Raw genomic sequence first — 283,576 nt, forward strand, 5'->3', positions numbered from 1 at the left:
TCTTTATGTGTACTACCTCATACTATGATGACTGTCAAAATCTTTTTCAAAATACCCACATGACTATCTCAAGAACCTTTACCAGCCCTCAGTTTATGCTATTACAGATTCCTCAGGGCCAAATGTATCATTTCCTTATGTTCAAATTAACTTGATGCCCCTCAGTGTGGTTGTATGGAGTTGGCTAGTGGGGGAAGAAGTTATATGTTCATGCTATTATGCTTCATCATCATTGTGAGAGAAAGAACACTATTAATTTTTCACTTGGAAATACATGTGGATCCTTCAAGAGGCCAAACCTCATAAAGACTAGCCAGAGTTTAGGCCAGGAGTCATATCAAACAATAGCCACTGTTGCATTAGTGCCTACTACGTGGCAGTTGCTGTGCCAAATTCTCTGTACACATGATCTCCCTTCAAGGTGAGCGAATGACCACTCTGAATTAAGTGTCATTAATCCTATTTTATAGTTGAGAAAACTAAAGCTTAAACAGTTTGAATAACTCACTCAATGGTGGATAGCAAGGTACTTCAGGTTCTGGGATTTAAATCTAGACTATTTTAACCTGAAATCCTGATCTCCTAGTTGCTGTGTTAGCATTTCTTCCAATGTGCTGTTGAGACTATGTGCCTTGGATTTCCTGAGGTATCTGTCAATAAATCAAAGCTACTCTATGGGAATTTCTGGAGATATGACCCAGCCATCTTCACTTGGAACACTAAGGTTTGGGAATCATTACATTCTGCTATCCTCCTTCTCAAACACTTTCGTAAAGGGGAGGAAAGGGTGTGGAGAAGCTTTGGCTTCATTGTACACATGAGTGCTGCCACATTGTAATGATTGTGGCCAGTGTTTACCAGATTTATAGCCACCAAAGGGTTGGTACTTGGCTATTTTGACACTGCACAGGATACCATGAATGAAATATTTGGAATTGGAAAGCAGAAAGTTTTTGCTGCTTTCCACCTTTATGTTTAGAGACAATGAGGATAGATGAAAACCTAAAATCTCAGAACTTTTCTGTTTTGTAGAAAGTCTGCACACATTTTTAAATAGGATCTCTTCTTCCTGTTCCAAAGTCTCTACAAGAAAGCATGTGTTCTCATCTTCTTGGGCTATTCCTGCCACAGAGCTTTCTCCAAAAATGGTGGAAAGAATGAGTATACCTCACTGAACCACTGAGGAGTGTTTATTGAAGAAAGAAATGCCAGGAAGAAAATCGTCATTTGCATTTGTCAGGAAGGTGGTGTCATGTAGAGAACACAGCTCCTCAGAACTTTATGAAATGTACAAAAGAAGATGTCTATGGGCTGAGACATAGGATGCCGCAGTGTCTTCAGGGTTTAGAGATCCATCCAATATTGTACATGAGGAGACTTCATGATTAAATTATCAGTATGAGTTTGCACATCAAGATTGCTCCTTCCTGCCTTACTCTTATGTGTAGGTTCTGTTTCTTTCTTTCTTTTTTTTTTTTTTAAAGAACTTTAAAAAAGATATTTTATTTATTTGAGAGAGAGACAGAGAGAGGGAGAGAGAGGGAGAGAGCATGTCCAACCAGGGTGAGGGGCAAAGGAAGAAGCAGACTCCCTCCTGAGCAGGGAGTCTGACACCAAGGCTCAATCCTGGGACTAGATCCCAGGATTCCAGCATCATGACCTGGGCCAAAGGCAGACACTTGACCAACTGAGCCACCCAGGTGCCCCTGCAGGTTCTGCTTCTCCAGGGAGCACATCTGCCATACTTCTTTGTGATTCCACCAAGCCCTAATGCAGTGAAATACATTCATTTGGTGTTTTGTTAATCTGATTATGAAAACCCAGTTGTAATTTGGGTATAGTGCACTTACTTTTTTTTATTACGTTCAATTAGCCAATATATAGTACATCATTAGTTTTCAATATAAAGTGAAGAATCTTGATTATCAAAAGTTGGAGCAGAGTGAGATATTAGTCCTCTGTATGTATGCATGGATCCATCTATCTATCTGATTATCCAGTCAGAAGTGCTGCCTTGTATAGGCAATATATACCTCATTTTTAATGGAAAACATGGTTGTGAGAAATAAAGGTAGCTCCCCCAAAGTGACAGAGCTAATGCCAGAGTCAAAATAGTAATTTAAGTCACTCCAAACTGAAGGCATTTTTGTCTTCAAGAAACTTCCATGGGGAAAAAAATCATTCTTCAAAGTGGGATGGAAAGTATAAATTACCATTGTTATTGCTGTACTCTATTGATATTATTATGTCCCATGTTGACTTGGCTTCACTCCCTCTCAAAAGCTGATGCCTGTGCCAGGGACTTCATGATAATAAACTGTAAAAGATTTCCTGCTTCTGAATGTTTTGAGATTAAAAGTGCAGAACCTACTTGCGGGGCTAGGTATTGTTTTCTTTTCTTTTCCATGTGGGTGGTCTGCTGTGATTCCCAAGACCACCACTACTGCAGAGCTGAAACTAGCTGATGGTGCACTAGGGAATTAGGAACTGTTGTTTTGTCTTCCAAAACAACAGCTGAGCTAGCCAAGCCCAGGTCAACATGCACACACATACACACACACCGGCACATAAACACACACACCTGCATAAAGAGATTAGCCTCCAGCTTCAACTCCACCCACTCAGTCCCTTCATCAAAACGAGCTTCCCCCGGCTTTCCAAGGCTCCCACTCCTGTCCATAGACATCTAGAAATGTTTGTGTGCTGATACCAAGACACCAGGGACAGGTTTACAAAAGGAACCTACAGTTCAGTGACCCAGGTTTCTCAAACAGCAGCCAGAGCATAGGATCAGAAAATTTACATTTCTCAGGTAGTTAGTTCTGCTCTCTTGAATATGCAGTCATCCCAGAACTGCATCTACCCCAACTTCTGCCTTTCTGTCCTGAGACTCCTTGTATGCACTGAGCCCATAAAACCATTCTGCCACTCATCATGATATGCTGACATCTGGCTATTTGACAGGCATTAAGTATACTCAACAAATCAGGCAGGCCTGGGAACTATCTGCCCAGCTTCTGAACTCTTAATTTTCAAATTTCAATTTATTGTCTATGCAGCTCTTTGGAGAAAGGCTCTACCAGTAACTACCCATAGGGCTTTTACGGTGTGCTGCTTTAAAGAAATGCTCTTGGTAAATAATGTGCAGTCCCCAGAGGAGATGCCAGGTTGCTGTGGGAGTCAGCCATATTTCAGCATTCCAAGTGAGGAAAAACTAAGCAAAGACCGGTGAAAGTACCTCTGACACACTGGTTTTAGACAAACTTGGACTGAAAAAAATGCAGTTGTATTTTCCCTTCTTTTGTTTGCCCCAGTGAACTTTTGTTCAATTAGAACTGTTCTTTCTTCAGAATCTGGCATCTGCTGTTCAAACCACCCCCTCATGCTCAGACATGTTTATGAACTTTTCTCAGAAAGTTCTGACATTACCTCTCTGGGAAATTTTGTCAGAAGCTTTTCCATGCAGCCAGACTTGAATAAATTCACGACTCTTCTGGCCACTAAGGCCTCTCTCAGAAGCTGCGGTGATTGGGGTGAGGTGGTCAATTTCCACCTTTTACAAAGAGAAATGGAGGAACGATAATGATCTTGAAAGATCAGTCTCAGGCTCATTCCTAGGATATTCTCCCATGAAAGGTGCAGCTTAGGATCTGCATAACTTCACCCTAGGCTCAGAAATTCCCCTGAGAATGGGGAGAAGAGGTGAATAGCCTCAAAAGGTCATAAAAGAGGCTAAGGGAAAAGGTAAAAATAGAAAGGATCATAGAAGAGCACCTGGGTGGCTTAGTTAAGTGTCTGACTCTTGATTTCAGCTCAGGTCTTGATTTCAGGGTTGTGAGATGGAGCCCAGCCTTGGGTTCCATTCTGGGCATGGAGCCTGCTTAAGATTCTCTCTTTCCCTTAGAAAAAAAAAAGATCATAGCAAAGAATAACAGAAGGGAGTGTTTTGGGAGAAGAGTCAACAATAGGGGTAGCATTGTACAAAAGGTAGAAAACTCATGCCTGCTAAATAGCTATTATGACTTAGGTCCTTGGGAAAGCACTTTAAGCATCAAATAAATAATTTTCAAGGAAGATTGAATTGTTTCATATCACCCATCCCCCAAGTTCATATGTTAAAGTCCTAACCCCCAGTACCTCAGAATGGGACCTTACTTGGAAACAGGGCTATTGCAGATGTAATTAGTTAAGATGAAGTCATTTGGGTATATCCTGATCTACTATGACTGGTGTTCTTCTATAAAGGAGAAAGTTGGTCCCAGACTCCCCAGGAAGAAAGACAACGTGAAGTGACACACAGAGAGGACAACCATCTACAAGCAGAAGAGAGAGACTTGGAACTAATCATTTCCTCACAGCCCTCAGAAGAAACCAACCCTCCTAATAACCTGATTGTAGACTTCTTGTCTCCAGAATTATGAGGCGGTATATCTCTGTTGTTAAAGCTACTATTTGTGGTACTTTGTTATTGCGAGCCTGGCAAACTAATACAGGAGGTGTAGAGGACAAGGTCAGGCCACCCCAAGATGAGCCACTTCGGCGTAAAGTTTATTTTGAGTTAAAAGCAGTCAAAACCCAGCAGATTTGGGGAAAGCTCTGCATCTACCCCACAAACTGCCTGAAAGGAATTAAGATAGAGGACCTGCTCATTTTTCCTGACTGTTTTTGGGATTTCCACATCTGTATGGATTCCTTGTTTGTACAAAAGTAAATTTTATTTTCTCCTGTTAATCTACTTCATGTCAATTTGATTCATATTCCAACTAGAAGGAACTTGAAGTGCAGAGAAAATTATTCCTCCTTTCCTCCCAGTTATCATTTCACATAAGAGGAAACTAAAGCTTGAAGAGGTACTCAGGCTCACTCCTAACAAGTGGGTTGGAGCTTGAACACAGACCTGCTTGAAGCCAAAGTCCAGTACGTTTCCCTGTCACCCAGTTAGAGCTTCTTGCTCGAATAAAATATGGCCCTCTTTGAAAAGAACATCATAATCCTGTGGTTTTCAAACATTTTGTCTGGAGATGCCTTTGTTCACAGTGTAATGAAGAAGTTCTGTGCACTAAAATTGCAGTGGGTGACTGATGTCAGCCTCCTGTGACCGTCCCCAATGACCTCAAGGAGGAAAATAAAACCAGAAAGAAACGGAAAACCAGTTAAGCAGAAGCAGAAGCAATATTTTTAAATAATCAGAAGTGATAGAAACATAATGCTATGTTCAGATGACATAAGGGTCTTTCTCCTGTCTACGTGGTGGAACAAATTATTACAACTGCAACAAATTAGATCCTCTTATGATATGCAAGTATTTGGAGAACTGCTTGTAAACACCTGTATCCCTTTCCCTTTTCCTGTGTGTCATCCCCTGTACCTAACAAGATTTGAAGCAGTTCTTCCAAGCAATCAGAAAGACTGTCTCCTGGGCTAGCCTCCTCAGTAAGACAACAAAGAAAGTGTTTACTAACCTACTTTGGGATTGGTTTCCCTTCAGACGGCAGTACACTGTATAAAGGAGATAATGGCAAAGATGTTCCAGTTGGAGTGGGTGGTGCCTGTGGTCTGATATATTCATCCCTCTCTCCATCCCCACACTGTGATGATCCTTCAGAGGCCCATGAAACCCACTGTTCAAGAACACTGCTTGAAAACCACTGTATATAAAGGGATACCAGATGGGTACTAACATAGTACCGACGTTAGGCATACTAGAGGGAGAAGAAGGGGTCATTATTAAATGTTATTAAGTGCTTCATATAAAAGCAGATACTGTACCCCCTCTTCCAGCATACAAATAGGATGTAAAGCCTTAAAAACATCTCCATGTCAGGTAGATGGACTACGTCAGAGAAGAAAGAGCACTAAATTGGAGGAAATGTGCCACTTACTAGCAATGTGATGCAGGGCAAGCTCGTTCCTCTATGACTCTGTTTCCCCATCTGTAAGGACTATTTTACTGTGTATGACCCATGTACCTCACATGTTCAAAGAAATGACTAATGACAGGAGAAGAGCCTTGCAAAGCATGGAGCAAAGTACCCCAGCATGATGAGGACTGTTCTTTCGGTGAATTCTCTAAGCCTAAAGAAATTCTATTAAGAAAGATGGATACCTGGTTAAACACCCTGAGGGATCAGAGAGTGACCTTGGGGTGAAGGTTCCTGATTCCCAAGCTAAGCCAGTATGAGTTGGGCTGAACACCATGTCTGGGAGAGTCAGCACACCGTGAAATTATGAAGTGTGATCGTTAACCAGACCATTCTGCACCGGCCTTCCTCTCTGCATTCACCATTCTCTTTGAAGTCCATGACCTCGTATGTGTCACTGAACTGCTGAATGACTACTCCAAACAGAATCGAGCATCCCAGCCCACCCCGCTGATGCAGTCAGACAAGGTTCACCCCGCACAGCCGGAGGCCTGAGTCTGCTTTCAGCCTCACAATTCAAGTGGAGCGCGTCGGGGCGATTAGAACGTGTAAGACCTGCATTCAGGCATAAGCCACCGACTTCGGGAATAAGAATGATGAGCCTATGGTACATTTTTGTTCTTCTAGTCTCCTGGAAACTCTTGGACATTCATTGATTTTTCATGGGGAGATCAACTAATAGTCAGCTCGTAATAATGAAAGGGTACCATTTCACTTTATAGCTAGATTTCAAAAATTCCAGAATTTAAGAGGCAAGGAACTTAGAGGTCACTTAGCCTAACTCTCTCATTATAGAGCTGGATGAACTAAGTTCCCTCAGTGGGTAAGCAGGAGAGCAAGTTTAGGACTCAAGTCAACGATCTCCCAATGTCACATTGTATTTACGAATAGCAAAAAGAATGGGCATGTTAGCATTACAGGGCTGCTGGGGAGGTTGAGAGATGAGATCTCATTTGTACAATGTGTTTGGAGCCTCAGCAACACAAAGTGCATAAGGTTCTAAGTGTGTGGCTCTGTGCTGGGCATAGAAATTGTAGGTTGTGTTAGGTCACAGTACTTGTGAAATAATGGTTTGAATATACATTTCGAGTGGATGCATATATCAATAAGCTTTAAGTAAAATATTACACAGCTCAATATCAGCACATATATTTTCATAAATTGCCACCTGGTGACTTAGTTTGTGATAATTTTGATAAATCTCATAAGAACAGCATCTAAGCGGTGCCTGGGTGGTTCAGTGGGTTAAAACCTCTGCCTTTGGCTCAGGTCATGATCTCAGGGTCCTGGGATTGAAGCCTGCTTCGGGCTTTCTGCTCAGCAAGGAGCCTACTTGGCCCCTCTTTCTCTCTCTGCCTGCCTCTCTGCCTGCTTGTGATCTCTGTCAAATAAATAAATAAATAAAATCTTAAAAAAAAAAAAAAAAGAACTTCTAAGACATCACTGGCAATCAATGAATTAAACAAAAATGAAGTTCCTTACTGGAATGGATAATAGCTTCTCTATGCAAGTATGTATTCTGTATGTATGTATCCAGATATCTATAGAATATACCTCAGTAGTACTTTAGGAAAATCCTTATAAAATAAAGTTTCACTTCTTCACATTTTATTCCAAGAACCTGAGAAGGGAAATGATGCATCCAGTTCTCACACTTGCTTGCTACACAGCTATGGGCAGATGCCTGAACTAATCTGTGTCTTAATTTCCTCCTGTGTAAAATGCCTCACAGATTGTGCTAAGTGAAATAATGTGTGTTGAGCACTCTTTAGGGATGAGTTCCTTTTATCACTAAGCATCCAAGTTCACACAGAGTAGAAGTGGTGCAGCTAAAACAAGAATCTGTGGTTTCTTTCTTTTTTTTTTTTTTTAAAGATTTTATTTATTTATTTGACAGAGATCACAAGTAGATAGAGAGGCAGGCAGAGAGAGGGGGGCAGCAGGCTCCCTGCTGATTGGAGAGACAGACGTGGGGCTTGATCCCAGAACCCTGGGATCATAACCTGAGCCGAGGGCAGAGGCTTAACCCACTGAGCCACCCAGGTGCCGCAACCTGTGTTTTTTGTTTTTTGTTTTTTGTTTTTTTTTTTTTTTTTTTTAAGATTTTATTTATTTATTTGAGAGAGAGATGCAGTGGGAGAAAGAACACAAGCAGGAAGAGCGGGAGAGGGAAAAGCAGGCTTCCTGCTGAGCAGGGAGCCCAATGCAAGGCTCAATCCCAGGAACCTGGGACCATGACATGAGCCAAAGGCAGACACTTAATGACTGAGTTACCCAGGCACCTCAGAATCTTCAGTTTTTGACTCCAGTTTCTCTTCCCTTCCATTCTGCTTGTCCTTTTCATCTTTGTTCCACTGAAATGTTTTGGATTCTCAGTAGTGTGTGGGTATGTCTTCCCTCAAAGAGTTTCTTCCCTCAATTTGGGGCACCCAATACCCCCCATTTCCATTTTATTTTAAAAGTAGACTTTGGGGATAAAAATATATGTTTATAAAAAATAAAAAATTAATAAAAAAAAGAAAAATTAAAAAAAATAAAATAAAGTAGACTTTATTTTAGAAGTAATTTAAACTTTTCTAAATATCTAAATAATGAAACCTAGGTATTGCCAGCTTTCATTGCACCATTATAAATTGATAATCTGAACTTTTTTTTTTTTGAAGAGAATAATATTCTGCTGTTTTAGAGTACATTACAAGATACGATGCATTCATATCCATTATGTAATGTGATTTTCAAAAGAACCTTGTGAACTTCATACAGCACACATATGATGGTTGAGGACCTGAGGTCCAGAAAAGCTAAACAACGGCAAAGTCTCAAACCATTGTAAGTGGCAGAGTGAAGACTGGAATCTAGTTCGAGGGCCAAGAACTAAAATTCCCATGAAATCTGGACGGGAGCAATACAACTGGGAATAGTGAAGTCTGTGGAAAAGCAGGGAGCTCCAAACACAGAACTGTTGGATCAATATTCCCTGGCCTTCTAATTTTTAAAGAGAAGCCAGAATATTTTTATGTGAGATCCAATTTTTACAACATTTTGAATTCCAAATAAAACATATCCTTGGGCCACCTGAATGCAAATCTTGATGTAGACTTACAAATTCCTGGCCACATATGCCTCTTTCTCCTGCCCAGACTGAATTTATTTCAGAAGAGATTATGCTTATCAAAATGTTTCTTTTTCTCTCAGGCTAGAACAAGCTAAGTCAACTTTTTCTAAACTCAAATCCTAGACTCAGATGTCTAACAACCAAGTCAAACTGAACATAGCCCTTTTTAGTCCTCTGAATGATCCTACCGTCCACCCAGTTCCTCACATGGAGACCCCAAGAATCGTTCCTTATTTCTGTCCTACCCTCACGTCCCACATGCAACGTATCAGAATGTTCTGTGACTGGTCTCTGGAGCTAAGGCCTGGTCCAATTCTGTCTTGTCATGATACCACTGTGAACTACACTCCAGCTACACCTAGTTCCATTTGTCCTGTGACAGCAACATTCTAACAGCTCACCCTGCCTCACTTGCCCCCAAGATTCCATCCTCTGCACAGCAAAGCCACCATTTAAAAACGAAAAGCCAATAATATCACACCCACCTTTGCTCAAAACCTCTTCAAGGCTTCCTATCGCAAGCAGAATAAAGTCTTACCTTATGCAGACCTACTTCACCAGGTTCCAGCCTAGCTCTTCTTTTTTAAGGCATTATTTTATTTATTTGACAGACAGAGCACAGGCAGGCAGAGGGAGAGGGAGAAGCAAACTCCCCACTGAACAGGGAGCTCCATGCGGGTCTCAATCCCCAGACCCTGGGATCATGACCTGAGCTGAAGGCAGACACTTAAGTGGCTGAACCACCCAGGTGCCCCAACCCTAGCTCCTTTGCTGCTTCTTCTCTCCCCTTTGATTGCTCCCCACCAGCCACTCTGACGTTCTTTTGGTCTCTCAAACACACTACACTCACTGTCTGTGAAGACCTTCGCTACTTTATTTCTTCTTTCTAGAACATACTACTGGCCCAGCTTACTGAGCGGTGCTATAGCAGAACAGTAGAGGCTCTGAGGCTAGGCTCCCTAGCTCACATTCCAGCTCTGTCACATCTGGCCAGTGTTTCATGTCTCTGTGCTTCAGTATGTTCATGTGAGTAATATGGAGATAATAAATAATAGTACCTCCCTTGTAAGGACTGCCATGAAGCTTAAGTTAGCCAATAAAAGTGGAGTGCTCACAGTCCTAGCACACAGCGGGCAGCAGTCTTATCTTCAGATGTTATCTCTGCATCACTCACTGACTTCCTCTTACTCAGGTCTCAATGAAAATAACACCTCCTCAAAGAAGCCTTCCCTAATTGCCTCCTAAAAGAGCCCCCTCCCATCTCTTTCACATTAGTCTTTTTTTAAATAACACTTCTTAGTAGCTAGAATTTTCTTATTTACTTATGTATCTGCATGTTTATATGTGTATGCTCCAAGAGAACAGGGGTTCTTTTTTTTTTTTTTTAATTTTATTTTTATGTAATTTCTATACCCTATATGAGGCTCAAACTCAAAACCCCGAAATCAAGAGCTGCATCCAGAGACATAGCCAGCCAGGTACCCAGGGATTCTATTTTGATAAGCACCTGGAACACCTGAATTTGAAATGCCGCCATATTAACAAGAATGCCTGACACATGGTGGGTGCCGGCGAAGATATGTTGTGGTGCCCCCCAGCATCACTGACATGCAAGGGTGCTTAATAAGGATTTGCTGAAATGAATGGCACTGAAATACTTCTTAGCATGCTTTGCCACTTAGGAAACTGACACCTTCAGAACTTTAGAACAGCCTGTTCTTGATTTTCTAATAAAGCACCATCACCCCACTAGAATTTTATCCCTCTTTCCATAGTCAAGTCTGGAACAAAACAAAATGCTAAGCTTTTTCACACATTAGACACAATTGCACTACAAGTATTTAATGCTATGAATTTCTACATAAGAAATTTGTTCTTGGGCTTTCCCATTTTAGGTTACGGAACTCTAGTTTTCCATAGAGTTCAAAGAGAAATGCTATATGATTCTTCATTAAAATATTAGCAATAGAAAATCTTCATGAAATAAAACCTCTCCATCCATAATTGCCACTACCCAGAGATGTTTTAAATTGTGTTCGAGGGCAGTATCTTGCTTTTAAAAGTGACAGTTACTGTATCTGGTTCTAATAATGTTGTGTATGAGGAGAGTCAACACAGGATTACAACAGGAAGGATGTTGATCTAAAACCTTATTTAGCATAGGTGCAAATGAGGCCCGGAGAGGATACTACTCAGAGTCAAGACCAGACTCAAGTGGTTTTGTTCCCATTCCAGAAGTTTCTCCACTATCTAAACTGAATGTACATATTCTTTTTTTTTTTCCTTTTGACTCCCTGTTTTTTAGTATAAAAAATTTCAAGCAAATGAAAAAAGGAACAAGAACAGTATAATGAATATTTTTATGTCCATAATCTAGACTGGACAATTGTTAATATTTTGCTATATATACATCATCAAATTTTTTTTTGACTGAAGTGGTTTAAAGTAAATTATCCATAACATAACATTTTGTCTCTGTGACACGTTTCTAAAAATCAGGAAGTTTTCTTATGTAACCACAATATCATTGTCCTACCAAACAAAATTCAGGATAATTCCTTAACATCATCTAATACCCAAATGATATTCAAATTCTTCCAAGTACTGCCAAAGCTTCACTTATAACTGGTTTGTCTAACTGGGATCCAAACAAGGCATTGTCTCTGATAGCTGTTTCTCAACTCTTTTATAGTTTAAAATAGTCTCCCTCTTAAATGTCATGATTTCATTTTATTATTTTGATTTTCAAAAATACTGACTTGTTGAAAAGACAGAAAAATTACTCTATAAAATGTCCACCCTCAAGTGGCTCAGTCCGTTAAGCATCAGTTTTTGGCTCAGGTCATGATCTTGGGGTCCTGGGATTGATCCCACATGGGCTCCTTCCTCAGCACGGAACCTGCTTCTCTCTCTCCCTCTGCACCTCCTCTCTGCTCATGCTCTTCTTTCACTTGCTCTCTCTTTCAAGTAAATAAAAAATCTTCTAAAAATTAAAAAAAAATTTTTAAATGTCCACCCTCTCAGTTGATATAAATTCTCCCTTATTGGTGTCTGATTTGTTCTTCTATCCTCCATATTTCTAATGAATTGGAACGCTCATCTAAAGACTTCATTACATTAACATCAAAGTGCCTCTATTTTTGAAGATACACATTAGCTGTCACTTCTCTATTATAATCATTTGAACAAAACCCTGAAATTGACTTACAGAGAATAACAGGAAAAGCCAGCAGGTGGTGAGGGAAGGAGGAGAATATCCCAGTTATACATACACTGCATTCCAGGATTTGGCATTTAGCTGTGGTCCTCAGAACTTGAATGGATTTAAAGAGACACACAAAGGGAATGAAATGCAAACCAGAATGTTACCTTTATGATTTATACTGAGATGCGTAAGCATGAAACCTCCTGGAATATTACCACCGGTAAGACTAGTGCATTTCCCCCTCTTGGTAGTGGTTTCAGAGCCTACTTGCATATCGGAATCATCAGGACTCTTCAAAAAATACTACCACCATAGATTCGGATTTAACTGGACTTGGAAGACGGGGCATTGATATTTTTTAAAACCTCCCAAGGTAGTTCAACAATGTTACCAGTGCTGGGAAACACTGCTGTAGGTAGGTCTAAGCAGAAGCCAAATTGTTATCAGAAAGTTGTTTTGGAAACATTAAGGTAGAATTTGGGATGTTAGGGATATGAATAAAGAAAGTCTGAAAAGACAATACCAGTCAGTGGTACTTCAACATCTGTGCCCATGAGAGCCATTGGAATATGCTTACATTAAAAACAATCAAACAAACAAAAAACCCAGGAAAACTGGATCCTTGCTTTCCACATCACTCTCATCTTCCCCATTCATTAGGGTGGGTCCCCAGATGCTACTCTGGCACACAATAAAGGTGATTCTGATGGAGGTAATCCATGGTCCACGCACTAAGGAATACTAGTCTGTATCATCTGGGATACACTTGCATGGAAGAGTATAGGTAAGACCAGTGTTGTTCTCAAACTTAAGCTGCCTCAGAAGGAATTGTAAGGCATGTTGAAACACACCCCTCTCCCCTACCCTCTCCCCTAGCTGCTGCTGCTTCTTCTTCTTCTTCTTCTTTTTTTTTTTAATACTACAATTTTTTAAACATTTTTTTTCAGTATAACAGAATTCATTGTTTTTGCACCACACCCAGTGCTCCATGCAATCTGTGCCCTCCTTAATACTCACCACCTGGCTTCCCCAACCTCCCATCCCTCACCCCTTCAAAACCCTCAGATTGTTTTTCAGAGTCCATAGTCTTTCATGGTTCATCTCGTCTAGCTTCTGATTCAGTAGATCTTGGGTGGAGCCCACAGTCTGCATTTCTAACAAATTTAAGGAAGTGGTTCCCAGCCAGGTTTTTGCTTTCCAGGGGGACATCTGGCAGTAACTGAAGCCATTTTTTTTTTAAGACTTAATTTTTTTGAGCAGTTTTAGGTTCACAACAAAACTGCATAGAAGGTAGAGATTTTTCTCGGTACTCGTGCCCCTCACATGCATACCCCTCCATTATCAGCTACTCCACCAACAATATATTGTCATTTCCCACAAAATTGTGTCATTTCCCGGCAATATTTTGTCACTTCAAGCTCCCCCTTCTAATTTTTTTCATCTACCCTGTAAGTCTCAGGCTATTGGAGACCTCTTCAAAGAACACTCCTCCACTACTTCCTTTTTGGAATCCTTTACAGAGCTCTTATGTGTGAACATAAGTGTTTTCTTGAAAGCCATCTCTCCCTTATAAGTCCTGGTCATGAAATGATTGTTAGTTTTGCTCAGAAGTGTTTGGAATGCTTTCATCTATATAGCAGTATAAAAAAAGAACTTAAAATATAGTTATTTGGAGACAATAAATTGTATTTATAATTGTATTTTTTTTTACTTTAATTTTCTTTTCTTTTTTTTTTCATATACCACTTAGGCCAAAATACTGATTTCTTAAAGATAAAGAATCTTCTTAAAGTCTGATGCACATATGTATGTTAGGTTAGAGCATGATATTAGGTTTCATAAAATGAGAAAGGGTGGAACCTCTTTTTGAAGTGAAGAGCTCTTTTCACAGAGGCGGGAGAACCAGTCTTGCAGGTTTGAGGACAGCCTCTGGGGTGTACAGGTAACCTCAAAGGACCACAGGGCTTGAGGGCTATAATCATGATCTGCCTACTCCAAAGTGCAGGAGTGAGGCCTGACATTCCTTATTTTAACCTTGATTTATTATGATGATTTATTATTGTTTACTATTGTTCTGATTTACTGTTAATGCTGATTTATTTTGCACTTTTCAGAATGAGGAAAAGTAGGTATTATAAGAGCTTGTAAAATCACACCAAGAAAAACACCATCCGGTGAAGCAGACCTACAGGTGCCCAGTAGGAGAGACTGACCATTATACAAACAACTCTGAAACAGACAGAAAAACCAAGGACTCATGTAGACGCAGGCTATGACCTGTGGTTATATTTTATTTGAGTAATCAGAGGAGGCTTCACGAAGGAATTGCCTTAATGGTGCTGGGATTTGAAAAGGTAGAGCTGGTGACGGACACTGAGGCTGAATGAACACTCTTGAGCAAAGATCTTTGGGTATCTGAAGACTGTGCAGGCGTTAAATGCATCTTGAACAGCTGCTGGGGCTCCAGTGACAGATACAGAGGCTTAGTGGATATTCCCACTGACATGAACTGAACAGAAGTAGTCATCTGGCTATTAGCACTCATTTTAAGAACAGCTCAGAGTCTGGCTACATAATAAGGATCTTGGTGGGTATGTTGGTTTAAGCGTCTCTAGAAACTGTTGTGCTGCTTCCCTAGGGTAGACAGGAAGGGGGTGAGATATGGCAGGGCTGGGTCTCTCCGCCCTGGAAAACGAGGAACAGAGTTCCTTAAGAGGAAACTCTTAAGGAACACAGTTAAAGCCTCATCTCTGGGTAGGACTGCATTTTGCATACTTGTAAGGCCAAGAAGTGTCAAAGCACAGCCGTAACTGTCTTCATTATTCTCTGGATTTTTCCCTTGGTGATTGTTTTCTTCTTTAAATCTTTTGCTCCCATATGCATATTACATTAAGTGGAATATAGCTAATCCCTGGGTTCTCAGCTGTAAATAAATCCCCCATTGCTGAAACTTTTCAAACCACTGCCTATTGCCTTCTATCCCAAGTGTGTTTTCTGTGACAGGACTGGGAATCTGATCAGAAAGATAAAAGATAAAGCAGGAGGACATCCGGTCATATTTTTCAAGAACCTTTAGTAAGCAATTGAATTAGGCCTTCAACGTAAGCAGACTCTGCTGCGTTCCACGTAGCCACCCTGAGGTAACCGAAAGTGAGCCTAGTCAGCCCCAGCTTTGAGCAATCCCAGGGGAGGAGCCCTCTAACCGAGGTATTCTGATGATGGAATCAGCCCAGAATGAACTCCCTGAAAGATCCCAGAAAGTCTGATGTCATTTAAGATCTCAATTATCCAAGTAAAAGAAGAAGAATGTGAAGTGGGAATTTCCCCCGTCAGCTCCTTGGCACAGACCCCAAAGATCTGAATGTGCCACAAAAGGAAGCAGCTTTTCCTCTAATTCTGTAATGCTTCCCTCATCAGGCAGGGTTCTGTGAGTGGGGCACTTTAGATTTATTAGTAGGTCTTTGAGTCAGAAAGGATTGCCAGAGGTCAGATCAGGTTTCACCATAGGTCTTCATACAAAATATTCAGGAACCCTCAGATGGAACAGAGGAGGTCTGTGACAGAAGCAGCACAGGCTTTAGAATCAGAAAGTTGATGTTGAAATCCCTCAGCCACCACACCTAGTTGTGTGATTCTGGCTTAACTTCTCAAGGGTTTCACTGGAAAATGGAGTTTGGGAAGGGCAAGTTATTGACGAGAATTATGATGAGGACAAAAATATTTTTTTTAAAGATTTTATTTATTTATTTGGCAGACAGAGATCACAAGTAGGCAGAGAGGCAGGCAGACAAGAGGGGCTCCCCGCTGAGCAGAGAGCCCAATGCAGGGCTCGATCCCAGGACCCTGAGACCATGACTTGAGCCAAAGGCAGAGGCTTTAACCCATTGAGCCACCCAGGCACCCTGACAAAAACGCTTTTTAACAAGTTGCTAAGGAGACTTAGAGGGGATTTTATGAAAAGGATCCCTTAGAAATCATTCTGTATTATTTGTATATCATGTATATTTGTACAGTCTATACATTTGTAAAATTGTAAAATTTTGTAATTGTATAATTTAGTAACTGTAAAAGTATAAAATTTTACCATTTTCAGGACACCTTCTCTTATGTGGCCTCCTGTATTCTTCACAAAATGGTAAAATAGGAGGGTATCATTAGGCCCATTTTACAGATGACGAAACTAGAAGTCAGAGAAATGAAGTGCTTTGTTCAAGGTTATACTCAGTTGCTCCAACACTAGGACAAAGTTCCATTCTTCTGATCCTGAATCCACACCTCTCTCCTTTGTGTCCCTGTCCACAGCACTTAGCGCCCTGACCCAGGAAAGTTATAGCTTGGTTTGTTGAACCCTGTTTATGAGTCAGGCTCTGGGGAGGGAACATGAAAGATGCGGGACATCACAGATTTGGTTACCGCATGTACACCTTCAGCAGGGAGCCCGGGAACATGGATATCTTGCATGCAAATCACATGAGAACCTATTCCAACCCTGCATTTTCAGATGATTCATTTGCTTGTTTCATTTCCAGCCAAGAATGCAATGTCCTTTTCGTTTTGGAATGTTTACAGATGAGAGTTAGAGCCTGGGGGTGGAGGACAGCTTGATTATTACAATCATCTCAAATGGTGCCTGGTTTTCTACTCTTCCAGAATATTCTTCTTACCTCCTCTATGATATGGCCCTGACCACTCCAGCTCATAGTGATCTCAAACTCTTTTTCCCTGTTCATATGAACTCTGGGGTGAGTAACACCTACAGGGCACTTGGCATCATATGCTGGTATTCTGCCTGTGGTGATATTTTACTCATGGGTGTGTGTGTGTTTCTATTTCCTTGCCAAATGAAACTGGGAGTTCTTTAAGAGCGGGGACAGATGTTTTCACGTTCATCTTATACTGAATAATGGAAATAAGAAATGGAGATACATCGTGAAAACTGTATTGGATGTGGAGTCAGATCATCTAGGTCAACTGCTCATTAACTATGAAATGCTGAAAGAGACACCAAAATCTGAGCTTTTGCTGCCTCTTGTAGAATATGAGAATATTAGTACCTATTTCATACTACTGTCATGAAAAGTAAGTGAAATTATCTGTGCAAAAGTACTTCATAATCTCATTAGGAACTGTACAAATGTAAAGAATGTGTTTGTGGGGCACCTGGGTGGCTCAGTGGGTTAAACCTCTGCCTTCGGCTCAGGTCATGATCTCAGGGTCCTGGGATCGAGCCCCACACTGGGCTCTCTGCTCAGCAGGGAGTCTGCTTCCCCCTGTCCCTCGGCCTGCCTCCTCTCTGCCTAGTTGTGATTTCTCTCTGTGTCAAATAAATAAATAAAATCTTAAAAAAAAAAAAAAAGAATGTGTTTGTGCTTACCTTTAGAAAAATGTGCATTAAATAGAAGCAGTCTGCTGGCACCGGCAGTCATGCACGGTGTACGTTTGTTTCCTCCCAGAGGACTTTACATTTTTATGTCCTGCTATGTAAAGAAACACAGCCACATGGAAACAATACCATTAATTTGCTTTTGCAAAAGTGAGAAAGATAAAAGATCTATGATTCAAAGAAAGCTGATACCATCCAGATACCAAGAATTTCATTAAGAGCTGTCAACATTGTCGCTTCATGGAACCCAGATCCTAGAAGTTCAGCTTTCACTTAGGAAATTCCATTTTATTTTATTTTATTTTTTAAAGATTTATTTATTTATTAGAGAGAGAGAGTTCATGAGGGAGAGAGAGAACCTCAAGCAGATACCCCGATAAGCATGGTGCCTGATGTGGGGCTCAATCTCAGGCCCATGAAATCATGACCTGAGCCAAATCGAGAGTCAGACACTTAACCGACTAAGCCACCCAAAGGCCCCTGGAAATTCCCTTTTATATTCCTAGTGTTCTGTGGGGATATTAAGAGAAATGGCATAACTGTGAAAACCTCTAAGGGGATAAAAATGATTCACTTTCAGAATGAGGATGTTAATATAAGCATATTATATATAATATATGCTAATATAAACATATACATATACCTGCCAGCCACTCTGAAGTGATTCTAAAAACCCAAACCCGACCTTCCCTTCCTACTTATGCACTTACTGTTAGTATCAAAATGGTTCCTGTTTCTGGGGCCGAGATCATTCCATAGCATTCCCTCTCCTCTCTTATCCCACCTCTCATGCAGTAACAGTTGCTGCCTACTGAATACCTACTAGATGTCATGAGTTACATTGATACCTTCATATCTGAAATCGTCCAATAAATCTTGCAATAAGGTTTTCATTGTTCCAGTCTTGTAGAAATCGAGGTCCCAAGAATCAAGTACCTCATTTGTAGTCCTTCATGGATCAGGTAGGACCAGATCCCTGTGATACTTTGTCCTTGTTCTAATTTTCACTATATCCATGAATTCACAAATTTAGGGCCATTTTTTTCCCTAATACTCATGAAACTTACAATATAACTTAAACATGCTTATCCCCATACCCCAAATTTTATGTATCATCAACTGTTTACAAATCACACTTTGAGAAACACATTTTCCAAAGACTGTTGGTGCCCTACGAGCACACCTGTCCTTATAAACAAGAAGACATAGGCAACCTGTGAGGGAAAGTCCAGGGAGGATGAAGCCCACGCCCTGTCTGTCTTCACTCTCCACCTTCTGATTTCCTTTCAACACCTCTCCAACTCATCAGCTCCAACCATCTACTCCACTCTGGAAATTTCCGCCACCATCTAGCCTCACCTTTCAGAATCCTTTTCTGTGTTCTGTGTGTGGACAATTCCCTTTCATGCCCAAACACATCAAAGACAGAAAATCACATGAAGTAGTAACTTTATTTATTTGGGTTTTTTTTTAATTTTTTATTTTTTATAAACATATATTTTTATCCCCAGGGGTACAGGTCTGTGAATCACCAGGTTTACACACTTCACAGCACTCACCAAAGCACATACCCTCCCCAATGTCCATAATCCCACTCCCTTCTCCCAAACCCCCTTCCCCCAGCAACCCTCAGTTTGTTTTGTGAGATTAAGAGTCATTTATGGTTTGTCTCCCTCCCAATCCCATCTTGTTTCATTTATTCTTCTCCTACCCACTTAAGCCCCCATGTTGCATCACCACTTCCTCATATCAGGGAGATCATATGATAGCTGTCTTTCTCTGCTTGACTTATTTCGCTAAGCATGATATGCTCTAGTTCCATCCATGTTGTCGCAAATGGCAAGATTTCATTTCTTTTGATGGCTGCATAGTATTCTATTGTGTATATATACCACATCTTCTTGATCCATTCATCTGTTGATGGACATCTAGGTTCTTTCCATAGTTTGGCTATTGTGGACATTGCTGCTATAAACATTCGGGTGCACGTGCCCCTTTGGATCACTACGTTTGTATCTTTAGGGTAAATACCCAATAGTGCAATTGCTGGGTCATAGGGCAGTTCTATTTTCAACATTTTGAGGAACCTCCATGCAGTTTTCCAGAGTGGCTGCACCAGCTTGCATTCCCACAAACAGTGTAGGAGGGTTCCCCTTTCTCTGCATCCTCGCCAGCATCTGTCATTTCCTGACTTGTTGATTTTAGCCATTCTAACTGGTGTGAGGTGATATCTCATTGTGGTTTTGATTTGTATTTCCCTGATGCCGAGTGATATGGAGCACTTTTTCATGTGTCTGTTGGCCATCTGGATGTCTTCTTTGCAGAAATGTCTGTTCATGTCCTCTGCCCACTTCTTGATTGGATTATTTGTTCTTTGGGTGTTGAGTTTGCTAAGTTCTTTATAGATTCTGGACACTAGTCCTTTATCTGATATGTCATTTGCAAATATCTTCTCCCATTCTGTCAGTTGTCTTTTGATTTTGTTAACTGTTTCCTTTGCTGTGAAAAAGCTTTTGATCTTGATGAAATCCCAATAGTTCATTTTTGCCCTTGCTTCCCTTGCCTTTGGCGTTGTTCCTAGGAAGATGTTGCTGCGGCTGAGGTCGAAGAGGTTGCTGCCTGTGTTCTCCTCAAGGATTTTGATGGATTCCTTTCGCACATTGAGGTCCTTCATCCATTTTGAGTCTATTTTCTTGTGTGGTGTAAGGAAATGGTCCAATTTCACTTTTCTGCATGTGGCTGTCCAATTTTCCCAGCACCATTGATTGAAGAGGCTGTCTTTTTTCCATTGGACATTCTTTCCTGCTTTGTCGAAGATTAGTTGACCATAGATTTGAGGGTCTATTTCTGGGCTCTCTATTCTGTTCCATTGATCTATGTGTCTGTTTTTGTGCCAGTACCATGCTGTCTTGATGATGACAGCTTTGTAATAGAGCTTGAAGTCCGGAATTGTGATGCCACCAACGTTGGCTTTCTTTTTCAATATCCCTTTGGCTATTCGAGGTCTTTTCTGGTTCCATATAAATTTCAGAATTATTTGTTCCACTTCTTTGAAAAAGATGGATGGTACTTTGATAGGAATTGCATTAAATGTGTAGATTGCTTTAGGTAGCATAGACATTTTCACAATATTTATTCTTCCAATCCAGGAGCATGGAACATTTTTCCATTTCTTTGTGTCTTCCTCAATTTCTTTCATGAGTACTTTATAGTTTTCTGAGTATAGATTCTGTGCCTCTTTGGTTAGGTTTATTCCTAGGTATCTTATGGTTTTGGGTGCAATTGTAAATGGGATTGACTCCTTAATTTCTCTTTCTTCTGTCTTGCTGTTGGTGTAGAGAAATGCAACTGATTTCTGTGCATTGATTTTATATCCTGACACTTTACTGAATTCCTGTATAAGTTCTAGCAGTTTTGGAGTGGAGTCTTTTGGGTTTTCCACATATAGTATCATATCATCTGCGAAGAGTGATAATTTGACTTCTTCTTTGCCGATTTGGATGCCTTTAATTTCCTTTTGTTGTCTGATTGCTGAGGCTAGGACCTCTAGTACTATGTTGAATAGCAGTGGTGATAATGGACATCCCTGCCATGTTCCTGACCTTAGCGGAAAAGCTTTCAGTTTTTCTCCATTGAGAATGATATTTGCGGTGGGTTTTTCATAGATGGCTTTGATGATATTGAGGTATGTGCCCTCTATCCCTACACTTTGAAGAGTTTTGATTATTTTGGGTTTTTATTTTGGGGGGGTAGTAACTTCTAAAAGCATAAGGGTTTAGTTGGCCATAGTCTACTTGAAGGAGATATTTTCTTTTCTTTCTTTTTCTTTTTTTTTTTTAAGATTTATTTATTAGACAGAGGGAGAGAACACGATTAGGTAGAGTGGCAGAAAAAGGGAGAGGCAGGCTCCCTACTGAGCAGAGAGCCCACCAATGCTGGGTTCAACGCCAGGATTCCAGGATCATGACCTGAGCCAAAGGTAGATGCTTAACCAACTGAGCCACTCAGAGGCTCCAAGAAGATACTTTCTTAAGTGGACTACATAGTCTTCTCGGGGATGTCAGAACACCCTAAATGGTTCACTCTCAGAAGTCACTGACGTCATTCTGGCCTTGGGTCTCTAGGCAGACCTCATTTCCTCTTTCTGGTTGTTTGGTTGTGAGGGAACAAATACTGAGCTGGCTGCAGTCCTAGTCCTACCACTAAGTGGTCTTGTGTCACAAACAAGTGATTTCACAGCTCTATGCCCTAGTTAATTACAGGTAAAATGGGGAAACAATTTTTGCAAAAGGTGTTTGTGATATTTAAATGGAATAACATGGGTAAAACACCTTCCATAGCATTTGGTTGAGTTTTTTATCAACTGTCATTTCCACTTTGAGTATATGAAACATAGTTACTCTCTGCCTATGGTTGCTGGTTCCATGCTTCAAGAATGCTTGTCTTCTTTGGTTACGTTTAAACTGTATTTCTTTCTATGCTCCTGGAGAGGCACTGTTCCCATGAAGACCTCTCTACATTATATTAGCTTCCTTGGCCAGACCTTCATGCTAAATCCCTAACTTCTGAAGGACTTGTCATTTTTTCCCTGTTTTTTGGTCTGTAGGCAGCTAATTTAAAAGGAGAATTTATTACCATGAATGTTTTAGCCCTTTCTGGCTTAAAAATCCATAATTCCTTTCTGATAACCTATTCAAGTGCATACCACAACTCACAGGAGATAAAATAATTTACATGTCCAGTAGTGATAACATCCATTCAGTATAACAACATTTGGCAAAATGTGAATATTTATCAGCAAGAATACAATGGGTGCACAGAAAGCATGATATCAGTGTACTCTGATGGAGGTTTCAAAATTTCCCTAGTAACATGTAAAAGAATGATTTTCTGTTATAGAATTCTAAATTACCACTTGAATCCTCTAAAAACGCAAGTGTTTCTCAAGCCTCTTACCTCCAACTATCTCCAAAAGAGCTTGCTTTGCTCCAACTCCTATCCTTTATTCTGACCAGAAAACTTATTTACCTTCCTACGCAGATGAAGCAGTTGATTTGTCTCTAGAGCATACACATAGTCTTTCTCTCTTGTGTGGCACTCTGCCCACATTCTTGGCCGATGAGTGGAATCACTTTTCTTCTGAAGACTGCTAAAGACTGTGTCTTCCATGAAGGGTTTCCACGGCATACTATGGGCTGCGCCTGTCTCCGTGTGGTCAGGATGCGTAAGGATGTGCATCATGTTTCTATGACAACTTCTCACCTTCTTTGTTTTTCCAAAGGGGTCAGTTCCACCTTCATGTTAGTTTCAAATTCTGCAAGAACAAAAATGATGCTTCCCACTTCCTTAAGACTCAAATGCAGCATATTTTGCAGTGTGAGCCCTCAGGAGGTATAAATTCAGAAATGTTTATTTTCCTCTTTGGAGATCTGAAGAAATCTATGACTTCTCCAGGAAACCTAAGTGACAAATTTCCATGTAATTAAGACAACAGGGTAGAAGGGAAGTTGGGGGTTTGATGTCTGGACAGTTTCTATGGGAAAGGTCATTTTCTTACTTTATCTCTTTTTTTACTTTAAATGTGGAAATTTATTTGATCCTATCTCATTACTTCAGTCCCCTTTGTTCCTTTTTTCCCCTTCCTACTGGTTTAGTAGCTGTTAGTGGCGAAAATAGGAGAAGTATTTAATCAAAATAATAGTACCTTGAAGGTGCTTAGGAAGTATTTGCTGAGCAAAGAACTGAATTGCCATCACCAGCACCCCACCCAAAACAACCCCCTTCAACATTTTTTGAGGAAAGGTGAGCCTTGTGTAATGGCATTGAGAGGTAAACTAGGTTTAGGATATTGAATATAAAGAGAAAAGCACTCTCTCTTGAGAGGGCAAGAAGCAGGAAAGCTATAACGGAAAGAAATGAACTTTTTTCTCAGGCTCCTGTTACATGCCTAGTCAACTGGGATAGTAAGATTTCTGATGAACCCTGAAATCCCTAACACTTCAGTCCTCAAAATCCAGGCAGGAGAGACCAGAGTAGACTATCACAAGGATCCCTTCAAATTTGTATTTTTTTTTTTTTAAGATTTTATTTATTTATTTGACAGACAGAGATCACAAGTAGGCAGAGAGGCAGGCAGAGGGAGAGAGGAGGAAGCAGGCTCCCTGCTGAGCAGAGAGCCCGATGCGGGACTCGATCCCAGGACCCTGAGATCATGACCTGAGCCGAAGGCAGCGGCTTAACCCACTGAGCCACCCAGGCGCCCTCAAATTTGTATTTTAACATAAGAAATATATTTCAGTAATTTCTTTTATTATTATGAAGGAAGAAGGGAGAAAGAAGGAACATTTGGAAAAAGAAACAAGGAAAGAAACAAACTGAAAGAAAGAAATAACCAAAGATTGGTGAAGAAAAATTGGCCTCTCTGTTAAAAAAAAAAAGAATCAGGGACGCCTGGGTGGCTCAGTGGGTTAAAGCCTCTGCCTTTAGGCTCAGGTCATGATCCCAGGGTCCTGGAATCGAGCCCTGCATCAGACTCTCTTTTCAGCGGGGAGCCTGCTTCCTCCTCTCTCTGCCTCCCTCTCTGCCTACTCATGATCTCCATCTGTCAAACAGATAAATAAAATCTTAAGAAAAAAAGAAAGTGAGAGAGAGAAAAAAGAATGAGAGGGAGAGAGGGGGAGAGAGAAATGTATCTGCCTGGGGATGATTTAAAGTTAAATAAATAATTAAATCAAGTAATTCTAGAAGTTATGTTCACGTGGCTCCACCTATAGGCGTGAAGATTGTCTTTCCCATCCTTAGTCACTGTGGCCTTTCAAGTGACAGTTGATTGCTGTCAGTTTAAGCCTTGAAGCGGAGCTGAGGGGGTTCTGTTGTCCCAGGAAAATGTGTTGCACAGGGCTCTGAATAATGAGATGAACTACTCAGCTTATAAATATTGGAGATCTGTGAAATCACTACTGATTTTATTTTTAATAGCTACATTAAGAGACCTTGTATTACTGAGACATTGTAATAAAAATGTAACAAGACCACACACTCTAGAGGCCGTATTAAAATACAATTCTTGTTATGATTTCTTTGGAGTCCATTTTCAGCTGTGCTGGAAATAACCAATAACCATAAATATTTATAACAAAATAACATCTTTTATAGAATGAATATTTTTATGAAGTCATTTTTTTATTAGTTAATCCTTTGAATAGGGCAGAATTACAACATTGCCATGCTTTCAAATGAATAAATGTCAACACCCTGACACAAGGAGAGACCATTACACTAATTTGGATGCAAATTAGTGGCTGAGGTTCAAGTATTAACGTGACACAGAGCTGAAGAACTCGCTGCTGAAGAATCAGTCCCCTTAGCTACAGGAAAGTAGCGTAAAGGTCCTCCTCCCATTTCTGTCTCTGAAAATTACAATGATACGTCAAGGGTCAGATCAATTACAGCCTTTCCATCATATGCCCCTGATTTTCAGACTCAGGAAGTAACACTTTTTTTTTTTAATTCTTTATTTCTACCACGTTTTCCTTCTACCTCTTTTATTATCCATTTAATATTTATATGTGATGGTTATTGACTTTATATTTATTCTGTGATTACCTAGTGGGCAAGGGGCACACATTCTTATTTGTCAGCTGCCCCAAATTTTCACTGGGATGAAAAGGAGTATCATTAATTAGAGGTTAATTACTTCATTTACAAAGCACTGCATAGTAGCTGTCTCTCCTCTGTTTCATCTTTCAAGTCTTTGTTACATGGTTAACCAACTTGATAATAAACTCACATTTTACATTTTTTTCCTATCTACTGTATCAATGTTCTCGAGAGAAACACAGCCAATGAAATGTGTGTGTGTGTGTGTGTGTGTGTGTGTGTGTGTATACATAGTGGAGTTGGGGGAGGATAAGGGGAAAGGAGTAGAGATTTAAAGGATTCACTTATGTAATTGTTCGGGTTGGGAAATTTGAAATTTGTAGAACAGTCCAGAAGGCTGGAAACTTAGGCGGGATTTCTACGTTATATACGCTCAGGCAGAATTCTTCAGAAATCTCAGCTTTTGCTCCCAAGGCCTTCGACTGATTGGATCAGACCCACCCACAGGTCAACTGACCATAAAATTAACCACATCAACAAAATACCTTAAGAGCAATATCCATGGGGTGCCTGGGTGGCTCAGTGGGTTAAGTCTCTGCCTTTGGCTCAGGTAGTGATCTCAGGGTCCTGGGATGGAGCCCCATGTGAGGCTCTCTGCTCGGCAGGGAAGTCTGCTTCCCCCCTCTCTCTGCCTGCCTCTCTGCCTACTTGTGATCTCTGCCTATCAAATAAATAAATGAACTCTTAAAAAAAAAAAAAAGCAACATCCACACAAGTTTTTGACCAAATAATCGGCACAACAGCCTAGCCTAATTGGCACATAAAATTAGCCATCATATCTACCTTTTCTCAGGGTCCTTTGAGAAGGACCCAGGCTCAGAATGTGGAAATTAATATAAAAAGAAACCCATTATCTTGAGTTAACATGGTTTTTCTCCAGTAATAGAAGGTCAAAGAACTGGCAGATGAGAGCTTCTGAATATCTCCTTGGACATTGAAGGCCTCGAGAATAAATCTTTATATCGAGGACAGGATGCACAGTGTAGAGCATAGGCTCTGGAGCTGGACTACCAGAGCTCAGATGCCAGTGTGCCTCTTACACGCTATGAGACTTAAAGCAAGTGGTTACCTTCGATCTGAATTTTTTTTTTTCCTTTTCAAAATGGGGATGTTAACGATGTCTGCCTCACTGGGTTTTGTGGGAACTGCATTAAAATATGTAAAATGCTTACAACAGTGTCTGCTATGTACTAAGTGTTACAGGTGTTATCTGTGGCAGTAATGATAAAAATGAGCATGATGCGATGGTGGTGATGACCATCAGCAGGGGGAGAGAGTAATTCTGTAGATGGAGTTTTGTGTGAGTAAGGCCAGGAGATGATAGTTTTGTGGAGGACTTGTGAAAGACACAGACAGATGGTATGAGCCTGAGAGGAGCTGAACTCCTGAAGAAAGAAGAAAAATCTTTCAGTTAGGGTTCTTAGGAGGAGGCAGGGAAAACACTTGTCTTCACCTGAGTTTCCTAGAAGACATACCCAGGAAACACTTAAGAGTTGAGAACGTGAGATACATTGGAATTAGTCCAGATTATTTTTCAGAAAAAGAGAGATTAGATCAAGTGTGTACCATTCGGAAAACTTCAGAACGATTGCTCTTATTTAGAGCTTTCTCAGGGAGATGCCTGGGTGGCTCAGTCATTAAGCTTCTGCTTTTGGCTCAGGTCATGATCCCAGGGTCTTGGGATGGAGCCCCACATTGGGCTCTCTGCTCAGCATGGAGCCTGCTTTCCTTTCTCTCTGCTCAGTGGGAGCCTACTTCCCCCTCTCCCTGCTGCTCTCCCTGCTTGTATACTCTCTCTCTGTGTCAAATAAATAAATAAAATCTTTACAAAAAAAAAAAAAAAAAGCTTTCTCTGTGGTTGGGGTGCCTGGGTGGCTCAGTCAGTTACAGGACTGACTCTTGATTTCCATTTAGGTCATGGTCTCAAGGTCATGAGATTGAGTGAGATTGATAAAAATGACCTTTTTGTGTGTTGATTATATGGACATTTCACCTGTCATATGTATTTCAAATATTTATTCCTCACCTGTGTTTTTCTTTTTTAATGTCATCTATGAAGTTTTGCTACCAGTCTTTCAATTGTCTGTCCAAATTATCTGTCATACTTTTACATGGCGATACAATGTATTACTTTCATATTTAGTAGAACCTCCTCTATCCTGTAAGAGTAAAGGCAGAAGTAATTGTGAAAGAGGAGTAAAGATAATTTTTAAGATGCATTTTAAGGTTACAGTGATTAGAGTAGTATGATGTTTTTATAAGACCTTAATATATCACTTAGTCTGAAGATCTGACTGATGTGGAAGGAGGTATAATTTCTGGTTTGGAATTATCATTTATCAAGTTTTTTTCCCCAAATTTTCTGGCTTCTTCTGTTGTGTCATTTCCATTTGTGCAGTGGATATATATTCCTGGAAAATGTAAAATTAATTATGCTTCAGTTGAGTAAGGCAGTCTCCTTTTAAGAAAAACTATAATACTGCTTTTGAGCTGGACCACACCTGTTAGTTCAGAGGTTCTATACTGTAGTTATAACAATCTACCTTCTATTCATTTCTGTCTCTGAAAATACTACATTTCTATTTGGGTCAGCTTGAAATAAATGTGGAAAACACGGTACCAATTAGGGGCCTGGAACACTGTCCTAACACTGCACCTCACAGAACTTTGTAGCGATTTCTTTATAACCAGAAGCAACTTTATTGCTTTTAAGCCACAGAAGTTCTCTATCTCCAGGGACGCAAGGAGAAAGGTACTGAAATTTCTTACCATTTTCTTCCTTGACTTTGTTATTTTGTTTTATTGACATCGTTTTAATTGCTGCTGCTCTTAATATTCAATACCAAAAGCACTACAGAATTCAAACACAAATAAAAATTTACTGTTTTTGTAAATTTCCATCTTGCTTTGTACTTTGATAAATGTGCACACACAAACAGATATCGTATCATAAAAATAGCCATTCTCCTTTGCCCTTTGACAAATAATATCTGTTGGGATATTTATTTATCTACTTGGGGGGGGGGTGGCAGTGAAGGGCAGGGGGAACTGCCAAGGGAGAAAGAGAAAGAGAATCCCAAGAAGACTCCCAGCTGAGCACAGAGCCTAATGTGGGGCTGATCTCACAATGTTGAGATCATGACCTGACTGAAATAAAGAGTCTGATGCTTAACGGACTGAGCCACCCAGGCTCCCATCTCTTCGGTATTAAAAAAAAAAAAAAAAAAGATTTCAAAAACTAGCTATGGGTATCTTTTTTTTTTTTTTTTAAATTTATTTGTCAGACAGAGATCACAAGTAGGCAGAGAGGCAGGCAGAGAGAGAGAAGAGGAAGCAGGCTCCCTGCTGAGCAGAGAGCCATATACAGGGCTTGAGTCCAGAACCCTGGGATCATGACCTGAGCCAAAGGCAGAAGCTTAACCCACTGAGCCACTGAGGCACCCCAGGTATGGGTTTTTTTGTGTAATCTTTAAGAAACTTTCTAACATATGATTTAATAAATGACATCTAAGTTACTAAAGAAGGAATGGCCAGTGTCAGACTTATTTTAGAATAACTATGAAATACCAAATATCATGATATTCTATTAAAAGAGCTACTGGTCATGTAGTAAAGTCACCCATGGCTCTTCATGTTGCCAGATCAACACTTATAACCTAATGGTCACAGTGGCTGTGGCAGTGCATTTAGAAAGATACTTTCAGTCTGTGGGATTCTACTTCTCTGTGTGTAAGCTGAGTCTAGGTCTACCCATGGCTCTTCACCACAAAAGGGGAAGAAAAATGAGATAATGTCTGTAAGTGTGTTAAATGTCTAGAACTCACTGTCCAATAAGTATAGAAGATCATTAGGCATGCAAGATAAAATTTTTAAAAAATTGGTTTTTAATCAATGAGACAAAGGGGAGAACAAGAGAACAGATCATTTACTTCCATTCATTTATTCATTTATTCATTTATTCAAAAATGTCACTGAGAGCCTACTCTATCCCAGGCAGTGTGTAAGGATTGCAAAGTTGAAAATGGCATAGTCTTTTATGGAACCATCTAGTGGGAGGAACTGATATAGGTACAAAGAGCTGTAACAAAACTCATGACATGATGAGATTGAAAGTGACTATCAGCAGTATGGGGTAGGAAAATAGCAGCTGTAAAAGAGAAAAGGGAAGTAGGAGTTTGTTGCAACTGATTTTTATTATGTAAAGCTATTGGGAATATTCTATAATATTTTTAAACTGCTCTAAGAAAAAAAATTAAAAGATGATACCAGCACTACAATATCAGGGTCTCCTAGTATTTCTCTTAATTTTTATTAATTTCAATTAGTTTTCCTTAACTCATGTATGAAATTTAACCAATATTTTAAGAATGTAAAACTGGCTGAGCAGAGTGTGAATCTTATTCCATGGCCCCCAGCCACTACTCCACCATCCCCCCCTCACAGGTACCCACTATGGATAGCTTTGTGCAAATTCTGTGGTCCCCCTCTATAAATTGATGTGCATATACAAATATGTCAAATACATTTTTAAAAGATCAATGAGAAGCATTGCTAAGTAACTTGAGTGTGTCTGTGTGTGTGTGTGTGTGTGTGTTTAATTATGATGATTTCTTGGAAATTTCTGAATATGTTCATCATTTTTTAAAATAACTATTGCATAGAATTCCACAATATGATTTATCTTTAGAATAATATGGGTGTCTGAGTACCCAGGGTTGCGCACAGATTTTCCAAGAACGGATGGGAATGGAGAAAGTAAACTATTTCCAGATCTTTGACTTTCAAATGAACTTTTCCCTAAAATTGATTTGCCTGAGAATGATTCTATTGTCTGAAAGTCTTCCTCTTCTGTCTGCACTTTTGTGATCAATCAATCAATCACCATTCACCTGTTTAACAGCAGAGAATCACACTCTCACCAATCCTTATCATTCACTATGACGCAATTGCCTCAAGATAGAAATGATTTGGGGTACAAATCAAAAGACAGTTGGAGAATGCTTAGCTTCTGGGGGGAAGGGGTCAGGAGGAACAAGGAACAAAATGTTTTACCATATTGGGAGATAATATCAATTTTATCATGCAATTGGAAGAGCTTAGAATTGGAAATGAGATTGTTGTCCCAGGTTTTATATACTGTTTGAATTGAAAATGAAACAAAATATTTGTGACACAAATATAAGAACTGTCATTGCTATTTGGATTATATGGCAGATATTTTTCATAAGTTGAATGAGTAAATTTTTAGCACCTAGATTTTGATGAAAATATATTTAAAGCATGTACATCACTTTGAAAACATCAGAAATCATATATTTTGCAATAAAACATTATTTTTTAAAGATTTTATGTATTTGTTCATTTGTTTTTAGACCATTCTTCATTCATTTAGATGGAGAGGAAAAAAGAATCACCAGCAGACTCTACTCTGAGCACCAACCAGGGACTCAGCCTCAGGACCCTGAGATCATGACCTGAGATGAAACCAAGAGTCAGATGCTTACCCGACTGAGCTACCCAGGTGCCCCACAATAAAACATCATTATTAAAATAAAGTCAATGTCATTGTTTCTCAAAGGCCGTTTGAGGAACAGATGAACAAATTTTAAAGATCAGTGTCTTATGATACTCTCCTATCGGTAGACGTCCATAATTCCTTCAATCAGCAGATCCTTATGGAACACCTACTGCATGCCCAACAACTATTTTAAGATCTGGAGGTATATGAGTGAATAATAATAAACAGAATTATCCAAGGAACCAAACAACAACAACAACAACAACAACAAACAGTTAAAAACAATATTGGAGGAGACAGAAAATAAATACACAAATTTGTAAAGCATAAAATATACGCTACGTCAGATGGTAAAAACCGAAGTGTGCAATTTTAAATAGGGTGGTCAGGAGAGGCTCAGTGAGAACGTGATATTTGAGTAAAGGCTAAAATAGGTCAGGGACTAAGTAAAGAAATACAGGCAGAGGGAACAGGAAGTGGGTGGGCCCTATGCCAAGGTTACATCTGGAGTTGAAAGATTGGGAAGGAGGGCAGAGTGTCTTGAGTAGGGTGAATCAGGAAACAGTGTTGGTGGGGGTTCACAGAGAGGGGAAAAAGTCAAGGAAGGGGTGTGCTGGGAGGAGAGGAAGTGATGTTGAGGTAAGGTTAGTAAGACTTGGCAAAAATGCTGGCTTTTACTGTGAGTGAGGTGGGAAGCCAGTGGAGACTTCTAATCAGAAGAGAAACAGGATCTGCTTTTCATTTAAAAATCATGCTATCTGCTCTGTTAAAAGTAGACCACAGCGAGGCATGGTACTCTGGAGACCAGTTCAGAGGCTCTTTCTGTCATTCAGGTGGGAGATGGTAGTGGCTCAAACCGGAGTCTTCAGAATGGAACTGGTGAGCAGTGTTTGGAATCTTCGTATATCTTTAGACTACAAAGTCAGGCTGTATGAATTTCTGGCAAACTGAATATGATGAAAGTGTTTCAAATATGGCTTCTAGAATTTTGGCCTGAGCTCCTGGAATGATGAAATTTCTATTTATTGAGATCTAGGAGATGGAGGCAAGAAGAGGTTTGGAAGAGAAGATCAAGAGTTTGTTTTTCAAGTTATGTGTGGGATACATACAAGATACAGAAAGGGAGATGTGAGCAGGCATCTGGAGGTCAGAGAAGTATACGGGATAGAAGCATAAATTGCCAAGTAGAGAGTAGCAGATATTGAATCAGAACCAAGAGGCCAGAGGAGGTCACCAAGGAAATGAAGATAGATGGAAGGGAAGACTTAGAACACAATCCTGGGAACTGTGACCCAAGGAGGGGGAGGAGATGAAAAGGATGAAATCTCAGGGGCAAGGAGGAAGGAAGACATTCAGGAGAGCAACAGGTTTTGGAAAGCAAAAGAAATTCGTTTGATTTGCCATGTTTCCCATTTGTCATTACTATTTTTAAAAAAATGAAGCAATGAACATAAATCTTTGCGAACATATGTGACTATTTCCTGAGGATTCATTCCAGAAGTAGAACTGCTATGTCAAAAATATGGACATTTAGAAATTCTATAGATTCTGCCAAACTGCCTTCCAAATCGGCTTCACCAGTTGCTTGCTTACTCTTCCCGAGTGTTTGAGAGCGCTCATTTCCGCGTGTTATTACACGTTCTTAGTCTTTCCAGACTTTAAAAACAAGTAAAAATACCTGATTTTGATTTGCTGTTTTCTGATCCATTTCAAGCATGAGCATCTTTTTACCAGTCTATTGTCCCTTTGTATTTCTTCAGTGAATCCTGGTCCAAATCATGTGAGCCTTTTTTTATTGGCTTGTTTTCTTATTGATGTGTACATGTAGAAGCACTTTTATATCCCGAATGTAATTTCCAGTCTGTCACTTGTTGTTTAACTTTGTTTATGGTGTCTGTCATCACAGAGAAATTGAAAATTTTTATGTAGTTAAGTGTGTCAAACCTTTTCTTATGGCTCCAGGGTAGTGTTTTGCTTGGATTTCCCCCCACCATCTGGTTATAAAAATTACCCTGCATTTTCTCCCTAACACTTTTATAGTTTTGCTTTTTACATTTACCTCTCTAAGCCATAAGGAATTTATGCCGATATATGGGTTGAAGTTGAAAATAACTACTTTCTTTTTCCAAATGCACAACACATTTTGGCAACACCATTCATTGAACACTTGCTCTCTTTTTCCCTCCGATTCAAAATGTCACTTTAATCATCAGTTTCATTTCAATATTTTTCATGATTCTGTTTCTGGCCTCTGTGTGCTCTTCAATTGGCCTATAGATCTATTTCTGCATAATTTTATATCTTTTAATAACTATTATTTTATGATACTTTTTGTGATCGTTTAAAATTTTTATTTTTTAATTTAAATTCAATTAATTAACATATAGTGTCTTTACATTTTAAACAAGTTCTTTACCTTTTGGGGTTATTGTTTCACATTTTCCCTTTCATTTAAACATTAGAACCAATTCGGAACATTCCAATATACAAACAAATAAAAATCTTTTGAGATTTTTCTGGGATTTTGTTTGATTTGTAGCTAAATTTGGGAAAAGCGTGCCTATTTATAATAATGGATCTTCCTTCAATAAGCACAGCATACCTTTTCATTCTTCCATGTCCCATGTCTAGGGTTCTAGAATTTTCTTCATGAATGTCTTATTTATTGAATTTTAGGCTTATTCTTAGTTAGTGTGTAGGTTCTCCTGGAATTTTATGAGGAAGAATATTTTGAAAAGGTGCCCAATACCCACTGTAAGAGGAAAGTCACCTCAGGTTTTCATATGTCAAGCCCTGTTGTTTGGCCGTCAATATTCACTTAGCATTTACAACAATTAAAATGTGTCTTAGGGTAAATTTTCTGGTTTGTCTAGTCCCGTCGTTGTCAATTTACAGCCGACAGGAAGAAAAGAGACCACTAGATGGCAGAATAAGCCGTCTTTCCCGGATTTGTGTAAATCTTTTAGACAAGAAATGGATTCACAATTCCACTGAGTATAAATTACTTCACATTCCACAATGCACCAACATACACTAGTGATTTATTAAAAACCCAATATAAAATAGATCAATGATCCTGAACTCCAAAACAATTGCCGTAAATTATACTTTATTAAAGTCCTCAACTCAACATTGTGTGGCGGTGTGGTTTTTTTAATCATTGAATTCATCTTCCTCACTCCACTGCAGAATTGTGGGTATTCTGTAGAGTTTAGTTTTTTTTTTTTTACTTTCTGCTTCATTGTGGTGTTTTTTCTCCTCCAAATAACTACTGCGGAGTCTCAACCATCATCTCTGTACCCAGAACTCCCAAACTGCGTTCATGACATTGGATGCACTTCCATCCTCATGTGTCATAGTTTTAATAATGGACCAACATGTATTCTAGGCTACCTGGGCTTTTCTCCTCCTGTAAGGCAGATAGGTTGCTACTATTTTTCTTTCCCCAGTCATCACTTGGCTAATACTTTTTAGGCAGTAGGTTGTATCCCATTAGTAGGTTGGGAAATTAATTAAGTTAACTGTATCTAACAATACAAAAAAATGAAATATAGTGGAAAAATATTAGATTGTAATGACCATAGTAAGGGAAAATGTTCCTTCTATCAGATCAGATACTTGTGTCAGCTGAGTGCATGTTATATGAGTTATGTGTACGGGGTGATGATAAAAAATGCATTTTTTTACTGTGGGTCATGGTCAAAAATGTTTGAAGAAAAAAAAAAAGAAACCCTACTATAATTTCTCAGACTTTACCTTACCTGATGAGGAAGTCAAGGATCCAGTTTCTGGATTTTAACAGGTCGCTTCATGTCTAGCCACTCAGTCTTGGCACAAATATTAAACTCCTATACTATGCCTCCAGGTGCCCCAAACCATGAAATCTACCTAGAAGTCCTTCTAAAAGTCTTAAATGTCCTCCCCTTTCCATAGGTGCTCAGGTCTGTCAAGTTCCCCCATCTGTCCTGCCATAATTAGCTTCAGAGCACCCCCAGGCTGTCCTCTAAGTGCTGCCCTAGGTTATCTCCTTGCCTGACTGTTTTGCAAAAGTAGGTCTAAATCCTATTCATGCTGCAATTCCATTAGACATCCACTTGTCTGTCCTGTCACTTAAAAATGAACACAACTGAATCTTCATTCATTTTATTGTCCCATATCAGCTCTTATCTTGATTTTCACAGTATTAATAGCTTCATCTATCTGGTGCTCTCTTAGGCTTGAGATCTTAAAATGACTATTCGGTTAGATGGTAAGAACATTACCTGAGGACTCAGAAGAATCTGTCTTTGGGGCACCTGACTGGCTCAGCCAGCTCAGCGATTGGTCATGATTGATTTCAGCTCAGGTCATGCTCTCTTTCAGGTGGTGGGATCCAGCCCCGCCTCCGGCTTAGTGCTCTGATCTCCAAATGGAGTCCTCTTGAGATTATCTCTGCCTCCCTCAGCCCCCTCCAAATAAATAAATCTTTAAAGAATCTGCCTTTGGATATCAGCTTACCACTTTTTCCTCTGCGTGTCTGTATGCAAGTTTTTCAGCATCCCGAATTCTCCCACACCCTCATTGATGCACTGGCAACGATGATGTTGTTTGTTATAGGGGTGTTGAAAAGACCAATGTTATAATGCATTCAAAGCTCTTAACACTGTGTCTGGCAAATAGTGAGAACAGAGTAAATGTGAATTATTGTTTCTAATAGTAGTAGTAATGACAGTAGCAGCAGCAATCCTGAAAAATCTAAACAGACTCTTTCATTTGCTTTGGTATGATCTGAATTCCCTTTTTTTAAAATCTGAATTCTTTTGAGTTTTTGATCCTGCGTAGTATGTAGCTTAATGTCTACTACATGGAATGCATTCAGTAATAAGGTGTGCCCATGATGCATTTTTTATTTTAATAATCTCTATTTATTTTAACTAATCTTTTAATAGTATCTTTCTCAAGTACATATTTGTGCCTTTTATATTGGAGAATGATTTTTTTCTAAAAGTGCTGTTTATATTCCACAATTTTGTAGTAAAACTTGTGAGGTAGTGGTGTTGTTCCTTTTAAAAGAAGGGGGGAAATACATATCTGCCTTGTGTTTATAAAGATGAGATTAATAAAATCCACTATTTCTCACGATGAAGTTCATGTTTTAAATGTAAAATGAGACGTGTCAGAGCCTAAATGTTGGAAAACTATTCTCAAGTGACTTAGAAGTCTTTTTTTTCTCCAAATACTTGATGTATTATGAAAAATTTAAATCATCTGGTTCCTTGACATTCTCAGGATATTCTGACAAGAATACGTCTTCATTGTCATAAAAAAAGAAATAAGATCTTTGGAGACACTTTGTTCCCTATGACATTCCTACATCTAAAGCAGCTCCTGGCATGGTGCTCAACAATATTTACTGAAGGAATGAGTTAATAAATAAAAGTAATCACATCCTAAACTTGCTAGTTAATATCCTGACAGCAGTCAAGTTATTAACCTCTAGAATGTAATTCCACTTCTCTTAAAATGGGGAAAGACTACCTTACAGGTCTAGCATCACGTAGATAGTAACTACCTTACTATCTAGCATCATGACAGATAGTAAACGTATCATTAGTCTCCTCCTCCTTTTATTGATGGAATGATCAAATTAATGGCCAGGTTAGTCTTATTAATAGAGGTTTTATTGTTTGGGTAAGACTATAAATGTGTAGGATCAACTGCAGTTTAAACACTGAATATGACTGCTAGCTCTAGAAAGGATTTCAGGCCATCTAATCCTACTGCTTATTTCATAGATGAGGGAACTGAGGCACAGATCGGTGGGGGTATGTATCTCTTTCCCAAAATCCCACAGTAAGTTAAGAACTTCGAGGGAACGACATTCCAGATACCTTGATTCCAGGACAACACAAGATAATCTTCCCTCAATCTCTCTCTCCCTCTCTCCGTCCCTCCCTCCCCCTCTCTCCCCCACTCTTTTCTTTCTTTCTCTGTTTCTGTCTCTCTTTCATTGCCCATCCCTCCCTTCACCAGAAGGCTTTCCAGTGTTGGTGTCAGATGATCATCGCCCAAGAGGGACCCACCAGAAAAGCAGGCAAAGTTAAGACACAGCATCTGTTAATGTTTTATTCTCATGTTAAACATCAGCTAGAAATTCAGGAAGAGCTCTCTGGGGTGGCCGGAATTCCGCAGCTCACGTGCAACATCTGCCATCCACCCTGGCCTTTGAGACTCTGGAGCACTGATGGGAAACTACGGGAAGATGCAATGGCAAACGGTTAATCAAAGGGTTTCTCCGTATGTTGCTGGCACCTGTGTTCAATCAATCTTTAGTCCTTGCATGCATGAAGTGTTTAGATATTTCATTAGCTGGGTTTCTTTTTCAAAATATTTATTGACTTGTATTTATGTCCATTATTTTAACTACAGGTTCCTATATTATGTGTTAAAAATATTTTGAGTCCTAAAATTATTTTCTAAGAAGCAAAGATTTCTGCTCATTTAAAACTTTATCTTTGTATAATTGCATTGATCTTTTAACTGAAATATGCTTTGCTTATTCAACCATCTCCCTTCTTCAGATTTTTTAAAAAATCACGGGCTTCTGTAAAAAAGGTGTTTGTAAAAAAATATAGGTGATATCATCTTTAAATTTTAACTTTTCTATTTAAAAAATCAATAAATTATCATTAACTTTAATAGCTAATAAGTAGGTAAAATCAGTATCATCATTTGAGAATTTTTAATTTCTGTAGACACTGAAATTTGACTACAAAAGTGGAATTAATTATATTTTAACATGTCAATCATTTAATCACTCTACTGTTTATTGAGCATTTCCTATTTTCCAGGCCCATGCTAGTGCATCTGTTACTGTACCACTTGTTAATAAAAGGCTTCATAGAGGTGGCTCAGTGGGTTAAAGCCTCTGCCTTCGGCTCAGGTCATGATCTCAGGGTCCTGGGATGGAGCCCTGCATCAGGCTCTCTGCTTTCAGGGAGTCTGCTTCCCCATCTCTCTCTGCCTGCCTCTCTGCCTATTTGTGATCTCCGTCTGTCAAGTAAATAAATAAAATCTTAAAAAAAAAAAAAAGGCTTCATAGTAGGTATTTTTGGCTCCATATTCCAGATGAGTAAACTGTAAGAGGCCCAAATCACATGATTAATGAGAGGCAGGGTAAGATTCAAATCCAGGGTATTTGGGGCTTTTTTCATTGTTCCATGAAGTCTCAAGCAACTAAAAACTTTCAGCCCTTTTTAAATCAGTGGCTGTGTGCTAGATATCATTGTAGGTATCCTCTGTCTTTGTCACACCACCTCCGCAGAGCTAGGCATTGTAACAATCTGAAATAAGATCTCAAAAAGCTCAAATTTCCTTTCCATAGAGAGATGTTAATCATTTGAATCTCAGTCTGATTCTAAATACTCCGAACTTTCTAGTTCTTAGGGATGTGAGACAAAATTCAAAAGGTTCATTAATTGTCACCATTTTCATACTAATATTTAATAAAATTTAATAGTGTCATCAACTATAAGTGATGACCAAAAATAAATAAATAAATAAATAAATAAATAAATCATGGTATTATTGGATGTCCAAGGTAGCCAAAGGTGTCTACATGTAAAAATGATTAAGATTCAACAATTTCCATCCTGGCTTTTAAAAAAGCCATTATAGGGGCACCTGGGTGCCTCAGTTGGTTAAAGCCTCTGCCTTCAGCTCAGATCATGATCCCAGGGTCCTGGGATCAAGTCCCAAATTGGGCTCTCTGCTCAGCAGGGAGCCTGATTTCCACCCTCTCTCTGTCTGTCTCTCTGCCTACTTGTGATCTCTATCAAATAAATAAAATCTTTAATTTTTTTTTAAAGTAATTATGCCTAGCATTGGGTTTCATGAATCAGCAGAAAAACTCATCCCAGTGAGCTCAGCAACTTGTGAAGGACATAGTTGTGTGAACATTAAACATACACAGAGTACTTAGGAGTTCTAATGGAGGTGGTCAAAGACAAAATCACCAACTTTACCTCAGACAGCTTCTCAGGAATAGAGGCAACCAGAAGGCATTTTCTTTTCTTTTCTTATTATTTTTTTTTTTAAGATTTTATTTATCTATTTATTTGAGGGAGAGAGAGAGAGAGAACACCAGCTGGCAGGCAGCAGGGGGAGCCGGAGCAGAGAGAGAGGGAGAAGCAGACTCCCTACTGAACACTGAGCGGTGTTTGATCTGAGGACCCTGAAATCATTTCCTAAGCCAAAGGCAAATGCTTAACCAACTAAGCCACCCAGCTGCCCTCCAGGAGGCATTTCTTAAAAGAAAGTTTTCTTGGGGTGCCTGCTCTCAGTGGGTTAAAGCCTCTGCCTTCAGCTCAGGTCATGATCTCTGGGTCCAGGGATTGAGCCCCGCATCAGGCTCTCTGCTCAGCGGGGAACCTGCTTCCTCCTCTCTCTCTGCCTGCCTCTCTGCCTACTTGTGAACTCGGTCTGTCAAATAAATTAATAAAATCTTAAAAAAAAAAAAAAAAAGATTTCCTGAGCTACATCTTTGAGAATAATAGCAACTCACGTTGCAGCGACAATTCAGGCAATGACTGAGAAATCTTGGTAAAAAGATCAACTTGGATGCCTGGGTGGCTCAGTTGGTTAAGGGTCTGCCTGCAGCTCGAGTCATGATCTCAGGGTCCTGGAATCGAGTCCCACATCAGGCCTCTTGCTCATTGGGGAGCCTGCTTCTCCCTCTGTCTGCTGCTCCCCCTGTTTGTGCTCTCTCCCTCTCTCTCTCTAAAAAATTAATTAACTAATTTTTTTTTTTTAAAAAGAACAACTTGTGCCAAAGCACTGAATGTGAGTGGCAAGATGTGATTGGGGAACTGAACACAGCGCTGGGCTGGGGGCGGCAAGATGCACGTGAACCTGTAAAGTCAGGCTGGGACCAGTCATGCTAATCACTCTGCCTTAATACAGTACTAAGCTTCTGGAAGAGGGAGAAGCTTTGAGAAATACCTGTTTCCAATGAGAATTATCAATATGTTGAACAAATAAGTGATCAGGGCTGATCTCTATAAGTCTTCATTATTTCCTGACAGTAAGCACTGTTTTTCTTCAAACCTGTCTTGAGTTTCAGGTGATTTCTTGGAGGCACAGGCAACCGAGACAGCTGAGGTTGATGAGATGTCCGAGAGAGAGAGAGAGAGAGAGAGAGAGAGAGAGAGTGTGTGTGTGTGTGTGAGAGAGAGAGAGAGAGAGAGCAGGGTCCTCTTAGTGTGGGGTCTTGGGCTCTGGAATGTTAACCAGATGTTCCGACAGAGCTCTGGTTTGTTTTCCTTCTGACCATAGTTCTCACTTTATCTGGGAACAGAGGCTGGAAGTGAAGGGGCTTGCAGGAGTTCTAGGAGCCATGAAACGAGGGAGATGAAAACGTTGGCTCTTTAAATCTTGACTTCCGTTCCAGATACCAGTGCTGATCTTCCTTCACTGCTCCGAAAGCAGTCCACAGCTTCAGTTGGAAAAATAACATTTTCCAAAGCTTTTGAGCAGCACTGGTGGGGCTACATTTGGGACAGAATGGGCTTGTACACAGGCAAGAGCCAGAGATAAAATTTATTGCAGTAACAGACCTTTCTATGTGTTAAGCGCTACGCTAAACATTTTACAAACATGAGGTCATTTTTTTTTTCCCTCACAGTAATTCCATAAGGTAGGTATTACTTTTCCTAGTTTGCTGATTAGGGAGCTGTGCTTTGAGAAGTTAAGTGGTTTCTCAGGCTTCACCCTACAGTCTGCCTGTGTAAGAGCAAGGATTTAGACTTGAGTCTGGCTGATTCCAAAGCCCGGCCTCTGTAAATAAAGAGGCAGTTTTACATTAGTGGAAAGAGCACTTTTTACGGAGTCAGTGTGGATCTAACCTCTCCTTCTGACAGTTAATTTGCTGTGAAATCTGGGTTAAGCCATTTACTCTGTCTCTTGGCTTCCCTACATGCAAAATGGGATTAATAATAATTTTATTTACCCAGATGCTTCTTATGGAAATCAATGGAATTCATTTATATAGAAGAGATTTGATGTTTTTTGTCAAGTGCTATGTAAAAAAATTCATACATCTTAAATTTCTTTCAAAGCCTGTCTTCTTACCTATAAATTTGGGATAATACCGGTGCTGCATATCTCACATGGACGTTGGAAGAAACAACCAAGATGAACTATGAGGAAGTACTTTATAAGCTGTAAAGTATTATACAAATGAGGTAATGTGCAAGCAATCACCTTATAATTCTAATAGGCTGTAAAGGATTATAGTGATTACTGTCAGTTCCTCTGAGACTAATAACATGCATCACTAGTTAATATTCTCTCACTTTTATTAAGTTCCTTCGATTGCTGTGGCATATATATGTTTCAAGTAACTTGGCGTGAAACTTCCTCCTATCCAATTCTCCCCCTCCCAGCCGCTCTGCCGCTATAAAACAAGATGACGCCATTATGAAAGCAGCAGCCTGTTCTTTGAATGACCTGCCCAAGTCAGGGCTTCATGTATTACATATCCTAAGATCTGCACATGCATTAATACTATAAAAGAGGTTTTGTATGAGAGACAAATACAAACACCATGAGGTCACTTCTTCCAGAATATAACAGGATGCAGACTCTTGGAAGAAAATAGTATAAATGTCCTTTCGGAAAATTTTGTCTCTGAGCTCAGAACACATTATAAATTTTTCCAGAACCCTCCGACATACAGTGCATCAAACAGAGTGCCTTTTCTTTTCTTCCCTTTATTGCTTTCACTTTTTAAGCACTACTTTCAGAGAAAGGAGGACTAGCTGGGAGGGGTTCTGGTGGCTAATGATTTCCAATGTCAAATTCTGCTCTTAGGGCCCCACACTTTGCAGAGGGATCATTGTAGTGGGTCCAGAATCAAGACCCCTGGCCCACTTTCCCAGCTGGGTGAATAGTTCAATTTTCAGCCCTCTTCATCTGCCAAGAAGGTCAGTATGACATGCCGTTAAGTAAATACTGAAGTAAAAATCAGGAGAGCTGGCTTTATTGCATAATTCTACAAACAACTATAGTATGACAAAATAACTACTTTTAATGAGGTCTGATAAGTGCCTGACACCTCTTCACAGAAGCTTAACAAGCAGTGTTGAATGATGAAAAAATATATTTAATAATGTAAAATACTCAGTAACCAGTGAACAAAATTTCAATGCAAGCATTCTGATCTCTATACTTCTAAATTTCTGGTAGCTCTGGCTGTAGTATATGACTTGTTTTTGAAATAAGGGGAGGACTCCAGAGAAGGCATAAGAGCCACGAGTTGATTTCCAGCTGGTTACCTCCACGATGCTGTGCTGCCCCTGTGGTGAGTGAATTACCCTCTCTGAACTTCAAAGTCCCCATCTATAAATAAATCTAGGTAACCTATTCTGTATCCAGCTCTGAAGATCACTTGTAGCTCTGTGATTCTACTCCTCCACTGCAACACATAACGTTCAACCCTAGACCTTGAGTATTCAGTAAACGCTCAAAGCTAAGTCCCCACTCCAGGAAGAGACATCAAACACACAAGAAGTTGTAGAGTGTCGCCTGACAGATAATACTGTTATCATTTCCTTTGGTGTCTTATTCAAGCATTTGGTTAACTATTGACTCCTTATCCAGAAACTCTTTAAGTAGCAGGTTGACGTCTTTTGCTTTCATTTCACACCCTGAGTAATCAATTTTGTTAATTAGCATTAATAATTAATTATTATTATTTTCAATGGATAATTAATTATTAAATTTTATTAGAAGACTCAAAGACTGTGATTGTTGATCTTCAGACCTTTCTCTCTAGACTAGTGGTTTTCACTCATGATTGCACATTAATGTTATACAGCTTTAAAAACAGAAGGATTTAGCGGGTATGGGGGGCATCTGGGTGGTTCAGTTGTTTGAGACTCCTGATTTTGGCTTAGGTCATGGTGTCAGGGTCCTGAGATCAAGCCCTGCGTCAGGCTCCTTGCTCATCACAGAGTCTGCTTGGGATTCTCTCTCCCTCTTCCTCTACTCTCCTTATTCTGCCCCCTATCATGTATGTGCTATCTCTCTCTCTCTCTCTCTTTCTCAAATAAAAATATTTAAACAAAAGAAGAAGGATTTGTGGCCTATTCTGTGAGACTAGATTTAATTGGTCTGATTTAATCAGAGTAGAGTCCAGGCATTTAAAAAAAATTATTCAAGTGATTCTACTATATAGTTGAGTCCTACACTAGAACAGAGTCTCTTAAATTTTAATGTACAAATAAATTATGTAGGAACCTTGGTCAAGTGAAGATTCTGATTCTATAGGTATGAGGCAGTGTCTGGAATTCTATATTTCATTTTTTTAAAAGATTTTATTTATTTATTTGACAGACAGAGATTACAAGTATGCAGAGAGGCAGTCAGAGAGAGGAGGAAGCAGGCTCCCTGCTGAGCAGAGAGCCTGATGTGGGACTTAATCCCAGGACCTTGGAATCATGACCTGAGCTGAAGGCAGAGGCTTTACCCACTGAGCCACCCAGGCACCCCTGGGATTCTATATTTCTAATAAATTCCCAGGTTATGTTGATGCTTTGACCCTTACCACTAGAAGTGTGGTCCATGGACCAGTAGCATTAGCATTATCTAGAAGATGTTAGAATGCACAATCTCAGGACCCATCCCAGATCGACTGTATTAGCATTAACCAAAGAAACAGAACCAACAGGAGAAATATACAGATAAAGAGATTTCTTTGTAAGAAATTAGCTCATGTGATTTCAGAGGCTGAGAGTTCCCAAGACCCAGGGGAGCAAATGATGTTCCAGTCTGGGTCTGAAGGTCTAAGAACAGGAAGGCTAATGGTACAGTTCTAGTCTAAAGACCAGCATTCCAAGTGTTGGAGGAAAATGTTTCAGTTCGACTCCGAAGACAGGAAAAACCAATGTCCCAGCTCAAGGCAGTCAAGACTGGAAGAATTCCCTCTTATTTTAGGGATGATCAGTCTTTTGGATCTATTCAAACTTTAAAATGATTGGATGAGGGCCACCCACATTAAGGGAGAACAATTTGCTTTACCTAGTCTAGGAATTCCAGTGCTAGTTATATCCAGAAACACCTCATAGAAACCCCTAATATTATATTTGATCAAATACCTGTCCACCCCTTGACCCCATCAAGTTGCCACATAAAATTAACCATCACATCTACTGAATCAGAATGTGTTTTTTTAACAGATTATGCATATGCATACATATAATGCACAAATGAAATATGTGAAACACTGCACTGTAATAACAATTCTCAATTTTTTCCATTGACTGCTTTACACTCTTAAAAATTATCGTAGAACTCAAAGTACTTTTGTTTATATAGTTATGTCTATTGATATTTCCTATACTAGAAATGAATACTGAGTATTTTTGAAATTACCTACTTATTCATGAGTTTTAAATAACAACCTATTATATGTTAACATAAACAACACATTTTAATGAAAACTAACCATATTTTTTGAAAATCAAAAACTTGTGAGTAGAGTAGCATTGTTATACATCTTTGCAAATATCTAATGCCTGGTTTAATAGAAAACAGCTGGATACTTGTACTGGCTACTTGCTTCTGAATTTATTATGTGGCAATATTGTACATTATGTAGACTCTGAAAAACTGTACTCTACTCCCATAGAATAATGAATGAGAAAAGACAAATAACACCTTAATATTATTGTAAAAATGGTTTTAATCTTGAACACTCCCTGAAAATGTCTTTGAGATTTCCAGAGTTCCCGGGATGACACTATGAGATATCTCTTGTAGAGACAATCTGTATAACTACTTCCAAAACAGTCAACTTGGATCTCATCAGCAAACTTGCCACAATTCTACTGAAATCTGGGGCAATTACAGTATTCTCTGGAGGAAGCCAGCCCTTTTTTCCACCAGCAAATTACACAGTACTGCCAGCAGTCTCAAAGACCAATGATTAGAATGTCAGTTTTGCAACCGTACTAATCCTTCATTGTACAGAAAGTTTTCTCAACTCCAGTGCTGTTGATATTTTGAGTCAAAAAATTATTCGCTGTTGGGGGCTGCCCTATGTATTATGGAATGTTTAGCAGCATCCTTGGCCTCACCCATCATTTCCCTATTGTGATAACAAAAAATGTCTCCAGACATCACCATATGTCCCCTGGATGTCAATATTATGCCTAACTAAGAAGCACTGCATAGACTAAGAAAAACAATGTGGTGGGGTTGGGGGCGGGTAAGGGTAGGAGTCAAGGCTCTGGGCTCTGATGTTGTCATCTATGTGAATGGTAGAACCTTGAACTGAAATAGGGAATAAAAGGGGAAGAAATGTCTTGAGAGGAAAAACAACAAATTCAAGTTCATGGTACTGGTTTTGAAATATCTAAGGGCTCTCTCTGCATGGTTAGAATGTGAAAAGAATTATCAAAGGAAGTGCTCCCAAAAGACTAGGAACAGAGGTTCTCCAGAGTCACAATGTAACTTTCAGAGAACATCCTGTGATTGGGTATAAAAAAGAAATTCTTTTCATTTGTTTCTTATGTTCCAGGCACTTTGTAAGACCTCTTATAAATAAGAGGTCTAGCTAGTGTGGCCCTTCTACTGATGAGAAACTGTGATTAAGAGAAATTGAGTAACTATTTAAGTAAAAAACTCGTAAGTCTGACTCTGGAATCGTAAGACTCTCTATAACCTCTTTCTTTCCTCACTCTCTTCTTTCTTTTATTCACCAAATAAAAATGGCGGCCATGTTCCAGAAGATATGTATGCTTCTGGTATACACTAGGATAATGGAAAGATACAGTCTTTGTCCTTTATGGAGTTTTCAGTCTAACAGCAAAGGTAGAAAATTAAACAAGAGATACTAAAGTGTGTTAATTGCCATTGAGAAATCATAGGGCCATAGGAATGTGTGCTAAGACACTTCGTCCAGTCTCCAAAGGGAACATGGTCAGCAAAGCTTCCGTATAGGAAGTGATGTTTAAGATAAAATCTTAATGATGAGTAAAAATCAGAAAAAGGGGAGGGGAATTAATATTTGAATCTGACTGAATATTGCATCTCTATTTTTGCTATTCTTTTTAAGTCTCAATTCTTCTATTTTCTTTAATCTTTTAACCTAATGACATTAATTGCATTTTGTTAATATATAACATAAATACGTGGTTGTATTTATTGAAAGTACCTTCCTCTGAATTTCCTTTAAATTATAACAGGAAAAGCAGTACAGCGTGATGAAGCTTTGAAGCCTAGATTCAAATCTCAGAATTTGTAACATCGAGGCATTCAGTAAGACATTTGCCTCAGAAATTTTCACTTATAAAATGACAACAGGCTATAGTAAAGACCATATAAAATAATATACATGGAAATACTTTTGCAAATGTAGGCTTTTATTAATAACTGGACTATTATTCTACCAGGTCGAAGGATCAACATGAGGAAAGTCATGAAATTGAAACACAAAAGTTATGCCTGAGTAAAAGCAAATAATTCATATTAGCTGGAACCTTGAGATTTGATGCAAGAAAAGACTGAAAAGCAAGTTTAGTCAGGCTGGTTGTGGGTCTTAAATATCAGAGGGCTTACTAAATTTAATGGGCAATTTATCCCATGTAGATGATTACCCTTTATTGCTTTGACACCGAAGCAAGAGCCAATGTTCTCTGGGGAACTTTACTGCGTCTAGCAGTATCTATAAAGCTTTTATAAATAACAATATATAATATGCTGTCATTTTCACAGCTGATTCAGAAGCAGTATAAATATTTCTTCAGTTTCCAAGTATGCTTAATTGGAAGTTGGGCTCTAGAAAACTATCAGATGAAATCATATTTCTAAGGTGCAGGAAGAGAAATATAAATGATAGGTTAATTGAGAAATATTTTAAGATTTTCCAGACTGTGACATGTAGTTGTCCAGCTAAGCCACTTGTGTGCACTTCGGTGGGGGGGGGTTGGGGGTGAGAAGGTCATAACAACCAGAGACTCAAGGACCAAGGATGTGGCCTCAATGAATTTGCACTGATATAATGGAGGACGCTGAGGTGAGCATAGGTGAAGATATGGAGAAAGCAGTTGTGAATCAAGAGTCCCCAGAGAGGGGACACCTAGAGGCTATAGAATGTTCTGGTCTCAGACACAGAGAGAGGATCTGATTGGAAAACCTCTTAAAAAAATGTATAGTCCAGGAGAGAGGCATTGTCACACATTCTGGGGATAGTTTTGAGAAGTCACAGGAGACCAGAAATGCATCTAGTGTTGTATAAAGAACCTGGGTCTTGGGGTGCCTGGGTGGCACAGTGGGTTAAAGCCTCTGTCTTTGGCCAGGGTCCTGAGATCAAGCCCCACATCAGGCTGTCCGCTTGGCAGGGAGACTGCTTCCCCCTCTCTCTCTGCCTGCTTCTCTGCTTATTTGTGATCTTTGTCTGTCAAATAAATAAATGAAATCTTAAAAAAAAAAAAAAAAAAGAACCTTGGTCCTACAGGCAGAACACATACTTCTGAGGCCCAGCTAGTAACTATGAGCTAAAGTTTTCCACAAGTCATTTCACCACCCTGGGACTTATTTTCACCATCTTTAAAATGGAACAAAATTAGAGTTTTATCCACAATCTTGTTGTAAGAGAGAATAATATTACATCCTCAAAGACTTCTGTGTATTTGAGGTATTATATAAAATATAAGTTGCAGACCAGAGAACTCAATAAACAATGTTATTAGAAACAGGAAATGACTGATTTCATTTTAACTTTTTAAATAGTATATATGTATTTTTGGTATTTGGAGCACATTAACTTCTTAGGCTCTAAGCTACCCAAATTTTATTATAAACACCTATAATTTCTTCCCAATAAAATTAAAAGAAAATTGCCATTTGAACAGTATAATAAATCTCAAATAAAAATGTAATTTAGTAATTAAAAAAAGAGGAGCATGAATTGATGGCTCACACTACATATTAAGGCAAATGCAGGGTTAAAAATACCCAACGTATGGTCCTTGCACAAAGTGTTGTTTGGATTTAGAATCCTTTTTCTAATAAGAGAGAGAGGAAGAGCCTAAAGTTCAGAAAGTATTTAAAACTATCTCTAAAAGACATTTCAATTTCAGGGATGTACATTCAGTGTACCTCCTTCACTGTGAAATAGGTTTCTGGGATAAGCAGAACCTCGGCCCATAATATTTTCCATCAAGAAGCTAGATGTCTGGAAGTGAATCTTCTGAGACATATGGTATGAGACATTTATTAGAGTTTTACATGCATAGTCATAGTGCTCACTAGAAAGCCTTGACTATTTTAAAAAGTCTTTTGAGTCCTAGAGAATGACCATTTCTTCACTGCCTTGCCAACACGGAACATTACAAGTCTTTTCTTAAACTTTAAAATTCTATGAGAAGGTAAACTATTCTTACTATTGTATTTCCCATTTCTTTGAAAATTAGTGGAGTTTTATTCTTAAGAATTTTGCTCAATGTTGTGAATAAAACTACTTGGTCAGTAGGTATTCACATTGTTTACCTCTAAGATATTTACAAATCTTTTCTCATTCTTTTGCAAATAATGTGAAAATGTCTGTTTTCATGCAACCTGAGTATTATGTTTTCCAATATTCACCTCAAATGTTAAAGAGAAAATCTTATAAGAAAAAAAATGGTTTGTGAACACTGGGCAGGGTATGTGCTACGGTGAATGCTGTGGAATGTGTAAGCCTGATGATTCACAGACCTGGACCCCTTGGGCACATAATACATTATATGTTAATAAAAATAATTTTAAAAAAGATTCAGTTTCTTTCCTTAGTAGGAAAGAAATTATTTGAATGAAATTGAGATAAACATTTCTAAAGGTTAACTTATGAGAAATAAAAAGGGAAAGGATTCGCCTATCTGCAGAATGAATTCATTCCTGGGAGAGTAGAACGAAGGTAAATCAAGACAGGAATTTGGAGTGAATTTAAAAGTCAGATTTTTTTTTAATATTATTATTCTACATTTTTAATATTCTTAGAGTAAACTTTTTTGTTGCTTTTTTATTATTATGTTCAATTAAACCAAGATATAGATCATACAGATGATAAAGTAATACAAGAAGCAGAATTAAGGAAATACAAAAGTAGAATTAGGAAAAACTCTCAAATGAACTGTCTATAATTTGTTCCATGTACCCGATGACCAATAAAAGAAAGGTACTATATTCCAGTACTAGATTCCAGGACCTTTTCTCCTTTCATGATCTGGTGTTCTGCCACTTTCCATTCTGCACTTAACCCTTGATTTTGTTTCCATCTTGTGACCTCTCTTCTGCCCTTTGGACTTGGCATGGGAACTTGGATTCCTTGGCTTTGAACTTTGTTGAACACTGAAGACTTTGACTCATACCCACCTTTCCAATTCCCTGCTCTTGGATTCCTTGGGTAATATTCTTTGGGTCATAATAACTTTGCCTTTATTTTAGACCACCAAGTTCATGGGCAGCAGTCACACTGGGCTGCTGCAAGGGTATATCTGGATAGTTCGGGCAAAGGAGGTAGTGACAGGTAAAGGTATAGGCCTTGCTGATGGAAAAGATTACCTGAGCCTTGCATTTTTTCTTCATCGGTACACAAATATATAGCTCACAATGACTTTTAGTAGTAGTAATTATCTCTCATAATCCCTAAGCATGACACTGTAACTTCATCACACGGGATTCCAAATGCCAACAAAGGCCTTCAACTCCACGTTTACTCACCTAGGTCCTTCAAGGTATAGCTAGAATACTACCTCCTTAATGAAGGCTTCCTCGATTCACTCAGGCTGTTAGTTACTCTCCTCTTTGCCCTTCTACAGTTGTTTAAAGAAGTGAATAGTTAGTGCCGTGTTAGTTTGTAATGTTTCCAATTAAATATGCCTCCCCACAGCAATACTACGAATTCCTTCTGCTTCACCAAACCTAGCCAACTGCCCTGCATATCATAAGCCCTAGGTAAATCCTTCCTACATAAATGCTGGGCGATGCTGGTGACGAAAACAAAACAAGAACTATCACCTTAATTCCACAGAGTGGATGAAGTATTAACATGTAAGAGACACAGAGGGCTGCCCAAGGGCAACATCAAATCTTAGACTGAAGTCCAGAGTCTCTGAAACTCATCTTGGCAACCTTTTTCCCTTCACAATACAATCTTCAAATTGAAATGGAATAGTAGAATGCTTAAACAGCGAAGCCCTAAAGAACTAGTGGTCAAAAGCGTAGACATGCTGAACCAGGGCATGAACAGAAACACTGTGTTTCTGTTCCCAAAGCAAATGTTTCTTTTCTTTTCTTTTCTTTTCTTTTCTTTTCTTTTTAATTTAATTTATTTATTTGACAGACAGAGATCACAAGTAGGCAGAGAGAGGAAGAGAAGCAGGCTCCCTGCTCCCTGCTGAGCAGAGAGCCCAATGCAGGGCTCCATCCCAGGACCCTGAGACCGTGACCTGAGCCAAAGGCAGAGGCTTAACCCTCTGAGCCACCCAGGTCCTCCCCCCGCAAAGCAAATGTTTCTAAGGTTAACATTTTACTTCCTTTTAATTACATATGAGGAAAGAGTATATTCTCCCCTGAGCTTGTGCTGAGGGATGAGGTAGTAAACATTCAGTTTGTAAAACTCAGGACTTGTGGCTTCAAAGAAGTTCCAGACTAGTGAAAAGATTCACAGATTAGGAATCTGGTTGTTGTTGTTAAGTTTTGCAAGTCTATTGGTATGCATTTATGGCTATGTTCAGTGTGTATAGTATTTTGTCTGTATTTTAAATGGAAATTCCTTAGGGAAGTTGTACAAAGAAGGTTAATCTAATATTTCTCCCCCTTCACAAATTAAGGAAAAAATGCAGAGGTTATAGAGCAACTCAGGGACAGAGTCCTCATGTTCTGACCTTTTCTTGGCTCACTGAACTGGATAATGGGACAAAGAGCTGTTTTATGACTCCGCCTCCTCTTTACTCCACAGTGCTTTGCAGGCTCTTATTCTGTGCAATGGAGCATATTCATTTAGAAATGTCTGTGCAACATTCAGAGTGGAGCTGGTGCTCTCAAGGCATGCCTTTGAAGAGCGACAGACCCCAGCCTTCAAACACCACACCCTCATGGAGATTAAAGCTCTGTCACTGATCTCTCACCTACCACTGTCCACTCCTGACCCCCCACAGCCATGCTCTAAACCTCTTCAGCTCTTTCTGGCTGGCACTCACCTCTTCTCCTTCTACCTCACTGGAATTTCTTTCACCTGTCCTCCAGGATAAATTTCAGACACCTTAATGTGGCTCAGGAGGCCTCGATGATTTGTCCCTGTGTCTCACCACCTTCATTTTTCCTCAGTCCTTTGTGTATTCTTTCCTCCATCCAGACCAAACAACTTACAGTCCCATGCAAGCAACTTGCCTCTCTCCTGTCCTGTTCTCTGACCCGCGTAAATGCAACATCCTCTACTAGGAACACCCTTTTATTTTACGCCCCACCCCATTCCTTCTCCTTGTACCTTTAGCCTGAATGACTCCTACTTGTGCTTCTGCCCTTAGCTAATGTACCAATTTCTTCAGAAAGCCTGCTACGCCCTGGAAGCTGAGTTAGGGCTCAAGTGCTGGGCTGGTTGACAACTGATGTTTATTCCTAATTAATACAAATGGCATGGTCTTAAAGTTGTACGTTGTTTCTTCTATTATACTCTCAGCAATTTGAGTCCAAAGACTGTGCCTTTTCTTTGGGTAAGTCCACAATAGTTAGCATGATTGTACATAGTACACCTTCAATATATATTAGCTGAAAAAATAAAGGATCTAACCCATGAGTAAAGGATTGATCTCAAAGAGGTCTCAGTAAATTGAAGTTATATTAAAGTTATGTATATCATCTATGAGAATTCACATACCTAGAAAGACTAACACCTCCCTACCTCTCACCTGGGACATACAAGTATCACAGGATAGGGGAATTTGACCACATCATTATAGAACCTTTGCAAATATTTGTTTCTGCTGTTTATCATTGGGAGTAGAGCTGAAGACCACAGTGGAACTCTGAAGAACAAAGCAGCTTAAAAATAATTCTTAGGGCGCCTGGGTGGCTCAATGGGTTAAGCCTCTGCCTTCGGCTCAGGTCATGGTCTCAGGGTTCTGGGATCGAGCCCCGCATCAGGCTCTCTGCTCAGCAGGGAGACTGCTTCCCCCTCCCTCTCTGCCTGCTGCTCTGTCTGCTTGTGCTCTCTCTCTCTCTCTCTGTGTCAAATAAATAAATAAAATAAAAATCTTAAAAAAATAATAATAATTCTTAGCATTTTCTCAATTTTACCAATGCTCAGGTTTTACTCTGACTTTGTCTTTAGATGTTATCAACCAGTGGAACCCAAGGCCAAAGTGTTTTGGCATTAGTTAAATAACCACATTTTTATTATATGAAAAATGAGTCAGAGGCTATAAATAAGTTTCTGGTAATGGTTTAGGGACATGCTTCTCCAACTTTATCAGGCATGAGAATTCTGGAGAAGCCTAGAGATTCCCTAGTCCCCACACTCAAAGGTACTTGGATTATGTCTTATGAATTTTTATTTCTAACAAGCTCTCAAGGGGAGCAGATGCTAGCAATTCACAGATCATTGCCTAGAACTGGTTAGGCAACAATCAACAGTTATTTATTGAGGGTTTACAGTGTGAGAGACACATCTAGTAGGACAAGATCCTGCCAAAGGTGTATGCAATCAATTCCATAAACATTTATTTTCTACCGTGCCACCAAGTACTGGCTTACACACTGGGATTCAGACATAAATAAGAAGCCATCTCTGCTCTCCAAGGCCTTCAAGGTAGCAAGAGAAACTGATACAGGTTAATGAGAGTCTGATACAGGCTATGGCTGTTGAGATATGTAGTTTGCCTTCAGTAGAGCACGGGCTAATGTATATGATGTATATGATGAGCTAATATATATGACGGGCTAATGTTTATGATGAGCAAAAATAGAAAAGGGAGTTTCAGACCAGAGCAGGAAGGGCTTCAAATCTCGTCTTAAGGAACATGTTCATGATTTTGTTTGCCATGGAGGAAACAAGATCTTTTTTTTTTTTTTTTAAAGATGAATAATATTAATAGCTTCCTGGGACACTGACAGTAATTTCTAATAGCAATCTATCTGCATGGTTATATGGACGAACTGAGGATAGAGGCAGAGACTAGTGAGGAAAGGATTGCTATTACTCCAGCAAGAAGTAATAAAAACATAAAGTGGGGAATGGTTGTAAAATGGCCATCTGAATACAAATATATAGCCCCCTTCAGGCCAGTGATAGAAATCCTGGAGTTTTCTCATTCCTTAAGAATATTTCAGGCCCTATGAAGGCCTTATAAACCAACCTGTTGGCTCTTTCTTCTAGCTGAAATAAAGGGAGACATCAAATCCATTTTGTTTATTAACATATTCCCAGTACATAATAAAGATCCTGGAGGGACGCCTGGGTGGCTCAGTTGATTAAGCCACTGCCTTCGGCTCAGGTCATGATCCCAGAGTCCTGGAATGGAGCCCCGCATTGGGCTCCTTGCTCAGCAGGGAGCCTGCTTCTGTCACTGCCTCTGCCTGCCTCTCTGCCTGCTTGTATGTACTCTCTTTCTCTCTCTCTGGCAAATAAATAAAATCTTTAAAAAAATAAAAAATAAAAAAATAAAGTTCCTGGAGCATACTACTGCTAAATATATGCTGACTTATCGCCAAGCTGGAAAAGGTCCTGGTGTCACCTAAACTCACCCATGTATTAGTTGTTCACAAAGAGCAAAACTATGACCAAAAAAGAGGGATCGACTGAAATCAAACATCTGGTTACCAGTAAAAGCAGGACTAGAACCCACATGTCTTGACTTCTAGTCCAGTGATTTTACGTATCACACCACGCATCAATCGGGCTTCTATTAAAATTCATACTGTATCCGGGATAATGAGTTACTCCTGCATGACCTCATTGTTTTCTGTTTGTCTGCCCCATGCTGTGGTCTGGCAGACAGCAACTCATTTAAGTCATCTGCTTCCAGCCAATGGCGCTCGTGACTAAAACAATAAAATGTGTTTTTCTCCAATCTGTATCCCACTTTGAGTGGTTTGTTTTTCTCTGCCCTGTATTTCACTACAAGTCACTTCAACTTAATTCCACAAGCACTTCAAACGGAGAAAATAAAGTGGTTTAACGAGCAAAAACTGCTGAGGGATATTAAATTCTCAAGCCACATCTTCAGTGCAAATATGTGTCACATGGAGAATGCGCTGGAGTCTCTTGGCCAAGCCTTGTAAAACGCCTCTGTTGTGAATGTCGCTGTCCACATCCCCAGTCAAGCCCCTCAGTAAATGTACCGCCCTCCCTCTCCATTTAGGTTCCGGGGAGAATAAAGAGGAAGGGAACAGTAGTCCTGGAATTCCCGAGGGGAAATTTTCCAGGTTCCTACCATTTGCAGTTCTCCATCTGTGCAATGCTGTGCTTATGTATATGCTTCACAGTAATACAGAGCTTCTTATATCTAAGAGAAGAAAAAACACTGGTTTATAATTCCAAAGTCAGAGACGTTGGTCACTACTCACAGAATGTGTGGCCTCAAAAATACACTAACTGAGTTCATTTTTTCATATGTTAAAGGAAACAGTAATATCTCAGTGATTCACTACGAACATTTTGGAAGAAATGTATGTATGTGCTACACTTGGGAAGTTTTGAAACTGTCATGTATTTAAACATTTACTAAGAAAAGTCAATGTCTGGGATGACTGGGTGGCTCAGTAGGTTAAGCGTCTGCCTTCGGCTTAGGTCATGATCCCAGGGTCATGGGATCGAGTCCCGCATCAGACTCCTTGCTCAGCAGGAGTTTGCTTCTTCTTGCTGCTCTCCCTGCTTGTGTGTGTTCTCTCTCTCTCTGACAAATAAATAAATAAAATCTTAAAAATTTTAAAAAGAAAAATCAATGTCCACCTAGATGATTTCAATGTGGTCTTCTCATTGCTGATGGTGTATGAAGGTAGGTGATCTTTTTAGTAATTTGTCCAAGGCTGTCTAGTATCACTAACTTATATGTTTATATATCCTTTTAACTAGATGTTTAGTGCTATAAAATTCCCTTCTTAAATACTGCTTTAGTGGCATCCTACAAATGTTGAGGATGTTTTCATTTTTATTCAATTCAAAATACTTCTTAATTTCCTTTTTGAAATCTTTGACTCCTATAGACTATTTAGAAGTATAGAATTTGGTTTCTAAATACAAGAGACTTTTGCGGATATCTTTTGCTGATCAATATCTAATTTAATTCCATATTAAATTTAATTTTATTCCATATTAATATATATATATACACATATATGCATATATATATACACATATATGCATATGTGTATATACATATATACATATATGAATTTGTATATACATATATATACATATATGAATTTGTTCATATTTGTTTTATGACCCAGAATATAGTCTATCTTGTCAAGTTTTTTATGTACAACACTTAAAGCATTCTTCCCTTTTTAGTAGAGTGTTCTGTAAATGTCAGATTAAGTTGGTTAATAGTGTTCTTTGAGTTTTATATACGTTTACTGAATTTGTGTCTACTTATTCCATCAATTATTGAAAGAGGAGAAATAAAATCTTCTACTAAATATGAAATTTGTTGATTTCTCCTTACCTTTATATCAGCTTTTTTTCTTCTTTCCTTTTAAAGCCATATTTTTAGGCACAGAAAAGTATAGGATGATTACGTCTGTTTGATTAATTAAACCCTTTGTCATTATGAAATGGCCTTCATTTTCCCTGGTAATATTCTTTGCTCTAAAATCTTCGTCTGGTGTTAATATAGAAATTACAACTTTCTTCAGATTTGGTATTAGCTAGTTATATATATATATCTCTCTGTCATTTTGTCTTCATATTAAAATTAGTTTCTTTTAAGCAGCATATAGGTGGCACTTATTTTTTATACAATTTGACAATCTCTGCCTTTTAGTTGATGTGTTTAGACTATTTACACTTAATGAGATTGTTAATATTTTTAGGCTTCAGTTTTCATCTCGCTTTTTGTTCTCTGTCACCTCTTCAACAGTTTCTTTACCTTAGCACAATCTATACCTCCCAGTGATATTATACCATTTTGTAGATGAGCACTTTATAAACATATACTTCCATTTCTCCTGACATTTATGTTATTGCTGCCATACACATTGTTTATATACATATTATAAACAGCAGTCTACATTGATGATATTTTTGTTTAAACAGCTAATTATCTTTTAACTAGAATTAAGAGATAATTTCACAAAATCACATGTATTTAACTCAAATAGTTACCATTTCCAGGCTTCTTAATTCCTTTCTTTTTATCTAGTATCTTTTTTTTCTTCTTAAGAACTTACTTTAACATTTCTTGTCCAAGTCTACTGACAATAAATTCTTTAAGGTTTTGTATGTTTCAAAAAGCCTTAATTTTGCCTTAATTTTGAAGGATATTTTCATTAGTTATAAAATTTTAGGTTCACAGATTTTTCTCTGAATACATTCAAGATGCTACCACATTGTTGTCCTCTTTACATTGTTCCCTACAAGAAATCTTCTGTTATCCTTCTTCTTTTCCTTTGTACATAACCTGTCCTTTTCCTCTGGATTTTCAAAAAAGTTTTACTTATTTGTCAGAGGGAGAAACAGAGCACAAGCAGGGGGGCAGCAGGCAGAAGGAAATGCCAGATCCCTCCCGAGCAAGGACCCCCATGTGAGACTCTATCCCAAGACCCCAGGATCATGACCTATGTCAAAAGCAGATGCTAAACCAACTGAGCCACCCAAGTGTCCCTTTTCCTCTGGATTTTAAGATTTTCTTTTGTTATTGGTTTGAAGCAATTTGATTATTATGTGTCTTGGTGTAGCTATCTTTATGATTCTTATATTTGAGGTTTACTGAGCTTATTGAATATGTAAATTTATAGCTTTCATCGAATTTGAAAAAGTTTGGTTATTATGTCTGCAAATATTCTTTTTTGTCCAACCTTTTCCCTCTTTCAGGGCCTTGAGTTATATGTAAATTCAGTAGCCTGACATTCTCTTACAGACCCCTGATGTTGTGTCTTTAATTTTTTTTTCTTTTTTATATTTCATTTTGATAGTGTCCATTCTTAGGAGTTGGATTCACTATTATTTCGTCTGTTTTGTCTAATCTGTCATTAATCTGTATAATGTATTTTTCATCTCAAAAATTTTAATTTTATCTCTAGAAATTCAATTTGGGTCTTTTACAAATAAGTTGCATGACTCTACCTAATAAAACCAGGATTTCCTCTAGGTTTAGAACACATAAAACACAATTATAATTATCGTAATGTCCTTTTTAATAATTTTATAACCTGTGTCAGTTCTTGTTTGGTTTTGACTGGTGAGTTTTTCTCTTCTTTACAGATCATATCTTTTTTATCTTATTTTGTTTTGTTTTGCATGTCAGGTAATTTTTTATTGGATCACAATATAAATTTTATAATTTTACACTGTTGAGTATGTGTTATGAGTTTGTATTCCTCTAAAAAGATACCTTTATGTTCTAATCCCCAGTAACTCAGGTTGTGATTTTATTAGAAAAATATTTAAGAGGCATCAAATTAAAATGAGATCTTTGGGATGAAACTTAATACAGTATGACTGATGTCCTTAGAAAAAGAAGAATTGAACACAGAGACAGAGATATACAGAAAGAATGTGAAGACATGCAGGGAGAACACTATGAAGACAATGATCTGAAGTGATGCATCTTCAAGCCAAAGAACACCCAAGGCTACCAGAAGTGAAAAGAGAGGCAGAGAATAATTTCTTCTCCATCACCTTCAGAGAGTGCACAATCCTGCTGGTACCTTGATTTCAGCTTCTAGCTCCTAGAAATGTGAGACAATCAACTTCTATTGTTTTAAGCCACACACTTTGGCACTTTGTTATGGAAGCTCTAGGAATGAATATAGTGCTCAATATTTTGTGTCTCTTGAGCTTTGTTCCAGTATGCTAAGTTACTTGGAAATAGTTAAACCTTTTTTTTTTTTGAGTCTTGCTTTTAAGCTTTTCTGAGAGTAGAGTAGTATTTATTTGAGAGCTAATTTTACCCTACTACTGAGTTAAGACCTGTCTTCTGAGCACTCCACCCAGTGCCCCATAAATTAGGAGTTTTCTTAGTCTGGCTATGTGGAAAATGGCACTCTTCTTGCCTTCTGTGTGCTCCAAGTACTATTATTGCTAATCCTTTCAGGTGGCTGCTTCCCTGGCCTCAGGCCATTTCACATAACCATTCATTAGTACTCTGCTGAATACTTGAGGGAGACTCTTTGCAGATCTCTGGGGTTATCTCTGTGTATAGCTGTCAGCTTTCTGGCTCTCTGCCCTGCAAACTCTACTGACAATGTCTTCCCAGACTTTCAGCTTGGTCTTCCCAGTTATTGAGTCTGTGGGTTCCTGTGTCAGGAAACCCACTCTCTCAAAGCAGTAAGCTAGGGCAATTGTAATACTTATTTGCTTCCCTCTCAATGATTGCTGCTCCTTGTTGCCTAAAGTCCAGGGTGTTGAACGCAATCATTTCACTTTTTTTTTTTTTTTTTTGTCATTTTGTCCAGATGTTTAGTTAATTCAGATGTATGTGGTAGAGGGAAGAAAAGAAATTTTAGTCTTTGTAACTACAATTGCCAGAGGCAGAATGCAAGCTTTGCTCTAGTGTGATTGATCAAACTTTGTTTTAATTAATTGGGTTTTAAGAAATTTCTTTCAACTTTATAACACAGTATTGGATACTTCAATACAGAAGAACAATTCAAGGACATATCAGGCATTTGAAATTGCTTGATATGTTGCACTAGGTTACATAATTGTGTGATCAAATAAGTACTATATTAATATACTGATTTACTGATGGAAAAATGTAGATTTGTCAGAGGAACACTTTTTGCTTCAAGCCATTTTTCTGGGTCAAAGACAATTTTGCATTCTGTTTCATCTGGAAGCTCCAGACTTGTCAGGGCAAAGTGAACCAGAAATGCTAAGACATGATCCCATATGTTGGGATATATCACATGAATATTCACTCACAGATGTACTCACTAATGTGGTACTGTTAGAGATTTACCCCACCGTACACAGATATTATATGACACATTCTATTTTTGCACAGTTCCTAACCAAATTTTTAAAGAAAGATGGTGTATATAATCACATATCCTCTAATATTAGATATATTTATATATATTATTATATTAGGTATATTTCTGTAAGGAGAAATTTCCTTTTGTTCCAGTGTTAATGAGAACTTAAATATCTGTTTCATTTTACATATCTGATGTCTGGAAGAATTTTCTACTCACTCTCTTCTGGGTCAATGCATTCCAAATTTTGTTTTGCCTTCCACTAACCTATATGTCATGTGCTGGGCATTACAGGATGCATTTTTATGACAATATGAGTTCTGGTTCTGCATCTTTATTCTTCATTGTTGGATGGGTGGACATAGTGGTTGTAGGAGTATGCCTGAAAATAATTCCAAGGGAAATATTAGCACTTGCTTACTTTTTCTTTTAAAACTTTTAATTTGGAAACAACTTTAAATTTACAGAAAAGTTTCAAAAATGAAATTTGTAAAAGACCAAATGTATTTACCCTATTCCCAAATTCCCTTATTGTTAATATCTTACCTCTGTTACTTTGTTTTTCAGGTTTTCTCTCTTTTTCCCCAATTATTTACTTATTTATTATCATGTGAACTCATGAATTTTTTTGATTCCACATTCCTGTGTCCTTGTATATGCCCCTATGCTTTTTTTAGCACTTTATTTTCAGGACTAGCAAATTGTTCATCCAGTTCACTTTGACTTGCCCCAAGACTGGTCCATCCATAATTTTGACAGCCCCTATTCCTACCAGTGGAAATGGTTATTAAAGGCCAAGGTCTGTGTGGTGGGTGTGCTCATTGCTAATGGTATGTAGCACTTAAACACTTTAACTGAAGTAATTGCATGATACCTAAGTATTCCACGGAACCCAATCTAAATGTATCTCCAACTCAAATTCAACTCTAACGCCACACTTCATGAATGGATGTGTACTAGAAGGAAATAGAGTGAAAATGAAATTTTGCAAACTTTATAGCATCGTAAGACCATAGGGTTACAATGCATGGCCTCCTCCCAAGCTTCAGAAAGAGTCTATAGAAAGTTTACCTTCATAAGTTTCATGGTAAATCTGTCTTGATCTGCTGAAAAGTTGATTTTGTCCCTTATTACATAGGGAAGGAAGGTGTCAAAATAAGAAGGCTTGAAAAATCCATAAAATTAGATTCACCAATGGAGTTTTGTGAAGAATTTTTATTCCACATCTGTTGATTGCTCTAAGCTCTTGAGCAGTTTCTTACTGTTCACCATCTTATCTTTTTCTAATGGATTACTTTTCATCCAGTGCTTTATTGACTCTTGCATGTTCAAAATTGCTAAGAGAAAATAAAAATCTTGATATTATTTCATATCAACTCTATTATGAAAAATATTTTATGATGTTTATAATGTCAAGAGCATAGGCTTTGGGACCAAGCAGAGCTTTGAACAATTGTTAAATAACTATAGCTAATTGGAATTAAGTAGTTTAAGACCTAGGGTGCCTGGCTAAGATGTCTATCTCTTTGCTGTCTACAGCCTTCAGAATTCTGGGTTTTGCTATTGTTATTCTGTCAAAATGCTGTACAATGAATACAAGAATTGAGAGCAAATGTTTAAAGGCATTGCTTAGCATTTTGCCTGAGTATTTCATTTCTTCTGGAAGTATGATAAAGCATGGAACCTATATTTTTTATTTTTTTTTCTAGAAATTCATTTTGATTTTGTTTTCTAAAAGTATCAGTGTTTGACAAATGGGTGGTAGGTTGAGACAACCAAAAATATGGTTCTTTCCATAGAAACACAGGGCCAAATAGTCCCCCCAAAAGTCATTTTTGTTCTAACATATTCTACCACTTTGTGATTCTAAGAAGCTTCATTATAAAAACAGCAATTGTCCAACTCTCACTTCCCTCTCAATGAAGCAATTTTTAGGTGCACAGGAAAACATAACTTTTGCCAAAGCTCTTGCCGTTTGCCAGCCAATTTTGATTATGAAAAGCTGTCTGGGCTCTAGTCATGTAGTAGCTAATTTGGACCTGTCCAGACAAAATCATAAAAGGAATTATGAAGCTGGTTTTAGTACGAAGCAATGAATAGAGCACATGCTATGTTTCCAGTTACTTCAGGAGAAAACTTTCTTTAATTCTAATTCAAGAAGCAATGCCAAATTTCCAAAGGGATCTGCTCGTTAGTGTTTAATGCAAAAATTGCGAAAAGATATTCTTGACTCAACGTAAGAGACCAAGTTGCTCACATGCTCTAGCATTCAAGAAATTAAAAATGTATGGATATTTATACCTTTATGGTGCCTACGCTGAATTCCATACAAAACAATCTTATTCTAGTGTGTAAATAATGTGTAGACTTCTAGTTGACATAGGTATTAACAGAAAAAACACCAGACTGAAATTTAGAAAACCAATTCAGGCTCCATTTATGTCAATGGATACTTAATCATTTACCTCTCTAGGATATAGAGGAAACATATGTTAAATGGGGAATTAAACAGGTCAATCTAAAATGCCTCCATTTCTAATGATCTGTGTTCCAAAATTCTTATTTTCTATTTCTCAAAGGGGACATTTTATCCTAACTTTTTAGTAGGAATTAACAAGTAATTGACCCATGCCATTTGAAAATAAGCAATTAATGCAACAAAAAATAATAGCTTAATCATTCTATTTTTAATTGTTTCTGAACTGAAGCCCCAAATAAAAATAAAGCAGACCATTTTTTGTAATTAATGATGATGTTACTATTGCTCATGGGTTGCAGGCTCTTCTTCTTCTTTTTTTTTTTTTTTAAGATTTATTGATTTATTTTTAGAGAGAGAAAGAACAAGAGTGAGTGTGTGACTAGAGGGAGGGGCAGAGGGAAAGAAAGAAGCAGGCTCCCCCCTGAGCAGGGAGCCAGACATGGGGCTTGATCCCACAACCTGACATCACGACCTGAGCTAAAATCACGTATCACTCAACCAGCTGAGCCACCCAGATGCCCCTGAGTGCCCATTCTTGTAGGAGAAATACATTCAAACAGATGTCAGAACAGATGACAGCAAAGCACATAACTTGTCCCTGGAATATTCCAGGAGGACTGAAAACGCCAGAGAGTCCACCACACACTGCTGGCATCATGCTCTCAGATCCACCGGCATCAGTCTAGCTGCAACCATCTTCATCTAATGGGGCCTTGAATGACTGCTCTCTGCTAATTCCTGTAAAGATGGGAGACCACATTTTGATCGTCATTCCCCTCAAAGGCTAGAAGGCATACAGGAATGTTTTTGAGACCACCTCAAAAACATGGAACTCCCTTCGCTTGAATTAAAGGAAGGGATTTGAAGGACACTGAGTCAATAAGTTGAGCCAAGCTGCTAAGAAATAGGTTTACCATAATCCCTGCTCCCAGACCAAGTTACAATTAGAGAAATAAAACTTATTTTTAGATGAGGGCCCCAGAATCCAGAGAGGTGAAACACGTTTATAAATAATTCATGGGATTAAAAAATGTCACTAAGGCAAGTTCAAAGACCCCTACACCCAGAGTAGTGTTCTTTCTACAGTGTGGGGAGAGTAGGGTAGGGGCCAAAGAAAAAAATCTGTCTTAGCCAAAATGTCACTCCAACAAGTACTAATATCACTCAAACAAGTGCTTTCAGGGTCCTTGATTGTTTATTGCAAATCCTCAGTTTTCCTGTGAAGGAGCCAATCTGTGTTCCTACTCCAGCCAAGGTGACCCGCCCTTTGGCAGGTTCACCAGAATCCTAAGGGTGCAGTTACAAAGGGCTCCTGTTTATAGTAGAACCATTCAAGAAATCTGGTTTTACTTTCACAAACAAATAAAACTCTTTTCCCGAGAGAGTGTGGATTAAATATTTATTTATTTATTCGTTATAAATTAGAAATAGTCAACAGAAAGTTTTCTCTACTGAGTGAAGAGCAACTTTGTGCTCTAATTTTCTGGTCATTTTAAGCCTCTATCTTGACCTCTCTCTGGGGTTGCCATGAGCAGGCGGATCTTCCTATTTCTGACCTTCAGTTCACCTTTTAAATTTTGAGGCTATATTTATAGTGTCTGACATGGCAGTGGATATATCTAAATACTGTCCATTATCCAGTAGTGTATAGTGAGTATCTATTATTTGGATTCTTACAATCCTTCCTCCAGATTAACGTCAGTTCAATCTACCTTTCATATCACCAATATTATTTTACTGAAATGTATCCTTGTGCCCCACAATTCTTAGTAAGGTATTCTGGACTCTTTACTAAGTAACCCTAATTTCTAGGTCTACTTCCTGCCTTTTCTTTCTGCAAGCTATATGATTCAATAACACAATACTAAGCATTGTTACTAAAAATGACTTCATGTTTTAGACCCCTATGTCTTTTGATTCACACATTTCTTCTTTTGCCTGCTATAAAAACTACTTTACTTAGCGGCCAATCTAGAATGTTCTATCTAGGGGTGCCTGGGTGGCTCAGCAGTTTAAGCCTCTGCCTTCAGCTTGGGTCATGATCTTGGGGTTCTGGGATTAAGACCCACATCAGGCTCCCTGCTCAGCAGGGAGCCTCCTTCCCCCTCTCTTTCTGCCTGCCTCTCTGCCTACTTGTGATCCCTGTCTGCCAAATAAATAAATAAAATCTTTAAAAAAATAAAATGTTCTATTTATATAGTAGTATTTTTACTCCTTTTCCTTAGCAAAATTAGTATTTCTTTCATATGTGTTTCCTTAAGTGTTTATGGTTACCTTTATAAGTATGAATGTGTGTGTTCTTTAGATACTGTGGATTCCTTGGGACCATGAACTAAATCTTGTTGTTTTTGATATCCTCAATGTCCTATATGGTATTAGATAAAATGAATTAATAGAATTCACCAACTATTGTGAAGAGAACCTTGTGGTTGATCTTTTTGTTTGCGTATTTATTTTTGGTTGATTTAAGATCAGTAAAGCAGAAGAAAAAATAAACAACACCATGAGCCTACCAAACTGATAATAATGTATCCTATATGCTTAGGATTTTTAAAAATAAAATATTACACATCAAATTGTAATACCATCCCAAACCTCAAGTCTCTCTCCAGAGGCTGTTGTCTTATGGATTTGGTGCACACGTAATTTACTTTTTCATATCTTTTCTAAATACATACTTGTATCAATGAATGAAATATATTACTCTTCTGCATGTTTTTAGAAACATATATAAATACTACCATATTGCATATATCGTCTTTCAACTTGATTTTTCAATTACCTGTAAATGCCTTCTTAGAGTCTAAGTTGTTTATTTTTAACGTACAGTATTTCATCACACAAATGTACCATAATTAATTTGGTAGTTCTTGAGACATTGGGACTAGTTCTAACTTTTTGCTTTTACAATCAACATTTTAATGAACATCCTTATAAATGTCTTCTTGTGGACTTATGTAAGGATTTCTCTAGGAGTTTTACCTGGAAATGGAATTCTTAGGTCATTTCTGATGCCCATTTGCTCCTCAAGGGAATTTTATGAACTAGCAATTTGTTATGGCATAGTCATATTGCTATAATTTTCCACATCAGTATTTTCTTTATTGTTGTTTTGTTTATTTTTGGTCAGTATTATTGCTTATCTTCCCTTCAGACTTTCCTGGCTCCTAAGCAGTAACTCCATGGATCTGATGCCATCAGATCCCTCCTTGAGAACAGTGACTCTCTGAGGTATTCTTTATTCACTTGGTTTCAACAAGTTTTGTTTTTGTTTTTGTTCTTTCATCTTGGTAACTCTGAAGAATTATCCTTTCCCATTTGCTGTTATTACTCCTCCAGGCTAGTCATGGTTGGTCATCATATATAACCCTTATAGTTCTACTTCCATCGAGTAGTCCAAGATCAAACATCACTCACAGCTATCCTTGGACTGAATTCTTTTTCTTCCCTGCTAAAATGTGACCAGATTCTATCAGATGCTCTCCCTGGTGCCTCATCTCCAGCTCCTGCTCTGCTTGCTCTCCCCACAAGAGTACCATTGGATACCTATCTACATTCCTGTCATACTTCTTCTGTGCCCTAACAGGTTGCTAGCCATTCTCTCAGTTCTCCATTCCCCTGATGTTTCCCATAGCCTCTTCCTGACCATAATCTGGCACTCCCACAATGATTAGCTGATTCATAATCTTTTCAGTGTCTGTTTTTTGGAGCCTCTGGGCCATGGCCCAGGAACAACAAGCTTTCCTCTGCTGCCTCCACCCACTTTTAGTCATCAACAGCAACCATGGCTCTTGGTGTATCCAGCCTACACGGGCTCCTGACACTCATGTCTTGCCAGTTTAACCCCCTATGACTTCCAGGGGTGTTGGCCTTTTAACACCTGGATAAAAAATGTAATGTGGGTGGAGTGCACACACTGTGGTTCATCTCAGACCAGGCACTCCCTAGGGATGACAAATACTTCTAGAAGACTCCATTTACCTGACCCACTCACAGTCTCTAGAAGGAGCAGTCTTCCATTTCACATATCCCAGCTTCTTCCCCCTCTCTTCCTTTCACCCCCCACCCCCAGTGACCAGATACATGTAATTTCTGTGGCCTGGTTTCAAAAGATTATCTAGATCATTGGTTTGTTATCCTGGCTGAACATTAGAATCATCTGGGAAACTTTATAAATTTACCAGTGCTCCAGGGCGTCTGGGTGGCTCAGTGGGTTGGAGCCTCTGCCTTCAGCTCAGGTCATGATCCCAGGGTCCTGGGATGGAGCCCCGCATCAGGCTCCCTGCTTGGCAGGAAACCTGCTCCCCTCCCCCCGCCTGCCTCTCTGCCTATTTGTGATCTCTGTCTGTCAAATAAATAAATAAAATCTTTAAGAAAAATTTACCAATGCCCCAATACCATTCCTAAAGATCAATGTTTAATGTCCCAATGTGGAATAAAGTATATATATTTAATAATGTCCCTCTTCCAAGTGATTCTAAAAGCAACCAGTACTGAGAACTGAGAACAAAAAATTGAACACACACTTTAACATCTAAATTAACATAACTTTAGAGAAGTTCAGCCCAGGAAGATGAAGTTCTAGATTATTTTATTGTTTGTTTTAAGAACTATCCCCCAAATCCATTTATTTGAACAGCAGATTACTCAACTAGCTCTCCTTACTCCTTCTTAAGACAATAGGTAACATCATCAAAAGTATGAGAAGATTGTTTATTCAAGACTCTTAGAAACCCTTGCCCCTCTATGTCTACAAACCCTAAACTGTTATGTCACAAACTCAACTAGTCTCAAGTTAGCTCCATCATTGAAAGACTTACCTTAAACTAGACCTCTAAATCCTCATATATATCCCACCCTTGCCTTCTTTCTCTATGAGATGCTACTGAGACTGCCAAAATATGGGGTCCCCCTTACGTGTTAAGCAATAAACACTGATTTCTTTTTTCAAGAGGTTACTTCGGTGGTCAACAGATTGTCTTGGTGGTATTTCCAGGCAGTGGACAGTAGATAGATCACTTTCTCCAGTCTAAGAGATCCAGAGGATCTGGTCAGCTGCAGGTAGGTGCTAGACCTAGGAGGTATAGCCAAGGATCATGGTCACAACAGATTATGTGTAAGATGAATATGCCAAGGAAGTTGGTCATAAAGAGGAGTATTGAATGAAAATATGCAGATAGCAAAAGCAATGGGAAGAAGAGTGTGGCCCCTGAGGCGTGGTCTTCTCAGTATCTGGCATGCTGCTATATGCGAGGCATGACTATAGCACTTCAGTTCCTCACTTGGAAATCTAGTTAAGTGCTTGTGGTATAATGGCAAGACAGTTAACTACTCATGCATGTATTTACTGATTTTTCCTGCTTTACCAAGAAGCCCTAATTGTCAGTTATTGATGTAACAAAAAGGAAAAAAAATATCCCTCTCTCTTCCTCAGAGATGACAAAGAGTTACAAGTTTTCGTATATCAACCAAGTGTGCCTATATCTGCTGAGTCAATGGGTAAGTACCTCTGAGCTGGCCTGAATACATTAGTATATCCCTTGCTTAGAAAGGGAAGAAAGGAACCAACCCTTCCACCATGAAAACTATTGCCCACCTACCACTTGATTTGAACTAGTTTTTGTTCCTTGCAATCAAAATCTATTATTAGTATTATAATCTCATTGTTATGGGGTATGCAGAAATTTCTAAGGCACTTAATAAAGATTGATCTTAAGCTTAAAAATAACCTTAGAAAGTAAATGTAATTGTCTCTAATTTACCAATAACTAAATGGATGTCCCATTTTATAGCTTGAATAACTTGCTTGAAGTCAGATAGCAAGGTGAAGGTACAGTAACTCTAACCAGTTCCCCAATCCCCATGTTATCATTCACACCTTCGTAGCTTTGCTCATTTCACTAGACTGAGGTGGGCAGAATAGCATTTCCACAAAAGGTTATATCCAAAGTTCCATCATGCTTTCCAGAGTAGTTTGTAAAGCTGTGCTATGGAAAGGAATTCACGGAGAATTATGAGGGTTAATAGAACTTTATTTTTCATGGCTTAAAACATCCTGAAAGTTTCAGATCTGATGAAACTAAATAAATGGAATATTTGGCTTAAAAAGAAAAAAATAAAATAAAAAAGCGAAAAACTTCTTCACTATTACTTTCTCTTAATGATTACTAATGTTTTTAGCAGCTGTCTCTACAACTGCAGAAAGTCTCCATTTGAAAAAATAATTCAGTTATTTTTGAATGTCAAGGAAAGCAATTTTTTTTTTTCTGTTAGGGTGCCTTTCAGTCCCAGTTAACTATGTTAATATAATGAATTACCTTCTTTTAAAAGAATTAATGTAATACTAAGAATTCTTTATGAATCAAAAGAAAAAAAATGTAATTACACTACATTCAACTCTATTATAGTCTTTTACCCATAGTCACTATAAGTACTAAAAGGTAACTATAATTAGAGACTATATCTAATTTTTTACTTTTCAATGTTAATACTCAACTGTTTCATCATTTAGCTAATATGATCCATAGTGAATTTCCATTTTCTTTCTTTGAGGTTTAAACCATAATGATTGGCTAGAATTATCTAACAGCAATGGGGGCCCTGGTTACCTCCATTTTCTACACTGATATTGTTTCAATAAATTACCCACATGGAATGATTATAAAGATATTTGCTTTTCTTTCTGAACACAGCCTGGTATCATTAAACATCTAGTAGAATTCAATGTTTCCTTAGTCTGTTTTTGTTACAAATTCTTATGGCTTTAATAGGAAAATATTGGCACAGTCATGTGTAAACTGTGCATATTTCTGTCCTCTTAGAACTCTCAGAGACTTCTTTACTATTCAGGCTTTATCCATCCATTCATCTACCTCAGCAAAGTTGATCATCTACTGACATTATTTATTTTTGAGTGTCTAGCCATCCTATCTGTCCTGGCCACTTGTTCATCCATCAAATGTGCTTGGGAAACAAGAATAAATACAGCAAAGTCCCTGGCTTGAAGAATTAAAGGGGAAGACATGCACATAAACAGCTATTTATAGGAACATGATACATGAATTTGAGAACACAAAGAGACAGAATTCACCTACAGTATTTTGGAAATACTGGGGAAGACATACTTAATACTATCAGGATAAATCAATAAAAACTTATTAGGGGAATGTTAGTCAAGTTGAATTTTTGTTTTATTTTCTAGTGTCTTCCTTTTTTTTTACTGAGGTATAATTAGCATGTAACATTGTATTAGTTTCATGTTTACAACCTAATGATTTGATGTTTGTATATATTGCAAAATGATCACCAGAGTAAGTCTTGCAAATATCTATCACCATGCTATACATTATTTTCCCATGACTTATTTATTTTCTAGCTGGAACTTGGAAAGAGCAATAATAGGTAACATTTACCGAGTTCTTAGGACAAGCCAGATATGTTTTAAGAGTTAACATGTACTGGGCACCTTGGTGATTCAGTTGGTTAAGCGCAACTGCCTGTTGTCCAGGTGATGATCCTGGTGTCCCGGGTTCAAGTCTAACATTGGGCTCCCTGCTTAGCAGGGGGTCTGCTTCTCCCTCTGACCCTCCCCCCTCTCGTGCTCTCTTTCTCATTCGGTCTCTTTCAAATAGATAAATAAAGTCTTTAAAAAAGAAAAAGACTTAACATACACTAACTCATTTAATCACCTCAACAACCCTATGATTTAAGTAGTAGTATTGTCCCATTACCTAATGTACTCTTTATTTTAAATGTAGGGAGATCACACAGTAGTTAAACAATTAGCCTCGTGTCACTTGGTCAGTCAGCATAGGAAATTAGAATGGGGTTTTCCCTACTTCATTTTGACAGAGGGGCCAATAAGACATATTAGTTACTGAAGTACAAAACAAGCCCCTTCCTATCAATTCATTTTATTTGTACGTGAAATGATACCTAGGCTCTGAAATCTTGTGGACAGAACAAAAATAAAAATACTGGAAGAGAAGGTGTGGTCCTGGGATTTGCAGAGAATTTTCTTTGGAAATATGTTGATATGCTCTAAATCTTTATCCCATCTGTTTTGTGTAGGGAGGCTTTGAGAGTCTTACTGAAAACCTAAGGAGAGGGATTTCAAGACAATAACTAAAAGAGCTTTAGAATGTGTTCTCAGAAAATGGGCATTACAAAGCACTGTGACTGTCTCTCTCCTGAGAAAGCTTAATTAGGCTGTAAACTAGGAGTTCTATAGAACAAAAACAGGCCTGGCTTTGGGGCTAGGGCCTGGAGAGGTCTTCTGCACTGTGATCCATCACTGCCCAATGGCTAAGGGATGCTTGAATGTTTCCAAGGGTCAGATAAGGGTCATGTGAAAGAAAGCCAGCAAAGAGTCTGTCCAAAAGATCCTGTCCAAAAAGATTGCCTGTGTGACCCTGGATAACCAGGTGCAGAAAAAAGAATTACAGACAACCACCTGGAATGAAGATGTCCAGGGAATTTAGGAGAGCAATCCAGCAAAGAATCACAACAGAACTCACACAAACTTCATCAACGGATTTGAATCTTATCATTCATACCCAGAGAGCAGGAAAACACCCAACTAAGTAAAGGAAAAGAAAAAAAAAAAAGTCCTACTTGTCACTTTTCCTTTTTTTCTGGCTTAGACTCCAGTAGGAAACAAAACCTGAAAACAGCTAGTAAGAGAAGAAGCCAGAGCAGAAGGACCTTGTCACCCTCATCCCCTTTCCCACTACAAAACTCCAGACCTCTGAAGTAGACCAGAACTTGGCCAGGAGAGCAATCAGCTGCTCTATCAGGTGCAAGAATTTGGCTAGTACCTCGGACCGACATTGTAGTGTCTGAAGTCAGACTGTGTTTATACTGAAAATAACCATAAAATTATAACCTAAGAATTAAAGCCATGGGGCCTATGGACATTTATCCAAGATCTGGGAAGACTTACTCCACTGATTTTAATTTAAAAACTCGTGGGAGACACACATGTAGTTACAGTTCATTGATGTCATGAGCTCGACAAACAAGAGATACTAGTAAAAGTTAAAGTTATTGTTTCCAACTGTCCTGGTCCCTGAAAAAGAGACAGATCTCCAGATGTTTATAAGGGCAAGATCAAATGGCAACTTTTGATTAATTTCCATATTTCTGTGAATCTGGCTTTTCTATCTAAAAATTATTTTTATCAGAGAAGGAATACTGAACACTGAACAAGGATTATAGGAATTTCAGTTAAGCCTCGTTGTACATTTTGGTAACTCACTTAACATTTCATCTGTAAAGTAGGCCAAAAATTGCTGTCTTGCCTACCTCAGAGGGTTATTTTTAACAGAAAATGACAAAATTCTGTATTTACACAATGCAATGATGTGTGTGTACACCCATGTGGATAAAACTTAAAACAGAATTTGAAATATATATAAAGAGTAGAACAATATGTAGAATATAAAATTGTAAATAAATTAAAATACCCCCTGACACAAAGAACACTGTCTATATATTGTTCATGGAGAGATATGTGCATATACATAAATGTGTATTCATGGTACATGAACATGTATTCAAGGTACATGGGCAGATGTGGATAGGGAAAATAGTCAGAGAGGACTTAATTTTAGCAAGAGGCTATTCATTTCATTTTATAAAAATGACAAAAGGTTAACAGTTATTAATACCAGGCTGCAAGAACTCAGAAATTTCTGTTTCCCTTTGTACTTTTTTTACATTTTTTGGAAACTTTTTTTTTTTTTTAAATAAAATCCACAAAAATACACATGAAGAATGAATTAGGAAGCAGATGTGACATGGTGGGCAAACTATAAAAAGCTTTAAAAGCCTAAAGTAATGTTCCAAATATATTGCAACTTAAAAAAAAAAATTTTGTTGTTTATGTAAGTATAGTTGACATACAATGTTATATTAGTTTCAGGTGCACAGTACTGTGAACCCATAATTCTATATGGTACACAGTGATACACACATGGTAGGTACAATCATGATAAGTATAGTCACCATCTGTCATCATGTAATGTTATTACAATATCATTGACTGTATTCCTTGTACTGTGCTTTTCATCTCCATATCATAAGTTTTAATTTTGAGAATTAAATGGTGTCTAAGGCTCTTTTTACATTCCATTATAAGAAATAACAAAGAAGAGGAAAAACCCTGAAATACATGCTTAAGGAACAAGTTGACAATTTGAGTGAAAAGTATTTTCTTTTAATTGCAAAGCTAATATAGCATCTGTAATTTAATCAAGTCTGGGAGTCTGTGCCATGCAAATATTAGTCCAAATGTCTAAGCATGGACCTCTATTTTTGAAGGCTCTTCTGAGCTCAAATCATGAAAAAAATTTCAAGTGTTATAATTAAATAGCATGCCCTTTCTTCTGTTAGTAAAAGTAACACACGATTTGTGGATGATTCATAAAATACAAGAGTAAAGTTTTAAAAAATTAAAACAACCCATAATTCACTTTTCAGAGATATTCAAGTATTTTTTCTGTAAACATACAGTTGGTATTAGTGTTTCAGACACGTTTATGTGTTTTGTTCTTGCCTCAGCTCTGATACCTCTCATTGCATTTCCTTGAAAGCATGCTCTTACTATAATATTCCGGTGAATGTTGCCACCGTCATTTATCTAGCATTCTCTTGATGAACAGACAGGTTATTTTCAATTTCTTAATATTAGATATAACGTTCCAATGAATATCCTTACTTATAAATAGTTTTGCATGTTATTGGCCACTTTTCCTTCGAATAAGCTCATAAGTGTATTATCATTAAGGAAATGTAAAACCTTTCTAAGATTGTGGAAATATCTGACAAATTGTTCTTCTCCCAAAAATTAAAGCCCAGGTCCATAACACTTATCCATAGAGTTTTATATGTTTTGGAATTTAGAAATTTGGGGATTTTAGAATGCTTTAACCATATGTTAGGTAACATCCTTCCTCAGGTATAGATAACAATATCCAGTCAAGCAAAATGCATTTATTCTCATTAAGTTGAAAAAATAAAAACTATAAGTAGCCTCTTATCAGTTCCATCTGCTCTGCTAATGAAAAGCTATGAAAACTTTCAAACTTTGGAAGTGTAAACGATTGCAGATCCATACCAATTTATACTCCTTTTCAATGTTAATGAGAAGAGTAAGTAACATAATTTTTAGTGACTATTATATTTAAATTTACAATTTGATAAGCAAAACAGAATATTTTAAACACTTCAACACTTTTTAAAATGCTATTCATTTGCGTTGTCTTTCTTTTGGTATCCCTATTATGTCTTTTGTTCTTTTACAGTTGAAGCATTCATCTTATTGATTTACAAGAACTCTTTACATTAAAGATATTTGTATGTCATAGACATTGAAATTTTTTCACAGTTGATTATTTATATTTAATTTTAATATTTAAAAGTATGTAATTAAATCTACTAATCTCTTACTTTGTAACTTAGTTGCTTTTATGTTTCTGAAATTCATCCCCACTTATAGATCAAATATTGACTTTTATTTTTGCTTGTTTCCCTGATGGCTATAGATTTTATTTTTAACTTTGGTTCTGTTGAAATTTTATTTGGTATATGTTTGATAAAAGGGAAGGATTTTATATTCTTATTAAAAGTAGAGCTATTTCAGAAGATCTTTGGAATTCAATCTCAGGCTGCATTGGTATGTGTGTAAACCAGAGTCTTCAGGTATTTGATTTTTAATCTGTTAAATGGAAAAAGAATGTTCAACAACAAAACCTGAATGCACAGATATAAAATATTTGCAGATACAAAATTCTTACAATTTGGTATTATTTACAAATATTTGTGTGTCTTAATTCAAATTGTACTTTATGTTTTACATGGATTTGATTCAACCAAGTATGGATAATAATACAAATTCTAAGTCCACACAAAATGTCAAAAATCAGTGTTGAGCCTTTCCTTCCAGTTCCTACCCTCAGCTTGCCCTAATTTTTGTGTTTTCTATTATTATTAATATCATCTGACTTAGATTGATTTTTTTTCCAAAAGTAGTCTCTGAGTCAAAGATGTGAGTACAAGGAGCATATTTGAGAGGTGACTCCAGGAAGAACTGGAAGGGAAGTCAGGAAGGGAAATAGTAAAGGGAAGGAAGCCAGTGAAGGATGTGTTCTGGGGCACATTACTTTGGTGGCCAGTTGAGGCTCAGTTCTTCTGAAGATATCTCACAGAATGGAGAATGTACCTGAGTTTTAGCACAACCAAGAGCTAATTTTGCTCTTCTTTCCTTCCCTTCACCACATTCTACTGTAGTACCATTTTCTAAGCAATTGCAGTCACTGTCTCAGTAATATCTCCTCTTCCAGGGGTCAAGGGTCTCCCTACTTAATACAATTGTTTTTCATGCTCCAGTCTAATCTTTTAAATGAACAACTGCAATGTGCAAGGGCTTCAGTTAATGGCCATTCTCTATAAATAGAATATAAATCCTGAGAATCAATGGCCTCCAAAAACTACTGTTGTCTCTTTTTTGGCTTTATCTTAATGCTTTTTATAACATATGGTCCAAGAAAACTGGGCTACTTTCTATTTCCAAAGTATACTCCATGTTTTCTAAAAATGTACATCTTGTCATATTCTTTTATCTCTCTAAAAACGCTGTTATCTCTCCCTCACAATCCTAATCTATCCTACACGGTTCAGCTCAAACATTCCCTCTTTCCAAAAGTTCTCTGGCACTCCTAAGCTAGAAATAATAATATTCTTTGGAATTTATAAAAACACAAGTCATCTTTTGCTTTAAGTTGTTTGCTTTTATGCTCATAGGTTGTCTTTTTTGGGGGACAGGGTCTATTATTTATTCTTTCATTCTCCATTAAGTCAAGAAAGTCCCTTGAGCACAATAGACACATAAGAGGTATGTATTAAACCCATGTAATTACTATGACTCTTACTAAAGACAAAAGGACACAGAAACAATGAGAACTGTTTTCAAATATCATCAGAGATGTCAAGTAAATGGATTTAACTTTTTTCTTTAGTCATAAGGATGATTTAAAAAAAATGATGGAAGTTGCAGGGGTCATGGATATTGAAAAAGGGGCTTTTTAAAAAAATTGTGTTATTTCTTGGGGCACCTGGGTGGCTCAGTGGGATAAGCCTCTGCCTTAGGCTCAGGTCATGATCTCAGCATCCTGGGATCAAGCCCTGCATTGGGCTCTCTGCTCAGCGGGGACACTGCTACCCTCCTCCCCTGCTGTCTGCCTCTCTGTCTACTGTGATATCTCTCTGTCAAATAAATAAATAAAATCTTTTTTAAAATTGTGTTATTTTTATCACCATAGAATACATCATTAGTTTTCAATGCAATGTTCCAAGATTCATTGTTTATGTACAATACCCAGTGTTCCATGCACTACATGCCACCACCAGGCTCACCCTTCCCCCAACATCCCTCAGAGTCCACAATCTCTCATGGTTTGTCTCCCCCTCAGATTTTCCACAATTCACTTTTCCTTTCCTTCTCCTAATGTCTTTCATATTATTCCTTATGTTCCACAAGTAAATGAAACCATATAACAATAGACTTTCTCTGCTTCACCTTTTTCACTCAGCGTAATCTCCTCCAGTCCCATCCATGTTGATGCAAAAGTTGGGTGTTCATCCAACCACTTTGGAAAAGTGTGGAGATTTCTCAAAAAATTAAAAATAAAGCTACCCTTTGATCTGGCAATTGCTCTACTGGGTATATACCCCAAAGATATAGATGTAGTGAAAAAAAGGGCCATATGCACCCCAGTCTTCATAGCAGCAACGTCCACAATAACCAGACAGTAGAAAGAGCCAAGATGCCCTTCAACAGACAAATGGATAAAGAAGATGTGTTCATATATACAATGGAATAATAATGTACTCAGCCATCAGAAAGGATGAATACCCAATTCATGATGATGGGCACTGAGGAGAGCACATAATGTGATAAGCACTGGATATTGTGCCCAACTGATAAACCATTGAACACTACACCAAACACTAATGATGTGCTATAGGTTGACTAATTTAATTTAAATTAAAAAAATAATTAAGATAAATTTTATTGTGAAGAAAAAAGAATACATTCAGGCAATGGGGGAAAAAGGAAGCAAAAATCCATCTAAGAATGAAACATTTAAGTTAATAACTTAGGAATGGAGGAGAATTTGAAAGAGAGAATTATAGGGAAGACATCTGAAATCTGGAGAGAGTTAAGAAAGTAAAACGTGTTCTGTAAAAATAGAACAATAAGTAGGAAAAAAATTGCGAGCATTAGGGTTAAGTTTGGGGTTGGCTAGATCATGCATTGATCTGTAGAAAAATCAAGGATTTTGTATTTTATCTCAACTACAGTGGGACATCATTGAAGAATATTAAGCTGGGTAATGCCATGATCATATTTACATTATTTTAATAGATCATTTTAGCTGTTGTATGAAGAACAAATTGGTAGTGTACGATCATGAAAGCTGGAGACCAGAAAGAAGACCACTGCAATTTAACAAATGAGAGATGATGGTGGTTTGCTCTTGAGTGGTGACCTGGACTAAAGAGCAAAGGGGTGAATTAAAGACACATTTTTAATTTTGAATAGACCAAGAAAAGTAGATCTCATAATTTTAAGTTTTTTGGTTTGAGCAATTAGGTGGATATTGGTGGATTTAATGATAGAAGATGAGAGAAGTCAAAGGAGATTGAGAGGAGAGGCTTGAGATAAAGAGATACTTCCTCTTATCTCTGGGGTTTCAAAAACAATTCAGTCAGATCTATCCAGTGGCTCTGTCTTTGTTGTCTCAAGTTTCTCCAATTTGCCATCTGGGTATAAAACTATTGTTCAGAGTCCATCCCTGAACCTTTTTTGAATTTCCATTGTGTTTAGTTTGTATATGCATGGAAGTGGGAGGCTGTGTGATTTGGTTCACAACATCAGAAAGCTAAGCACTGAATCTCATTCATTGACTTAGTTCCAGGTTAACTGTGGGATTGAGGATAAGGAAAATCCTTGGCTCTGATCTGTTTCATTATCAGTATAATTTGAGAAGATTTGATCTACATTCATGGGAAAAAGAACAGAGATTATGGGTAAATACATAATTTGTCCTCATTTTTCTGTCCTTACAATGTCAGATAAGAAGCCCTCCTAAGAAGATGCCACTGTAGAAAAAAAATTAACCCTGGCCCTTAGTATCTTCAAGACTTGTCAGAAAGCCTTTGTATTATATGATATAATTTCCCAGGAAAGGGATGTAGGTTTTACCAATTAAATGAGGCAGCAAATGTAATACAAGGATTAACTCCTGTTTTCATCTGTTAGCCTACAATGATACAGAAGCAGATCTCTAGAGAATTTCAAATTTTGTGTGATAGAATCTGAGGTCTGGCAGTCTTTTCCACGGAGAGTGTAGAAGTTTGCTGGTATTGCTTTCCTGTGGGTATATGAGGAATGAAATGAGGGGGAAAATAGAGGAAAGGTACATTCAACAGAAATTATTTCATATATCCTGAAATTTGAGAAATGTTTTGGTTAAGTTTATTTCTCAATGTGCAACAATACCTCTAGAAAGTTAAATGCATTGCTTTAATCAGATTGTTTCCTTCCTAGCTAAAGTTTTCAATATGGAGGGATATCAGATGGAATTGTGGAAAAGGGGTAAGGACCAGTAAGTTTGAAATATCTAGTCTCTGGGTATGGGTGAGCAAGTTGTTGTTGGTTTGCCAAAATCTGTTCTATGGATGAATGAGATCTTGAATCTTCCACTTGGCAGTATAAGCCAAAGTCCTTATACAGGGAATACCCAGGAGTCTAGACCAGGTGGGGAGATAATATCTGTCATCCTAGATGTGTGGAAGGGCTTTTAAAATGATGAAGTGCTACAAAAATTGAAGTGATGTTATTTTCTGAAAAACAGTGATTATTATTGTCTATGAAATGACCGCTTTTTTAAGGACTTTTTTAAAATATTTATTTGTCAGAGAGAGAGAGCACAAGTAGGGGGAATGGCAGGCAGAGGGAGAAGCAGACTCCCCACTGAGCAAGGAGAAAGATGTGGGACTCATCTCAGTGATGAAGTTCTAGAACATAGGTGAGGTTCGGTGGGGTGAAGTCTGGAGCCAATGGCCAAGAAAGAATTCTTGAGATATCTTTGGTGCAAAATGGTGGTTTATTAAAGCATGAGGACAGGACCCATGGGCAGGAAGAGCTGCTGCCCCATTACCCTGAGGAGTGGCTGATTATATACACAGGAGTTGGGTAGGTGAGAACAAGGGGGGGTGATGTTAGTCTCTAAGGAATTTTGGAAGCAAGGTCTCCAGGACCTTGAGGGGCTAGCTATTGTTGAGAGAAAGGTTATTTATTACTAGTAGTAAACATCTTCTTGTGAGACCCTTTAGATATATATCAGTGGGCCATATGCTTGGGAATGATTCTCGACACTATCTTGGAGATCTAAAGATAAAGTTTCATATTTCTCCTATCAAGTGTCCTTGTTAGTGAGATTTGGGTTTAAAAGAAATTTAACCTTATTTAGGCCTTGAGGAACTGAGTTATTTGCCTCTGGAAATTGAGCTATTGTTAAGATAGCTTCTTTGTTATAAATCTCTAGGACATTGGTAAACCAAGGGAGACTCCTGTCTTGCAGGATTGTGATCTCTGCAAGTTAACTATTTGTTTTTCTTTTAGGGCAGTCAGGGGTGCCTGAGGAATGTCACACATATTACTAAGAGGAGCAGGTGGAGGGGGGTGCAAGGTGCCAGCTTTTGCTTTTTCCTCAGCCAGCCTCCTGCTCCCTCATCATCAGCACCCTGGGATCATGACCTGAGCCAAAGGCAGACGTTTAGCTGACTGAGCCACACAGACAGCCCTGAAATGATCACTTTTTTTTTTTTAAGATTTTATTTATTTATTTGTCAGAGAGAGAGAGAGAGAATGAGAAAGCGAACGCACAAGCAGGCCCAGTGGCAGAGGCAGAAAGAGAAGCAGGCTCCCTGCTGAGCAAGGGACCCAATGTGGGACTGAATGTCAGTGGGATCATGACCTGAGCCAAAGGCAGCCACTTAACTGACTGAGCCACCCAGGCAATCCTGAAATGAGCACTCTTGAATCAAAAGTAACACCTCTGCCTCCTTAGAAGATCGACTTCAGTCACAGCAATATTTTTAATGAGGGGAATTCTTTATCTTTTGAGTGTACACTTGACTTCAGGAAACATCTATGCCACGTGAAGTTGATTCTGGGAAATAGGTTAAGGAAGGTTCTTTTTTGTTAAAAATTATTATAAAATAATTTGCAAAATATCTTTACAAGTTCTTCCCAAAACACTGGTGTCAAAATGGATCAGCGTGTGCCATCCCAGGGTGTCTCCTTTGAAGGAAGTTGACTATACAATTTCTTTCATGTTTATTTTAACAAATCAGCCTAGGATTACAGTTTGTGTGGTAGAGCCTAAGGTTTGGCAGTCTTTCAGATGCCAAATGCAAGTTAGCAATCCATGTTTTCTTGTGGGTATATTGAGATTGAAGTGGGAGGAAAATGGAGATTTTATTTATAAATTTTTATATTTATATAAAATTTTATATATTTATAAAATAAATAAATTTTATATATTTATAAAATAAATAGGTCTTATTTATTTATTTATAGATTTTATTTATTTTATTTATACAATTTCCATCATCAAGTAAGAGGAGAGAGTTATCCAAATAGTTTTCTTGTGGGTATATTGAGATTGAAGTGGAGGGGGAATGGAGATTTTATTTATAAATTTTTATATTTATATAAAATTTTGTATATTTATAAAATAAATAGATTTTATTTATACAACTTCCATCATTAAGTAAGAGGGGAGAGTTATCCAAAAAGTTTTTAAGCATAGATGTGTGTTTTTTTACTGTACCTTAAAAGTAATTATTAAAAGTTTGAAAGTGGTTTGAAGATAATGTTAATTTTTAAATATAAATTGTCCTGTCCTCTGCTGAAAATAAATCATAAATCCAGGTCACTTAACTGCTTATATTCTGAACTCTGCGCCATGGTAAAGGAGTCAGATTCAGTGGAAAAGATGATTTAAGATATCAATTTGACTAATTATTTATTGTTTTGTTCTGTTTTGTTTTTTTTTTCCACTTGAGCCACTTTATCGCTGCATCTATTTCTTACCTTCTGCATTTACCAAGTGTGGTGGGAATGCAAGGTAGCTCTCCCTCTACTCCTTATTTTTCCTCAATCATCTTCATGATTCCTTCCTATGAGTGAAAACAGAGGGCAGAAGGGGAATACACGTGCGAGACAGACGGAGCGGGAGGTTGCGCAGGAGGCTGGGGCATATGGATCAACTCTGCAGTGCCTGGAGTTGTTACTATGCTACGGGTTGTCTCAAAACAATAACGCCAGTCTCCTGCTCTACTGGCTGAGGCTGGCTGATATTTCTAGGCAAAATCAACAAGCTCTCAGTAAGCTGAGACTTTTAATGACCCCCAGGGAGCTTGGAAATTTGCTTGGGAACCGAAGTTTAAGTTTCTCTCAGAAATAGATGTGGGGAGATGGGAAGGAATGCTTTGAGGGACTATGAGAAATGTGATGACATTGTATTTTTACAATAAGAAGCAGAGCGTACTTAGAGCTCTGGGATTTCATAGCTCTCGCTCTATACTTTCCTTCACTGATGGGGGTTAAAGAGGCCCACAATAGCACAATTAGTTGATGGCAGAGTCATAAGGAGATGGAGGATATTCTGATTTCCTGTGCCAGCTTATTTTATGTGCATGTCTGTTTTGAAATTCAAGTTCATTCATTTTGTTCACTCATCCAAATAGCATTTTCTAAAACACAGACTTGGTGTTGAGATCTAGTAAATCTCTTTCTTCCCAGGAGACTAAGAGAATGATGATCATGAGATATCTCTTTGAGTACGTTTCCATTTGGACAATCTGAACATGGTCAGCTACTGCAAATGAAAGGTAATTTGGAAGTGAACACAGCGGGAGTGGGCTGGAGATAGGACAGCATGGTGAAAGAAACCACAGGCAGGAACTCAGCCAGGCTGGTGAGGAGGAACAGGTGGTCAGGTAATCAGGAAGCTGGAATCTATTTTCAAGGGAGTTAAAATGAGTAGTGAAGTCAGAATCTAAAGTATTCAGGCATTATGAGTGACATGTTCTCCAGCAGAGACACATTGTTGATTTTATAAGGGTACTGCCAATGTTTTTGAAGTAACCCCTTAAAATCATGATGATAAGCAAAAAAAAAAAATCAATTTTAAGATATACTTTTGGTATTTCAGCTTTGATAATTTTATTTTGACTACCAAGTATTTTTTGGACCAGTTTGAAAATTTCTGTGAAGAACAGTTTCTTTATCCAAAAATAAAGAAAAACGATTTTTCTTTCTTTCCAACCTTCTTGTCATATACATATATATATGAGAAAATATACACATATGCACATATATACATATATATGTTTGTGTGTGTGTGTGTGTGTGTGTGTATATATATATATATATATATATATATATATATGCAGTTTTCTTTCCATCTAATTTCCTTTTACTCTATAGTTGATAATGAATCAGATGGGTTGTTAATCTCTGTGTCTATAAAAGAGATTTTGGTAAAAGATGAGGCACTGATTTTAATACACACACACACACACACTAAAAAATGTATATATGATATCTTTTATTATCTCACAAGCAATTTATCCTAGATGTGCGACGGCAAGGCTGTTAATGAGGTGCTGAGATTTCTGGGCCTAAGGCAGGGAGGAACTATATGTCTTCTTGAGATTTGGAGAGGCCTTATCCTACAGCAGGTCAGATGAGCTGCTTGTACTTAACCAGATAACCAGATACTAGAGAACAGAACAGAAGAGGCTCAACAGTCCTTGTAGAGGCACATCTAGATGCTATCCAGAGAAGTGGGGATGCTAGCATGCAAGGTACCACAGGTCTGACCAGTCATAATGGTTAGACCAGTTAGAAATGTCCTAAAGGAAGTAAATGGTCGTATAGATAAAACAGACTAAAATAATGAGAGAGGCAGGCACCTAACTCTAGAATTAGAGGCTCTATATAGCTCAGGCTTTATTGCCTTAATATTTGGCTCTTTTTTTTTTTTTTTTTTCCCTGTGATCCCAGTAGAAGATGATCCAGAGGCTACCATAAGGTTGGAGAAGTTGGCTTATCATTGTTCTAATTAGGTAAGTAGAATGTTGGAGGTGAGTCCCTATTTTCCTCACCTGTCTTGTAGCAGACACTTTTAGGGTATGCTTCAGAAGTTCCCTAGCTGGGGGTAGGCAGGTAAATTTGATTTAAGGGTGTGGTGGCAAAAGTAATAGACCATTTGTTGCATATTAAACCCATATTCTCCAAACCTGCATTTCAGCGATCAAGGTAATATTTGGATATTTTTTTGCTTCCATTTCTGCATCTACTCAAGTGGTTCTAAAACTGAAGTTGGAGAATTGACTAATCATCAATCCTAATATCCCAACAGCAGAAGACATAGATTCAGTTTCTAAACTAGATTTCAAGGGCACAGCAGGACAGTAGGAGAAAGTGGAGCTGACTTTTCGTTGGAGAAGAAAACCTCCCCTGGATTAGGCTTGACTGGGCCCAGACTTAGTCTCAAGAGTTTACAGCAGACCAGAGCCTGAAATGAGGAATCAAGGAGCCCCTTCTATGGAGAACTCAGAGAAGGAGATGGTAAGAGGTTCTCAAAGATAGGCAAGACATGAGGATAATCTCAGAATAATGGATCACCCATACATACAGAGTAATCTCTCCCAGAATTTCTCATGAGTAGGATTTTCTTGGAGTGCCACACAGTGATCTGGGAACCCTTCCATAGGAATGAATTATGACCTATTTACTTTAACAGTCATGACTATTACTAGATGCATTGTGTCATCAGGGTCATACTCGGCCTCTGTCTAATATATTAGATTTTACACAAACACACACATCTATGTCCATATTTATTTTGCAAAAAAAAAAAAAAATTGTATGAGTCTGTGACTCTAGGTGAATGAGTAACACAACAAAGTTGGTGACTAAAGAAAAAATGTGCTTTGTACAAGTTTAACCAAAGCAGATTTTTGACAGGAACTATGAAGATTTTTGAGGAGTAGGGAGAGGCAACACAATATACAGCAGGAAAGACAGTAAATGGGCTTCGGTCCTGGTGCTGTAACTTGTGAGCTGGCAGTCTTTGGCAAGCCATTCTTCTTTTATAAGTCTTATTTTTCTCACTGGTAAAATTATAATACTAATGTCTTACTCAAAAAGAGCCTTGAAAGTGACATGTCAAAATGTTTGTGAAAAGAACTGGCCTAACACCCAGCACACAGGATATACCCAACTCTCTGGATTTCAGTCTGAATTGTGTTTTTAGCTTAAATTATTTTGAGAATAATTAGCATTCTTATTTCCCTTTTTTCTTGTTCAACTAAAATGCTAGACTCCAGAGGAAGGAATTTAGAATGCCTCCATGACAGCAGTGTGGGGACTGAGTGTTTGCAGTGTTTTGTTTGATTTGGAATTGCAGAGCTCAATTAGGAATTAAGGTAAGCATAGGGACAGAGCTATTAAGGGAATTGGAAGGGAACAGACAGTCCTGGAATGTGGCAACTCCCGTTTGATTTTAAATGTAAGTTAAATATTAATTTTTCTAAAAAAAAAAAGTCCCACAGAGCACCCCCTTCTTTTTTTTTTTTTTAAAAAGATTTTATTTATTTGACAGACAGAGATCACAAGTAGGCAAAGAGAGAGGAAGGGAAGGAAGTAGGTTCCCTGCTGAGCAGAGAGCCCCATGCAGGCTCCATCCCAGGACCCTGGGATCATGACCTGAGCTGAAGGCAGAGGCTTTAACCCACTGAGCCACCCAGGCGTACCCCCTCCCCTTTTTTTTTCTTACACTGATAGATTGTTGGTGGCTTGCCTCTCACACTAATTTATTTGGAGGGGAAAAGAAAGTCTTCAGATGATCCTATTTGCCTAAGAAAAAAGTCTTCCAAACAGCTCCCTTGTCGCCAGCATCAACAGCAGCTGAACAGGGTTTGGTTGTTGCACAGTGAGAATTATTCTTTTCATTTTAAAGGAATCAAAAATGTTTGGGGAAAACAAGACCCCTGGTTACACATGATCAAAATAAGAAAATATTAGATTTGCTTATGGAAAGTGTTGATTAAATCTACTGCTAAAGTCTGAGGACACTTTTTATTGTTCCACAAAAATTTTGAAGGAAGGAGAGAAGTCAGCTTTGAAAACTATGCAAAATTTAGAGAAAAAAAGAAACTCCTGAGGATCTCCTCTTTTCTGAATTCCTTCCTGCTGGAGGTTCCCTAAAGCAAGTGGGTACTATGATGCTGTTGACTTGCAAACAGAAGTCGAAAGGAAATTCAAGCTTCTGTCAAGATTCATTCCAAATATAATAAAAAAAGGAAGTGATTGAATCCTTTTAAAGCTTTTGGATGGATTCTCTTGTGCTTTGGCTGTTCTCTGACTTTGTAAGGAATGAGGAACAAAAGCAAAATTGCACTCTCCCTGTTCATATCCATCTTAGCAGACACTCCAACATCTGCCACTTCCAATGGCTCCCTTTTCCACACTGTCTTTTTTATTACTTTCCTGCATTTTTATTTATTTTCTCTTTCTAAAAATCTCACAAAGCTACCATCATCCAGTGCTCCATGTATGCCCGTGAAGCATGCATGTTTGACATTTCAGTATGTAAAATGATTCATCTCCTCCTGCCACTGTCAATCTGTGTGACCCATGGGCCTAAGCTTCCTCATTTGTAATATAAGGAAACTGATTAAGATTTGCAGTGCTTACGCTGTATTCTACCACAGTGTTTCTCAACTTGAGCACTGTTGATACTTGAGGCTGGATAATTATTGTAGGGGACACTCCTGTTCATTGTGGGATGGTTAGCATCATGCCCGGCTTTTATCCATTAGCTGCCATTAGTACACCTGTACTCCTCTTCCCTAGCTGTGGCAACCAATAGGGTTTCCTGGAGGGTAGAGGGAAGAATTGCTAACTAAAGCAGTGCTTCTCAAATCTGGGTGACTATAGGAGCCCTGGGGAATGTGGTAGAAACATGAAGGGCCATACATGATTCTACTTTAAGAAGCCAGGGCCTCTGTGCCTTTTACTAGTTTTTAGATACACAACAAAATTTGAGAGCCACTGTTCACGAGGAATCGTACTGATGAAGTGACTAGGATTTTGCGCAAAGTGCCTCAGGAACTTTTCAGAGTTCAAGGAAGGAAGGAAAGAACCAGTCATCAAGGGATTTGTTAGAAACACACATATTTAGGATCCATCCCAGACTTAGTGAGTCAGAAATGCTGAGGTGCAACTCAATTGTCCAAGAAATGGCCCAGGTAAAGAGAAACTACATTCTTGGTACACCAGGCAAGACGTATAGATGTGTAGAAGTATGAGAGACCCAGGGAGGACTGCCTTTCAAATACAGGTTGATGCCACTGGGCAGAGCACTGCTTGGAATCAACTTCTCCATCCTTCGTGGCTCTTATTGCCTTACGGTCATGAACACTTATTCTGACCCAGCCTTACAAGGCAGATCAGATTGTCCTCCTTGGGGAGGAGGTATCTGAGGGGCGGCATGTCTCAGACACATCAATCCTCCATGGCACCTGAGGTCCTGACCCATAGGCTTACTCTTTGGGCTATGGTATTTACACTAAACTCGTGGTTTTGAATCTCGGTTTCATCTTAGAGTCACTGAGGGAATTTAAAACAAACAAACAAAAACCCCAAAATATAATGCTGAGACCATACCCCAGAGCAATTAAGTCAGAATCTGAGAGCCAGATAGCAGTATTTCTGCCCTTTGCAGGTGATTCCAGTGTTCAAGCAATATTGAGATGTCAATGAAATGCTTCCTATAAAGTCGTGTAGGATTTTTATAGAGGGAAATAAGGAAGAAAGATATGTACAAAGTTTGAAAATGGCCAGTTTGGAGGATCAGTAGGATGTCTGGTATGGCTACAGACTCTTAAGCTTTTGACTCTGTGCCAATACTAGAGCTTCCCCCAATTTTCCTAAATTCTTCCATTAGAAGCTATCTTTGCAGTTTCTGCATTTCCATACTACTTTGAATTGAATCTAACATGTACCACATTCTACTGTCTCACCAATATGAAAAATGAATCTCATGAACACGAAGGGAAAAAAGTGAAGTGAAAGTTTCTTAAGTGAAGACATGAACAGAAAGGAAAGAAAAAAAAAAAAAACCTCTTGAGTGAGAGGGCTCCTGAAAGTGTTGGCACTGGGGTCTTTTATGGTCAGTCTTGTGTAGAAAACTGACCAAGGAATCTGGTAAATTGCTTATCAATATCATGTCACATTTATAAATATCATGAAAACTTCTTACCTTTATTTAAAACCAACATAGTGAACTTGTAACTGTCATGAGAACAAACAAGGTATTCCCTTCTCTCTGGTTAATATCTTATGTATAACATTTTTTCATATTTGGGATTTCTGTGAGTCTCCTTAAGTAGTTCCCTGCTGTTCATGTAGCCCCTTACCTGTCTCTCCTTACCTCGCCTTGCCTGTCCCTTACTCACTACCTTGTGCTATAGTCACATATATGCAATTTGTCTCCTTCCTATGCAACACTATGAGCTTCCAGGGGAAAGAACCCTGGCTTAGTCATCTCTCCCTTCCCCTAGAATATCTAATTGAGAGTAGGCATCCAAAGATAGGAATTTAACTGACGTTTTATAAAATGATGTGGACATGACACCAAATGTAGGGATATCTATAGCAAAGCCTCCTGGCTCTTTATCTCCAGTCACACAGGAAGACTTCCTAGACTAGTGTGCTTCAAAACCTTCCGCAAGTGCACTGATAACTCCGGACTCTGAGTCTTATCTGAAAAGAGAGAGAATCTCTAGAGGAAAAGTCTGGGCGGATGACCCAAGTACAAATTCTGGCATACTGAACATTCAAAACTTTCAGTACATGCTCAGCTCCAAACTGGAGCTATTCCATCAGTGAGATGAGCCAGAATGAGTGAGGTTTGGTGGAGAAAAATAATAACAGCATGATTCTTTGGTGTCCCTTGAAATTGCAAAGCCAAGGCTGTTCATGGTCAGAGTGGTCAAACCCAACAAAATGAATGAAAGCATGTGCATAAAACCCCAGCAACCTCCTTAGTATAATAGGGATTCCACAGGAAAGACTTTTTTTGAACATTCACACCAACTACTTGATATGTGTGGCTCTTTCCCATCCCCCTCCCCTCTTGCTCAACATCCCAGTGGCCAAGGAGACTTTGGGGAAATTGCCACAGGCACTAGAACACAGGAATGCCTTCAGGAGGCAGGTTGGAGAGTCAAGGGTCCAGTGAGTAAGCTCTCCGGAATCTCTGTGAGAGTCTGGAGCCAAGGGACAGGAAAGAGGGGAACACCGTGGCTCAGATGGTATTTATGGGAGAGGAGAAGCAGAAGAACATGAAAGCCTCCAGCGAAAGTTGTGTTGAAGTCTGGCAAGTGTTTCTTTCAGCATTCTCATCCCTAGATTGATGCTCATTGTTTACGTCCAGGGGTACTGGGATTTTGAATTGCCTCTTTAACTCTTAGATTAAGAATTTCTATCTGAAAACCATTTGATGTGTTGAGGTATTTGTCTCATAGGGGATGAGGAAACGGAGACTCACTGCACAAAGGCACACAGTTGGTACACTAACAGGCAGACTGTAAGGACAGTCTCGCCGTCTTCCAAAGGTTCCCCAGGTCCTGTGATAGGGTCTATGCCCAGGTCTACGCCTCTACCCCTGCTCCAATGCAGACACATACACCCCTGCAAAATGGGGTGCGAAGGCAAGGGAGGGACCCTTGCTAAGGGAAGGAGCGGCAAGCTTTTGATTCCACAGGCCCAGGTTTGAGTAGTTTCTTTCGCCTTTTTACAGTTCTATACACTGAACACATCGCCTGCCTTTATCCTCAAGCCTCCGCCCCTGGTGCCCTCCTCCCAGCCCGAGATGGAGCTTCAGTGCTTCCCCTAAAGGTGAAGGGCTCTGCGAACTGCGAGGTAATGCACCGATTCCAGAAAATGTGTGAGTCCTAACGAAAGTCCTAACGAGACTCCTAACCTCGCTGAGCCGGGTTTTATAAAGGGAGTATTTCCGTCCATTCTGCCACGCGCAAGGGAGGGCACGTGGAAACCTCTCGCCCTGGGCTGGCCTCAAGCAGCGCCGGCTCTCCGGCTGGCACAGGGCGGTGCTGCGCCCGGCGTGCGGGCGGCGCGGTCCGGGCCTGCAGGGCGCGCTGAGCGCCGGCGAGCGGCTCGCGGAGGCTCGGGCAGCAGGAGGAGCGTGCGAGCTGTGGGCGTCCCTTTAAGAGCGGCCGGCCGACCCGGCCTCCGCCTCTCAGTCCGCTGAGCGCTGCCGGTCACCTGGGGCTCGCGGGGCAGCCGGATCGCGGCGGGGCCGGCGCTCTCACCGCGGAGGTGGGAGACGCGACCCTGACGCCAGGTGCCGGGAGCCGTCTGGGAGCGTGGCCGTCCCGCGCCTCTCCGCGCCGGAGGATGCGGGAGCGCATCTGGGCGCCGCTGCCGCCGCCGCCGCTACTGCCGCTGCTGCTGCTGCTGCTCCCGCCGCCGCTGTGGGGCGGCCCCCCTGACAGCCCGCGCCCCGAGCAGCAGCGTGAGCCCGGGCCTCTGCAGCCCTTCGACCTGCTCTACGCCAGCGGCGTGGCCGCCTACTACAGCGAGGACTACGAGCAGGCGGTGCGCGACTTGGAAGCGGCTCTGCGCAGCCACCGGCGCCTGCGGGAGGTCCGAGCGCGCTGCGCCCGCCACTGCGCCGCGCGCCGCCCGCTCGCGCCCCCAGGCGCCGGCCCCGCGGCCGAGCTGCCGTTCTTCCGCGCGCTGCTGGAGCGGGCGCGCTGCTACCGCAGCTGCCAGAGCCAGCGCCTCGGGGGCCCCGTGTCCCGCCACCGCGTCAGCGAGGATGTGCGCAGCGACTTCCAGCGCAGAGTGCCCTACAACTACCTGCAGCGGGCCTACATCAAGGTACGCAGAGCGCACCGCTAACCCCCTGCGACTCCGGACACTCTCTAGAGCCCTCGCCACCGCCCCAGTCCCGGAGCCCGCGCTCTGCTCATTAACCTTTCAGGGTGGGTCTCCTCGGACCTGCCTGTCCCGCGTTTGTGCTTCTGGGTATCTGGTGGCCCAGGCTCGGTAACAAACACTAGGTGGAACCTGCGCAAGCCTGTAGCTCCTTGGGCATCAACTTGCCTCTTGAAAAGGGGCCTGCATTGATAAAATGATGCTTCAAGTACCCATTCAGCACTAATTCCTGAGATGTGGGCAGAGCTGGGTTTAGTGTAAGGTCTCATGTCGCTTCATTTCTCGGTCTAACCTCACCCCAGGTTCTCTTCCTTCTTCACCTCCCCATCCCTCCTACACTCTACTCTGCACCTTTTCTCTGAAGTTTACAAGAAAACATCCTCATAAAGCAGAATTAAAAGTTGACTTGCTCTGGAACAAATTTGTTATCCTCTACTCTCCCCTGAGCCTACAAAGCAGTAAAGATCAAAAGTTAAAGAGAAGGTGTGGTGGGAGAAGTGGATCTCTATGAGTCAGTCTCCCTAAAAGTACCCAAAGTGCTGACTGTGCCTCCTTTACTAGGCAACTTCCAATTCCTGGAGGTAAGCATTGGAGTGAGTTAATTGACATCAGATGCCCAATATTCTCTTTTGGGTGTGTGTGTGTGTTCGGCCCACCTGAAGTTAGTGTCAGGAGGCATTCTGTGTATATTGGTATTTTATCCACATTTACAATTTTGAAGATCTATCTGGATGCTTCAACAGAGAGAATTCAGTCTGTGCTTCTGGAAACACCCCTCTGTCAATCCATGTTGCTCTGAACTTATACTTTCTCTCATACTGTCTACTTTCTGGGTTTTATGCCAATGGGTCAGTGTCTCCTCCACACCTGCTAAAGTGGCAGCTTTGTGGGTTGGCCTCCCCTAGCATTAGCCAATAGGCCAGGCTGCATTTCTAGGGTGGCGGATATACACACCAGGTACAGATCTACATGCACACCGTCCCACATGGTCTGTGCTCCTGTGGGAAGGACACCATGGACATGTGCAGTTGTTTGTGGAGTTCAGGAAATTACAACTGAGACGAACTCTGAAAGCCCAGTGCTAGGGCCAAGGGTCCAAGGTACGCTAGACTAATATCTTGGGTAAGAAATAAGGATCAAGCCTGAATCTTTCAAGGATTTGTCTTCTGATATTTTTTGCTTCTTGATGAATTTGCTAAACCATGCATTAGGTATAAATCTGATCTTTTTTTGGATGAATGGCCTAATTTTCGGTGGTCTTAGAGAATCAGTCAGTGGCAGAGATGGAGGAGACTTTAAGTATCTGACAGCAGAAGACATCCTGAGCCAGTTCCCAGGATAGAATGTGGGTAGTTGAGTTTGGTCCTGTTAGCATGGTCTTCCCAAGAGTCTCCAGTATAAGGTTGGCACTCCTGCTCATAGTTCTGTCACACATTTTGGGGAGATTTTCCTTTCTCATGTCTGGAGAAGAAATGAATATTCTTCTCCAGTCCTATAAAAACAAATAACCATGAGGTAACTCTCAAAATGTGGGTTTCTCTAGTTCTGTAATTAAGCTTACATCACTGTTAATGTTACATAGATCAGTCATTCTGCTTCAGTCCCCTGATCAGAGGTCAAAGAAGGTAAAGCTATAGGTTTGAGATGCCTCAAATTTTTGCAGTGAATTGGTTATAGGAATTAGTTACTCATGGGCACCTTTGTGGATGAACTCTTGGGTGTGATCTGATGAAGCAACATAGTTTTAGCAAGTTCTCCCCAAAATATTTGAACCCATGTCCTAATTTCTGTTTGACCAGCAGTGTTCCTAAGAACAGAGTATCTTCTAGTAAGCAAAGCTTCTTGCATCTATATAATTGATAATCTCTTAAGGAGGAGATACTTGTATTTCTTTGGAAACTCACTTTTGATGGTTGAGTTTGTAGGAGTGTCTCTGTGAACGTGTAATAAAGTGTACCATGCTACTTCCCCTCCCCTTTCCTAAGACCTCCACAATTTCAGTCTCTTCTTGGCTTCCTGGGAATCTTAATCATAAACACATGCATTTGTGCACGCACCCATGCGCGCAGACACCATCCTTTGAGAGTAAAACAAAGCTCTCAAATAACAACAAAGTGCTGTCAGGCTCTGACAAGTCTGAATTCAGAAGTGTTTACTCCCCAGTGATAGAATGTGGAGTTCCCCAGATGTGCTCAGATATGAGCACGGCCCCTCATGTTGTTGAATAACCTTGGACCTCTGTGATCCAGTTTACACTTGAAAAAGATGCTCCTGGGCCACGTTGAATTCAGTGAGGAGTTTGCAGCCAGAGTTTGAAAACTATGAATCCTGTAATATGGTGAGAACTAGTGGGCTTCCTAGAGATAAAGAAGCACAGTTATTCCTGTGTTAGGATCTCCCAGCTGTAGAAGCTCTTGGGAGCTGCTGCTCTTCCACCGGACCCCAGTTACTGAGCCACCAATGGAAGCAGATCTTTTCTCCTGGTGTGTCGGAGAGGAAAACATATTGAGAATTATGAAATCCGAGTCCCGACAAGTTCAATTTCTCATTTCATTGATGAGAAAAGGGAGAGCCGGTGAGGGAAGGGGGCTTATTCAGTGTTACATATTTAATGGCGGAGCCAACATGATTTGATGAAAGGAGCCCAGGACTAATATTTGGGAGTCTGGCCTTTGCCAATAACTGATGCCCATGTCTGTGCTGTGCCCAATGCCCCGCCAGGTCACCTCAGGTCCCAGGGCATGCTGCAATCCCCAGGGCTCTCCTTCTGCCAGATTTGGACAGCTCCAGGGATGAGTAGGTCCTTGTCCTGTGTCATAACAGAGACTCATTGCATTTATCTCTAACTCTGCTCTGTAGAATATTCCTTGAGAATGGGCATGTTGGGAATTTGTCTGGACAGCGATGAGGCAGTAGTTCCACCGGGTTCCTAGACATGCCTTTCTGTTTAAATGCAGGGTGAGACTCTTCAAACCTCGATTTTTATCATTTCAGATTGTAAAACATAACTCATGATTCATAGCCCAAAGCCCAAGATAGAACTTTCATCATGGTATGCTCTGCTCAGAAATCTTCAGTGGTTTCTCCATGCTGCCTTATGCAGCCCACATAGTTGAATGCAGCATCCAGATCCTGCCTCCCCTGTACCCTTCCCGGGATATCTCCCCCACTCGACCCCCTCCCGCCAGATGGAACCATGGCTGCTTGGTCTTCTCTATCTGCTACTTTTGCATACCTGGGTTTTGTTTATTCTTTAGGAGGCAGGTGGGTTCTGGCTTGGGATAGATCTAGAACTGAAATTTACCTCTTCAGTCTCTGGCTGACCGTGAACAAATGACCTACACTTTCTGAGGTTCGCTTTCTCCATGTGTAACATGGAGATAATAGGACTTACCTGATTGATTTAGGTTAGATTTAAGAGAAGATTTATGTAAGCTACTCAGGACAGGGCCTGTTTCTCAAAAAACAATGGAGACCTGTTTCTTCTTATTATTAATTTGATAGTAGATTTTTTCCTCCTCCTTCTGAATATATTCAAATTGTAACTGTCGTGACACAAATATACCTGTTTCTGTGAGGCTCTCCTTCACACCCTTTCAACTCTCACAAGAACACCCTTTGGGGCGCCTGGGTGGCTCAGTGGGTTAAAGCCTCTGCCTTCGGCTCAGGTCATGATCTCAGGGTCCTGGGATCGAGCCCCGCATCGGGCTCTTTGCTCAGCAGGGAGCCTGCTCCCTCCTCTCTCTCTGCCTGCTGCTCTGCCTACTTCTGATCTCTCTCTGTCAAAAAAATAATATCTTTAAAAAAAAAAAAAAAGGGACACCCTTTCTGCCTCCTTTGAATGTCCACAGCGAGGAATCTCTTCCTCTCATGTTTCATTTTGAACTTTGTTCTTTCAGAATTTATGTATTTGCCTATCAGTGATGTGAACTTGACATCAAAGAACTATCTTAGTCACTTTTGTATCTCCCAAAGAGGGAGTTTCCAGATTGGGATGATTATTAGGTAAAGGATTATTATTAATCATCTGGGCATGAAAAATATGATTTAAAATGAGGGATTTAGGTACTGTAGGTCTGAGTTGGTCCTCAGCATCTATACTTCCCAAACATCTATAATTTATATAGATTTACATACAAATAGATATATGTACATAGATGTATGTAAATGCTCAGTGTATGTTTGTGGAATGAATAATAGCTTGGTTTTTTATGTATGAAATATTGTGGAGAAAGATCTCTGAATGGTGGCAGGGGGTTTTCTCACACTGGTTACTCGGTGGGTGTCCTGGCTGGTCAGATGCGGGACAAAGTCACGGAAAGACTAGATTCCTTGACTTCTCACTCTTTTCCTACTTGTAAGTTCTGGCTAATGTTGTAGAACTCTGTTCCTTTCCCCTCCATCTTTCTTTCCCAATTTAATTATTACTTAAAACTGTGCTTTAGGAAACCCTTGACACATTGTGCCTGCTTTACATACATTTGTTGAGTTTAAGCAAGTGTTAAGAAAGATGTTTTTTTTTTCCCTTATCTTTGGGCTTGATCACCAGGAATAGTTTTGACAGGGACTGTTTTTCTCCCACTGTTCCCAGCCACTCAATAAAAACAAAAAAACAAAAAAACAAAAAGCAAAAAACTAGTGGCGCTTATTTTATTTTATTTTATTTTTTTACTTAAAACAAGCTTGCCCCTGCCTGTTTTGTTTCTGAGTTGGTGCTTTGAGCCATTTGACCTTTGTTTTTCTTCTCAGGATTGAAGGGGGGGAGAAAAGGAAATAGCAATTAAGTTAGGCAATCCTATCTCCCTCCTGAAATCCTCTCCCTAAACTCCCTTTCTCTTGACCATAATCTCTTTTATTAGTGGTTTCTAGAAAAGAAGAGTAAACTCAAGGAACTTTCTCACTTTTAATCTGTTTTATCAACTTCTTTTTCTTTCTAGATGAATGCCTTCACAAGCACAAAATGGAAACCCTAGGTCTCAACTGTTAGTTCAGAAGAAAAACCTTTTGTGTATCCCATTTTCAAATCTCTCTCTTTTTTTTAAACGTATATGTAGACTATGTACATTTTGTCCCCAAATTATTTCAAATAGGAAGTTGACTTTATATCTTCTTGAAATAGCTGTTCTGAAATTGTCCTAGGGATTATTTACTCTGGGGGAGGGGGAGTGCGGTGAGGCCTTTTTTTTTTTTTGGTCTCACAATTGAGACTTTTTTTTATGCTCGAGTCATCAAAATCCACTAGTACCATCTTTCTGTCCCGTTTCTTGGGAAGGAAACACGGGAGATTGTTTGTCTAGCAGTTTTAGGTCCTGAGCCAAGGAATTGGAATCCTAGTCATCTCCCAGAGGGGGCAGGCCATTTGGAGGCTCTGTCAGCTCTTTATCAGTCTTCCCTCGAGATTGCAAATAGTTAGTGCCACCAAGGCTTTAAAATTCAGTTCGATGAGAGTAGCAACTGCTTACTTACCTCCTCCTTAGTCTAGTGAATCAGGGATTCCTTTGCAGGTTTTAATAAAGGAAAGCAGTGAACTGCTTGTCTCTCTTCCTAGATCCCATCTCTGAGAATCTAGTGTGTTCTGTCACTAATATCAGTTGTCCCCTGCTAAACTCCAAAGGGGATAGCTGGGTGGAATTCTTTTGGGAATGTCTGATAAAATGTCAACGTGCTTCACGGGGGGGGGGGGGGGGGGGAGTTGACACATTCTGAAAGGTGGGTGGGTTCACCTAAAATTAGAATTTGCTGTAATGGTGGTTTCTTTCTACTGCCAAGGAATTGAACAAACTGGGTTTCCTAGAATCCCTTACAGATCTTCGAGCTGGGAGAGAGGGATCAGTATTTTGCTCAAGAAATGTGGGAAAGCAAGGGTGACAAGTACTATAGATTAGAACTATGTAATGCTACAGCATGAAGGACCCTCATTGATCTTGAAGTCTGTCCCTGTCCCTTAATAGCTGATGACACTGGCCTCACAGTTTCCATGACAAATCAAGAAGAGTCAATAAGCTGAGGACAGAAGGTAGGTATTGTAATTTACGGCCTGTGCTCTTTCCAGACGCTGTGCCGTGGGCATGGGTACCTCCTGAAGGGCGCTCTGGTGAATTGGGTGCAGCTGAGACCTGCAGTGGACCCGGTGCCTTCGGAGACAGAACAGACCCCAGACTGGTCTGCCCACCCTGCATTTTCATTCGCATGATACATAGGCCACTCAGCCAAGAGTCGTAGTTGTCTGGTGGAAAATTTTGCATTTCTCATTAGGAAAAATAATTTCTCCTGTCTTTTTTTCCATTCAGCTTTTCTCCTATAATTCTTTTTCTGTCCTTTTATCCATCCCTCCTTTCCTGCTGTCTGACTTCTTAGCTATGTAATTTCCATGAAAGCTAACCCTCATTTGCCAAATGGCCCAAACACATCTTTAAGAAAAAAAAAAAAAATGATTTGGTACGCTTTAGTGCTGAGTGTATGATTTTTGATTTTCAGGGCTGAAGAGGGTTGCAGACTCTTGTCAGAAGAAGCTGGTTTCACTTGGCCCCACCCCTTTCTGCTTTACTTTGTTTTCTGTACTTCTCTCTTTCTGCTTTTCCTCCCTGATCCCTTGTCCTGTCTGTAGTCCACACAGTGCAATCACATCTGTAAAGGAGAGGGTTGAGGGGGTTTATAGGGGAAAGAGAAAAGCAGGTAGTGGTAAAGGCATTGTCAGGTCTCCGGCTCTAATGAACTGAAGGCCACAGAGCCTCTTGTTTAATTGGATACACAGACATTGGCATCTACTTCTGTGAAACTTTTTAATGTTCTTTCCCCTGGATGCCCTGTGCATGGCTTGGGCATATGTTGGGGAGATGTTCCCCTCCCCTTCCAGGATCCCATCTTTCTGCAGCTGCTCACTGCCACATTCATGGAACATCAGTGTTCTAACCATCCCATTTTACAGATGAGAAAATAGAGCCTGAGGGAATATCAAGTTGTCCAAATTTATCCAGCAATTTAATGGAAGAGCCAGGATTAGAATCCAAGAACCCTGAGTTCCACATCCGTGACTTTGCTGATGACTACTATTTGTAAGATTCACACTGAAAACAAAAACTCAACCAAATTAAAGTGAAACACATCATTTGTTAGTTGGAATAAGCCCAGAAAATAAAAGCTCCCTTATGCAATGTTATTTCCTGAACTACTATGTGCCCACTTCTGAGAAAAACTCAGGTATAGGAACCTGGGTTAGTGCTCTTCCCCGGTAAGCCTAATGCAAATGAACAAGGCAAAGACTCTTCTTTGGAAGGGAAGTGAAGGAATAGAGCCAGAGAGAGAGAGAGAGAGAGAGACCCAAGATGTCAGATTTTCCAGGAGCTCAGGGGTATCAGAATGATCCTACTGGAATTCATTATCTGCAAAAAGTAGATTCGGTTTTTGTTCAAGTAATGGGATACTGCTGAGGACTGCAATGTAATTAGACTGGAACTCAGGAAGGGACTGGCGAAAACAAGAAATATAATGAAATAAATAAATCCAAAGCAAAACAGAGAAACTGTTAACAAACCTTCAATCACAGAAACGTTAAGTGAGCCAATTTTGATTTGTTTTTCCTGCTTGAATGCTAAATTTTTAGCTCTTACTCTGCCAAGATCAATAGGCTTGCATGAAGAAATCAACACATAATTAGGACTCCAGACACAGTGAATTACCTTAAAACCAGATTTGGCTGTTTTTAAAAGAATGACCTCAAATTATAGTATCAAAGACTAACCCAAAAGACCATACTAATTATTTCCCCACTGAAGCAAGAGTTATTTCTTAATAATATTTCTTAGATTGAATCCAGAATCAACAGTCAGCATCTGATTTTAGTACGTGGAATTTAAAAATGGCACCAGGGACAGAGACCTTCACAGTCAATCATTGTTTCTATAGGATTGCCACAGACTCACTTATGCCATGGAGTCTGCACAGTTTCAGCAGGCATTTCAGCTGGAGTGTCCAAGTCTTGGCTTATTGATATTTTGGGATGAATAATTCTTTGTTGTGATGGGCTGTCCTGTACATTTGGGGATGGTTGGCAGCGCCCCTGGTCTTTGCCTACTAGATAGTGGTAGCTACACATTCAAGACCTCTCCCAGCTGTGACCCCCCCCAAAAAAAAGTCTTCATACATTGCAAAAATGTCTCTTCAGGTTCAAAATCATTTCACATAGAGAACCACTGATTTAAATATTTGGCCGTATTTGAGATAACTGGACATTAAGGTGAGACAAGTACAAATTAAGTCTTGGACAATGAATGCTAGATAGCAATGTGTTCACTAATTATGATATTTATGAAAACGAAAATGTTGAACGATAATTTGACACTTTTATGAGGGGGAAACTCATTGGAAATAGAGCTGTTTTTTCCAAGATGCAAATCCCGGGGCTTATATCCTACAGCTGGTCCTCCCCTGCGGGTGCACTAATTCGGCTTGCGGGAAAGAGCAGAGGCTCTGGCTTCACTCTACTTACACTTTTCAGCTGAACGTGATAGGACAGGTTGCTGTAGCAATACAAACTAACGGTTTTTAGTGCTAAACTCCAGAATTAACTTAGGTCTCTTTCAATTCAGAGTGTACCCAAACTCAGTCGTTTAAAACTAATTCACTGCAACTCTTAGTTTTTGGGGGGGTTAGCTCTGTGTCACATGTAATATTAGAAAACAACTTGACCTAACCCTAAACAGAAGTCTGAAAAGTGGGGACCATAAATAGGAGGGTGTCAGAGGAAAGAAGAAATGGCATAGAGATTGAGACAGAGAGAGGGTCAGAAAGTGTCTCAGTCTTTTTGGGCTACTATCACAGAACACCCCAAGCTGGGTGGCTTGTAAACAGCAAACATTTCCCTCTCCCAGTTCTGGAGGCAGTGAGGCCAAGATCGTGGCACCACTGGATTCGGTGTCTAGTGAGAATCCTGCTTTGCTATGACTTCACATGGCAAAAGCGGCTATGAAGCTTGCTGGGGTCACTAATGCAATATAAGGTCACTAATCCCATGCATGAGGACTCTGCCTTCATGACTTAACCACCTCCCAAATGCCCACCTCCTGATCCCATCCCCTTGGGGACTAGGTTTCAAGACAGGAAGTTCAGGAGGACACCAAAGGGAAACAGGAAGATAAAGGGAGAAAGATGGAGAGAGGATAGAAACAATTAAGTACAGGAAAAGAAGAGCAAGGAAATCAAAAGAGCCGGTTCCCCCATGTAAAAGGATGCTGCCGGAAGTAACATGTGGGCATCACACGCTGACATCCATGCCTGTCCTAGAGCCATTCCTTTGGAAGCAAATGTTGGTCATTCTTCAGTGATATAATGCTGTCGGCCCCATTCACAGTACAGATGTTTCTGCTTTGAGAAAGCCTAGGGTAGCAGGGCCATTCCATTTCCTCAGTGACACAGAGAAGGAAGGTGTCCCTTTGGGGGAGGTTCTACATGCACAGCCCTGAAAAATCGCCAAATGATATGACCCCCCACCTCAAATAAATAAATAAATAAATAAATAAATAAATGCTACAGGAAACCAAACAAAAAAGAGATAGAGTCTTAGTAAAAATGTTCACTTTAAATTTACATGAAACTACACTGCTTTCTCAATGCAGCTGTTAAGGAATTTTCCAAGCTCTGTTACGAGACGTGAAGATGAAGAAGACATTTTCTCTACCTTCAAGTGGGTCATAGTTCATTGAGGGGAGTAAGTGTGTATCCAGTTATAATATGAATCCAATACTCCTACGTGATTATGTAGGGGGTCAGAGATGTTCTGTATCAGAGCGATAGAATTAGATGGGAAGAAAGAACTTCAAGATTTGTGGCATGTGAGGAATACCATTTAGAAAACACTGGTAATTTTAAACTTGAAGATAGGAAAACAGGACTACAAAAGAAAGACTATTGGAAGCAGAGATGGTGGAAAAGCTGGATAATTCATTGCATCCGGAGTAAAGGTTGTTTTAAGTGTACATTGAAGTGATTGTAAGTTTTAAAAGAATGTGTACTGGTCTGAAGCTTGAAAAAAATCAGCTATGGTAATATATGAAATGCTGCCTTTTAGGAAATTTTACTAATAATTAGTTATAAATATACTGCCTCGAAGCTAAGTCCAAGTAGATTGTGACTTCAGTTGACTTTTTAAGTTTGTTAAGGGCAGTGTCACTTTGCCACTTGAGGTTTCTGTGAATTCCTAGGAGTAGTTCAACCTTCCGTTTAACGTTATGCTAAGTTATTCACGGTCTTTATGATTCCATGCCTATCTCTGTGGAAAGCTAATAAAATCATGTTTAAAAACCCCACCAAAACCAAACATCAGACTTAGTTCTGAGGCAGTATAATTTATAACTATAATTTGTAGTAATAATAGATATTATTTATTTTGTTACTTTGTTTCAGGTATTATGCTAAAAGCTTTACAAAATTTTCCCCACCCAATTCTCATAATAACCCTACTACAGATCTTAGGTCAGTTGACCTTTGAGCAACATGGGGGTTAAGTGCGCCAACGCCCACATGGTTGAAAATCCTCATACAACTTTTAACAACCCCCCAACAACTTAACTACTAGTAGTTTACTGTTGTCCTGAAGACTTACTAATAGCTTAATAATCAATAAACACATATTTTGTGTTTACATGTATTATATACTGTATTCGTAGAATAAAGTAAGCTAGAGAGAATCTTCTTAAAATCATATAGAGGAGGGGTGGGTTAAGGGGTAGCTCAGTGGGTTAAGCGTCCGACTCTTGGTTTCAGCTCAGGTCATGATCTCAGGGTCCAGAGATTGAGCCCGTGTGGGGCTTCCTGCTGAATGAGGAGTCTACTCAGGATTCTCCCTCTCCCTCTGCCCCCTGCCTGGCATGCGTGTGCATGCTTTCTATCGCTCTCTCGGATAAATAAATCTTATAAACAAAAATAATAAGGAAGAGAAAATACATTTATAGCACTGTGCTATATTTACTGGGGAAAAAATCTTAGTATAAGTGGATCTGCACAACTCAAACCTATGTTGTTCAGTGGTTAAGTGTATAATTTTCATTTTGCTACAGGAACAGTGAAGGTAGAAGTTTAAATAATATGTCTGAGAACATACACTTAGTACAACATAACAGAGTTAGAATCTGAACACAGGTTTTTTTGGTGACAAAATCTGAGTTCTCACGTACTTCTCATGGCTGGCATTTTGGCATCAAATGGACGTATATTCAAAAAGTCCTGCCTCTTATGCGTTGGGTCACCATGGGAAAGTTCACCTCACCTATATGAACCTAAGTTTCTTATCTGGAAAATGGGATAGTCATACCTACTTCAGTGGGTTCTTATGAGAATCTATTAATGAAAAGTTTGTCGGCTCACTTAGGTTGGCGGTGACGCAAAAATACTTATTCTTTGCTTCTTGGTGTCTGGGCAGAAGGCAAGCTTGTGAGGGAAGGTGAAAGAAGAAAGAAAAGTTCAGCCAATATATCATGATAAACTGAGGGAATAATTACAATGTAGTAGGTTCAGAAAACTGTGAGGCTCAAAATACCAGAACCTGATCAACTCTGTCCGAGCTACTGGCTTCAAGTTCACTTCTCTACACAATGGAGCACAGCCTCCTCTCATCACCGAGCTAAAACAAAAATGATCCTGTGACTGGACACTTGGGACTGTGTTGCAAAAAGTCCTTTTGCTCTCTTCCCCACTACATTTTCTGACCCTTCTATTTCACAATTTCCTTGAGACTGTGGCCTCTTCTTTGTATTTTTCAAAAAAAAAAAAAAAAAAATTGACTCTGTTCAAACACATTCCAAACCTTCTCTGTTTCTTATTAGTAGATAAAATCTCTTCCCACAGACCAACACATTTTGGGAATTTTAAGCCCCTGTAAGCCTCTTCTCCACCCTGATCTTGAGTACCCTTGGGGGATGGCCTCAGTTTGGGAATCAAAAAAAACATCTCTTTATCACAGATACTAAAAATATGACTGCCTTTTCTGCAGCAGTCAGGTAAGTGGTTGAGTATTCAGCAATGGGAGGGATGATTAGTCTAGCATTAAGCGATTTAGGCTCTATTTCTAGTTTTTTTCTTTTTTTTAAATTTTATTTAAAATCTCAAAATTTAAGTGAAGTGGGGAGAGGGTGAGAGAGAGAGCACAAGCAGGAGGAGAGGCAGAGACTATCCACTGGGCAGAGACTGCTGTGGGGCTCAGATCCCAGGACCCCGAAATCACGACCTCAGCCAAAATCAGATGCTCAGATGACTGAGCAACTCAGGTGCCCTGGCTCGATCTCTGATTTTATCACTAATGTTTCTCTCTAGGTCTTGAGGTGTCCTTTAGGAAAAGAGCAGCATTGCATCGGATGGCTTTAAGAGCCGGTTTCTCTCTGCCAGCCAGAGATTCTAAAATGCATCAGTGGACTGGCACTGTGATGCCATCTACCCGCGGAAAAGAAGAAAGTGATGAGATTCTGTGGAATCTAGTAGAATGAGATACCATGAGTTTGAAAGGTCACAGGAAAGGAAGTCCTTCCGTTGTGTCTGATACTAGTTCTCATCTTTAGATGGACAGTCACCGCAAAGCAGAACCTGGAAGAAGATCACGCTAGTATTAATTTGGTGGGACTTTAAGAGGTATTAGACAAACTTGGGTATGTTCAGGAAGGACAGGGATAGATAAAATACTCAAACTATGTTTTATAAGAGAAAAGTTGAAATAGGAATGAAAAGACTTAAGAAAAATGGTTTTAAAAAGATCATTATTTGACTTTCTCTGTGTGAAGTGTGTAAACCTGGTGATTCACAGACCTGGGGATAAAAATATATGTATATAAAAAATATATGTTTATAAAAAGATCATTATTTGAGACCATTATTGTTGATCTTTATGGCACCAAGGAACTGAAGAACTAGGTCCATATAACAGAAGTTACAGAGAACCAGATCTTGGCTCAAATCCGGAAGATTTTCCTAACACTAAGAGCTACTCAGATATAATCGAGAGCCCCAGGAGAAGGTGTCTGAACAAGAATCTGACAAATGCTTCAAAGGACAGCTGCCTTTAAGGGTAAACAAGCACAGAAGTGATATTGAGGTAGATAAGATTTAGTGTGTGTGTGTGTGTGTGTGTGTGTGTGTGTATTTTCCCCCATCCAGAGTTAATAAGATTGTGATCTTATGAAATGAAAATTTGTCTTACACCCACAGATGGGTGATCATTAAATACTTTTTTTTTAGAACAAATTTTTAAAAGATTTTATTTATTTATTTGAGAGAGAGAGAGAGAGCATGAGAGAGGAGAAAGTCAGAGGGACAAGCAGATTCCCCAAGGAGCTGGGAGCCGGATGTGGGACTCGATCCTGGAAGTCTGGGATCATAACCTGAGCCGAAGGCAGTCGCTCAACCAACTGAGCCATGCAGGTGCTCCTAAATACTTAAATATATATATATTATAATTATATATATATATAAATATATATATATAAATATATATATATAAATATATATATATTATAATTTATAATTATATATATATATATATAATTTATTTATTTGACAGAGATCACAAGTAGGCAGAGAGGCAGGCAGAGGGAGAGGGGGAAGCAGGCTCCCAGACGAGCAGAAGAGAGCCCGATGTGGGGCTCGATCCCAGGATCCTGAGATCATGACCTGAGCCGAAGGCAGAGGCTTAACCCACTGAGCCACCCAGGCGCCCCTAAATGCTTCTTTCATTAGAAAAGTCCTACATCCCCTTTTCTGTCCTCCTCCTTCGTTCTGGTTAATGAAATCTTAGACCAGGGTTGCCAGCACATTCCCTATGGATAACATACCTAATGTGTATAAAGGAAGAGAAACAAAACAAAACAAAGCAGTGCCAAGCCTTAAAACACCCATGGGAACACACACTTGTGTGATATTTAGCTATAACAATATCCACATGTATATTCCACATCAGTTCTCTGGTTTCTGGCTCAGGTGCCTATGAGGTAACATCTGAAGAGGGTTGAGCGGCAGTTTCCAAGTACCGTGGAAAGTTTTTAAATTGGATGTATAACAGTGGATCAGAACGTCCATGCATAAGAAGTAAAGGTGGGTACCCCTGTCTTTGCACATGTGTCACAGTATACTCAGAAAACCCCATTTCATTTACAGAGGCTCTGCAGCGCTATTCTAATTTGCTTCAGTTCCACGCATTCCAGAGGCCTGTCTGAAAACCTGGCCATATTCCACACTGTACTTTCAGTTCCCAAACCTTTGCCAAAGTTTATTCTCATCAGTTTCCTATGTCCGGTGCTAGAGGGGTCTGCCCAGGACTGCCCACTTAATACTTAAAGATACGTTAAATATTCTTAAATATTTATAGAATCCCTTTATCTGCCTTCTTCCTCTCTGAAATGTCTTCCTTACTCTCTAGATGGGATGGGAAGTCATGCCTGCTACTCCTGGGGAAGAGGGGAGTGGAAGCCCAAGCTCTCTGCTGAGCCAGCTGGCCAGTGAGGAGAGGGCATGGTGTCTTTCCCCTTGTGTTTGCTCAAGTAGGATTCTGTTGTCACAAACACTTCCATTCTGTTATGCCTAACCTTTCTGGTCCTACAATTTGATGGAGCATGATTTGGGGGGCCTTTTTTGTCCACCCCCATTGGCATTTCCAGGTTGTAGGGTTTTCCCAAATCCAATCTGGGATATTTGGGAGATAAAAAGAAAACCCAGAAAATTCACTATTAGGTTCAAATGCTGGGTCCCTAGACAGTCCACCTTCTTTCAGTCTTCCCGTGTTGGTCCTTTATAATACGTCCAGAGTTTTTAGGGGAAAATAAGGGGATACCTATGGAGAAAAGAGTTTATTCCATCTTGCTCAGAGCCAGAAGTCTCCATGCAGACTCTTTAAGGGATCTTTAAATTGTCATGATGATGGTGAGCACAGTTTGGAGTGGGCCTGATTCCAAGACTCTGGTAGAGCTGTTACCAGCGCTTTACTGCAGGAAGCTACAGAACAGTCTTCCTGATGTCTGACCAAAGGCTTCAGTCAACTTTCTTCTACCAACAGTGCATCAAACTGAAGTAAATCAACTGGACTGTGACACTGTTCATTGTTAGTATTCCTTCCTACTCCTGCTTTCAGCAGTGCTGCTCATAAAGAAGTCCCAGCACTACTGGGGAGTTGCCACTAGCCTGCCCTTTCACTTATTTATAGGTCCCTAGAGAAGACCCCTCTGATTTTACTCTCCACAAATATGTAAATATTTGATCATCCTGGTCTATTCTCCCAATAGGATGCGTAATAAAGATTTGTCTACTATATTATATATGTGAAACCAATTTACGGAGGACTTAAAATAAGAAAAGAAAATGCTCCTAAGTGATGATCCCCTCTTCTCATTCCCATTGTCCCAGAGTAAATATTACACTACCATAATTAATACCACCCTCGTTCTACAGATTGTTACACGGAAGTCTCTGACCTAGACATTGATGCATAGTTGATATCACTGCTTGATTCTTTGTACTTCGTCCAACTTTATATGTCAATTTAAGATTAATGACGTAAAAAAAAGATGATAACATGAAGCTGTGTGTGATGCTTTGGAAACAGTAGTAGAGGAAGGATTTGGAATGCTGTGGCTCTCATTATAAGATGCCGCGTGGCTGTTTGATGATGATGAACGTCCCATTTCTTCCTCTCAGTTTCTTCATTTATAAAATGAGGTGATTGAAATGTATAACCTTGAAATCTCTGCCAGCTTTAGTATATTTAGATATTTCCTCTGATTGAAAAAAAAAGTCATTAAATGTCTCTAGACTGTGAAACTTCCAGCAATTAGTTGTTTGCTCCTTGATTTGGTATTAATAAATCCTAGCATCTTACTCTCAGCATGAAAAACTTCAATGTTTATTCACTGAAATGGATGGTAGGCTTAGGCAATATAGAATACTGAATACATTAGAGAGTAAAGTCAAGTGGGAAGACCCTTTGGAATCATAGAAAAAAAAGTTTTTGTAGTAGCATCAGCATCCTGAAGAAATATTTTGACCTTATCACTCAAGTCAGAAACTGTGTCTCTCTTCTCTAACTCCAGTACTAGAAACAATGTTATTTATTTGCTATACAGTTCTATACAGAACCTGAAATTCTATAAGCTAATAGTTAAGATTCTATTTTATTTAAAGTTTTCAGATGATTAGTAGCCCAAGATTAACTCGACCCATATCATTTAAAACCTTAAAAGGCACACAGTCTGATTATAAATAGATTAATTCCATAGATTCCTGAAAAAGACTTTAACTTCTTTGAATCTCAGTTTCCTTTTCTATAAATTGGGGATACTACTAATATTCTGTCTGTGGAACAGATTTACTGTTAACGTTGAAGAAAGTATTTTGAAAATGTTCAAATTCTATACAGATGTACAAGCATGGTCATCTTTTATTTTTAAGAGACAATGTACAGTTTATAAAATTGTTTTACCTTGTAAAATTGCTATTGCTATATTAATAAAAGTTTTACATTATTTTTCAACCACACGAAATTGCTCATTTTTACATGGAAAATCACAATATCCATCCTGGCCAATAAAGCTTAATAATATGGCCTAAAAGTATTTTCCAAATGCTTTCAAGCTTACATAAATCAAATATGGATAGGACAACTATAAGAGAGCATATGTAGAGTTTTTTTTCTTTTTGTCCTCGAAATTTTTAAGATCTCTGACTTCCTTTAATACTTTCCAGAACCATGCATGCCTTTATCCCTGGGGGGGGGGGGGTGTGTGGGAGTGGGCAGTGGACGCTTTTGCTTAAAACAATACTTGGAGCAGGAATTGTTTGATAAAGCTAGTGGTTAGAATATTTGCAGATTTTTGTTTTGAATTCCTATGATAACATCAGCTCCCAAAGATTATCTGGAAATTGGTGGGAGATCCAGCAGCAATAAAAATTGGGCCTTCATGTTAGACTTCTAGATAGGATGCATGAGGTAGAAAGAAAGGAAAGAATGTGGACTAGTGAGAACGGTCTAGTAAGTGTGTGTTTGGGGGGGTTGCCTCACTAATTTTCAAGTCATAACTGGCATGATCCTTGAGTTGAGGTTATGTCAGTGCTGTGCTTTCCTAGGGCTTTTTGCTTGCTTTTTTTTTTTTTTTTTTCCATAGCTTGTTTGGTTTTTGAGTCTGTATGTGAGAACCAAGCACCATTAGCAGAGCAATTCCTCCTTCCTTGAAGGCATGCAGCCTATCTGTGACAGAGTCAGGACATGCATGACAGGTCCCAGGGCTCAGCTTCCTGAACTGGTTGTCATTGCCTTTGAGTGGTGTGAATCACCATGGAAATGAAGAGAATCACGTCTCACGTTTGCATCATGCCTGGAAATTTGTGAAGTACATTCACACACACGTCTTCACTTCCTCGTGGGAGCCCTATGAGAAAGCTGAGATTCTTGGGTTTGTCCAGACGCTGAGAGAATGGTGGTGTGACTCAGTGGAGGTTGTCTCGCTCCTACGCCAGTGTTCCTGCCAACATATCACAGCTGCTCTCTGTTCAGATTGGAAGCATTCTTTGTAGCCACAAAGCTATAAACTCTAATTAAAGTTTCCATTTCAAGGCTCTCATGATGCCATCTTTCTGTGTCTTTATCTTTTCTGATATGTGGTGTTTCCAAGCTAAAGAGACTGTAATTCAGTCGTCTTTCTCCTGAACATATGGGAGCTTTTCGCCCCACTGGGTGTCTGTGCTCACTGATCCATGACAGCATGAGAGGGGCTGGGTGTGAGAATGCTATTTCCAGCCAGGAGCTAGCATGATGGCACAAATGAACGTGGGATCACCAAAAGTTTTTCCCATCGGTTCTGGAATCCATACAGCTCTCTTGCTCTTTAGAGCCCTTTGGCCAAGACTCCCAGTTATCCATTTCACATAAATGAAATGACCTTTACATAGACCTAGATTATGAGAGTAGTTCTTGGGGTATGTTTGTGTTCCCTTTTTAAAATTGAACTAAACATTCTACTTGTGTTTGGAATAAGCACTGATAGACAGTACTGTCTCCTTCTCTGATCAGCTAAAGGTCTATAGGGTTTTCAGAATCTAAGGCAGTTCATTGAAAGAGATGATTTACAATTATACATTTTTGTTGTTATTTTGGTTTTTGCATTTTATTCTATATTTACATGTTTTCCCCTTGACTTGCAGAGTTAGAATTATGATTTGTTTTTGCTTTTGAGTTTTCCCCTAAGTTGACATATCTTCATGGACTTAGTAGCCCTTTCTTGTTCCTACTATGTGGCCCAAGAGAAACTTCAACTTAAATCTCTGCTCTTAAACTTTTGGATGGAATTTGTTCTTTCATGTTGAGGAATTATGTGCAAAATGTATCCTTTTGAGGAACAATTCTTCATATTTTATGGACTTTGATGGAGTTTGGCTTTGAGACACAGTTCATTATTATTTTTTATTTATTATTATTGGTATTATTTAAGTAATCTTTACACTCAGTGTAAGGACTTAAACTCACAACCCCAAGATCAAGGGTTGTGACCTGAGCCAGCCAGGTGCCCTGAGACACAGTTCAACTTTAGGCTTCTATGTATATCTTTGTAGTTTGGGGCAAGTTAATGTTTTTATGAGTCAGTTTTGTCACCCGGAAAATGAGTATAATAATAAATCTGGGTTGCCTTGTCTGTAAAATGAGCAGCTTCTAGAAGTAGTATGAACATTAAGCGAGTTTATTCATTATTCATTTAATTCATGTACTTAAATATGTCCAGTGAGTCATAAGCATGAAGTACACATTAACTTTTATGTTAAAAACTAATAGATCACACTTTGGGAAATACTGATTTTATTCTCTTAGTAAGTTTTCAAACTTGTGATACGGATTAGGTTTGGGCCGGGTGGTAGAATTGTTCTGATACAACCAAGCAATTGTGGTGGGTGTATTGTACTCAAGTGCAGCCAGACTGTTTGTTACATCAGGGCTGGTGACCTTGAGTCAGCCTTTCCGAGGCCACCATTGTCCCAATGCGTATGGAACTGTGCCTGGGTCCCAGGGATATTGCAGGGAAAATGTGAATCAGTAGGCTGTTTTGCTTGGCTGCTAAATTTGGTTTACTGTTTCATAAATTAGGACATATCTGTCTAGAATGGTTCTTGTTGCCACCAGCAACCAGGGTCATAGAATTGAAGGACATCAGATATGCAAGAGAAATGGAAAATAACTTCTCAAATAATGCTTTTTGTAAGAATCCCAAGGCTAATGGCAATGCTGATGAGAGCTAAATAGGAAATGTAGCCTGAGGCTTGAGATTTCCTGCTTGTAACTCAAAACGGGATGTGGAAACAGACGTGAGGATGTGGTCCCTGATTTTCCTTCCTGGGTGGAAGGAATAGCATCAGTATTAGGTCGCTGATTAGCAGTTTTTGCAATGAATGTAGCCCCACAGTTGCAGGCAGTACAACAGAGATTAATTTTCCAGATCAGCTCCTTCTCAAGTCTGTTTATAAAACATACCAGATTGTTAGCCATTGCTCTGTATCAATGTTTGTGAAATTCTCAGAATGCATCGAAATTATTTTGGCTTGTGCTACCCAGTACCATTTGTCTTCTCAGAAGTAGAGCTGAAAATGGAGAAAGGATGTGCATTTTTTGTCATGGAAAAGGAAACATAAATAACTTCTTTGGAATCGTTTGGTAAACAATATATAAACTTACAACATTTGATCTTCAATTTTTCTGGAATTTTCATTAAAGATTATTATGGTAAGTTTTGCCAAACTTAAACAAAGGCCGTAAGCTTTTCAATCATTTCCAACATGTCTACTGTTAATCCTGGAGACAATGCTCTTAAACCAAACCAAACCAAAGCAGACAAACACTCCTTTTTGTATAGCCACTTACTCTGACTCCCATCCCCCGTCACATCTCCCCAGTGCCACTCCTGATCCCCCTCCTGGCCCCCAGACACCTTCCTTGAAAACTTCAGCTTCTGGCTCCTGAGACTTCAGCTTCAGCATGATCCTGGCTTTGTGTCAGCTCTCCAACTCCCAACCTGTAATTCAACAACCATGAGGACATTGCTTTGATAGGTTTCCTTTAGTCTGCTCAAATTTCTTTATCTGATTTTTACCCTTGCTAGTTATCTAGTATTTCAGAACTTCTCTTGATACCTTCACCTCCTGTCTTCATTTATCATTCTGTCCAAACCATCTCCCTGCTCAGCCTCTTTAACTGCTATAGAGTTATAGTACTATATAGCTATAGAGTTGCACTGCTATAGAGGCAGGTGCACATTGGCATTGCAATAAAGATTGAGTGTCTCTCTTTTCCTTAATCTGCTCTCCTATCAAGCTTTGAAGTAGTTAAGCCCTGAACATTACAGACCAGGGTCACAAAGCCATGCCTTTGGGATCTATCACTTATTGTCACCATGTACTCATTGAGAGGGGTTCAGGGTTGTTTGGGAGCTTTCTGCTGTTCCCCAATATTTTTTCTCAAAGTTGATGTTCAGAATCATTTGAGTCCTTGAATCTGCAATTCTTTGTTCTCTATGTGACTTTATTTCCTACATTATTAAGGCAAGTTTTAATAAGGGACAGAATTTAGGATGGTATGATGGGAAAGGAGAAGAGAAAGCATGAGTATGAGTCCCTACGAGGGTGAAATTAATACAGGTTTGTATCTTTTTATGGATAAGAAAGTAAAGGTAAAAGAGCAAGATCAAAATAGACCCACCAGTTTGGAACCCAGGTGATGGATGGCTTGTGATTCATGAACAAAAATAAGAAATACAGGAAAGAAAGTGAGGGGAAGGATGTGATTTTCCTTGCCATTTCTGTTCCTCTTTGTCCTTTAAAAGGCGAATTCTATGTGTTTAATTACCTTAAATAAAACAGAAAAAAAATTATTACTTGAAATGAATGAGCTTTCAGAATAAAAGGGCACATACCAGAAGCCAAATAGCAAACAGGCCAGAAAGAATAATCCTCTTAATAAGTAAGGTTTAAGCCCACTAATGTTAAATAACTAGGATTGGGGAAATGCCATAAGTCCTTTGCCCTTCCTCAAAAAACCCAAAACCCAAAAACAAAAACTGAAAGACAAAACAAAACAAAACAAAACAAAAAAAAAACCCTAAACTCCCCCCCCCAAAAAAACAAACTCAAAAAACCAAAAACAAAAAAAAACATGGAAGTGAGATAACACCTGTTAATGAGACTGCTTTCTAGATTTTCTATCTTGTCTTAAGTACAGGCTGTTTTGCTAAGCTGACTATCTCCTATAAGGTTTTGTTTTTTAGCAAGACAGAGATTGACAGAGTTGGTGAGGAAGTGACACGTGGTTCATAGCAGCTTGACCAGAATATCTACATGGCCCTTGTGTAGGATTTCAGCTGAAATGTTTCCTCTTGGATAGAAATACAGTTTGGCTAAGACCTCCTGGAAAACGTGACTGCACGTCCTCGGCGATAAATTAGGAGCCCAAGGGATCTGGGTGGTTCCTACCATAAAGCTCAGGTTTGGTTCTTTCCTCCCTTTCTGTGTTTCCCACCGCCCCCCCCCCCCTTAATATTCCAGCCTCTTTGTATCTCATCTTCTCCACTTCACAGAGTAGAAATAGATACTGAGTTTCCACCATCTCTTTACTCTCATGCTTTCAGAATGCTGTTTTCCTCTGCCAGCCTGTCTATTCTCTAAAAACTTCATTTGGCATCTTTGTTTTCAGTGCTATCCAAGTCTGTTTGTTAGGGGTCTGGCTTCTACCATTGTTCCTTTAAAGCTTTTATAGATTGATATTAAACAAACAAACAAACAAACAAACAAACTTTCTGGCATCAGGAAACATAAGGTACATATACTAACCAGTGCCAAATACCTGTGTAATTGTGCATCTTTCCCTAACCAAGTTGTCGGTGGAAATGCACACACGTTATAATCACATTTCCTTTCTTTTCTTAAAGTAGGAATTAGGCTGGGACAGCCTATTATGTTATTGCATTAACTATGAATTAGGGAGAAGCGTGAATTGAGAGTATGTTTTTGTTAAGTTAAATCACAGTTATGTTCACTTTGTGTTTCCACAAGGTACCTGTGACTCCTTGAACCACTTCCATTGACCTGAAAACTTTATTTCAAACCAGAAGGCATTCAGCAAACTTAAGCTTATGTTGTCTCTGATTTACCTAGGAAGTAAATTTGTGTCTTCAAATCAGAATTAAATGAAAGCCATCAGGCATAATTTTTGGATCACCCATTTTTTAATTTATTTGCAGCCAGTATTCCTCTTTACTTGTATTATAAAAACTTGCTTCAATGTTCATTCATTTATGGAACAAACATCATGTAGGAAACGTGACAGAATCCCTGTCTTCAAGGTTCATAGTTTTGGGAGAGAGTAGGCAGACACATAGGCCAAGTTTTAAATATAGTCTGTGAAAAAAACCATGAAAACACTGATGAGAGAGAGAGCAACTCAGGGTAAGTCAAGGAAAACTTCCCCAGGAGGTTGGCATTGGAAGTCGTGCCTTTCAAAAATCACCCAGAGGAAGCAGGGCCAGGTCCTCCAAATCCTGAGTAACCTGGTTAAAGACTTGGTAGTTGGTTAAGTGCTTGGTGAGGAAATTCTACTGGCTGTAAAGTCCGTTTTCTAAGGTAATAGTTCGTAAAGGTTTTTTGAGTTTATAATCTGTGAATTGTAGTAAATTGTAGAAACTCATCTATAATAAAATGTTTGCCTGTTTACCAGATCAGTATATCATTTTAAGCAAGCACTTAGCCCAACATGTATTTTTTAAAGACTCTATGTATTTATTTTAGACAGAGAGAGAGAGCAAGCAAGGGAAGTAACAGGGTAGGGGGAGGGAGAAGGAGATGATCTTCAGCAGACTCTGCACTGAGCTGGGAGCCAGTCCAGGAGCTGGGTCCTGGGACCCTGAGATCATGACCTGAGCCCAAATCAAGAGCTGGAGGCTTAACCAACTGAGCCACCCAGGTACCCCTTTATTCAACTTTTTTTTTTTTTTTTTTAGTGCCTATGACCTAGTAGACCCACGAAGGGAAAAGAAAAGGAAATACATGCTATCTCCTCAAAAAAAGTGCCCAGTCATTTGAGGACGTAGCCATGCTTATTTAAGTGAAAAACTTGTTTGACCTGATGTATAATGAGAAATGAAAAGATGCTGTGTAGGCAGAGGAGGCAGCAGTTCTCAAAACTTAGCACAGGGCCCCAGAGCATCTACCTACAGAGAGGATTCATGACTTCACATTCTTTCCATTTTATGGCACAGACACCAGACCACAACCTTTACCTCACCAACCATTGAGACTCTGCCAGGCCCAGAAAGCCTTCCCCACAAAGGCCCCCATTCATCATTTCTTCACTCTGTGATTGAAGTGCGATGTGGTATCAGGCAATGCTGGTGCTAAATATGGGATTGAAAACCCAAATTGCACTAGGGTGGTAGCTTTGTGGTTTCCAAGTCTTTTTTAACAGACCTCACCAATTGGACACCCATCTTGTTCAGCCCAGATGATTATGACTCCATGGACTGGGAAGGCCCAGCATGACAACCAGCACTTGTCTCCCAGCTTCTGACGTGCTTCCCCTCACATGTCTCAGAGCCTCCAGGGATTATTCCTGTAAGTGCTGGGTCCCTGTACTGGTAAGATACAGAAAGAAGGCAGGTAGAGGATGGGGACTGAGGTGAGAATTCAAGACAGTCTTCTAGAGTCAGGAGAGACCATTCACCTTGTCCTGCCTCTGGTTAGGAGGACAGAAGCAGAAGGTCACAAGGAAGGAGAGATTAGGCAGCTCTTTAATCTGGTCTCAGGACTTGGAGGCCCATCCTGTATTGATCATGTTTCAAATGGCTACTTTGGAACTTTTAATGAACTTCAACCTCTGGCTCACCATGTTGGAAGCTAACTTGGTCATTCCGTATGTGTGGTGGTGGCAGGGGTCCTGGAAGTTAAAGAGACAGAGCATGTGCTGTGATTTGGGGGATCCCATTATCTGCCTAGGAACACTGCCGGGGCGGTGGGGAAGAATTCTAACTAAATTAGGTCTAATTCTTGATCCCTCTGGCTCTCGTGTGGGCTGAGTACTCAGGGTATTGTATGTAGAGGACCTGAAGGGTGGTAGGGGTGAGAGCCAAATATCGCACATTCCATGGGTGGAAGGAGGTTCATTCCTGAACGTTCCCAAGTATTACAGGGACCATTGTCATGGCAGTCCTATATGTGAAAATGCTATATGAAATTTTTCATTTTAATAAAAATGAGTCTCATTAATATTTTTTTAAGTTTCTTATTTTTTTTTTTTTTTTTAAGTTAGAAGATATCTAAGCCCAGAGATTTTTCTTTAGGTCAGAATCTGATGTTCTTACAGGTCCATAGATGTTATTCAGAGAAGAAAAACCAATTTCCCTTTACCTCTCTTCTGATCTGATCTCCTACGTTGTGTTTATTTTTACCCCCAAACTGCATACCAAATATGAGCCAAGATAAAGATATGTTATTAGATATAATTTTTATACTTCCATTCCAACTCTGACTCATTTTGTTTACAATCCAGGCACAAGGGGGACCCACCTTTTTTTTTTTTTTAGATAGCAGTGTGCACAGAAGCACAGACATTTTTTTCCCTTTTAAAAAAATTAACATATAATGTATTATTTGTTTCAGGGGTACAGGTCTGTGATTCATCAGTCTTACACAATACACAGTGCTCACCACAACATATACCCTCCCCAGTGTCCATCACCCTGCAACACCATTTGTTGCAATCCACCCCCACCTCCAGAAACCCTCAGTTTGTTTCCAGAGATTAAGTAAGCCTCTCGTGGTTTGTCTCCCTATCTGGTTTCTTCTTGTTTCGTTTTTTCCTCTCTTCCCCTATGATCCTAAATTTGTTTCTCAAATTCTACATATCAGTAAGATCATATGATAATTGTCTTTCTCTGATTGATTTATTTTTCTTAGCATAATAATACCCTCTAGTTCCATCCACGTCATTGCAAATGGTATGATTTCATTTTTGATGGCTGCATAATATTCCATTATATATATTATGTCTTCTTTATCCATTCATCCATCAGTGGACATCTGGGCTCTTTCCATAGCTTGGCTATTGTGAACACTGCTGCTATAAACACTGGGGATAAGGTTCCCCTTTGGATCACTACATTTGTATCTTTAAGATACAAATACCTTGTAAGGTATCTTATAAGATATCTTATAGGATATCTTTGTATCTTTTGTATCTTTACCCCAGTAGCGCAAATCGTGGGTCATAGGGTAGGTCTATTTTCAATTTTTTTTTTTTTTTTAGATTTTATTTATTTATTTGATAGAGATCACAAGTAGATGGAGAGGCAGGCAGAGAGAGAGAGAGAGATGGAAGCAGGCTCCCTGCTGAGCAGAGAGCCCGATGCGGGACTCGATTCCAGGACCCTGAGATCATGACCTGAGCCGAAGGCAGCGGCTTAACCCACTGAGCCACCCAGGCGCCCTATTTTCAACTTTTTGAGAAACCTCCATACTGTTTTCCAGAGTGGCTGCACCAGCTTGCATTCCCACCAACAGTGTAGGAGGGTTCCCCTTTCTCCTCATCCTTGCCAACATCTATTGTTTTAGGACTTGCTAATTTTAGTGATTCTGACTGGTGTGAGGTGGTATCTTATTGTGGTTTTGATTTATGTTTCCCTGATGCTGAATGATATTGAGAACTTTTTCATGTGTCTGTTGGCCATTTGGATGTCTTCTTTGCAGAAGTGTCTGTTTATGTCTTCTGCCCATTTCTTGATTGGATTATTTGTTCTTCGGGTGTTGAGTTTGACAAGTTTTTTATAGATTTTGGGTACCAGCCCATTATCTGATGTGTCATTTGCAAATATCTTCTCCCATTCTGTCTTGTCTTTTGGTTTCGTTGACTGTTTCCTTTGCTGTGCAAAAGCTTTTTATCTTTATGAAGGTCCAATAGTTCCTTTTTTGCTCTTGCTTCCCTTGCATTTGGTGGTATGTCCAGGAAGAATTTCCTGTGGCCAGGGTCAAAGAGGTTGCTGCCTGTGCTCTCCTCAAGGATTTTGACACTGTGTCAGAGATAATGAAGTACTAAAATAAGACAGGGATTTTGAGGAATAAAAGGAAACAGTGAGTTCAAGATGCATTAAGGTTAGAGTCAAATAGATTTTGTTTGAATTTGGAGGGTGAGTGGTTCAAGATGACCTCAACATTTGTTGTTTGGGTGATGGTGTCGTTAGTGTTGCCATTGGTCAAAATGATCATTATACTGTAACGAGTTTGGGAGTTAATTTAGGAAGGCTAGTTTTGGTAATTGTCTTAATCTGTTTGGCTTTTCTAACAGAATTCTATATATTGAGAAGCTTATAAACAACAGACATTTATTTCTGACAGTTTTGGAGGATGGGAAAGTCGAAGGTCAAGGCACAGACCTATTATGAATCTGGTGAGAGCCTACTTCCTGGTTCTTTGATGGTGGTCTTCTTGCTGTGTCCTCACATGGTAGAAACAACAAGGGAGCTTTCTGGGGTCTCTTTTATAAGCCACTAATTCTGTTGATGAGGGACTCTACTGTTAAGACCTAATCACCTTCCAAAGGCCCTACTTCCAAGTATCATGATATTGGTAATTAGGTTTCACTGCAGGGATTTTTTTTTTTTCCAGGAAGGGGCACAAACATTAAGACTAAGCAGTGATGATCCGTTCAGTATATAAAGTTCTTCTCATTTAGTACAACAGAACTATGTGGGAAGTATTATAAGACTCTTATTTTTAAGGGGCACGTGGGTGGCTCAATCAGTTAAACATTGATGCCTTCAGCTCAGGTCATGATCCCAAGGGTCCTCGGATTGAACCCTTTGTTGGACTCTTTACTCAGAGGGAAGACTGCTTCTCCTTAGGCCTGCCACTCCCTCTGCTTGTGTTCTTTCTCTCTCTCTGTCTCTCTCAAATAAATAAATAAGGTCTTTTTAAAAGTGAGCAGTAATGAATAACAATTTTTATTCAAATCTTTTCAGTATACTTTGCTGTATTCAACAGATATTGGGAATATATAAAATTCTGTATTTTTAAATTTAAGATGAAAGTAAGGTAAAGAGGAAGTTTTAGCAAAGTAAAAGTACACTGCTTTTCTGTCATCTATGGGAATGAATGCAGGCGGACATTCACAAAACGTCAACTATGCCAGTAATTCAAAAGTTAATTTTGCAAATAATTTTTTTATTATTTTCTCCATCTAGGTTTCTAACCTGTTTTCAAACAAATGGCTAAAAGTAATTGCCCTTACACAATTAAGAATCTGCTACAACAGGTAAAAACATAGTCTGCTCCAGTAAGAGTGATAATTCTACAGAGGCATTCATTGACAAGGGGCATGTATAATCTGTTAGATGGTGTGAAGCTACAAATGATTAGATAATTGTGCAAGCACCTGTCTAGCAGTTGGGAAATTAATCATCTTCCTTCTGCAGCAGCACTTGTGTTTTTCACTCCAAAGCCTGGGTATTTAACTACGTATATCCAGAGATCTATAGCATCTCAGGGTGTTAGCTATCTCTACGGATGTTTGTAACAACAAACATGAGTATTCTTCATGTTGACCCTCTTGATTAACGTCAAGCTTATACTAAAAACCCTCGATCAAAACAGCAGACAGCACAATGACCACATCTTCAGATAGTGCTGTGCAGCAGAAAGAGCACGGGGTTCTAGCTCTCTCTCTTCCCCCTGACTTACCAGCAAAAAGCACCCTTCTCTGGGCCTCAGTTGTTACAACTGTGAAATGAGGGGATTTCACCAGGTACAATATAAGAATAATCCAGCATCTACTCCAAGAGCAAGTCTCTCTCTCTCTCTCTCTCTTTTTTTTTTTTTTAATATTTAATATATTTATTTATTTGAGCAACAGTAAACACACACTCAGGGATGAATGCTGGAGCTGTGAGAGTGGAGGAAAGGCAGAGAGGTAGACGCAGACTCCTCACTGAGCAGGGAGCAGAAGCAGACCTCAGTCCCAGGACTCCAAGATCATGACCTGAGTGAAAGGCAGGTGTTTCACCGACTGAGCCACCCAGACACCCCAAAGAACAAGTCTTTAAGCCAAGTCCACATATACTCTCTAATTCAACCTTTAGGGTTAATGTAATGCTACTTTTTCTCCAAAAATTATGTTGTTGTTGCTGCTGTTGTTGTTTTAACCTCAGTTAAAACTGTGAGAGGTATTACTTCTGTTCTAGAATGGAGGAGACTGTGACTCAGAGTCCAACTGAGAGAAGATCAGAGCTGAGGTTCGTCTGATCCCAAAGCTCGTGTGCTTTGCGTTGTTTCCTATTGTCTCATAGAAAGAAAAATAAAGAAATGGAATAAAGGCATTTCATGGCGTTGGCATATTTTTATATATTCATATTTTTTTAACACTTCATGAGATTTTGAAGCTGCACGCCACGGGTCATAATGGCAGTTTTTTTTTTTTAGATTTTTTTTTTTAGATTTTTTTTTTTTTTTTTTTTTTTTTTTAGATTTTTTTTTTTTTTTTTTTTTTAATTTATTTGACAGAGAGAGATCACAAGTAGTCAGAGAGGCAGGCAGAGAGAGAGAGAGGAGGAAGCAGACTCCCTGCTGAGCAGAGAGCCCGATGCGGGACTCGATCCCAGGACCCTGAGATCATGACCTGAGCCGAAGGCAGCGGCTCAACCCACTGAGCCACCCAGGCGCCCCATAATGGCAGTTTTACTTTTAGCATCTGTAACTATTCATTTATTTGGTTGATATTTGGATTTTATGGCGTCTTCAACAGTGGGGCTTTTCACCCTTTCCAGTATGCTTTTAGGACTTAACAAATACTGTGACTAGGACTCTAGGTAGGTCTTCTGGCCAAGAGATGGAGAAAATTAAGACAGCTTTCTGAATGACTTAGACGTAAAATAATTTAGACATAGAATTTGTGAAATGTAGTTCAAACACTTTTTTTTTTTTTTAATGATTTTATTTATTTGACACAAATCACAAGTAGGCAGAGAGGCAGGCAGAGAGAGGGGGGAAGCAGACTCTTCGCTGAGCAGAAAGCCTGACTCGGGGCCCTATCCCAGGCCCCCAGGATCATGACCTGAGCTGAAGGCAGAGGCTTTAACCCACTGAGCCACCCAGGCGCCCCTAAACACTGTTTTAGATGATGGGGAAGTTTGGTTAAAAACTCATGAGATTAATTGCCATCCAGATTCCCTTTGGGTGGCAGAGATTTCTTATTTATATCCTCTTCCTATTCTGAAGCTTGCTGGCTACAAACACCTGGTGGAGGCCTTGGTGCAGGATGAAGGAGGAGAATGGTGAGGGATTATTCAGGAATTCTAGCCTGATACCCAGTATGCCATAGTATACATAATCAGCTCATTCCAGTCCTGACCTTGTCTTGGGTTGATTCAAATGCGAACTCTGCTTTTTAAGAGCTGTTTGACCTGGGCTAAGTCATTGAGGGAACACAACACTCTCTAAATCTCCTTTTCATTAACAATTCAAGTTGCTTTGACAAATAAATACCTATTGAATTGGAGAATTGGAGAGAAATTCTTTTTTTAAAATAATGAACATGGAGCACATTAAATAGGCCCTTAACCTATCAATTGTTACTCTAACAAAAACATGCACATTTTCATTGTAAAAACCCAGCCAAGTTTGTGGTTATTGTGTGTTTGTTCATTTTTAAACAAGCTAGTTAGCTATTTTGTCTGAACGTTGTAAAGGCCCCGTGGGAGCCACAAGGCAGGCCTCTGTGCAGAGCCCAGAGTTGCTCTTGGGTGCAATTGGGAAAGGGGAGGAAAGGTTTGATGTTAATCCAAAATGTTTCTGAAAGGCTATACATGGTTTGAGAATGGATTAGATCTCTATGGATGCCTAGGGAATTTTTATACTCCGTTAATTTTAGAAAGAACTTTTATTGAGAGCTGCTTTTATGCCTGTGATGGCGCAGGCCACACCACAATTACACATTTTTAGAAGGGTGGATCCTTTGATGACAGATATAATTTCTACCCCCTCACTTTTCCCCAGTTGAAAGATAACCATTTAAAAATCCTTTGAAAAATGGTTTGATCCTTTTTGCACATGCAGATTTTTTTTTTTCTCCTCCAGTCTTGAGGAGATTTATGTAGGCTGTAGTTTTTAGTTGAAAAGGACACACCAGGGAGTTGAATCCTTTCCTTATCCAAAATAGAAAGGGTGTGGGTTTTCTTCCTTTGATGTGGACAAAGCACACCTCCTCCCTAACACTTCTGATGATTTTAGTGTTTCCTGCTGCTGGGACTTCACTCTGAGCATCCCATCTTTTCTTCCTGTCTTTCCCTTAAAATATGGAAGGTGTTTTGTATGACTTATGGCAGTTACCATCTCTGAAAAATGACGCTGAAGAAGCAAGTCTGCAAAATTATTTTCATAATTGGGTTTTCACATTTTCAGAAAAAAGTTTTATCCTAAGAGAAAGACCTGGATGTCCTTATTCACTAGTTAGTTTTTATAACTTCAGGTGATTGCAGGTTCCATGATTCTCTGTGCTATGAGATTCTGGTTATATATACATATTCACTTACTTGAACTTGGAATATTATGTCCTTTACCAAAATATGATGGCAGTAAAACTTCGGTTTTTGTCAAAAATATGCGTGTGCATGTAATCTTTCCTCAAAAGTGATTCTTCATTTATCCTAATGATGTATTGATATTAGTAGTGGTAATTAATTACTCTAGAGTATTATTTATTCTATACAAAGCACTCTGTCAAGCACATCTCCTGTATAAACTCATTTGTCCCTCATAAAAATCCTGATGGTGGGGGCGCCTGAGTGGCTCAGTGGGTTAAAGCCTCTGCCTTCAGCTCGGGTCATGATCCCAGGGTTCTGGGATCGAGCCCCACATTGGGCTCTCTGTTCAGCGGGGAAACTGCTTCCTCCTCTCTCTCCTCCTGCTTGTGATCTCTCTCTGTTAAGTAAATAAATAAAATCTTAAAAAAAAATCTTTAAAAAAAATCTAAAAAAAATCTTTAAAAAAAATCTTAAAAAAAAAAATCCTGATGGTGGCATTATTATTCTTAATATAATCTTTTAAGAGATGAGGAAACCAAGCCTACCTTCTGCATATTTGTGTAGTTAGGAGAAGGCAAATTTAAGATTTATATCCAGGTTCATCGCACAAGGTCAACGCTTCAACCATTAATATGTTTGGCCTTGCAGCTGAATTTCTTGAATTGGATGTCTCGAAAGCCTTGGCAATTCAGAACATTTTTATATCCCATGAATCGTAATTTTGTTAGAATGAGTAAGTGGCTGAGTATTGTCATATTATTCTTGCTGCTGCCCTGGTCCTGTCATTAACTCTTTTGAGTCACTTCAGCTTTTCTGCATTTCATATTATAACTCAGTTTATGTTCTAAGACAGAGTTGGCTTAAATTTGTCCTTTTAAGATTTTGAGGCAAACAGCCCAGGGCAAGATATCCTAAACCAGGCATATGGCCAATGTGCCTCTCCTCCCGACTAGACTCATGGGCTGGGGAAGGGGCCCCTTGTTCTTGGAGGCCAGAAAAAGAGAAAATGGTGAAACTAGATGACAGTTCACTTTTGCAGTCACAGTCATTTTCCTGAAAAAAATTGAGGCCTTTTCCCTTTCTTCCAATCATTCTTTTTATTCCATTTGTGTTCAATTTCAATTTTGTAAAGATATACAGCTTAGTGTAGAAGCCCTTATATTATAGCCACTTATTTTGGGGTCAGTGGTAGCCTGAATAGCTATATGTTTTTTACATATTAATTACATACTAAAGTAAGAAAAAATAGGGCAGGTAAAATCTTAAAGACTGCTGTGGAAGTGTGTATCACTGTAATCTCTATTTTTAGCCTTTTATGTGTCAAAGCACTTACAGACATGAACTTAATAATAATAAATGATACTATAAAACATACAAATGTTTTATAATTTACAGATGGTTTCTTATTCATCATATTATTTGATAGTTTTCTATAGAAAAAGATAGGAATACTTAGGATTTTCTGTTATGCAGGTGGAGAAACTGAGACACAGAAGTGCCAATTGTTTGTTTGGAGACACTGCAAACAGTGGATTGTCCAACTGGGTATAAATGTTAACCAGAGCTGTGAGCTTGGTAATCTAAACCCTAAATTTCTTTTGAAGCAAATTATTGTTTGTGTGGGGATGAAATATCAGCATGTTTCTTTTTACTTAATTAAGAGGTACTAGAAGGTGTCTGTGAATTCAACAGATGAGAAGGCCATTGTTTTTATTGTATCACAGAAGTTGCCTAGATAAGTGCATTTTTTTTTTTAATGGCTTTGCCCTTAAGTTTTACAGAGATCATCTAGAGTTGGATTAGAAAAATTGCCCAAATCTCAATCTCTTTCAGCTTTGCCAATAAGATCATCTGGGAACGAAGAGATAAAGACTGAAAGTCTTATCATTGATACCCAAGGGTCTTCATGCAATGCAGCCTTGCTTACTTGTAGCCACATTGCCCACTATTTACACCCTGTATCTTCTTCTACAGCTTTAATCAAAATATTGGTATTGTCTGAATTCATTCTGCTCACTTTCTTTTTTTATTTTATTTTTTTGCCTGGCAGGTCCCATTGCTACCCCTGAACTTATTTACCAGACTGTAGAGTCATTTTCCTGACCCATCTGTGCCTGCGAATAATCTATTTGTTTTGTCTGCCTTTATTATAAGCGTAATATATAAACTGCTTTTCCCTACTATGTCACAATCACTGTGAAGTTGTTTACTGAATTGTTTTATAGTCTAAGCAGTGTCCTAATTACTTTTTTATGCATCATTTAATGGCCTCGCATATATCTCTGAAATTGCTATTAATACCTTCTGCCATAGATGAGAAAGCTGAGCACTGGCAAGTTGGCTCTGTAGGTCACACATTTAGTAAATAACAAACAGTATTTTGAATTTAGATCGATCTGCTTTAAAGCCAAGGCTTTTTACCATTAAAATATACTCCCTTGAGTCAGTGAATTAAAGAAGTTCAATGTCTTATACACTTCTGTGTACCAGTTCCTAGCCCCATGTATGGGCTGATGGATGATCAGTTAAACAGGTGGAAAGTGTGATGCAAACTGGGGAGCATCTTTCTGTGTCCTCACCCCCCCACCCGCCAGAGTGTTCGTGCAAGCAGGAAGAGGCAGAGGGAAAGAGAGAACCTTAAACAGACTCCACATCTAGCGTGGAGCCTGACGTGGGGCTCAGTCTCACGACCCCGAACCCATGACCAGAGCCAAAATCAAGAGTCAGTGGGTTAATTGACAGAACTACCCAGATGTTCTGAGTCTTTATCTTTGGAACATTAGTGGACCCTCAATCTCAGGAATGTCCGTTATTAAGAAAGTAAGGTATTATGAGCTGTGGACATGGATCTAAAGGGATGCTGCCAGATCATGTTCTACTAAAAATAAAATTTAAATGTGTTTATTGCCTCATTAGTTGCTTATTTACCATTCAATTTATGGTTTACTGTTTATGTATTAACTCAGTTCTCAAAATGATCCCCTGCGGTAGGTACTATCATGTCCCCGCTTTACAGATGCGGATTATTGAGACACAGAGGGGTTAAGGTGATGTCCGTGGTTACGTGGATAGTGAGTGGCTGAGCTAGGACTGGAGCATGGTGGACATTCAGGTCCTCCCACCACTGTGCATAGAGCTTCCATGCAGGCAGCCCTCCCACCCCTGTGTCTCCCAGCAAAGTGCCCATGTCTGACCACTCTTGTACCTTTTGACAAAAAAAAATAAAAATAAAAGTAAAGCATGCCTACTGGTTTCTTTGCAGCTTGCCTAGAAGAGCAGAGTCTTGGTTTGTGGGAAGAAAGTGATGATCTTATCAAGAATAAATAAATAAAGAAAAAAAAAAACAAATGAAAAGTTTGGACATGCACTCAGAGTGGAGGGAATTGAGTCTATTTCTTTTTCCTTTCTATGAAGTTAAAAGTAGTAAGAGTAACACTTGAAATTGATATAGCCTTTTCTACGTTTTTGTGAAAAAACATATGTCATTTGGTCTTAAACTATGTCTCCCTGTTAGTGGGGTTATTACTGCTTGTCTCTTTCCTTTGCTAGATTGTAAAGCTCCTTGTATACAATTCTCCCAAACCACTTGCCTTTAATAGGTGATAATGAATGATGGTTGCACTGGGTAGTGGAAGAGCAAACACTACCTTCCATTTACTGAGATCTCATGAGGGCCAAACGATTGACACATATTTCCTGGTTTTCATATTGGTAGTAATTATATTAGTTTTAGTCAAACATAAATGTAATCAAAACTGCCAAAGTGAGCAGTTTGATAGCCCTGACTATCAAACTATCATAGACTTTTTCTATGTTTCAAAAAATGTTTATTGAAAGGTTACCAAATACTCAAGCCTGTTCTAAGCAGAGAAGACAAAATGATAACTAAAAGAAAAAAACAAAAACACCAAAAAACTAAAATACATAAACAAACAAAAGAAGCTGTGATCTGTGGATTCATGGAGCTAGCTTACAGTCCTGGGGCTTTGAGAGCTAAGTTCTTCTTTCCTTTAAGTGTTTGTCTACTCTGCCTACCTCCAAAACCCAGCTATACTTTATTATGTCTTCAGGAAGAGGATTGGAAGGGTTTAGAGGAGCTCCCTGTCCATCCTTACATGATGCTTTAAGCCATGTCGGAGGCAGTTGGAAAGGCCCCGACTGATTTGCCTTACGCCAACAGGAGCAGTTTTTTGAGTCATCTGAAAATTGTTAGATTTAATGACATTTCGGTTTTCCTGGTCTCATATTTCCCTAAGTTGCAGTTGGTACTTGAAATTTGGATGAACAGAGGATAAACTCTAATCCTGTTATGACTAGAGTTTGGTCTTAAGTGAATAATCACTGGTTTTTCCAGGTTTCCTCTTTGTTTTTCTTTCTAAATGTGTGTCTAAAGGGTATTTCCTCTATTTACTGTTAAAATTAATACCGTGAAGGTAATAACTAAAATCTTTATTGTTTCAAAACCGTTTATCTTTCATTACCTCTTTTGAGCCTCACAATAATGATGTGAGGCGGATACTTGCCATCCCTCTTTACGTGATCAAGTATCCAAAAAGTGAAGCTGTATTCCCAAGTTCACCACTAGGCAAGGAACATTCTGTGTTTTTTGTACTGGACAACACTGCCATCACTCAGGATAGATTTCAAGACCATTCTGTTTGCTGGTGTGTGTGTGTGTGTGTGTGTGTGTGTGTGAAAGAGAGAGAGAGGGAGAGAGAGAGAGGGAGACATACAGAAAAGAGAAGGAAGAGAGTGGGGAAGGAAGAGCGTACGATCGAGAGACCTGGGATGAGAGAGAAGAAACTCAAGCTCAACTGATTTTCCAGATCTGGATTCAGACCTCAGACCCCTTTGCTGGCAGAGAAGGCTTTTCCTCTGTCTGGACGGGGGATGAGAGAAGGACAACCATGAACAAGAGCCAATTGCTACAGATGACTAGGCAGAGAAAATGTTGAGAGTTGCTAGGAGACCAGTTGTGCTGTCAGGCTCAGGAATGAGAACATGTCGGATGGAGGGCACTGGGCTGGAATTTGTGTTATACACAAAACGTTCAATCACGCATGCCAATGGGACTGAGTCAGAATCAACCAGGGCTTAAAACAGTCAAGAACGTTTTCCTACCTCTTTTTTGTTTTCTCTTCTTTATATTTGTTTATTTTTCAGATACAGACTCCCAGTTAAAGATTCCACAGTGGCTACGGGATACTTAGAAAATGTTAGTGCCTCTCTGAGGGAGATGGTACTGTGTTTCAAGCCACCATTCAGAATGAGACAACTTTTCTCCAAAAATAGTAAGACAAATAGGCGTTTTAGCTTGTGTCTCTTCAGAGCTTCTTTGAGGTAGTGGGAATTATTGATCAAGTGAATCATCATGTCTGAGTTAAAGTTAAGACTGCTCATACTGTTTACAGGAGAAGACCAACACGTTGTGTCCTTACCTGTCCTTGGAAGACCTCATTGCTGATTTCTGTGCTCGCACCAAGCAGCTGGTGCAGCCCTGAACTTGTCGTCTTTCTTCTGTGGCTTTCTTTTCTCCTCAGATAAATGAGGACGGGATTGTACCTGACGGCACCTTATGAAATATTCAGCTTTTTTTGATAGCAGGACCACAGACACATGTCAGCCACTCAGAACAACTTACATTCATCCCATGTACCGGGATCAAAAGTTCAACTTGGAACAGGAGGTTATGTGGATCTGTGAGAAAACACTTACTTTGTAAGAGTTTATCACTTATAGTGCATTTACTCTTTTCTGCCTTCTATGCCAGTGGCTTCTTTCATGTTCTTGTTCGTCTCGCTGAAACTATGATAGCTGCAATTAAGGGAACATGTCACTATATTTTAGAATTGCCCGGCATTTCATTTCCTACAGCCGGGAATGTTCTGGCTTTTGATAGTTTTTTGTCAAACACATCTTCTTTTTTGTCAAGATTCCAGGAAGCAGGGAGCACTTGGCTCTTGAAATCCAGAGTGTGTTCCTGCCAAAGCACATAAATATCTCAAAATTAAGGACACTTGCCCTTAATTACTTCTGTTTATATCTATCTATCTATCTATCTATATGCATATATATACACACATATATATCTCCACATCTTTTTAAAAAAATATTATTTATTTATTTATTTGAAAGGGAGCAAGTGAGAGAGAGACGGACAGACAGACAGACAGAAAACGAGCTGGGGGGAGGGGCAGTGGGAGAAACAGGCTTCCCACTGAGCAGGGAGCCCAACATGGGGTTTGATCACAGGACCCTGGGATCATGACCTGAGCCAAAGCCTGATGTTTAACCCACTGAGGCACCCAGGTATCCTTCCACATCTTTAAACAAACAAACAAACAAACAAACAAAAGATTTATTTATTTATTTATTTATTTGAGAGAGGGAATGAGAGAGAGAGAGCATGAGAGGGGAAAGAGTCAGGAGAACCAGACTCCCTGCTGAGCAGAAAGCTCTAGAATCATTACCTCAGCCTAAGGCAGCCGTTTAACCAACTGAGCCACCTAGTCGCCCCTACATAATACCACATCTTAAAATGGCTAGATGCTGCCACTGCTGGCACTGAAGGTTAAGTTAAGCCCAGGAAGAATAAGCCCAAAGTTATTCAAGAAATATGAACTGAATAGATGAAATGAAATCTGCTTGGTTCTCATCTAATACCATGCAGAGCAGAAGTTAATGTGACCACAAGCAGTGCAAGACCAAGCTGGGATTAAATATTCCTGGGGGATTTTCTCTGAAACGTACCTGATACAACTTCAGAAGAAATACCTTCGTTTTGGAACATTTAACTATGAATCATCACAAAGTATAGATTCAATTGTATTGTCCCTCTGATATAAAATCTGTAACAATCCCTCTACAGGATGAAGAGCCTACCTGCCTTAGCCTTAATTCTGGGCTCTCGAGGTTTGTCTGATCTATCCCATCATTCAGCCCGATCTTCCACTACTTCTTTTCAGGGACCATAACTCACTCCTACTTGTCTCTTTCTTGGTACCTTTCCCTTTTACCTCCACATGTGTCCATCCCCCCTTTCTTCGGAGCCTTTCAGGAAGCTTTTCCTGACCCCTGCAGTTTGGAAGGATGCTTTCCCTCTGTGTGTTCCTCCCAGTGCCTTTATCTTTTCCTACCCTGGAGGACCATAACTTGTTTCACGTTCTGGTTGTCACTCCAAGGCTGGGAACTCCTTGAGAACCGAGATCCTCTCTCTTCTCCCTTTGCATTGGTGAAAGGATCGCCCACATTAGGTACTAATAAGTGATAGTAGAGTGGGTGAGCGCTGTCTGGAAGAAGGGCTGTTTGCCAGGTGTCCTCCTTGGGGAGGAGTGGAGAGCAGCTTGTGCAGAGCTAGAGGAGAGTTTTAGAAAGAAGTGATGGTAGTCAGAACTGTTCTGATTGTCCAAGAGTTGGAGTCTCTGTGTACATTCCTGTCTGTTGTGCTTCCCAGGTTTTCCCTTTCATTTTCGAGGGGTCCTCGGAGGGTGCATGAGAAAGGGAGAGAAAAAGACAGGAAACAATAGTTGACAATTGAAAGAGATGCTTGGTAAGGAGACACTGGCTTGGCTTCACTGGTGCCCCACCCTCTCTATCTTGTTCTCTTCCCCCTGTGACTGTAAGGATTTGGGATTATTTCTGCAATACTAGAAACACAGCTTTTGTAATTGTGGGAGTGAAATCGTGTTTGGAAAAGTGAGAGGCCTCTTTTCTCTTTACAGAGAAGGCTTCACTGTGAGATTCCGCATTTAGAGTCATAGTGCTTAGATGGAGAGTTGGACTCACTGGATAAATGATGGTTTAAGATGAAGCGGTCCAGGGGTGCCTGCGTGGCTCAGTTGGTTAAGCAGCTGCCTTCGGCTCAGGCCATGGTTCCAGGGTCCTGGGATCGAGCCCCACATCGGGCTTCCTCCTCAGCAGAGAGCCTAATTCTCTCTCTCCCTCTGCCTGCTGCTCTGCTCACAAGTAATTATGCTCTCTATCTCTCTGTCAAATAAATAAATAAAATCCTAAAAAAAAAAAAAAAAGATGAAGCGGTCCAATTACAGTTGAATGAATAGATTGAAATAGTACAAAGTGGAATGTTCTAGTTAGAGTCACATAGCTTTTTTTATGGAGATTCAGGAGTAAACCCAAGTGTCCAGACTTGTAGGTTCAGTGTCCTGTCTTCTGTTTGTGCAGCAGTATTTCTTAATTTATTGATAAGTCATTAATTTTATAGTCTGTTTCAATAGTCTGTTTACTTTCCACAGAAAGTCAACTGTGCTCGAAAGTATTCTTCATAAGTTGTGTGTGTCGTGTTAAAAATTCGGGTAAGGTTCATACAGCTGCAGACACAATTGACCACCCGGTTTTATTTGTAGCTCATGTGAGGTATGGGCTTAGTTCAAATAGAGCAAAGCTTTTGGTTGTGCTTAAATGGTCTGTTTCCATTGTCACAAACATCTCTTCCTTCTGTTCTCATTTGCGGGACATCTATGCACCACCGGCTTTGAAACAGGGATTCAGCTTGCCTGATATCAGCCCAGCTGCAGGCCCTCTGCCCCCACTCTTTGCATCTGTCCTCCTTCTGTGGACCACACTGCCGTGGCAGGGAACAGTGCTGCTGCCATCATCCTTCAGTCTTGGCCACCAGAGCTGCGGTCCCGGGGCCGATGGAGGAGGGCATGTGGGCTTGTGGTGGTTGACGATCCTCTCACCAGCTATACTTGCATGCCTGTAGTTGATTAGCTCAGACTTGTCTGGAAGTTGAAAAAAGGCAGATTGTTTTTGGTTCCTTTTGAAAAATAAGGTTTTATCAAAACTGTTTGACAGTGGAATGGCATCCAAGTCCTTGAGGTCTCTCTTCTCTGTTTAGCCCTGGAGTGGGCAGGAGAGGTTAAAGCCAATGACCCCCTGGACTTCCTTCTAGCTCTGCTGCAAGTCTGCACTGAGAAAGCCAGCATTCGATGGGTGCAGATCTTTCTCATCTTTTTTCACTGAAGCCTCACGTACACACAGAGAAGCACACAGCTCCTAGGTTGCAGTGGATGCTTCTATTTAACCAGGACCGCTTACCATCACTCGCTGTCCCTTCCGAACTCTAGATTAGATCTCTTGGCCCATTAGTGCCAAATTCTGATCATCAGTGCTTTCATAGGGCTGATAACAAGCTACCGTTTATATTATCTCCATGTTTTCTATGTGGTTTTGGTTTTGCTATTTGCAGAGTGATAGAAGTGCAGTTTAAAAATAGTACAGGAAAACAGTAACTCTGATATGAGAGAGACTGTTACAATAGTGGTTTAGGAATAATATTTACTTTTTCTGAGATAATACATGTTCGTTGCAGACCATTTGCCAACTACAGAGAAGCAAAGTACAGATGGGAAATTAAGCAACTGGTGCTCATTCAACATCCTCTCCCAGACCTAACCTTTCAAAATTTAATGTGCACCTTTTCAGATACACCCCTGCTAGGTATACATGTCTATTTATTTATTTATTTATATAAATAAAATATATAAATATTTTTATAAATATAGCTAGATATACCCCACTAGGTATACATGCCTATTTATTTATTTATTTAATATTATTTTTATTTTTTTTAGATTTTATTTATTTATTTGACAGAGATACAGCAAGAGAGGGAACATAAAGAGCGGGAGTGGGAGAGGGAGAAGCAGGCTCCCTGCGCAGGGAGCCTGATGCGGGTTTGATCCCAGGACCCTGGGATCATGACCTGAGCTGAAGGCTGGTGCTTAATGACTGAGCTACCCAGGCACCCCATATATGTCCATTTAAATAAAACTTGAATCTGGGCCCAGTGGGTTAAGCTGCTGCCTTCGGCTCAGTCGTGATCCCAGGATCCTGGGATCGAGTCCCACATCAGGCTCTCTGTTTGATGGGGAGCCTGCTTCTCCCCACCCCGTCCAGTCTGCCTGCCTTTCTGCCTCCTTGTGATCTCTGACTGTCAAATGGGTAAATAAAATCTTTAAAAAATAATAATAATAAACAAAACTTGAATCATATGGTATATATTGTTCTGTAATTTTTATTAATTAAGAATGTATAAAATGAAATCTTTTACATTTCAGATGGCAATAGTGTAACTACCCTATGGATATATTATAATCTATTTAACAAACAAAATGCTCTCCTGCTTTTTACTGGGTACAGTTTTGTGCTCTCTTAGAGACGACTGGATGCTATCACTTTATGATACCCATTTCCCCTCATTTTCTTAAGGCATTCCTGGAGTAGACTTGCTAAATCAAACAGTGCACACTTTAAGATATTTGAAATATATGACCACATCATCCTTGAGAAAGTTGGCACTGCTTAATCCTCAAACAGATGAAGCTGAAAACCAAACGCGTTTTCTAGAATCACTGCCAGCTTTCTAGATTATACTCAAGTAAAGGAAACTCATAATTTGATGGGTACAAAATTCATTGTGTCTCAACATGCATTTTTATTGGTTATCAGTATGAAAATTTCTTAAAAAATATATTTATTGATCATTGTTTATGTCTTTTGTCCACTTTATTGAGGTATTGTTTTTCTTATTGCTATGTAGGATTTATTTTATGGCTAAGGATATTAATCATTTACATGTTTTTCCTAATTCATCGTTGTTCCTTGAATTATTTTTCAAACTCAAACCTGAGATCAGAAGATCTATCCAGAACTAATCTGAAACAAATCTTAAATAATAGAAAGTAAGTTATCTTTTTAATCACTCTCAGATGACTTTTTCAAGTTTACGACTTTTTGCTGGTTTGTTTGTTTCAACATGTGTGTGCCTAGAAAGACCCATGAATACTACAAGAAGATAATGAATTAATTTTTCCTGGAATGGAAAGTAGGAAATAGCCCAACAGTGCTTTTAAAATTCTCACTGGGATAATTTGGAATAAATTAAATTGTTCTACATTTGAATTTTCTAATAAAAATTCATAGTAGCTGTAAACCAACATTTGCCCCCCATTGATTAGTGCGATGCAGGATTAATTAGGAATTATAGAAGTAGACTGGACTTGCATGTCCCTAGAACTACAAGCAGATTTAACTGGTTTGCCAGGAAAAAAACTTACTGAATATTTTAAGTTTAATTTGATAATTCTAGGTGTCAGATTCCTTTTAGGGACTGATACCTGTTTGTGTGTGTGTGTGTGTGTGTGTGTGTGTGTGTGTGTGTGTGGTTTAGAATAGGAAACTTCAAAATTAATATAAGCCTTTTAAAGGATTCTTATTTCAGCATTTACCTAGTAAACATTTGGATTCTGTCTGGATGCCTAAAACAAATCATGATAGCTAGAGTCAGTGTCATGGGACTTTGCTAAGTTCATGAGTTTCAGTACAAGTATGTCATTCTGGAACACGTTGGAATTTATTGAGGAAATTAGGTACTTAGATTTGATGTATCTCTTGGAAGCTAGTGGGGAAAATGTTCTAGAATCTGGAATGAAAGCCAAAATGATCTTACTTTCTAAAATTTCTCTATAAATTATTTTCCTTGATTTAATTTATTCTGCCTTTAAATCACTTTTAAAAACCTTGTGCAGTCTATACTTAATTTGATTGTGATGTTCTGCTCTAGCCAAATTAACGATGAGCATTTCAGACATAACTAACAGAAGTTAAAGAAGTAAGGGCAACATGTAAGCGAGAAACATAAAGCTATAGCAAAAAAGGTGGAATTTGAGGCAAGTCTGAGGTAATGGAAAACCCCACTTCAGGCAGACAATGTGTTTTTACTAAAGATAGCTTTCTGAGAAGTCTGGCTGTTGGTATGGCTTATTAAACTAAGAGTGTTTAATGTGGGAAGCAGATTGGCTATGTATCTAATCAAGATTTACTGTCCTATAAACCCTTGCCTCCTTGCTTACAGCTCTTGATTACGCCGGAGAGGAAAAGGGGTAGGCAGCGTGAGTAAGGCAAGTCCTGCATATTCCTCCTGAGAACACATTCAGTGTGTGTGCCTTCAGGAACTTCCTTGACATTCCTAGAACTTAGTGACATAAGATGAAAAATGTTGAACCAGATTACTTCTAGATACCCTTCCGTACCTTGTCATGCATTATGACTTCCAAGAAAATGGGATCGATGTCATCAGATGAGAGCACTCATATTCTCACCATCAATTCCTCCAGCCCACCAGCTTCTGAAGACATAGAGATATGCTGCTCTTTCTCTTCTACCTCAACAACATCAATAATAATGTGAAATAATACAATAAAGTTAAACAGAACTATGTAAAGATCAATATGATATTAAAATTTTTGACTAGTACTTTGGGTCTAGCTTATCTCCGATAGCTTTCCAAAGAAATTCATGGTTGCAATTCTTTTTCTCTTCTCCTTCTTCACCTTCTTTTTTTTTTTTACTTGTGCATCATCAGGGTCTTTATAGCTACTGGATGATTCCATTGGCTCACAAAAACCTATGTTAAACACCTCTCTTAAAACAAATAAGCCTCCTTTGACCTCGCTATTTCTCCAAAAACTTGTCCAGACTTGCTGCCTTTCCTCCTCTCCCTTCATTTTCTCCACAACTCATGCTAACCGTGTTCTTGTCTCTACCTCTGCACTGCAATGGCGCTCACAAAAGTCCTCCATGGTCGACAGCCTGCCAGAGCCAATGCTCAGTTATCTGCCTCCAACTTTCTTGACCTCTCAGCCATGTATCAGTTTCCTGACATTGTATCTGGAACCCTTCCTTCTCCAGGCTTCCCTTCTCTTATTCTTGCTAGATTTCCTTCTTTTAACAGGATGTTTTTTATTTCCTTCGTGGTCTCTTCCTTTTTCACTGACCCCTGAGTGCTGCACCACACCATTTCAGTCACTGAAGAGAGAACACACAGGGATAAAGACAGGGGAAGCATGAAAGGAGGACTGATTACAAATTTTACAGGGAAGAAGTTCTGTCCAGTGAAGAGATTTATTTATGAAAAGAGCTCAAAATGTCCCCTCAAGTATATAATATCTATATTGAGATTAAGAACAGATGTCTAGGACTATGACCCCTCAATTTTTTCTAGCCTTGACATCAGTGACAAGTCAGAGGGTGCTAACTCAGTGAGGTTGGTGAGCTAATTAGGCCCCATATTGAAGGTAGCAATTTCCTTTTATTGGAAACCGAAGTCTTAGCAGTGTCCCAGAAGAGAAGCCAAGAATGTGTCACCATAGACTTTCTTGTTCTTCTTGGTATACTTTCTCCAGAGGATACTATTCTAGGGTCTGGGGCCTATCCACATGGCAGCTGATATTCATTTCTTAATTCACCAAATATTTATTGAGCTTCTGTTATGTAGAAGGCACTGATGGGTGATTCTGTCTTAGATAAATATACCAGAGAATATAATTTTTGTTGGAATTATAATTAAAGTGCTACCTATGAAAATACTGAACTCTTTACTATGAAATACCTTTTTTCATGGTTTCTCAGGATACTACTGGGCATGGGATAGAAAGAGTTTAGACGTCATAATAGGGGATTTCATCAGTGGATTTAAAATATATATATATTTGCCACTTCTTTTTTGATAAAAGTCCTAGAAATTATACTTTAATTTCAATTTTTAGATGTGAAAACATCGATAAGTAGGAAAACTGAACATTATTGCCTAAGAAAAAAATATACATTATTCAGATCAGTAAATATCAGACTGAGCAAAGTAGGTGATCCTTTTAACAGATAAGCCTTCCCATTCAGGTAATTGCAATTTTGGCTTTTATAAAACTGCCCTGCTGTGCCTGCATCATCTTCCAGGAATAATGCATTGATCAAGTAATAGCTTTCCAAAGAAAAGAGTCTCCTACATAGTGTTACTCTATGTGGCTTTGCCAGGTTTTGAGAATGTTAAAAAATAGGAGCCAGTTCAGATTTGACATCAGTTAGAGTTTAGAGTAAGCCCGTGTACGAAATGTGGCATTTTTAAGACTCAGCTTTTGTGAGAGAAAAAGATGGGGCTAACTTCCCACCAACCTCTGTGTGTGTCCAGCAGGGCCAGCCCACACCACTGTGGCCAGACTACTGGGGAACCTACAGAGTCACCGGTGGGGTTGGTTGCGGTATCTGGAGTTTTATAATGTTTCAGAGGATGGGATATGGTTGTCGTTTTCCTTTCCAGTTTCATTATTTAGCTGTTGTTTTAGTTTTCATTGTTTGTTGCAGTTCCACTAGGTTAATTTTCTTCTTAAAGTTGTTTCAGAATGTTTTCTGACCATGTATTCTCTGTAAAGCTTTGAGGAAGGATTTTATAAGTGATTTATAGAATTTTCTTTGCTTTCATAAATAATCTTTAAAAAATCTCTTTATCAGATCCTTATGGGTGGAAAGAATCTTAAGTATATGCTTATGGTAGGTGAATGTGTCAGTCCCATATGTAAACTAAAATTAAGTACCGGCGAGCAACACAAAACCATGACTTATCCAAAAGGAAAAACCAAGAGAAATTGAGATGGCAGAGAATGGTAGGAAGGGCCTGAGGGTCTGTCATTGGGAGTTTTTGTGTCACTATTTCTTTTTTATTTATTTGCACAGGTGAGGGAAATAATTAGTGAAAGGGATATGGAATTCACACAAGGATTTTTGTCTTTGCTTCTAAGGAAGAGACATGGAGCTCAAGTTTCCAGAGTGTGGAAGAGAATCTCACAATAATTCATATTTCTTCTTCCTCCTTCTCTTTTCTCTTCCTTTATATTTTGTTCAACAAATATTTCTTGAATGCCATATGTTAGGCATTGGACTATGTAAAAAGATGGATCACATTTCAATCATATCTACTAAGAGCTAAGAATCTGGTAGTGGAGCTATCTACCAACACACACACACACACAGACTATAGCTAAATGTAAAGACAAACCACTTGTGAATATTGTGGAAAGACTTATTATTCAGCTAGCGACTGTCAGAGTGCTTTATCCAGAAAGTGACATGTGAACCAAAGGTAAGAAGGAAAGCATTCAGAAGACAGTGTACAGAGGAGGAGTGCCAGGAACAAAAGCAGAGGTGGGAGATGAGGGGCTCTCTAGCTTTTTTTTTTTTTTTTTTTTTAATAAACTCTGCATAGACAAAACCAGATTGGAACCAGATTGGGACTGAGTTTGAATGGCATATTAAGAAATTTATACTGTAGATGGCAAGTCTTAAATGATTTTAAGCAGAGGAATTTCATTGTCAGATTTGTTTCATAAAACTATGTAGACAACACATTGCAGGAGGACAGAGAGGCTTTCATAGTAGCCCAGAAAGGCTTTCTCACATCACGGTGACAAAGGCAGATATGACAGCCTAATATTGTACTTTATGTAAAATTAAGGAAGTAGCACCACAAACCAAATAATGTTTCTTTTCAAATGTTATGTTGACCAACATTTTGGCTGAAGAGAGAGAAAGAGAGTGCAAGAATGAGGAAGCCATCGATTAGAATGGCATATGTACAGGAAAAAAAAAATCTCTCTGTCTTTATTACTATAACTCTGGCTTTTGTAAAAGAGAAACTCCTAAGTCTTAGTGGTTTAAAACAGTAAGAATTATTCTCACATATAAAGTCCCCAAGTCGTGGGTGGTGGTGGGGAGTTCCGTTCTCTGCCATCTTAAACGACGGGCTTTCAGGATCTTCTTGGGTGTTAGGACATCTCTTGGCCATTTGGTAGAAAAGAGAGGAAAAAGAGTTCAGGATTACATGGGAGGCTTTTCTGGGTCAGGTCTGGAAATGGTATACAACACCTGGATCCTTATTTCATTATCTAACTCAGTCTTGCAGCCACAATTAATATGACGGGGATGAGAATTATACTCTAGCTCTGTGTCCAGATCAAAAGAAAGCAAGTTGAGCGAACAACTGGATAATCTCAGAATTACTGACAGGGCCTGCACTGACCCTGGGAGAAACTGGATTCTGTAATGGAGGCCATAAAACTCTTCTGGTGACCCTGGCCATCTTGCATTCTGGGGTAAGGGCTTTTGAAGCACAGACATCCTGTTACTTCTTCCTGCCAGGAACATGCTCCAGATACCATTTAATTTGTAGATTTCCAAAACTGTACAGAGTTTCATCTTTTTAAACTGCGGACAGTCTTTGTGTTTCTTAAATCTATACGTTAGGACGGTCACCTCAGTGAAGCCTGGGGCTGGGCCAGTTTTTGCACTGTGCCTATTCTCAGTGCCTGTCAGAATGCCTCACACACTCAGAATCTTAGTAAGAAGAGGCCAGATAAATACAAATGTGAATGTACAAAGACAACAAATATTCAGGAGTTGTTCATTGTATTTATATCAATCTACCAAATAGGTCCCTGCTTGAAACCATCCATTCCAGTCTCGAGTCTCAGTATCCTGACATGATTCACTTGCCCAATCAGCATTGTCTTGTCCCCTGACTCACTCCTCAGATGGAATCAGAAACAAAATGCCTCGTGTTTCAGAATATTTTTTTTATTGAGAATATTTATTCCCAAATTATTTTGTTTTAATGTTTACTTAGGGTTGGTTTAAACTTAACTGTTCATATAGGTTGTTGAGTATAAGCAGTCTCAAATCTAACTCATCACAGAAAAAGACTGGGGGCTCGTCAATTTCCTTCCTGGCAGGAAATAGTTAAACTTTCTTTAAGACCTCTGCCTCTCTCTCTCCAGTACTTTGTTTACAGTATCCTTGAGTGACAGTTTGAGTTTCAGGGACAACTCAGAGGGTCTCTGCTGGTCACAACACAAGCTTTGTTCATGCTAAGGATAATACTGACTCTAAAAATAATCATGACAATGGGTGAGATGAGACTTGGACATATTTATATATCACTGAACACCAAAATTGGAAACCTTACTAGAATATTATTTGAATCTCTTCCTAATAAAACATATACCTGGTTTTTAACAGAACATTAAATTTGTAATCAGAGGCTTTCAAGGTTAAAAGTGCAAAACAAAAGTCTGGAAGCAACTGTAGATATGACTTCTAAAAATAACTTTATTTATTTATTTATTTATTTGTTTATTTATTTGTTTTTGCGTGGCGGTGTCTGGTACAGTTGTCTTATTTAAAGACAGCCATTAATACTACAGTCTATCCTTAATATAATAGCCAAATGCACTGACCACAGTAAGCATTTAGCAAAATGCCTTTATCCCAAAAACATTTATTTGCTTTTGCCTTTGGCATCCTGGGAAGTAGGATCCTGGGCTCACGCATGGAAATGATTAATTCTGAGTTTCTCATGTCAGGATTACTGTTTGACATTTTAATAATCCACAGCTCATGGTATCTGCAGACTATCCTTCACTGACTAACTAGATGCAGCCTGTCCTTTATCAGTAGCTGCGTTCTACACTTGGCACATTTTTCATAGGTAATGAACCAATTTGTAAATGTAGTGCTCTTAGCTTTAAAGTAAGGCATCTCAGGACCTATTTATTGGAGAATGTGGTTTGGTCCCAATAATTACCTTAATAGAATAGCTTGACATAACTTCTTTAAACAAATAAAGATCTTGGTAATGGAAGCTCAGAACAAAACTTAAAACTGTACAATAGGATCTGCACATGGTTTTCAACCACTCCCTGCCTTCACACTTCTTTTTTTTTTTTTTTAAGATTTTTTTTATTTATCTGATGGACAGAGACCACAAGTAGACAGAGAGACAGGCAGAGAGAGAGGGGGAAGCAGAGAGCGCGATGTGGGGCTCGATCCCAGGACCCTGGGATCATGACCTGAGTCGAAGGCAGAGGCTTTAACCCACTGAGCCACCCAGGGGCCCCTGCCTTCACACTTCTATTCTTGCTTCTACTTCTGGTATTCCCCCATGCTAGTGTCCTCTTCTCATCATTTCATGACGTCTGGGTCTTGTCCCTACTGAAGTCTTTGGTGATGGCTGGGGTAGAGGGTGGGATTAGCAGACAGAAGAGATGTTTGTATTAATAATTGCAATAAGGACTCACCTGGAAGCAAGATATTATTATTAGCCCCATTTACGAATTTTAAAACCAGGATATGGAGTGATTAAGTAACTCGTCCACGGTCACATAGCTAATTAGCAGAAGAACTGAGATTTCAACACAGAGGGTCTAGCTTTGCTTTAAATTGGAATGCTCACACATGATACTAGTACCATGGTTATTATTAATCAATACATATTAATTGGAAACCTATTAAATCCTTAACATACAAGTATAAATGTATACCCCACATAGAGTGATAAAAGCAATGAGTGATATATGGTTTATGGGGTTTCAGTTACTAGTGCTAGTTCTTGAGAAATCACTTTATGTATTCATTTGAATTTGTTAAATGGGTTATTCCATGCAAAGCTAGAGCTAGTTCTAGAGCTAGCACAGAATTAGGAAGTGCCAAGAGGCAGATAAACCTAAGAAACTGGGAGATTCACAGGGAAAGATTAGGACTGAAGAGAATAAGGATTCTAGAGTAAAGGGAAAGTATTTCAGTTGAATTCTGAAGGATGGACAACATCTGAACACAATTGATACAGGATGTCTGTGAAAAGGGACGGAGGGCATTCCAGGCAACTGGGGGAACATTTTAGGGGAAAGAACATCATTTTAACTCTGCACATTGGAAAGTGAAAGTATGCTGAGACTGGAAAAGCAAATTGGCATATGGTGAAAGACCTTGAGGAAAAAGAAAGTCCATCTGCCATTTATTGAGTACTTAATATACGCCAGACATTTGACGTGTTTCTTTGTCATGTAATCCTCACAACAACCATGAATAGCTGTTGTTTTCTGTATTCTGCCAAGGGTGGGGGGGGAATTGAAACCTGGAGAGACCAAGAATCTTGCTCAAGGTCAATTAGTATTATGCTAGGATTCAAATCCAGGCTTGCCTGAATTTTAACACATGTCGTTTTCATTCCATCGTATTCTGTTTCTTCTGAAAGCCATGAAGAATCCTTAACTATTTCTTTGAATTTTAATTTTTTTTTTAATTTTTTTGTTTTTTATAACTATTTCTTAAGAGGAGAATACATCAGTATATTTACTCCCTAGGCACTAATTTACCTACTGATTGGGAAGGAGGCAAAACTAAGAGGTAGTGGTGGCTTCAAGTAGAAGCACAGGGACTAAAAATTGATCTGCTGGGCATGGTGGAATTAAACTCTGCAAGACTTGGTATTGTTTATATATAGGGCTTGGTGAACATAAACTGGGTGAAAACTATTTCTGTCTCTGAGTTCTGTGGTTGAACCTACATTCTTACCCTCCTGCTGTTGATCTTTGTAATTCCTGACCTTTCCTTGAGCCATTGCCTGTCCTTCCAGCTTATCCCCAGAGCATTTTATTAAAAAAATAGAGCCATAGGGACGCCTGGGTGGCTCAGTTGGTTAAGCGGCTGCCTTGGGCTCAGGTCATGATCCCAGGGTCCTGGGATTGAGTCCCACTTCGGGCTCCTTGCTCGGCGGGCAGCCTGCTTCTCCCTCTGCCTCTGCTGCCACTCTGCCTGCCTGTGCTCTCTCGCTCTCTCTTTCTCTCTCTCTCTGGCAAATAAATAAATAAAATCTTAAAACAAAACAAACAAACAAACAAACAAAAAAAAAATAGAGCCACATTGCACTAGATAAAACCTGCCCCTTAGCTCCTTGCATCGACCTTTCTGTGGATTGTGCTCTATGGGATATCACATATGGGATATGTGTTCTCATGGGACATCAGTTCTTCCTCAGTTGAAATTATTACACAATAAAGTCCCCGACACAGCATACTATGTGAGTGTTGTCCTGAGGCCCAGGGAAAAGAAACTGGATAAGGGACTGTTGGGCAGTTGTGAGGGAAGTAAGAAGGAAGGAGAAAGGACAGGGAAAGAAGATGTTGTAGTTTTGTTTTTGATTCTAGCTCAATTCTTTTATGAAAACCCCCTGGTCAGAAACAATAGCACTGGATGCGCCAAGAGTCCTATCATGAAGAATGAAGCCTGCTCTCATGGTAGCATCAGGTAACCGATATTTAATGCAAGGGAGGTCATCTTTCTTGCCATCCCTACTCTCCCCTTCTCTGCATTGCTAGCGTGTTAGTAGGTGGGTTTTGGTTTCTAATCCACTCAGAATAAAAAACACTAAGTTTTCCTAATGGGATTCATCGATTTATGAGACCATGGAACAAAATAGTACAAGTTATAATTCGATGTGAAATCTTTGCTTTGCTCCTCGGGGATATATTTCATCTCAGGAAGTAGAGGTCATAGCCTAAATTAGGCTAGGGTGACTAAGGCACTGTATATCATTCAGTTACTTAACAACAGAGAAATGATGACTTGACCAAAAGCACGCACAGCTACCAAAAAAAAAAAAAAAAAAAAAAACCAAAAATACTAGCTGGAATTAGAGCAAGTAAGAGGGAAATACATCCATGACTCACTGGCTATTTAAAATATCCAGGAAATTTTTCTGTTAAGTCTGATTTGGCATTCATGGTACCTCTAATTCCCACAAAATTCATGTGTGAGCTCGAATACGTTTTGTGTTCACTAGTAACTTCCAGAAACTTGGCAGTTTGGGCTGTTGAATAACTTACACGTTTGATATGAACTTCCTTATACATCCTAAGCCTAATTTAAAAATAGATGCCTTAGGTTAGGATTTAGCTATGTAGTTCATTAGTGGTGGGAGTTAACTATACTTTTAAAAAAGCTACTTCTTTCCCTTAACCTACAGGCATTTTGGGAACCTCTAAAACAGTGAATGTCCGTGAATTTGGGACCTCTCTCCAAAGACTGCTTAAGGGCAAACATTTCCAGCTATTCATTGTAAACCCCAGATATTTCTCAGGCATTGGATTTTATTTAAGCACAATAAACTGTATATAACTCTTAAGTTAAACATATTATATATAGCCAGTTTTTAAAAGAAAATTCTTTGATTTTGGTGGAAGCCTTAATATCTGAGTAGTCCAAGATTATTACTTTGATTTTTTTTCTTCATTAATCCATCATAACTGGTAAGCAAATATTTTCATCTTTGCTCTTAAAAATGGACCCATGCCACGCTGGGGCGCTTGGGTGGCTCAGTTGGTTGCACATCCAGCTTTTGATTGCAGCTCTGGTCAGGATCAAGGGCACAAGATGGAGTGTGCTGCCTCAGGCTCCTCACTCAGTGGGGGGATCTGCTTAAAGCTTCTCTCCCTTTGTCCCTCCCCCCACTCTCTCTTTGTTTCTCTTTTGAATAAATACATCTTTAAAAAATAATAGAACCATGTCTCTTTGGGTTTCCCAGTGTAACTTACTTAGAATCATGATGGTATTCCATGGCCTTACAAAATCTGATTATGAGCAGAAACCTTCACTTTCGTGGTGTGAAAAACAAGAAACCAGTTAGGCATGTGAACTAGGGTGTGTGATGTAGAGAGCAAGGTTAGGCCTCTTGCAAGATACCCAAGGAAGCTCAAGAATATATTTGTCCTGACTTCTTTTGTCTTTCACATCCTACAGTGCCAGCCGGTCGAGGAGGCCCGTACTAGTGGCCCCAGAGGAGCATGGGCCACAGTGTAGTCATCGGAGGGCGGGATCTGGTGTAGGTGACCTCCCCTGGGAGCGCAGGGGAGCAGTGAAGGAAGGATAGAAAAATGAGTAAGGAAATGTCACTTTTTCCACTTTTGGTAATCTGTGCTACTTTCGTGATGACACCATGGCTGGAGATACAAGGGGAGGAAATGACCTTCATGACTAAAAATAGTGACCTTTTCAATTTTCCGTTCTCCAGCGTTGGATGATGGTACATGCTTTTGGTGTTGCCTGGTACAGGTGTGTGGGGAGTCCCTGACCCATGGAGATCATCCTTACGTGATACACTTACCAAATACATACTGAGCACTTACTCTGTGTACCAGCTTTGTTAAAGTGTAGAGGACACAGGCCTGCTGCTCAAAGGACACACAGTGAGTGGGAAGGGCTGACAGGAAGATAGGAAATTATGCTATTGTGGTGCGCTGGGGTGTAATAGAGGAATGTCTCCAGAAGTTCGGGGTAGGAAGCCACTGCAACCCTGCCAGTGGCCGGGAAGCAGGTGCTACCTGCCAGGGCCTGCTTCCTCTCTGGACCAGCCTTCGTCCCAGAGAAGGGGTGGGTGCCAAGAGGCAATCCAGAAAGGTGATTATCAAAGCAGAAATTCCAGAAATGGATGTGCATGGTTGGAAGCTAATCAGAATGCCCTCTTTCCCAAATTCATTAAGCTAATAACACAGCAGGAAAAGAAAGCCACAGTATGTCCCTATAAAGACTTGCAAAAGACGGCCTTCGGCCAGTTTTCTCTGTATGTGTGCCTTCTCTAGTCTTTTCCCAACATCCTTTTACTGTCAGGGAAGAACACTATGACCCCCTGCACAGGGTTAAAATAACAGAAGTAGCTCAAATGAAAGCTGGATTTTGCTGATCTTTTCACATCCTCCCTATATCTGTATCAGCAAAGGGTGGTGGGTTCGGTGGGGGATGGTGGAGGGCACTTCTCCCAGCTTCCAGCATGTTGTTGAAGCTGTCAAGGCAATTAAAGTCTCTTTTGCTCTTTTAAGTTGATGTAAACATATCACCCTTTCCATTCCTGGCTATTCCCTGTCTTCTCCTCATTCCTACTCTGTTGCCAAGTTGTTTGTAATATTCTTCGGGGTTATTGACTCCCCATTCCATCTCAGAACTTGGATCTAAGTGTGGAACTCCAAAAGTCTATTTCCTACACTTCCTGTGGATCCCTGCAGTTTTTCCTCTGTTCAGGATATACTTTTACCTTCCAGACGGTAGGCCATCAGTATGCCATGATCTTCACTGTGAGGTTTAAAAAAAAAAAATCCCTAAGAAATTTGATACATGCTACTTGTACACAGAAGAATATTGCTTAATTTCTTATTAATGGAAAAGGAGTAGGTCTTCAACAAGCTGACTGACTGACATGGGCTAAAATCTATGTTCCAGACATTATGCTGGCCCCATAATGGTGTGTGTAGAAGTATACGCATTCTTCTGAATGATATTAAGTCAGGAACTACTGAGGTGATGTTGGAAATTTCTGTGTTTTCTCCTGTACTCTTTTTTTTTTGGGGGGGGGGGCGGGGGGGGGTCGTGGTGAGGGGGTAGAAAGGAGGCTGTATTTGACCTGCCCCAGCTGCTTCTCTGTCTCTGCTACCCCCATCCTTCACAGCCAGATCCCAAATTCTTTTCTCATTTGTGAGTATTTCAGCTTGAAGATCAGCTGTGTGTTAGTGTTGGGAGTGACTGAGAAAGAGGACTCACCATCGTCCTCACACTCTGAAACTACATCTGTATCCCCCAGTACTTTCCTAGTTCATCTCCTCTTCACTCTCAAGTTTCTAAGGGAAAAATGCTCCTCACAGTTTGTTTTTTTCACTGAAATGTAGATGAGTTAAAAATTCTGCCTAAAACAAAGACTTCATACTGCACCACTTCCAGTTGTCCCCCGCTTTCTGCAACTTTGAGTTTTGTCTCCTGCAGGAGAGGCCTGCGAGATTAAGTGTGGCAACTTCTTTCTTCTCCTCGGTGTCCACATCATTAGTCTAGATGGACACCTATAGGAAACCCCTAAGGGAGCAAGTGCTCTCTTCAGAGGAAGGAAGGATGCAGCAGGGTTCCCCAGGGGAAAGGGAAGGAGCAGCTCAGAGGGAGGGGGACCTCAGGAGAGAGCTGAGAGAGGGAGCAAAGGCCTCCTCAGGGCCTGACTCCTAGGGTTTCAGATATGTCCCCAGGGACTTAGCCTCCTCTAGCTGTGTCTGAACCCTGAAAACCCGTGCTTCTTAAACTTTCCTGTGCATGCAAATCATCTGGGTAATTGTGTTTGAATGTGGTTTCAATTCAGGAGCTCTGGGGTGAAGCCTGACACTGGTATGTCTAACACGTTCCCAGGTGATGTTTTTGATTCTGTTCTAAGGATCACTTCACACTCTGAGTAGCAAGACTGGGACATACCCTTCAGTATGTAAAAGGAAGCAGGATAAGAAGATATTTAAAGTCAAGCCATCCAGACTTTTCAAAAAATTGATTTATAGGTGGTGCCGAATTCCATCTCTTTCTGCTCCAGTTCCCCCCCCCCACCCCCCCTTGTCTGAAGGTTGGCAGCAGCTCCATCAGGCCTCTCTGGCTATAAATGAACCCAAGTTACCCTGAGATGAGGTCACATTTTCCAAAGACATGTTTCTAGTCTGTGGTGAAGGATGGAGGGGGGGTGGAGTTCTGTCTGAGCAGTTGAGGCCTGGGAAGTGTAGCCTGTGTAAGACAGAGCAGAGTCTGGGGAGAGCTTGGATTTGAGGACATTCCCCAGGCAGAGAAAGTGGGGGGCCTGAGCAGCTGCATGGGCTTTTCTAATCCAGTCTCCTGGACTTGTGCAAATAGACTCTGTGCTGGCACGTTTCAGGCATCCCAGTGGCCTGCCGCTAGAAGAAAGTCTCTGTCTTTTCAGTTGGCACCTATAGGCTTAGAGTTTAAGTTTCTTAGAGAAAGATGAATTAGCCAGATTTTCACCCACACCTTCTTGAAATTAATGCTCCCAATAGATATAGCCTTTCAGAGTGTAATACTGTGATTTATAAGAAATACATATTTGGTCATTCTGAAAGCCAAAATATATTTCTCTTATATATTTTGTCTTTGTCTAAGGTTCCTGGCTCACAGCTCCTAAAACTTTGGAATATGCTGTGATAAGAGCCAAAAAGGTCTTCTGTTATGTTAATGAGATGACTTTTGGAAGCCCTTAGGTAACCTAAGGATGGGGACTGGTTGCCAGGAGAATCTACCAAGTGATTAGAGGGTTGGAACTTGGAATCTTACCTCCCTGGGAGGGGAGAGGGACTGCAGACTGAGTTCAATTGCCAAGGGCAAGGATTTAATCAGTCATGCGTATATAATGAAGCCTACATACAGACCCAAAATGGACTGGCTTTCCAGATCTTCTGGGTTGGTGAACACATGGATATGTGGGGTGAGCGTCATACCTGGGGGGAGCATATAAGGTCTGGGCCCATTTCCACATAACTTCCTTGCTTCTCTTCCATCTGGCTATACTTGAGTCATATCCTTTTATATAAGAAATTGGCAGTCTAGCAAGTAAACAAGCTTACTGACTATGAGCTACTCTAGCAAGTTAATCGTACTCAAGAAGGGGACTGTTGGACCCTCCAATCCAGTGCTAGTAGGTCAGAGGCACAGGTAAACCTGGACCTGAGCCTGGTGCTTGAGGTGGGAGGGACGTGGTGGTGGTGAGGTTTTGTGGGACTAAGCCCTTAACCTGTGGAATCTGATGCTGTCTTTGGGTAGATACTGTCAGAACTGAGTTGAATTGTTGGTGTCCAAAGAATTGCTTATTGGTATGCAGGAGCCCCCCAGCTCAATGTCAGAGTTGGTCTCAAAACCAATAGAGCAACTTGAGTCTCGATACCACATATTCTCAATACAATGAGAGTATTTAAAAATTTCCCAAAATTCATTTGAGAAGAATTAGTTAAAAGTAGATAATTTTTATGTGGGATGGGTGCATGCCTGGGTGGCTCAGTCATTAAGCGTCTGCCTTTGGCTCTGGTCCTGGTCCAAGGATCCTGGGATCAAGCCCCATATTGGGTTTCCTGCTTTGTGGGAAGCTTGTTTCTCCCTCTCCTACTCTCCCTGCTTGTGTTCCCTCTCTTGCCATGTCTCTCTCTTTAAATAAATAAAGTCTTTTTAAAAATTACATAATTTTTTGTAGGTATTTACAGAACTTTGCTTTGTGGAATCTCTGTGTTTAGTACTTGGCAATACAGGTGTTAACCAAATGAGGTGTTAGCAGCCCTCATGGGACTGCTTATAGTTTAGTTGTGGAGACAGCCAAGGAACAATTGATAGTAGTCTGTTTGGGTGTGGGGGGCTGTCATAACAAAATACCATAGACTGGTGGCTTAAACAGTGGACATTTGTTTTCTCATAGTTCTGGATCATAGAAGTCAGAGATCAAGGTTTCAGCTCATTCGGTTTCTGATGAGAACCCTCTCCCTGGCTTGCAAATATCTTGCCTTGGTTCTCATTACAGCTTTCCTCAGTGCATGTAGAAAGGGAGAGATGGAAATGAAGATAAAGATAGAGGTACCAGAGAGAGAGAAGGAGGTGGGCGGAGAGCAAGAAAAAGAGGATCCTATGGATCAGATCCTACTTTCATGATCTCATTTAACTAATATTCCTTTCTTAGAGGCCCTATCTCTATATTCAGCCACCACACTCGGGTTAGGGCCTCGACATATGCATTTTGTGGTGTACACAAACATTCAGTCCATAATATAAACCCACAAATAATACAAGTATGCCAAGAAGGAATTATTATCCTCCCAAAATATAAATATAAATAAGTAAACCTAGAAGGATAAAATTGAGAATGGTAGTATATTTTGGATTCATTCTTGGAAACCTAGAGTATGTTTTATTAATACTTGCTTAAATGTCCACATAATAATTTTTGTCTTCTTTTAAGAGAATATGATTGTTTTGTGAAATATAACTATGACCATTGCCTGACTCTTGGAATATAATTAATAGTGTCTTACATATCTAAGTACTGGGCATTTTATATTTAGTGAAACTCGGGAAAGGGAAAAATAACATTTCATATCTGGCAAGAGTTCCTGTCCCCAAATTTTGCTTTTTGCTTAGCATCTAAAGGCCCTGGTTATATGAATTAAAAACCTTTTGGTTATCACAGTTATCCAAATAACCCTGCTATCCAAATAAAAAGGTACAATTAAAAACACATTAATGTGAATTTCAATTTTTCAGACTTAGTTATACAAAAATTAAATATAATATCACTTTTTGGCCAAAGAAAAATCAACTTGAGAAATTTCTAGTTTTGATCCAAACCCAAGCAAACTTGGATGAGTAAGGAGACTACTGAACATAAGACTGTATATTATGTGCACCTTGTTATTATTCCTAACCCTAAAATGCACTACCAAGGCTTGTTTACAAACACAGAGGTCGGTGTTCTTTTTAACCATGCAATGCCCAGGTCATACATCTGTTTCTGTTGGGGAACATGGAAGTCCCCAGATTGACTGAGGCCCCTCTTTCAGAGAACAGGGAAGGTATGAATCCCACCCCCACCACTGAGGAAGGGGAGAGAGCTTGGGGATGCCTAAAGAACATAAGACCTGACTTTCCTACTGTGCTTTTCAGGAGACCATTCTTAGAGACTTGTGTTCAGTTCTTGGATAACCATTTAAGGTAGGTATTGAAGGTGGAGAACTATTCAGGGATGGAGAATGAGATAGTACGGGAGTATACAACTCTGTAGTGTGAAAAAGGGAGACTATTAAGCTTAGTTCCCCTGGTTCTCACCCATAATGCTGGGAGGGATGGGAAAATTAGAACAGTACCAGAGAGTGTCTCCACACGACTGGTGGCCAAGTAGAATCCTTGTGGCGACACAAAACTTGGATTAATAGGTGAAAATTTCAGGATCATAGAAATTTCACAATGTGAGAGAGAGCTTTGAAGCAGTAAGAATTGTTCATAGATGCATGGGCAGTTTTGGGTAGAGGAGGGCGTGATAGTGGCCTCTCTGTCGGGGTCCCAATCAAAGCCTGATGAGGAGGGGAGATAGTATACATGATAAGAAGATCCTAGTGCAACAGCTGAACTGTAACTGGGAGTCCTATCTCTCCCAGTGCTGAGATTTTCATGATTTTTCCTCCACCCTTGTACAGATACCCCAACAATAAGACAAAACTAGCCAGATGTCCCTTCTGAGATGAGCTCTCAGGTCAGTCGGAGTAGCAGGTGATGATTTCACCAGATTCTCAGAGACCAGGCCAGCCTACTTGAAGATTGTTCATGATGTAGGTTCTTCTGACTATGATTTCTGTAGACCACCATAATTACATAAGCCAGATCCTTTCATTGCCTAAATTGCTTTATTGGTAATAAATTAGGCATTTAGAAACTAAAGTGTGGATGAGGATGAGGGACTTTTATTAGGCATTATTTCAGTGACCTCACTGTCACACCAGTGACCTCAGAGTGTCCTGTAGTACCAGTGGTTAAGGTCATAATAAAGTCCACTTATAGCCTTCTACATACATGGTCAGTTGATTTTCAGTTAAGGTATCATGGCAATTCAGTGGAGAAGGGGTAATTTTTTCAGCAAATGGTGATAGGTTAGATAGCCATATGCAAAAGAAAAATGAGGCTCAAAATTTATCTCATATCATATCTAGAAATTAATACAAATGGATTATGGACCGAAGTGTAAGAATCACAAGTGTGAAATTTCTCTAAGAAAATATAGGAGCAAAATCTTAGTAATGTTGGATTTGGTGATTATTACTAAATAGGGAATGAAAGGCACAAACTATAAAAGAAAAAAAAAATCAAGAAATTGGACCCCATCAAAATTTAGAAGGATTTCTCTTCAAAATATACTTATAGGGGCACCTGGGTGGCTCAGTGGTTTAAGTCTCTGCCTTCAGCTCAGGTCATGATCTCAGGGTCCTGGGATCGAGCCCCACATTGGGCTCTCTGCTCAGCGGGGAGCCTGCTTCCCTCCACCCCTGCCTGCCTCTTTGCCTACTTGTGATCTCTGTCAAATAAATAAATAAAATCTTTAAAAAAAATACTTATAAAAGTAAAAAGTCAGCATGGACTGAAGGAAAGTATTTGCAAAATATTATCTGACAAAGGACATGTATTTACATCATATAAAGAATGCTTACAAGGCAGTAAAAATACAACCCAATTTTAAAAAATAAGAAAAGTTTTGAATTGACACTTCACCAGAGATGATGTATAGATGACAAGTATATGAGACGATGTTTGCTGTCCTCAGAGAAATAAATGACTTTTATATGAATGTTCTTAGCAGTTTTAATTGTAATTGCTAAAAATTAGACACAAATGTCCATTAACAAGTACATGGTGATACAAATCATAGTATTAACGTACAATGGAATACTACTCAGCAATATAAAGGAATGAACTACTGATGCGTGGAACAACATGGGTGACTCCCAGACTGTATTTGCTGAGTGAAAGAAGACAGATAAAAAAGTGTACATTGTTTAATTCACTTTACATAGTTCTTGGGAAATACTCAAACATAAAATGATAGGAAGCAGATTTGTGGTTGCCCCTGAATGAACAAGGGAAAGAGACGGATTACAGAGAGGAGCAAGGAAGCTTTTAGTGGAGATGGATTCGTTATCTCGATGGATTCACTGTCTTGACTGTGGTGTGCTTTCATAAATGAATACAGCTGTCCAAACTCATCAAATTGTACTCTTTAATTTGTGCAGCTTATCGGTCATCAATTATATCTTAGTAAAAAGACTTCTATGTATGCATGCATATGCACACATATACACATATATACCCACATTACAAATAAACACTCACACACGCACACCCATGTGTTCTTCATCAAGTTAATAACCTCCCTGCCCTCAGTTGGATTTTGTGTAAAAAGGTGATATGTTAACTTTCCTCGTGGAGAACAGCAGTGCTGAGCACAGAGCAAGAGCTCAATAAACATTAGCTAAAACTATTACCCAGTGGTGGTTATTTTAAGCTTATTGATTTTATTCTGCCTCTCTGTTTTTACTTTATTTTTGAGAGCATCAGTTACCCAGGAACAAGATTGTACTTCTTCAAGAACTATTTTCTGGAGTTTTTCATTTACTTATTTGGTTTTTGTTTGTTTGCTTGTTTGTTTGCAAAACCTGACTCTTATGGGAGCCTGAGTAGAACAAAGGGGTGAGGAAGCCTTTGAAGGGAAAACCCTGTGTTCAGATACTTTCCAGCCTCCTCCACAGCTGAAATGCCTCCCTTGGCTGAAATGCTTCCCTCAGCATTTCTGTTTTGAACACCCTTTCTTGAGGGATCCTAACCCAGCTGAAAGAATTCACTGTGGGCTGAAACCTGGCAGATTTTAATCCTGGGAGGGAAAGTGATTTGAAAGTAGTATTTGTTCTTAAAATGACAAACAACTATTGCACATTTTTGTTATTTTCTGTGTTTCAATTAAATTGTTGGGGATTTTGCCTATCAGTGACAATTAGACACTTGGATTTACCAAATGGCAGATTTCTTTTACTTCTTTTAATTTTTTGAAGGAAAATAGATTAAGCTGTAACTTTCCAAAATCAGTTCTTTAACATCTTATTATTGCAGCTACTAAATGTTCAGGGTTAATATCTATTTTTATTTTAATCTAGTTACAGAAGGTCTGTCTAACAAGTTATTTAACCTATTTTATATTAAATTTTTCATTATTTGAGCAAAGACTGAACTGGCATTGTTTATTTTAATGCCATAAAACTGTATGTCATTCCCCCCCCCCCCCATTCCCATTCTGTTACAGAGAAAGAAAACAGAAACCTTACTGTGTACTGGTTGCCTATCATTGAGACTATGGTAATTGTTTTCTTTGGTTGAGTCCTTGATCTTCTATCATTCAGAGTGACCTGAGCTACTGGCAGCCTACTTCAGATCCCAAACTGCACCTCCGTCAGTTTTGATTAACCTTGTCCTATACCTGCAACGTTCATCATATCTCACATCACGTGATGGTACTATTACTGATGCCATAGTTGGTGGGTTAACATAATGGTGTTACCCACAACTATGAGATTGCCTACTTGGGTCTGCAGATCAAAACTGCTGCTGATTAATAATCTAAATTTCAAAAGACATTTGACAGTGTTTTTCAATAGATTCTAAGATTCATGGCCAGCTAGAGAAATGGTTTCTAATTGATGTTTCCTGGGTTTGTAACTGCTTGAAAGGAGTCAAGAAATGAATCAGTACTAAACAGGAAGAAGGACTTCTGTGGTAGGCTTGCTGGTAGCTTAAAGTGATAACATTTGCATAAGACTGAGATAACTTTGTAAGATAACAGGAGAGAGATCCAACCAATTGCACAAAAGAATCTCTGTGATGGAGGGCAAATGAAACTCTGTGGATTTATTCTCCTAACATTTTTCAGAAAACTCACACATACACCACGGGAGCTACACAACTTCAGAGAAAGACTCAAAAGTTTTAGTAACGTAATGGGGGGAATCAATGACAAGACATGTCTGCCAGACAAAAACTAATGAGATCTAGGACCGTGTTTGAAGAAGCATATCAGAATTTCTGTGTTCATTTCTGGGTACCTTCTCTTTAAAAAAAATTTATATATATATATATATATATATATATATATATATATATATATATAAAATTTATAATATATACTTAATATATATAATTTATAATTATATAATAAGTATATATGTTATTTTAAAGTAAGTATGTATGTAATAATAAATATATATGTAATAATAAGTATATATGTTATTTTAAAGTACTCTCTATACCCAACATGGGGCTTGAACTTACAACCCAGAGATCAAGAGTCACATGCTCTATGAATGAGTCAGCCAGACACCCTCCTGGGTACCTTCTCTTAAAGAAGACCTACAAATAGGATTAGAACATGTAATTTAACAGATTCATTTAAGAATGTAGTTTTGTGTTTTTTTCCTGCAAAATAGAAGACTGTGTGGGAATGTAATTATTGCCTTCGAATACTTGAAGAGCTATCACAGGAAAAAGAGGTTACGTTACTCTTTTTTATTCTTCCAGAGTACACAACCAGAAATCACGGTGATTAGTGATAGGGAAGTAGATGATGGTTCAATGTTAGGAAAATTGCGTTGACTTAGATCTTTTGTAGTACAGAACGGACTTCTTTGGAAAGCAGTGATTTTCTTCATCCCAGAAAAATCCAACCAGAGACTGTACAAACATTTTGGGTTCATTTAGATTAGCATTTCTCACAGCATGTCCTGTAGATCATTACCCTTATGACATATTCCACAAGACTGAGTCAACTAGCTGAGAGATACGGCACGGAATATTGCCCACACAAATATTCATAATGTATGTCAGCATATCAGAGGTTCTGAAATTCCCACGATAAAGACACCTTATTTAACTTGGTCTAACCCAGTGTGTCTCAAATTTGTTTAAGTCCTGAGAATGTCCACATGTCATAGACTTCAGAAAACACACTGAGGAATATAATTAAAGCAGGTCTGTCTGGTGGCTTTGATTCCATGAAACCATTTTCTTCATATTTACTAACACATTTGTGTGTTCATTAATATGTGTATGTGTGTCCATGTATCAGAGTGTGGATTTTAAGGCATGTTTATATATAACTGACAATTCTGAAACATAGTTTTCATCAGGGTTGATAAATTAATGGCATGATGAATAAATATCCTTCAAGGATCCCAAATGCCTCAAGAAAACTACAATTCTTAACTTTCCCTCAGAGAGGTCATGAAAGCCAAATATATTCACCACACATCATCAACTGCTCATCAACAGAAAAGTAAGGCCATAACCCCAGAACTATTTTTTTTTTCCTTCTCCCCTTCCCTCCCCTGCTGTTTAGGCAAAAAGCCAATTTCTTGAAATTGGTGAGGGAGGGCAGGGTTGAATCCAGGGTTGAATCACTTCTTAAACATCTGGTTTTATTTTTGTGCAAGCACCAGGCACAGAACTTAATTAATGTGACTGAAAATAACCGTGTGTCTGTTGAAGCATTCGGTAGACCTTGTGTATGTGTACTTCTCTTTCCTAAGAGCTCTGGTCCTGTGCTCCTCATCACCCCATCAGGTTTTAGTTAGGAGCAGAAATTATGAACGTGCATAGCACTTTCTTTTCCTCTTCTCTTTTCTGACTTTCTGTCCTTCTTTTCCCGTAGTTTTCTTTCTAGAAACTACTACTTTGGCAAGGGTTGAGGACTGAGTCATGGACGTGCCCTTATGTCTTATGTAATTTGAAGCCAGAATCTGAAGTAAATTCCAGTACATCTGTGACAGGCAGCCGTTGGGCTCTTGAAATGCTGTCCACTCACATATGCACACACCTGCAAAGCTATCTATTTTAATTCCTTTGGAAGCTTCTAGGACTGGGAGGACATGTAGATATGAAGCAACCAGGAGAATCCCTTTGCTCTCTCTACAGAATTTTTGTTTGCTTTTACTTGTGAGTGATATGATGCTGATCAAGAAGAAACATTGTTTCCAGAATACAGAACACATTGCAGTGATTCCCAGCTCTTATCCCCATAGCCCAGTTAGACACTGTAAATCTCCAAGTCTGATAAGCTGCTCCAGCAGAATATTTATGTGAATATTTTCTGTGAATATTACATATAATACCTCAATAGAGTTAGCCAAAGAGATGAAAATTAATAGCTTTAAAATAGGCCAAAAACATGATATCAAGCTGAAATTTTAGCTTTTCCTGTCTCTGTCTGCCTTTTTTTTTTTTAAACATACTTAGGCATTAGTGTCAGAGTCCATCAATAATCTACCATGTAAAAAGGATCTCTAATAAAATTAAACAAAATCTAATGTTATTTTCAAGCCATTTTTCTTAAATTAACAGAATCCATTTTTCAAATGAAATCATTTGAGTGATTGTGATTTTTTAAGATTTAATTATTTCAAAAAGAGAGGGAAAGAGAAAGAGTGCGGGCAGGGTGGGGAGGGGCAGAGGGCCAGGGAGAGAGAAACGCAAGCAGACTCCTCGTTGAGTGGGGAGCCGGACTCGAATGCATCCGAGATCAAGATCTGAACCAAACCAAGAGTCTGACCCTTAACCAACTGTGGCAGCCAGGCATACACACCACCACAGCCCATTTTTTTTTTTTTAATACTTAATTCTTTATTTGAGAGAGAGAGAGGAATGATTGTGATTTTTAAAAAGGAAGGAAGGAAGGAAGGGAAGAGACAGGGAGAGAAAGAAAAGAGAAAAAAGAGAAGAGCCATAAATGCAGAGAGCTGTGGAGTTAAACTTCTGCCTCTACTGTGTCTGTAGTCCTAGATTCACCTCTGAGGCACCTCCAGGAGCTTGCTGTGGAAACCACTGCTCTGGAATATGAGCAATCAGAAGGCTTATATGCATTAGGAAGAATGAAATGGGCTCTGTGTGATGAAGTATAAGGCAAATCTCGATCAAGAACCAAAAAAATTACCTCTTGTTTTTGAATAATATGGCCTAGCTTATATTTTGTTTTTCTTAATGTTATTACAACCCTAACCAGTGAAATGTAAACATGTATTCTTAGCCTAGATTTCCCAAGCAGTGCTATGACTCAGGATAATCTAGAGCTTTTTAGAACACAGGTTTCTGGCTCAGTCCCAGACATTCTGAACTGGTAGCTCTCAAGGGGGGTTGGCATCTGCATCCAAAAACTTAAAATTAATTCATTAATTAACTCACCCCTGGAGGTGAGTATTTTGTACTGCTGGGTTTAGAAACTACTGCTCATGGTTGCCTTTTATCCCTCCCCATCAAAAGACAGAATTGTACAGTCACTGGATCTTTAGTCTGAAATAATACTTTTGATTAAAAGCATGATGCTGATATTAAAGAGTACAGATTGAAGGTCTAGTCCACCATTTTATTCCTAATGTCTATATATTTTTTTCACATTCTTGGTGCTGTCAGTGCTCTAGTGTCCAGTGCTTCTATTATAAGAAAAAATACAAGATTAAAAAAATGAATAAGGCAAAATCTTGCTTTAAAGAGGAAGATGTATTCATCTCTCTAGAACAAAAAGCAGGCTATCATAAGTACCATAGAGAGGGAAAATACAACTCTATGAGAACTCAGTGGGGTGGACTGACTGTGTCTAAAAGTATTAAATGAACATGGATGGGGTAAGTGAAAACTGAGTTCTTGGAATGAGTAGATTCTTTTTTTGCTGTGTCAAGGGGAGTGTATATAGAATGAAGTCTACAGCAGAGGAAGCCTAGAATATGGACAGAGGTTCGTCACATGCTAGGAGGGTGATGAGTAGGCTGGTGTAGCTCAAGTCCCAGAAGAAGCAGAGAGGATCCTTAAGAGTGACTGTCAAGTGGTCAAGTTTGGGTACTTCTTGAAAGTCTCGGGCAGAAGCACCGTGTGAAGATGGTGAATGTTTGGGAATGATGGTGTACTGATAAGCAAAGAACATGAATGGGATGTGGCTGTGTTAGACAGAAGGATGATTTGTATTCATGCTGAAGGAGTCTGGGAACATGAAGAGTAGATGCAGTTGGCATGAGGACACTCCACTGACCTTGGGTTGGTGACATTGTGGCAATATGGGAAGACTGAAGGTGCTATGGGTATGAGGAAGTGTATGATAGGCAGGGGTTTGGCCTGATCGTTTTGATGGGCAAGGACATGGCTGGATGTATGATAATGACATAATGACTTACTCTTAGCCACAATGATTTTTAACTTCAAAGAATGTGTATCTGTTTTAAAATGAAAGATATATATTTTGACTCTTTGTTTCTTAAAATAACTTGAGCAGTTTTTGCTTTTTTAAGGAATAATATGCATTCATTGCCAAAGGGAGAAGGAAAACTATAAGAGATAAGTAAAATGAAAAAAATGAAATCATTAGATAATCTTAAGCCCAAGGATAATAATTGATAGCAGTGATGAGGTGTCTTTTCAATCTTTTTTTCCCCATGCTTAGGAGCATATGTTTCAAAACTGGTATCACTCTCCTACAATTATTTGTAACCTATGTTTTGTACTTCCAATATATCATAAAGTTTTTCAATATTCTTAAATATATTCTATATTACTAATTAGAGTGGCTTAATATAGTTTCATGATATAAATTACCAAATATTTCTTTTTTTTAAGATTTTTAAAATTTATTTGACACAGAGAGAGAGAGATCACAAGTAGGGAGAGAGGCAGGCAGAGAGAGAGGAGAAAGCAAGCTCCCTGCTGAGCAGGAAGCCCGATGGGCGCTCGATCCCAGGACCCTGGGATCATGACCTGAGCCAAAGACAGAGGCTTAACCCACTGAGCCACACAGGTGCCCCAATTACCAAATATTTCTTTAATCCATCCTAATGTTGGAAATTTGATTAGTTTAATTATTTTTATTTAATTATAAATTTTATTGAGGGAAATCCCTTTATATCAATTTTTATATTCATACTTACTGTTTCTGTGAGTTCTAATCTGTGCAGTTATTATGTTGAAATGTTTATATTGAATTATTTGCCATTGCTGGTGACTGTGGTAAGCTATTCCAGCAATAGCATCTATGAGTATAGTAGCCCAGTCATCTAAAATGGAAAAGGGCTCTGGAGTTCTGATCCTTTTGCCACCTTCATCTACCGTGGGTTGCCTTGTCCAGAAGAATGGAATTTGGCTGCATTATACCTGATCTGACTCTTCATTTCCCCATCTTCCAGATAATTAAATCCATATGTTGTGGTTACAGAAGTGAAGGAGTTATATTTATCATTATCTCATTACCTTTTGTGTTGGCACAGATTATCTTTAAGATACTACTTCAAAATAAGTGTGACCTCTTGTGTAGTCAGGTTCAAACAGAAAAACAGAACCAAATATATATAGATATAGGAATAGATATAGATATAAAAATCTGTATTTATATCTATCTATCTATACACATATATAAAGAGATCTTTATTGCAAAGAACAGCTTCCATGATTAGGGCGCTGTCTTGACAATACTGAAATCCTTAGGACAGACCATCAGGAAGGGCAGACTTGAACTCTTGGCCATGAGGTGGAGCTGCTCTCTACAGAAGGAATTTATTTTTCCTTAGAAAATAATTCTTCCTTAGAAGAAATTATCTTCTTAAGGCCTTGCAAGTGATTGAATCAGGCACAGTTGGATTATCTAGGATAATTTACTTAAACTGTTATCGACTTTTATCACATTTACAGAATACCTTCATGGCTACATCCAGGTGACTGTTGGACTGGGGACTGTAGCCTCACTAAGTTTACACGTGAAACTGACCATCACACCTTTGCCTTTAATTTTTATGATCTCTCTGTCTCCCTTTCGTCCACTGTAATTAGAACTAGAATGTATAAAGGAATTTGGGGGTAGGGTGAGGGAAAGATAAAATCCAGTAAACAGGAAAGCAAGATACTGGGAAGAAGAAAATTTGAGATGATTTTTTTTTTTCCCCCTCCAGATGCCTTTTCTTACAGTGACAGCCTTATTTTTCCTTGTTGAAATAGAAGCAAGTTAAGAGATTTTGACTTCCAGGAGGCTTAGATCTAATTGTGAAGCCCAGTGCATTAATTTTCTTATCATTTAGAAATAAATTCAAGTTTCTTACCTTGGTTTACATGGCTTCGCTGATCTAGGGCTTACGTAGGCTTACCATATATTACTGGGTCCCAGAAAAACCAGAAAGGTTTTTTTTTTTTTCTTCCTCAAAGATGTCCAAGAACTTGTTTTACTCTTGCCTTGACTACTTTCTCCAAGTCTTCTTTCTCCAGGCCTTGTTATGGAGGTTCCACATCAAATAGTACCTCCTCTCAGAGACTTTCCTGGCCATCCCAAGGAGTTCCCTCTTCCCCAAATTACTCTATCTCACTATCCAATTTTGATTTTTATTTTGATGAGTTATATCTATAATAATCTAAATGATTTCACACTTTTCTTAGTTTTTACATACATATAGAAGGAATGGATGAATCCCAGTTTCCTTTCCAGATATAATTATTCCCTTGTCCCTGTATATTTTTCTTTGTCTTTCCTTCTGACACTGAATTTTCTCGTTGTATATATATTTATTGGAAGCTACCTTGTAATATTATTTTTGGAAGTTGTATGTATATGATCTGTTGATAAAGACGTGATTTTATAGAATTAATCAAGTGTCCTTGGTGAAGTGTCTTGTGCTCCAGTCCTGAGTAGAAACTAATATACCAATGCCTTAGAATTCTTATAGGGACCACAAGGGAGACAAATGTCAAAACTATAGTCTGTGTGTGATGAGTTCTAAGAGGTGTGGCAGCTGTTAGGGAATTGGGAGCCGAGAGAATGTGCCTTGGCTGAAATTTTCTGTATCATTCCAGCATCCTGACTTTTCTGTACTGTAAAATATCTCCCTTTTGGCATCTGGTTGGGCTGAAACTAATATGACATATGTTAGGATTATGAAGTGCAGTGAGCAAGCCGTGGGTATCAGGGGAATAAATTCTACTTCTGCCTAATTCTGAAGAAATATTAGCTGATTATTTTCAAAATCTTGAGAATGGAGCTGGGCACCTATTCATTCCTTTGTTGGTTCTTTTGTTCTACTTTTATTTTGTAAACACTTGTTTGACCCTGCATATTTTTTAACAGATGTGCAAATGCTAACTAAAAATAAAATAAAATATAAACAATATTTTTTTTATTTTATACTTATTTACAAAGTGTTTACTATTAACAGGGAAGTCCAGTAAAGCAAGATATTTCTGTTGTTCTAATTTGATTTCTCCCTGGAATTCATCCAGACAACATTCTAAAAGTCCTATTTTAGTAGGAAAGACCTGATTTTAAGGCAGATTTACTAGGGAAAAAAAAAAATAAGATGTGTTTTTTATTCCACTCTGTGTGTATTCCAAATGTAACACTATTTTATGAGCAGCTAATAATTTCAAAATTTGAGTACCAGAGCTAGCAGATATTTTATGAAAAATTTTGCACTTTGTTTTCTCTATTCCCTATATTGTTCTCCAGTAAGAGGAACTGGAGGAACATGAACTTAACTTGGCTTGTTGAGATATCATTAGGGTAGTTTTTGATAATGGATTAATGATTATGTCCTTCAGAATATTTCTGAATTGGAAATGAACTGCATAAGACTTCACCAACTCTATGTTGATAGACATAAAAAGATGTACAACAAGCCAGACAGTGGATACCAAGCACAACAGAAATTAAAAAAAAAACCACAAAACTCATCATATTTTCCATGATCATCAAAAAATAATGCTTGTGATCTATGATTTCTCTTCTGCAGATGTGCAGGAGGAGAAAGTTTCCCCAAATCTCATTTGCTTTTATGAAGTCACTCTTATAAGAATATAATTTTCTGTCTGTATCTCAATGCAGTAAGACCACCTACATTGTCAGGATTACTTGAATTATGAAATAATTCAGGTGACTGAGTTTTGTTTCTTTCTGGAAAATTTTACTGGCATGGATAAAGGCAGGCAATTCATGTTTATTTACATATGCTTACTATTTAAGTGGTTGACCTTGACCCACAGTCAGTAGCTTTGCTAATGCTCATAAATTACAAAAGGAATGTCTTCTCTAGCTGAAGTTAGTTTAGTAAACATAAACCTAAAATAGTAAAGGAGAGGAATGCTGCAAATGGAGGTCCAAATCCAAGTATGTTATTTATACAAATTTTTGGATTACTTTTGGACAGGATAAAAAAAATTGTCATTAATGACTACTTGCCAAGTATCCCATCTCCTTGGTCAGACGGGATGCTGAATTGGCTTTGTATTAATCGGTGGCAGGTACACTAAACAGTACACAGACCATAATGATTGCCAAGGGGGAATTCATTTTCCTGTAAGGAATGGGAAAATTGAACTCAGATGGATGGTGGTGTGGTTTGAGAACTGTCTTTGATTTCTGGAGTAAGGTAGAAATGAGATGGGATTTCTTAGAAGTGGCTGGGGAAGTCAGAACAAGTATAAATGAGAAGATTTTATAGGTTCACAGTGTCACACAGTTCGATCTCCTCCATGAGCCCCTCAACCCTGGTGGAGTTCCCACAGAGTCTGGAAAGGCCTGTGACAGTAGAGATACAGACATGAGGAAATTGATGGGAATATTTCTAAAGCCATAGATTTAAGGCTTCACATCTTCTCCAGTCACTGTTATTTCTGGAATATTTACCAAAGCAAAATATCCAAGAAACTAGGAACAGAACACATACATATGTTATATTTTAGTTAAACTTTAGATGAGCAAGTAAGGATTATAGAGGCTTAGTATTTTGCCCAATAGTTGATGGAACTGGGATACGAGGTGAGATCTTGTTGGCTTCAAAGCTTGTTTTGTTTCTTTTAATTATTGCCTCTTCCTTCAAAGTGACCTTGCTGACTTAGCCATCTAGCTAATTAGATTTCCTTAACTCCTTCCTCTTCTGCAGTTTCTAGAGATCTAAAAGGGGACTGTGAGAGCAGAGGAAGGAATGTTTTCCTAAACATTTAACCCTGAGTTTTAGCTCTAATTCTGCTATCTGTCCTCAAGAACCTTGAACAAACTTCCTACGCTCACACCATTCATCCCTGAGCTGCGGTGTCCCCCTGAGAAGTCTGGGCTTCTGTGGCCTCTGGGCCACCTTTCAGCCCAGTTACTGGGCCTCCTGCCACTCCAGTATCCTCCACCCACCTCGGGGAGACATGGCTAGCTGACAATTTGTGCAAGCCTGTCCTGATTAATTAACATTATTCCCATTATCATTCGGAATCATGGTATATAAGCACCTGCTTGATACCAAGAACAGGATGAGGGCTTGAGAGAAGCATTCTATTTTCCTAATAATATCAATAGGTAATTCCTGCATAATGAAATTGTGCCAAACTCTTGCAGGTTTCCTGCCCCCTGCCCCCCTCCCTTCCATCAACTCCAGTATTAACTCAAGGAGAGTAAGAAGATGCTCACAACGGTGAATTGCCCATAGCAGATCAGCATCCTTATCCCCTCCATTCATCAATGTGTTCCACGTGGCCTTCTGGATGGTAGAAAGACTGCTTCCTTCATTTTGATTTGCTGCTTTACTTTGTAGAGGAGAAAAACCACCTGCATTTCCATGAAGGCCTGCAAAAAGCCTCAGATGAGATTTTACTATCGGTAATAGAAATGTGCTAAATGCCATACTGCATCTTAACACACATATAATGCATATGCACACACATACACACACACACACACCACATTTTTATTCTTCTACCATAGTGATGACATAAAAATAGTTCTGGAGGGGCACCTGGATGGCTCAGTCCGTTAAGCACCCAACTCTTGATTTCAGCTCAGGTCATGAGCTCAGGGTCTCAGGGAGCCCGCTTCAGGCTTGCAGATTCTACTTGAGACACTTTTTCTTTCTCTTTCTCTCCCTCTCTGCCTTTCTCCCCACTCACTTGTCTTTTTTGCAAATAAACAAATAAATAAAAATGCTTTTGGAATTCTGTTTCATTCTGTATATTTCCAAGGACTTTCTTTTGCTTACTTTCTCACCGCCTTTCGCTCACAGGCCATCTATCCAGCTGTGCTCTCTTACTAGAGATTATTTTAGGAAGACAAATAAAATGACCATCTCTAATGGTTATATTTCAAATGAACATACCTATCTTCCTTCATCGTCAGTGCTAAAATGGATCAGCCTTCTTTCCTACTCTGGCTTCCTACCAAAGTGTTATTGTACTTGAGTGAAAAACAAACACAAGGGTTCACCAACTTTCTCCAGAATGTGGAGCTCTGGGGACACATTTTCACAGCTTCTTGTTACTAAGACAGTCGGCGTGCTGGAATCCCACTTACCCTTAAAAGGGAACAGTAACTGCACCAGTGTAAAATAAGAACCATTCCTTTGAATTTGGGCCAAAAGGTTTAGTGTAGAGACTGCAAATGGTACAAAATAGAAAATCCAGCATTTTTATCCATACTGTTGTTCTGAAGGAAGATGTTCATTTTTTTAAATTTTTTATTTTTTATAAACATATATTTTTATCCCCAGGGGTACAGGTCTGTGAATCACCAGGTTTACACACTTCACAGCACTCACCAAAGCACATACCCTCCCCAATGTCCATAACCCCAACCCCTTCTCCCAACCCCCCTCCCCCCAGCAACCCTCAGTTTGTTTTGTGAGATTAAGAGTCACTTATGGTTTGTCATATATATATGATATATATATATATCATATATATATGTAGTTTTATATATACATATACATATATGTGTGTATGTGTGTGTGTGTATATGCATATGTGTGTGTGTGTGTATATATATATATATATATATATATATATATATATATGCATATGTGTGTGTGTGTGTATCTTACCAGAAAATGAAATTTGCTGGGTTTCCCAACCAAGGACATACAGAATGAATGAGGAAAAATTTTTGTAACCATGTCATCTGATTTCAAATACTATGCTCTTTCTGCTGTCTACATTGCAATTTCATAGAAATTTACAACAGACTATGGACTGGATCAGTTAAAAAACAAAGCATCAAATGTGCCAGTGATCCCCAGTCAGCAACACAGTGCAGAACCTGAGGTTCCTATTCCTTTCTCTCAGGTTAGTAGTATGTACACCACGAGTTCCTACTCCAGATAGATCTTCAACAAAATAAATAAATGTCTTCATCCCCCTCTCTACTCCTCTCTCATTGCATTCAGACAGTAGGGGCCAGTTTAGGGTATTTAAAGCAGCTAATTGCTAAATAACATCCAGACAATTACAGAATTTCATCATTAAGGTATTTCCCTCTGGGGAATATGTGTGTGTGTGTTTGTGTGTGTGTGTGTGTACACATGTGTGCACGCGTGATTCCAAACTAGATAAGAAAAATGAAGTAATTGCTTTCTTATATGTTGGAAAATATCAAAAAGTTGAACTTCCCGTGATCATGAATTTTTAAGTTCTGCTTACAGTACTGTTTTCCACTTAACAAATAAAAATTTTCCTTGCAGCCAGTAAAGGCAGTTTGTCCCTCTCCCAGTCCTTGGGGACATCTAAAGCCATGTAAAAACAATTGGGAGAAATTATTTAAGTTTTAAAATGTTAATGGAGGGCAAACAATGGCCAGGCCAGATGTTGAGTTGTTGACCTGGGTCTTTGGGGCCTTTCAGGTTGCAGGATAGCTATTACTGGCTTTCAGCATTTGTAAGTCAGGCATGGAAACTTTTAAGCAGGCTCTGACAAAAGTACTGGTTTTAATTCTGTAATTGCACGAAGTTGAAGCCAGCTGTGAGCCTCTCAGGACCCCTTATTGGGCTGAGATTTTAAATATTTTGCTGATTAGGCAGTAAGATTTTCTGCTCTTCACTCCCACCCTCTTTGTGAAAATATACTCTTAAAATGCTTAAAGGAAACAGGATATGAAAATAAGAAATGAAGAACTTGTGTTGAGCACAGATTTTAGTACTTACCTAAAGGTCACACAACCCACCATATGGAGTTTAACTGATGACTATTACATATTAGCTTTGTAGTAGATGCTCAATAAATATTTGTTGGATGGACCACATGTTGGTCAGCCTAGTTTTTGTGTAGAGTGTAATAGAAATGTATTCAGTCTATCTACAAGACCAGTAGCTTTCCACAGATAATAAACCAGTTTGTCCTAAATCAGGGTCACTTTATATAAGGACAAAAATGAAAAGATGTGGATGACTTAAGTCAAAACCACCACCACTCCTAGAAAAATCCTACTTTACATATTTATGTTCAGAAAGATGAAAGCCTGGACTCTTCATAAGCAATGGAAAGACTTTTTTTTAGTCCATACACTGATGACCATTCAGATCAGATTCCACTTCTGATATTATGATTTATAAGAAATGTCTATTTCTTAAATATTTGGTCTTGGGGCACCTGGGTGGCTCAGGGGGTTAAAGCCTCTGCCTTTGGCTCAGGTCATGATCCCAGGGACCTGGGATCAAGTCCCGCATCAGGCTCTCTGCAGAGAGCCTGTTTCCTCCTCTCTCTCTCTCTCTCTGCCTGCCTGCCTCTCTGCCTACTTGTGATCTCTGTCTCTCCAATGAATAAATAAAAAATCTTAAAAAAAAATTTGGTCTTGGGGCGCCTGGGTGGCTCAGTGGCTTAAGCCGCTGCCTTCGGCTCGGGTCATGATCTCGGGGTCCTGGGATCGAGTCCCGCCTCAGGCTCTCTGCTCGGCAGGGAGCCTGCTTCCATCTCTCTCTCTCTCTGCCTGCCTCTCCATCTACTTGTGATTTCTCTCTGTCAAATAAATAAATAAAATCTTTAAAAAAATAAATAAATAAAATAAAATAAAATTTGGTCTTAAAGTTCCCCAAACCCTTGGGATTTCCTGACTGATGAAGGCAATGGGAGCATCTTTTATTAGAATATTTTGTGTGGAGGCGCCTGGGTGGCTCAGTGGGTTAAGCCTCTGCCTTCGGCTCAGGTCATGATCTCAGGGTTCTGGGATGGAGTCCCGCATCGGGCTCTCTGCTTGTAGGGAGTCTGCTTCCTCCTCTCTCTCTCTCTGCCTGCCTCTCTGCCCACTTGTGATCTCTCTCCATCACATAAATAAAATCTTAAAAAAAAAAAAAAAAGAATATTTTGTGTGTTGTCCTCAGTTCCTATAATCACTTCAGATCCATAAAGGTGAAATGGATGTCTTGTATTGTGAAACAAGCCCCTTCCCACCAAAATGGAATTATGTCAATGAAAGGACAGGGGCCAGTTGCCAGAATAATCAGCCTTGATTAGAGGGTTGGGACAAGTCCTACCTCTTGATTTCTGGGAAGACAGAAGGGTTAGAGGTTTAATCAGTCAGTCATCAGTGGCCAGTGACTTAATTAGTCATGCCTTTGTAATAAAGCCTCCATAAAAATCCAGAGAATGGAATTTGGAGATCTTCTGGGTTGATGAACACAGGGAAATTTGGGGAGAGTGGAACAGAGCAAGAGAGTTTGGAAGCTTCACACCTTAGCCTACGCATCTGGCTGTTCCTGAGTTCTATCCTTTGATAATAAACTGGTAATCTAATAAGTACATTTTTTTTTCTGAGTTCTATGAGCCACTCTAACAAATTAATTGAACCTGAGCAGGGGGTCTTTGGAAACTCTGGTCTGTAGCCAGTGGGTCAGAGGCAAAGGTAACAACCTGGACTTGACGCCTCAAATGGGGGACAGTGAGGGCAGTATTGTGGGATTGAGCCTTTAACTTGTGGGATGCATTTGATTTGTAGGACACTCACTGGTGTCAGATATTGCTTGTTGGTGTGGAGAAACCCTTTCATTCCCCCCACCACACATAGAAGAAGTGGAATCAGAATCTTTACCGTGTCTTATGAAAACATGATCCCCATTGTGTCTTAACTCTGATTTTCCAAAATTATTTTGCAGGTGCTAGATTAAGGAACCATTAGTTGACATTCTCTTTTACAAGCCTGAAGTAACTCAGGTTTGAGCAACATGATCATTGATAGACCTAGTAAAAACGATTTCAAGTTTCTGGCAATGCTTTGCAAACAATCCTATCCCAGATCTTTCAAATCTCCCCGGAAATCTATGCCAAGTGTGAAGTTGTCCTGTAACTGGTGGTCTCCTTACCCATAAAGTGTAAGATGAATTTCTGCAGTGCCAGCTCCAATGGACATTATGACACACATGTTGAATCATTATGTGGAAAGAACTAAAAGGCTGAATATCCCTTTCAGAAATATGTAATGCAACTATAGTCACTGTTCTCATTTCTGAATAGTTCTCAGTGAGTTTTCATCCCTGTTCCTTATTTCTAGAGTGTATAGTAATCATTTTAGCTGCATCATATAAATGGAATATAGGGGGCAGCCAACTTAATTCCTTCACTTTATTTACTCTTTCCAATCGACATGTGCTGAATACCTATAGACTGTACTAGGCTCTGAGAGGAATAAGAATGAGTAAGTCCTATTTTCTATCCTTGACAAGTTCCCTATGAGTAGAAAAAGCTCAAATAATTTCTTATATCATTTTCACTTTCCTATAAGTTCCATGCTATTTTGGAAGTCTTTGCAGGGATTTACTGCAGTCTACCTGACATGATATAAGAGTCTTATGTGTATTACTTAGAACATCTGGAAGGCAAAGACTATGAACATCTGGAACGCAAAGACTATGTCTTCTTTGTATCCCTTGTTCCCATTGTAGTTCTTAGTACATACTGTGAGCTTGACATATTTTTAAACTGAATGAATGATCCAATGGTTTTGCCACTGTAAAGCTTTTAACTTTTAGCTAATAATCTAGTATCTGTGGGTCCTGCTTCCTCATCGAAGTGCTAGGTCTTATAAACTTATGATATCAAAATTTGCATCCAATTTTGCAAATTATGAAACACTATGGGAATATGTAAAAGCACTCTTACTAAAATCAAGTATGTGCTTTCTTCTAACTGTGAGTTGTCATTGAACTACAATTGACAATGATGTTTGACGGAATCTGAGAGGCCTTGTTATTAGTGGAGAACTCAACCATAATATGTCCCATAAAATTTTCCTTCCTTATAATGCATCACTTCTTAAAAAATAAGTTTTAATGAAGCACAGTAAGTCTAATTCATTTTTTCAAAAATTTTAACCTCTGTCTTGTCTATAAAGTGTGAATTATTGTGGCATATGGTTCTATTCAGTGTATGATAAATACTGTGTGTACTTTGGGAAGGAAACTATAAGGTATGTTTCTGGCTTGTCTTGAGGAAAAAACAAATGGCCTATTGAGCTATTTCCATTTCTGGTTTCAGTGATTAACACATCCTAGAGGAACAACTTTCTTTTTAGGCTACAATGCCAGTTACTATCCTTATTTCATCCTTGGCATTTCAGATGGAATGTAAACTGAAAAACATTGAGATTTTACTTTAGATGACTTTTCCCTCTTCTGTTCCTGCTTGTGTCTTTCACATTTTTCTTTCTCTCTCTTTTTCTTTCTTTTCCCCCATTCTAGAATGAGTTCTTCTTGTACATATCTGGATTTTTATCCAGAAAGAGGGCACCAGTGGTGATTGAAATACTCCAGGGCCATGCCTAGGATTTGGGGGTGGAGTGGATGCTCAGGAGGTGAAAGGCCTCAGCAGCAGGTTCTGGGTGTCTTACCAGATAGCTCAGCATAGCCTCCAAGAGGCCTGGGGCCAGTCAGGACTCCATGTTAGTTCCGGGTCTTGCCGGTAGAGGGGATGAGCATCTTAGGAAACTCCGTGTCTTGTATTCTTCCATGAGATGGTATAGTCAGGTGCGGCCACGAGAGGGGATGGGGAAGAGGTTCAAGGAAACAAAGTGTTTAATTCGCTGGTCCTAGAGAGAGAGAGTCACCACATGAAATGGGGACCGTTAGCAGGGAACAACAAGGGAGCTGGCTCCACTAAGCAGCTGGGGAGAGGAGAGGGAGAGAGAGAGGACCCATGGGCAAGTGCATTTGTTGTGAGTCAGGGTGGAATACAAAGCAGAGAGCAGGAAAGAATTTCATTGCTGTACTGTAATGTCACTATATCACAATCGGGGAAGGCAAGAAGGGGAATTTGAGGCAAAGGCAGTCTTATCACACTGGTGCACCTGGACACCTGGGCAGGTGTTCACATCCTCTTAGTGGTGACGTTGAAACAGCAGGGAAATGTGATTTTTTTAAAATTTAAATTCAATTTCATTAACATATAGTATATTATTCGTTTCAGAGGTAGAGGTCAGTGATTTATCATTTGCATATAATGCCCAGGGCTGATTACATCACATGCCCTCCTTAATGCCCATCACCCAGTTACTCTGTCCCTGTACTCACCTCCCCTCCAGCAGCCCTCCGTTTGTTTCTTATAGTTAAGAGTCTTGTCTGGCTTGTCTCCCCCTTAGTTTTCCTCTTACTTTCTTTAGGAAAATACAGAATTTAAAAATTCATAATATGGAGTGTTGGTCAACAGAAGTTTGCTCTAATTTGTTCTTGGATTTCGACATACATCAACACCAACTTTAATTCAGTTTTATTTTTATTTCCCGAAAGGATAGTTTCCATCATCAGTGTGAGCTAGCTATTCTCAGGCATGTTTTTATATTGGAGGTCTTTGAGATCCGCAGAGAAGTACAAGTTTAGCACAGACTGGAATATGGCTTCATCATGAAAATAAATGGTAACCACTTATAGACCTTATTATTTGAACCCACACATTGATGCTCTCACACTGTTATGGGAATAACACACTGTGTTAATCTTTTTTTTTTTTTTAAAGATTTTATTTGTTCATTCGACAGAGGGAGATCACAAGTAGGCAGAGAGGCAGACAGAGAGAGAGAGAGAGAGAAGGAAGCAGACCCCCCACCAAGCAGAGAGCCAGATGCAGGACCGGATCCCAGGACCCTGAGATCATGACCTGAGCCAACTGCAGAGGCCTAATCCACTGAGCCATGCAGGAGACCACACACTGTGTAAATTTTTAAGAAAAACTACAATTGTGTTCAACAAACGTTGAATGTCTGTAACATGTGACACTAAGATAGATACAAAAAAGTGTAGACATAGTGTCCATAGTTCCATTGTTTAGGACGTGGTCTTATGAAAATGCCTGAGGGTAAAATCCGCATTTGTAATTCAAATGTGCATTAGCCATCTAAAATAACTTAAAAGCATGCTGATTAATAGCTACATGAAGAAAGCAGGATTATGCAAATAGGATGCGTGGCTGTGGGAGACTGAGGGATAAAGACTAATCAAGAGTAAAAAAGTCCATTTGCTAAAATCTTAGTATAAGTAGTATTAGTATAAGTAGTATTTTATTGTTTTCTGTAATTTCTACTCAGAGGAGTGATTCTTCCGTGGAGTCCCTATTTTTTGTTGTAGCCCAGGGGTCTGTGTAGCCCTCAAAATTATATGCAAAATTGTGTATATATGAACATCATATGTGGGAGAAATCTAAAGCTTATAGTAGGTTCTGAAAGTAATAATCCAGTAATATTAAAATTCACTAATGCAGATTTTGAGTTATAATTTGCTTCCCTTTTAGAGAAGGCAGTGTTTGGTTGAAGGATCCTAGAACTGGGATAGAAAGGCACAGATTTTAGCCCTTAATTCTTTCCATTCTAACAGTGTGACCCCACATGTGTGTAACCTACAATATCTTTATCTCTAAAATGGGTGAATATTTCCTTCCCTTCTGAAAGTCAGATGGATGATATGGGCTACAGGGATATTACTTTTGTCTTAAATTGTTTGGGCTTCTGCAACTGCTAATCTGTGATAACTTTTCTTTGTTAGTTGAAAATTGTATTATATTACCAAGTGATATACCCTTCCTGTCTTGTCAGTGTCGTCAACTTAGTTTTTCTAAGGTTGTTATTCAGTTCATAGATTTGCGATGCCTTTGGAGGCCTTTTTTTTTTTTAAGTGAATCAGTGCAAGTCTCTAAAAAACCATAGTCATTGCCTGGTCTACATGGTGGAGGTGGTAGGGGCAGATGGATCATTGCACTGGGGCAGAGCAGAGGGTGTCCCTGGCCTGTGTCAGAGGCTACAAAGGTAATTTGAGAGAACTGATTTTGTTTTCTTTGACTAAAGCTCAAATGTAGGTTTAGAGAGTGAGATTGAGGGAGAAATAAAAAAGAACAGAAATGAATGTGATTTGACATTAGAGTATGAATTCAATTCTCTATCTTGTCTCCATGCAACCATGCTGATATTCTTTCTGAAACTCAATGTTTCCATTTTTAAAATGAAGATAAAGAAGAATAATATCATAAATTATATTAAACATGAAATACTTGTATCTCTGAGATGCAGCTTGTTGACTAAAGTGAGGCACCACTTTAAATGTTATTACTCATTAAGGAATAATCATTTCAACACAGTACCAAAGTGCAAAATAATTGGATCACTCCCTTGGAGTTTATTCGGATGGTATTTCACTGGTATTTTATTTATTCCAGTAAATGGAGTCTGGTCCGTATGCATCATTTACAATTTGTTTGGGGACCCATGCATCATTAGTGAAGAACAAACTTCTCAAATGAGAAATCAGACAAAATAAAAAGTGAGAAAGAATTTGGAAGAAAAAGAGTCCTGTAGTCAAAAGACAGAAGCTAGCAGGGAGTACTGGAGAGCGGCAGAGGGGAGGTGGTGGCAGCCACCAATCCTTCCAGAAGTAACTTTTTTCTGAACTTGGAAAAATGGGACGCCAGCGGATTCAGAATTAGAGCAGTGCAGACGGTGATCGCGATAGAGTAAAGTTATTCACAGGAACCATTCATGCAACTGCCGGCTTCGTGGACTCTTCACCGAAGTTTCCGATGTATGACTTGAGCAAAACTCCTGAACAGTTGGGCACGGTTTCTGATTGTACCTCTCGGTACCTGCCCCCACTCCAGATCTTACTGCTAATTAGCAACACATGTTGAGAGAAAAAGTCCAGTAAGACATTCCAATGTGAGATCTGGATTTGCTTTAATTCCCCAAATCCCCTCAAGCTCCACAGATGGTTCTTGGTCATTTGCTTTCTGTTCAGAAGGGGATAACTTTGAGTTATCGATAGCTCAGTACTCCCATCCTGCTGCCTTTTAGTGTGAATTGAGGTAAAGGGTATGATAACAGTATCAGTAAAATAGCAGAAACGAAAGGGAAACCCATGGGAACCTTGACAGGTGACAGAGAATTTTGATATATAGATCACAGCTGGTGGATCAGAAGGGAACGACAATAGAATGAATAACCTGCATATTGAATCAAGGGTTCGAAACAGAAAACAAATTCTTTAAGGATTTAAGATTGTGTAGTCTTTAGAGAGCTAAAACTTTTTACGTCTCCTTAATAAACCTTATGTTCATATAATATTTGATCATTTTAATGTTATATATGATTGGATGTTATATACATTAATTTATTCAATTCCCAAATAATAATAGGGTGAGTAGAGTGTCAGTCATCCTCATACCTATTTAATATATAATGACCCAGAGAAGTTAACATTTTTTTTTAAAGATTTGTTTATTCATTTGAGAGAGAGAGAGGGTGCCAGTGGGGCAGGGGCAAAGGGAGAGAGAGAGTCTCAAGCAGACCCAGCACTGAGAAGCCTGGCATGGGGCTTGATCTCACAACCCTGAGATCATGATCTGAACCAAAACCAGAGTTGGACGTTTAACTGACTTTGCCACCCAGGTGCCCCTAAAATGTTTTCTTAAAGTCATGCAACAAATAATATAGGAGTCAGGGCTCAAATGCTGGTCTTCTGGTGCCAAGTCCTTTGTTTTACCAATTATTCTTAATTGCCAAAGAACCACATTAAAAAGTCAATTACCATATGGTTCCACTTATTTGTGGAACATAAAGGAATAGCATGGAGGACATTAGGAGAAGGGAAAAATGTAGGGCGAGAAATTGAAGTGGGAGTCAAGCCATGAGAGACTTGGGACTCTGGGAAACAAATGGAGAGTTTTAGAAGGGAGGTTGGGGGGGCATAGGGGAGCCCAGTGATGGGTATTAAGGGGGGCACATATTACAAGGAGCACTGGATGTTATACACAAACAATGAATCATGGAACACTACATCAAAAATTAATGATGTTTGGGACGCCTGGGTGGCTCAGTTGGTTAAGCCACTGCCTTCGGCTCAGGTCATGATCCCAAGGTCCTGGGATGGAATCCCGCATCGGGCTCCTTGCTCGGCAGGGAGCCAGCTTCTCTTGCTGCCTCTGCCTGCCTCTCTGCCTGTTTGTGTGTATTCTCTCTCTCTATCTCTGGCAAATAAATAAAATCTTTAAAAAAATAAAAATAAAAAAAAATAATGATGTATGGTGACTAACATAACACAATAAAAAATTAAAAAAAAATTAAAAACAATGGAAAAAATAGTCATTCTGCAAGGTATTTTCAAATATTTCAGATGTAGTTATTTATGTTTAATTTGCCTGGAGTCAATATGCACCTTGTGGTGTAGAGTTCTATTACTTTTGACCAATACAACCAAGTTGTGTAATCAGCACCAAAATTAAGATACAGAGCAGTTCCATCACCCCCTCAAAATTTCCTTGTGCTTCCCTTCTATAGTGAACACCTCTCTCCCCTTAGCCCTTTACAGCCATTGATCTCCTTGTTCCTCAGTTTTTGCCAATTCCAGAGTATCTATCAATGGAATCAAACGGTGTGAAGTTTTTGGAATCTGGCTTCTTTCTGTTTTCAAAATATGTTATGGGAGTGATTGGAATCACATGGAGGATATGTGATTATTTTCCTATTTTTAAAAATTTATGTCTGGAATTGTACCATCTCCTTGAAACAGCTGAACTCCTGTGTTTATGGTGAAACCTGATGTCCAAATTTGGGAGGCGAATCATTATTCAAATTACACCACTTGCAGCCTGTACCCAACCCTGAGAATGCTAGTATCTCACTTTCTCTGAGTGTCTCTCCATCATTATCAAATGTGGCTTTCAATGGAGATGATGAGGATAATTATTGATATGTGATTTGGTATATCACCTCCCTCTTTCATCAGCCTTTTGCACAATTTTATTTATAAAAGAGTTCCGCGCAATTACTTTTAAATGCCTTCACATCTTGTTGAGTCTTGTATCGTCACTTGATAGGAGACCATGTTAAAGCTTTATAGAACATCGTGTTCAGTTTGAATATTGTCTTAGAAAGTGTTTTGGAACATGAGCTTAAAATTGTAGGAATACCTATATCAGGAAAGTGAATGTAAACCCAAAAGCAGAAAATATAAGCTTCCTCTTTGCCAAAGCACTGTATGCAAATTTATGTTTATTGAGTGTTTGATTATAAGCTAACAAAACCATTGAGAGGTAGAGAATTTCATCTGGAGTGATAGAATGTGAATACTGCTCCTTTCTGCTTGGACAAATAATCAAAAACATGGGATTTCAGGCTAGATGGCTTCTGCAGTCTTTGGTAAATTGCTTAAACTGCGGGGATTAAAAGCAGAAAAACCAGGTGCAGGTAATTCGATAAGGATAGTTTTTCTTCCTTGGGAAATTTCAAGAATTAGAGCCAAATGCCACATCCAAATAGCATGGATTGAAAAAGTCATGGTGTACAGAAGAAAATTGAAATGTTCCTTCCAGAACAAGACAGAATGGCTGTAGGCAATGCAGTAGACATACACTAAAAACACCACAGCAACTAGTGAGATAAAGCATCTAAGATTTTCTCTTTGTGGTCATAAATAGCAAAAAAGCTAAAAAAAAAAAAAAAAAAAAAACAAGAAAAACAGGTAATTTAATGTCAAGGAGTATGAGAAAAGTACCAAATTGAACCAGATATTTACTTTCTTTAATGGATTCCTTTGTAAGCCTTTGTAAGTTTAATATTAACTTTAAGATTTACATTTTGGTTGTTTTAATTAATAAAAGGCAAACACCACAATACTGCTAGCTCAGTTAAGTCACATCTGCAAAAATGGCCAAAACTTAACAGTCTGTCTTGGTAATAAGGTGCCCTCTATAATCTAGTGACAATTAATGTAATTACAGACAGTGTTTCTAGGAGGAAATAAGAAAGCCTAAAGTTTTGACCTTACAAATCCAAAGCTCCAAACGTGCCATGTAAATGTTAATGTTATGCTGCTCTTTTCCTGTGACTTCTGAGTCAGTGTCCCACTCTTCCGTCCTGTGACTGAGCCAGCCAGCGCTCTTTGTTTCCTTCCATCCTTCCTTCCTCTTTTCTGTTTTGCAATTTTACTTAAAATTTAATATTGAATTTTTATTCTGAGCCTCTTGAAGCTAAATCACAGAAGCTAAATCCCATGTTAACTGAGGCGTTAACCTGCAGTGCCATACTTTTAACTAAACTTGCAGAACTTATCCCAGTTTCACCAGTTTTTCCACTATTGTCATTTTCTCTGCTGTAGGATCTCACATTGAATTTAGTTGTGCCCCTCAGTCTCCTCAATTCTGTGACAGTTTCTCAGTCAACCCTTGGTCTTTAATGACCTTGACGTTTGTAATGAGTAATAGTCAGTTATTTCTAGTTGAAATTTTAAAATTTGTTTATCCTGGGGTGCCTGGGTGCTTTAGTCCATTAAGCCTTCTGCTCAGGTCATGATCCCAGGATCCTGGGACTGAGTTTCATATCCAGGTCCCTGCTCAGGGGGGAGTTTGCTTCTCCCTCTGCCCATCTGCCTACTCATGCTCTCTCTTGCTTTCAAATAAATAAATAATAAAATCTGTGTTGCAAATTTTAGCTGAAACTGTAAATGTTCGTACCAGTCTGCATTTGTTCCTTTGTATTGAATTATCTGATCATATCTATTAGTTATGGCTTAAAAGTTACAAAATCCCCTTCTATATTAAGATAATAACATAAATCATACTTGTTAAAGAATATTTTTGCCATCATAAGTATGTCATTTGATGTATATAAGGGTTAATTTGATTTTATCTTCTTAGTTTATGTGTGTTTACATTGACAAACTTTTTGCTTGTGATGTCCTCTTATCGTTTTAGGTGTGAGAAAGTCTCTTTTATCTAGAAATCAAAAATATTTAATTCTAGTTTTATAGTTTGATTATTTTAAGGCATTTAGAATTTAATTGATCTGTAGTTTACTTGTAGTGTCTTCCATCACTTCTAAGCCTGAGAATATCAGACATATTCACATGTATTTTATTCCAGTTTTTAAAAATATATAATTTGAAAAAAAAATTAGGGCATGTAACTCTAACCCATCTATAATTTATTAGTAGTATAATACTGGGCTAAGATCAAAGTGGTATTTTCTAAACCCAGTTTTTTCTAACATCATTTATTGATTCCTTTCTAACATCATTTATTGATTTCATGTGCTAGTCTCACTTTCTGAGAACATTTTTACCTCACCTTTCTAATATGACGTCCTTTCTATTCTAAGATCTGCTTATGGGCTATCCAGTTTGTTCCACTGATATACCGTCCAGTTTTCCCTCATGAATTGATTATTTTAATTACTTTGGCTTTATTATAGCAAACTCATTCTCATTACTTTTGATTTTCTTTTTTTTTATTTTTTAAAGATTTTATTTACTTATTTGACAGAGAAAGATCACAAGTAAGCAGAGAGGCAGGCAGAGAGAGAGGGGGAAGCAGGCTCCCTGCTGACTAGGGAGCCCGATGTGAGGCTCGATCCCAATCATGACCTGAGCTGAAGGCAGAGGCTTAACCCACTGAGCCACCCAGGTGCCCTACTTTTGATTTTCAAAATGTACTTTGTTCTGCCTTTCCATTTTTCCATATGAACAACAGAATCATTCGGTAAAGTTCTAAGAGAACCTTATTCTTCTAATTATTTAGATCTTTTCTCTTAGTGAAATTTTATAGTTATCTTCATGTAGCTATAACATATATAATGGTCAGTTTTAAAGTTTGTCCATGTAATCTGCAGACATTTTCCCATTATACATTTAAAATGTTTATTAAAGTAATAGAGGAATGCTACACACTTTATATAATTAACTATTTTTGCAGGTATTTAATTGAACTTTTAATAAGTCTAATAATGCAGCAGATTTTCTTGGTATTATCAAGTAATGATGAATTTTATCTCTCCTTTTCTATATGTTTTTGTTGCATCTTGTTTTATTGGTCAGAACAGTTTATTTATTTCTTGAACAGTTTCAAGTTTCTTTATTTCCAGAACAGATTTAAATAACTTTGTGGATAAGTATTTCTCTAATATTTGTCATTATGAATTTGAGTCAGAAACTATATTGAATGTAAGGCATAGATCAGATACTTTAATAATAAAAAAAGAAAGAAGGGAAGTCACCAATTTCCTTTTGCCCTCTGGCACTTCTAGAGGATTATAGTTGTGAGATACTGACCTCAACTTGGCATATTAATATATAGACCTCACCAAATAAAATTGTCAAGTTGGGTTACTTAAGAATAAATACAAGCAACAGTATGCAGTTTCTAAAAATCCCTGTATTTCTGTGATCTAAAACTTTATTTCTTGTCATTATCAGTTAGAGATTAAGTAACAGGTCTACCTTGATATAAGAACTTAATAGGGAATTGAATCCCATCTGTGGGGATTAGGACACTTCTATTCGGATATCGGGAGCCCCATTAAACCAGAAAATGTACAAGAGGTACCTGTGATATCCACATTTACCATAGATATTCAATAAATATTAACTACTCCCCACTCCAGCTTTTAAGAGATAATCAAATATTTAATCAAGAAACACAGGGCAGTACTTCAGGAGTTGGCAAGAGCCTGAAAAATTAAAAAGGCCTGTGAATGACTTTGGGAGTCAGTGGTTAATTTCAGGCTTTCTGCCTCCATCTTGGCTTCCTGGAAATCTCTCCCTGTTTCCCTCCCTCCCCTCTCCCCTAGTCAAGGTCCAGATACAGCATCATTTTCTTCTCTCATATCAGCAGAGATTTGTTGGGGCTTTTAAAGAATAGACTTTGTAAGGAAACTAAAAGAAAATGAAACAAAAATAAACATAACAATGAAATCACAATAGAACACAAGGTTCCATTCGAAGAATCATAGAATTTCAGTTAATTCTGGTGGTAGTATTCACTGAGTAGCAAATCTATGCAGGGCCCCACAAAGATGAGCTCAAGATACCTCTGAAGATTAGGTCAAAAGGACCTTTGGTCTGAGCTGTGGTTGCTCACTGGGGTGCACCACTGTGAGAACATCCCAACATGGAAACATGGAACAGGGAACATTCCTCTTCAAGTGTGTCAACTGCAGAGAAGAAATGGAGGGTTTCTGGATTCCAGAGCTGTACTGGAAAAGCTCTTCAGATGTGAATTTCCTTGTTCTTCCAAATCCTGACTTTACAATAAATCCTTCACTCTGACTTTTCATTCTGTAAGAATAGGACTCAAAGGGAGTCTCAGTCCTACCTGTTTTCACTTTGGGGTATCCTGGCTGCGATGGCTTTCCAATTCCTCTTACTAAATATGCTAATTATCCCTTTGAGGATAAGGGTCACATTTATCATTTGTCTCTTATTAGGTATGGTGCTTTAAATTTGGCTTCCAGATCATAGAAATTGTGAAAATCATGAATCACGCTTCTAGAAGTGTGTGCAGACAGTTGGAACTTAATGACAGGAATAGAAAAGCCACCTCAAATGAAAAGCCAAAGAATAGAGTACAGAGGGCTCACGGAGCAATGTGGACAGAGGGGAGGGTGGATGCCCAGACCCAGCACAGAAGACATCCTGTGTGCAAAACACATGGACCAGCATGGGGGTGGGTGGGAATCAGACTGGGACGGGGGAGAGCAGCAACGTGAGATCCAGAGAGGAATGATGAATGAGATTAATAGTAGATGGTCTATGATGCATTTAAGATTCACGAAATAGTAACTGTATCTACTATATTTAGAGATCTATTTTATTTTAGTGAAAATATCACTAATACTTACAAGCACTTTTACAGGCCAACCACTGACCTTCCCTATAACCTAATGTTACGGTATAAGGTCAGAATGAATTATTTTATTCTAATATTTTTCAGGTACCCAGGATTATGGTATTTTACAAAGGGGTGGAATTAGCTGTGATAAAAAGGTTGAGATACCCTATTTTTGGTTGACCTTATAGAAGAATACAAAAGGATAATACCATGAGGCATGTTTATTTCATCCCGGCTCATAGTTAAGGTATTATCTGTTTGGAAGTTTCTCTCTCCAGAGCTAAGTAGCAAGGACTTAGTTAAGTATCATAGCTTAAAAATTACATGCCTCCAAGCCAGACTGCCTGTGTTTGAGTCGTGTTCCGTTATTTCTAACCCCATTTGTTGGGTTTGGCCAGCAAACCCTGAGACGATGAATGAAAGGATTATTCCCGACCCCTTAGTAGGAGAAAGAAGAGATCTGGGGACCAGATGCTCTAGTGACCAAAGACCTCACGCCAAGCTTCGTCTCTGTTTTTAGTGTGAGTTTAATCCATACACTACGTGCAAGGAAAGGAGTTCATGTACGTGACCACTACAGGTGTCTGCATTTTAAACATCTATTCCCTAGATGAGAACCTTGAGCCACAGTACGAATCGGGTCGCTTTCAGCCAAGAAACTGCAAAGGAGGCCCAGGGTTCCGACACCCCTCCTTTGCTTTTCAATTAGTCTCACCGAGGGAGTCGGATTTGATCGATCCAGGCACTGTGAATCCCCATACCCGTTAGCTTGGACAATTTCTTTTTAATGCTCAGTACCTCGGTTTCCCCAAATAGATAGGACTATATATTTACAAATAGATAGGACCATATCTATCTATCTCTCTATATATATAATAGATAGGATATATATATTTACCAGCTGCTGGTAGTGGTACCTCTCTTATGAGGCTGTTACGTGGATTAAATGAGTTAGTGCTTATAAATCACCTGAAACTCTGCTTGGCTTGTAGAAAGTACTGTTGTTTGAAATAAAAATATAGACATCCTCTTCTTACCTAAACTTTCTCATTTTGCAGGTCCCAATACACAGCGAACATTCATTCAGCTGATAAGGACATGCATTTCATTGCAAATCCATACCCAGATAAGAGAACAATTAATGTCTATAGGATCCATGCAGTTTACAAAGTTCTTCTCATTTCGGTACAATACTATGAGGAAAGAATTGTAAGAATCTTATTTTTAAGGGATGCCGGGTGGCTCGGTAGTTTAAGCCTCTGCCTCTGGCTCAGGTTCTGATTGCAGGGTCCTGGGATCGAGCCCCACGTTGGGCTCTGTGCTCACCGGAGATCCTGCTTCTCCTTTTCTCTCTGCCTGCTGCTCTGCCTACTTGTGTTCACTTTTTATCTCTCTGTCAAATAAATAAACAAAATCTTAAAAAAAAGAAAATCTCATTTTTAAGTAAATCAGCGAAGTGAAAGGAAATCAATGACAGTTGGATTTATGAATGGATACGTGGATGGATGATGGGCAGACAGATGGACAGCCAGGGGATAGGCATTTGTTGGAATGAATATTACAGATTTGCACAATTTGAACTTTAAGATTGGACTTTATTTTTAAAAACTGGATGAGAAAGAGTTTACATGATCTAGAAACAACACATTTACAGAGAAGAGAAAGCTACTTTAAAAAAAGGTAATTAGGAAAGAAAAAATGTGTTTTTTTGGATTTATGCATTAAAATGATATTGAAAATCTAATTATTACAAAACAAAAAAAATTCTAAAAGGAAGACTTTAAAAACAAAGTCAAATAAGCCAATTTAATTTCATTTTTCCAGGTTTAAGAAAGGCCAAAAAATAAACGGAGACAGAGGCAAATTATTATTTCATGAGCTACAAAGATGAATAAGAAAAGAAGCCGCTTTTGTACGTTCTGATTATTTCTCCACCAGATTAAAGCATTTACAAAAATGGTGTGAAATCTCTGAAATCACCCAAATGTTTTTTTGTTATGTTAACTTTCTAATTCAAATTTCTGATGATTTGGAAACATTTCATATTGGGTGTTGTGCAAGCATGGGTTTCCAGATGCCTGTAGTTTAGCATTATTTTAGGCTAACCATCTGGAGGACTCCAGCCTGGTGTAAAGCAGGGATTGCTGGTTAGGGTCTTGAGGACTGAGGTTTCCCAAGTGACGTTAGGAAAATCATCCTTCCTTTCTGGGTCTAAGGTTCATTTCAATACCATTTATAACATTGAGAGATTTGGACTCCATGATGTCCCTAAAAACCCTGTGAAGCTTTATAACAAGCCAGTTTTCACTCCAGCATTTTAACTGGGATTTTGTAGCATTGCTTCCTTTTTGTTTTGCATTTTTGACTCAGTCCACTCCTCCTTGGAAAATGAGTACTTAGAAGGCTTTTCTGAAAGGCCAGCTAGGCTTCAGGCACTTCAGCAGGCTTAAAATAATCAGCATGTGTCTGTAGTAGCTGCCCAGCCAGACCACGCAGAGGAAAAATCACCCCACCCCTGGATGGGCTTCACACTAGAGACCCATACTTAACTGTGACCTTATTTATTTTTGCTGTGTATCATAGACCCATCAGACAGAGCAGGCTTTCATGAAAGGGGAAGGCTCTGGCTTTTAAGATGAGACCTTCGGTCAGGCCTGTTCAGCCATGAAAAAGAGGCTTATGAGGGAAAGTCCTTGAAGGACTCACCCGGCTTCTTTGGAGTTCCCGCTGATACTATATTTGGGAATCCAGGAAGCTGCTTTTAGAAAAGGGCTGGGTTAAGATAAAGAGGAAGAGGCACATTTAATTAGGAAAGTTTTCCAGGTCTTCTCCCCGCGAAGAATATTTTAATCGAGTTTACTTTTTCCTCAATCTCTTTGACTTTCACATTATTAAGATAACACATTTGTGTGCTGATTTCGTGTCCAGGGCTGTCAAGATACCTGATGCAGTTTTCCTTAAATCACTTCCGTTGTTTTTACCAGAAGCCTGGTGTATAATGTCATAGCCTTTCTGGAGGTGGCAGCTACCACAGGTAATGGAAAAGACTTGGAACTGATTTGGTAGCTTTCTACTCTGTTACAGAAGTAGACTAACCGCAAACCTTTCTGATCAAAAGTCCTCAGGTCGTGATTGGGATTCATGGCAGAATTGTGTCCATGGGGCAAGGTGTGGTAAATTCCATTTTCATCATTGTTGTGGACATCCACTCAATGTCTACCCTTCCCAAACACTCAGGATAACAAGGAAGATAGGACAGGTTCTTGTCATTACAGGGGTGAAGGCAGGCTTCAGTAGAAATCATTATACCAACATCAGTTGTGTGTGTGTGTGTGTGTGTGCGCGCATGCGCGCGCGCACGTGCGCTCCCCTGCTCTAAATAATATCATGTAGATTTTTCCTTGTGTTCCTCATAGAAACTCCCTGAGGTAGGCCATGCAGGCATCCTTGATACTGTTTCATCAGTGAGGTTACTAAAACTAAGAGGCCAGCACAGTGACTTGGCTGAGGTTCTTCAAGTGGAAGACAGACTCAGGTCATCTGTCTGCGTACTGTTGCAAAGTTCCATTACAAGTACTGGAAATGACAGTAAGCATCCTGACATGTATGGACGTGGGGATGGAAGGACATTCTCTTGTAAGAGGAGCAGAACAAATCGTTGAACCAGTACTGATGAATATTTTTTTTGGACAATTTTTCAGTTCTGGAAACGAAGCCTCACCTCTCCAAGTATTCTGAATATGAAATCCTCACATTGTCCTTGTAGACTGGAAAGAAATACCTTGTATTTTGGCATAAAGATTCTTCCAGGGGAAGATGTGGTTACAAGTAACATTCATCTCCGTTGCCTGAGAGGAGTCTGTGTTCATAGACACTGGGAGGGCCAGTCCCCCTGGGGTTTCCTCTCCTCTGTTTGTCTAACTTGCCTTTCCTTAAATGCCAGGTCAAAGGAGTGAGCGGACTGAATCCTCCCAGTTGTTGAAATGAATGGCAGCTATCTTGGCTTTCTTCAGGCTTTCTTGATCAAACTGGATTCCAAGTCTCCCCTGTGTGTTTTGGATCCAGATGAGTGGTATAGAATCCCGTAGTTTCTTCCTACATAAGTCACAGTAGCACGAAGCTTTATGCATCTATTTTTATAGTAGTCTGGCCCATGACCACATAAGAAGTTTGCAGATGTCTATTTCAGAGGGAAAGTTAAAAATATTTACTCTGCCCTAAAATAAGGAACAATTTAAACCCAATCCCAAGTGATACAGGCAGATATACATCCTTAACCACTTAGAGTTCATCCCCTCCTTATGCTTATATGGAAATAAACTAGGAGTGGGAAGGGATAGTTAGAAAGGCCTGAAATACTTACCTAAGCTTTGTTTTTCCCATCCAAAATGAGATTATTAACACCTGCCTTGGTGTGATATTAAGAAGACTAAATAAGACAACATATTTAAAGTTCTGAGCACAGAGGTACAGTACATGATGACCACTATTATTATCATTGTTACTTTGCAGAAATGTGCATATGTTTGCAAGTGATCTTGAACTGAGAAATTGTGAATAGTTGATTCAGTAAGACAGACCACAATGTCTAAGAGCATAATTTAAAGTAGCAGCCACTTTATTAGAAATTCTCTTTGCCGAGCAGAACACTTCCTCATGAAGTTTTATATAATTCCTGAACAGGATAATTCATATAAGTCCTAGAAGCTTTCACACTAAGGGGATCAGTTCATAAATATCTGTAGAATTGACCACTGTACCTTCACACACCTGCCAGCTCATGGCAAAGATAAGCTGAACACATTTTTTTTCACTGATTTGTCCTAATCTGTTATCCTTAGATTTGTGTGTGCGTGCGTGTGTGTGTGTGTGTATGCATGGGGTTGCATGTGTCTACAGCACTAGCAAGTTTTCTCTGGCATTAAAGCACTTTTCTGCTCTCTTGGGGCCAATCTGCACCATTCTAATGTCCTGAGTCATTTGGATTTAATCACAAAGACAAGACCATTCAAGTCAAAGAGAGAAACCTTTCAGGAAGTAGACTGTCAAGAGATATAATGTTCAATTGTTTGCTTGTGAATCCACAAACAAAACTCATCTTCTGCTCCAAGACCAACAGGGGCCGCAGCTCCCACAGAACTCAGCATCTGGGACCCCACGTGCCCGATGCATCGTGGCATAGAGGTGTGGCTCCACGACAAACACAGAACTGTGTATTGCTGGCAGTGAGGGTGCTAAGGAGAAACCCAGAGGATAATAATTTCTTTTAAAATCTATTTCCCGTTATCCAAGCTGTCTTAGGGACTTGTTTTGGTTATTGTCAGGAGTCAGATACATTTACCATGCCTCTGCTGGCTCCGCGGAGTCAACAAAACTTTCGCATCCCATGTGTGTGCTATTTAGCCTCTGGAAATAATGCCTCCTTTTGAAATATTTTTTGGGATGATCCCCAGGCTTTTTGTAACTAAAGAACCAACAGTAAATTTTTTTTTTCTTTCCTGAGAGAGCAGCTGAGGTGGCTTAAATTTATACTACTAAGAAGAATTTCACTGCTTCAGTCATGGCTCTCTGATTTATGAAGGAACAAGAAATGACATTGCCATATGATACACTGCTTCCTTGAACAAAATCCTGTAGACGATGGAGAGGCCATTCCTGACTGACAGGACAGCTGGAAAGGATCTGAAGAACAAATGCAAGGGAACAGGGAGAAAAGATGGGGCAGATTTCCCTGAGACAGAGAGAGTTGCCGCCTTATCTGCCTTCAGATCTATGATAACTGTGGCCCATGATAAAACTATTCTTAAAGGAACAACATTTTCTACTGAAAGGACTCATTGATTCAGTGTACCTATGTTGGAAGGGCTACCTTAGACCTATTTGGAATGGTCATGACAAGTGGATTGAAGACCAGTTGCTACAAATTCTAAGACACATTCTAGTCAGCATAAGAAGGGGCACTGGAAAGGCTAGAACTGCCCAAAGCCGGGATGGGCTGCTCTGGAAGATAGTGAGTTTCCTGCCACTGAGGTAGTCAGTAAGAAGTCACATGACCATTGATGGGACTTTGAAGAAGATTCAAGCACCAGAAGAGAGGGTGGAGGTTTGGCCAAAATAACTCTTAAGGTCATTTTCGTCTCTAAGATTCAATGGAAAAAGCAGTGGAATATAATAAATATTTATTTATATTTATAATTTCCAAACTTATCATTCTTTCCGCAAAGTACATTCCAGATTTAAAAATAAAATACAAATATTAATCATTTTTATTCCTACTGTATATATGAAGTAATTAAATTAAGACAGATTAGGATTTATCATATACCCAAGCCAGCAGTAGAATAGGAAGTCTCCCCCGTGATCTGTTGTGGATTTCTTCTCCCCTCAGGATAAATGAGCCATAGATGTAGTGACCAGTGATTGAGGTGGAGGATTGAAAGGGCAGCAAACTAAAGAGCAGGGCATTTCACAGAGACCTACTATCACACCTGAATGCTAAGGGAAAATATTCGGTCAAGAAATAGAATGCAAATACCCCTCCTGCCCTCACCACACACATACATATACACAAACTTCTCCATCTAAACTTTTCTAATTGCTTACTTTGAATGGGTTTTTTATCTTTAGCCCTATCCTTGGGGCAGAGTTTCAGGCTGGGCAAGAATTAGCAATCATAGTCTTGCCGAAAGGGATTTCTAAAGGTACTGGTTGAACCTTAGCTCATTCCAAGAGTACCCCAAAAAGATTGAAGCGTTCACTTCTGGATCACTGCTATTTCTACTGTAGAACACAATCTCTTATTGACATGGGAGGAAGATTCTGGGATGGGAGTGAATTATTCTTCAGTGAGTGAAGCAAGATGGGTACAGCCACAGGGTCTCTAGGTAAGGCTTGTTATATACTGACGCATCCTTGAAAAATTGTTCAATTTAGTATCTAAAATGGGTTAACTTGATTATACTATTTATACCTCTCATTCTTAGAATTTATATAATCTAGATATGTAAACGTAGCAGGCTGGAAGTCCCCTTAAAGATCATTAGCAGTAGCAGATTCAGGGATACTGATTGACTTGCTTAAGGTTACTCAGCAAGTTGCCAGCAGAGCCGGAACTAGAATCTATGGCTCTTGCTTCCCATTTTCCTCCTTACATGACTGGCTCCTTCCTCATACGTTTAGTAAAGAGTTTTTTGCAACTGTTAGGAGCGCCTGGGTGGCTCAGTCGGTTAAGTTTCTGCCTTCAGCTCAGGTCATGATCCTGGGGTCCTGGGATCAAGTCCCACGTCTGGCTCCCTGTTCAGCGGGGAGCCTGCTTCTCCCTCTTCTCTTCCCCTGCTCCTGATCACTCTCTCTTTCTCTCTCTCTCAAATAAATAAATAAAATCTTATTTTTTTAAAAAAAGAATTTTCTACAGCTCTGAAGACATCGACTTGAGGGCACGATGTTGTCTATTGGAAAGCATGATATAGATCAGAGAGATAGATAAGAAGACTCCCATACTATGTCCAAGGCCTTGGAGATGCCACAAGACCCCCAACAAATGACAGAGAAGACAGTGAGCCCCTTATTTTGACTCAAGCCATGGAAAATGCTGTGGGTCAAAGTTGATGTTCATTTAAATATGTTCACAATGTAAACCTCTCCTTTGGCCCAGTTTCCTATTTTCTTGTCATCAGCCTCAGCTACAGCCAACTGAAACTCCTTTTCCAATGCACAGCATGCTATTTTTAGTTGTAGTTACTTCACCTGGAATATATTTTTCTATCCACCCTCAGCTGTCAACCCTTATCCATCTGTCAAGGTTGATACCAAGTGTCCCCTCCTTTAGTGAGCACCCACTCCGCATATCCATGTCACATCTTTTTCAAAGACGAGCACAACTATCTTATTCTTCATGAATTCCTCCCTAATTCTTCACCTTAAGTAATAAATGCTTCTCGTAAATCTGCTATGTATTGTCTATATATTGCCACCAAACACCCCCACCCCAGGAGAGGTAAATTCCCAGAGTAGTCTTTTTTCTTGGAGAAAAATATGAAGAAAAGATAACATATAATTTTTTGCCTTTTTTAAACGGGATCAAATCAAATTTACTGATACCTAACACCAAATTCTTGGTCTTGGTGCAATATTTCATAAGCAAAAATTATGAGGTGATGATTTAATTGACTTTCTTTTTTTTCTTCTTCATGAAGGATTTCAAGCCATCAGCGTTTGGCAGCCAGAACCACTCCATTTACCCTCTGGTTCTGGAAAAGATATTTGAAAACGCAGCAGCATGCAAAGCCAGGGTTGTTAAATCCATCAATTCCCTAACGGATGTCAGAAGTCCTAAGGGGAAATATTTACAGGGAGAATCTGTTTTCTCTGGAATTTACAGATTTGATTTGTCTATTTTTCTCTTCTAACATGTCTCACCCTTGCCCCATTCCACGTGGCTGGAAGACAGATCTGCTGGTCTCTCCATTCAGGCCATCCTTCTGTAGCTGGCTAAGGGTATGCCTACTTAAGTAGATGCAGTTAATCGAAGTTGGCTAATAAAATTTGCTAACAGCAAATAAAGTTTGCCTCAACATTATCATTAGTTTATTTTCATTTTTTAGAAAGGATTGAGAATGATCTAGTAGTTCTAACTTAACCAAACTCTTTGGAAAAACAGTTGTCTGGAGAGTACTGTATTTTTTTCACCAGCTACCAGAATTTTAATAACTTGGTGACCTAATAAGTATCATCCATTTTGAGTTAAGTGTTCTTTCTGTGTATTATCACATCACTCTCTTTTGTACGTTACTCACTGTCTGATTTTTGTCTGCTTATTTACTTGTTGTAGCTCTCGCAATGTTATAATCTCTTATGATACTGATGTATATTGAGAGACACACTCATGCCCTGTGTGCCCATCGTATACATGTGGCTAGCCCACAGTGACAATCAGTGTTCCCTGAGTGAAAAACTACATGAAAACCTTTTCATCAAGTTCTTATTGAGAACCTAAAATGTGCCCAGGAGGGTTAATCACCACAAGTACAGTAACCAATCAGAGCCACAGAAACACAGCTTTTTGTGAGGTGACTGTACTTTGAAATTAAAAAAGAGAAGATGGTTTTTTTTTTGTTTTTCTACAAACTCCTTCCTTCCTTCTCCTTTCCTTCCTTCCTATCTTCTTTCCTTCCTTCCTTCCCTCTCTCTTCCTTTTGCAAAATCTCTTAATCCTCTGTATGCTGATTTAAAAAAAAAAAAAAAAAAAGTCTTAAGATCTCCAGAGAACCAGTGGAGAACTCAGGTGTCTCAATGCGTATATTAATAATGTGAGGGAAGTACTGTGAGAAGTTCAGGGGTCTATCTGGCATGTGAGATTTGGTTGTTCATGGCAGACACAATAGAGGAAACAATGTCTAGACAAACTACTAAAGATAAATAAGAAATAATCAGGCGGAGATTTTAAAGGAGAATTTCCCAAGCAAAGGAATATAATAAACTCAAAGAGAAGAGAGTGGATAGAACTAGACAAAATGTAACCAGGGCATATTTAGAAAGTAACAGAGAATAGTGAGAAGTGAGTCTGGGCAGGTAAACCAGGACCAGTCAGGCAGAAATTGGTGAGTCATTTAAGGAATTTGAACTTTCTCCTCATACCAGAGGGGGAGCCTTTGAAAGTTTAAATCAGAGAGGGATAAGATCAGATTTGTATTTTAGAAAGATCATTCTGGCTTCAGTGTGGTAAAGAGCTTAAGGGGAGCAGGAGTTCACCAGAAAGCTCCCCACAGCTATTTTCCTTTTTGGATTTAGATGTTAGACCTTTCATGCATACTGTGTGCTTGCACACTAGTGTACATTCGCGTACGTACACACACACACACATACACACACCCCAGAGCTTTTTTAGAGTTTCACTCATTTAAATTATGTAAATCAAATTCACTGGTGTCTTTAGCAGATCTTCTTCCAAGATTAAGCCCTTCCCTGATGGGAGTATTTCTTTATTCAAAAAATCATGGTAAACCTAGACTTCTGCTTATTTTCTCATTCTGCTTCCATTTCTGTTTCTTCAAAACACACACATACCATATGTTTGTTTTTGAAAATTAGAAAACAAGATAAAAAATAACAATTATTAAGTCCTAAAGTAAGTCCCCTGACTGTGCTTGAATACAGCTAATGTGAATATTTGGCGCATAACATTTTTTGTGAATTTCTGTTGCATAAATGGATTTATACCATACATAGCGGTATGTAGTCTGCTTTTTTCTTTTAAGAGTGTATTATGAACATCTTTGCATGTCTTATTATTCTCCATTGGCGTATAATATCCTACTATACGATTGTGCTGTAATTTAGTCCATCCCTGTTGTTTGAAACGTCACTTTTAATTCGATCTGATCATTGTATGTGGAATCTTAGAAATTCTGTTTCGCAAGATTAAGATGACATTTCCCAGGCAGACTTCTCTGGTATTACGGGTTTTCAGGAATTTTACCAGCTAATTAAAATAAAACTAGGAAAGTATCTTCCCTTTGGGAGTTTTTCATGTTATGAAAACTTTTTACTTGAAATAAAATGAAAGGAGATGCTTAGAGGAAGAGAGTCCTGATCAAACTCCTTTTCGTAATAAACCAAAATGGGAGGTTTAAATACCATAAATAAAAACAGATGTGCCACTCCAGAATGCTTAGAAGAGAAGATTCATTTGACCTGAAATGTTTAATCCTATCCTAAGAAATAATAAAAAGGAAAGCGGGTATTTTTTTTTCACTTGGAACTCTTTTTTCTTGATCTTGTTTCCCATCCTGTTTTAATGTCAGAGTGCCTACTGAGGTAATGTCATGATAGTTTAGTGGAGCGAACCTGAATTAAAAGTTAGTGTGCCCTAGTTAAGTTGCTAGCACTGTCTTGATTAATCAATTGAGAGAATACAGCAGAGAGATTAAGGTCCTGAGTTCTGGTATAAGACACCTTTGGGTTTAGAGTCAGATTCAATTACTTATGGTTTTCAATTGTCTCAATTGTAAATGAAGTTATTGACTTCTACCTTACTCTTACTTTTATTTTTAAAATGTGCTGTGTTCATTTGCTAAGGCTGCTATTAAAAAAAAAAAAAATACTGCCGATCGGGTGACTTAAACAACAGGCATTTATTTTTTTTCACAGTTCTGGAGGCTAGAAGTTCGAGATCAATGAGTCTGCAGGATTATTTTTTTCCCTCCTTGGCTTGCAGATGGTTGCCTCCTGACTGTGTCCTCACATGGTCTTTTCCTCCCTGTGCCAGTGATCCTGGTGTCTCTCTCTATGCCCTAATTCCCTCTTATAAAGACGTTAGTCAGATTAGATTAGGGCCCACACCGAGGGTCTCATTTTAACTTAATTACTTCTTGAAAGGCCCTATCTCCAAATATAGTCTCATCATGAGGTAGTTGGGGTTTGGCTTTCAGCACCTGAACTTTAGGGAATACATTAGCCCATAACATGTGGTAATCTATGTAAGATATTTATTTCAGGTCTCTGGCTATATGATCAATAATAGTACCAACTATTAGTATTTAGTTTCTCTGAGCTTCCTTTCTATCATGATAAAATTGAGATATTAATATTTGCCCAATCTGTATGTGATGACGGCCTGAGGTAATTTATTATTTTCTTTGTAAGGTAACTGGTAGAGGACTGTTGTTTGTTTGAGATACACACATACACATTTACTTTCTTCCCTTTGAGAATATATGCACATTGGACGTAGACATTTGCTCTTAGCTTCTTTTTCCGAGAGAGCTGGAAAGAGAAACAGTAGGATTTAGCCTCCCGTTGGCTCCCTTTTCTTCTTCATCATCTTCTTTTTTTAAAGATTTAATTAATTTTTTTAGAGGGAGAGAGAGAGAGAGAGAGAGTGAGGTACAAGAGCAGGGAGAGGGAGGAGACCCCCCCACTGAACAGGGAGCCTGAAATGGGTATTGATCCCAGGATGCTGGGATCCTGACCTAAGCCGAAGGCAGCTGCTTTGGGCACCCCAAGTCTTCCTTTTATTCTTATAGGTCTCAGCAGCCTCAATTCCTAAATAGGAAAGCACATGGTTAATAATTATTAGTTCATACAATCATTCTCATTCATTTACCTGCTCACATGAGGGAGGAGGCAAATATGAATGGATGTATAACAGAATCTCTCGGCCTTGTTGTCTGCAGGTAGAGGCAAGTGAGAAGTCCTCTAGTGCCTCACGGGAGTGTTTTCAAGTGAAAAGGATGAAAGCTGCTTAGATTATTTTGTAATGGAACCACGTATTCCTCTGGGTAGAAAGGGTAGAGGTGGTAATTCCCAGATGGAAGACTGTGTTCATTTTAATGACTTGGCTGAGATCTCTTTCTGGTTGAAAACTGAACCTACTATGGCATCTGTAAAACATAAAAGGCTCAAGAGTAACAGAAGTGGGCCTTCCAGAAATGGGCTATGTGGCAGTTTAGCATTTTACTGGCATGCCCAAGCAACTACTCTGGGTATGTGAGTCTGTGGCCTGCTTCCATAGTGTTCTGGATCCAAGGCCAGTTGGGAATTAGACCCAGGGAATAAGGGGGTGCTGGCACCTGTGTCTAAGCAGGATTGATTTAATCTATTTCTCTCACTCCAGACCATCCTATGTTACTAGTATAACTTAGAAACATAGACTTACTCCTCTACAGTGACACAGTGATGTTTCTGGAAGGCAGTTTCAAAAGATTCAGCTTATTCCAGTGTTCTGAATTTTTCAATTCTCCCCCAAATACGACACAGTATGTGCTTAGCTCCAAACCCACATGAGTCTGGTCTCAGCCTCCTTTTTTAAGTATTCTCAACTACTCCAAAGCCCATTCTCAACACTTGTACTCCCAACAAACTGATCTTCCCATGGATGACACTTTGTTTGGTATGCTGTCCCTGGCACCTGTCCCTGTTGAAATCCCATCTATTCTTCATGCTCCATTACAAATGCCATATTTGTAAGATCTCCACAGAGATTTTCTAGATCCCAAACCACCTATTTAGAAGTGTTCTTTCCTACTTGGAATCTTTATACTGTTTTTTTGTTTTGTTTTGTTTTGTTTTGCTTTGCTTTTAACTTCTTTTATGGTCCCTTACTCAACCCTGAATTATAGGTATTTTTCTGATTTCCCACCCTGTCCCACAGAGTAGCTATTAAAAAGCAAGGATTGTCTCCGTTTTTTCTCTACCATTCCTCCTTCCCCAATACTCAGAACAGGACGCTTATTGAATGTTGATCAGGTTGAACTGAAAGTCAGAGTAACCTGAGCCTCAGAACTCCTAGATATACAAGGCTTACAGTACCCTCTGCAGACAAAATGGGAACATTGGACTACATTTATAGAAGATTATAGTGGCACTCTTTTCTTAGTGCAGACCAAACATCCAGCTGCTAAACTACAATATAACATTTCCAAGGGAAGGAAGCCAATGAAAATTCACAGTATGTGTAAAGTCAAATTCAGAAAGCCTGAGTTTTTTAAACCACTGAATATAATTTTACAGTCTATTTGATATGATTTTTCTAGGCTGTGTTTCAATTCAAACCAGTATCTTCATTTGAATACAGTCTCATAGTTCTCTTCTATACTCATTAGCAGCCACTTTGCAACATCAAGTTGCCTTATTCTGGGTGGCATGGAGAAAGGTTTTCCTTTATGACTTATTCTGGTTCTGAGTTTTTTATATGCACTTCTCCAAAATGATCCACTCTTTATTTTTCTGCCAAATGAGGAGGATTGGCCACTTAGTCTTAGACACAATGAGGTTTACTAGAAAAATCAGTGGCTTTGGAATTAGAAGACAAGGTTGTAGGGTCCAGCGCTTCTGCTAGGATCCATGTGGCCCTAAGAAAAATTTCTCACTCTATGTTTTAGATATCTTATTTACATAAGTGTAACAGAGGAGGGAGACTTATACCATATTATGTCTAAGGGAAATTCCTCTCTTAGCATTTTGGGATTCTGAGATCAGTTAGATGATGATTTTACAACTAAAGCCATTCTTCCATCAAAGTTAATGAAATTTACCCAAAGCGTGTGTGTGGGTGTATGTGTATATATACAACGAAGTAGAGTCTCAGAGATCTGGTTAGTCTTGTGGGTGTATGTGTATATACACAACAAAGTAGAGTCTCAGAGATCTGGTTAGTCTTGAGCCACTCTGAAGCAGAAGGATGGTTCTTTGATCAAAAAAGTTTGAGGGGCACCTGGGTGGCTCAGTGGTTTGAGCCTTTACCTTTGGCTCAGGTCATGATCTCAGGTCCTGGGATTGAGCTCCACATCAGGCTCTCTGCTCAGCAGGGAGCCTGCTTCCCTCTCTCTCTCTGCCCGCCTCTCTGCCAACTTGTGATCTCTCTGTGTCAAATAAATAAATAAAACCTTTTTTAAAAAGTTTGAAAAATATAGAATACTATATCCGATTCATGGGAATTAACTATCAAAGTAATTAAAAACCTCAAAAGTCTTATTCTAAATAGATATGTTTAACTTTTATCTTACTTAATTCACTATAAGAACTTTTTTTTTTTTTCCTTTTAGGATGTCTTATGATCATCCAGGGGAATATTCTTCCTAGCAAGGGTTACTTACAAACATAAAAACATTTTTCCTGTCCCTCTGGATTATTCTGAGCCAATTATAATAATTGTTCATACTCTCACTCTGGAAAGTCTGGAAGTCTTACTTTCTATGGGCCAAAGACCTCAAGTGTGCCTCAGGTGTAGACTCTGCCCAATACTCAATCCATCAGCTCTTCAGTCAAGGTTCTTCTCTGCTAAAACGATGTATTCTTTTGCAAGCTTTCTCATTATATCAAATGTAACCTAGTTCAAAATGAATCAATTATTTTCTCTATCCCATAACCAAATTTCAGAACCACCTTTAAGAAATAGTGAATTCCATTGCTATTTCTATCATATTCCTAATCGCTTGACTTCAAAATTTTAAAGATTTAAAATTCTAAAGATTTTAAAGATTTAAAGATAATTATTAGATCATATGTTTTCTTGATTAATGCTATAGACCGAATTATATCCCCCCAAATTAATATGTTGAGCCCTTAAGTCCCAATGTGATGTCATTTGGAGACAGGGACTTTGGGATGTAATTAGGTTTAGATGAGGCCATGATGGTGGGGCTGTCATGATAGAATTAGTGCCCTTATATAAAGAGACACAAGAGATTTTGCACACTCTCTCTGCCATATTAGTACGCAATGAAAAAAGCAGTCATCTGCAACCAGGAAGAGAGCTCTCACGAAAACCTGACCATGCTGGCACACTGACCACAGACATCCATCCTCCACAACTGTGAGAAAACAAATATGATAGTCTATAGTACCCATTTTATGGTATTTCATTTTAGTGACTCATGCTGACTACAATAATCAACATGCTGCTGCTTTATCTGAGAGAGTATTATAATGTTCCCCAAGAATTTTGCCTCTTCATTCTCCCCTTAGTCCCCATTTATGCTGGAATAACCAGGTTAATCTTTCCAAAAGGGAGAAGATATCGAGTTGATAATATACCTCCATTCTCATACCCTTTTTCCTTCTGAGAAATGAGAAGTATCTCAGACCTATGGTTTCTTGTTCTGCATATAAGGAGCTTGAATGTTGCCATTATATCCTCCAATAAGCAAAAAAGCTGAACAGACTGAAAAATCAACAACACTTCTAGGATCCATAAAGGAGGTGAGGACACAGGGCAAAGCACCGCCTGCAGGATTGAAGAGAGAGAGGATCATAGTCAAATTCGGAAAGCCCAAGTTTTTTAAACCACATTCTTCTCAAGCTCTATGGAAGATTCACCAAGATAGACCACATGCTGGGACATAAAATGTACCTTAGTCATTTAACCAAGTGGGATTTACTTCAGGTATGAAAAACTGGCTCAGCAATCAAAAATCAATTAATGTAATCTATCACATAAACAGGCTAAAAAAGAAAAATCACATGATCATATAATAGATACAAAAAAAAATTAGATAAGATCCAACACCAATTCATTATAAAAATTCTCAGTACATTAGGAAGAGAGAGGAATTTCTGTGATTGGCTGAAGTATATCTACCAAAACCAACAGCTAATATTATTCTTAATAGTGAAAAATTTGAAACTTCCCCACCGACATCAGGTACACAGGCAAGGATGCCCCATCTCACTACTTATTTTTAACTTTTTACTGGAAGTTCTTGCAAATGCAATAAGGCAAGGCAAGGAAATAAAAGGTATATGATGGGGAAGGAAGAGATCAAACTGTTCACAGATGACATGATAATCTATGTAGAAAATAAGAAAGATTTGAAAACAATTTCTTGGAACTGTAAATGATTATAGCAAGTTTATAGGATACAAAGTTAGTACTTTTTTTTATACAAAGCTAATATACAGAAGTCAATCACTATCCTGTATACTAGCAATAAATTAGTGATATTTGAAATTAAAAACACAAAATTTAAAAAAAAATCTTAAAAAAAGATGAAATTAAAAACACAAAAACATTTCCATTAGCATTTCACAAAATAAAATACCTTGGTGTAATTATAACAAAATATTTACAAGATATAGATGAGGGGAAGTACCAAACTCTGATGAATGAAATCAAAGAAATAAGTAGAGATTCCATATTCTTAGGAAAGGAAGACCCACTGGTGGCAGTCCATTGGGAAGATGTCAGCTCTATAGCTTCAAGATAATCCCAATCAAAATCCTAGTTTCTTTGAAAGATACCCACAAATTATTCTGAAGTTTATAGGGAGGGGGGAAAGACTCAGAAGAGCCAACACAATATTGATAGAGAAGAACAAAATTGGAAGACTACCATTATCCAACTTCAAGACTTACTATAAAGTTACAGTATTCAAAACAGTGCAGTATGGCAAAGGAATAAACATATAGATCCACAGAAGAGAATAAAGAGCCCAGAAATAGATCCATATACAAATTGTCCACTGATCTTTGACAAAGGACCAAAGATAGTTCAATGGAATAATGTCTCCAAGTGATGCAGGAACAAATGGACATCTACATGCAAAAAATGAGCCTACACAGAAAACGTATGTCCTTCACAAAAAATAACTCAAAAGTGATCATGGACCTAAATGTAAAACTGTAAAACTTGTAGATGAACTTGGGTATGACAGTAGATTTTGGATACAATATCAAAGGTACCATCCATGAAAGAAAGAATTGTTCTTTTTTTTTTTGTGTTGAATTTTTACGTCTTGTCATTTTGTCCAGATAAGAGTAAATGAAGGGGCAAGTAAAATACTAAAAGGGTGGCAACAACCCCAGGAAAATATGCTTTAACCAAATTAGAAGAGATCCAAAATCGTGAGTGGGGAGAAAGGGGATAAAAAGAGGTTCAAAAAGGAAGAAAGAAAAAAGAAAAAAAAAAAAAAGAAAGAAAAGAAAAGAAAAGAAAAGAATATTTTTAAAAAAAGAAAACACCTAAGAAAAATGTAAAAATATATATATATATTAGATAAACTAGTAAAAAATCGTTAAAAAAGAAAAAGGTAACAGTTAAAAAAAAAGAAAGAATTGAAGGCTGGAATAAATTAAAAACTTTTGTTCTGCAAAAGACAATGTCAAGAAAATTGGAAGACAAACAACAGTCAAGGAAAAAATTGTTTAGAAACAGCACATTTAAGATAAATAGTTGTTATCCAATATGTAAAGAACTATTAAAATTCAAAATTAAGAAAACAAGCCAATTTAAAAATGGGCCAAAGATCTTAACAGACATATCACCAAAGAAGAGGTACAGTTGACAAGTATATGAAGAGAATCCTCCACATTCTATGTGATCAGGGAAATGAAAATTAAAACAACACTGCAGCACGCCTTTAAAATGACCCAAATCCAGAATGCTGAGAACATCAGTGGTGCCAAGGACGTGGAGCAATAATACTCATTCATTGCTGGTGAGAATGCAAAATGGTAAGGCCATTCCAGAAGACAATTTGGCAGTTTATTACAAAATTACACTGCTATTACTATACCCATCTAGCAGTCTTGCTCCTTGATATTTACCCAAAGGAGCTGAAAGCTTGTGTACCCACAAAAAGCTATACATAGCAGCTCTTTATTCACAATTATGGAAATTTTGAAGTAACCGAGATGTTCTTGGTAGATGAATGGATAAACTGTGGTACATCCAGATGATGGACTGTTATTTAATGCTGAAAAGAAATGAGCTTTCAAGCCGTGCAAAGACATGGAGGAACTTTAAATGTATAATACTAAGTGAACGACACCAATCTGAAAAGACACACTACTGTATGGCTTGCAACTATATGACGTTCTAAAAAAGCAAGACTATGGAGAAAGTACATAAATCAGGGGTTGGAGCGGGAGGAAGGAGTAGATGGAGAACAGAGGTTTTAGGGCACAAAAATGCTCTGTATGATACAGATAGATCCCTGTCATTATACATTATATAGTCTGCAGAGTGTACAATACCAAGAGTGAAACCTGTGGAATTTGGGTGGTTATAATGGGTCAATGTACTTGACCACTCTGGTGGTCTAATAATGGGAGACATTGTGTCCATGTGGGTAAGGGAGATACAGGAAGCCTCCCTTCTTTCCTTTCAATCTTGCTGTGAACCTACACTTACCCTAAACAAACAAATAAATAAATAAAATCTGAAGAAAGAGGTTTTCCATAGCTAACTCAAATTTGTATTTCTCCAGTCCTTTTTGGAATGAGGCAGGAGAGATTTTCTTGACTGCACTCATACACATACACACATAGCTGTATCTATTTCTCTTTATCCAAGAATGAAAACACTTTGGTTTAGTGTTCGTAGAGCCCCACGGTATATTCCTGTTTATCCTTCTCCCCCATTACTCTGTAATCTAGACCTTGCATGTGAGCCGGGTTAGCCAAATGACTCTTCTATAAAGATATGACTCATTCTATTTCTCCCTGCTCACCTAATTCTGTATCCGAGACATCCACGTGGTTTTCATTCTTCATGACTCAGCCTCAGTCCCACTTTCTCAATGAGGCCTTCCCTGAACCTCTCAGGTTCACATTTCTCTCAATTTCTGTAGCATTGTGTTGCCTGCTACCCACTAACTCTGCCCTCTAATCCTGCAGAAACTTAGTTCTCGATATTAATAATTTGTGTACATCTCCTTGACCTACTGGAGTGTGTTTAATAAAAGATCAAGGACCATATTGTAAATGTTTTATGACCTCACAGAACATCTATCATAGTTCTTTCTTTCTTTTTTTTTTTTTTTAAGATTTTATTTATTTGACAGAGAGAGATCACAAGTAGACAGAGAGGCAGGCAGAGAGAGAGAGAGAGAGAGGAGGAAGCAGGCTCCCTGCTGAGCAGAGAGCCCGATGCGGGACTGGATCCCAGGACCCTGAGATCATGACCTGAGCCGAAGGCAGCGGCTTAACCCACTGAGCCACCCAGGCGCCCCTATCATAGTTCTTTCTATGACAGAGGTGATCAACAAACACTCGTCACGTGGACCAGATATACATGAATTCACCTCAACTTTGAAATAACGGGGATTAAAATCCCTAATGTGTGTGTGTTAACATTTTAATAAAAGACTTAGGTTTTTTTTTTTTGTTTTTTTTTATTTATTTGACAGAGAGAAATCACAAGTAGATGGAGAGGCAGGCAGAGAGAGAGAGAGAGAGAGAGGGAAGCGGGCTCTCTGCTCAGCAGGGAGCCCGATGCGGGACTCGATCCCAGGACCCTGAGATCATGACCTGAGCCGAAGGCAGCGGCTTAACCCACTGAGCCACCCAGGCGCCCAAAAGACTTAGGTTTTAGCCACAACCTTACCATTAATTTTCTGTGTTCATCCTTTTTCCACCTGAGGCCATGGGATTAAATAATTGAAAGGGTTTTTCTAGCCCTCATTATCCGTGGCTAATGGAAATTAGTGTTCACAGATCAATGCAGGTACCACAAAGTAACCCAAGGTTTGATGCCACCTGGTAAGTTCAACAAATAAGTGAATTTTCTCCAAGCTTTAATCTCCTCAGATATTCAGATGGACTGGAACTTCTTTCCAGTACAGTCTGTTGGCTGAGGTACAGAGAAAATTCTTGGGTTTATATTTAACTTGTGTATATGGCGGGGATATTGAATTTACAATATAGCCTGAAGGTTATTGCTGTGGCTGAATGCTTTAAGAAGGGCAGGTGTGATGCCAGAGGAGCTTGGGGAACGCAGAAAGAACTCCATCATCAAAACCACCTCTTTAATAAGACCATGTGGCCTGTCAGGTTAGGAACACCCATTAGTCAGCTTGATGGGTTTGAAACCTGAAGGGACCTTAGGCTCTCCTTGAAGTCCCCTCTGAGAAGGGTCTTTGGAGTGAAACTCCCTTTGGCTTGTAGCCATGGTACATTCCTTCACATGAGATGAAGTAAATGTTTTGAAATACATTTTGAAGTAAATCTCCCCACCCTTATTGGGGCTAGAGAGAGTTTGTACTTCAAAGAGGAATGTGGCATATTTATACCAAAAAGGTACAAGTGGAAAAGCCTTTGATTTGCTTGTTTGCTTTTCTTATATTGCTTACAGTGGAGTGGTTTGGGTGGAAAGTTAAATTTCTTTCAAAAACACAACATAGAAGGGAGATGTTGGAAATTATAACAACAGTGTTTTTCTGTATGGACACTAACCTCTGAAGCTCTCCCCAGATCATCAGTTTTGCCAGGCTATCACCAATGTCACCCTAGGACTCTTAACACTTTAAAAAAAAAAAAAAATGTTTTTTAAATTTCTTTTTAGTGTTCCAGAACTCTTTGTTTTAACAAGCAAGGCCCAATGTATTACTTCTCTTCCCTGACTGTGTGCCCCCAGCTGCAATCCACTCAGGAAATGTAGGTGTTTAGGAGAGAAACAGGAAATAAACCACACTTTGGGTCTCAGTCCTGGGGGCCCCTGCTCCTTCTTACCCATGACAAGCATTTTGTGCCCATTACTTTATTTCACAAAACAATGTTGCAGGCACACAAGGCTTTGAAATCCCTTCTTTCATATTCTCAAGAGTAGAAAAATCAGTACCAAATCTTTATGAAGCTATTTCATGTTGATTTTTGAAGAATAGCTTAGAACAGAAAGCCCAAGTCTGTAGTTAGTTGCATGTTGCAGTCATATTTAACAAATACAGTCAAACCATTGCAACTTTGTACACTTCAGGGAGGGGGGAACCTGCTCTGTCTTCTGATGACTGCAGAGACCTCACTCTGGTAGTGAGCAATTAGGGAGCTGGCTGTTGGCTCCTGGGAAGTGAGGGCCAGCTAGAACTTTTTTTAATGGCTCTCTAGGGAAAGACAAAATTCATCTCCATTTATCATAATGAAAACCAGGCAGAAGCAAAGCATGAGTGAGCTGTTAGAACAACAAAACTTGTTTTTATATGGTAAAGTTCATTAAGGGCTACTCTGTCTATCCCAGCACTGGCTTCTACATAATCCTACTGTTTGTATCATAAGGAACCCTTGGGAATAATGATCTAGTCCTCCTGCACTGGGCCTGAGGTGAGGTAGGGGATTCATCTCCTAGTTTTTGAAGAATTTCCAAATAGGAAATGAGTAGTCACTCAATAAATGATCACTGTTATTATTCTTACTTTGATCAGTTGTACTATGAAATGCTTTTCAAACTATACACAACAATGTGCAGGGTAAATTCTGAACAGCAACCTCTTGAACAAGATCATGCTCGCCAACATGGGGGCCACGCAGGAGAGAACAGTTCTGAGCTCACAGAAGGGGGACATTGGATTTGTGTTTATTTTTTATAATCAGATAAATAATAATTTATATTATTTATAATATTTTTATGTATTTATTATAAATAATAACATTCTTTACCAGCTAAAGGGATGATCCCTGCCATAGTTGTGGGATGTTGGCAAAACTAGAATATGAAATGAGTGACATCGTCCTTTTAAAGAAAATTCTGAAGAGGTTAAAGCTGTGTTTCCAAAAACAGTAGCAGGAAGCAGATGTCAGAGAGATCTTGGCCTGAACCTTCTTTTCGGTAACGATTAGTCATCCTCTGACACCTCAAGGGAGACTTCTGGACAATACTGTAGAGGTTAAGATGCCTGCCCAGATATTCAATCTTACCCTGTCCTAATGTTTAGAACCAAAAACAACAGTAGCATACCAGCAAGTCCCACACGTTAGTTTCATTGGCTCAGGGGCAGAGATGACTTGCCTACATTCCATCACCGAGACAGTTCTCTCTCCTTACCAGCGAGCATCCAAGTCTTGGCTGTCCTCCTGTTAGGAAGTTAGACAATACAGTCCACAGATGGCTTGAGTGATTTTGTCCAGTTAAGTACACACGTATTTTTTGGCTAATATTCTGAGTTTTTCTTCTTTTTCAGAAACTTCAAGGCCTTTTTGTTTTAAGTAGTCTCTAATCTGACATGGTATGCTCAAAGTCCTGCTTCTTCACTTTAGTGTTTTCCTTACCCCAGAAGATGGTTTTTATTTAGATAAGAACCTTCTAGCAGACTTAGCTGATAGGATCTGTTGTGACACTGAGCTCATAAGGTTAACCTCATTTGACAGTGGCTACTCATCATTAGTATTTACAATTAAGTTGTAAACATCAACTTGAAACTTACCAGTTTTTAGAAAGAGCAAGCAAGAGTCTATTAATCTGTCCCAGGACTGTAAGTAATTAAAGGAAAGAGTATAAGCACTTTGGCAGAAGAAAATGCTTTAAAAATACATATTCTTCCTTTCCAGCTTACCCCATAGAGAAAATGTTACTCTTTAGAAAAGTCATGTCCCATCTAATCCTTAACAAATAGCATTTTGAAAGCTATAAATATTTACTTATATCCATGACAACACTTTAGACTAACTTTCCATACATGCAAAGATAAGTTTATTTTCTTCATTAACATGAGCACCTAACTTGTGAATTAATATGTTATTCTTTAAAGCTAGAAACTTCTAAATACTCCACATTAAGAGGTAAGAAAGAATTTAACTACTAGAAATGTCCCTTACTACAGGGGTTTATTTTGTGAATAAATTATAACTCTCCTGTGTCCAGAAGGACTTTGAATTACTTAGCTAAAACAATTATTTATATCATTAGATTTTTGAAATGGAATAAAAAAAACAAAGAAAGTCAAAGAAAAAGGGAAATATACCAGCTTCAGTTTGGTATGCTAGAAACCCAGCATAACACAGTTGCTGTATATGAGAATAAAATTTAGCTCTGAGCTTCTTAGTAGCCAAGATGAAAAGGGCAATGCACTATATTATGCAGTCCTCAGTGTCTGGTAAAATTAATTCTATAAATCTGTCAAGAGAAACAAGTGATTGCTTTCTATAACAGAATTATAAAAATAATTTCATGTGTGGGTCTTTTTACAAGCTATAGTAATAACATTAAGGGAAAGTAACTCTCCAGAGACTGTGAAATGAGAATGCAAAGTTGTTTTTTATATAGCTATTTTTTTTAACTCTCTCCAAATCTGACTACATTATATGGAAATGTGTAGGACTTTTCTAAAATAAAATTGAATTCTCATTAGCAGCCTGGTCTTTACATTTGAAACATTTTAATTCATAGGATTATTTTAATCCAATGGTTTAAAAATTGCTTTCAAATTCTGTTTCAAAACTTACTAGATTTTTTTTAAGATTCTATTTTATTATTTTATTTATTTGTCAGGGAGAGAGCACACAAGCTGGAGAAGAGGCAGGCAGAATGAGTCGTAGCCTCCCCACTGAGCAAATAGCCACATGCAGGACTCGATACCAGGACCCTGAGATCATGACCCTCGATACCAGGACCCTGAACTGACAGCAGATGCTCAACCGACTGAGCCACCCAGGAGTCCCCAAAAATTAATAGATCTTTATTTTAAGAATATTCTTTTAATATGTTGTGCAGTTTTTTAAAGTATTTATTTGGTTTTGTAAAGAAAAAGTAACTGAGTTGGCAAACATTTGAGGTAAATTTGGAGACATTAGCAAATGCTACTAAAATGGGTGGTGTCACCATTACTAAACAAAGAACCACCAAAAGACAAAAATCCTTCCTGTTCCATAAAAGAACGTTTAGTTTTTAGCCCATGAATTTACAGTGTTGAAGCCTGATGTACATGTTATAGTCTAGTGAATTTTCCTCCAGCTAGTGTGTTTATGCTACTAACTAAAACTTAAAAATTCAGCTGTGGCCTAGAAACAGGATGTCTTTAGTGTCTACATGCTTGTCAGTTGGTAAGAAACTTCATATGGGGTTACAATTTCCCTGAAGTTGTTATATTGTGAAATTTAAGTAAAGAGCCAAGGCCAGAAAATACAGCACTTCATCAAAATATAATGCATGAGGTCGGATGAATTCCGTAAGTTAGGCTGGTGAAAGCAGAGTGAGAATTCCCTTCCTTATTGGAAATGTGGATGTTTGAGGAGAAGAGAATGGGAATTACTTATTTGGGGCTTGATGTTTTACCCTGATTGTATAAAAAGACTTCAGAAGCTAGGAAGTAATCTTAAATACTCTATCTCGGAAGTGCGGTGTTCTTTCTATTTTTAAATGTGCTTTAGAATTTCCTTTCTTGCATATGTCTTACAGGCTGTCCTACATTTCGTATTCAGAATATTTGAGCTTCCTATTTCTCTTACTTCAGAAGACAGGGAACTTGTATATTTCCCTTAAAATACATTTGGAGATTTAAAAATTGTTTTCTTGTATATTATGTGTCTGTATTGAAGAACGTCACTATAGCAAGAATAGGCAAAATCGGGAGAAAGAGAAAAGAATCTAAGAGAGAGGGGAGAAAGTCAGTGTATGGACCCATGCTTGTCCTGTTTTTATTTTGAAAAGTAAAAGCATCATCTTTTACCTGACTGAGTTACTGCCATGTTTTCTTGCCTATTACCAAAGATTTGTTTCCCATATAGCAGTCTGAATGATCATTTTTAAATTTTATTTATTTATTTATTTATTTATTTATTTATTTATTTATTTGAATGTTTTATTTGACCCAGAGAGAGACCATGAGAGAGCTGGGGGAAAGACAGAGGGATAAGCAGATTCCCTGCTGAGCAGGTATTCCCCTAACGTGGGACTCCATTCCAGGATGCAGAGATCATGACCTGAGCCGAAGGCAGATGCTTAACCCTATTCATTTATTTTAAAAATTTATTGATTTTATTTTATGCAGAGAGAAAGCACATGCAAGTGTGGTTCGGGCCAGAAGGAAAGAGAGAGACAGAATGCCAAGCAAGCTGGGACACAGTCCAGTCCCAGGACCCAGGGACCAGGATCTAACCCGAAATCAAGAGCTGGATGGTTAACCGACTGAGCCACCCAGGCGCCCGTGAACTGTCATCTTAAAATGTGTATTAGATATTGTTTAAAATTCTTTAAAGGTTTCCTCTTGCACTTAGAATAAACTTTACCATAGCCTATGAGCTCTTGGTCTGTCTCTAGCTTTTCAAAGATCTCTCTTTAGTCTCTGCTCTGCTTTTAAAACATGTCAAGACTTTCTCCACTTGACTTTCTTTCGCCAGGAAAGAGTCATTTCACTTGACTCTCTTTTGCCTGGAATGTTCTCCCTCCCATTCTGCTCATGCCTGGCTTCTCAACATTTAGGTCTCAGCTGCAAAATACCCTAGCAGAGGGACCTTCTTTGATTAATTTACCTGATTGAGTCCTGCTTCCATCCCCAGCCCAGCCAGATTTTACAGTGTTGGGTTTTCATTTATTTTTTTATAGATTCCACACAGTCTGAAATTAATTTCATTAATGATTTAAATACTTTAGACTTGTCCCCTTTGATGAGGCTCTAAGTATCTAGAAAGCAGGGTCTTTGGTTTTAGGTATTCTCATCAACTATCACAGTGTTTGGCACCAGTTCAGTACAAAATAAATACTTGCTGAATAAGTGAATGAGCGAAATGAAGAATTTGGGTATGACTGGAGCACTGAGACTGTGTGTATTTTCTTGAACAGGAATGTGGTAAATTATAAAAACATCTAGAAGTTCTTCTAGGGACGCATGAGTGGTTCTGTCGATTAAGCATCTGATTCTTGATTTTGGCTCAGGTCATGATCTCAGGGTCATGGATCCCACCCTGCATCTGGCTCCCTGCCCAGCATGGAGTCTGTGTGTTCTCTTCCTCTCCGCCCCTCCCTCTACCCCCACAGTGCTCTTTCTTTCAAAAAATAAGTAAACTCTTAAAAAAGAGAGAGAGAGAGAGAGACAATCTTCTAGAACCTTTTTGGGAAAAAATTTGCGTCATGGCAGGTGAGGAAGTTATGCTAGAAGGTGAGTTGAGGCTAAATCCTGGAGGTTTTGAATGTCGTAGTACATAGTTTCTGGACTCTCTTTTGTGGTCAATGGATAGCTACTGAAGGTTTCTAAATCGTCCATGTGTCCTTGTGAAATGCTTCTTTATTCCTTGCTATGGAAAACCACTAGGGCGTCAGAAGAATTTCATTCACTCACCAGTGGACAGAGTAACTTGGGAATGTCAGCAGGGTGTTGATTTAATCAGCATTCACTTCTTTTTCCATGCAGTCTGACTGCCACGTACAGTCCTGCTTCTGGTTTGGCAGGAGAAAATGTTCGCCTTAGTTCTTCACAGCCTGAGATGAAATCACCCAGTGCTTCTTGAAGGCATTTCTAGCCAGTATTTCTCATATGCCGATGGTTCACTTGGCTCCCTTCAAAATTTGATACCATCTTGTCAAATCATTCCCCTTTTCTCAGCTGCTCTTTATTTTGCAATGCATTTTTCTAATGTATAGAGTTAGCCTCTCCTGTGGTTTATCTTATTTTGGTCCTTTTTTTTTTTTTTTTTTTTTTAAGGATTTTATTTATTTGACAGAGAGAGAGAGAGAAGACACAAGTACGCAGAGAGGCAGGCAGAGAGAGAGGGGGAAGCAAGCTTCCTGATGAGCAGAGAACTCAATGTAGGCTCGGTCCCAGGACCCTGAGAGCATGATCTGAACTGAAGGCAGAGGCTTAACCCACTGAGCCACCTGGGCACCCCTATTTTATTTTGGTCTTAAAGGAAGTCCAGTGAGGAGCCTTCCAGGACAGTTTGCTTTTTTGTGTGTCAATGAAGTGGTGGGTTAGCTGAAAACTAGTACTTACAAGGCCTTATAATAATCTCCATCCCAAAATATGGCATTATATGCAGCATACACGTGTTCACCCGGACTTTTCCTACCGCTTCAAATGTGTATATCTGATTTCTCAAATAGAGTGCAAAGATAACAAGATTCTAGTTAAAATAATGGCTTCTTTTATAGACATTGGCAGCCAGTTCCAGTTTCCTGAACTGGTTTACAATGATTTAAAAACCATGGCCAGTTCATGAATAAGTTTTACAGTTTAACTTGAAGCATGGAATCTTATTATTTATACTGGGGAAGATGATATGATGCTCAATACTGGGTTATAAATGAGGAAAACAAAGAAAATGAATGGGGAAAACATCAAATGTGACAAAACAAAACAAAACAAACTAAAAGCTATGATAAAATTTAAGAAAAGGAACTAACTTGTCAGTGCTGGCTGGCAGTGCTCAAGAGCTATGAAACATTCTTTGTTGGTAACCGTTATTGCAAGATCTCAGTGTGAATGGTGACTTTGGAGATGTTGTTATTAAACTGACTATCCTTTTCAGCCAGTAGAGCTTATGAAGCACACTGACATGTAATATACTTTTTGATTTGTGTGTAAAAGATTTATTTGTTAGAATTTCTTTTTTCCTCTTTCTTCCCCAGACATATCATAGACAAAATCCATATGTAAAGTAGGTGGAAAACAAACAAGAAAAAGAAGTCATATGGTCCCTATTCTCAGAGAGCTCTACTAGAAAAAATGAATATACTCAGGGAGGTACAATATACAGCAGAGTATGACAAGTGCTCATAGAGGAATAAGGATAAGGTGGTATGGTTGTATGTAACTGTGGCTATCATGTTGAGAAAAGATCCCTTAGAGAGGCAGGATTTAGGGTTGGCTTTATGGGATATGTTAGATTTCAGTAAGAAAACACCAAGGGACAGAGGCTCTTAGGTGGAACAGCCTAAGCAAAAGACAAAGGTAGGAAAGTGAAAAAATAAATTTATGTTCTGTCAATTTTAATTAACAAGAGTATATCAAAGTGTATTAGTAACTCCTCTGGACATATAGATTACACCATCATCATTTTTCCCCTTTTTTTAAAATTAGTTACATAGGTGGAATTTAGTGATTCACCATTTGCCTATAATATCCAGGGCTCGTTATGTCAAGTGCCTTCTTTAATGCTCTCACCCAATTATCCGTTTCCCCCAACCATTTCCCCTCCAGCCATCCTCAGTTTTTTCCTAGAGTTCAGTGTCTCTGGTGGTTTGCCTTCCTCTCCAGTTTTCATGTTATTTTATTTTCTCCTTCCCTTCCCCTATGTTTTACTTCTTAAGTTCCACATGGGTGAAATTATACGGTATTTGTCTTTCTCTGACTGACTTATTTCACTTAGCACAAGACCCTCTAGTTTCATCTATATTATTGCAAATGTCAAGATTTCATTCCTTTTGATGGCTGAGTAATATTCCTGTGTGTGTGTGTGTATGTGTGTGTGTGTGTGTGTGTGTGTATACCATATCTTCTTATCCACTCATCTTATACCATCATTATTTACATCTTTGAAATGGATGGGTCAAATTGTATTCTGTTGTTTATTTTTAAGGATTTTAGTGATTTCTGAAGCACATTTATATATATTACACAATTAAAACCTTCTGAAATCCTATATAGTAGATAGTAGTGTGGGGTTTTTACAAGCATTTTTTTTTCCTTTAAGGATAACTGAGTCAGGGGCACCTGGGTGGCTCAGTGGGTTAAGCCTCTGCTCAGTTCATGATCTCAGGGTCCTGGGATCAGGCCCCACATTGGGTCTCTGCTCAGCAGGGAGCCTGCTTACCCCTCTCTGCCTACTTGTGATCTTTGTCAAATAAATAAAAATCTTTTTAAAAAAAAGGATAACTGAGTCATAAATTTTTAAATGATTTTTTCAGGTTTATTTGATAAGTATAGACACATACCTAATTTAGAACCTATTGTTTTTCTTCTATACCTATATACTCAACACTATAGATGTCCACACAGTTCATATTTAGTGACTAAGAAGTTGAAAAATGTAAATTAAGAAAGAAACCACATCCAAAATTCATGATTTTGACAGCCAAGATCATTCTGGGAGCATAGAATTGAGGACAAAGGTAAAAATGGCAGGGACAGTTGACAAGACAAAAACTTAATGGAAGGAAGGCCAGTAGCTAAGGGTATACAAGTTCAAAGGGAAGGTTTTACTATTATTAAACAAAGTTAAGGATTTCAGGTCTTAAAATAGGGCAGTATGGTGAAGGTTAAGATTATTTATATAACACAAAATGGCAATAATTGGGGACTTGGGCACTTAGTACTTCTATTTCTTATTAATACCTGACTGGCAAGACTGTCAAAAACAGACTCAATTGAATCAGATATGCTGTTCCATGATTTTATGTTTACTTCTTAATGACAATGAGTTTTCATGTCTTCATACTACAAAATAGATCAAACATAATTTGGAATTTACCATGAGAAAGATTGCCAATATGAATATTCACTTTTTTGATATGGAGCAAACAGATCCGTCTATATACATTCTCTATGTCTAAAGCATAGAGAAAAATGTCTTAAATTGGGTAAATTCAATTCTATTTTGTTAAAGAATGCATCGTTGCCTTACACAGAGGACAATGTATTGTGTGGTTTAGGAGAAGATTTTGTACTGTCTGTGTAGTGGTTACTAAAAATTCTTCCTTTTGTGTTGATGAGAAAGTTGTAAGGCTGGAATCAGGTATTTCAAAAAAAATGTGGTAAAGCATTTTATGTGCCGTATTCAGCATTTCTTACACATTGGAATAGTTTACTCCTTTTAATTCTGTATTCTTGGGCGCATGTGTAGCTCAGTGGGTTAAGGCCTCTGCCTTTGGCTCAGGTCATGATCTCGGGAGTCCCGGGATCGAGTCCCACATCAGGTTTTCTGCTCAGCAGGGGGCCTGCTTCCCCTTTTCTCTCTGCCTACTTGTGATCTCTCTCTCTCTCTATCTGTCAAATAGATAAAATGTTTTAAAAAATCATAATTCTGTATTCTTCACATTCTAAAGCCCAGTAAATTTGATGGAGTGGGAGGTAGACTGATTCCCGTCCTTTGGAAATGCATAGGTTTGTTTGTACCCCATTGTCAGGATTAAAGGCAAAAGGAACAAAGAGAAAAGAGAAAATAAAAGATAAAAATGTCAAAAACATGAATTAGAGATGGTACAGCATTGGCAGCTTTTTATTGTGACCAACCATGAAGCAAATCGAAGTGCAAAGATTCAGTTTGCCATAAAAGCAGGTGGCTCAGGTCACAGTGGGTAAAGAATGAACTTGGAGTAGAGCACATGTAGCTATTTTCATCAAAGCCTGAACAGCCACATATCATTTTAGGAGCCCTGTTCGTTAACCTCCCACTTTATAGTATAGAGATTGCATACAGTGAATATGAACTGGAAGCTGGCCCTGCCGCTTTAGCCGTTATCCCTTGGACTGGTACTTAGCCGGGTTAGAAATATTTGCCTTCATGTGGTCCTCTTCTTTTCTCCATAGCTTAACCAGTTGGAAAAGGCAGTGGAAGCAGCCCACACATTTTTCATGGCCAACCCCGAGCACATGGAAATGCAGCAGAACATTGAGAATTACAGAACAATGGCCGGCGTGGAAGCACTCCAGCTTGTAGATCTGGAAGCCAAACCACATCTGGTGAGCGCCGGGGATCCTTGCCCTAATCGGAAAGAGCTAGGTGTTCCTGAGTTTCACTGGACTCCAAGCAGATTCCTGTGAATGGGTGTCTCAGGTTGATTCTCAATTCCTAATACAGTAATGGTTTTATTTTTTAGAGTTCTCAGATGAAATATTGTTATTACTGGGGTTGAAAAAATTGAGAGAAGGTGAAAATGCCCTTAGAAAATAGTATGATATAGTGAAAAGTAAAACATGATATAAACATCTGTCACCCCCTCTAAACCTCAGCGCCACCTCCAACCTTTAATTTTACACATGGAAGTTGAAGCCAGTACGAACTACTCAGGTCACACTGTGATTTCCCAGCTCCTTGCCCATTGATTTTCTGTTGTACCTGTACTTTTCAAATTCTGGTATTTTAAAGCTATATAATTTTTCATTTAAATGAAAACTTACTTGAAATCACAGTAAGTTGGGGAGGCTTTTTTTTTTTTTTTTTCAATTGGAGATGTCACCATTCTTGACAGGTGACTTCCAAGATGGTTGAAGAACAGTATAAGAGATTTTCAATAGAAGCATTATTACTATTATTATTATTATTATTATTATTATTATTAAATTGGGCCAGGCCTGGAAATTGGGTGTGTCATGGTCACCCACACCAATCTACTGGATGTTGTTGCATGCCCATAGCTATATTCAGATGGAGTTAGAAAATGGTGTCTTGTCTATAGCCATACCACCCTGAACGCGCCCGATCTCGTCTGATCTCGGAAGCTAAGCAGGGTCGGGCCTGGTTAGTACTTGGATGGGAGAAAATGGTGTCTTGCATGTTTGTGCTCAGAAAGAATATGGAATTGACTGGTGCCACAGCATTCACCTTGCTCAATAATACCATTCTTATTTATAATTCCCTGAAACCAAGGAAGTTACTTTTTATCTCCCAGTAAAACCCTACATTATTCTTCCATAGCCCAAAAACCCAGTGTCCCCCTGCCCAAATGATCCCGATTGACCCTGAATCCTGTTATTCAAGTGCTCCACAGGTGCTCTTTGGAAAAAATAAATACGTGTGTGTGTGCGTGTGTGGTGTGTGTGTGTGTAATTTTTTTTTTTTTTTCTGCTTCTTTGCAGGAGAGTTACAGTGCAGGAGTTAAACATTATGAGGCTGATGACTTTGAGCTTGCTATCAAGTACTTTGAGCAAGCTCTAAGAGAATATTACAGTGAAGATACGGAGTGCAGAGCCCTGTGCGAGGGGCCTCAGAGATTTGAAGAGTACGAGTACTTAGGGTACAAAGCTGGTCTCTATGAAGCCATTGCAGGTAAAGCTTATTTTTCCCCCTTATTTACTTCCTGACTATAGGAAATGCAGTCTGTAAATCTACCCCATCAATACAGAATTAAAAATTGTAAAAAATGAAAGATATAGTAACCTGTCCTATCTCCTATAAATAAATCTACCTCGTTTAAATTTTGGTGATTGTACTCCCAAACTTGTTCAGATGCATATGTAAATGTTTCTGTATTTATTTATAATAATTATTATTTTTTTAAAAAATGAGACAATACTGTGAATACTGATTTTGAGCATATTTTTGTTTTCGTTTTATTTTATGCTTAACAATATAGTGTGGACTTCTTCTCATGTAAGTACTACGTGTGGATCTACTTTATGGTTTTGAATGATTGTGCAATATTCCAATATATGTGGAAAACATAATTAATTTGACCAGTCCCCTTACTGATGAATATTGGAAAGTTATAGGTTTTCATTATTATAAGCAATGTAGTAGTGAATGCTTTTGTATAGTTTTCTTCAGTTACTTAAAAGAGGTTTTTATTATTTATGAGAATGTAATATATTACAAAGTGGCATGTAAAATAGTAGGTAATGTGAATTATACATTTACTACAGAGATTAGCTAGTTAACCATTTATGGTGGGAAGCATTTGAAAAACATACAAAAATAAATTCTATTTATGTTAATAATATAGGTGTGAAAATAAAACTGTTAGAAGAAAATGCAAGAGGGGTGGCTGTGTGGCTCAGTTGGTAAAGCGTCTGACTTGTGATTTTGGCTCAGAGCTTGGTCTCAGCAGGAAATCTGCTTGAGGATTCTCTCCATCCCTCTGCCCTTCTCCCTACCTGTGCATGCACTTGCGTTCATGCTTTCTCTCTGTCTTTAAAATAAATGAATAAATCTTTAAAAAAAGAAGCAAATGCAAGAGAATCTGTGTATAATGGGAGGAGAGGAAAACCAGTTCTTAGCATGACAAAAGACAAGATATATGAAGAAAAAGATAGACTTTACATAAGATTTTAAATACAAAAGATACAACAAATCAAGCCAACTTACAATTGACAAGTAGAAAAGTTGCAAAATATTTATAGGCAAACAGTTAATATCTATAATATTTAAGCAGAACTTGTAAATTATTGTTATTAGTAGTAATTTATTTCTGACTTATGGATAGTCATAATAATAAGCAACATTTACATAGCAGTTACAGTATGCAAAACATTTTGTATATTTATGTATCTTTTAATCCTCTAAACAACTTCTGGTAGGTAGATGGTAGTGGTATCTATCATCTTCTCCCTTTTTTAAATGAGGAACTTATACCTCAGAGCAATGTGATTAAGGGGAAACTAGGAATCAAATCTAGGCTTTTCTCAGTCTAGGACATATATTTTAATGTCTACATAAATGAAAAATGTACAAAGGATAACTTATTCAGTAATTAATGCTTAACAAATATCTGTTGAGTACATATTGTGTTCTAAGTTATAAATATGTATTTTTAAAAAGGATGTTCAGCTTCACCTATACATGTAAAAAGGCAAATTAAGGAAGTGAGTTTTCTCTTCCCAAATGCTTATGTTTTTGGTCTCCATGAAAAGCACCCCTCACCGAGCAGTTCAAACCAAGTCCCCAAAAGTTATTTTCCTTAATTCCTTATTTAGATTCCTCCTAAGCAATCGGGATTCCCCTAATTCCTATTCTCCTCTATTTGTTACCAAACTCTGATAGGTGGTACCGCCTAAAAGCGTGGGAGATTCCCTGGTTCTCTCCATCCCTTTTGCTACCACCCTGGTTCATATCCACAGTATCTTTTAACAAAGGCACAGTGATAGCCTCCTTGCTGGTCCTTGTGTCCTGATGAGGTTTTACTCTCTAGGCAGACAGAATAGTCTAAAAAAAGAGGAAAATATGTTCACAGAACCTCCCCCCACCATCCCTAGCCAAAGCCTTCCATTTTGGACTAAAACCCAAGACCTTTAATAAAGATATTCATGATTGTGCCCTTGTGTATAATTTCCTCTCCTCTCTTCCTGTCTCTTTGATCCACTCCTGTGGCATTTCCTAGAAATGCCATGTTCATTTCCACTCACAGACTTTGAAAGGTGTTGTTTTCCTCTATCACTTGCCTAATGTCTTCTCTTGTTAAGTGCTTAATCCTCAGCCCCTTAGTATACTGACTGGCAAACAGTGGGTGCTTAGTAAATATTCATTAAATGAATGAGTGGAAGGGAAAAAAAGAAGAGAAGGATGGAAGGAAGGAAGGAAGGGAGGGAGGGAGAAAGGGAGGAGGAAGAAAATGATATAACCATCAATCACATTTCAGATTAAAAGGATTAATAATACTGTATGTTTTGAAAATGTAGGTCCTAAATTGTCAGGGTCTTTGAGAGGGACAATTGGGAAACATCTTTCAAAATTTAGATTAAACAGTAGACTGAAAATCAGTTTGTTGGATGAACTATTTGCCTCATAGTCAATTACCCAAAACCAACTCAGTTCATCTAAAATCAGTACCAGTGTCTGAATTATTGAGGATCCCCCCGCCCCAGGTTTTGTTTTGCTAAGCCTCTGGCACAGTCATTTCCTTGCATTTTTGTGAGCTCTGCTCATTCGAATGTCAGTTTTATGTGTGTTTCACATTTCAATTGTTAAGGATTTGTTTACACTTACTCTTTTATTTGGGAATGCTTTTCATTTATTAGAGTTTATTACCTTGTAGCTGTGTAAGGATGTGTACCCTGTCTCCACCTCCTCCAGACTTGCCTCCATCAATGGCCACTGAACAGCTTTGGCAAAGGTCCTACATCTGATTTAGGAAAACTGACAGACAGAGTCCCACAGAACAACGTGTAATGGTTTGCATGAGGTCATCATAACATGTTGGTTGCTGGAAAAGAATAGAGATCTCTTAACTCAGGCTCTTAATACTTAATACTTAATACAACTATCACCACCATTATCCCCGCTTCCCGTAAAGAAAAGTGATTTTTAAAAAAGTCACAGCTCTTGACACTCAGTCAAATATTATATATTACAGAAATATGGCAAGTCTTCTTGAGAATTCAACACATGTCCAATTTATTGTGAGAAGGGAATTTTAAACAGTATTTCCACAGAAGTGTCTTGGATCTCAAACGTATTAAATCATAGTAATTGCACTTGATATAGAAAGGAGATAAGAAAAACAACTTATGTGTTATCCTAACTCTGTGAATTCTTGTCTGGTTCAAAACTGTTCTAAGGGGCACCTGGGTGGCTCAGGCAGTTAAGCATCTGCCCTTGAGCTCAGGTCTTGATCCCAGGGTCCTGGGATCTAGTCCCAAGGCCATCTCCCTGCTTAGTGGGGAGCCTACTTCTCCCTCTCCCTCTGTTCCTCCTCCTGCTTGTGCTCTGTCAAATAAATAAATAGAATCTTCTTAAAAAAAAAAAAAAAACTGTTCTAAATTAAAAGTGAAACTGGCTTTTAAAATACAGAATGGATGGGGCACCTGGGTGGCTCAGTGGGTTAAGCCTCTGCCTTCGGCTCAGGTCGTGATCCCAGGGCCCTGGGATCGAGCCCCACATGGGGTTCTCTGCTCAGCAGGGAGCCTGCTTCCTCCTTTCTCTCTCTGCCTGCCTCTCTGCCTACTGTGATCTCTCTCTGTCTGTCAAATAAATAAATAAAATCTTTAAAAAAAAATACAGAATGGTAGGGGCACATAAGTGGTTCAGTCATTAAGTGTCTGTCTTGGGCTCAGGTCATGATCCCAGGGTCCTGGGATGGAGTCTTGCATCAGGCCCCTTGCTCAGCAGGGAGCCTGCTTCTCCTTCTGCCTGCTACTCACTTTAACTTGTGTTCTCTCTCTGTCTCTGACAAATAAATAAATAAAATCTTTAAAAAAATAATAAAAAATGAAATATGGGGTATATTTAGGAAACCAGAATATTTTAATTTTAGAGTTAGAAGAACATTAAAAACACAAATGGCTTCTCAATGTAGTTATTTATTTCCAGGTATGCTTGTTAAAGCCCTAAAAAATATAATTTTGTGACTCTCATTTTGTTTATCTTTGTATGTTGTGTTGAAAAATTACCTTCCTTCAGATTTGGGGTTCTTACTGGGTGTGTTTTCCACCTCTTCCTTTTGCTTGTCATTTGGAATTAGGAGGAGTGTGTGTTAGAAGGTAAAGAGGAATGCCAGTGGCCAGCTAACTAGGAGAAAACAGTTGAAGGTTGTTTGTCATTTTCATAAGAAATAAAACAGCTATTTGTTGGCTCTTTATATAGCTGTTTATTTCCACATATTACACAAGTAAACAGAGCTTATTCTTCCCTTCCCATCCTCCTGCTGCATTTAAGAACCAGTGGATTGTAGGGATTATGTTAGCTGTTCTGTGTTGGGTTGAGTTAAGTCGTGCAAGAACTGGCCCATTTGCCTACACACCAGAAGAGACACACGCCCTTTCTGTTGTGTGCTGGGGTCCCTCTTCAAGTCATCAGGAGACAAGCCAAACTGCCCAACAGAGAACCTTTGAGAGGTTTTCTGTTGAGAGGAGGCAGTTGTGGTAAATTAAAATGTGAAGTCATGAAGTCAGACGATTTTATCGTCAGTCTCAAGAGAGCCTGCTCTGCGTAAGCATGAATAAAATCTTTTTGCTGGAGAAGACCTCCATCTTCATTGTAAAAATCAAAGTTGGGGCAAAATGTAAGAAGTGTTTGTTTCTCTGGGACATTAGCTACTTTCGTTTCCTCAGCCCATGTGTGGACGAGTGAGAGCCCAGAGCTAAAGGGAGTGTGACAACCCTACACTTGAGAATCCTTAGCTGTTTATAGCAGGAAGTATGGGACACAGAAAGGGGAACAAAGAGAAAGAGGCAGAATGTGTATCTAAATTCTTGAGCTTTCCTCCATATTTTAGTAGTCCCTACAGTATTAGGATTTCCAATGTTCAGGTGGTGGACTATTCTGTAACTGGGTAGAATAGGTTCCTGATCAATATTGGCCACACCCCAATATAACATCTAGATACACATACAAATATACGTGTGTGTGTGTGTGTGTGTGTGTGCGTGTGTCATGCCAGTGAACGGGAGGGACCCACCTCTCACTCTTGTCTTCCAGATCACTATATGCAGGTGCTGGTCTGTCAGCACGAATGCGTGAGGGAACTTGCCACTCGCCCTGGCCGCCTCTCTCCAATTGAGAACTTTCTTCCCCTTCATTATGACTACCTACAGTTTGCCTATTATCGAGGTAAAGCATGGATCATCCCGGAAGACCTTTGGGGAAGGGGTGTCGTTCATCATTACATTGAATTTTCCTCTGTATTTCCCACTTTACCATTGAGGCAATGGGGGAAAAAAATGGCTTTTTTTTCTCTCATCTCACATCACCGCCACTCAGGCCAAAGAGAGCAGGTGATACCACAAGTGGGCAAATGCTGTGATGATGTCCTGAAAATTTTCTTAGACTGATATTTTACATGATTTTCAATTTAATATTAAAAGGTCATATATTTGCAAGTTCAAAGACCAAATATCATAAAAGTCTCCCTCTCTTCCTTTTTTGTAGCCCAATTACATGCCCTACAACACAGTTTCCGATTTATGTTTTTTTTAAAAACACGTATGCACACACACCCCTAACTTATTTCCCCCTCTTATACACAGAAGGTGGCATATTATTTACACTGTTTTTTACATTGCTTTCTTCACTTAAGAATGTATATAAGTAAGGAGGGTGCGCCTGGGTGGTGCAGTTGGTTAAGCATCTGGTTCTTGATTTCAGTTTAGGTCATGATCTCAAGGTCCTGAGATGAAGCTCATTGGGTTCTGTGCTCATTGGGTTCTGTGCTGGGCGAAGAGCCTACTTAAGATTCTCTCTCTCTCAATAATAATAAAATAATAATAATAATAATAATAGTACCAGGGGTGCCTGGCTGGCTTAGTTGGTAGAGCATGCTACTCTTGATCACGGAGTTGTGGGTTCAAGCCCCCTGTTGGGTGTACAGATTACTTAAAAATAAAATCATAAAAAGTATTTTTTAGTAGGTTGGATCTATGAAATTACCATTTGCTTAGGTCAGTAAAAGCCAAATTTTGGCAATTTTATATGGTCTAACCTAATTGTATTGATACATGGAGATCTTCCTCATTAATTTTTCTTTACATCCACATACCATTGTACTGTAATTTATTTCATGCCTCCCCTTACTAATGGGTATTGTGTTGTTAGTAACTGGTATTTCAATCAAGGATCAAATGTGTAATATTTTATGTAAGTTAGTTCACATCCACAAGTGAATATCTATAGGATGGGTTTCTGGAAGTACAATTCCTGTGTCGAATCATTCATTCATTTTAAATTTTGATAGATGTTGCCAAATTTTCTTCCATGTATAGTACATTTTTCATTGCTCATCAACAGAATATATTGTGAAATTTTAGACTATTACCGAATCCCACTAGGTGAAAATTTTTATCTCAGTATAGTTTTAATTTCTATTTCTCTAATTGAGAAAGAGAGATTGAACATCTTTCCTCACGCTTATAAGCAATTAATAGAATTGGGATTGCTGAAATCGGTTTTAGATGTCACGTGGTCGAACTCAGGACAAAAACAGAATTAACTGCCAAAATTCTGCTCTGCTTATTTGTATTAACTAATGGAAGTTGTCAACAAACATCTTCAGGTGGAAACTTGTAATAATTGATGTAAAGCATCTAGCACCAAAGCAGTCCAAAGGTAGTACCATTTTAAACACCTGAAATCATGTCCTTCCTTTTGTCTGTGGCTCTCTTTTGAAGTATGATTAGCTCTCAGTGTTGTATTAGTTTCAGGTGTACAACATGATGATTTGACAATCACTCAGGGCTCATTATGATAAGCATTGTCACCATCTGTCACCAAACAACGTTATTACGGTCTTACTGTATTCCCTATGCTAAACTTTTCAGCTCTGTGACTTATTTATCTTACAACTAGAAGTTTGTACTTCCCGATCCCCTTAATTTCCGCCATCCCCTCACGCACCTCCCCTCTGGCAGCCATCAGTTGTTTCTCCATATTTGACAATCTGTTTTGGTCTGTGACCATTTCTGCATATGCTATTCAGCTTCACCTTATCCTCCCTCTTACTCATGTTTACTGCAGACCTCTCACAGGTATGTTGAAGTATTTCTTACAAACCTCCTCAATGGACCTAGCCTGACTCTAATGCTACAACTCCTTGGTCTTTCAGTTGGTGAATATGTGAAAGCCTTGGAGTGTGCCAAGGCTTATCTTCTCCTCCATCCAGATGATGAGGACGTCCTAGACAATGTAGATTACTATGAGAGTCTCCTGGATGACAGCAGTGACCCAGCATCCATTGAGGCCAGAGAGGTGAGACCAAGGTCCTGAGAAGAAACTGCATTCTACTAGATGCTCTGGGCAGAAATGGTAAAAATATAGCACTGCTCTGGAAGATATCTAGCCATTGAGTCAAGGTTCTAGAAAGCAGTTCTTTTGTACTTCAGTACTAATGCCAGAAGCATATTTTTCTCCTATGTGACAGCTTGTGAAAATCTATTGAGAAGAGAAGGAGACTTTTTGTGCAGCTGTGAATATTTTTTTAGCTCACTTGTCACTGTCTATTGAAAAATATTTCCACTTGAACATTTATCATATTCCTTAACTGTTACTTAAATATAAACTTTTCATTCTTTTTTTTTTTTTTTCCTCTAGGATTTGGCAATGTTTGTGAAGCGTCATAAAATGGAATCAGAACTAATAAAATCAGCTGCAGAGGGCCTGGGATTTTCATACACAGAACCGGTAAGAGCAAAAAAGGAAGAGGAAATGTGTTTTAAAAGAATACTCAATTGACTTCTTCTTTTTTTTTTTTTTAAAGATTTTATTTATTTATTTGACACAGAGAGAGAGAGATCCCAAGTAGGCAGAGAGGCAGGCAGAGAGAGAGGAGGAAGCAGGCTGCCTGCTGAGCAGGGAGCCCTATGTGGGGCTCCATCCCAGGACCCTGAGATCATGACCTGAGCCAGAGGCAGAGACTTAACCCACTGAGCCATCCAGGCACCCCCTCAGTGGACTTCTTATTCATGATTTTATTTCCCAGCTTGATTTACTGAAGATTTTTTTTTTGAAATTCCATTTGCCAATTTTATTTATTTATTAATTTAAATGTTTTAATTATGTTCAGTTAGCCAACATATAGTTTATTGAAGAGTCTTATCTCCTGTCTTGTATTAACAAAACCCAGGGAGGCAGGGGTGGGTGTTTACTCAGTGTATGATAAACATTAAAAGACTTTAATAGATCTCCGTATCACTGAGATCCAAAGTCAAAAGCAGATATATTTGGGGGGAAGAGAAGTGTTTTGCACCTGATGAATTTGCCTCAGGATTGTTTTATGTCTTAAATTCTGGATGCAAGCTTTTGTATTTCTCCTACACATTTTAAAAACTAGAAAGACTTCATACAGAACAAAATCAGTGTCAACTGTACTATTCGTCATGCTGACTTTTCTCCACTTGTCCATGTTGACTTTTAGTCATTCTTCATGTGAAGATACAACTTTGCCAGTACAGAGAGATTTCTGTTTTGATTTTTATTTAAGTTGTCATAAGCAATTTCTACATTTTTACAGCCTTTAAGATGATTTTTAGCTATGTAAATAGAACTGATGTGCAATAAATTAACTGTTTTCCTGACACTGGAAGTCTGATTTGTTTCTGATTTTTTTCTACCATGTTTAATGCATGAAGCATTTTCCCTCTGTATTGAACTATGCCCTATGAATAAATTACCAGGAATGGGATTATTCTGCCATAAGAAGACATGAGAATTTTTAAAGTTCTTAAAATTGCTTTTCTAAGGGAATTTTCTGATACCTTCACTGGTTCTAGAAATGCATAAAGTACCAGGTTACTATGAATATCTCAGCAATGAGAAATAACATTAAAAATCATTTATATTTCTTATATACAAAATGATATATCACTGTTGTTTTCATTTGTATTCCTTTGATGGCTAACAAAAATTAACTTTTCACATATTGTCATTAATTACTTTTTCTGTGACCTGAATTATCTGGACATGCCTTTTTTCATATATCTGTTAGTTAACTATATAAGTTCTTTACATATACACCTGTCACATATTCATAAAAAAGCACTATTTGTGATATATCCTATTTGTAACATTCTTTTCATTCTTGTGTTTTTATTGGCATATTTTAAAAATTAGAAAAATTTTTAAGTACACTAATTCTAAATAACATTTATAAGTATGCTTATACCCGGCCTTACTTATTATTTTTTAATTGCATTCTCCCAGGAAACTTCAGAAAAAGTTACTTTATGATCCTGCACAGATAATTAATCAAGCTGGCCTTTCTTGTTTGTTTTATTCATGAAACATAAGGGATTTGGACTGAATGATCTCTTAATTGTCTTCCTGACATCAAATTTTATCCACTTCTTGGATAGAAAATATAAATACTTAAGCTAATTCCCTGCTATTTTTAAAAATCCATTTGTGCATCATTTTATCTTTGCCAACGTTTCATTGCCTTTAGGTTTTTTTTTACTAATTAAAAAAATATTGTATCTTAATACAATATGCAAGTTTCCCAATGCTTTACATCTTTTGAGTGTTTTAAATTTGTATTTTCTTTTTATGCATTATATTTTAGTGACAAAGCTATTGATTTTTTTTTTAATTTAAAACAGAATTATTGGATCCGATATGGTGGACGACAGGATGAGAATCGGTGAGTTCTTCATTCAGAACACGATCCGTTTACTTTTAATGAGAAGAAATACTTAGAGTCATACCCATTATAAGGATCTTAGCTCAATGAAATAGGCAAAAAGATATAATTAAGTGAATTCTACACTGGGAATTAGAAGCTCAGCCTTCTGGTCCCAGCTCGCTCTTTCTACAGTCATGTGACCTTGGTGCTTTGTTTTCCTTTCTAGTCTTCTGTGTTCCCTCCAAGGAAGGGGTTGGATCAGGTGATCTCTGAAGGTGAAACCTTCTATGGATTCTGTTTTTGATTAATAACATAGAGCTTAGTTTTTTTCTTGTTAATGCTGAATTCCCTTACTGTATTTGAAAGCAGGAAGCCCAAAAAGTTTCACTGCAAGCTAAACTACTAGGTGTCATTAACTCAATCAGAAATGAAGAAACTTCATTTTTTGAAATGATAGAAGTGAAAAATCAATTTACATGTTATGAGCAGTTTGAGAAATCATAGAATGTTGGAGTTACATGTTTGAGCTGACCTGATCTAGCCTGTTCATTTTCCAAATTCAGAAATCAAGGTTCTGATTACAAGAGCTCCAAGAGTGGACATGCACAATTGGATTTGTTCAGTCTGTATATATTGAAAGGATATCATGCTGTGATTTGTATGTTTGCCAAGTCTGAAACTTGTGTCTTCTTTTTTGGAATAGTTGAGAACCACTGCACGAGGTCATGCTTTATTTCAGTTGAGCTATTGTTTGGGGTGTGCTCTATGCTCAGGACAAAAATAACAATGCCCCAAGCATCACAAAGATGCATGTGCTAATATTTTTCTGCTCTTTTGAGACTTAATGTCTAATCTCAAGAGGGGTGAAGTTATGGATACAATTAACTGTCAAAAAAAAAAAAAGAGTGCTAAGAAGAGTAAGGTGCCCTTTGTCTTTGAACATCCTTAATCAGTGGGAAATTCCATTTCAATTGTTTTTAATGGGCAGGGTCCCTTCAGGAGTGAACGTGGAAGGGGCAGAAGTTCATGGATTATCAATGGGGAAAAAATCGCCCAAGATAGATCGAGACTTAAGAGAGGGTAAGTATCTGTGCACTTCTGCTTACAGGAGGGAAAGGAAGAGGTAGGACTTGGCTCGTTGTTATTTAAATTAAGGAAGAGTCCACTTTCTCTGGAAACTAAGGAATAGGACTAAGCTACTATATTTTATGACATTCTAAGCTACTATATTTTATGACGTTCTGAAAGCAAGACTTGAAAACAGTGTCTCAGATTTGTATGTCATCACCTTTGGTTTCCAACAAAAGTGTTTCCAGATTCACTCCCTTATCTGTTGCCCACAGGAGTCCTGTGAACTAGGCAGGGACAGAATGATCAGTTGAGTACCTGAGGCTTGGAGAGGTCACAGGGCTTCTGTCACCTAGTGAGTGAGTGCCAGAGAGTACAGAGTATACTGCACATCAGAGGAACTTGAAGAGACAGGTCACAGGACTATCAGCTGAGTTCATCTACAGTGCTTGAAGTACATATATTTGAGCAGGACTCTGAGTGGTGAGTAGAATTTAGGTTGCATTGACAGCGGTGTGGAGGGAGCCATATTAATGGATAAAACAATGGAACAAAGGCACAGACATGGAGAAAGCAGAACGTAATATACTTATGTCAGATCAAAATTCACAGAAACACATGTAGAGTGTTGTCAAATTAGTTTTTAGATAAAGCTAAACATTGTTATAATTTATAATTTCTCAGGCAAATTTATACACAGTTCATCTGAATACTGGAAGCATCTCATACAAGACAACTGTCCCCACTTTCCAGGCAAGAAACTGAGGCCCACGGAGATACAGTGGCATGTCCAGTGTCTCACAGTTCATACTGGGTTGAGCAGGCATTCGAACCCAGGTTTTTGAATCCAGATCTAGATCCCATTTTCCCTTACTTAGCTGGAGGTGGAACATAAAAGGGTCTAGAGATCCAAAATGCATCCTTTATTGATTAAATAACAGCAAGATAAGCAGGTTTTAAAAACCTGCGTTGAGAAGTACAGAACTCCTTTCCCCCACGAGATAGTGTGACAGCACATTCCTCCAGCTGGTTGGAAAACGTCTGGCTCTCCACAGCTCTCACATTTCCCAGCCCTTTCCTTCCTCAGCTTCCAAGTCAGTTTGAGGCAGTAAACAGGATAAAGCACTCATCTAATCTGACCTGGCCCTCAGTTTGTAGCCACAAAGCCTAAGCTGTTCTACAAATGCCTGAGAGTTCCATGGTCAGCCAGAGTTCGTGTTGCTTTTTCAGCTGAGAAATCACCCAGGAAGTATGTGCCAGGAAGCCAGCACTTTGCTGTAAAGGTTTGGGAAACTCCAGGATGGTTGCCAAACTTCAAAGTGGGTTTTGTTGTTGTTGTTGTTGTTTTGTTTTGTGTGTGTGTGTGTGTGTGTGTGGATTTTTTTTTGGTGTTTTGTTGTTGTTGTTGTTGTTTTGTTTTTTGTTTTTTTTGTCCTCTGGCTCCCCAGGTCTCTGATGTACAGCAGCTGTCTAGGAAGGCTAGCATGAAAAGTAGATCAGGAGACTATTCCCAGGGGTGGAGAGACCATGACTGTCCAGACTACCAAAATCTATCACTTCTGTAGAGTTTGCTTAGTTGAATGGGCTACTGAATCTTAGGATGTTCTCTGGGAAATCACTGGAAAGACTTCTGTGGAGTCACTAGAGATTTAAATAGCTTCTAAATTAAGAACAGTGGTAGACAGAGGCAAAGTTCCCAACCAGAAAGCACTTTCCTATCTTAGTCTGGCTCCAAGCACATGTCAGGGAGGTAAGAAAGCTTGCATGCTTCACAGAGTAGACTATATTTCAGCTTTTCTCCTCCTCCACAAAGTGACTGTCATCTACTCTTGGTTGCCTAACAGCAATTAGTAGTATTCGCACTGGATATCTCTGAAGCATTACAGGAGTGGCCCAGGACCATGTCCCAGACAGACTCCAGTCCACGGAATATGCATATCATCAAACTAAAAACACTCATCCCTTACCCATTCTCCATCCAAGTGCCAGTTTCCAAAGGTCCTGCTCCATAATCATCTCCATCAGTATAGTAGAAATAACATTGAACTTGGAATCAGGCATCCCAGTTTCTAGGATTGGTTAGTCTGTTGTGCTGTGGTGTGATGGGCACCTAGAGACGTGAGGTCTTTGGGCTCTGTGATCTTCAGCTGTAAAAGAAGGACAGCAACTTTGTGCTGAGGAACAGTGTGAAAAGTCTTCTGTAGACCGTAAAGGGCTGTGCTCACATAAGGTCTGGTTACTTAGCACATCCCTGTTGTGACTTGTAGAACGCTGTAATATTTATGGTAAAATGCTGCTTCTTGCCATGTGAGCCACAGGCGGTGAGCACAAAGGAGTATTTTCCTAGATGATCCCTCTTTATTGCAACTGGAGAATCCAAGCCAGGCACATACTTTATGAATGAGAGAAGAATTAAGTTGTTTAGCTAAATCTCCCTGAGCTGTGGTTAGGAGTTGGCTGAAGCCATCAAATCAGGCCCCAGGAACCACAACTTATTGGACCACAGTTTTATTTTTATTTTAATGTTTTCCTCTGTCTGGTGTGCTACTAGTCATTTGCAGGCTGGTGAATGTATGTGTTTCAATGACACAGTTTGTTTTTCCTTCTTCTTCTTCTTTTTATTTATTTATTTATTTATTCCCCCCCCCCCCCTTTGGCTAGTGGGTGGGTAGTTGGTTGTGTCTTGTGAAATGCATGTGTGGGAAGTTTCTGTATAAAAGTCTATGCTCAGTGGTGATTGTGGTAACTACATGAAAGGCAGGTTTCTAGCATGGATTCTGCCTGAAGCTGTGAATGGGCGGGTAGTTAAGACTCCTTTGCACTCTGTCCCTTCTCCTGATCTTTGTATGTTCCATGTGGCATGACTAGAAGAACTGGCAATGTCTCTGTAGCCCTTTCAAATTATACTCCTTTATTCTTATTAAGATGCCACACTTAGAACTTAACATAATAGACCAGGCATTTATTACTATAATACTAAATAATCAACACTGTAATAGCAAATACTTCTACAGAGCTTAGAAATGATTAAAGTCATCTCTTGAAAATCAGGTCATTGTGTTTAAAGTTCATATACTCTCAAGAGAGGAAAGGAAAAAGTATGATATAATACAAACCAACCCGGTTCACTCAACCCTTGATCTGTCATCCATTTCTTTTTGACTTTTATATTAGAAGTGCTTTTCAGTGAACCGGCAAGTCGCTTTTCTTTCTTGTTGAAGGAACACCTCTTTTACCTTTCTAAGTGGGAATGGAATATGTAGTTTACTTTTCCAAATATTTGGGAAACTGCTTTAATTTGGCTGTGGATCTTAAACAGCTACATAGATTAGAGTAACTTTTCCTAAACAACCTGTGTTTTATGTTAAGAGGTCCTGTTGGGGAAAGGAATGTTCTCCTGGTCTTTTATTGCTGCCAGAAATAAAAAAAAAAAGAAGAAGAATAAATAAATCACAAATGTAGCAGCTTACAATAATATACATTTACTATCCCACGTTTTTGGGGGTCAGAAATTTGGGGGTAGCTTGGCAAGGTCCCTTGCTTCCCAGTCTGGCACAGACTTCCCTCAAATTGTTGATCATCTCTGAGATCTCGCTTGACTGGGGAACTATCTTCTTCTAAGCTCAGAAGACAGAATTTGGTTCCTAAAGTCTTAGTGGACAGTGGTCCTCAGTTCCCAGTTGATCACTGGCTGGAGGAGGCCTCCTCATTCCTTGCTGCATGAGTCTGTCTACAATGAAAGTTGAGAAGGCAATAGGCAGACTCTGCCAGCAGGATGGAAGTTGCAGTCTCATGTAATACAGTCCCAGAAGGGATGCCCCATCACCTTTGCCATACTCTGTTGTTGGAAGTGTGTTCCAGTCCCCACTCATACTCGAGGAAAGCAGATTACGCAAGCCCATGAATCCCAGGAGGCAGTGATCATCAGGGGGCCGTCTTACAGTTTCTCTGCCATAGGAACAAAGGCAGGAGGGAGGAAGGAGGAAGGAGAGAAGAAGGAAGGGAGGAAGGAAGGTTGGTTTTTGTGCTCAGTGAAGGGAGAGAACTGCTTCATGCTATCTTGATAGTCCACATATTCATGCCTATTTCCATATTAAAAGTTCTAAGAAGTCCTCTTAAATTTTATGTAACCTAGTACTTCCCAAACATATTTGATCAAGAAACTCCTTTTTTCATCAAAAGCTTTCTGCAGAACAAAGGCTGAGAAACATTGAATTGTGTATGTATATATTTTTTCTCTGTTCATCCAAAAGATTGGTACTGAAACTATACCTTGTGGTCATATTCCTGGAATCTGAGAAATTCTGTATTTATAGATTTTTTATGACAATCTAAAAAAATTAATAGGGGCAACTAGCGGGTCATGTAAATAACCACCTGATAGCCCAGTCCCACCATGAAACTTCACACTGCGGTGGTGGGTGAGGCTACTAACCCACTGACACCTGTTGGTGATACTTCGGTGACTGAACACTAACAAAATATGAAGCCCAACAAATGTATAAATAATGTATCAGGAGCAGACGAAGGCCCAAATTTATCATGGTATACTACAACGTCATAGCAATTGCAATCAAGAAAAGTTGCAGTGCAATGAGTCATTACACATCAGAAATACTATAAAGGATGCTGGCTCCAAAGAATCTGGGCCAGATCAGTGAGTAGAACATTCCTGTGGAATGTAGCTTTTTGGTTCCTGCAAAATAACATTAACCATTTCATTAATGTTGTTAACTTGAATTTAGTTATTTTTATGGTCTTGCTTTTATTTAATCTTGTGAATTGCTTTTGGTATTACAGTTATATGAAACTCTAAAGATAAATAGATACAGCACTTACAGTTTTATAATTGTAAGTATGGAAGCAAAATTGAGATAAAATAATGCGTCAGCACTGCCTCTCCTTAGGGAACTTTTCCTTTAACAGATAACCGTATATTATTAAAGACTGGGAAACACTGTTTTTTTATCTTAATACTCCACTAATTGTGGGCTGTAATGAATCTTTCATCATAACTAGAATACTGATAAATGTGGTGCTGTTCCCCAGTTTCACCAATTAATTTTAAAGGACTAGAGGGGACATCCATTTCCATTGGTTTCTTCCTTCTTCACCTGATGTGCTGTAGGCCCATGTGTTGGGGACCATTGCAGAAGAAGGGAGCAGCTGAGCCCTCCCCGTGCCTCCCTCCCAGGTGGACTGTGGTTATTGACAGGCACATGTCAGGTCCCTTAGGAGTTTATAAAGACCAGAACATTTTTTTTTCCTTTTTTGTTCAGTTTTTTAGCTCAAGCTGCTTGCACTGCGTTACAGCTGAAGATTTCCTTGCCAACAGAAGCTTCGTCCTTCGGTTCTGTTCTCTGTGAGGAAAGAGCCTGGTCAGATCTAGAGTTTGGTCATTAACCACCTAAAGCATGACCCCAAATCATCTCCTTCTGAAAAGCCCACATGGGCTAATTTCATGAAGTTGTGGGCCCTATCCAGGGAGAGAGCCAGGGCCTATAGGAAACCTTCCCATGCAAAGAAAGTAATACAAAGATTTGCCCAGAGAACAGAAAAAAAGAAAAAAAATATTCCACAAACAAGACCATTTAGAGTCAGTTAGGTGGCGGAAAGGAGACTAGGAAGGAGTTGGCTGGCTTGGGTATGGCGGTCCTGATGGTGCATTTACCAGCTGAGTTTTTGAGTGAAGATATTTCTCTCCATACCAGTGAGACTGCTGTATATATGTCACGTATGGGGGCACAAACATGTGATCAAGTCATGTGATGTTGTAACAGAGTGAGGAGCCAAGGGTTGTGGGGACGGATGTGTGCAGTTACCAAGAAAATTCTAGAAGTTCTCTGAACGTCATCCTGTGAGATTCCTAGTCTGCTTTGCAGGATCATTGCTGAAATCAAATGAAAAGATAGTGTAGCAAACCCACAATACTGTACAAATGTGACACCCTTATTGTGATGTTATGGAGAAACCTGGTTGTCAGACATCTATCTTTTTCCTGAATCCATAGTGTACATAGAAAGATTCCAATGTGTCTTTGCATTCTTATTTTTTTTCTTTTGCTTTCTTGGCAACGAAAGGTAAATCATAAATTTAATAAGTAAATTTCACAATCTCACTGAATTAGAATTAAATCTGTGGAAAAGTGTACATTATTTTTGGATAGAAAAACTGATATGAAAATACAAACTTAAATTTTTCTTTTGTTGACATAGTTCTTCAGTGTTTTCTTATTAATTTTTTTATTTATTTGACAGAGAGAGAGAAATCACAAGTAGGCAGAGAGGCAGGCAGAGAGAGAGGAGGAAGCAGGCTCCCCGCGGAGCAGAGAACCCGACCTGGGGCTCGATCCCAGGACCCAGGGATCATGACCTGAGCCGAAGGCAGAGGCCTTAACCCACTGAGCCACCCAGGCACCCCTTTTTTTTAAAACTCATCTGTTTGGCTTGTCATCAGATTCATCTCAATGAAGCACAGATTCTCAAATAACCTTCCTAAAGCCACAACCAGGAAGGGACTTAATAAAAAATCAATGTGGGGGCATTTTCATAGCCTGCATTGGGAGGATTTGAATTTTGTCCAGATCTGGACACAACTCATGGATCTGGAATAGTTAGTGACCTTATACCCAGGACAATAGCCATTCAGCATGTGTTCTGGGTATGTTTTTTTGCACCACACCCAATGCTCCATGCAATCCGTGCCCTCTCTAACACCCCAATCTCCCACCAAGGTTGGTTGGTTGGTTCCCCCAACTTCCCACCCCCCGCCCCTTCAAAACCCTCAGATTGTTTTTCAGAGTCCATAGTCTCTCATGGCTCACCTCATTCTTAAGTATTCATGAGCAAACTGATTCTCATGAATTTCACATTGAAAACTGATGGGTGTTCTGTGCTTCCCCCACCTTGGGAACAGAGGTAACAGAGAAGACCGTATGTTCTGTCTCTTCAGGTGGCCCTCTGCTCTATGAGAACATCACGTTTGTCTATAACTCGGAACAGTTGAACGGGACTCAGCGGGTTCTCCTGGATAACGTCCTGTCAGAGGAACAGTGCCGGGAGCTCCACAGCGTGGCCAGTGTGAGGACCCGTGTGGGAGGGAAGCCTGATGATGCTGACCTGGTGGGAGCCCTGGAGCTCTCGGGTCCTTGTCTCACTTGGAGTCAGGAAGCCAGGCCTGAAATGTCACTTTCTTGAGGACAAGGACATCAGTGTGGGGTCATTTCCATAGCCTGCATTGGGAGGATTTGAATTTTGTCCAGATCTGGACACAACTCATGGATCTGGAATAGTTAGTGACTTTATACCCAGGACAATAGCCATTCAGCATGTGTTCTGCTACCAAATAAAGTCACTGGGAATCTCTACATTTTAATCAATAATTAACCCATATATTGATCATTGATAGCTTATCTGTTTCTACAAATCTAGTATTTCATGATGAACATGGAAAGTGAAGTTTAAATGAAGATTCCTCTTTGGATGGGAAGAATTAATGATATCAGGATCCTGGTACAAAATAAGATTGGGTCTGAGCATTGACTGTGGTCCTTAGTTTCCTGGCAGTCAGGGCAAAAAGAGAGATCTGATGGAGTCATCACTGTCATTAAGAAAGCATCTTCTTGTATTTTGCTTCCAGGGAATCATGCTTGTTGGTGATGGATACAGAGGGAAAACTTCACCCCATACACCCAATGAGAAGTTTGAAGGTGCAACTGTCCTGAAAGCACTCAAAGTAAAGCCATAGCTTGGGTTTGGGTTCCCAAGAGTCCATCAAATACCTTCTGTGCATGTAGACACAGGAAACAGGAGAGTCGAGATGGTAGACCTGTCAGGAGAAGTGAAGGGAGTAAGCATGAAATGATATCTCCATGGATTTAAATCACTCCTTGGTTCCCTTCATTGGGTGATCAACTTATCAAACACTGTAGATCATAAATTCATATCTGACAAATAATATACAGCCCCTGTCCTCCCCATCCTCAAGGAGATCATGGGGCAATGGCAAGAACGTACTGAACCCCATGAGGATTCTGCCCCACACCAAGTGTTGCTGGGGAGAAAGGAGTGTTCTCTGAGAAGAGACAAGAGGAAGAGATTAGGTTTCAGTGTTCCCACTGTGATGAGGAAGGATGAATTTCAGTGGCTCATTTTCCTAACCCAAATCCAAGAGCATGAGGCTGTATTTCCACTGGTCAGTGCAAGTGTGATCCTCTTTACACTGCCTTACTGGAACCTAGTACCTGTTTTTCCCCAGCCTTCCGGTCACCCCAGCGCCAGCGCGATCTCATGCTCTTCTTTGTCTTCAGTTTGGTTACGAAGGCCGAGTCCCCCTGAAGAGTGCCCGTCTGTTTTATGACATCAGCGAGAAGGCTCGAAAGATTGTAGAATCCTATTTCATGCTGAACTCAACCCTGTATTTTTCCTATACACACATGGTCTGCCGAACAGCCCTGTCTGGTAAGATTCCAGAGTCTGAACTTTTTCCCTTCTACCCATGGTGAAATGAGAATGGAAACAATGTAAAACAAAGTTCTGTTACATGTTACACTCATGGTTTAGCAAAGTTGTAAATTGCCCAAACAGAAGCAGCTTGTTCACTCTTTGCTCCCCCTTCCCTCTGTTTCTTCTTGTTTGACCCCCTCAAGTTCCAGAAGGCCATCGCTTTGCCTGTCTTTCCTTTCAGAACCATTTCCCCTCCTTGCTTAAAGGCACACAGAGAAGGACTGTCCTGTTTTAGGTTTCACTTTGCAGGGAACCAGGAACCTGGAAATTATAGTCCCTCATCACACCCTGAAGTGCTAAGTGGTTGCAAAGAAGATGAAGGCATTTTTCAAAGAAATGTTCTTAAAAAGGCAGAGACTGCCTCACTTGTGGTTGTCATGATTTCTCTTCTAGATCTTCTCTTCCACCCCCAGCTGAGTGGGAGGGGAGGAAGAATGTCATGGGAGGAGACTTGGACATGTGAACTTTCAGCTGAATCAATCTTTTCTTTCTGCATCTTCATTTCACCCCTCTCCTTCGTCTTTGCTGCATGAAGTCTGACCCATGGAATGCATGGGATTTTTATTTTGTAGCTTCATATCAAGAAACTTTCACAGGATAACAGAGAGGCGTGATTTGTCCACAGTTTTACAAGTTCGCACCCAAGCAGGACCGGTCTCTTGACAGCTTAGTCGGTTCGTTCATCTCTGTGGGTCTCTCTTGTGTCTCCTTAAATTCTCAAAGGGCACTAGTGATGGGAGAAGACAGGTTGTCAGCTTGGCTGGTGGAGGGTCCTGCTCTCCTGTCATCTCACCTGTTCCCTTTTCCGGCAGGTCAGCAGGAGAGAAGAACGGACCTCAGTCACCCCATCCACGCTGACAACTGCCTGTTGGATCCTGAGGCCAATGAATGCTGGAAGGAGCCTCCTGCGTACACGTTCCGGGACTATAGGTACAAGCATCACCACCTTCACTGATGAAGATTTTGCTCAACAGTTACCAACTCTCCATGGACACTAAAAAATTCATCTGTTTGGCTTGTGATCAGATTCATCTCAATGAAGCAGAGATTCTCAAATAACCTTCCTGAAGCCACAACCAGGAAGGGACTTGATCATCTCAGATTTTTACCTTAAAAATCCAAGCACGTTTTGTTTTACCTTAATCCACAAAATGCCCATTTTGTTTTCATATTAAAAAGTAGAGTTTCCTTATTTGATCATTTGGCTTTCACTGAAATGTATCCCTTGTGGGACATATATCTCAGTCTGAGAACCCAAGGGTCTTCTGCCCCAGGGCTCATAGGGGTCTTACAATATCACTCAGCTATGTCTGCCTTCTAGAAATAAGAAACTGGAAACTCTGAGGAAAGATTGGATGATGTTCTAGTGTCTAAAGAGAAGTCAACGTGTATTTAATTGTGGTTAATTACTGCCATAGAGTGTGCCACACAAAAACATTTATTGAACACCCCCTAGCTGCAAGGCAAGACTACAGCTCTTGGAGCTTTCTAGCTACGGGGTTGGGTGGGGGGATACATCCTTTAGAGTTACAAGCCTAAGAGGGAAGAAGAGAATTAAAAGTAGCATGGGCAAGTTGGAAGGAGTAGATTAAATACAGTTAGGTTTTCTTGGGGAAAAGTGAAATGGGACATGAAATTGGAAATACAATTAAAATATTAGCATAAGTAAAACAAATAAATATTCAGGGGTATGACCTGAACTATATCTGATCTTACTCTTTAGGGTTGGGAGGGTTGGTTATTTCAATGTCCAGTTCAAAGGAAACTTGACCAATCAGGCTGGTCAGTTTATTACATCTCCAGTATGTTCTGATGAAGCTGTTGTGAGCACATAATCATACAAATGGTTTTCTCTTTTTTCTTATAGTGCTCTCCTGTATATGAATGATGACTTTGAAGGAGGAGAATTCATTTTCACTGAGATGGATGCCAAGACTGTGACAGTAAGTAAAACTATACAGGCAAAATTTTGTTGCATTTCTTCATATCAATCTTGCTATTTTTCTGAGGATTCAGACTGTTGGACTTCAAATATCTGAGCTTGAGAATTCAAGAGGTGCACAGCTGGCCAGCAAACGTATACATCATAAAATGTTAGGGGTGGATTCATCAGTGAAACCTTCCAGTCCATTTTACAGACAGGTAATTTAAAGAATAGGTATATGAAGGATTTGCTTATGATTACATGGCCAGTTAGTGTTAGACTTGAAATCAGAACTTGGGTCTTCTCATTCTTTGACGGAAACACAAGAACACCTATTTCTAAGTTACCAATGCCTAGGACTAGACAAATGGATTCAGTGGGATAGCTTTTGAACAATCTGGTGTTCTCCATGCTTGGATTGAGCATTGCACTCTAGACCACTAGTTATCGAAATTACTGTGTATGTATATATATGCTTGTGACTGTAAGTAAACCTGTACCTGAAAATTGATTTATACACATTACACACACACACACACACACACACACACACACACACACACTAAAGATGAGATTCTAAACACAACTCCATAAGTAAAAAATCAACAGTTAATTTCAACTAGGTAAACCAATGTCTTTGGAAAACCAGTCTACTGAGTTATAGACCATATAGCCAGCATCCTTTAGACTTTAAGTCAAAGAGAATACAACAGGGTAGGGAAAACACCTTTTCCAATTGAGGATATAACTTAAATATAAATGGATTATGAGATGCATCTTTCCTCCATAGAGAATCTAAATAGTTGAAGCATGTATCTGATAAACTTTAAAGATTTGGGGTTATACATACTATTTTCACAGCAAAACTGAGTATTATGTTTTCCCTCTCCTATTTTGTGTCCTTTTCTTAATAGTGAAATACGCATCTATCATTCATGGCATACCACTGGGATATAAGCAGATGACATAAAAAATTCTGTACTACTGGCTTTGAAAGAGAACTCTGTAGAGATTCTGGTTAAAATTGTCCAGAAACATTGGAATAATTAAGAAAAATATTTCATACCATTCTTGCAATAATGTGTATCTAAAAAGTTATGATGCCTCTTGGTTTGTTGTGAAAGCTTAAGTATCAACCATTATTTTAATGCTTCATGATCTGGAAAATTAAATCAGGATTGATGATCTGGGTTGCTTCTAATCCCAACACAAAATTACCATTTAAAAAAAAGTCTCTTTGGAGAAAGCGTTTGATTTCTGAGCTCTTCCAACACTATAACAGATTTTAAAATGCTTGCAGCTCACACAGAAAGAAGGGAAAAAAAAAAAAAAAAACACAGGTTGAAAGATTTATTTGCTTCTACACCATCTAGTGGCCATATTTGGAAATGCTCAATGTTTGAAAGCAAGTGATGCCTGGAATACCATGTGAGAACCAATAATTCATTAATTGTTGAATGCAAATTAACTGTAATTCTGCTGTTTAAAGATATGAAAGCATATAATCATGATCTTCTACATATCTATACTTTTAAGAGAAAGGTGTAAGTATTTGAAAACGTACTGAATCTCACCCCCACCACCCCTAAAAAAGTAAAAGAAAAATTGATTTAAACAGTGTTTTGATTGAAAAGCCCCAAGTTGAAAGATTCATTTTTCCCAATTTAGCTCTATTTCAGATTCATTCATATGGTGGAGTTTTTAGACCATTTTGTAAATAATAAAAATTCTTAGGTAATCAGTCCTAATGACAAAGAGAAATGATTAGCTTTACTTTTCAGCTTTCCTTTCTTTGACACAAGGGACAAATGAAGCAGAGAAATGTCCCAACTTGGAGCTACACAAGGAAAATAGTCTTCTAAGTTCTTTACTTTGGAAAAATCTGGGAATTACACAATTCACTGAATGGTGGCTAAAGATTTACATTCATTCAAGATGAATACAGCACAAAGGCTTCTCTGACTTTGAACCATCAGTTAGATGGAAAGCAAAGGAATGTTCCTTTATCATACTTGGAAGATATGTAGATCATTTTCAATGCCAGCATATTTGTGAAACATAAGTATTTGGGGATTTGGGTTTCCTCTATGCAAATTTGGGAGAGGTGAGATTTAATAAGTTCTATTTGCATCACGAAAAATTAAATTCAATATAAACTGTCTTCCAAAAGTATGTTTACAATCATCTAAACTTCAGGACATATTTTCCTGTAAAATTCATGTCATAAATGAAGCTTGTTTATTCCTTTCCGTGGCTAATGTGTAACAGGTGACCCTCTCCATTTGATAAGATCGGTCACGGAGACTTTTGTGAACTTATGTACCTCTAATCAATTTCAAATGCTTCAGCAGCTGATGGTCTCTTCTCCTAAACTTTCCCAAGTTCTTCTGTGTAAAAACTTCTTTCAATTCTTCCTGTTCCATCAGAAATAAGGCATCAAGTCCCCACATCCTATCTTTAATACTGTAAAATGTTACTGTTGACCCTTGATGGTCACATAGAAGCAATGGCGCCCACATGTGGTAGAGAGGGCCCAGACCAGCACTCAGGAATGAGCCGCCCAGAAAACCGGAAACTAGATCTTAAAGCTGTGTATATGGGAAGGCTTTCCTATCCTACTTCATGTGTTTCAAGTATCATTAATTTTGTTGTTTCTACGTGGAAACGTAAAACAAATTCCTTCTCCAGAGAAATGAAATCAGATTGATACCAAAGGCACCCGTAAGTAGTGAACTCCAGATTTGCATCTGAAAAGTCATCTTGACAAAGCAGCATAAGTAAATCAACTCTCTTCAGCAAAGACAAATCATTTCTCAATTATTGTGACTAGAAGAGTAACCGGAAGCTGACTGCTTTTCTCTGCTCATCTCTCTCTCTCTCTCTCACACACACACACACACACACAGGTTTCAGACTTCTTGCCTTCTCCACCTCCCTCTGACCTCCCATGTGTATCTTACAGTCTAGGGGTACCTATGTTAGGTAGCATCCAAGGACCTCAGGAAATTTTTAAATATTTCTCTTTTTTTTTTTTTTTTTTAAAGATTTTTTATTTATTTACTTGAGAGAGAGACAGTGAGAGAGAGCATGAATGAGGAGAAGGTCAGAGAGAGAAGCAGACTCCCCATGAAGCTGGGAGTCCGATGCGGGACTCGATCCCGGGACTCCAGGATCATGACCTGAGCCGAAGGCAGTCGTCCAACCAACTGAGCCACCCAGGCGTCCCTTAAATATTTCTCTTTGAAGCCAGCAGTGAAAACACATAGCCATCTCCTTTTATGGTGAAGGAAACCAAAAGTTCTTCTAATGGGCAGGTATCAATCCAAGTCAATGCAGAAAATAACTCCTTAAAATGGGCCCATGTCATCAAATGGTAGGATTTTTTTTTTTCTTTTACTCTACTTTTCTAAGCTCTGCTATGGAATGAGTACTATTTCTGTGTTTCTCAGAAAACTGAATTCTACTGACATCCGATGCTTTTTTTTTTTTAGCCTTTTTAAAAATTAACTTATAGGGGCGCCTGGGTGTCTCAGTGGGTTGAAGCCTCTGCCTTCGACTCAGGTCATGATCCCAGGTCCCCGGGATCGAGCCCCACATCCGGCTCTCTGCTCAGCAGGGAGCCGGCTTCCCTTCCTCTTTCTCTGCCTGCCTCTCTGCCTACTTGTGATCTCTGTCTATCAAATAAAAAATTTTTTTTAAATTAACTTATAATGTATTATTTACTTCAGAGATATAGGTCTGTGATTCATCAGTCTTACACAGTTCACAGCACTCTCTATAGCACATACTTTCCCCAGTGTCCATCACCCAGCCACACCATTCCTCTGGCTTCCTCCCCTCCAGCAACCCTCAGTTTGTTTCCTGAGACCAAGAGTCTCTTATGGTTTGTCTCCTTCTCCAGTTTTATCTTGTTTCATTTTCTATCTTATTTCCCAAAATTCTCAAATCAGTGAGATTATATAATTGTCCCTCTACCATCTAGTTCCATCCATGTCATTGCAAATGGCAGGATTTCATTTTTGATGGCTGCATAATATTCCATTGTGTGTGTGTGTGTGTGTGTGTGTGTGTGTGTGTGTGTGTGTGTATACACACCACATCTTCTTTATCCGTTCATCTCTTGATGGACATCTGGGCTCTTCCCATAGTTTGGCTATTGCGGACATTTTTCTACTATAAACATTCAGGTGCACATGCCCCTTCAGATCACTACATTTGCATCTTTGGGGTAAGTACCTAGTAGTGTAGTTGCTGGGTCATAGGGTAGCTCTATTTTCAACTTTTTGAGGAACCTTCATACTGTTTTCAGAGTGGCCGCACCAGCTTGCATTCCCACCAACAGTGTAGGAGGGTTCCCCTTTCTCCGCATCCTCACCAGCATCTGTCGTTTCCTGACTTGTTAATTTTAGCCATTCTGACTGGTGTGAGATGGTATCTCAGTGTGGTTTTGATTTGTATTTCCCTGATGCCGAGTAATGTGGAGCACTTTTTTATGTGTCTGTTGGCCCTCTGGATGTCTTCTTTGCAGAAATGTCTGTTCATGTATTCTGCCCATTTCTTGATTGGATTCTTTGTTCTTTGGGTTTGAGTTTGATAAGTTCTTTATATATTTTGGATGACATCAGACACTTCTTAAAATACAGATGCCAGACCCCTTATATTCTGTTGCTCAGTTCACTCAGTTTGGAGAACCCGCTCATTTGATCGGACACTGTCATTGCCCTCACTCCTTTTCTGTCTCTGCCCTCTTTCCATGAACATTACTGAGCAGTTTCACCTGAGCACAAGCTTGGAAGGACTGTGTTCATCACTGCAGAGCCTGGAGGCCATGGAATAGGTCCCTCCAAGGAGGAGAGTGAATTCACTGAGACCAATGGACAGGAATACTATAGTGGGAACTAAAGTATCATATGGCATTAGACTTGACTTTTAAAAATCTTTGTGTTATGAAAGGCTCACAAAGCAGACATGTACAACTGAGGCATGAAAAATGTGCACCCATGGAGCCACTACCTAGATCATTAATAAAAGGTACCAGCACTCTTGTGCACTCCTTGACTTGTTTTTGTCATTCCCCAGATATTAAATGAGCAGCTGCCATATGCCAGATTCTGTGCTAGAGCTAAAGGCCGGGAAATAAAGTAAAAAGGAGCCTTTGTCTCCATGGAGTTTGTCGGCCCTAGGGTTGCCTGTGTGGGGTAGTGACTTTGTGCCCTTGACTATGCCAGCCATTTTACCTGAACACTTTAATGTCTGAATCACACCTTATTCCGGGCTTACCTTGGTTTCACGGGTGAGGAAAGTGAACCAACTGATGTCTACTCCAGCCCCAGGATTCCATTATTCTTTGATTCAAAACTTGACCTAAATAATCCCATAGAAGGATGGAGAAAGGGGTTGTAGAGATTCTCCTGATATGGAAAGGAGGGTCTCATTTTCACCTTCTTCCTCAGGCCTCTATCAAACCAAAGTGTGGCCGTATGGTCAGCTTCTCTTCCGGAGGAGAGAACCCACATGGAGTGAAGGCAGTCACCAAGGGCCAGAGGTGTGCCGTGGCTCTGTGGTTTACCTTGGATCCACTTTACAGAGAATTGGTGAGTGTCTAACCCCCACGCCCCGAAGGCCAAGCAGATGTCCCAAAGACCTGCTTTGTGAACTGATTTATCTGAAAAGTCCATTAATTGTTCCATGACCCTTCAGGGATCTTTAGAGATCATAAAATCAATCAAACTATTATAGAGTCCTTTCTTTCTGGTTTCCAACACTGGTTGTGTTGAACAGATTTTTCATGATGAAGCAATTACACAGCTGTTGTTGTAGTGTGAGTCTGAGAGAAAGAAGAGGGGCTGAGAAGGTAATTTCTTGATCAGGGAGGTTCTAATAAGAAAACGTTTGAGGAAATAGTGATGGCAGTCCTTAGTTAGTCTTGAGCTTATTACCAAACTGTGGCATCAAGAGAGAAGAACCACTTTCTGCAGGGCACCAGGAAGACTTACCTATTTTCTCAACAAACCATTAAGACAAGCACTGAGGGGTGCCTGGGTGGCTCAGTCAGTTAAGTGTCTGCCTTCTGCTCCGGTCATGATCCCAGGATCCTGTGATCGAGTCCCACATTGGGCTCCTTGCTTTGTGAGAAGGCTGCTTCTCCCTCTCCCTTTGCCTGCCACTCCCCCTGCTTGTGCTGACTCTCTCCCTCTCTATCAAATAAATAAATAAATAAATAATAAAATATTTTACAAAAATAAATAAAAAATAAAAAGAGCACTGAATAATTTATGAGACACGTGTAGGAGATGGTGAGTCAACCTGAAAAGTTTGTTTTTATTTACTATTATTAACTTAAATATTGCATTTAACATATAGTTTTTATTATACTGGAAGTAGACACTTAACCTGGACCCCATCCTTCTGGATGCCCCCCACCAGAGCTTATGGTCTCTTTCTGTGAGGCTTTAGAGGGAGGAGTTAAGACCAATGGGTGGAAGGAAAATGTCAGTTCAACATAGAAATGACTTAAAAATTGTTCCTACCCTTTGGTGGAGTTGTCTGCCCTGGAATTAACAAGTTCCTTGTCCCTCCATTCAAAGCCTCAGCAACAGTTTGGCATGGGATACTGACACTGAAACTGAAACTTCACGGCAGGGGCTAAACTTGTGTCTTTGTCTCCTTCAGCCCCGGGTACTGATGAGTTATGAAAATCTAGTCTTTAAAACAGCATTCGATCCAATTTTCTCTTTGGATACCTAAATTGGATCCAATTTAGTCAGAAACTGTTTAAAATTCATTCCTGTGTCTCATGCATTTTGCCATGCGATCTAACTCACACAGATTTTAGGTCACATTCTGTAAGCATTCTTTTACGTACTTCACAGATGTTTATGGAAGATCTCTGTGCCTGAGCAACCCTGCTCAGTAGGCCATGGGGGTACCACGGTGACAAAGCACTGTCCCTGACCATGAGGGGCTTGGAGAGGTCTGCAAGGAAGTAGATCTAAGACAGCAGTGCACATTTTGTAGGGAGCATCAAGGAAGACTGACTTGTAGAGGCTCACTCCCTGCTGGGGAGATGAGAGCCAGGTGCCCAAAGGGACAAGTGTCCTGGTCCTGACTGGAGGGGCTGGTGGCAGGCAGAACACTCAGTTCTGAGAACTTCAAGAGGCACTGAACAGTCTTCCTCAACTGTGATTCCTTTCTTTCCTTGTGCTTGTCCACTCGGAAACACCAGCACCTCCCTCCCCCAACTGTGCTCCTGCACCAGGGAATCTAGGCAAATGAGCAGATGGGGAAGATGACAAACTCTTGGAACATCACCACATTCTTTTCTCTCTCTAGTGTTCAATTCAGCAACCATGGAGTCCGTTTCACTGCTCAGTATCCCAACACTCTCTTCCAAGATATTTTCCATCGAATAAACTTAACACAAAGTAAATTCTTTTGGCTCCTTCCCAATTCAGAGGATTCTTCTCCAGAATCGGGGCAGTAGCGGCATCTAGTGGTCACAGGAGAGAATGACCAGAACCTCATCAACTACTGGAAAAATGAGCGTATGGGATTCCCAGGCTCCACATTGTGATCAGCAGGGCAGTTTTACAGACTACTGACATCTGTCTCCATCCGCAAACATTCTGGCTAAATTGATAGAGAGTGTGACCCAGGCATGGAGAGCTTTAAAAGCTCCCCAGGTAATTCGAATGTACAACAAACTTTGGGAGTCCGGAGCTGGGCACCTCTTCTCAGATGGAATCCCTGAGCAAGGATAGCCTATGAAGGAGTCAGCAAAGCTGGCAGATTTCCCTGCTGGTTGTAGGTTGTTTTAAAGGTATCAATTCTCAAAGAGTAGTTAGCATTGTAGACTCTGAAGAATGCACGATATCGGAAGCCTGGAACCTCAAACAACAGGAACCCGTACAAGGGTTGAAAGCATGAACCAGACGGTAGCGTGGTTGGGACCGAAATGCTAGGGGCCCCTCAGAAGCACGTGCGAGCCGGGTGTTAAATGGGGGCACGATCTGGAAGCTGCAGCAGTTGGGCTTAGGGGTGGTGACAGCCCAAATCTGCCGTTCTCAAGTGGGACTGATTTTGCCTCCTAGGGCACATTCGGCAAGGGCTAGAGACGTTTTTGGTTGTCAAGACTTGGAGGGTGGCTCTACCAGGTCCCTGTAATGGGCAGAGGTCAAGGCTGTTGCTAAACATTCTACTAGGTTTGGGACCACACCCAACAACAAAGAATTCTCTGGCCGGAAATGTCAGGAGTGCCAAGGTGGAGAAATCCTGCCCTAAACTCAGGCAGCCATAGCGGGCACTGTAAAGGGGGTGGAAACAGGAGGGAGAACGGACAGGACATGGTGATTTATCTGGTCCAAGGAGTCATGGCTGGGCTTGGAGGGCAAAGCGGTGAGCAGAGGCGGTCTTGACTGAGAGAGAGAATTGGTGAACAGGACGGGCATAGGTGTGTGGGGGAGAAAACACTGACTCTGGCTGGAATGCTGGATTGGAGCCCTGAGTCAGAGATGCCTGTGGAACCACAGTGTAGAAAGGGTACTAGTCGGTTGACTGCATAAGACTTCCGGGCAAGAGAGAAATCTTGGAAAAATTACTGCTTAAGACAAAAGGAAGTCAGGAGAAGGCACCACTGCGGGGATGGAGATGAGGGTCCTGAACCGGACCTAGCTCCCATCTCTGCACACAAAGATACCTGGAAGTGTTTGGGAAGCACCTGCCGGTGGGAGTGACCATGGTTCCCGTAACAGAAATGTGTTGGTTACCTGTTTTGCAGGAGCGGATACAGGCCGATGAAGTGATCGCCATCCTGGATCAGGAACAACAAGGAAAGCAGGGACTGAATATCAACCCCAGGGATGAGCTATAAAAACGAGGGAAAGAAAAGTTCTATCAGATATTTATTTAAATTGTTAATCTTATGAAAACCCCTTTATTTTTGTACAGAGCCATGATATAAATTAACAGGTCAATCCGAGTCACCAGATCCCCCTGCTGTGCCTGCAGATGCCCGCTTTGCCTCACTCAGGCTGTCCGTCTCCATCTCTCATGGGGTCTTCTGTCCCCATGTCCTCCGCACACACACTGACGCACGCACATGTGCACGTCCTTTGCTGCAGATCCGAAAGCTCTGGCAGAAAGAATAAGTTTGTTCTTGACAACACTACACCTGTCCTGCGTGCTCCAGTTCTAAGGTTAGCATGTGACTGGACTCAGAAGGCTTTCGGACCCCGTGCCCTTCAGCAACACCCTCTTCCAGTATGGAGGCCACAAGCTGGAGTCCAAGGAGCACCCAGCAGGGTTTATGCTGCCTCCATGTCCCTGATCCTCTTGGAAGAGCGCTGTAGGTGATGGAGAGGCCCAGCATCACCAGGCTCCTGGTGGAGTCACTGGCCCTGGTATTTTCCCCGGAGAGCAGACTTACACTGGAAGCTTCGATTCCTCCTCCCCAGTGCTCCAGGAAGGACTGCCTTAAGACTTGTGTCTTTAGAAAAGGTTGTTCGGAGGGTTGAAGTAGAATGACTCCTCACCCTTGTACCTTTGGAAGAAAATCTTCAATCCCGCCTGAATTGGAACACCATTGACATGTTGCCCGAGTGTGGGGCCCATTGGTGAGAAGGGACATTTTGTAAGACAAGTGGATTTCGGACTGATTCCCATCTTCAGCTGCATGTATTTTGGTGTCCCTTGTCTCGGCTGCTCTCCAGTTCCCAGATTCATGCTTGTGTCTGATTGTTTAATACAGGGAGGCTGATCCTAACACCTGGCATTTAGTTTTCTTCTCCCAAATGTTTGGTGTGTCTTTAGGTAATGGTTTTGTGGCTTTGGGGATAGCCCAGAGACAACACCTGGCTATGACTCGTTTTGCTGATGTTTCAGGGCCACAAGGAAAGTGGAAACAACTTTTGAAGGCACAGAAATGGTTAACAGAGGTGTTCCTCCAGAGAACATCTGGTCCCTGGCCAGAATGCTAAGGAAGCCCTGCAAAGACATTATTCAGGGTGACTGGGGTGGTTCCAGTCTTGGGAAAGCTACTAACCAGTGGCAGAGATTACTTGCCTCTGGGAGGGGCACTGGCACAGGTCGTAGTTCTTTAGAAAACCATCAGATGTAAACGTTCACTGGAAAATCACATTTATTGGTTGCCTTTTATGACCTTGGTCGATGGTTAAGCACATTCATCCTTTGAGACTGAAAAACTGAGTCATAGTGAGTTATGTGCCATCTGTTTTCCACTCAACCTTCGGTTGGGAGAAGGGAAGGAACGTTAGGTTATAATCCCAGCTGGGTCCAGTATGCCCTGCTGTGTGACCTGGAGCTACTGTCTTTTCCTTTCTGGGTTTCAGTTTCCTTTTCTGAAAATGACATACCAGCTTATAATTATTTCCCAAGCCCTTCAGCCTCTTGCTTTAAATACAACACCGAGCCAATGAAAAACACAAACAAAGCCGATTTTAGAAATAGGCACCAATACCACCAAATTTACTTAGCAAACGTTTTGAGATTTGGGAAGGGGTTCTTCCTGCGTCTATGTGATTTGAAAACTTTAAACCCAATTTTAGGGCTAAAACTCCCCGAGCTTTGGGAAGGCGGATCTCTGTTTGCCGTCTCACGGAGAAGTGTTTGCTGGCACACAGATCTGCTGATAGGAGAATCTGGGCACGATCTAATTTCTGTTTTCTGGCAACGAGGCATCAACAAAGAAAACAGTCTTTGGCTCCTTGTCGTTCCCGCTTCCTGGGTGCCGTGGGAGCTCCAGGAGAGGCTGGGACTCCGGCACTAAGGTGGGGATTCTGCCCCACAGAAAGTGGAGGCCGGCCTCCAGAGCTGTGTTATGGGTCTCCTCTCGTGCCATGGGCTGACTGCCCAGGGCGGTGATTCCTGTTTTTCAGGCTGCCCGTGCTGTTATACACCTGGGACATCGTGTATCCACATTTTTTAAAGACTTTATTTATTTATTTGACAGAGGAGAGAGAGTGATCACAAGCAGGCAGAGAGAGAGGGGAAACAGGCTCCCTGCCGAGCAGAGAGCCTGACACGGGGCTTGATCCCTGGACCCTGAGATCATGAACTGAGCAAAGGCAGAGGCTTTAACCCACTGAGCCACCCAGGTGCCACTGCACTTTTTTTTTTTTTTAATATTTTTATTTATTTATCAGATAGCGATCACAAGTAGGCAGAGAGGCAGGCAGAGAGAGAGAGACAGAGACAGAGGGAAACAGACTTCCTGCTGAGCAGAGAGCCCAATGCGGAGCTCAGTCCTAGGACCCCGGGATCATGACCTGAATCGAAGGCAGAGGCTTTAACTAACTGAGCCACCCAGGTGCCCCTCTGCACTTTTCAATCAGCTCCCCATCCAACCAGACATAATTGTGTTCAGAGAGTTAGGGAGTGTCATCGGAGGACTTGAAGCCGATCTGAGCCAGGGTTACCAAGTCAAGTTTATGTGAGAATGTCTGGCCCAGGGTGTGGCCACTAGAGGAAGGGGTGCCTTTTTGATTTGGCTGGAGAAGGTGCTTGTTCCCCAGCCTCTGGACCTGGAGAGGTGGGTCTGTGCAGAAGGGGGTGCTTTTTCTCATTCACTCAGCAGCACTGTCTGGAGACCACCCGGGCCTAAAGGCCCACTTTCTAGGACCTCAAGGCCAGTCCTCTTCAGCTAAAGCACTTGGGGGACTTCCACTTGTCAGATGACCATTGGGTGAAAAGCCTGCAGTTTCACAAAGCTTTTATTTTTGTCCTCTTACTGCTCTGGGTGCTTGTAAGCCAGAGCTTGCTCACGCACTAGAACTCGGGAGGTGTTCTGGGTACAGATCCTGAGGCCCGCTTTCCAGATGAGGACATGGACAGCAGTGAAAGGAAGCTGCGGCCTGTGGTCACTCAGCTTGGAATGTTTTTGTGTGAGATCGGAATATAGCCCTTTGAACAGGAGGGAGGAAAAAAGTACCAGAGATGTTTGCTCCCTTAGCTATGCTTCCAAGCATATTAAATATGAAATAATACATTAATGTGAAGAGAAAAGTACAATTTTTTATAAAATCTGAACTTTTGCTCCTCTCTCTTCTTCCTGCTGAGTGATATGTGAAGGCGTATTTCCCCTTCTCTCCTCAGAGATGTATTGAATACGGGTTGTGTAATTCAATGAGATCAGCCCCACTTTGGAAAAAATCCCATGTGCCAGACTCTGCCTTCATGAAGCTCACAGAAGGAAAGAGGGTTCTAGTTAGGTGTCTTTTTCCTCTTCCTTCAAAGCAGAGAGAATCTTGAGCATAAATTTCTTCTTGAGGAAACACCGACGCGGGACAGAGTGATATTCTTGGATATGTGGGGTACTTTCTTCAGAGCCCTGATTATAGTTTATTTGACAAGAAATTTTAGTTTTAATGCAGTCTTCGTCATTACTGGGCACAAAGCATTTTTTGGCACTTATTCAGTTGAGGAGAAGCCATGGAATGAGTCACTACCATTTAATAATATATACCTGTGAGTTTTAATTGAAGTACAAATGCTGAAATATTTCACATGAGACAGCCACAGGGAACAACTCCCTCACTGACGTCAAGGAAGGAGGTAATGGGGGCCACCTCACCAATGCCTTATGCCAAGTAATGAAACATTCTGAGGTGACTGATGGTGGTATGGCTGAGAAGTGGAGAAGACTTTAACTGTTCCCACATCCAGAACTCCCCAGGGGTACGGGAGCCATTTGGCAAAAACTCTAAACCACAAGTTAGATTCAGGTCCTTGGTTACGATCCCTCTTCCTCCTGCCAAGAAGCCCACGATGTGAAGTGACCTCCCCACCTAGTCCCACAGCCCACCCGCAAATCCCCTACTCCCAGGTAATTTGATGTTTTCAACATGAGACAAGAGGCTATTTTGTTTGGGACCTGGTTGATTTCTTCAGACATATTGAGACATGTAACGTCAACCACTCTTTGAGCTCACTGCTGAGCTGGAGATGCAGATTCATGGGGTCAGACCTTCGCCCTTACCTTCCACCCCTGGAAAATCACCACGTTCTCTGTACCTCCTGCTGCCCTGTGAGACCAAACAACGTCAAGTCTGGAACAATCTGATCATCCATCTTGGCTTGCTCTGCAGTGGATGGCATCCGCCATGTAAAAGATTGGCATGGCGAGTCACCTCTGCCTTCAAAAATGTGGTTAAGGGCTCCCAAGAAAAATAACCACGCAAGATGTTCCTGCCCTCTCTTTTCCTGCCACACATTGCTAGGAGGACAATCTGAATGGTCCTTTCATTCAATATACAACACAGCTCTTCTAGCCACTTGATAGGATGTACCTGAGAGGAGGGGGAACATAAGGTGACAAGAGCAGAGTTTGAGAGCCTTTCCACTCTATGGGCCCTCCCCGGTCATCTGTTTCAGAGGGGCCATCCGCCTGCATTCTTCATGCTGTCTCCACTTCAACAGTGACCTGGGTGTCATCCGTCCATCTGGGAGCTCTTGTCATTGGCTCTTCTTGACAGATTTAGTTGCTCTCCCCTCTTGATGGCAATGTGATGGCAAAGGCCTTGGAAACCTGAACCAGCTTGTAGTTCAACCTTCCCTTCTTCTCCCACGTTGCTGTGTCTGCCTCCGAATTACAACCTGCTGGTGGGCGGGGATAGAAATGAGAACCAGGGAAGAGGCATTACCTGCCATGGCTCATCTTTTTCCACTTGTAAATCATACATCCCATTGTTTCAAAGGGTTGTAATCATGGTTGGCATTTATAAAGCTTTTTTATGGTCTCGAAGCACTTGGCAATCATACGTAACTGCACAATTATCTTGAGAGACACATCAGAGCAATCTTCATTTTGTAAACAGGGAAAATGAATGGTCACAGCAGAGCGTTCTGGTGAAGCTCCGGTCACTCATGAATTCGTTAATCAGACGGTTTTTGAATGGCTACGTGGCAGTGAGTTTAAGGAGGTACTCGAAAATGACCAAGGTTCCATCCTCCCGTTTGAAGAATTCAAAGCAAAGTAGAAAAGGAAATAAGATTGTTTGTGTTATATGCAGACAGGGAATCGTGGAACACGACATCAAAAACTAATGATGTCCTGTGTGGGGACTGACGTAATAATAAAATAAAATAAATAAAAATGCTAACTCTTAAAAAAAAAAGAAATGCATATAAACAAATGAAACAATACAAAATGAGGTGAGTGCTGTGAAAAAGGGTTATAATAGAAGCAGGGACAAAAAAAAAAAAAAAAAAGCCACGGGAAGGGAGAGAGAAGGGAGTGGTTGCAAAGAGGGAAAGCGTCACAGAAAAGGTGACCTTCAGCAGGGTCTCAAGTCCTGGGTTTGCAACCGATAAGCAGAAGCGAACCATGTGACCTCTCATTCCACCACAGTGTCCTCCACTGAAAAAGCATGGCATTTGACCTGGGTGATTTCCCGGGTTCTGAAACGTTAAGCTGTCCGCGAGAGAGTTCATATAAAAGCTGGTGTTCCGGAAGGGGGGGTGGGATTTTTACTGCGGATCGCCCTGGGAAAGCACTTTAATGAATGCTGTGAAAATGCAAATAAATACCAGTTTAAAAGGAAGTTTTATTTTATTTCCTCAGGAGGAGGTATATTTAAGTGGGTGGGGTGAAGCTGCCGAGTACCATGATTCTTACTAAAAAGCAGAGGAGCCGCGAGTGTCAGGGGAAGCAGACGTGAAAGCAATCCTTCAGGGGCTTCTTCCAGTGGCCTAATCCGTTGCCGGCGAGTCTGAGAAAATTCCTATCTCACCTGCCGTGGAAACAGCCGACTCTTTCAAAGTCTTCACCTTTCATCTCAGAAATGGGAATAATGAGTGTTTCCCAGCCCACCTGAGGATAGTCGGGTGCGTTGTCTGAAAAGCCTAAAGCATTTAGTAAAATGAGTCAAGCTTTTAGTAAAACCAGGAATCTAGGCAATACTTTCAGGGAAGACATCTCTTCTAAGGTCGGGCAGGGAATAGGGTTTCAGAGGCTTTAGGAATCCTTGGAAGTAAACCATCTCCAGCAGGAGTCAATGGGGTCCATTTGCCTCATTTCAAGCCAAAGGGCTGAATAGGACGTCATGTCATGTGTACAATCACACTTACTCTGTTTGGTCCCTGTACCCGTTTTTGGTTTGTTCAACTTTTTAAATGCCTTTGAAGGTCTTAAGCAATTACATTGCTTAGATTTAGAATAAATGATAGAGCCCGAGGCTTAGAAGCCAACTTCAAGGCTTCTGGTCACTGGAGTAGAATCCTGGGCTCTGGTGATGTTCCAGCGTTTCACACATTTGCTGAACAGACACCAGTATTTCTACTTGATTTCGAGTTCAGAGTGTCAAGACCTTTATTCTCACAAGATAATAGGAGTTAGAATTACACTTCTTTGAGGTGAATATTGGTAAGCAAGTAAGACCTGTTAAGCTTTTTCTTCTCTCGGTATCCAAGATAAAGTTATCACAACGTTTTCTAGCAAATTTAGTTCTGAGTAATCATAATTTGAAATGTGTCCTGCTTTTAGCTACTTAATACAAGTGAAGAACAGTCATGAAGGCATTGTTGGCCCTCTCTTGACCGGGGAGTGTCAAGATTCCTGAAACAGGAATCCATTTCCCTTCATTGTTTATGGCACGGTGGTCACTAAGTGTTTTGCCGCCCCCCAGTAGACAAGGTCGTGATTCACATACAGGGAAGAAGATGCCCGGAGAGGATGAATACTTTGTCTTAGGTCAAAGTCACAGTAGCTGTCAGTTTCCTGAGTGGAAACTAAGTGTTTGGACTCTGTCAGGACACTGCAGTTCTGACCATTTTTTTTTAGGAATCGTTAGAAGGCAGGAGGAATCCATACGGACTTATGTGACCTCAGGACTCACCCCTCTGCACACCCCAGTGGAAATCTAGAAGAAGACTACTGTCTTCAGCAAGGTGGTTGCTTCTGGGACTCTGAGTGTGCCAGGTATGATTATGGGTCTGTTCAAACACGCTCCGGTCTCCTCCCGGGGAGCACTTTGAGCCTCCTCTGAACTTCCAGGCCGCAGGGCTGAGCACAGGGTACAGATTTTTTTCTCAGCCATTTGGCATCTGTGTAATGATTTTTGTCTCTAAGGGTAATGAAAGTACATCAGATGTCGTTCTCTGTACCATGAACTTGGCTTTGAAGCACCAGTGATCCACTTCAAAAGCTCGGCACCATGTGGAGGTTCTGTCTCTGGGGACTCTGCTCTGTCGAGGTGCGCCCGCAACCTGGGACACAGTGCCTACCAAGGCACTTACAACTAAAGGCCAGTTGTCAAAGATGTCAAAGGTGACAAACTGGCATACGGAAATCTTCAAACCACACAGCCTTCAGAATCAGCATAGAGTATACATCATGCTTTGAATGTTGGGGGAGGGGTGCATCATTTACATGCAGAATGATTTAGAAATTAAATGAAAAGAGATAGAGTGGCCTTCAAAGCTCAGCATAGGGTGCTTTTGGTTATTGTTTATCTGAAGTCCTCACTAACCTGTCCAGAGCTGTTTAGACTAGAAAGATGATGCCAGTGTTGGAAGCTTAAGGGAAAATCACAGACACAGTAAAGTTCTGTTTTTATAATTCAGCAAATCAAAACCACTGCAAACAGCGGACTCCCATGCCGGAAGGAGTCTGGAGAGCATCTGGTCCTACACCCCTTATAGAATTTAGAGTTGGGGACACGAAGACCCAGGGAAAAAATTTATTGACCCATCTTTCTACAAAAGTTACTAGTAGAATCTGGACTTAAATCCAGGTCCTCTGACCCCTGGTCCAGGTCACCATCACAGAGTTAGGGTAGAGCAGCAAGGAAGAGGGCAGGTTTTGTGCCCCCCAGACAGGGAATATCTGCAGCCTTTTCCCGGCTCTCTGCTTACAGACACGTCTCTTATCCCCCCACATTCAATGTCTTTGTAAAAGAGCAAGTAATACTTATCTGTTGAGTTATCTGAAGATTTGATTGAGCCAGAGGAAGGAAAATGTCAAACATCTAGCAGGCAATCATTAAAAGGCAATTGTTATTTTTACTACATGAAAATGTGTAAAAAGAAGAAAAACGGATAGGACTATGATTTCTCCAGCAATGCTTTTTCAGCTCTCATGATTTTTTTTTTTTTTATTTTAATGCATTCTCCCCTGAAACATCTTGGAATCTTCAAAGTTAATTTTCATAGTGTTAGATTTAAAAATGATATCTGGCCATAAACCACACCCTTCGTGCTGGGGCCGGGGCACAGGAGAAGGGAAACTTGTTCTACAAATTTGAAAAGGTGTTTTAACTCCGATTTAGTTGCCTGTCACCAATCTGGAAGGAGATGCTGGCCTTCCTGCAGCCACGTCACTGGGCCCTTCTGACCTGCTCACCTCCCTCACTGGGACATTTCAGTGGCTTTTCTGAGCCAGCATTTTAGAAGGCACATTTTTTTTTTCTGTTCCTTTTCCTGAGCGTTCTCTCACTTTCTTTTCAGGGTGCAGAAAACACAGAATCAGAGCTTAGCAGCAGATGGCACTATCAGCATACTTTGCAGTAAGGGGTAAAAAAAAAGAGAGTCATTCATTCATTCATTCATTCTGATAAGTCCCGATTTAACACTGAATGTGTGTTCAGCATTGAGAGGGTTGCTAAACAGAAGAGGTGGCACTTGGGCCGGCTGGGAGGAGGCTTGCTATGCGAGGACCCGCAGGGGACCTGTGTCAGCAGAGGAGGTATGTCCGGGTGGTCTTTGGAGAGAGCAAGATTGGGGCAGGCTTAAACAGCAAAGGAGGAATTTTTGAGGAAGTTGGTCTGGAGCTGTTCCTTTAAAGGCTGAGTAGAATATGGAATGGTGAAAAGGCAAGGCGGGAACTTAAAATGGACTGTGAAAGCAAAGAGGCCTCCACTGTGGCCATAGACACGATTCCTGGTGGCCACCTCTCTGACGGGTCTGACCTCTCTCGCTTTGCATGAGCCTCCTGCCTCCCATGGGTGGCTGGTCGCACAACCAGGACCTCATTTGGCCCTTACCGCTATCCTGTGACGTCGGCTTTACTCCTATGATGGTCCTAATTTGATGAATAAGAACATCGAGGCCTTCAGACGGAAAGGGACTTGCTTAAGTTCACACCAGCAGTGTCTGGTAGTGCTGGAATCCAGAACTCAGTCTCGTCCCAGCTCACGCAAGCAGGAAACCGAGGCTCTTACAACACAGGCTGTCACAGCGAAGAGAGCTTGGGACGCAGAGTGACAGTATCAGTTTCAGCTGTCAGGCGGGCTTCAGGTTACCAAGGGCCTGACCAAGAGCTAGGCTGGACTGTGGTGTTGGAGCTGATCCTGTAAACCTCAGGGAGGGTTCTGAGGTTTGGGGAAGCTAACGATGGGTGTCGGTGCTGCAGCTGCCTACACGGGATTGGAAGGGTAGGGACAGGAATCAGGGAGACCAATGAAGAAAATGTTACAGAAATTAAGGCCAGGGGTGGAGAGCAGATGGGAGTGCTCTATGCCAGTGGGGAGGAGATTTTATGTTTGTCATTGATTCTTGGCACGTAGGAATGAAACAAAGCCGACTGACTTTTAAAACGACTGGTTTTTAAATTCCCTATAGATGGGGCACCTGGGTGGCCCATTCAGTTAAGTGTCTGCCTTTGTCTCAGGCTCCCCTGATCTACCAGAGGAGGACTCCCTGCTTAGAGGGGAGCCTGCTTCTCCCTCTCCCTGTGCCCCCTCCCCCACTTGTACACTCACTCTCTCCCTCTGCCACTCCCCCTGCTTGTGCTCTCTCTCAAATAAATAAACAAAATCTTTAAATTAATAAATAAATTCCCTAGAGACTACACATCTCCTCATTGCCCGCACCCAGAGAAGCCTAATCTCATTACCCTCCACCACACCCACACCGGCTGTCCTCTGTGACACACACATGCACACTCCTTAGTCCATTATCGCCCAGACACAATGTGAGGATAGCCTGAATCCAACTGGCAGCCATGGGACCAAAGAGGAAAAGATTAAGGAGAGACATGTTGAAGAAAAAGAAATAAGGAGTTGGTGGCTCACAGAGCCACCAAGAAGATTAAAATCATGAGTCTGAGATTTTTGAGCCTAGGAAAAACAATGTTATCAAAGCAAACAGAGAAAAGGGTTGGGGGGATAATCTGGTCCCATAGAGAAGGTGACCTGATGGGCCCTGAGGACTCCTGGTTGCTGTTGAACACTTGGCCGGAATACAAATTTATTTCCTACTCTGGTTGTGGATTTCTTACTCTTCACTTGGGATTAAAAACTTATAAATGATATAGGTCTTTTTATAGCTCTTTTACAAGTAAGAAAATGAGAGAGAGAGAACTACCGAATCATTAGTGTTACCACTCCTTGTTTAAAACCCTTCTGCTGGGGCACCTGGGTGGCTCCGGGAGTTAAGCCTCTGCCTTCGGCTCAGGGTCCTGGGATTGAGCCCCATGTGGGGCTCCCCACTCAGCAGAGAGCCTGCTTGTTCTTTTCTGCCTCTCCCCGCTCAGCTTGTGGGCTAGCTCTCTCTCTCTCTATCTCAAATAAATAAATAAATAAATAAAATTTTAAAACAAACAAACAAAAAACAAAACCCTTCTGCTGACATCAAAACAAATTCTGTGGCTGTTTTATTTTCAAGGCTTACAGAACCAGACGCATCGGGGCCCCTGTCTACAGCCTCTCCTCCCGGTGATCCACCCCACACTCTGTTCTCTCTTGGCTTTCGGGTGTTTGCCCTCTGTTCTCTCTGTCTGGAGCACGCTCAGCTTTCAGGCTTCCGGCTCTCCAGGCTCCACTAGCTCACTGAGGCAGGCAGTGCAGCCAACTGTCCCAGGTCCCAAGGGGTGAGGGGAAAGAGTTAAGAGTGTTAAAAACAGGATGGCCCCAGGCAAACCTGGACAGCTCGTCACCCTACAGCCCATGTCCATTCTAGTCTTGGATGTTTCTTCCTCCAGGAACCCTCCTCTGACCTGCTATGGCACTAAGCTAAGTCCAGTCTTCCTGCTGCGTAGTTGGGCTCCAGCTTTTGTTCTCTTCCAGGACATTTCTCGATTTCCTAATTACTGACTTCACGTCCATCTTCCCTGCTTTCCACATTAGCTGTCTTAGTGCCACCTCCTCTTTCTCCACGCAGGTCCAAGTAACCTTTGTCTCTCCCTGAATGAATGCAGCAGGCTCCTAACTTCTCTCCCTGCTTCCACTGTTCAGTGCACTGTTCAGTGCACTCAACACAAAAGCCAGTCATCCTTTCAAATCATAAGCCGGCCCATGTCACTCCTCTGCTCAAAACCTTTCACTGGTTTTCTACTGTTTTCCACTGGAAAACAGTCCTTACTGCTCCTAGAACATGCCGAGCATATTCTTGGCTCAGGGCCTTTGCACACACTTTGTAGGCACTGCTGTTTACACCTGTATCTTTCTTTCCTCAGCTGTTCACACAGCTCACCCCACCCCCCCACCGTCATCCAGCAATCAGATGAAAGCTCCCCTTCTTCGGGAGGTCTTCTGGGACCTCTCCTTATGCTTGAACTCTTGCAGTTGACATCCCCTCTCTGCTATAGTATTTCACAACACTGACCACCTCTTTACAGTTCACCTAAATTATTTTGTCTACATGTCTTCCTCCACTCCATATGTAGTTTCTAGGGCAGGAATTTTATGCATTACTGTTTATTTCCAGACTTTAAAAATTGTACATGGTACAGAGCAGAACTCAAGAAATACTTACTGAAGGCAAGCATACATGATTAAGTGAAGGAGTGAAGGCACATAGTAGGCAGAACACCTGACACAGCATCCGAGTTTTAGGTTAGCTGCTCTGGATTTGGGTTCTTTCGCCCTCCAGCTCTTATTTTCTCCAACCATGGCGTAAAGGCATTGGATTCAGTGTTCTTTAAGGACTGTACAGGCAGTGGTATTCTCCAAGCCCACCAGTCAATATTAGGGAAGAAGCAGAATCTAAAGTTATTAAAGTTATGAAGTTATTAAACTGGGTTTGAAAGCCAGAAAACATTAACAGATGAAGAAGCATTGTGCAAGTTACAACTGGGGGAAAAAATACAATACATACAAGAGACATGAGGAGTCTGTACGTGAGGAAATGCAAAGAGGGCAGATGCTTGAGCTGAGCTTACACAGACAATTCATTACAGCGCTAGCATTGAACCTCAGCCCAGGGATAAATTGTCTTAGGAGCCTGGAAAATGACACCAAGGGCGGGCCAATCCCCATCAGATTACAAAGATCTGCACTGATACAATTTGTGATTAGAACGCTGTTTGCAAATCTTTCTTCACACCCACCAAATGGCCCCCAGAGTGGGTGGATTCTCGAATTAGTCATATGAGAACAGAGGATTTAATAGAGGGAGATTCTAGGAGGTTCTAGGCTGTTCCCTTTGGAAATGCATCAGCCCTTCAGAAATGGGAAGTAATTGAAATTAAGATGCACACACTTTTTACCTATTACCGTGCTATCTCAGGTGGGAGAAACAAGGCAGCCACCGTCTTGCAGAGGGTACTTAGAAGGAGGGAGCAAGGGCTGGGTGAGTCCATTTAAAGCAGACTCTTCGGGTGCTGCAGCCACCACACCCTGCGTGTGAGGCACCGGACCGGTTATTCAGCTTCCCCTGTACGGCTACTGTGTGGCTACAAACCTGAGCCCGGGAACGCCAGCCAGTTATTCTGCAGTAACCAAATCCCCTGTGTTGTGGCGCTTATCGGCGTGATCGCCCTCTGCAGCTGCGGTTGAATAAGTTTTTGCTGTTGTCATCTTGTTTGGTAACACAGCAATAGCAAGTATTGCAAATATAATTGTTACATTTTAAAAAAGCTCTTGGCAGTTCCAGAAGTTGTACCTGTGTGTGTGTGTGTGTGTGTGTGTGTGTGTGTGTGCGTGCGCACGCATGCGTGCCAATGTATGTGGACATTTACCATACATCTGAGTCTTCTCAGAGCAGCTCTGGGAACTCGGATCCCACCTCAAGGAAGTAAACACGGATTGGATTTAGACCCAGCTAATAAATAACAAACCCCTAGTTCATGACAGGATGCTTTGTCATGCCGCCAAACCTTTTAAATGCTTTTTTAGTACCGTTGGTTCCATTTTACAGCTAAGGAAACTGATGCTCCAAGACGTTAAATAATCTTGTCAAAACAATAGCGAAAACAGCTTGCCAAGGCATGATTTAAGGATTTGTTCCCTAGACATAGAAACATTTTTAAAGAAAATCTTTGGACAAGTACTACTGCATAAATTAGGAAAAATCAGGCTGCTTGGGTTGAAGCAGGAGTCTGGACGTTGGAGCCCCGTCTGCTCACCCCACTCATTTGCCTCCGTGGTCTCCCTAGAACATTCCAAATAGCCTTCTGGGTGGACTCCAGGGTGCCCCCAGCTTGAAGGGCTGTGAATCTATCATTCTGAGAAGTTCCTACAAATATCAGGTGCAGACTATCAGTGCCTTCCCCTGGAACATGTTCTGGAACCAGCGAGACCACAGATATAGGATCCTGAATTTCTTCGTAAATGTACATGTTAAGGGTGGAAAAGATCTGAGAAATCAACAAGTCTAAAAACCCCACATCCCTAATAAAATGATAATAATTTTTATTTTTATTGACTAATAGAAATCTAGAAAGAAGAAATGATTTGCCTAGGGAAGTCAGTTGACCAGTTGTCCTCTCTCTTTTATTTTTACTTATTTTTTAAAAATTTAGTTATTGGAGAGTGAGAGAGAGAGTGAGCATGAGTAGGAAGAGAGGCAGAAGGAGAATCAGACTCCCCGATTTGTGGGGATCCGATCCCAGGACCCCAGCATCATGACCTGAGGCAAAGGCAGATGCTTAACAGACTGAGCCACCCAGGCGCCCCTGTCCTCTGTCTTTTAGAGAAGTGATATTGACAATTGTCCTTTAACCATCAGAGCAAAGAAAGTGCTGGGGCAAGATCTGAGCAACGTCCTTCATGGCAGGATTTACCCCAACAGCTGCTGGATTATGAGGCTATTCCAGAGGTTCTAGAAAAGGGATTGAGGTGCTTAGGGTGGCAGGGTTTGGGGTGGTTGGGGGGCCAGGCTGGGGAAAGGGCTATTTATAAATAGCCCAGAAGCTTTTAGTAGCTAGTCTATCTACCGTGGTACATCAGGGTAGAACAGGAGTCCTCACCTTTAAGCATGAATCCAGCAGAATACCTACATCTGCAGGATTTCCTTGGAATTGCTGCAACTCTATTAAGGTCATGGGGCCTCCGTCCCACTGCTGATGCTGCTTCCTTTCCAGGAGAGGAAAGAAGAGCCAGGGAGGAACCGAACTTCTGCCAGCCAAGTGTCACATCAAAGAATTCCACCCAGATCCCCCAGGTGCAAATCCCTGAGGGCCATCACCAGGCAGATAGTGCTGTCTCTGGTAATTGGGTTGACATCATCTAGCAGCCTTAGAGGATTTGAATCCCTTCCATCACTCCTGCTACCTCCCACCTGGTGGTGAAAACCTCAGGCTGAGGCCGGGTGATATACAAAAGCCAATGCAAGGAATCTACAAGGTCATACTCACTTAACTATCCCCAGATACTTAAAGAGAAAAGAAGATCAAGGCTCCAGTTGCCTCCAAGTGGGTGCCAAGAGGGAGCCAAGGGTGGTCATGGAAATATATACTCATGGGACTAGAAGACTTCTCAATAGTTACGTAGTCCAGACCAGGGCCAAGGCTTGAATCTTCAAAACGATCCATCCCCACCACAACCAGCCTGTAAGATGTTCTGTTCTGGAATGAGCCTTGGTCTTCTTCACTTCCAGATCTTTCTACATATAGTTTCCTCAACCTACAGTACCATTCCTCTTCCCAGCTGCTTCTTGGGCCATCTCCTTCTTGTCTTCCAAACCTCATTTCAGAACATATTTATGTAAGGGGTTACCGAATATGCCCTTAGAAATGTTCAAAAGCCACTGGGACTTCACCTACGTAGCATTCACTATACTGCTTTCATGTCTAACTCTCTTCCTGGACTGGGACCTGCGTTAGGACTGGAACTGGCTCACATTATGCTGATCCAGTGGGGCTTCCAACTGGACCTAACACAGCAAAGGCATTTAAAAATGTGAATGAACAAATGCATGCCTGAATGATTGAACGGCTACCTCTTGAGCCCTGATAAGGAATTTGTATTCATAGTCTCATATTATCATTTCACCATGCTTGTGAAGAAGTGAAGACTTGTTTGGTTTGTAAGAAGTAATATGTTGATGCCCATTTTATGGAAGAGGAAAAAAGCTTCTGAAAGAAAGGAGGAAAAAAAAAAAAGAAACATGTTATATATTTGGGACATACACGAGCCCTTCACTGTGCCAGGTACTCTCAAGATGTTTATCCTCTTTATCCTTGTGACTGACTTGGGAAAAGTTATTTTCATCACTCTCTTGTGATTTATGTTGTAAATGTACACACCCTTTTCGGGGTACAGTTCTGTGGGTCTTGACAATGGCAGCAGGCCCCGCGGCTGCCACCGGACCGAGTACCCTCCACAGGCTGCCCTTTGTAACCACGCCCCCCTTCCCCCACCGCCCTGCCAAGCACGAGGTGTTCTCCATCACTAAAGTTCGCAGAATCACATTTTTTAACAAATACAAAACCGAAGCTCAGAGAATTTAAGCAGCTCACTCAGTGGGCCGTTCAGTGGGCCATTAGATTTTGCCTTGGAGCCCAGACTTCGGATTCCCTGTGAGGGTGGAAAGTGAGAGTGTGGAGCCAAGGAAAACAGCTGCCCGTTCCCTGGCCCACCTCCGACCTCCACAGACAGGGCCCTGTCCTTCGTCCTTGTTCCATGGAGATAGGGCCAACACAACCTCATTACCCAAGGCACAATCTGATAAGGCACCACCTCTGATCCCTCACGATCTTCCCTGTTGTTCCCGCCCAATGGAATGATCTAGAAACCATGAGGATGGGCAGGCCGCTTCGCAGACGGTGCTGGAACAGATTGGTCCCGTCTCCAGTTCGCGCTCTTATCCCCAAGGCTAGAGGGCTGTGAGGGGAGGTCACCGCGGACATTTACCTCCCAATTCACCAGCTTCCCCACCAAGGCCCAGGGGCCCTTTTCCAGACAGAGGTAGGCAGGCAGGTCCCAAGGTGAGGGCCCCGTCACTAATCGGGCTGATGTAGTTAACTGTCACGTTTGCTCCCCTCCTCACCCCCCATGGGGAAGCCAGTCCTGGTCTCAGCTCCACTGCCTTCCTGGAGTGCTGCTGGGAGAGGGCCATTTCCGGGGGGGGCGGAGGGGGCATCAGCTTCGTGGGACAGAAGGGAGAGAAAAATCGTTTCATCTTTATCCTGCTTTTACTCAGGGTGGCGGGATATTGGTGCCACTTTTGTTGAAAGGTAATCTCTTTTCTAATAATAATAACACAAGTACTTGTTTGGGGCTGAAGGCAGGTAAGTGAGCTCTGATCTGCCCTGACATAGACAGGAAATAGCTGTAGGCCTCCTGCATCCCACCCAGGCCCCGCCCTGCTGCCCCTCTCCCCCAGCCCTTCTTCCCTCACCTCCCCCCACCTCCCCTCTGCTTCAAGGACACCTCGGGAAATAATTTGCCATTGAAGAGGGCGCATGCTCTCCTTCGGGCTGCAGCCTGTGCTGCACTACACCCCCAGCTCTGCCACCTGGTGAAGCTGGATCTGTTCCTGAGGTCTCGGCAGCCCTGACCCTTGAGGTGCAGAAGTCTCCAGAAACCCCAGGCTTTGCACCCTGCATTCTCTGCTGAGGGGCTGTAGCAGAGACAATGGACCAAATGCAAGACTCTCACCTAGAACCAGGAAAGCAAGTAATGAAAGACCATTCACAGGCTGGGAAATCCCCATTTTCTGGCCCAGTTACAAAGGAGTTGGGTGATCTTGGGAGACTGGTTCACATTCAATGTGAACATCATCTTTCTCATCCACACAAGTGAATATACAAGACTGATCTTACAGGGTTGTAGAGGAGACGATGCCTGTCAAGGGGCAGACAGACCACACCCCATAGGCTAGGAGTAATTAGAGTCACTCCCATCATCTCTGTCACTGTCCCTCCACAGAGTTCCGTTTAAACAACAGTGTTCAGGTATGTGTATAAATTACAGACCAGAGGTGTCTTCTGTCATTTGTTGCCAATCCACAATATGACACACTATGAAGAATGACCCAGCTCATGCCCCGTGTTTATTCCTGGATGGAACTTCTGCCCTGCGAGCCTGTTGGTTTTCACCTTAAACTTGGTTCTACACCAAGTAGTAGATATAGGAAATTTCTCTCTCTCCCTGAGCCCAGAGCCCAGGACTAAGCCAGTGCTGTTGGCTTGGGCCTTTTTCTTCCAGGCCCTAATCTGGTTCCTCTGCCTGCCCCCCATCTCCCAACCTAATCGAGGTTCCTCCTAAATAGAAGGAAACTTCTAACCAAAATAAATACATAGTAATTAAAAAAAAAAAAAAATCTCAAGAGATCACAAACCAGAGATGAAAAGATGAGAACCCACTGATCTCAGCCACTTTCCCAGTCCGGAGGTGAGTGTACTGAAGGTGGAGGCCATTCATCCCTCTGACCACGAGTGGACATCATCTCAGCTCCCTCACACTCTGCCTATTCCAGGTGGAGTTCCCTTGTTCCTTGTCACAATGTCTGAGCATCAGAGGTGAGGACGTGAGTCCCGCAGAAGATGGGTGTTCAAATCATGAGACGTGAAAGCAGAAAACTAACTTTTATGCTACAGCTAACTATTAGTGCACGACTGGTTGATGTCATGATCCATTCATTGACTATTTTTGGGTCAAAATGATAGCCGATCCACTCGGTTCACTGTCTTTGGAGCTACTTCCCCACTTCCCAGCCTGGCCTTTCCCTTCTTAGTCTGTGAAATTTGGGGCCAAATGGAAAGGGATATGGATCAAGCAAATAATTCATTAAATAGTCCCTTACTTCATCCTGGAAGCATGTTTTAAAGTTAAAGGTTAATTTAGCTGGTGTCTTTACCCATTAAATGTACATGAATTTTCCATCACACTAATACTTGGAATTTAAAGATCAGCTTTCATCTCACGGCTTTGAGATAGCGCTGACATTGGCTTTGAGTTCTCTTGCCTTCTTTGGTGAGAAAAACTGAGGATCAATAGAAATTTTGAGATGGAGCCAGTAACACATTGTAAATGATCAGACTACTTAATCCTTCCATTCTTAAACCACTCTTCTAGGCACCTTATAGTCTTAACCCCTGTAACCCATTAGTCAAGGATTATGATTATCCTTTCCTTATGCTATGCAGAACTATGCTGAAAATACATAGAGTAGAAATCCTTAAAACCAACAGTAGTTATTTTTAAATGGTAAGATTACAAGTAAACTTTTTTTTCTTTTAATGTTTTCCCATTTTTAACACAAAAGTAATTTTAATTACTTTTATTAATTAAATTAAATTAAATTAAATTATTTAATTAATTAAAAAATTAATCATATTAATTTTAACCTAAAGTGGTATCATTTAAACTTTGTATTTCATAAGGCTGTATACAGTGGAATACAAGTCTTTTTAATAGTCAAAAGGCATAATGTGTGAGAGTGTTAGTGCTATTCAGTTATTACTCCATTTCTCTAAGATTCTGTAAATTCTTAGGCCTCCAGGTATGCTTTGCCTGGGGAGAATCCCAAGCAAAAAATCTAAGAGAGTCAGTGAAGGATACTCTACTCTTCTAGCCCTTTAAAGACAGTCACATAACCTGTGTGTCCTCGTATCAAAGCAGAATGTAGCCAGTAGCTCACATATTCATGTCATTCTGTTCCATGTTCTTGAGGTTTAGGCCTGGCGGAGTGAAGAGAGCTGATGGGTGAGGACACCCAGGGTGGGAAATAGAACACTGAGTCATTCCATTCTCACCACATGTTAACCGTGAGCCTCCAGCCCACCCAAGAGCCTTAGGCAAAATCTGCTGGCCACTGTTTCCCCATCTGTGGGCCCCAATGCTGACCAATCGTCCCCTCTGGCACCTTATAAGGGAAAGCTAATTAGAAAGCTCACCTTGCAAGAATGCTGCAGAAAGACCTTTCACACAGAGTAGAACCACAGTGCCCAGAGGCACTGTGACTCAGTGGTAAACCTGACTTCCAACACCCAGGTCTGATCACTTGCCAGCCAAAAAAAGAGAGAAGACCTATATGGCAAAGGCCAGGCAAATTCCCACGGGATGAGCCCCAAAGATGGTGCATGGGAGGGGCAGGTCCTCAAAGTACTCTAGAAAGTACTAGTTACAGGTATAGTGACAGGAAGAGAAGGCAAGAGATCAATCAATTCATTTACGCATTTGTTTATTTTATTTGTCAGACCCTAATGGATCAAGGGCTATGTTATTTGCTGTGGGGAAAACAAAGTTAAGTCAGACAGCTCTAACCCTCAGGTCTAGTTAGAGGGAAAGACAGATATTAAATATTAAATGCCTTATAATGTTTAAAAATGAAAATATATACAAAAGCCTTGGAATTACAAAATCAAGAGTAGCTTTAGGCTGAGAAGGAAAATGAAAGCTTCACCTGGGACCTAAATCCCAACTGGGTCTTCAGGAATGACCAGAAGTTCACCACACAGGGAAAAGCATGCCAGAGCAACGAATGTGCCTAAGTAAATAGAACAACTAAGGCAGAGTAAATAATCCGGCTTTTGAAAATTAGTATCATTTCCCAATTATTCTGTAGCTCTCCACAGCCACATCATTCTATAAAGTTGTCTTGGAAGTTTCTCCATACCTAAAACCCACAGGAAGTTTGGTACTCCCAAAGTAGTCCAGTGAATAGATAGAGAGGAAGGGCGGGGGAAGGGAGTTGAGCAATATCAGGACCCCCCCCCCCCCCAAAAACAAAGAAAAAAAAAAAAAAGAAAGAAAGAAAGAAAGAAAAAAAAGAAAAGAAAAGAAAAGAAAAAGAAAAAGCCAAGCTCTTTCACACAAGGCTCCAGGATGTTCTCCCTACAAGGCTGTGTCAGAGACCTAGCCTAAGCAGGCTTCAGGTGATTCTTCCCGTCCATCTGCCAATTCAGTTACTTGATACATTTTTACACTAAGCTAGCTGGGAACAACTTAACAGCCACCTGGGTGTTTGTGTGTTTTTTAATGTTGTTATTCCTTGTGTCTTATCTTTTGCTTTGATTTTGTTTTTTCTTATTTCCCAACTTACCCTGGCCTTGGGTATGTATGAGGGTGTCAACTTTCCTGTTTGGCACCCTTGGGAGACAGTTAAATGCCTGTTACTACCTTGTCTGTATTGTTTCCTCCTCAGTTTCTCCCTCTCCTGACAATAAGTATGACAAGCAAAGCCGTGGTATCTTCTATTCATTCCCCATTTTATCATTTCAGCTCGAAGAGATAAAAAATAAGGGGCAGGAATAACTTCTTAAATGAAAAGGAGTGAGATACTTGGGAAGTCACAATGTCTTCCCTTTTCACAGAGGCAGATACGAGCTTCGAGGTAAAGCCATCAGGTTCACACACTGTTTGAGCTTGGACCCATTGCCACCCATGACTCAGCAGGTGGTGAGGACTTTGAAACCCTCCTCCTGAATGTTATTTATTCCCTAGAGAAAGCAGAACTTCCTCAGGAACTTTATAAATGTGAAAGGAGTCAGTGAAGCCTTTCCAGAATATTCTTCTCTAATATCTTGGTGCTTTCTCTAAGATCACAAACTTTGATGCATAGCCCATGGAGACAAATGTCAGCTTCAGTTCTTAGACTAAAATAGGTCCAGATGCACATTTATTTGCTATTTTAAATTAACAGAAAGATGTCTTGGCTTCGAATCCCTTCTTCTTGTCCTCAGTGATACTACCATATCCATCGTTCTGAAAACACCACCCTAATAACATCATTCTTCTGTTTTAAAATCTCTGCTAGCTACACTGTTGGTGGGAATGCAAGCTGGTGCAGCCACTCTGGAAAACAGCATGGAGGTTCCTCAAAATGTTGAAAATAGAGCTGCCCTATGACCCAGCAATTGCACTATTGGGTATTTACCCTAAAGATACAAATGTAGTGATCCAAAGGGACACATGCACCCGAATGTTTATAGCAGCAATGTCCACAATAGCCAAACTATGGAAAGAACCTAGATGTCCATCAACAGATGAATGGATCAAGAAGATGTGGTATATATACACAATGGAATACTATGCAGCCATCAAAAGAAATGAAATCTTGCCATTTGCAACAACATGGATGGAACTAGAGCGTATCATGCTTAGCGAAATAAGTCAAGCAGAGAAAGACAACTATCATATGATCTCCCTGATATGAGGAAGTGGTGATGCAACATGGAGGCTTAAGTGGGTAGAAGAATAAATGAAACAAGATGGGATTGGGAGGGAGACAAACTATAAGTGACTCTTAATCTCACAAAACAAACTGAGGGTTGCCGGGGGGAGGGGGTTGGGGAGAAGGGGGTGGGATTATGGACATTGGGGAGGGTATGTGATTTGGTGAGTGCTGTGAAGTGTGTAAACCTGGTGATTCACAGACCTGGGGATAAAAATATATGTATATAAAAAATATATGTTTATAAAAAATAAAAAAAAAAAAATAAAAAAAAAAATAAAATCTCTGCTAGTTTTCTTCTGCCTTTAAGACAAAATCCAAGCTACACTGTCATGCACTTGAAGTCCTTAGGCTCTCTTGTAACTCTCCAACTTTGTGTCTCCATATTACCAGCCACATACTCAGCCCATCCAGCCACAATAAAGGCTTAATGATCCAGTACACACACACCCGCCTGCCTCACTGAAGACTATGACTCACCTGTTCTTTTCTGCTTGAATTGCATTTCTTTTGAATCTCCAAAAAAAGAAGAGACAAAAGAACAACATAAATTGGGACTGTAACTTATGGCTCACCTTCCTTGACCCTCCCCAATCCTATGTAACAGCTCTCTCATTCCTGGGATGCTAGTATCATTTTATTTGCATTTCTCATTTTATCTGTATTAGAATTTCTCTCTCTCTCAGAACCTTTAAATTCTTACCCTATTAGAATAAAAGTAATCTGGGGTCAGGCACTTTTGTCTTTTCTTGGTTCAGTGCTATATCTCAATTACCTAGAACTGTATCGATAGGCAAGAGATGGCTGGTCAATAAGTAAGTAATTACAAGAGCATGTTGGGGCGTCTGGGTGGCTCAGTGGGTTAAAGTCTCTGCCTCTGGTTCAGGTCATGATCACAGGGATCGAGGCCCACATCGGGCTCTCTGCTCAGTGGGGAGCCTGTTTCCCCCTCTCTCTCTGCCTGCCTCTCTGCCTATGTGTGATCTCTCTCTCTCTGTCAAATAAATAAATAAAATCTTAAAAAAAAAAAAAAAAAGAAGAAGAGCACCCATGTTATGCTAGACGCTGCTAGTTATCTATGTGCATACCTACCTTCTCCCATGGACTGTGTGTTCCTTGAAGGCATACAAACCATGGTTTACTCATCTCTGATGTGCTTAGCATAGAGGCCAGCACATACTAAGAAGTTGGTAAACATTTTTTCAGTGAATGACATCCTGAATGAAGGAATATCTTTATAAACAACTAACCCCACCCAATACCTTTTTAATTCTTAAATAACTACTTTCTATCTGCCTCTATGCTTCAGATTCCTGTGACAAGGCTCTTTGTGGCCCTTGAATAGTAAAACCCACAATAGACATTTGTCGTCCCTTTGTTACTGCAAACACCTCTTACCAGACCTTTGCTCGTACTCTGAGTATCCGTGTCATTGTTTACTATGGAGTTTAGATCAATGTCGGTGGTGAAATGGAGACATGAGGAAAGAACTAAATTAAAATGACTGATGACGGAAGTAAAGAAAAGTCCCACACTCACACTCACAAAAATCCCCACAAGCTGCCCTTTTTAACCCTTTTATTTTTGAGCTAGGTAAACATTTCACTTTTAAATGATGCTCTTTGAAAACCCCGATTATCTACTGGAAAACTGGTTTTTCATTATAGAGAATTAGCTTTCAAACAAGGATTTTGCTGATTGATCCATTTTTACATTTATCAATACTCTGAAGTTAGGGTACTTACTGTATTTATAACAATTCTAAGTTATTGTGATTCATTTAATATCCAGCGATGCCCATTTGGACAGAGTCAGGTTTATTTACCTTCAGTCCTCACTAGCCAACCCAGTTCCAGGCATAATGTACATGAGGGCTAAATGCACTTAGTTATCATACAATTAATCATTCAGTTGGTCAGTGGACTGCATGAACACTTATTAATGTATGACTATCTGTCACACACTTTGCTGCATTCTGGATAACACAAAAACGAAAATGAGAGTCAATGTTCCTGAGTTGTTTGTAGGCTAGATAAATGAGTCCACACTGAGTTGCACACTACTTGAAATAATTCCATCATGCAGTTACAACTGCAGTTTCAAATCTATGTATCGAAAGGTAGTTAACAGTTATGAACACAAATGCAAAAATTTTCAGGAATATATCAGCAAATCGAATCATCATACTTCCATCCGCAGTTGGCTGAGAACAGTGGTCTGACAGCATCTGAGCAGGATGAATAAGAAAAAAAGATTCTGAAATCATGGAGATCTAACTGCACCTATACAGTAATCTGGGGCAGAAGGAGTGATGATATGAATTAAATTTTTTTTCAAGGGGGATGCAGAGGAGAGAATGTGTCTGAGAAATAGCAGGGAGGAGACGTTGTCAAAATTTGGCAACCACTTAAATTAAAAATGCATTTACAACCTGGAAAGTTCTGGGACCCCTAACAAGAAGAGCAGGAGGTGAAAAAAAGTCATTGTGGGAGATGATTTGGGTTAGGCCTCCTACAGGTTGTTTCATGTTTCCATTTATGTGTTAGTTTTAGTGCTTTTGGGAATTTGTGTTGTCTACCATGGAGTTTCAACCATGAAAGTAGAAAAGAAGAGAAATTAAAATACTAAGGATGGAGATTTAGAAGTTACCTGTGTAAACACCAGGGTTGGCTGATACATTCCTGATAAATGCATGTTAGTCAAAGCTATGAAACTAAGTAAGCATCTCTAATTAAAAAAAAAAAAAAAGAAGTGTGGAAAGAGAAGAAAAAAAGGGTTAAAGACAAAAGCTGTGTTAAAAATTACTTTCAGGGAGCAAAACGAAGTCATGTCAGAGAAGAAGGGATTAGCAGAGATGTTGGAGAATGCTGGGTGTGTCTTAGAAGCAGGGGGGAAGTAGCAAGCCAGACTCGTGGTGAAGTAAGTGGCATGAATGTGAATATGTGAAGGTGGGTTTGGGACTATTCAAGGATCATTCACTTTGACTCTACACCACCCCATCTCTGGATCCTAAAAATACAATATTATAAACACCCAACCCCAAATAGTTGAAATGATTATCTCAGAAATTGTCTGGACATTGTAGACCAGATCAGAATGTTTAAGAACCATTATCATCCATCATCATCCAATGTTCACATAGTTTAAAAATATGACTTATAAACACTTTCATGTATATTTCCCCATGTAAATCCTAAAACAAGTCTTTCGGGTAGATCTCTTATTCCCCATTTTCACAGGTAAGAAAACAGGAAGTCAGAAATCTTAAATTACTAATAACAACAAAGTGTAAACCACAGATCTTCTGAAATTATCCAATATTCTTATTCTATGTCATCCTGTCTTCACCTTGCACAAAAGGGACCACAGAGTTTCAAACACAGAAAGCATCCTTTTTCAGATCCTGATACACTGGGACCCCTTTAGGAGACAGGATGTTAGGATAATATTCCAAATGAAGAGAGAAAGTCTTTGGGCATCTAACTGGGTATCTCGATAATGATAATAATCATCTCATTCATAATGGGTTAATAATGTAGAAAGTGGCTCCATTCACGTTTTCCTGACATTGAAGGCTCCCAACACCTCATTGAATCAGAATTCCTAGCTCCATTTCACAGATGAGGAAAATGAGGCTCAGAAACGATATGTAAACTGCTAACAACTATATAGCCAGATTAAGACTGCAGTCAACTGTAGTTCTTTGCATTCCCAGCTGGAATTAAATTTTAAGAGAAGACTCTGTAAAAGAGAGCAGCTATTTTGTGATATTGCAATGAGAGTTAATGGTGGTGGGGGTGATGGTGGTAGTGGTGGTGTTTTGGGGTTTTGGGGCTTGGGGATGTTTCCAAGTTGCCAGAACAGTGAAGGGAATGGATTGTAAATTTGAGGCTCAGGTGCAGGTAAATATGGAGAAACTTGGAGCAATGTTGCAGGTCCTAATTCTTTGAAGTGATCAGAAGGCTGAGAGTGATAAATTCTGCCAGGTCATTCTGGTTTGACATGCTCCCTTAGTCACATGGCACTTCTTAATTTCAGATAGGTTTGGGGATTATGTGTTGATCTCTATCAGAAACAAATCATTGCCTCCCTTAAACTTAAATGAATCTTTTATGAGGTAAAGGACCTTATCTAGGCTGGTGCCTGAATAATTTAATGGTTTTCTGAACTAATTGTACCTAGAGGCATGAGCGTTGAATAAATTAAGTGAGATAAGCTATCCTTATCCCCGTGTTGGTAACACATTTCTTCTTTCCGCCATCTTCTACTGCTGTCATCGTTCTAGAAAAGTGACTCAGTCTCACCTAAAGGGAAATGGAACTGAGTGGTTGGTAAGTCTGATGACATGTGGTTTGTGACTAAGCATTCCCAGAAATGAAGGGTTGATCTTTTCCCCTGTGGCAATATGCAGTATGGCGGTTGTTTTCCTGAGACTCTACTGACATGGTTGCCAATTTCCTTAATCCAACTTCAGCCAGTACCTAAAATGATGATGAAGGACAATAAGAAAATGGCCTGTTTGGCAGCTGTGCTCATGCCCATCATAAAACATTGCTGATTTGTGGTGAGAGAGGAGTTGATCCCAAGAATCTGATGAATTGATCTGACAGCAGGAATTTATCAATGCTTGGTAATTTTTAATGAATTTGAACCACTCAAGAATGTAAAAATGCAAAGATTGGTCTAATCCACTCTTCTTTACCTTGGCTGCACTTTGAGATCAACTGTGGAGTTTTAAAATATTACTAATGCCTGGGCAACAGGAACTGAAAGATTCCTCAGGTTCTAATACGAAGTCAAGTTTGAGAACTAATTTAATGAATACACTTTCATTGAAAGAATTGGTTTTCAAAGTTTTCTCATGTCTATTATCCAATTTCATTGCTGTAACTATTACATGCACTGGTCCAGGTAGATTATTCCCTTTGCTTTACCAAAGGTGTCAAAGTCACACAGCTCATTGGCAGCCGACATCCTCATTCTAAGTTGACACCTTTTTCTATGTAATAGATAATGCTCTCCTCGGGGAGAATGATGGACAAGAGTTAACGGTGTTCATGCTTCAAAGGACTCGATTTTGTAAAAGTTATTCTTTGTGGGAGTATACTCAAACTCTGAAGCCTTTTTACTGTTTGGTCAAATTTTCCATATTCAAAAAAGAAATATAGCAGAGAATTGTTTCTAATGATGACCTGTATTAAATCCAGAAAAAAGAAGATCTTATTAAAATGTAGATTTTAGGGGTGCCCAGGTAGCTCTGTTGGTAAAGTGGCTGCTTTCGGCTCAAGTCATGATCTCAGGGTCTCAGGATCAAGACCGGCATCGGGCTTCCTGCTCAGCAGTGAGTCTGCCTCTCCCTCTCCCTCTTTTTTCTCTCTCACTTTCACTCGCTTTCAAATAAATAAATAAAATCTTTAAAAGAAATGTAAATTCTAAACCCCAACCCCAGAGAATATGATATGGTCAATCAGAGATGGTACATTTGAATCTTCATTTTAAGGTTCTTTACAGTGATTCCTACATTCAGTGAAGCTAAAGAAACATTGCACAGTATAATTTTCCCATCCAAGTACTAACCAGGCCCGACCCTGCTTAGCTTCCGAGATCAGACGAGATCGGGCACGTTCAGGGTGGTATGGCCGTAGACTGCACGGTATAATTTTCAAACAGAGCTGCCCACTGTCCCAATGGCAATCTACTGACTCCTTGCACTGGGATTTAGAATAAGTCTTAGCAATCTGTTAAGGCTTTCTTAGCTTATTGTAAAGCAAGAACCTAGAACACTCCTCAAAATCTGACAGTTGAGGCATTAGAAATATTCCCCCTAGAGTTTCAATATGTCTGAGGATCAGACAGACAAATGTGGTAAAAACCAGAACTGTAGAAAACCGAAATAAATCTTCATACTGATATACAAGTACTGGTTATATATAGTCAAGAAATACTCTATTTTTCTTATGCAAAACAATTTGATGTTTTTTTATTTATTATAGAACATTACCATGGCAGATCACAAGATACAGTTAAAAGAACATTGAATTTATTATCAGAGGAATTGAGTCATGTTTTCAACATTAATTATCCATCTGATTTTAGGCGAGTCATTTAACTTGTCTGATTTCAGTAATTTCATTTCTAAAATGGGATTAATTCCTGCCACACCAATGTAACAAGCTTATTGTAAATATCAAATGTTACACTCCGTAGAAAAGGGTGTTGTAAGCTAATTAATTCTATACAATTATTTTTGTGAAAATATGATTATTTTATAGTAGACACTATGGAGTCTTCCTTGGTGGCCTTGAAGAATTAGAAATTTTCTTCTCAGTGGATTTCTTTCTTTCTGGCCGACTACCTGCCTGCCCGCCTTCCTTCCTTCCTCTGCTCCTTCCCCCCTTCTATGCTTCCTCCCTCTTCCTTTCTTCTTCCTCTCCTCCCCCTCCTCCTCCTCCTTTATATTCTTCCTTTCTTTTTTTCTATAGAGATGGATGTGTAAATCTTGGGAGAAAATTCTTTTAAAAATATTTATCAGTATGGTAGAATCTGGAAAAATGTTAGCTATCTTTTATCTTGAAACCACCATGATATATTTTATTCTAGTTAGTCTTAATTTGTTTACTAACATATAATGAAATATCATGTAGCCATTTAACAGTCATGTTTTCAAAGAATGTTTACAGATATGCTCAAGATGATTAGTGAGAAAAAAGCAGCGTATAAACTGTATATATGATATTATATTGATATATATTATATCAATATTATTATTATAAGCTACATGAAATAAAAATTGACAAACATTTTTGAGCACCTACTATACATAATAGTGAAAATTTCCTCCAGTCTTTTCTTAACTGTTGGATGAAAAATATTCTATTATATAATAATACTGCAATTCGACCAATCTCTCTTTAATCACTATTTTGATTGCTAGAATTTGTTGTTGCTACTATTTTAGAGTAAGATCTCAAGAAAAATCCTCATACCCAGGAGGATCTTCTCTAGGTTCTTTGAGCCTACACCTCACATTGAGCAATGAGCAGTGCTATAAAATTAGTGTGTATGTGTGTGTGTGATATATTGCTTGATATTATGAAATTACAGAGTTATTTTAGTTAATGCCTATCTATAAGCAACCTAAGATGGTGGAGAGAAAAGCATTAGTTAAAATGTAAGCCACCTATGTTGACATAGTGCCTAGAATTTAAAGAAGAGGGACAAAGGGATCACAAGAGCATATAGAAAGAAAAGTACCCTAATGTTAACGGAGAAAACCCAACTGGTAAAATATGGAGCTGAGCTTCTGGGTAGCACTTTTCACATCAATGCTTTACTGAGCTGAATGGACAAAAACGATCAAGTTACTCTAAGTTACTTCTGCTTTCACAGAAGATGGTCTTCTTTGAAACTCTTTGACAAGTATAGATATTTTTGTTGTAGTTTTCCATCCGCCGATGAGCTGTGAGCCTCCCTCAACCAGTCTTGTCACTCACTGGGAACTTTCTTTGTCAGTTTAAACAGGTAAAAGACTTGTTGTATGCCTTTTCTTTCTCTTCGTGGGAGGAGGAGGAATAATTGAGCCCCTAAATAATTTTGGAGGTAAATTGTGTTCTCTAAAAAGAAAGTTAAGGACCTTGAATTACCACAGTTTTAAAGTTCAGGTTCAATATATGGTTCTATGAATAAGAACAAATTATTCAGTGAACTTTCTTACACATAAATATTTACCTACATCTATGATAAGATTTGGTAGTAGATTCTAGGATGTGAACATTCTTGGTCAAAGTGTATGATCATTTTAAATTTCCTTGAACATTTTGCTCTGCTAATTTCCTGAATGACTATACTAGCTTGTATTCCCATCAGAGTGAGTAAAGTACTCAGTTGGCTTTAAAAACAAAACAAAACAAAAACACCACAGTTTTCTTCAAATCTTTTTTTTTTTTTTTAAGATTTTATTTATTTATTTGACAGAGATCACAAGTAGACAGAGAGGCAGGCAGAGAGAGAGGTGGAAGCAGGCTCCGGGCTGAGCAGAGAGCTAGATGTGGGGCTTGATCCCAGGACCTTAGGATCATGACCTGAGCCAAAGACAGAAGCTTTAACCCACTGAGCACCCAGGCACCCCTTCAAATCTTTTATAACCAGTATAGTTTTGTCAGTTTCTCCTTTACCATAAAGTTACCTCCTATTTGCCTTGGATGTCCTTCATCAAATTAAGGAAATTGTCTTCTATTGCTAATATGAGGACAGTTTTTATCATGAATACGTGTGGGATTTGTTGAATATTATCTCTGCATCTGTTTAAATGATAATCTTTTCTCATTTATTCTGTGTATAATATGAATTGCATTGACTAAATACCTAATCTTCAACCAATCTTGCATTCCTGGGAAAACCCCTTTTACTGTTATTTTCCTGGCATCCTAAAATGAAAACTTAAATCTTTTCTAGTATATGCTTGTAAAGCCAAATGTCCTTTTATGCCAGTTTTAGCTGCATACTATAAATTTTAATGTGCCATATTTTTGTATACCATTAAATTATTTTATAATTTACATCATGATTTATTCATTTAGTACATGAGTTATGTGAGAAAGTCAGCAATTAATATGGAAACATTTAAGAATTTTACTTTTTTTGTAGTCTATTCTTCTAGTGAACATATGCTATATTAATACTTTGAAATATTAAATAAAGTTTGTTAATAATATGGTTCAAAATTTCTCCATTTGTACTGACTTTGTCTACTTATTCTACCAATTATTGAAGGAATGTTTTAAATCTTTCACATTGACAATAATTTGTAGTTTGTAGTCTTACTGCTATTGGGTATAGACAGATGTATAATTGTTACAAAAATTATTTCTTATTATTTCTAACAATGCTTGTTGCCTTAAAGTCTGCTTTATCTGATAGTAATAGAAAAGGAGTAGGTAAATTTTGGTTAATATTTGCATACTATATTTTTTTTCCATTCTTTTATTTTTTAACCTCTCTACATATTTATGTTTAAGGTGTGACTCATAAACTGAATGTGCATTTTTATTTTTATCAGATCTGAAATATGTAGTTTGTTTACAGACAATTTATCACTGATATTTTTAAGTTTAAATCTACCATCTTGCTACTTGTTTTTTGTTTGCCCCATCTGTTCTTTTTTTTCTCTTTAGTTGTCTTCCTTTTGATTAATCTTTTTTAAAGTTATCATTCCATTTTCCCATCTATTGACTTATGAGTTGTACATTATTTTTCTCTTTTTTTACTGTTTAACCTAGGAATTACAACATAAACTTTTGAATTATTAGTGCCTACTCAAAATTTGTGTTTTATCCATTTCTAGAAAATGCAAGAAATTGAAGACACTTAAATTCTGTTTTTCCTATTTAGCCTTTTTTAATATTATTGTCAAATATTTTGATATATTTTAAACCCCGCCTTATATCACCAGTATTGTTTCATATTATTGGTATTCATTTCATTATTCTCTTCTATTTACATTTCTGTCTGGAATAATTTCCTTTTTGCATTTCAGTTTAGGATTGTTTCCTTCTGCCCGAAGGACACCTGTTAGTATATCTTTTAGTACATGTATGCTGCCAAAGAATTTTTGTAATATTTATTTGAAATTTTCTCTATTTTCAATGTACTTTTGCAAGATATTTTTGTTTGGTATAAAATTTTAGATTGCAAGATTTGTTTTTAGTACTTTTAGAATCTTATTCTCTTGTCTTTTGGTTTTCATCATTTCCTTTGCAGAGCAACCTTATCGGTTTTTCCCTTCTTTGAAAGAAATGTGTCTATTTTTCTGAATGCTCTTAAAATTTTCTTTTTGATTTTTGTTTGTTTGTTTTTTAGTAGTTTTCCTCTGATGTGTCTGAGGATGTTTGTGTTTTATACTTATCCTGACTAAGAAGCAAAGAGCTTTTTGAATGTGTGGATAACTTCTCTTGTTAGTTTTGGAAAATACTTTTTTTTTTTTAATGTGATTCACCTGTTGGTAAACTTTTTATAGTGCTTTTCCCCCTCTTCTTATTATTTTATCATATTCCTAGCCTAACTAGTAATTTTGAATTGATTTTTTGACATTGTGTATTAAAAATATTGCATCTCTGTATATTTTTTTTTCTCCTGATTGGTATTTATTTTCTTTTAGCTCATAGAGAGATGACAGGTAAATCATCTCAATTATGTAAGGGATTGTGATAACTTGAGGCTCACTTTCAATCTTTGTGAGGTCTGGGCTATTTCCAGCTTCCCCCAACTCCTAAGCAAGTCACGTGAGAGATGTAAACTTTAGTTTTCCTTTTCCAGTTTGTCACCAGGAAGCTCACATTCAATTTAATGCTCAAGTATAATAACCATATTGACCTTGCCCTGTATTTTATCCTTAACTCTTATGAATAAATATTTCTCGTATTTTTAATTTAGTTCTCTTATTGTGCCTTTATGTATTAATGTAAAGATACTGAAATCCTTTTTGGAATTTATTCACTCAGCATTTAGTATCACCTGTCTATACTACTAAGGGCATAAACTGGACTCTAGATAGGTCCATGCATATGAATTCCACAGTTTCTGACCTAAAGGGGCTCCCCATCTTAATAGCAGGAAAATAAGAAACAGATGAGTGGAATGTGTGAGGGTAGAAAGACTAGCTAACAGTATATAAGCCATGTACTATAGCAAAGAAGTCAAAGGAATAAGGCAGTTTGCTTAGGATGATGATGGAGACCATGAGGGTCACATTTGAAGAAGCAAGAGAAGAATGAGTTGGATTACCAGGAGAGAAAGGGGCCTTACTAAGGTAACAACATGAGTAAAGGTAGAAGAGAAAAAATTGATATTTGAGAGAAGAGTCTGGTAAAGGATGGGATGAATAATGTGGGAGACACTGTTAATGGGAGCTGGGGGGGGGGGATGGGTAAGGCTGACTTAAACACTAGTTTCTGAGATTCTTAAGCCAGTGATTCTATTGCTTGGAATAGGACTGCATGTTTTTCTTTGGTGATCTTAAGATTTGTGCTAGTTCTTTAATTACCTCCCAAGAGCTGTGCTCACTAAATCAAAAACAAGAAAGAATTGGTACCTCCAGGGCTACGAGTAACCAAGGAAAGAGAAACACACCTGCCTTTTTGGTCACCAATACTAATATTTTACTTTCTTGGGTCTTGAATGTTAAGCTGAAACCACGAGTTGGAACGGAATGCAGGTTGCTGTAGGGTGATGATTCAAGCTGACTGTTAGCCTTGCAAAACTGAATGTGGGTGGTTTTGTTGTGTAATCTTTTGCCTTAATCTTTATGCCTTTAATGAAGAGCTTTGACTGTCTCTTTATGTGTATAAATGTGTTAGATGTAGGACATGCATGGAGTTTCTTAATGGAACCTCATCAAATTTAAAGTCATGATTGAAAAATTGCTTGCCTTAGGTTAAAAAAAAAGCCCTCTTTAGTTATGGGAGAAAACAAAATTTAAAAAAGGAAAAGAATTACTAATAATCAAAGTCAAGCTTAGCCAGTGGTATTTATTTTATTTGGGAATTTTAAGACCAGAGAATCAATTAATTTCATCAAATTTACTTCTCATTGCAAGTGTGTTTCAGATCTGGAATTTAATGTACAGAGCTAGTGCTCACATACAGTGTTGGAGAGAAATGTGAGCTCCGAAGGGGAAAACTTGATCAAACAGTAATTAAATCACAGGCTGAATATGTTATTTGACATTTTGAGAAACAAGGAAAACTAAACAGTTTCCCAAGCCGAACAATGTCACTTCAAGTGTTTCTCAAGATTTCAGTCAGTATTCCTTCCACAAATTATTGAGCCTCTACTATATGCCAGGCCCTCTGCTTGCCTCTACAGACAGGGATGACAAAAGACCGTCACAGTTTCTGATTTTTCAGAGTTTAGAGTCTAGTCAGGAACATCAGATGGTGGTCAAATAAGTACACATATGAAACAATAATTCCAAATATGAGGAAAATGCTGTGGAGAATAAAGCATAATTCCATAAAAGCCAGTAACAAAGGGATAGTCAATAAATATCTCTAATGTTTGTGAGCATCGGGAGAGAATGACATATGGGGAATGAGTACCCTGAGTTGCTTGATGCCGTGGGCAGAACAGAAGTCAGAGTTCAATTCTTGTTCTCGAAACAGTGAGGGCTTTTCCACCATGTCCTGCAAGACCAGATGTTCCTAGGAAGTTCTTGACGTTAGGTGCGTCCCTCTCCCGCCTCGACTAGTATGTCCGCTAGTCCTCTCTATTCCTCTGCTCCATCTCCACAAGACCGTCAGAGAGACACTTCTCAAGCTCATCTCCCAGAGTGCCTAACTCCCCCAGCAGCTCCCAAAGAAGCTTCTCTTTTACAGGATTATATTCTGCTCGCTCCCTTTCTCGGTCCCGGCTGACAGGCTCCTTGGTGATCCTCGCAGCCTTCAACCAGCTTTACCAGCTTTGCCTTTCATCGCTCTTGTCCACACCCACGCACCTCAAGGTCCAGCCTCAGTTATATTTTATAGCAGCAACGTTCACTTCCCTGAGATAGACAGGCTGTTTTCTTCTTCTGGGAAGCATTCCCTTCCCTTCTCACTTGGAAAGTCCCCACTTGTTCCACAATATCCAGGGCAAATGTGGCTTCCATACCAAAGCTTTTCCTCCCCCTCAGGCAGAGCTAGTCACTTTTTTCCTGGTGCTTCCTCGGCACTTTGCACCAGTTCTTCCTCTCCTCACATCTTTGGGTTATTTCATAAATCAGATAATGAACTTCCTAAGGTGAACACAAGGTCTGATGCAGTTATATAATCTTACTTTGGATCCTTTTGGGTGGTTACCTAATATCATGTTTGCATACATTAATATATGATTGTGGAAGAAGAGAAAAGGTGATGGGGTCCCTGAAAAATGGTGGATGTAGTATACTCCTAATTTCTCTCTCTCTTTCCCTCTGCTCCCCACCTTATTATGCTCTCTCTCTGTCTCTCTTTAAGAAATGCACAGGTAGGGCACCTGGGTGGCTCAGTGGGTTAAGCTGCTGCCTTCGGCTCAGGTCATGATCTCGGGGTCCTGGGATTGAGTCCTGCATCGGGTTCTCTGCTCAGCAGGGAGCCTGCTTCCCTCTCTCTCTCTCTCTGCCTGCCTCTCTGCCTCCTTGTGATCTCTGCCTGTCAAATAAATAAATATTTTTTTTTAAAAAACTTAAAAAACTTAAAAAAAAACTCAAAAAAAAAAAAGGAATTCACAGGTATATGATGTCTATAGTCAAGGTCTCAACTGTAGATTCTGTGCCTGTGCTCAGCACTCAATCTACATTACTCTAAGATGCAGTGGGCTTTTTGCAAGACAATATACTTTTTAATATAAACAATACAAGATTCCTTCTTTAAGAAAAAACAGAAAATTAAAAATTGATCTTCAAATGGACACAAAGGGCATTATCATCATCAACAACAAATGCCTACAGAATTTCTAGAATATGTAGACAGTTGTGTCAGCCTTAGGGAAGACAAGAGACCATACAATGGAATTGATGTCTTCTCATATGAATATCTAGATCACACTATCTCTTCTTTGTTTATAGTTTATCTTATCTACTTTGAATTTTTGGATTAGTTTATTCATGTATTTCTCTCAAGCAGAATGTTCTGAGACTTAGTGTTAATATTAGACCAAATTGGAGCACCTGGGTGGCTCAGTTGGTTAAGCGACTGCCTTCAGGTCATGATCCAGGAGTCCCCAGATTAAGTCCCGCATCGGGCTCACAGCTCCGTGGGGAGTCTTCTTCTCCCCTCTCATGCTCTCTCTCACTGTCTCTCTCTTTCTCTCTCTCTCTCTCTCTCAAATAAATTTAAAAAAAATTTTAAAAAAAACATTGGACCAAATTTTAGACTACAGATCTATCTTTGGTATTGGTTTTAAGCACACAAGACCAATATTGATGGGTAAGGAAAAAAAAAGTCTAAATTGTCTCCCAAATTGATGGATTAAGTGGAAGAGAAGAAAGGTTGGTGCTACTTATTAAAATAACTGTGGTAACATAACAATTTATGTCCATGATCATTATTTTTTCCTGGCAATTTATCTATAACCATCCTAATCAAAATAAAAGCTAATTCTAGTCTTGTTGATTTGTGACAGAGATGTTTCAAGGTAGAATTAGAAAGCAATGCACTAGTGTTTTCCTGGATTTGATTATAAATACTTAAAGGTAACTCAGAGAATTTGGGCAGAGACAAAATATTTGAAAAACAATAAGATTTGGGTTCCTTCAAACCATAGAGGTTTTCTTCACTGAGAGAGCAAGAGTATGTTCCCGTCTAGACCCTTTGCTCTTACTATGGCTTCTACCCAGAACACACCACTGCTCAGGTCTTTCTGTGGCTCAGTGCTACAACTCACTCAGGTATCTATTCTACTTATCTTCCTTGAGAGACTTTCCTTGACCTAGGTAATGATGTGAAAAAGATGAGAATATAGGCATTGGTGGGTCCTGAAGAAAGGAGAGGGACTTCCTACTTCAAGAGCAAAGCCTTTGGTTAGAATAATGGGTGTTTGTCTTGGCAGGTGGAGCCCTAAATAGCATGAGCGAGATGACCATGTTTCTAAGCCTGGTATAGAGACATCTGAAGGCCAGAGATGGACACTGGCATGGCAGAAAGAAACTTCTCATCATTAACACGCATGGATGGTTGAGTGAGGGCGAAACGGGGTCATGGAATCCTTAGTAATATATGACTGGACAAGTGACTGAATGTACCTGAGCAGCCCCCACCACACAGACATGTACACACCAATGCAATTTAGACTGTGCATCAGGCAAAGGAAGCAAAAAACCAGAATCGACGGAGTCTGTTCCCCTATTGGCAAATGAGAGCTTAAAGTAGAAATTAAGTCAAGGTTTAATAACAATAAGGGAAAATTAATTTCTTATACATTTAGGTTTCTGGACTGAGATACACACATTCTACAAAAGGAAAATTAAAAAAAAATAGGTGTGCTGATGGTGGAAAGAAGTGTGAAATTAGCATGACTGAAAAATAATGAGTTTGATGGGAAAGTTAAGTGATACACACAGAAGGCCTGACATACAAGATGTATAAAACGTGATCCTGACCTTCAAGAAGATCACAGATGGCCCATAGAGATAAATGTGTCCTTCAGAAAATCAGGAACCATCCAACACATCATAGGCTAAGGGTAACAACTATAGAAGTTCCAATGCAGAAATAAACAGTTGTTAGGAAAGCTCCAACAGTAAGAGGTGGGACTTCATTTTGGCCATGAGAGAGGTATAACACTGAGACAAATAAAACATACAAACAATGATGTAGCAGTAAAACTGTGTGCATTGTGTTTGGGAAACTGTGGAATAGAGTTGTATTTTGGCAGGTGTGTTAGAACATAGTTATCTAAGACACGATGGAGAGGTCTGCCTGGTCCAGGGAAGAGGAGGTATGGAACACTCCATTGAAGACTGAACTCCAATTTATAGTCAGTGAGGAGCCATCAGAGGTGCCTGAATAGGGGGAAATACTGTCAAATGGAATGTATCAAAAAATTAATTTTGAAGTGTGCAATTTTGCTTCTAGCAAACCAGACAGTCTTGTTACATAAGATCAACGTAGAGCATCTGGATGAGAGAAATGGTACTCCAAAAAGGCAGAAAAATTACAGACTGGAAACCAGCAAAGTAAAAAGAACTAAACATGAAAGATACTCTGATGATACACCTGCAGCTTTATGTTTCTATTAGAAACCATCTCTGTAGACTCGCTTTGAAAATATTACAGATCCTTACTTTTACTGTCTGAATGAAAGTATAGCCATGAGAATGAGTGAGTAACCCATGTTTACTATTAAAGTTTAGTTTGCTCACTGATCTTGGGGATTATGTGAGACTCAGGGATGTCCCTAGGAAGCGATTTGCAGAGATACTCTTGTGCCCTCCATGGGCATACAGAGTATCCTTTCAAAAATATAACTCCAATTTGTCACCTTCTGCGTCACTGTGACCCTACACTGTTTTACTATCACAGTCAGAGTAAATAAAACTCATGCTTCTCACTGTGGATTCTTTGGCTCCCTATGATCTGGTTTGGTCCATGCCACGGTCTCTGACTTGATTTCCTTGTACTCCCAGCCCACTGCACTCCACTGTAGCCACACTGGATTCTTCCCATTTCTTTAACAAGCCAAGTATATTCCCATGCAGGTCTTTGCTCTGTGACCTCTTCCCAAAACACTCCTCAGATCTTCTCATGACTCAGACCCTCGACTTATCCAGGTCTCTGCTCCATTCTTCTTCCCCAAGAGATGCTCCTTGGCCATGCTCTGGAGTGATCCCTGCATCTCTAAGCCCACCACAAACTCTTTATTTTTTGTCTAGCTTCAGTATTTTTATTGCATTTATTAGTAACTGACACTGTAGTATTTACTAATTTGTGTGCTTATTATTTATTTCTCTTACTTAAATGGAAGCTCTGTGAGGCCTTTGTCTAATACCTCTGTAAGTTGCGGCCTGGAAAGGGCTCTGACACCTAGTAGGAGCTTGGCAAGTGTTTGTTGTATAAATGAAGAAGTAAATGAAAAATACATCATTATTGCTGTATCATCATTCTTTTTTTCATTTTTAATTCCGGTAGAGCTAACGTACCGTGTTATATTAGTTTCAGGTATACAATCTAGTGATTCAACATTTCTGCACTATCGTCATCATTTGTAATAACCAGTATTGATTCAGACTTTACCCATGTGCCATGACTAGGTCATCAAAGGCTGTTACTTGGTTATTTCATTTATTCCTCACAACCCCTTCCCTACTCTCTGAGTCACTTAGAAGTGAAGCAACTTTTGTGAAGTTACTCAGCTAGCAAAAGGATGAATCAAGAGTTAAACACTAAAAAAAAAAAGAAAAAAAGAGTTAAACACTGCTAAGCTCTAGTGGTATTGGTTTACCATCAAGTATACATGGGGACTAAAACAGTGTATAATGGCATAACACATGAGTGATATCACAGTGCCTGCAAATTAGCAAATGAAGATAGCTAACTCTCTTGAACATGGATCCCCATGTCCATGTCCAAAGAAATCTTTAGGGAAGATTGCATGCCATTGGTTGCATGCCATTGGTTTAAGGTCTAGAAGCCCCCAGAACAATGGTTTTTGCTGTTGTTGTTGTGCTTGTTGACATCTGGCATCACCGATGGTATTTATTTATATTTTTTTTGTATTTCATTTTTATTTAAATTCTATTTGTTAACATATAGTGCAATCCTGGTTTCAAGGGCTGTTTTCTGTTTATTTGTTTGTAGACTTAAAAAAATACTTTTGTTCTTAAATATATGTCCTGGGTTTTGGAATATTTCACTTCCAACGGTCTGAAATTGTGGCTGTTTTTTGGAGGATGACTCTTGGTGATGGGGCCCCTTTACTGGGAAACATGAATGGTGAGAAGTGCCTGTGAGTTTACATACTCCTTGGAATGTCGTAACTGATAGGTACAAGGTTATGAAACTCAAACTCCATGGCCTCAGAGTGGGACCTCTTTGAGGCAACCGGACATTCCAGAGTTCACCTCCAAGTTCACGCTGAAGCTGCTCTGCCCAGGGCTTTGCCTAACACTGAACCCCAGCCTGGTTGGCATTCTTCCCTTCCCTGTCCTTTCCGTCTCTCTTACTGCTTTCCCTTGAAAAGTGTCAACAATTCACTTGTAAATTATGAATCTTTATTTCTGGGCCTTATAGTGGGGAATCTAACCTAAGAGAGTAAACTACGCTGTTCCCCCCTGGTGCAAATGAGGCTAATTTGGCCACACCTGAAGTGTCTTTCCCTAGGCGTCCATACCTGTCTCACCACTCACGTTCTTCCCAGACTTATAAATGTGAGATTCTTACTCACTGGAGCCAAGTGCTAGGGAGGGTTCACAGTTAAGAAACAGCATTTTGTAGGAGAATCACCTTGGGTGTGTATAGGTTCTAGTTCCTGGTTTCCTGGAGCTCAAGGCCAGATTTGACTTAACTCATTTCCGCCCCACATTCCTGACTAGTCCACAAGCGCAGGGAAGAAAGAAGAGCTGAGTCACTGCAGCTTAAATCACTTGTCTATTTCTTTGCCCCTCAAGCTTGCTTTAATTGCAGAAGCATTCAGTGGGATTAACTTTGCAACAAAAAAGCATTCTGGGTCTCCTTTCAAGGCAGGCCTTGGGCTGTATTGGAACAGCAGGAACCTTTAAAACCTTTCAACAAGGTGGGTATTTTGGAGCTCTAATAGGACTGTCTCCCCAGCCAGTCCCACGGAACTCACCTTTCCCTGCATCGTCTCTGGGCCTTCAATTGCCTAATAGCAGTATATGGGGGAAAGTGTCAGAAGCTAACTTGATCAGGTAACTGGGCCAGGCCCAGGTGGGGTTCCCAAAAATCAGGGAGGTTTAGAGAACAGAGCTGCCTCTTTACCTTGGAAGACCTGAACACAGAGGGCAGATTGCCCTTACCTAACACCCTGGGGAGTATTTTTCACTCTCAGGATCTTGCTGGCATGCTATTATTTGGTTTTAGCCAAATTGGGGCATGCTTTGCCCAGTGAAGGGTATCACAGTGGACATGAAGACGAAGCTGGGAAGTTGCTCTAGGCTGATCACTGACAGAATGCGTGAGCTTGGGAGATTGGCTCAAATTACCTGGCCAACAGGGCCCCTACCTGTAGAATGAAGTGGTCCCATCAACCAACCATTGCCAGTTTTCTATGATCATGTCTTTCATTCAGTGGTATCCAGTGTTTTTATGGACATTGGATGGTTTCTGTATCAGCCTCAGCAGAGAAGACCAGGCAATTCCTCATGTGGCTTTCTCAGGGCATTAGAGCGTCCCTGCTTCTTGCCCCATATCTTGGAAAGAGTAAAAACTGTCAAGTTGATCCAAGAGTAACTGACCAATTGTCCAAATGTTCGAAGGGTGTCTAGCCCCATTAGCATTTTTTAAAGTAAGCTCTAGGTAAATGTGGGGCTTGAATGCATGACCGCAAGATTAAGAGTCCTATGCTCTATTGACTGAGCCAGCCAGTTCCCCATGCCTGCCTCATTAGCAATGTTTAAATGTTCCACTGAGCTGTGGAGCACCAGAAGAATAACTTGTTCTGAAATCCTATAATCTTTTCAGAGGCAAAAGTTCCCTGAAATAGATTCAGTGGCCTCTCTTTCCTGGTCATACACAAAAATGGCACTGCAGGGACCCATTCATGTCCCTAGTGTCATGAAAGCCATGGATTGACTAGATCCTTATACTCTCCTGCTGTTAGGGCTTTGCTTGTTCAAGCTTCTTCTCCAGCAATGCCTTACATTTCTCTAACCAAAAGCATCTCTCTTTCTTCCAGATTCTCCCAAATAGTTCATACTATAATCTCTCTCTGGAAAGCTTTATAGATATTTGTTTATGTTTCTGTAACTTCTACTACCTTCTCCCCAACTCTAGACTATATGCTCCTAAAGGTCAAGGGCCAAGTCTTGCACTTATTTTGCTCCTGAAGGTATCTCCTAGAGCCTGGAACACGTTAGAAATTATGGACTTTCAAGTTAAGTAGTATTGGCACAGGTTTTATTCAACTATTTTAGAAAACACAAGAATCAGAGGAAAGATTTTAAAGTAAAAAAAAAAAAAAAAATGTGGTGTTTCACTCCGGTCCTTCTGTTTACTCTCCACTTGGAGAGTAAATTTACTCTCTATTTGGCCTTATTCAAATTATTTCAAATATTCAAAGTTCTGTAACAAATCCACATCTAATCTGTAACATGGCAATAATCATCACTAAAACTTACAGAACTGCGTGAGGGTAGAGAATCTGATGTAAAAACAAACCTCAATAGATGGCAGCTGATGCTATGATTATGTTTATGATTATTGTTTACCTCTATGCCACCAAAACCCAAACATAATAGCAACAAAAGCATTGTGGTGATCTCCATAAAAGTGGGAGTGAGAGTCAAACAATTTACCAACCCATACACAACAGGCATCGACCCCTCAGGGTGTACACACTTACCATTGAGAATGGGGGCCTGCCCTAAAAAATCAACATTTACTGTTCTGAGGCTCTGTTCCGAGGCAAGAACATTCATTTCTTGCATCAGGGAATGCCTGGGTTTTAAAAAGGTATTTTTGACAGTGTAATTGGAAGTATTTTATTTATTGTTTTCTTTTTCACTTTTTTCCCTCCCAGACAGTAAGAAAAGTGTTATATTCTATATCACAACAACTAAAATGCTTTTTAGTGCCGAGAGACAACCCCCCACCAAAAATCAAAATGAGTAGTGATGTCATCTATATCGTGTCTTGGAAATGGGAATATGAACTAGTGCTGTAGAGCCATACCTCTGCTGGATAATCAAGGAAGTTTGGCTGTGGAGGGAATGTTTAAATTCATCTTGAAAGATGGGTGATCTTAAAGATATATGGGGTGATGGGTGAGAGTAAGGTCAATGCATTGTGTTGGAGAGAATAGTATAGCAAAGCACAGAAGCATGAAAATCCAAGGACTGTCTGTTCATTTTATAGTCATCGAGGGACTGCTGTATTGAGATTCATCGATGAACAAAACAAAGAAGCCTGTCTAGTGAAATTAGCAGGGAATATTGAGTAGTCAGAATTGATTGGGCACCATTAGACTCGAAGAGTAAGCCAACGGCAGACTGTAGATAGGCTTTATTTTTTTAGCAATGGCCAGCAGGTGAAGGGTTCTCCCTCCCCTAAGGGGTCTGGGTGCACTGGATATAATCTGGGGAATGACAGATTCTGGAACTCCCTAGTACAAGACCACAGACTTCTGTTTTCTGGACATGTGTTTGTGTTCTACCCAAGGGGAGTGACCCACTGAAAAATTATTTGCTAATTCAGAGATAGTAAGACCATGGACAAGAGCTCTGAAATACATGAATGACTTGGTGGGACCTCTCATTCTAGTCCTATTTTGCTTTATGAACTTGAACATACCCCTGACCTCTCAGAGCCTCAGCTTTCTTATCTGTAAACTATAGCCAATAATATTTGCTCTGCCTGTTACACAGGATTATACAAGCCAAAAAAGATAAGTTATATGAGATTTCTTAGAAAACTTTGTATCAGTATGTATGAAGAACAGAAGGATTTAAAACTTATTTATGCAATCAAAGTCAAAAGGCCCTTGATCAGATTTTCTTTAGCCATGCTTTTCTTGACTTAATATGTGTGTGTATATAGATGTTACATGTATATACATATATTCATACATATCCTTTTACATATACATACATGTAACATCTATATACATGTAAAATTATATATACATGTGTATATGATTTCTGCATATATATGAATATATATATATATATTTCCTGAGAGACTAGACAAGGGTGTTTCAGCTGGGAAAGGCATGTTCTGGAAGGATGTTGTTGTTGAAAATACCTATAACTGTTGCACAAATCTTTGCTTTTACCCCAGCAATTCCCATTAACAACTCCCATGGCTTTCCCCTCATTGGTATTAATTCTACAGCTTCTTAATTATAGTTATGTAATGTCGGTATGCAGCCCTATAGTCTTCCTCAAATGGTGGGGGACCTCATGGAGAGCACATAATTCTAGAATACTCATGGTAGAAGAAAACTTGGGGCTCTCCTCCTCCCTTAGGGACAGAAAAGACCAAGAGCTATCTGTCTTGTCCAAGGATTCACATGTGCTCACAGCACCGGGACCACTAGAGTCCGAGCTCTGTACTCTAGAATCCTGTCGTTCAGCTCCTCTCATTTCTATCCCTGTCATCTCTTCTTTATTCCAGATTTGGATTCCTGATGCCTCTGAATAGGAAGTGGAAAAGAAAACCTAAGGCTTTCCTTCTGAAGTATGAAAGAGTTCTTCACGTAGAAAGCCCTTCTACAAAACTCTGAAACTCAGACTAGGAGCTTTAATCCTTTCTCAGGATTCCTCTATGGCAAACATGTGGAAGTCTTTTCCTTAGTAAATAAATAAGCAAACAAATAGATTAAATAAATAAAATTGACAACTAGAGACTGTTTAAATTGTGGTTTTGGCTTAAAAAAAAAAATCCTTGGCAGGTATTAACTCACCTGGTTCTCATAACAAAGTTATAAGGTGTCCCCCTACCTCCATTTTACGCACGAGGTCCAGTAGGCAGGAGAAACTAAGTAGCTTTTCCAAAGTCACCAGCTGGTGGTGGGAACTTAGAAGGTCCGACTGCAGAGCTAAGCTCTCATTCATATTTCCTACCCATGCTTTCAAGGCCAACATCAATTTGCCTGTAGTGTGGGAGAGGTGAGAGAGCATCATTAGGCTCAGACATTCTCTGGCTTTGGGAGATTATCCAGCTGGGAAGAACACTTGGCTCAGTTTCTCTAGGAGGTACAAGGTTTACAGTAAGAGTGATGACTTTCTCAGATCAAGGAGCCCCTAGGTTTTTCAAAAGGAATTTTTGGAAGACAGGCAAAGGAACTAGCTGTAAAATTTCTTTTCCTTAAAAAAATTTGTGTAGGCAGAGATGTTGTTAATCCTTAATCCAGTCATGGCAGTGAATATCCTCTTTTGCGTTCAAAACCAAAACCAGGGCTGCAAGGTTGGTTCAACATCTGCAAATCAGTCAATGTGATACAACACATCAATAAAAGAAAGAACAAGAACCATATGATACTCTCAATAGATGCTGAAAAAGCATTTGACAAAGTACAACATCCCTTCCTGATCAAAACTCTTCAAAGTGTAGGGATAGAGGGCACATACCTCAATATCATCAAAGCCATCTATGAAAAACCCACCGCAAATATCATTCTCAATGGAGAAAAACTGAAAGCTTTTCCGCTAAGGTCAGGAACACGGCAGGGATGTCCATTATCACCACTGCTATTCAACATCGTACTAGAGGTCCTAGCCTCAGCAATCAGACAACAAAAGGAAATTAAAGGCATCCAAATCGGCAAAGAAGAAGTCAAATTATCACTCTTCGCAGATGATATGATACTATATGTGGAAAACCCAAAAGACTCCACTCCAAAACTGCTAGAACTTATACAGGAATTCAGTAAAGTGTCAGGATATAAAATCAATGCACAGAAATCAGTTGCATTTCTCTACACCAACAGCAAGACAGAAGAAAGAGATATTAAGGAGTCAATCCCATTTACAATTGCATCCAAAACCATAAGATACCTAGGAATAAACCTAACCGAAGAGACACAGAATCTATACTCAGAAAACTATAAAGTACTCATGAAAGAAATTGAGGAAGACACAAAGAAATGGAAAAATGTTCCATGCTCCTGGATTGGAAGAATAAATATTGTGAAAATGTCTATGCTACCTAAAGCAATCTACACATTTAATGCAATTCCTATCAAAGTACCATCCATCTTTTTCAAAGAAGTGGAACAAATAATTCTGAAATTTATATGGAACCAGAAAAGACCTCGAATAGCCAAAGGGATATTGAAAAAGAAAGCCAACGTTGGTGGCATCACAATTCCGGACTTCAAGCTCTATTACAAAGCTGTCATCATCAAGACAGCATGGTACTGGCACAAAAACAGACACATAGATCAATGGAACAGAATAGAGAGCCCAGAAATAGACCCTCAACTCTACAGTCAACTAATCTTCGACAAAGCAGGAAAGAATGTCCAATGGAAAAAAGACAGCCTTTTCAATAAATGGTGCTGGGAAAATTGGACAGCCACATGCAGAAAAATGAAATTGGACCATTTCCTTACACCACACACAAAAATAGACTCAAAATGGATGAAGGACCTCAATGTATGAAAGGAATCCATCAAAATCCTTGAAGAGAACACGGGCAGCAACCTCTTCGACCTCTGCCGCAGCAACATCTTCCTAGGAACTACACCAAAGGCAAGGGAAGCAAGGGAAAAAATGAACTACTGGGATTTCATCAAGATCAAAAGCTTTTGCACAGCAAAGGAAACAGTTCACAAAATCAAAA

The 283,576-nt window shown here is 39.6% G+C and overlaps 1 protein-coding gene and 1 long non-coding RNA gene across 2 annotated transcripts; both read left to right on the forward strand.

The window, feature by feature from the left end:
- Positions 1-28,597: 28,597 nt before the first annotated feature.
- LOC131825859 (uncharacterized) lies at positions 28,598-30,893 on the forward strand. Its single transcript, XR_009351338.1, has 2 exons — positions 28,598-28,729; positions 30,656-30,893. It is a non-coding gene; the product is annotated as an uncharacterized LOC131825859 (long non-coding RNA).
- Positions 30,894-87,733: 56,840 nt separating this feature from the next.
- On the forward strand, positions 87,734-239,079 carry P3H2 (prolyl 3-hydroxylase 2). The gene is made up of 15 exons (XM_059163145.1): positions 87,734-88,487; positions 206,653-206,805; positions 207,922-208,111; positions 213,194-213,325; positions 215,313-215,455; positions 215,798-215,887; positions 217,801-217,841; positions 218,812-218,903; positions 225,843-225,970; positions 226,530-226,625; positions 227,200-227,350; positions 228,208-228,325; positions 229,263-229,338; positions 234,773-234,913; positions 238,096-239,079. The coding sequence occupies exons 1-15, from the start codon at positions 88,002-88,004 to the stop codon at positions 238,186-238,188; spliced, it is 2,130 nt and encodes a 709-aa protein (XP_059019128.1). The 5' UTR covers positions 87,734-88,001; the 3' UTR covers positions 238,189-239,079.
- The last annotated feature ends 44,497 nt before the right edge of the window (positions 239,080-283,576 follow it).

Source organism: Mustela lutreola, chromosome 2 (assembly GCF_030435805.1).
Source record: "Mustela lutreola isolate mMusLut2 chromosome 2, mMusLut2.pri, whole genome shotgun sequence".
Lineage (NCBI taxonomy): Eukaryota > Metazoa > Chordata > Mammalia > Carnivora > Mustelidae > Mustela > Mustela lutreola.

Coding starts and splice junctions, on each gene's coding strand:
- P3H2 (XM_059163145.1), top strand. CDS start 88,002: ATGCGGGAGCGCATCTGGGCGCCGCTGCCGCCGCCGCCGCTACTGCCG. Junction 88,488..206,652: donor TGCAGCGGGCCTACATCAAG/GTACGCAGAGCG, acceptor TTTTCTCCATAG/CTTAACCAGTTGGAAAAGGC. Junction 229,339..234,772: donor TGGATGCCAAGACTGTGACA/GTAAGTAAAACT, acceptor CTTCTTCCTCAG/GCCTCTATCAAACCAAAGTG.